At 41.6% G+C, this 288,358-nt stretch overlaps 4 protein-coding genes across 9 annotated transcripts; 2 read left to right on the top strand and 2 right to left on the bottom strand.

The window, feature by feature from the left end:
• Positions 1–55,575: 55,575 nt before the first annotated feature.
• BICRAL (BICRA like chromatin remodeling complex associated protein) lies at positions 55,576–124,744 on the bottom strand. 4 transcript variants are annotated; one of them, XM_074989597.1, is made up of 12 exons: positions 124,733–124,744; positions 84,137–84,185; positions 81,533–81,581; positions 81,370–81,438; positions 76,763–78,466; positions 74,222–74,327; positions 73,098–73,198; positions 68,517–68,578; positions 68,228–68,373; positions 67,949–68,043; positions 63,516–63,618; positions 55,576–60,896 (listed from the first exon to the last, which is right to left on the bottom strand). In XM_074989597.1, exons 2-12 carry the CDS (start codon positions 84,178–84,180, stop codon positions 60,094–60,096), a joined length of 3,282 nt encoding a protein of 1,093 aa, XP_074845698.1. In that variant the 5' UTR covers positions 84,181–84,185; positions 124,733–124,744; the 3' UTR covers positions 55,576–60,093. The 4 variants fall into 4 exon arrangements, with proteins under 4 accessions (XP_074845698.1, XP_074845696.1, XP_074845697.1 ...); XM_074989595.1 differs by lacking the exon at positions 124,733–124,744 and adding an exon at positions 107,702–107,817; XM_074989596.1 differs by lacking the exon at positions 124,733–124,744 and adding an exon at positions 106,433–107,334 and having other exon boundaries at positions 84,137–84,238.
• TBCC (tubulin folding cofactor C) lies at positions 124,745–127,707 on the top strand. Its single transcript, XM_074989599.1, has one exon. The coding sequence runs from the start codon at positions 124,850–124,852 to the stop codon at positions 125,942–125,944; it is 1,095 nt and encodes a 364-aa protein (XP_074845700.1). The 5' UTR covers positions 124,745–124,849; the 3' UTR covers positions 125,945–127,707.
• A 7,426-nt stretch (positions 127,708–135,133) lies between these two features.
• PRPH2 (peripherin 2) lies at positions 135,134–153,285 on the top strand. The gene is made up of 3 exons (XM_074988530.1): positions 135,134–135,714; positions 139,393–139,639; positions 153,049–153,285. The coding sequence occupies exons 1-3, from the start codon at positions 135,134–135,136 to the stop codon at positions 153,283–153,285; spliced, it is 1,065 nt and encodes a 354-aa protein (XP_074844631.1).
• Positions 153,286–162,253: 8,968 nt separating this feature from the next.
• Positions 162,254–274,694, bottom strand: UBR2 (ubiquitin protein ligase E3 component n-recognin 2). Of its 3 annotated transcripts, none has more exons than XM_074989593.1 (47): positions 274,560–274,694; positions 268,523–268,782; positions 265,509–265,587; positions 262,561–262,674; positions 259,451–259,581; positions 257,062–257,200; positions 255,868–255,930; positions 252,011–252,131; positions 243,439–243,546; positions 242,509–242,597; positions 241,245–241,343; positions 234,229–234,392; positions 234,045–234,144; positions 227,480–227,608; positions 226,452–226,635; positions 224,169–224,230; positions 222,829–222,939; positions 219,611–219,676; positions 215,632–215,754; positions 212,584–212,647; positions 210,489–210,613; positions 208,318–208,370; positions 207,968–208,070; positions 207,187–207,235; positions 206,460–206,614; positions 204,564–204,666; positions 203,211–203,320; positions 202,854–202,934; positions 197,533–197,714; positions 195,501–195,700; positions 190,385–190,478; positions 188,573–188,734; positions 185,031–185,128; positions 184,427–184,502; positions 182,236–182,384; positions 182,062–182,117; positions 181,182–181,278; positions 175,779–175,846; positions 174,960–175,095; positions 174,402–174,492; positions 173,715–173,845; positions 171,504–171,612; positions 171,213–171,269; positions 168,752–168,829; positions 168,355–168,525; positions 167,386–167,487; positions 162,254–164,644 (listed from the first exon to the last, which is right to left on the bottom strand). In XM_074989593.1, the coding sequence occupies exons 1-47, from the start codon at positions 274,635–274,637 to the stop codon at positions 164,503–164,505; spliced, it is 5,262 nt and encodes a 1,753-aa protein (XP_074845694.1). In that variant the 5' UTR covers positions 274,638–274,694; the 3' UTR covers positions 162,254–164,502. The 3 variants fall into 3 exon arrangements, with proteins under 3 accessions (XP_074845694.1, XP_074845693.1, XP_074845695.1); XM_074989592.1 differs by lacking the exon at positions 241,245–241,343 and adding an exon at positions 241,075–241,173; XM_074989594.1 differs by lacking the exons at positions 241,245–241,343; positions 274,560–274,694 and adding exons at positions 241,075–241,173; positions 273,832–273,836.
• Positions 274,695–288,358: the final 13,664 nt, after the last annotated feature.

Genomic DNA, 288,358 nt, shown 5'->3' with positions numbered 1-288,358 from the left:
TTTCTCTCATCAGAACATTCAGCGTGACTGCCAAACTGTCTGGAATGAGGGTGGAGGGAGTAATACAAAACATGAGACACAAAGGGGATGGGAGGAGAGCTGTGTAAAGGAGGAAAATGCTGTTTTTTTAACATCTTGTTTCAGCTTTCAGTGATCAAGTGAACTGTGCTGCACTGTATTGCATGTGTCTAAATACAGTTGTTGGTAATGGGGTGCAGACATGGCTCCCTTCATGAATGCAGACACAATTTTTTTTCCTGGAACCTTATTAGGCACAGGATGTCAGAAATTGTGTCCAGCTCCACTCCCAGCTGTGTGTAGGCAGTTTTGATAACATGGAAGTGCTCAAAGTCAGACCCAACAGGCAAAGGGCATATTATCATCACTGTTTTACAGATGAACCGAATGGAAACACCAAGAACCGAAGTGACTTGTCCAGCATCCCACAGGGTTCTATAGCACAGTAAGGATGTGAACCAAGGTTTACAGAGTCCCAGACAATCCTTGAGCTACCAGACCCAATCCTCATTCTGTGGTTTTAGCTGACACATATTTTGCTGACAATTATGTCCTGACCATCTGAGAAGCTCAACCTGTGTTTGCAGAGCCTGTGGCTGAGAACCTATTTTCTGTGTTTGCTGAGCAAGGCTTACATTGCAAAAGTTTATGTCCTGCGACATGACCAGTCTCCCAGAGTGCCTGAGAAAATTCTGGTTATGGCTGTTTTCTACTGTGTTCCCCACTGGGAACTCCCCATCTGGAAAGCTGTGGTGGAGAGTAAGGAGAGAGAGAGAAAGAAAGAGAAATTAATGTTTGGAACATGGATTCTGTTGGCGTAACTACATGGCTGTTTCTTTGTTATAGTGGGAGGGATGGAAATTGAGGTCCAGTTATTTTTAAAGTGTATGGCTAAAGCTACATATGCACACGCACACCTTTCTGCACAACTGAAGTCCACATGCAGAAAGCTCACGGCAAAGCCCCAGTTCTGCAAAGCACTTAAACATGCGCTTGACTTTAAGTACATGTTTAAGTCCCATTGATTTCCAAGGAACTGAAACATAAGCTTAAATTTCAATGCAATTTTAAGTGTTTTGTTGAGTCACGGCCTGATCCTAAGCTCACTGAGGTCAATGGAAAATTTTCCATTGACGTCCGCAGAGTTTGGCTCAAGCCCCAACTGATCATGTCAGGGACTTGCATGAATCAAGAATTTTAGACTGTTAACCTGTGTGCATTTATAGTTCTAAAAGTTCAGGCTCATCTCGGATATTGAGACTAACAAAGGACGTTCCATTTTCATTGGGGTTATTAGCCATACATATATATATATATATATATATATATATATATCTCCTTTGCCTTTAATGCCTTACCATCCTATATATATATGTATACCATCCTATATGTGTATATATATATATAGGATGGTAAGGCATTAAAGGCAAAGGATGATTTGATAATTTATAAGTAGATAGATTAGATAGGTAGACAGAAAAATAAGGGCCATTTCTACCACTAGAACTCAGGAATAATGCAGTGCTGAAATACAGTAAATCTACAAGCATAGCAGTTATGTTCTTGATACCTTGGAATGAAATGGGAAAAGATCCAAAGGAAGTCTCAGCATGTAATTCTAGGTGTGTCATTCCTTTATGTTTGACTAATATGCTGTGAGTTCCACATCCCACGGGCAGATTCTTTTCTTGTGGATTAAGAGCAGTTGGTTAAGAAAAAGAAAAACAATAAATTTGAAACATGAAGATACACGTATCTCACAGAGCCAGAAGGGACGTCAAGAGGTCATTGAGTCCAGTCTCCTGCACTCACAGCATAGTCTATACCATTCCTGACTGGTTTGCCCCCCACCACCTGCCCCAGATGGGTCCCCTGAAGTGTTGGGCTCACAACACTGGGATTACAAAGCCGATGCACTAACCACTCAGCTATTCCCTCCTCCTGGTATAAATATTTAGAGCAATAAAAAATACATTTGGGGGTGGAGGAGCCTGGCGGGATTACTTCAGTTAATTCTATAGGGTCAAATATTCAAAGTGGCCATAATCAAACATGTATGTGAAAAATTTCATCCAGTTATGTGGTACATGGGTATAGAAGCCCCATATATTCAAATGTCCCTGAGTAGTTAGCTGATTTTTAACAAAGAGTTCAGTATTGTTGGAAGGAATTTATCATTGTATAAATGTGTATCGTGTTTGAGGATCCATTGTGTCCCAAGGGTATGTCAATGGCCTGCTCTACATTAGGCTTCAAAGTCAATCCCAGATTCACAATTCTAGCCACTCTACTAGTGGAGCTGGAATCGACATATCAGGATTGATTTTGTTCCCTGGTGTAGATCAGGGATCTTTGAGCTCGCTCTAATGTCCCTTACTCTATACAACATCATGGAGTACCAGGGTCGACGGCCAAGCCCAGAGAAATTAATTTTGCCACATCTTCACACATGCCGCAAAATCCTCTGAAGATCGATTGTGGCATGCCGCCCCCAGCCCCTCCATAAGTATAGACATGCCCTGTGCTGCAATACAAAACCCTCAGCTGGCCCACATCATAGGCTTGCTGGGCTCCAGCTGCATGGCTATAAAATTGTAGCCTATACCTGCAGGTTCAGACTAGAACCTGAGCTTTGGGACCTTCCCACCACATGGGCTCCTAGTGTTCAGCCAGAGCCCAAAATTCTACAATACAAAGTTGATAGCCCCACAGTCTAAGCTCCATGGTGATTTATTGCAGTGTGGACATATCCTGAGTTTCTTAATTTGTTTTTCTTTTTAAAGTGTCTGGGTTTTGCCTTACTAGAGGAATCTTATTTGAATGTGGTTTCTTACTGAAGTATGTTTATCTCCTGTAACACACCATTCATCACAGAGAGGATAAGGATTTGTGTAGTTGCTGTTCTGTCTCAATGATGTATTCCTCCAGCAGACTCAACAAGTCCCAAGAGAACATTACAGTTAAAGGGAGCTCTCCGATCCATTGAAAAATATGGAAACCACAGGAGATGAATTTTTTGGTCATTGCTGTGGAGCTGAACTTCAGAGACCTTTGAGTCAAGTAAGAAGCTCTTATCACACTCAGACGCAACAGTGATGAGCATGCTAGAAACATCTAGACAGGAAGATTAGACAAAGATAGAAGAAAGATGTGTACATTGCTTTGAGTTTTGTTCACATTTCCTAGTGCGTTATGAACCAAATTCTGTCCTATATGCATAGCACAAGATCTTTAAGTACTGGGCTGAACCACATTTCATGCGACAGACCATACTGCTGCTCCATAATCATTATTACAGCCTCACAAAGGAGCCCATGTCTCTCCTACTGCAGTAGTGCATGGTTTCTTTTCCTCCTCCTTTTCCATTTTCTCCTTTATTGTGGGTATACTATGCAAAGTATGAGCTATGTGCAGGTGCTCTCCTTTGTGCACAGATCAAGACAGAGTGGCATCCTCTGACTCTGCATTTATTTTGTGCAACATTCCTTACATTTTTGTCGAGCCACTTTGATAAGGAAAAGATTGAAATTACTGAGAGGTCTTTCTCTAAATGATACAGTGTCTGAGGACTGTACATGACCAAGCTCTTCACAGAATGGTAAAAACAATACAAAGGATAGATAAATTATAGTGCTGGGCCTTATACTAAAAGGAGTTATTTATATCTTCTTGAATAACATAAGGCAAGACATGTAAGAGTGAACATGGAGGCAACCTCCTATCTTCCTGTGGATTGGATCACGGAAGTCTCCTTGGGATTGTCACGCTATGGGCTGATCAAGCCATTGGTGCCTGCGTTCCTGAACTCTGGGGCTCCCCACCTCCCCCGCCACTGTCCTGCTGGACCAGAAACTCTGGTCTCCTCACCAAGGCACAGAGTTGGGGTTGCCACCTCCTGCAGAGCAACACAGAGACTGAAGCAGTTCAGTACTGGGTGCACTCAGCTATAGGGCTTCTGACATTGAAGTGACATTAGAGAAGGTTTTGGAGTTAATTGATAAGCTGAATAGTAACAAGTCTCCAGGACCAGATGGTATTCACCCAAGGGTTCTGAAAGAACTCAAATGTGAAATTGCGGAGTTATTAAGAGTGGTTTGTAACCTATCCTTTAAATCCGCTTCGGTACCCAATGACTGGAAGACGGCCAATATAACGCCAATATTTAAAAAAGGCTCCAGAGCAGACCCTGGCAATTATAGACCGATAAGTCTAACATCAGTACCAGGCAAATCAGTAGAAACAATAGTAAAGAATAAAATTGCAAGGCATGTAGAAGAGCACGAATTGTTGGGCAAAAGTCAGCATGGTTTCTGCAGAGGGAAGTTGTGTCTAACTAATCTATTAGAATTCTTTGAAGGGGTTAATAAACATGCGGACAAGGGGCACCCAGTGGACATAATATACCTAGATTTCCAGAAAGCCTTTGACACAGTCCCACACCAAAGGCTTTTATGTAAATTAGGCGGTCATGGGATAGAAGGAAAGATCCTTTCATGGATCGGGAATTGGTTAAAAGATAGAAAACAGAGGGTTGGAATAAATGGTAAATTTTCACAATGGAGGGGGGTAACTAGTGGTGTTCCCCAGGGGTCAGTCCTGGGACCGATCCTGTTCAACTTGTTCATCAATGATCTAGAAAATGAGGTGAGCAGTGAGGTGGCAAAGTTTGCAGATGACACCAAGTTGTTCAGGACAGTCAAAACCAAAAGGGATTGTGAAGAACTATAAAAAGATCTCAGCAAACTGAGTGATTGGGCAGCAAAATGGCAAATGAAATTTAATGTGGGTAAGTGTAAGGTAATGCACATTGGAAAAAATAACCCAAATTACACGTACAACATGATGGGGTCAAATTTAGCTACAACAGATCAGGAAAGGGATCTTGGAGTTATCATGGATAGTTCTCTGAAGACGTCCACGCAGTGTGCAGTGGCAGTTAGTAAAGCAAATAGGATGTTAGGAATTATTAAAAAAGGGATAGATAATAAGACAAAAGATATCATACTTCCCCTATATAAAACTATGGTACGCCCACATCTTGAGTACTGTGTGCAGATGTGGTCTCCTCACGTCAAAAAAGATATATTGGCATTAGAAAAGGTACAGAAAAGGGCGACTAAGATGATTAGGGGTTTGGAACAGGTCCCATATGGGGAGAGGCTAGAGAGACTGGGACTTTTCAGTCTGGAAAAGAGGTGATTGAGGGGTGATATGATAGAGGTATATAAAATCATGAATGGTGTGGAGAAAGTGAACATAGAAAAATTATTTACCTTTTGCCATAATACAAGAACTAGGGGACACCAAATGAAATTGATGGGTAGTAGGTTCAAAACTAATATAAGGAAATTTTTCTTCACATAGCGCACAGTCAGCCTGTGGAACTCCTTGCCGGAGGAGGCTGTGAAGGCCAGGACTCTATTAGGGTTTAAAAAAGAGCTCGATAAATTTTTGCAGGTTAGGTCCATAAATGGCTATTAGCCAGGGGTAAAGTATGGTGCCCTAGCCTTCAGTACAAGGGCAGGAGATGGATGGCAGGAGATAAATCACTTGATCATTGTCTTCTGTTCTCCTTCTCTGGGGCACCTGGCATTGGCCACTGTCGGCAGACGGGATACTGGGCTGGATGGACCTTTGGTCTGACCCAGTATGGCCATTCTTATGTTCTTATGTTCTTATGACAACACCCAGGAACCCAAAGAGAACCAAAGAGAACCAAAACCCCTAATAAATCTGTCTTACTCTGTGTGAAGAGGTTTATTAGTTTGCCCTCTTTATCAGTGATGGAGGAGCTCTGGAACAGAGCAGAGCAAGAACCACTCGAAGGTCAAATCACAAGGAGAAAGTGAGGATGACTAGGCCACACTCTCAGAAAATCACCATCCAGCATAGTCCATCAAGCTCTCAAATGGAAACCCCAAGGAAAACCCAAAAGAGGAAGACCTCAGACAACATAAGTTTAAAAATTATATATTACATTATCTGTTTTGCATAAAACATCTTCAAGTTATACATATTCATAACCCAATTTTCATAAAGCATGGGGTGGCATGACAGAATGATCTTGGTGATAGAGTCATATTTTGCAATTTGGTAGGGTATGCACACTATGCTTCTGGGTATCGATTGTAATTCATTTCAGATAAGACTAAAATAATGGTAGCTCAAAAGTAAGCTACAATTAGCTGTAAAGACTCATAACAAGCTGTGCAGGAGCTGGAATTTCTGTTTCACTGGAAATTGCATAATTTTGCATTTGTTTTGTTCCAAATTGCAATGTAAACAAAGTGTTTTGAAATCTCCCTTAAAATATAATTTCTAAAAAAAGTTTCATTTCCGGTCAATCAGAACCTTCCATTTAGATTACATCAAAATGTTTCATTTCAGTTAAAACTTTTTTTCTTATTTTAAATACAATAGTAAAAGAAAATAAAAGAAATTTCAAAATGAAAATTCATTCTGAAATTTAAAGTATCTGAAAACCTTGAAATAGAACATTTTGGTTTTATATGAAACGCCCTTTTTTAAAATTTTGTCCCCTAAATGAAATGTTGTCAAAATCAAACATATTTGATTTTGACCAGACAGTCGTAAGCAATTCCATTCAATTCCTGACACAGAATCCAGAGCTCCCACCAAAAAGAATGATCTCCATTCTACTGCCACGTTATACAGGAAAGATAAGGTATGTGAGGTAGCATCTTTTATTGGACCAAATGGTGAGACAGACAAAGTCTTAACATTGAGGTGAAGAATGTACCTCAGGCATCTGTTTATGAATGTCTGTAGCTTGTGATTTGGAGACTTTTAGTACACCAGGTTTTGCATCCATACAAGAGCACATTCTTCACATTTGTGTTAAAGATCCACAGTTTTGTCCTCGCAGATATTATTCATGAAAGAATAGAAATAAATGATCAGGTTTCAGAATGGAGAGAAGTAAATAGCCATGTCCCGCCAATCGTCTGTCCTGGGACCAATCCTATTTAGCATATACAAAATTGATCTGGAAAAAAAAGTGCAAGTGATTACAAAACTATTCAAGATAGTTAAGTCCCAGGCAAACAGCAACAAAAGGATATCTCAAAAGTGGGTGAGTGAACAACAACATGGCAAATGAAATCCAGTGTTGATAAAAGCAAACTAATGCACACTGGAAAACATAATCCCAACTCTAAAATGTAAAATATAAAATGATGGGGTCTAAATTAGCTGATATCACTTCAGAGAGAGATCTTGTAGTCACCATGAATAGTTCTCTGAAAACATCTACTCAGTTGCAGCAGCAATCAAAAAAGTAAACAGAATATTGTGAATCATTAAGAAAGGGATAGGTAATAAAACAGAAGATATCATATTGCCTCTATATAAATCCATGGTGTGCTCACATCTTGAATACTACATGCAGGTGTGGTTATGCCATCTCAAAAAAGGTATATTGGTGTTGGAAAAGGTTCAAGAAAAGGGGTATGAAACAGATTCTATATGAGGAGACGTTAATAAGACTGTGGGTTTTCGGTGTAGCAGAGACTGATAAGTGAAGAGGATTAGAGAAAGGTCTATACAATCATGACTGGTGTGAAGCAAGTAAATAAAGAAATGCCATTTAACCTTTTCAGAACACAAGTATTGGGAGAGGGGGCAAATGAAATTAATTGGCAGCACTTTTAAAACAAACAAAAAGAAATAGTAACAGAGAGGGAGCCATGCTAGTCTATATACTATCAAAACAAAAAGCAGTCAAGCAGCACTTTAAAGACTAGCACAATAATTTATTAGGTGAGCTTTCGTGGGACAGACCCACTTCTTCTGAACTTCTTTTTAAAACAAAACTGGTTTTTGTTTTAAAAATAAATACTTCTTCATACAGCATAAAACCTGGGGAATCTTTGCCAAGGATGTTATGAAGGCCAAGACTACAACAGAATTTTTTTAAAGATAACTAAATTCATGAAGGATATGGCCATCAATGGCTGTTAGCCAGGAAGGGCAGGGATGGTGTCCCTAGCCTCTGTTTGCCATAAACTGGGAGTGAATTACATGGAATGGATCATTTGATGATTACCTGTTCTATTCAGTCCCTCTGTGACACCTGGCATGGGCCACTGTCAGAAGACAGGGTACTGGACTAGATAGAACTTTGGGCAGTTCTTATGTAAATTATACGAAAGACAGAATGCATTCATTCCTGGGGAGAAAACAATATTTCCAGTTTCTAATCCCTGCAGAATCAAAAAATAAAACATTAACAGTAGTCAATAAAATAAATGATGTATGTTCACCTGTGATATGTTCCGTGAATTAATGACCATATCATATATTCTAAACAAACAATAAAGCAGTGAATTTATCTCTGTCCATGACTGCTATATGTTCTTCGAGCTTGCATACCTGAGGCCCTCTCTGTACATGATATCTGATGTGGATGTTATTATAGAATGACAGATGTCAGCAAAAGAACATAATGGAAGAAAAACTGTAACTTTTAGTTGGAAGGGCTATTTTTATTCTTTCTCTTAGGCTGCATCTACGCTGCACTGCCCTTCTGGAAGGGGCATGCTAATAAGTGAAGGGGAACATTCAAATGAGGCATGGATTTAAATATCGTATTCTTCATTTGCATAGTCCTGTGAGATCTCACTTCTGAAAGAGCTTTTTCCAGAAGCAAAAGCTCCCGTGTAGACGGGGTTCCTCAAAGTAAGGGTTCTTCCAGAAGAGGGGTTTCCCTCCAAAGGAACCCCATCTATGCAGCAGCATTTGCTTCCAGAAAAGACTCTTCCAGAAGCGAGATCTTGTGGGAATATGCAAATGAGGCATGAGATATTTACATCCTCACCTCATTTGACTGTTCTCCTTTGCTCACTAGCATGCCACTTCCGGAAGGGCCGTGCAGTGTAGACGTGACCTGAGTGAATTAAAAGCATATGAAAGTTGGCCAAATAACAAACAATGAGACTGAATGCCTGTCTTTATCCTCAGAAAGGACATACACAGCAAGCCACAGTAGACCTCTCTCCTGTTCCCTGTGCTCCTACCATCGCCTAAAGTGGTACACTTTAACTCTGTCCTGCAGAACTGAGTGGAGTTTATCCTCCATGTTTATTCATTGCTGGGACTCTGTTGAGGCTGCTAAGAAGGAGTGAAAACTGTAATGTTGGTGGTGGTGGTGATGTGTGTGTGTGTGCACGTGTGTGCCATAGTTATATGAAACTGAAGTGAGACCAGCTTAAACGTGTCTCAAAAATTAGAAGACAAATTAAAGTTAACCTACCAGATTTATCCAACGATCTGCAATGTGCACATAACTCATTTCCAGTGGTTGTGTTCCTGTGTCTCAGACATCAGAAGAAAAGAATGACCGCTTTGGGTAGGGTACCCCTATATCCTTTCCTCTGTCAGTGCTAATGCTCAGTGCTTCAAACGGAGTGTTCAGAACAAGTCAATTATCAAGTGATCCATCCCCTGTTGTGTTGTCTGATTGCAGGCATCTGGCAGACGAGACTTATATGCATTATGTATGGCACCTTTGACAGCAGTACTTGGTCCTGACAGGAGGCGAGAACATATCAGAACATTATCTGAAGCTGAATGGTCAATGATCTCCTCCCAGTTTGCCAATCAGAAAATGCTGCTTCAGATTTGGCTGTAATTTCTCCCATCACTAGTGATCAATGCTAACCACTGGATCTCTCTATTTTGGCTGGGTCTGTCACCCCAGGTGAGCTGGCCATCTTTACATCTAATTTCATTAGAATACCGAATAACTAGTGTAATTTTTGGTAACTTCATTAGGGCAGACTTGACCTACAAAAGAGAGGCCTTATATCCCATTCCAAATCCCTTCAGTTCTCTCCAGGTAATACAGTCTATAAGCAAATACCACTCAGGTGGTAAACAAGAGATATACAAGTTTGGTTTCCCAGAATCTTGGCGTCTGTCATGATCTAAGAAAGAGGATGACATAACATCATATTTTGCATAAATACCTGAAGTAATGTTGCCAGTTTTTCCAAAGACCCAGTTGCCCACATTTTTGCAAACCGTCCTGTGGCTGAGACTAATTTTGATCATTTTGCAATATTTAGCAATGAGACAATGCCAGCATGGAGCAGCTACATAATTAGGCTACAGTGGTCTTATGAAAATGGTACATCCTGCCTGGTGTTAAAGGAAAAAAAATTTCTCGTTTTAGATATTTTGCTATAATCAGATACTTTCAATTTAACATTTTCTCCCAAAAATCAGGATTCTCAGCCACAGCCATTTCATAGGTACAAAAAAACCTGATTTTCCCACAATCTCTCCAACAATGATGCAACAAACCTGTCCCAAGATGGTTCAATTTCATTGGAGCCAGCACCTATGAGACAATGTGGTTTGCATTTCTATAAATATTCAGGAGTGTTTGCAGTAAGAATGTCAGATGACCTAGCAATCAAAACTTTTGCATTCAGCCAATACCTTCAAGCTCTGTGTTGATATTGTTATGAAGTGCTTTAACTACATATGAATATTCAGTAAGGAAAGTGTTCCAAATGAAGCAAAACATGTTGGTTTCTGCAGCAACATACTTATAACTACTCTTTGTCTATATAGTATCTTTAAAACTAGTATGTGACATTTAAAACAGTAAAATTCAGAAAAAAAGGAAAAGACATAGAAAGGAAGTACAAATGAAGTGGCCTTCATATATCTTTTCCCAAGTGAAATTGCTACTTAATTACAAACAGGGCATCTAAGTGAGGAACTGAAGAGAAGGGCAACATATATGACCTTTCCACAGCACTGTGCTTTGAAATACATGCTAGGCAGAACCAATCAATGTGGACAGATTTAGCAAGATAAACACCCAAGGCAACATTTGTATTTGACAAGACTGGGTCTTCTCAGGGGTAGAGAACAGGAATGAGAAAGCTTGTTATGTACATTTACAGGTTACATTCAAAAGGAAAATATTTGCTTATCGATTGTGACAGCTGAATGTCAAACATAAGGTAGCTACTTGATGTTTTAACCTTATCCCTAAGCTATAAGAAAATTGGGCAGATAGTTCTTTTTCTTGTGTCTTTAGAGTAACCGAGCATGAAAGGCTGAAATCAGGGAAAACAGAAGATAAGCTGTCCAACAAAGCCAACAGAGCTGGGGAAACATGTTCCTGTGCAATGGATATACCCAGGTTTGTTTGAAAAACATATAACATTTTGTGCTGATTTGAAGAATCCCCTGTGAATAGTGAGTGGAATTTACACAGGAAAAAGAAAAAGATATGGATGATTGATACAAGTTTTGAATAAGTTAAGGGCTCTGTTAACATACTTAGGGCCCGTTTTAATTAATGTTGTGATTATATACCATCGATAACATATACATGTGTTTTTTAAAAAAGTAATTCCTTGCACTGAAAAATCCAAATTCAGACAAATATTTTACGTGTAGTTTAGCATCAGAGGTATATTTTTCTAGCAATACAAAACTGAGGCCACCTACAAAGCAGGCCTGTTTTAACGTGAATTGCTAGGGTGGGATCCCAGTTTCTACTGAAGTCAGTGGAATGACATCCAACAGTGGCAGGCAACCTGCAGCTCCAGGGCCACATCCAGCCCATCAGGGTTCGACGTGTGGCCAGCCCATGAGACATTTTGTTTCCTGTTGCCCAGGATTCAGCTAGTTTCCATCTGCATGGCTTTTTTTCCTATTAATCTTACTAAAGTGACATCGTCTTAAAGCAAGGGTGCGTGAAGTGAGGTGCATGCTGATTGCACAAAACATTGATTCGGAGACCTATATGCTGCCACTGCATTCAAAACACTGCTCTGGTTCAGTTGGCACATACTGCAAAGTCTAGGTACGCAAACGTTAGCAAAACTACTCTATCCTAGGAGATCATCTTAGTCACAACAATCTTGCTGCCTCGTGAGATGAAGGAGGACCACTCATGCAGTCCACTCACTAGCCTAGATTGCCTATGGCTGACTTACACTAATGCCATTGGGCTTTGGATTGGGGGCCTAGAAAAGACTTAAGAACATTTTAAAGATACTTGCTACTCCTATAAGTTGAAAACAGAATGATAACTTTTCTAGGCAATCATTAGAATATATGGCATTCAATAGCCGGGTTATAATTTTCTATTGCATTCCATAGGGTGTTTTTAAAATATAGAAATATTATTATTCTGCTAAAGTCAGAAGCTGTGTCTACACCTGCCCCTTCCTTTCGGAAGGGGCATGGTAATGAGCGAGGTCAGAAGATGCTAATGAGGTGCTGCCGTGACCCTGCAGTGCCTCATTAACATAATGGTGGCCACGGCGATTCGAAAGTGCCACTTTCTAATTGTATGCCGCCCGTGTAGACAGGGGCCTTTCAAAAGGACCCCCTCCCCATTCTTCAAAAGCCCCTTATTCCTATTTGGTGTTAGGAATAAGAGGTTTTCGAAGACTGGGGGGTCCTTTCGAAAGGCTCCCCCGTTTACATGGGCAGTGTGCGATTCAAAAGTGACACTTCTGAATTGCCATGGCTGCCATTTTGCTAATGAAGCACTGCATATTCATGGAAGCACCTCATTAGCATTTTCCAACTTTGCTCATTACCATGCCCCTTCCGAAAGGAAGAAGCTAGTGTAGACACGGCTAGAGTGATATTTGCACTACTTTTTTGGTTTCATCCCTATGAGATTCAGCTTGTGTTCTGCAGTGTAACATAGGGGCTGGTGTGTTAACCAGAGTCCCAAAAGATCTGGGTTCCATTCCTAGTTCTAACCCTGGCCTGTCGCATGACCTTAGGCAAGTTGCATCCCTTCTTTGTCCCTCAGTTTCCCAAACAAAAAAACTGAGATGATGCTGACCTCCTTTGTCAAGTACTTTATGATCTAACAATGAAAAGTTCTCAGTATTATTACTATTAGTTTTCATAAAGAAACCCATGAGTCCATTAGTGTTGTCACCAGGGTTTTGATTCAGGCACAAACCCAGTCCTCAATTATCTTTTCCACAATTAACTGTCATTTTTGACAGTAAATGTTACTCTAATGTGCCTTCTGGATGCTCAGAGGGTGATTGTGGGAACTAGAACAGGTATCTGTCACAAATGTCAAGTCAGTTTTAGCCTAATCTTGCATTGACAACCTTGATGGAAGATTCCTGCACAGCCCTACTGAAATTAATAAGGGACAAGGTTCTGCCCAAGTGATTCTGATCACAGGGCTAAAGCCTTCCACTGTTACATGCTGCCTGCGAACGACATGGATGCTGGTGCCAATCGTGCTCACAGGAACTTCCATTTTCACAGTGTTCTTGTGGAACAGTGGCTGATCAGTGCAGGCTTACCGTCTGTCACTGGATGGCAGAAATTAAAAACCTCACACCTTAAATGGGGCATTAAGGCAGTAATTCATTGCATGGGGTTTGTACTTTGATTTGTTTATAGCTTAACTCTCATCTTTTGATATCTTATGCAACTGTTTTTATTTCCACTTATGAATATTCCCCAAGAAATATTTTAATGGAAAAGGAAATATGCAAAAAATACATTTTCAGCAACACCTCAAATTTAGCAACCAAGTCACCAGTGCAAGTTTTACCCAGGTTGTTTATTTAATCTTATTTCTTCCCTGAAATACTACTGGTAATCAAGTATGTGACTTCTTTATTCTTGGATCACCTTGAGCAATAGTCTGGTAGCTGTTTGTTGGTTACATTTTTTTCTATGCGGACAAGACAAGCTGATAGGAGGACTTCTCTCTCCCATCCATACTCAAAGTCACCCTTTTATTTTATTCAGTCAGCCAATTCTGATCTATTGCCATTTTTCTTTACATGTGTCCTGAAATTAGAGGTGCCAGCAGTGAAGGGATCCTGCAGGGTGTCCTGGAGTCTCCAGGAATTAAAGATTGTGTCCTGTGATGACACCGCTAAGAGTGTATCCAACCAAAATTGGCAACTGCTGGCCTGATGCAGTTGGGGAAAAGACGTGTCTATTACAGGAGTACATGAAACACCCACTGAAATTACCAAGCATATAAGGGAGATTTTTAGAGCCACCTGCCCCCTCACTGGATCCCTCAGCAGTTACTCAGTATTGGCAGAGCAGTGTCACATCTTGCACAGCTTTCCATGCAGAACTCAGTTGGCCTCCAAGGACTGAGAGCATAAGACTTTCCCAGTAGTCAGCTCAGGAGTCCATCTAGCCACGTATCCTGTCTTCCAGCAATGACCAGTGCCAGAGCCTTTGGAGGAAATGACCAGAACATGGCAATTTATCAGGTGATCTGACTGTTGTCCAGTCCTAGCATCCGGCAGTCAGAGGTTTGGAACATCCAGAGCATGGAGTGCCCTATAAATGAGACAGTCCTTTGCACCAACCTACCCTGCCCCAGTCTTGCTTCAAAAATGCATGGAGCCCCAGCTCCATTCACGGAACACTAGGACATTTACCTGTATAAATATAGCCACAGGTTAGTTTACTTGCATGCAGAATATAGTGCCAGTAAATTCTGGATTAATTAGCTCACATCTGGTTTTCCACAAGAAGAAATAATAGTTCTGCAGCCAAGTCCTTCTACTAGCTAAAATTTCTCATGCTATCACTAGTCTAGGGATGAAGCTATTGTATTGTTGATTACTAACCCTATATTCTCAAGGTCTGATGCCTTGTTAGAAGGCTAGGGGTTATTAATTTCAAAAACAGAAGGTAGAGTTTAATGAATAATGAATTGCAGCTGTTAGAAACAAATCTTTGTAGCCCTGGGACTGCCTTTCCCTGTGTTACAATTACACTTTGACTGACCCCAACAATAACTAACAAGCATGCCCAGCTGGATCATAATCCAAGTGCATAGCATGTCCAGATTTGGTGTAAAATTTCACATCAATGAAACACTCACTGTCTGTCTAACTTTGGCCAATCGTACATCAGTCAGACTTATGCATTAACTCTGTGGAAGTTTGAGACAGAAAATTTCTCAGTGAAATGTTCTCTTCTGGGAGTGAACATATGGCGAGCTGGGAAATCATTAATGCACAGGGACAGTAAAAACAAAAGAACACACTGTCACCTAGAGACTCGGGACTGTTATTGTGGGAGTGCCTGCGGGCCCTGAGGGGGGTGAACGTTTTCCAATTTGCCTAAAACAATAACATCCTTGTAGCCAGAAGTGTTTTGGCTTTCAAAAGCAGTTCTTCTGAAAGCAGGATCCCATGCAATTATGCGAATGAAGTGCGAGATTTGTAAATCTGCGCTTCACTTGCATTTCTGATCAGCCACATTTGCATTCCCCTTCCAAAAGGAGAATGTAGTGTAGCCACAGCTACAGTGTAGCCACCTCCCATCCTCTCAAATAGGAAAGCTGGTCCACAGGCAAAACAGGACAGAGATGATGCATTCCTTGGATTTCTAGAATGCTCCTCCTGTGTTTTCCCGGCTGAATCAAGTAAGAGAATAGCAGACCCTGCTCTCATCAAACTCCCTATTATCGTCCTCCTTAGAACAAGTCCCAGTCTAAAAGAACTACTTTAGATAAATGTGATTTTCATAGGTTTTGCAGAAGAGGCAAATTCCTCGGCCAGCATTCTCTCTGCTAAACAAAATACATGGCAAAGGACCAAAGATTATTTTTATAATGCCTTTCCCATCAGGAAAGGCTGGAATGTATCATCACCTACAGCCTGAATGTCACAGGCTTAAGATTTAGCCATGACATTACATCTCCCCAATTCAGTCTTCCACATTCCTCCAAAGGTGGCCTGCAAGAGGACCTTGTATATCCATTGCCCTGTGAACTGGCCCTGCCTCTGGGTTCTGTGTGGCACGCAGCAGAACAGTCGCTCTGTTCCTTACATGCTTTCTCCATATGCACATAGAAAACACTGTCATCCATTCCTTCTGCTGCTCTCCCTTCCACTGGCTATTAGATAAATACAGGGCTGTGGGATAAAACAGGATCTATCACAAAGACAAAAACTGATCTTTCTTTCTTTCTTTCTCCTGCCTATAACACTTCTTTCCCCAAGTCCCTTCATTCGTGGGCCTCACTTTATGCTTTTACAGTAACTGTAATTGGTTATACCATGCATTACTGAATTTAGAACTCCAGAAAAGTTGCAATTTCATGTCAGGTTTTCTTAAGCTTAAGTTAAGTTAGTTAAGTTAAACCCGTGAACCCCAAGTGGGGCATGGGACATCCACAAGGCTCCTCCACCTTGTTCTGTCTTGGGCAATGGCTTCTATCTGGCCCCACGAATATCCCAGTTCTTGTGCTTCCGTGACTGTAGATATCCATGTTATTCGGGGTCTTCCTCGGCTGCATTTCCCCTGAAGATTCCCTTTTAGGGCATGTCGAACAATGCTGGATGGGGGTTTCCTCAAAGTATGTCCCAGCCATCCCCATTTTCTCCTTTTTATTTGGATCCCCACTGGCTCTTGGCCTGTTTGTGTCCACAGATGTTCATTTGTGATTTTGTCTTGCCATCTTATTTGTAATATGTACCTCAGGCATCTATTCAAAAACGTCTTAAGCTTAGTCTCTTCTAAATGCAATTTCTTTGGTTTTGGTCTGAATCTCAAAGGGCCAAACCCTGGACCATCATGATGGAAATCTTTCCGAATATATGTGAAGGGGTATTACATTTAAACTTTAAGGCCAAATTTTCAGCGATAACCTAAGATTATACAGACCACACAAGAGCACGCAATGTACTGCTGTCCTCAAAACATGGTGATATTCATTTGATCTCTCAGACATCCAGTTCATCTGCACATACATGGGAACGGGTCCAAGTTTGAGTGTGCAATACATATTTATGTATTTTGGAGGGCAGATGGTAGTCAACTGAAAACTGGTTCAAAGTGATTTTTTCAATCTAAGCGATGATCGAAATCCAATCTAAATTCAGTCACGGTCATTTTATAATTACAGTGACAGACTATATACCCGTAGCTCATTTGTATAATGTTAAATGGCTACTTTAAAAATGGCATTCTTTTCACAACACTTTTTACACAGCACAGGTTCAATTGTATCATTTTCAGTTTGATGAAAAGGGAAGACAAATTATGTCATATGTCACAAGAATGTCATAAACCTTCATGAGACATGACAAAAATCACACTACAACAGAAACTGAAAGATCTTTCCATCTACTTATGCTATGAAAATATATTCCACCGGAAAAGCTATTGGGCCACATATGGATTTCATCCCAATATAACTTCATTGACTTCAGTAGAGTGTGGACAAAAATTGCTCATATGAATCTAATATACATAAAACCCTATAGTTTTATTTAAACTTTCTAAGTCAGAAAGTTCTTGGAAGAATGACATCATGGGACATTAACTATACTTCGGGCCAAGTCTTTGACAAACCTTTGGGCTTTTTCCCATCTGTTCCTGGTGAGAAGGTTGATGGCCTTTTCTCTGCAGTGCAGGAACTTTGTCTTAATTATCCATACCTTTGCCACTGTGAGACTGGATGTTGTAATGCATTCTACACAGGGCTATACATTCAGAACACTCAACAATTGGAACTAATGTAGAACACGGCTGTTTACTTGTGGAGTTTTGTGCCAAGTACACTTTACACAGGGCCCTGGGATCTGCACTGCCTGCTAATAAGTTTCTGGCTGGAATTCGAGGTGTTGGTATCAACTTACAAGAGCCAAAATGGTTACCTGAGAGGCCATCACTCTTGCTGTTACAGGCTGCCACAGCTGAGATCGTGGAGATGCTTGAATTGAATCTGGAGCTTTGGAATTCTCTTACCCCAATCCACCCAAACCCAGATCTATTAACAGATAGCACATATTAAAAATCAAATCTATTTACCAGGCATTTAGGGGGCAGTTTGATAGCTGGGCATTCTTTGCTCTGGAGGAAAGGTTATCTACTAGTAAGTAATTATTTTGCACTGGGAAGAACAGTCCCTTGTATTTGAAATATTAATGTGGAAATAAATTTTGTCAGGGACAGAGGACTGCCATTGAAGGCAATTAACATTTTATAACTGACTCCAGTGTTATTGCTTATGGACAGCTAAGCAGGAAGAAGCCTAGAGAAGTGTTGAAGATCTGAGAGAGAATTGGAAAAGTTGCATGTCACCAATTATATTTTAAAAAATTATTTTAAGGGTACACACGTACATATGTACACATCTCATAGAACTGGAAGAGAACCTCAAGAGGTCATTGAGCCCAGTCCCCTGCTGAGTTGTAAAATTATTGTAACCTGAAATATTAGAACTGGCAAGGTAGGCTGCTGGACAAGATCAGTGAGTCAAAATTCAAATACAGCATCTTTTAAGAGTTTTCTGTAAACAGCAATTAACCAAGCTTTTCAAAAAAGACATCTGACTTCACCCTAGCACTAATTTGTTTGTGATCCCTGTTTGGTGTGTGTGTCTTTAGTAGGTGCTCCTGCTAAGATTTCATGGCGCTTACAATTTTAGGTGAATATACAATGTCTCTGCTTCGACACTTGATCATAAAGTCCAGCTCAATATATTTAGCTCCTGGGTAAAGAATTGGCAAAGTTGTAATTCCTAGTGCTCTGGTTGCTTCTCTGGCAGATTTCAGACTGGTTCATGTCCATATTAATTACAATTAACCCTTCCCCATTAACCATAATGATGTTATTTCTTGAAGACCCTAACACTCCTTTTTGGTGGCTTAAGGTTTTGTCAGATTCTTTCTTCTTCCCAGACGATTTTTGAGTTCACTTGATGATGAAACAGGTTGGCACACAGATCCAGTTTCAACAGGAGTGAAGTGCCAGAAATGTTTCTCTTGATTTGCAAGACATGGAATCTTCCTTGTTTTCATTTACATCCAAGAATTTCTGGAGACAGGGACTTTGCACATACTTGGGTTATAAGACACAAGTGGAGCACCATCAGTGTAAGTGCATTAGCGCAACCCCATCGTGTAGTCATAGTACATTGACGTAAATTGTCCCTGGCATTGGTGCAGTTTATGCCAGTGAAAGTCAGTTTACTCTAGTGTGCCTTATCTACATTAATGGCTTCCATCTATAACTAAAAATCCCAGTGAACACATCACCGTAATGAGGTTTTCACGATTCCCTCATGCATGAACGTAGGTTTTCAGACAAAATTATGAAAGTCTCCAGCTCTAAAGCTTTAAACTGGTGCAATCTGAGGCCTGATTCTTCACTGCACTCTGCTCCACACAGCAGATTACTGTGCATACTACTGGGTTCACATGGTGTAGCTACTTGTTTCCTATTTGCTGCCACTAACAAAACAAAAAAGCAGTCCAGTAGCACTTTAAAGACTAACAACATAATTTATTAGTTGATGAGCTTTCGTGGGACAGACCCACTTCTTCAGACCATAGCCAGACCAGAACAGACTCAATATTTAAGGCACAGAGAAACAAAAATAGTAATCAAGGTTGACAAATCAGAAAAATTATGATCACGGTGAGCAAATCAGAGAGCGGAGGGGCAGAAGCGGGGGGAGGAAAGTAAAGACAAGATCGTAGTGTAATTCATAACAGTAATATGCCTGGCAAACATTATGTTCAGTCATCAATAATGACATGGTAATACATACTACATATCAATCTATTTAGTACACAAAGCATCAAATTACAGAACACAGTAGATAGGCTATTAAGTAGATTTCTAGTTTATTCCAATTTGCCTAAGCTATGAAAGTTCTGCCTCATGAAAGTAGTGCCAAGATTAGCGAAAAAGTAAGGAATATGCGTGCCATTTACTGCTTCCTAGTGCACTAGATTCTGCAATAACCTTTGGGGCAGTAACCATTTTCTGACAGTATCTGGGGGGAAGAAAGGATTGCCTAATATAGTTTTGGTTCTTTAAATCCAGAATTCCATTTCTAGTTAGAGCCACAAGAAGATAGATGTTTGAATCTGCTGCTTGGGAAACTGAAGTTGTTTATTTTAAGGAGGCCATACGCTCCCGAAAAGTAGATCCTATTCCTTGTCTTCCCTTTCCTACATGACACAAACAATGGAGAAGGAGTCTAAATAAATGAATCCGTAGGTCCAAGAGCTCAGTAAATTTTATTCCTGTTTCCATCATCCCCAAAACTGCCTGTTCCTAAATCCTGTCTCATTGCTCCAAAATCATCGCCGTGTCTGCAACATTCTGCCTTTGTCAGAGCATTCCTCGTAGGTCAGAGAGCATTATAGAAAAATATGGATTAAATTGCATAGGGTAGATAGATCAACTAGTTCACAAGCACTGAAATTCTCTCAGGCACTGTGGGAGTTTGGTGGTTGAGCTCTCACAGTTCTCTCTGTTCCATTCCTCCGTCCTCTTTTTTCATGCCCTATTTTTTATTACCACAGTTCTCCACATTCCATCCTATAATCTGTTTCATTTGTGCCAGTTTTCAGTCTCGCCAAGGTCTTGCTATTGGAAGCAATGATGCCGGGCAGAGGAGCTGAGCTTTCAGGTCCGATTTAGAAACCAGGCTATTGAATCCTCTGTATTTGTAGAACCACAACAATCACCCCACTGGCCAGACATGCCACAATGAAAATAAGCAGGACCCTGCCAGATTCATGGCCCATTTTGGTCAATTGCACAGCCTTAGATTTTTAGAATCATAAATGTCCTGATTTCACCTAATTAAATCTGAAATTCCTTGGTGTTGTAATTGAAGGTGTCCTGCCCCAAAAGGGGGCAGTGACAAGGTAGTAAGGTTATTGAAGGAGAATCACGGTATTACCACACTTATTTTTGTGCTGCTGCTGGCGGTGGCATTGCCTTCAGAGCTGGGCTGCTGAAGAAAGGCAGCGGGCAGTGCCACCACCAGCAGCAGTGCAGAAATAAAGATGGCATTGTATGGTCTTACTGCTCTTACTTCTGTGCTGCTGCCTTCAGAAATGGCAGTGTTCCCTGTAAGCTGTGTGCTTCTGCAGCCACTTAGGAGAGATTCAAATGCTGCCCAGCTGATTAGCAGAGGTCCCACAACAAGGTGGTTTGTTTCTCCTGGTGGTGCACATTTGCACATGCCTCAGTGCACATAAACATTAATGCCACACATGGGTGGAAAAAAATCCACAAACAGATGGAAAAAATTAGAGGGAACATTAGCCAGCAGCTGCTACTCTCTGGCTGCCTGTTGCTACTCTTAATTCCGTGTTGTTGCAGGTGCTTCTCCCTTCAAAGTGGGGTTCCAGGTCAGCAGCCACTGGTTTCTGACCAGCTTTGAAACCAGAACAGAAGTAAGGGTGGCAATACAACAATCCCTCTACAATAACCTTGCAACACCTTCTGGACTCCCCCTTTGGGGTGGGATTCCCAATTTGAGAAACACTGGTCTTTCCTGTGAAATCTATATAATATAGGGTAAAAGTACACAAAAAATCAGATCACACAGTGGAGACCAGATCTCACAGTCCATGATGCATTTTTCACAACTCTGAATTTGGCAGGGCCCTAAAATCAGAAAGTCAACAGATGTGGATGAGGTGAGCAGTGAAAGTCACCAGAAATCACAAGCATTCACTGACCAAGATGGAGCTGACAGAGCAGAGTGGTGAGATAAGGGTAAGGGTCTAGAGTGATCTAGATGAATTGGAGGATTGGGCAAAGAGAAATTTGATGAGGTTCAACACAAACAAGTGCAGGGTCTTGCACTTGGGATGGACGAATCCCAAGCATTTTTACAGGCTGGGGGATGACTGGTTAAATAGCAGTGCAGCAGAAAAGGACCTGGGGATTACAGTGGATAAGAAGCTGGCTATGAGTCAACAGAGGGCCCTTGTAGCCACAAGGCTAATAGCATATTGAGGTGCATTAGGAGGAGCATTTCTAGCAGATCTAGGGAAGTTATTATTTCTCTCTATTTGGCACTGTTGAAGCCACATCTGAAGTACTGCATCCAGTTCAGTCCCCATTCTCCCCCATAGAAAGGATGTGGATGCATTGGAGAGGGTCCAGCAGAGGGCAAAGAAAATGATTAGGGGTCTGGAGCACATGACCTACATGGAGAGGATGAGGGGTTTGGGCTTATTTGGGTTGCAGAAGAGAAGAGTGAGGGGTGATTTGATAGCAGCCTTCAACTTCCTGAAGAGGGGCTCCAAAGAAGTTGGAGAAAGGTTGTTCTCAGCAGTGACGGTTGGAAGAACAAGGGAGCAATGGTCTCAAGTTATAGAGCAGGAGGTATAGGTTGGATATTAGGAAAAATTATTTCACCTGGAGGGTGGTGAAGCACTGGAATGTGTTAACTAGAGAGGGGGTGGAATCCCCATCGCTAGAGGGTTTTAAGCCCCAACTTGACAAAGTCCTGGCTGGGATGAGTTAGATGGGGTTGATCCTGCTTGGATGGGGGGCTGGACTCTTTGACCTCCTGAGGTCCCTTCCAGCCCTAGAATTCTATGATTCTTTGATTAGAAAATGGCGCAAATCTAGGATGACCAGCAGCGGCAATGGGTCTTTCAGATGAAGCCCAGGCACCAGAATAAGCTGCTTTGACAGATGACCATACCGTGGAGGTTTACAGCCTCAGATTTCTACTGGTTGGTAGGCAATCAATTCAGCGTTGAAAAATCTTCAACAATGGCCATCTTTACCCAAGTGTCCAACATCGTTAACCACATCCTGCTGCACAGGCGTGTGACTCTGGAACCAAAAAATTGATTCAGTGTGCAGGAAATAATAAATGTAAAATAATAAATAAAAGTAATACATGAATTAACTGAAATGGGCATCCCTAACTACAGTAGGATGATAAGTAGGAAAGGTATCCTAATTCTGCCCCTGCCCACTTACCTGTGAATACCTGACCTCACCAGGGATGTTTCATTGAAATTTATGTTGGTTGGTCAGGTGCGTGACTCTTGCCTTAGTAGAGATTCAGCACTTTATGGAAAACTCCAGAAGAGACCTTTTCACTGGTCCAGTAGGGATGTCAATATCAACTGAGTCTTGCAGGCCCAGCCACCCCCTTGCTTCCCTAGATCCTGAAGTCATACAGCATCAAGGAAAGCAGTAACTGTTGCCTGAACTGGTGTAGGTTGACTATATAGTGTGCATTTGGCAGATCTGGGGTTCATTGGAGATATCAGGTGACTTGGGTAGATCTCAGGGAGCACACTAGTCCTTTAGTTATTGCTGTATTTCACATAACATTTGTAAGGCCAAGGGGGAAATGTTACCAGCAGCGTGGAGGAGAAAAGCAGAAAGCCTGCATGATGTTTTTAAGCAACAGGACACCAGGGCATTGACCAAACCAGATGGAGGCACTGTACAGGTGTGGGAAGCCATAAGAGCACACTTTGATACCATGTCATAGCCAGGCAGTGTGCCGCTTTGTGTTGCTTTATGAGCATACAGTACATGCACAGTTTATGAATAGTTATAAACTTATATGAAGATGATGAGGTGCTGCTGATGGAGCTGCTTAATATATTTGTATTGCAAGGCAGAAAATAAATCATGGCTTTTGACAAACTACAGCTTTAATGTGCAATAATAAATGCACACACACTCCTACCAAAAAAATTGGAAGATGCTGACTGCTCTGGGCTACATCCCTTGGCTCAAAAGCTTGTCTCACTCACCAATAAATGTGGACCAATAAAAGAGATTACCTCATCCAACTGGTCCCTCTACATGTACTCTTAGCAGTTCTCCTTATTGTCCACTAGGGTTGAATGGAGAGATACTGTTGCCATAGACATGGGCTTTAGCCGTCCAGATTTTATCTGAGGCTCTGCTGATGGTCCAGTACACAGCATCCCAGCTGCTGTGCCATCCTCCTCCTGGGTCCTGGCTGCCACATGGCCCCAGCTGCCCCCACCCCACCCCAGGGTTCTGGCTGCCATGTGGCCCAGTGCCCAGGGTCTAGGCTGCTAGGTGTTTGGTTTCTTAATAATTTGGAGCATCTGAGTTTGTTGTTTGATGGAGATATGTCGGGTATTGGTGCATTTCCTGAGGCATCTTTCATCCCTCTGGCTTTCCTGTGGGTAGGGCTGCCAAGTTAGGTCAAACATATGCCTGGAGATTTCATCACATGACATAATCTTTAGTTAAAGATTAACTTTTAACTCCTGGACACTCCAGGACAATCCTGGAGGGTGGGCAACCCTCCACAAGTGCTCATTCCCTGTATTCAGAATTCTGGACCAGTTCTCAAATGGGCACTCCCTTGTCCATTTCTTTTTCCTTCTTATCCAGGTCAGGCTTTCAGAATGTGCAAGGATAGCCCAGCCAGAGTCACTGATAAACCAACAGACAGCTATTATTAGCTTTCAGGAGCCAGAAGACATCAACAGATAAGGGGCATAACTCCATACAGCTTTCCCCTGATGCATCTACATAAAATCTGAACAAGCTCACACACGCTACCATTTGGTCCAGGGCTGTGCAACACCACACGTCCAGGTGAGCGCAAGAGGTACTTTACAATCCTGCTAGCCATGGGGGATGAAGGGTTGAGGGTTCCAGGTATGTGCAGGGATAATATGAAACACACTGCTAACTTACAACAGGCAGTGGTGCTCCTAGCAGATAGACTGCCCGGGCAACTGTTTGAGATGACTCACGGTTGCCCAGGCCCATATTCCAACAGCTTCTTCACAATGGTAGTACCACTGGAGTTCATTGCAGAGTGGCGTAGGAAGGAGAAATAAGGCTGCTCTTCCGAGGAAGGTGCAGGCAATCAATGCTCAGTGAAATCATGCCAGAGGACAAAAAGAATGCCTGGGCCAAGATAAACCAGAAGGTCTGTGCACAGAGAAGAGGCATGATAACAACCTGCTTCTGTAATCTAGGCAAGGCCCCCGGCCGTCAGCTTTCAACCTTGTTCCCAAATCTAAACACAGCAAGCAAGTAAATTGCTCTGACTTTCACCTTTGAGACTGGAAAACCAAAACATTGTGTTTGGGGCTAGAAAACCTGCCTCCATCAAGCTTACAATGGTAGTTCTGCAGAACCATGCAGTTAGGATACCCAGGTACTGGATTGCTTACCAGCATTCCTTTATGGAGTGTTGATGCATTTCTTTTCAATACTCAGTTACTGATTTATGTGCATTTCAGTTTTGATTGCATTGAGCTATATTTGTATATTGCTTTTATCACATTCAATTTTTTTTTTTGCCTGAGAAGGTTTTCCCTTTGAATGCGACATTCGGTATGTGGGAATGCTTTGTGATGATTTAAAGTACTCTTTCTCTTTTTCCTGTTGATGGCAGTGCGTACTCTTAAAGTAAACTGGCTGCTTTAACTGGGGTGGTGGGCATTCAGTGTTGGGAACACTGAATAATTTTTTTTCAGGAAAGGATGTGCATTAAAGAGGGTGATAAACACATCTACCTGCGTCCCCTTCGTTTCCTCAGTGGTTCTCTCTCTCAGGCTGCTTCTGTACTCACCCTTTCCCATCAGAGGTGACATGGTAATGAGGCAATTCAAAGCAGGCTAATGAGGTGCTAACATGCATATTCAGCACCTCATTAGCATAATGTCAGCCATTCAAATTCTAAAGTGCAGACTTTGAATTGTAGATTGACAGTGAAGTTGGGGGCAGCTTCGAAATAAGTGCCCCACTTCTATATTCCCTTACTCCGATCTAGTTCTGCAATTCAAAGTTTGTACTTTGAAACACACATGGCTGCCATTATGCTAATGAGGCACTGAATATGCACATTAGTCCCTCATTAGCCTGCTTCAAATTGCCTCATTTCCATGCCACCTCTGACAGGAGGGGATGAGTGTAGAAGCTGCCTGAGTTTGGCTGGGGCTTGAAGAGCTCCTAGTTGTCCATGGGCTCTGCAGAGCCCATTCCCCACCCCTGAAGGAACTCCTGGTCACTGTGCTGTGCTGGAGTGCTTTCCTCCAGACATCGGAGCAGTCCCTGGTCACACGTGGCTGAGTGGTAGGGTCTTTCCTCAGTATAGCACCAAGCTCAGCATAGCGATGGCATCTCTGGGGTCATGCCAGATGTGTTATTGGCCTCCTTTTTCTTCTGGCAGGGTTGCCATAGCTCCTTCCCCTTTGCCCAGCATTGCCACTGGTCCTTGTCACACCCAACTTATGCATCTTTTCTGCAATGTCCAAATTAACATGTCTGTTCCTTCAGGAATTCCATAGCTGGACTTACATTGCTCTCTCTCTCTCTCTCTCTCTCTCACACACACACACACACACACACACTCCTTATATATTCACAGGCCAAGGAAACCCGAGACTTCTCTCCTGGACTGAGTTTAGCTGGAGTGTAAGCTGCAGCTTTACCTAGAGCCATATTTGTATTTCTGCTAAGGTTGGTTGACAGGAAGAGAGAGACATCTCTAATACACACAAGACGGGAGTGAAAGGAAAGGAAGGTGCACCTCTGATCACTGTGATCCCTGGGCAGCAAAGTTAAACATTTACTGGTATAAAATATAGGCAAAGTCATCCTAACATGGATCCAGCTTGTACTGAAATACTGCACTTTTATGAGGACAGCATAGTCCACTCTCACCCAAGCAAAACAAGCTATCTTGGTAAAAGTGTTTGTCGTATAAAAGCATCTACATTAGGGACGTTTGCCAAGGGAACTGTGTTTGCAAGAGACCACACAGTTCTGCCAGACTCTGGTTGTTGGAATCAAACCTGACACCTTTGATGCCTAGCATAGGGGCTTCTACTGCTAGAATTAAAAGTCACAGCTGTGTCAGAGTCATCATCAGTAATTCCCTAACTTTTTGGCATCATGCGCCCCCCCTTTTGACTTTTGAGAAATCCTCATGCCCCCGCCACCTCTTCTTTACCATCATCCAACCCCCTTTAACAAAAACTTAAATTCATAATTTAAAATAAACACAAAAACTCGATATAAAAATGTTATTTAAAATTAAAAATAGGCACAAATACTTTTTCTTGGCCCCTTGCAGGTGCCTGGTGCAGCCTCAGTTGCCCAGCTGCTTGAGCCCTATGTCAGCCACTTGAGCCCTGCGTCAGCCGCAGAGCTGTCCATACCAGCCACCACCCGCCTGAGCTGACCAAGCCCTGCGCTGCTGCAGCTAGACACCTGAACCTTGTGCTGCCAGGGCCAGACATATGCCCGCCTGCCAGCGCAAGCCCTGCAAGCCTCCCAACCAAGCCCCACGAGCCCCTGCACTCTCCCAAGCCAGGCACCTCAGCCCCTCATCTAACCCCATCCTCCTCCTCCTCTCCCAACCCACACTCACTCACCTTTGCAGGAGTCAGCTAACTCCACGTGGGTCTTCTAGCTCCATGTGGGTCTTTGCCAGCTGCCTGCTTTTTATAGCGGCTATGCCAGGTAGCCCACATAAAATGGCAGGGGCTGAGAGCTGGAAGCTGAGAGCTCTTTCTTGGGGTGGGGGAAATGATGGGAGGCTGGGTTGCTTCACACCCCCCCGAATTTCTTCACACCCCACCGGGGGGGCACACCCCCCAGTTTGGGAACCCATGCAAGCTAATCTAGATGCCACTTGCAGGGCACAGAGCACCACAGCAAACAGGCCTGGTTACAATTACACTTCTTCACATCCCTGACCGACAGAGCTGTGCTGACAGGGATGTAGCATACAGGTGGCATAAGGCACCACCAAGGATCTTGATGGGAGTGTTTCTTTAGTATTTATGGGCTTCCCTAAAATAAGACCCAGTTACTCTAGTCATAAAAAGACATAAATCTGGACCATGCCACATCCTAGCACAGAAATATCTTGAAAGTGTTCTCCAAAGGAAAAAGAAATTCTGAACTTCCACCACCAATCTCCAGGTGAAAAGAAAATGTAGGACACGTGTAAATGGAAAGGAGAGTGAGTGAATAAAATATTTTTCCTCCCACAGATTGGGCACAACAAAGAGGGGGAAGGAGGTTCAGTCTTTAAGTAAATCACTTGTAAAAGGAACATAAATTATGCTGATTTTACCCACAAGAAATAGCATGGCAGGGTTTCTCTTTCTAAATTAGTGTTTATTGTCTGCTTGGTAAATCATACTTCCATGTGATATTTATTACAAGGAGTTTTATTGGCACTGCAAAACCGTTTCTTGCATTCTGTACTTTCCATTTATTTTCAAGAGGAAAAAACACAGTTGTTTTTGTTCTATGACTGAGATGACTTTACAGCTGGTCACATCATGGAAGATCAGAATAACAGAGCTGATCTCCAAAATTTTATTAAGCCTGAATGCAGTAGGAATAGTCTTGTAAACAACAGCTCATGTTGCTTCATCATTTTGTTCTTGTTCATTATGAGAGCTTTTTAAGAGTACATACAAAAGCAGAGAAAAAATCCATCCTAATAAGATTTTCCTTACCTCACTACTTGTACTAATTCTGGTCTACAATGTTCCACTTTGCACAATTATTTAAGCCCTTTTACAACTGACCAAACCTTTACATACTTGTCAAACAAGTACAGCCAATTTGCAGATTGACACAAATTCACCTCCCCACTGAGGCTGTGAATCACCATGTGTATACATTGAAAGACAGAGCAAGAGAATGATATGGTTCTAGACAAGTACATTCCTTGCATTTTTTTGGCTGGAAACCTACCCACGTTTGGTTTGAATTAAAGATCCATCATACTGAAACAAATAACTAAACGGAAAGATATAGGGCCCTTTGAAGTGTGTGCAAATCAAATTTGGGTGATAATTAGTAGCAGACGACTGAAGTCTAGTGTTTATTTACACATCAGTTAATGTCACTGAGGGATGTTTGAAGGTGGGCACATGGAGAGTGGAGTGATTGTACTTTATTAAACCTGTTTAACATGTTACTTAAAAATGGCCACATTTTATAAGAAAAAAGGAGATGCCCAATTACGTGATCCCTTCACTTTAGCTAATGGTAAATAACATAGTTACTGAGCTTTGGGAGTTCTATTTCCTGTATTTTTCACCCTGCAAAGAGCTGCTTGAATACAAAGATGCCTACGGATGCTGTATTTGGACTACAGAAAAAGTTGCTCATGCCTGTGATATAATAAAGTATAATCACCAGTAAGGTCTGCCCAAACCATTCCCTGTTTGTTTAATTTGATTTGCCAAACTGTATTAATATATGTGTCATCAGCTGCATTTCTGGCAAAATGTGCTGTTTTTCTTCGTGCTGCACTTGGCTGCAGTCGAAGAGGAAATACTGTATTGCAGCATGACTCAGGGGTTTTTCCAGCAGTGAAAGGACAGGTGAAACTAGTCCTCACTGATTTGCCCAATGCATTCATTTCTTCAGTGCACTGCATTAAGTGGGGTATAGTTGTCTCATACATACTTTACAGATTTTTAAATGACTGCTAATATATCTAAACCAGGAGATGGAACCTGCAACTTCAGAGCTGCATGTGGCTTTTTAAGGACTTCTTTGTGGCTCCCAATGCTATAACTGCAAAGTAAACAAAATAATAAACATAAAAACTTCTGTTTATTTTTGATAAATGGTAAATGTCTAAAAGCCCCAAAATGAGCACCTCATATCTAAATAGCAAACGATGGGTGACTTCAAAACTTTGTATACCTCCCCCTTTAATATGTGCAGGGCATTGTGGGATAAGATACTGTATCTGTGTTTTGATTGTGTTGCTAATAAAGTCTTGATTTTGAAAAGGAAATGGAAACTTGCAGCACTCCTGCTGTGAAGGGCAACACGCAGTTTAAGAAGGAAAACTGAAATTAAATGTGAAGTAAAATTGGCATAATTAACGTGGAGTTGGAATGGCTTCAGAAAAGAGGAAAATCAAAGATGAAAACAGAATTTTAAACTGGATGCACCCAAACCTTTGCATTTCTGTCGCATTCAGCTGGGCTCCTTTGAAGTCTCATTTGCAATGAGAAATTCACCAACAACAAAAAATGCAACCTCACGAGAATAAGTAAAAACTTTGTGAATGTTCTGCAGTAAACATATGTTGCATTACAAATCATTGTGTGCCCTATTCTTAAAAGAGAAGTTACGAACAGTGCGGTTTGAAGTTAGTTATCAAGGATCATCTCATATTCACATGCAGTGCGGCTCTTGAATTATTGAGTTTTTTATTGAATTCGGAAAAAAAATTGGCTCTTCTTGCTGTTTTAGTTGCCGATCCCACTTCTAAACAATCAAAAAGCAAAGAGGGTTTGATAGGATGACAAAATATTAACATTTCTGTAATGGAGGGAACTGGCAACAGAGTCTAGGACGCAACACTGTGGTAAACTCTAAACCCCTAATCTTTCCATGCCAGAAGACTGATACTAATTTGACTCTGAGATCAGGAGACACTATGTTTAATACCTTGCATTGCCTGTCCACGTTGTGAACCATGGGGATAAAATTAAATTCCCTTTATGCAGTACTGCTTTGTTTCAATCTCATCTTCACCCAGATAGGCTGTGACATGCAATCGATATTACAGCAAGAAATATAACACCTCAAAGTCTATGTCTAGACTGGAGGGATTTGTCCATGAACCAGCTGTTTTGTCAACAAAACCCATGGAGCTTCCAGGCTCCCAAGTGCCTTTCACCAACGGAATGCCGTGCTTTTGTCAACAGCCGTACCCCACTTGCCAGGAGGAAGAACAAGAGATCTGTCAACAAAATGCAGGTCTGGATGTTCCAGGGGACTTTCTATCAACAGAAGAGGCTCCAGGGTGCCACGCAGGTGCCCCAGGGGACACAGCAATTAGTGCTCTATGGTCCCTGCCTCTTGACCTTCTTAAAGCTGCAGGGAGCCCAGGAAACCCTGTGCCAGGAAGCTGAGAGCGTGGGAGCAGGAGGGCTACAGGCTGCAGTCCCTCACGGCCACACTGTTGGTGAGATGCTCACAGATGGCTGAGGAGCAGGCAGCCTGAGACCAGCTTGGGCCCTTGAGGAACCAGCCTGAGGGGTCCTGGGAGCCATCCCGTGGCAGCAAGAGGTGGGCCCCATCCTGGACAGGGGCCAAGGTCCAGGCCCCATTGGACCTGTGTGGGAGGAGGAGACCCCAAAGTGAGGCACTGCAAGACCCCAATATATGCTTGGATGCCACTGCCCTGGCTGAAAGGGGCCAACCTCACCCCCCTGAGCAGGTGCAGGCCAAGGTTAAAGAGATTTACGAGGGCTATGTCCAGGCCCGGGATGCTGCCCGAGTCTCCAGGGCAGAACCTGACACCTGTGCCTATTACTGTGAGCGCCACACCATCCTGGGTGGGGGCAGGGGACATCCCCACCATGCCACATGGTGGACATGGCACTCAAAGCCCTCCCCACCCACTGCAGTGGGAGCACCATCAGGCGGAGGAGGAGGAGGCCTCTGAGCCCTGACCCCCCACCAGAGCCAGACATTGAGTCAGAAGCCAGTGGCAGCTAGTACATTGTCCTGGACCCAGTACCTGCCAGTCAGGCCACATCCAGGTTGTCACTGATGCCGGTCAATGGTCCCTCCAGTGAGTACCCCACACATCACACCCCCCAGGCACAGCTGGGACGTGCTGCGAGCATCACCCAGCCAGCTTGGGCGGGACCTTGAGCTGCAGCCCTGGCAAGTAGAACAATGTGGAGGGGAGTGTGCACCACCCAGACCCAGCAGGCAGCCCCTGGGCATGGGTGTCAGCCAGCTGCCAGCTGCACAGGAGGCCAGACAAGCCTTAGGCCCCAGGGGTCGTCCTCCCAGCACCAGCCACGGCTGGAAGTGGGCTAGCCACAAGGGCACTGGCCTGACCTCAGGTACGCCAAAAAGCGCGGCACCCAGCACGTGGGTATGCCTGCAGGCGTGAGGCAGCACCCGCTCCTGCAGACAGCGCCGTGAGCCACAGGGGTGTGTGTGTGTGGGCCCTGGGGAGGGCCAGGCTGCTTCCAGCTCACCCACCACCCATGAGAGGACCCCTCCATGGCCAGACACTCACGTTGCCCACTAGCCAGCAAGCAGAGGGGCGGGGGCAGAGGTCAGCCTGGTCCCAAGCGCACTGCAGAGCCCTCATGTGCAGGGCCTGCTGTGCAATCCACACATGGCTGTGAGCCCGGGACATCCCTGTCCCTTGGCCCGGGGGTGGGGCATTGGTTGCTGCCTGCAGCGGGGAGCAGGGCCTAAGGGGCTACGTTGTGTGAATGACTCACCATCTCTCCTCCTTGTCTTCCTTGCAGCTGGACTGATACCGTCCAAAGGCCAGGCCATCCCCACCACACCATCAGGGAGAGCCAGATGGTCGATTGGCCTGTACCAAAGGACCTCCACTGGGCCCACAACGCCACCTTCTGGACAATGATGCACATCATGGAGCAGCAGCTGCAAACCAACATAGAGTGGTGGTCATGGGCCTGGGAGCAACCCATGTCCTGCTTTCACGCCACCACTGGCGTCTGGCAGGACATGATGGCTCAGCTGCCCACAGCTGCCACCCTCACCCCCACTGACTTCCCTGCCCTTGCTATCCTGCCTCCACTGGCCAGCTGATAGGATGTCCTGGACCTGCTCCAGTGACTGAGGGCCATGCCCACCCCCTTGCCCCCCAGCTGTCCCCTGCTCCCCCTCCCCATCCTAACCTCACCACCCCCACCATACCTTGCCCTGGTTCCAGCCCCAATGGGGGCCCTGAACCTGCAGTGGGAGGGGATCCCAAGGCTGACACCACCTGGGGCCCCACTCCCCCTCAGATTCACAGCTCCCCACCCCCTGCCCCACTTTAATAGTTCACTGTCCTCCAATTTGTTGTAACTAGGTTCGAACTGCACTGTTCATTGCTTTTTTCGAAGTAAAAGCCCCTTACTTGTTCACCACACCCACATCCCTCTTCATTGTGCAGGGGTCAGGAAGGGGTGAGGGGGCAAGGGGAACGGTTGTGGTGAGGACAGGGTAGGGTTAAGGGCTGGAGGTCCCCACTGGGATGGTCCTGGGGAGGGTTACTGGGGGCCATGGGAGAAGTTGTCCCTCAAGGCCTCCCAGACCCACACCCCATGCTGATGGGCCTGGCCCATGGGAGGTGTGCCCAGCTGCTTAAACACATGGCCCTGCCATCTGTATCCCACACCGAGGAAGGCTTCACCTTTCCACACCACAAATTGGGTGGTCATGTTGTGCTCCCCCACATCCAGGTGAGTGAACAGGCACCTACAGTCTGCCTTGAGGTAGCCAAAGGTGCACTCGGCCTGCATCCTGGCTCGGTTGAGGTAGGCATTGAAGAATTCCCAGCTGGGGGTCCAGCTGGCTGGTGTACAGCTTCATGAGCCACAGCATGAGGGGTTAGGCCACATCCCCCACAATGCAGAGTGGCATCTGCACATCCCCAAGTGCCAGCTCATGGCGGGAAACAAATGTACCTGCCTCCAGCCTCCAGCACAGGCCAGAGTTGCAGAACATACAGGAATCATGTGCCCAACACAACCACCCAAAATAAATGTCTGAACTGTCCGTGGTGCCTGCAGCACCATTGAAACGTAGTCTTTGTGGTTGATATACTTGACTGCACTATGATCCAGGGCTTGAATCAGGATGTGGGTCTTATCAATAGCCCCAGTGCAGTTCAGGAGCACCAGCGTGGTGAATCCAGCCAGGACTGTGGCCACATTTCCCATATGGATGATGCTGATGCAAGATGGTGTTGATGCCCGTCATGACCTGCAGAGAGAAGGTACCAAACACACACATCAGGGACTGAGAGGGGAGTCCCTGGATTCCTCCCACCACCCATCCCCAAGCTCTCCAGGAGCCCCCTGTGAGGTTGCCCCCCTGGCAGCAGGGCTGTGAGAGGGTAAGAGGGCCTGCTGCCCTAGGGATGGGACTTTCCCCCCGCCCCAACCCTCAAACCCACAATCCCACTTTCTGAGGGTCTCCCTTGGGCAGGACACCCCCATCCCCATGCAGGGACTGCAGTCCGAGAGTGTGGTACGTCCATGAGCAGGCCCCCCAGTTGTTGACCTCCCCAGGCTGAACTGTTTGCCCACTGAGCAGTAGCTGTCAGGGATGATGAGGTTCCAGAGGGTGCTTGTGACCTGCTTCTCCATGGGGATGGCAGGCCCCTGATGGGTGTCCTACTCTGGAGGAAGTGGTGAGCCAGGCACAGAGCTCCAGGAAGATGGGCTTTCTGCTTTCAGAAGTTCTCAAGCCACTGCTGGGCAACCCACTGCCCTATGACCCCCCCAGTCAGAACTGGTGTAGTGCCTCCAGATCCAACTGGAGCGTGTGGGTGAACTGTCCTGCAGCCATGGCAAGGTCCTTGCAGATGGTTTTGGGCTCACCCGCCATGAGGAAGAGGAGGACAACTGTTGAAGCTGCTGTGTGGGGCCAGCACAAGCCCGGAGCCCTACGGCTCCCTAGAATGAGCTGTCTCCCAGAAAGACACAAAGCCCTGCTCCATCTGCACTGTCCCTCAAGGAGGTATGCATGCCTGCAGCATAGGCAGGGAATGCGTGGGGGTGGGGAGGTCCCTTTAAGGCAGCTTCTTGCCAGGGCTCCCAGGAGGCAATGGTGACCTGCAACTCTGCTGTGGTTCTGGGTGGCTGTTTTGCCGGTAAAGCAGCTGGGCAGTCTGGCCACTCTCTGTTGACAGAGCAGATCCACCTTGCTGTCCAGATGTGATCTGTCTGTTGTCACAAGATACCTTCCAACAAAACCTTCTGTCGACAAACCACTGCAATCTAGGCATAGCCAATAAGGGAGGGAGGATTTCCACGTCAGCCAATTACATTGCAAGCCTCCGGAGGCTGATGCATGCCTTTGTCATGTGCCTCGTGTATTCGGCTACACTGGGGCTGCATGTAATCACTCTGGACCAAGGGGCAGCTCAGAGCTGCATACCCCAGGAGCAGGTCAGGAATCAGCCTAATCAGTTTCCTATCTGGCTCCTGCTCCACACTTCCTCTCGGTGGGGGGGTAACCAGGAGCAGCCCTTTTGCTGCAGTCGGTTACTACTTCTGCCTGCACACCTGTGCGCTGTGTGGGTGCAGTCAAAACCTGCCCCTGCCCACTTTCCATTCCCCTTCCCAGGACAGGGAGAAACAGCTCAGCAGCAAATTCTCTCACGCGGGTCTCGCTGCTGGCGATGTGGGTAGACAATAGAGGGGCGAGCTGCATTAGGCCACCTGTGTGGGCACTTAGACTTGAACCCTTGTACTCCAAGTGGAGCTTAGGTCATCTACAATTCTCCTCCACTTCACTCTGGCTCAGGACAAAACTTCCAGCTGATCCCAAGAGTACCCCAGTTGTTGTTGTTCACTTAGCTGGGCTCATAAATAGTAAATAATGGCTAATAGAGTCATGAGAGTCCTCGTTGGGATAAACTTTGCCTGCTCTAGTTTAAGCCAAGTGTGGTCTACACTTACATTATGGCAGGAGAGCTACTTCCATCAGGGATCTGACACAACCACACAGCTGCCTGCCATGAGGATGCCAACCAACCCCCCAGGCAGAGGCAGCAATATTGAAGGCAGACGGCTTCTAGTGAAGGAGCTACTGTTGTTTGGGGCTATGGAGTTCCTACACAGACCAAAAATCTCCTTCTGTCACTATAGGCTGTGTCTGAGCTAGGGGGCTGGACTGGCAACCGCTCATTGGCAAAGACTTACCTGCACACCCAGTGGGAGATTTAACTCTTGCACATTGGCTCTGAGTACAGTTCTGCAGGTCAGATTCCTTAAAGTTTGCTATGCTCGGAGGACAAAAGCTCCTTCCCTGAGGATGTTTTTGGGGCATCCCCACACATCTATATCCCCTGGGGAAACAAAATGTCTTATTCAGTTTTCATATGAAGGAAGCAGGAATCATTACGGTTATAGCAGAACCAATTGTCTTCAATGACAGCCATGAGCTAAACTGTACGTCTTCAGCTGAGAATTAGAAGTTAAAGCCGCATATAACGTAAACCCTCGATTTAATGGACCCCGACATAAGGGAGTTTGGAAATAACGGACAATGTCTGCCAGCACCGCCCCCCAGCCACCCCTCCCCCAAATAAATGCTGGAGACTCACCAGAGCCAAAGCTGGGGCTGGAGGAGTTGCTGAAATGGCTGGGGCTGCAAGGGCTGGAGGGGACACCATAGTGGCTGGGGCCACCGGGGCCAGAGGAGCTGGGGGAGGGGCTGTGGCAGGGCACAAGAGCTCTCCTCCCCCAACCCCATGTGTGTGGAGCATGTTGGCACCCGGCCGCCACTGCCTGCAATGGCACTGAGCAGCACGCATGGTGTTGGGGGCTGCTGCCCGCTGTCAGGCTGGGGGTGGCCATGTTCTACCTTTGCGCAGGCGCCAAGAGCTGCAAGAGGTGGAAGGAGCCAGGCCGGCATTCAGCACCTCTCCTGGTCATTGGGAGAGGGAGATGGAGGTGTGAGGGTGTCAGCCAATGGCCAGGTACAGGTGCCCAAGAGTCTGCTCCATGGAGGCAGCACGACTCAGCACCCAGCTTTTACTGCACCTTACCACTGACCAGGCTGAATATAGCCAAACCGGCTAAGATTCTTCGTGTTTGGCCTAGTTACAGCAACTAGAAGGAGTCAGGCTGAAGCTTAAACATGGTTACTATTTATTACAAAGCAGAAATGAAAATCGTAATGGTTACAGAATTATATAAAGTCTTAATGGTTACAGTTGAAGGAAACATTAGATAAAATCTTAATGGTTACACTGTTATTGCTCTATTTGCTTAGCTACTGTAGTAGGATGTTACAAATGACATGTCAATTAGACAACGTTACCCATTTGAGGACCAGACACCTCAGACTAAAGAGCTCTTACTATTAAATGTGCACAAAAAAAACATTGCAGGTATAATTCTCACCCCTGCATCCTTCGACTCCAGCGTAGCCAAGGTCATTCACTGAATCCCTCGGGAAGAACTGTACGAGGAAGGGGGTCCCCTAGATCCTCGGGAGGCAATAATCTTACCCGACCAGCAGGCACAGGAAATTGGAGCTCAGTTAGAGTAGGCTGCCAGGCCCCTCTTTATACCCCTTGGGGCACGTAGGTTCTTCCTTATCTCAAGGTACCAATTGTGCTGGTTCGTCTTTGTGACGCCAGCGCTTACAAGGCAGTTACACTTGTAAGGACGGAGATAACTAAATTTATAGAAATGGGGCAAACTTTCACATGGGCAGTAAAATTCCCCTCCCTGGGACGATGTGTGGGCGGATCAATATTGATGCCAGCCAAGGGCAGCTTGAAGCCCCGAGGCCGACAGCTCGCCTGGGAGCCCTCTTATCTGTATCCTTCAGTCCAGCGTCATGCTGACATAGCACATCTGCGTTTGTGAGGCACCAACAGACAGTGTCCTCTCAAAACATTCCAAGATTGGGCTGTCTCTTTGTGCTGTGTGCTCTGAGGCACCTAAGAGGGGCAGGCAAGATGGAGTAGAGGAGGGGGGGTTCTGTCTGGCTACAGAGGGGAAGAATGGGGCAGGAGCGGGGAATGGAAAAGAGGGACAGAGGACAGGAGTGAGTGATGGGCTGGGAAGGTCAGTGCATCATCATACAGTGTAACCATTCAGATATAACAGACTTTTGGCATTAATGGACACCCTTCCCCCTCCCCAAATAGTCCATTAAATCGAGGGTTTACTGTATTTAGACAGACAAGTGGTCAGAGGTGTGAAGAGACGTGATCCCTCAACAACACAGCTGTGCCATGGAAGTCCTTAGTGTAGATGCAGCTAAATCAGAAAAATTATTTTTACTGGTGTAGCTTTTACCAGCTTGTGAGACAAAGAGCCTGCTGCGCCATTCCAAAGAGAAACCTTGACAGTGTAGAGCTGTGTCTGCGCTCGGTGTGCTTTGCCAGCATGCCTGCTCCACGCTCAACAGCTTTGCCAGCACAACTAGGGATGCACATATACATACACAAAAATGCATTCGCTGGTGTGGCTGACATTGTTTGAGGAACTGGTACATGTTATACTAGCAAACCTTTTCTGGCGTAGGCGAGATGAAACTATGCTGCCATTTTTCCTGTGTGTGTATGAATTCCATGCTGCTTCACAATCAACCACCTTGTATTATTTGTCATCTTCTCAGTCTGCTTTCAACTGAGTGAGCACCACACAATTGGTAAACTCCTTAACAGCACTGTAGACAGAACTGGAAACTGTAAGGGTAGAGCTGCCACAAGGTGACCAGTTAACACATGGGAGAAGGTATTAAATTGTGTCTACGCAGGTGCAAGAAGGATTCCCAATCACATTATGCTAACTCAGCTGAATCGGCATAGTTGAAACAGGCACCGTTGCAGGCAATGGAACTACAAGTGAATGTATCACTCAGCTGAGTGCTCAGTTCTAAAGCATACAATTGTCTCCTTACTTTCCTTTTGGATTTCAAATGCCTCAGAGAATAAAAGGTTCTGAGTTTGAGCCTAATTGTGCAAGATGTTTAGCACTTTCAGTTGCTGCTGCAGTCAACAGGCAGGGGAGGCAGTCACTTTAGGCAGTATCCTAATGTTAATCAACCTGGTTTACTACACAGTACTACAGGTATCTATAATTTTTGCATTTGTAATTTATTTTTTTATCATTGAGGTGCATCCTGGCAGGGCGTTGTCCTCTCTTCCTACTGTAGAATCCTTTTGTCAAATTCTGCAGTGACATGGGCTTACCGATTGCCATCTGAATTGTAAAAGGGGAAGTAAAAATGTTGCACAGTAAAAGCAGCAGAGGGTAAGTATGGAAGAGGGAGTTCTTGAAATATGTGTGTCACGCAAACACAAGATAGTTTCCCCATCTAGTGGTAAATGTTGGAAGCATATTTTGTAATCTACATCTGTCACCACAACATTTTTGTTCAGTCACAAGTAACTGCCTGGCTTCATGATGCATAGTTATCCATCCTTTCTTGGCCTCTGTAATATCGTATATTAGTGAGTTCTGCAGATTAGTTAGGCTTTTTTCAATAAAAAAATCCACTTATCCATTTTATATTTCTTTTTTATTGGTTGTCCCCTTTCTCTGGTATTAGGAGGGTATAGAGGATATCCAGTTTGTCTTCTTTATGCCATTCATTATCTTATTTACCAAATCTCCTTTTATTTCACTTCTCTGTAAGCTAAACAAATTTAAATCTTCCTTTCTACCGATGAGGACACCTTTCCATTGCCTGTATGCTTTTCAGATAGGCAGCCAGAACTGAATCCTTTATCCAAATGGAGGCCCTGCCATTGACTTGTATTATGGCGTAACATTTTCCCTTTTTGCAAAGCTATTCTGTACACTTTCATTTTCTTTTGAAAGAGCGTGATGAAGAGAAAAATTCTCCCTCAAGTAGTGTTTTTCTTCACTAACTTAAATATTTTCACTGCTTCCTCTGATAGCCACCCAAAATGTTCCACACTCTGCCATTATTTAAGTCCTTGTACAAGCAGCCAACGCTCGTACAGACTTGGCAAACAAGCAAAGCCATTTCACAGACTGATACAAACTCACCTTCCCACTGAGACCACAACTCACCCCATGTATACCACGTAACAGAAAGAATGGTTTGACTCTTTCCATTCTGGGACTGGAAATCCACTACGTTTGGTATGAATTAAAGGACCATCATGCTCTAACAAATAAATAAATAAAAAGACAAAGGAGCCTTGAAGTGCATGCTGATCAAAGCTGGGTGATAATTAGCAGCAGACAACTGAAGTCTAATATTTATTTGCACAAAAACTGAGGTTTCTGAGCTGTCTTTTTGAGCAGACGTGCAGAGTTGATTGGGCTATTCACTATAACTTGGGGAAAGTCACTGTGTCAATTAAAAACTATGGAAGTGTAAGTGGGCAGTGGGGGGAAGCAGAGCTATCCACTTCCATTTCATCAGCTGCTTTCAGAAACAAAGGAGAGCCACTGCAGTTCATTGTACTCCTTTTTTCTCATGGTGCAAAGCTAGTCTACAGAAACTAAACCACACTGCACAGGGAAAGATGGAAGGAAATAGTGAGGGAGGCATCACACACCAATGGGCGCTGAGAGCCCATGGTCGTTGATGATGATGATGACTCCAAAAGGGCATTTTGAGTAAATATGCTGGGATATCAGGACTGGGAAATGGGAATATCATTCCACATCCATGTTTTTAATAAATATGGTGGGCTTACTTTATGACCATCCTAAATCTGGCCTCTTTTGGACATATATTACCAAGTTTTGTCATCAACAAAGCATTTTGGTGACAAAGCTCCAATAGTATTCATACTGCCATGAGACAGAAGTCGTCAAAAACATCCACTTCTGATGACAAACTGAGTGATTGGGCAGCAAAATGGCAAATGAAATTTAATGTGGGTAAGTGTAAGGTAATGCACATTGGAAAAAATAACCCAAATTACACGTACAACATGATGGGGTCAAATTTAGCTACGACAGATCAGGAAAGGGATCTTGGAGTTATAGTGGATAGTTCTCTGAAGACATCCACGCAGTGTGCAGCGGCAGTTAGTAAAGCAAATAGGATGTTAGGAATTATTAAACAAGGGATAGATAATAAGACAAAAGATATCATACTTCCCCTATATAAAACTATGGTACGCCCACATCTTGAGTACGGTGTGCAGATGTGGTCTCCTCACCTCAAAAAAGATATGTTGGCACTAGAAAAGGTTCAGAAAAGGGTGACTAAGATGATTTGGGGTTTGGAATGGGTCCCATATGGGGAGAGGTTAGAGAGACTGGGACTTTTCAGTCTGGAAAAGAGGCGATTGAGGGGCGATATGATAGAGGTATATAAAATCATGAATGGTGTGGAGAAAGTGAATATAGAAAAATTATTTACCTTTTCCCATAATACAAGAACTAGGGGACACCAAATGAAATTGATGGGTAGTAGGTTCAAAACTAATAAAAGGAAATTTTTCTTCACACAGCGCACAGTCAACCTGTGGAACTCCTTGCCGGAGGAGGCTGTGAAGGCCAGGACTCTATTAGGGTTTAAAAAAGAGCTCGATAAATTTTTGCAGGTTAGGTCCATAAATGGCTATTAGCCAGGGGTAAAGTATGGTGCCCTAGCCTTCAGTACAAGGGCAGGAGATGGATGGCAGGAGATAAATCACTTGATCATTGTCTTCTGTTCTCCTTCTCTGGGGCACCTGGCATTGGCCACTGTCGGCAGACGGGATACTGGGCTGGATGGACCTTTAGTCTGACCCAGTATGGCCATTCTTATGTTCTTATGACAAAAAACTTCCACCTCTACAATGGACTTCTTTCCTTTCCTCTCCTTTTACTGTTGGCAATCATGCTATGTGTAATATAGGAAGCTTTTTTTCCACCTTTATTGAACTCCAGGATGTTTCCCATGGTGCCCAAGTAGCTACTCTGGTCAGTGCTTTGAACTTCACTGCCCTGCAGTCAGGTACGCAACTGTCCGGTCCTCCCCCTTGCAAACCTTGGGAACTTAAAATCCATTTCCTGCTGGCTGGCTCAGCCTGGAGTGTTCTTCCAGCTTCTTCCTGGCTGATCATTGTCGGCTATCACTCCAAACGCTCTCCTCCTTGGACCACTGTGGAACTTGTGGTTCCAATGCTTCACTCAAGAAAATATGGTTTTATTAGGAACTGGACACAATCCTGGGGGGCAACCCCACCTCCACTGCCAAGAGCCCTGTGGATACTTCCAAAGGCATGGAGTCAGCAGAATGAAGACTTAACCCGGAGGAGGAAATCACAGCTGAAGAAGAAGAGCTGAACAAGGACGTGGGGATCACAGCAGAGTTGCCTCAAGAATGAAGAAAACTTCTCCTACTGACAAACTGCATCAAATAAGGAGGAAAGTTGAGCACAACAGGGAGGATCTCATATGGGAGGTTCCAAACCATTCCACAACTGTGGCCCAAAAACAGGAGGAGAGATGAACAAGTGAAAGGCACGATAGAAAAGATGCCACTAAGGTCATGATCAAGGTTATGGAGGAGCAAACCAAAATACTCAAGTGTGTAACCAAGCTGCAGAGTAAGCAGACCTGCCCTCTGCCTCCATCCCCCACCTCCGAACGCATACATAATTCTTTGTCCAAAACTTCACCCTTTAAGCCCACACATTACTTTTTCGAAGTCTGTGAGTCCTCCATTTCCACTGCACTCCTCTCTCTACCACAGCTTTGACTATGACAGCTGGACCTATATACAGTTATGAGAATTTACCCTATCCCAAACTTTCCTTATCGACAAACATGGATACTTAGGTATTTGACTGTGATTTGTAGTGATCAATAAAGGCAAACATTTCTAATGGTATAATGGTTTTATTTTCTATTCCACAATCCATAGCAATCACTGCGGCCTCAGGTGCAGGTCATTCAAGTGCTTTCTTTCAAAAAAATGTGTTAAAATGGGGAACGGTATGCAGCAGGAAAGCAACCCCCCAAACGAGGGACATTTCAGCATTCTCATTGTTACAGTTGTTCCTCAAAGGCTTCCTAATGTTAATGGCAGCCCCGCTGGCTTCTCTGACAGCCCTAGTAGCTGGCTGCTCAAACTCTGCTGCCAAGCCCTGTATCTCAATGCTCTATCCATGAGCAAATATTTCACCCATACTTTTACAGAGATTATACAAAGTACAGCAAGCTGCTGTAACCAGAGATATGATCTTTCATAAAATCTAACATGCCATAGTGACACCTACATCTCTCTTTCAATCTGCCAGAGGGTCATTCCACTACCATGCAGGGTTGGCTCTGCCTGCTGTTTAAAAACTCCTTTCTGCTCTCCAGGTGCCCTGTGTAAGGTTTCATGAGCCAGGGCTGCAAGGTGCAGTCTGGGTCTCCAAGGATTGCTGTGGACACTTCCACATGCCCCACTGTAATCTTGTGGTCTGGAAAGAAGGTCCCCACTTGCAGCTCTCTGGGCAGGCCACTGTTCCGGAAGATGGCTCTTTCCGGACCATCCAGCATTCGTGTCTGTGAAATGCCCTCGTGACACTGAACACAGTATACACAAGACGTGTGGGATCCGTGCAGATGCTGGAGTCTACAGCAAAGAATGGCAGTTTTAAAAATGGCCCAAAATGAGCCATAAGTGCCTGCAGCAATGTTGGAAGTATTCCTTCCTATTGTGGCCAGGTGGGCTGGTGCTTAAAGTGGAATACGTGTGCCATCTATCCCCCACTACAGCTGGACAATCCCATGTCCGCAAAACCAGCCACTATGTCATGCACATTTCTCAGAATCACAGTATTCTGCAACTGAACGTGATTTCTTCCCAAGCACACTTGCAGTAGTGCAGCCCCAGCCGTAGTCTTCCCCACTCCAAACTGATTTGCAACAGACCGGTAGCAATTGAGAGTTACCAGGTTCCACACAACATTTGACACATGCATCTTTACTGAGAGGGCGGTCCTCTATCAGGCATCCTTGTGCCACCAGTCGGAGTCAGCTGAGCACCACAGCTCCAGGAATGCTACTTTATGCATCCTAAAGTTCTGCAGCTGCTGGTCTTCAACCCACACCTGCATGATGATGCAATTCCCTTGACCAAAAGCGTCAGTTTACCCTGAACAGGTACACTATGACAGCCAAATGCAATGTCAGATATCTGATCCATCTCACACAGAATGTTATCTGCCTGCATCCCTTCTTCCTTTGTCAGCAACTTCAGCAGTAACTTTGCTGCAATGCATGATGCCCTCGTGACACTGAACACAGTATACACAAGAACTGTGGGATCCATGCAGATGCTGGAGTCTACAGCAAAGAATGGCAGTTTTAAAAATGGCACAGAAGGAAGCTGGAAAACCCTGAAGGACCGGGAAATGCAGCAGTGCCTGACAGGACACTGCAAGCTCTGAAGATGCACTGTGTTCTGTTATACATTCCCACGGTGCCTAGTGAAGGAAGGGATGTATACCCATAATACACTGCTCACTCTGCCAATGAGGGAGCTAAAAATGGGACCACGATCTGTGGACAGAGAAACAATAAACACACTTTGGCATCCTTTTTTTGTTTGTTGTTTGTTTTTCGCAACTTCTGTGTGTTTAACACCAAAACTTTGCAGTGTAGACATGAAACTCCAGTCCTTCACACAACTTTGCATGAGAGGACTCCCGCACATGGTAGGAATCCCATGGACTTGAGTGAGCACCAGGCAAACATCTCAGAATAATGAACAAACTCCTTTCCCAAAGTACATCAGTATGAATCTGATGAGACTGTGGCTGCTGTTATATAATTAAATTAATTAAACACACACAGAGACCATAATCAAGTTATCAGTTTTATAACATTGACAGGGAGATATGTTCCAAACATATTATTTTCATCATAATGCAGCACTTTTTACTTAATTCTTGACACTGATTTACAATAAAAGCAAAACTGCAAACAAAAGACTCCAAGAGAAACCTAAATTATTCTTGCAATAGCAGTGTTGAATACACACTAAGATAATGAACCTTCAAACTGTTCTAAACATTTGGAATTCCAAAGAATAAAAGCAGGCAGAAATTAAATCTAAAATCCTGGCGTTGACCACCTCTGATTCAGTTTTCACTAATGTCAATGGACCCACCACTGATATCTGTGTTACTGTTTAATTGTATTGTAATAATAGAAAGGATTCAAATGAAAGACCCCATTGTTTAGTATAGTAGGCGCATGTTCACATGCATAGAGAGAAGGAATTCTGGGCCAGAGAGTTTAGAAGCTAAGCAGTCAAAAAGACAAAGATAATATCATTATATCCTTATTTGTTAGATGGGAACTAAGCAACAAACCTGAACATTTTCAGAAGTGATTATGGATGCATGCCTCAATTATGAAGTTCCTGAAAGGAAAAACAATCTGTGCCTGATGGAATACAGTGTTACAGAAACAAAATAGTGAAGATGACCTTCAGCTACAGATATTGAGATACTCATTAAACATATTGACTTCAACATCTGACTTGCCAAAGCCAGGAGAGAAAACAAATAAAGAAAACAGTTACTTACCTTCTTGTAACTCTTGTGTCAAAGTGTGTTGCTCATGTCCATTGGTGTATGGCATTGTGTGCACAGTCATCAAACGGTTTTTCCCCTAATGGAAAAACATTCCCCTTGGTAACAGCCTCAGAGCTGGCTTGGGTTTCTTGGGTTGTTTCCTGAGCCATAGAGGGTGTGGGGGAAGGTTGCTTTTAGGAGGTGACCAACAGAGATCTGGAGCCTGGCCCCTAGGCTTGGTCATATGCCCCTGGGGCCAAAGGGCCACTGTGCAAGCACCTGCCATTATGGTTCCCCACGCATCCTGGGGAACAGTTGTCCCTCCTCCTGCCCTGATCAGTGCTGAGAGTGATGCTGGCTCTGCTTCATGATGTACAACTCCAGCTCTGAGGCTGATGATGACTTCAATCTCTGTGAGTACAGCTGTATGGAACAGGGCCTTGCCACAAAGTGGTATCCAGGGAAGGGTGACCGGTGCTGTGTTATGGAATATTTGACCTTGGAAAGCATGGCAGTCCTCTGCAGTGCTGGAGCCAGTGCCAGGGACTGCAGAGCTGTCAGAGTGCTGAGGTCCCTGACCACCTCAAACGTATGCAGAATGGCCAGAAAATCCAGCTCCTCTACCTTGTTCTCCCACATCTGGGAGTTCATCAACACTGGATACCATGGAGAGGCTGGAATGAATGGTGCCAGTTTACCTGGAGGAGGGGGTTGAGGGTCCCAACATAGGATGCCACCTACTAGCACTCTTGTACTCCACTGTTCTAACTGTGGCCAAAGTTCCCCCTCAGCTTTCTTCCACTTCTTGGCTGTGTCTACACGTGTCCCAAACTTCGAAATGGCCACGCAAATGGCCATTTCGAAGTTTACTAATGAAGCGCTGAAATGCATATTCAGCGCTTCATTAGCATGCAGGCGGCCGCGGCACTTCGAAATTGACGCGCCTCGCAGCCGCGTGGCTCGTCCCGACGGGGCTCCTTTTCGAAAGGACGCCGCCTACTTCGAAGTCCCCTTATTGCCATCAGCCCATGAGCTGATGGGAATAAGGGGACTTCGAAGTAGGCGGCATCCTTTCGAAAAGGAGCCCCGTCTGGACGAGACGCACGGTGGCAAGGCACATCAATTTCGAAGTGCGGCGGCCACCTGCATGCTAATGAAGCGCTGAATATGCATTTCAGCGCTTCATTAGTAAACTTCGAAATGGCCATTTGCGTGGCCATTTCGAAGTTTGGGGCACGTGTAGACGTAGCCCTTGTGAGGCATCACCCATGCAAGCAGTACCCGGTAGCCACAGATGAGGTCTTCAGTGCTCAGGAGTGGTATTGCCGAGGATCTCTAGACCCAGATTCATTTGTCAGCATTGCAGCCTCTCTCACTGAAGATGACATGATCTGCACCAAAGTGTTGTGCCTGAGGTCTGATGCTGGGTGTGACACTGAGCTGATTCCATGAGGAGTAGTTTTAACCTAATGTCCCTGTCCTTTCTGGTTCCTGGGTGGAAGCCTTTGCAAACCTTAGACCAGTCAGTCCGGTGGGCCTTCCCCAAGCATTTTAAGCGAGAGTAACCCCTGGACATATGATTCTGGCAGGACCCACATGGTCTGAACCCTTGAGACCAAGGCTTGTCTCAGTCCCTGGGAGGGAAAGCACAAAAGAAACTCATCTAACTATAAAAAATACTTGAAACAAACTGTTTACAGGTACAAAAAGAAAATCCAGAAGGAAATTGCTTGCCATAGCAAGAGAGAAGAAAGCAACTCCAACGACCATTGATGGATACCACTAGGGAAAAACATTCCACCACTTGTGCATGTACAAACCTACTTGGAATGAACATGAGCAAACATGCACAGAACGTGTCTTGCCTTTTTTAGAAGCCAGCATGGTATAATTGCACCTTAGTAAGAACAGCACCACCACTCCCTGTCCCTGGGGAAACAAATATATTTCACCCTGCATTTGCTGTGAAAAAATTACAATTCTCCCCCACCTCACCCCTCGGCAAGCAAGAGCATTTTTGGAAAGCATACACTAACCCCTTGGGCTCAACAGGCCTGCCTAAGTACAGTATGCCTTTCACTACTGGAAAGTATATTTCTTATTAATATGGAAAATTTTATCTTGTATTAAAAATGTACACAAATACACATATATATCTTATATATATGAAAGCATTAATTAATTTGGAATCACTCAGTCTCTAACATGCCAGGAATCTGTTGCTGCAGAATAGCATTCAGTACTTTGAACTCATTTCCCTAATTCCATAACGTTTTGATGTCTAGCCATAGTTCTTAATAGCCAGCTCTATTATTTCAAATCTATTAGGTATTTCTTCCACAATCATCTCTCTTAAACCAGGTTTGTTGAAAACTGATCTTAATACAAGAGAAAAAATATATGTCTCAGCACAGACTGAATTGCTAAGTGGAATAACAATTACATTGTTAAATCTATGTTTCAAACAAACCTACAGAATCCAGATATAGTGAAAGTTTGAAAAAGGGAAGGAGGTTGGAATCTTGTATGATACTGGATGGAAGAAATCTGTTCAATAAAAATTATGGTTCATTTCTAGAAAGCACCAATCAACAACAGATTTAATGCAGAATTACTGGAGATAGCCACAAAGATTTCTCATTCATAGTGTATTTAATACAAAATTTTGTGCTCTGAAAACAAAGTGACTTTGGTGATGGCATTACAAGTCCCCAAGGATAGATGACCAATTCACTAGCTTCCCTTACACCTCCCCCCCACCGACCACCCAAACAATCAGCACTACCACACTTTTTTGGTATTCTACTCTCAGAAGCCAGACTCTCTGGCCATAAGCTTGGGTCTCACCACAGAGACTGTCTCTGCACCTGTCCAGGTGGAGACAAAACAAAACCCAAATACTGTATAATAGAATTTAAGAGGCCATTTGAGTGCCCCCTTGGCAAACATAATTCCATCGCATTCATGCAGGACGGGAGTAACTCTTCTGTGGGTCCAGAGCTATTAAAATTTGTGGAACCCACTAAGTGCAGGGTGGGGCCAAAGGTGAAGGTATCAGAGTGCAGGAGAGGGCTGTGGGTTGAGGCAGGGGTTGAGTGTGCCAGAGGACTCAGGGAAGCAGATGGGGGTGCAGGCTCTGGGCATTAGGGTGCCGGAGAGGGCCCAGTACAGTAGGTTGGGGTGAGGTCCAGAGTCTGGGTAGGAGGTAGGTGTGGGAAGGAATTAAGGGCTAGGGCAGGGTGTGGTCTATGGGCCTGGCCAGGAGGTAGAGTGTGGTAGGGGGTTCAGTACTGGGGCAGCAGGTTGGCGTGTGGGGCACTTAACTGGGGCAACTCCCCTTTGGTAGCCCAGGTTCCAGGGAGGGATCCGAGCAAGTGGCTGTGCATACTGACCTGCCCCCTGCCACTCCCACTGGCCACAATTCACTGGCAATGAGAGCTGTGAGGGTGGAGCCTGGAGGCAAGGGAAGGCCCTGGATGGAGCTTCTGGCACTTCCCACCCCACGCCAACTAAGGCAGGGGTAGGAATGGGAGCATGTGGAGCCGCCTCCCCGCTAGTCAGGAAGTAGCAGAACACGGGAACTTTAGTGGCTGCAGTCCAGGGCCCCATGCTGAGGGAACCCCACACAAAAGAGCTACAGTTTTGGCAGCCTAGAGACCTTGGTGGCGGACAGGACGGGGCTTACCCCAGGGTCCTGAGCTGCAGCTGCTAAGGCCCCTTTCTTAACCCAGCCCTGCACCCATGAAGGAACCACGTCCATTCCACTGCTCTAGGGGCCTTCTGAACCTATCTCCTCTGCTGAATTTCACCCTGAAAGTAATTATTTCACCCTGAGAGTAATTGTCTTTCTTTATTATATTAGTCATAATGTTTTTATTTTGTTTGCTACTTACCAGCAGGTGGTGCTACAGGAACACTGAATTACAAGTGTATTCAGTTCCAGCAATGAACTACAATGGGTTATTAGCAAAACTTAGGCTGCTTCTACACTCTCACTTTACCATTGGAGGTGCCATGGTAATGAGGCAATTCGAAGCAGGCTAATGAGGCACTAACATGCATATTCAGCACCTCATTAGCATAACAGTAGTCACGCAAATTTCAAAGTGCAGACTTTGAATTGCAGATTGATGGTGTAGATGGGGGCAACTTCGAAATAAGCGCCCCACTGCGACATTCCCTTACTCCCACAGAACTAGATCGGAGTTAGGGAATGTCGAAGTGGGGCACTTATCTCAAACCTGCCCCATCTTCACTGTCAATCTGCAACTGGAAGTCTGCATTTCAAAATTCGCGCAGCTGCCATTCTGTTAACAAGGTTCTGAATATGCATGTTAGTGCCTCATGAGCCTGCTTTGAATTGCCTCATTACCATGGCACCTCCAACGGGAGAATGAGAGTGTAAAAGCAGTGTTAGTTTGTTCTTCATGTCGCTGCAACTAGCTGGACACTTTTGGTTCAACCATTTAAAATGCAAATTTTAAAAGTCTTGCACAACAAACAGTAATGTACCATCTAAACTTACCTGGAAATGTAATAGATCACCCATTAAGCAAGTTGTAAAACATCTGAAATTAAAAACCTAGCAGAACTAAATTGAATTGTTCAAATACTGTACCTTGCAAAAATTAGTACTGTGGTAACCCAGTTGTGCACTTCTGTTAGTAAAGTGGTCCAGATCTACAGAAGAAAATTAAGACATTAATAAATACTTTGTTAAGGCAATATCACTCACAAGTAATAGAAAGATAGCCGTGCTACTCTACATACTATGAAAACAAAAAAGCAGTCCAGTAGCAGTTTAAAGACTAACAAAATGATTTATTAGGTGATGTGCTTTTGTGGGACAGACCCACTTCTTCAAATCAGTGGGTTTGTCCCATGAAAGCGCATCACCTAGTAAATTATTTTGTTAGTCTTTAAAGTGCTATCATTCACAAGATGCATCTAGAGATGTAATTTTAGATATTGCCTCAAGTTGCAGTGGTGAAAAAGGTCAGACATATCCTGGCACATTTTCCAAACCCAACTTTCAGTACTTGCAATTTTGAAAATAGGTATCTGTACATACAAATCAGATTAATTCAGTAACTGCTTGATACATGTGAGCAAAAGAGGTGTTTGCTCACAAAAACAGTTGCATGAACGAATTTAGTGTCAAATCGGAGACAGAGGGTTTGTCCACACGTAGTCTCTGTCTGTACCAGCATCCCCCTTTCGAAAGGGAGATGCTTATGAGACACTTTGGGATATGCTAATGAGGTGCTTTGAAAGTGCCACTTTTGATCACACTCAGCTCGTCTACATGGGGTCCTTTTCAAAAGGACCCCACATGCTTCGAAATCCCCTTATTCCTATTTGGTTATAGGAATAAGGGGATTTCAACATCTGCAGGGTCCTTTCGAAAAGAACCCAGTGCAGACAAGCTGCATGCAGTCGAAAGCCCCACTTTCAAAATCCTGCATCTGCCATTATGCTAATGAGGTGCTGCATATTCATTCCAGCACCTCATTAGCATATCCTGAAGTGTCTCATTAGCATCCCTCTTTTGAAAGGGGGTGCTAGTGTAGACGTAGCCTTACTGGTAGATAAACAGTCCAGACATCAATCTCTTGGGGGTCAATTTAGCAAGTTAAGTAGAGATGCCCTAAATCAACTGCTGCTCATGCTCCAGTCAAGCCCAGTATTCTACCAGGGTTGCAAGGAGTCAGAGAAGTCAAGGGGAAAGTTTCTCCCATCAACCACCCCACAGTGAGGACACCACAGTAAGTCAAAACTAAGTTACGTCAACTCACATAGCTGACTTGCATATCTTTAAAAACAAAAAAGCAGTCAAGTAGCACGTTAAAGACTAACAAAATAATTTATTAGGTGGTGAGCTTTCATGGGACAGACCCACTTCTTCAGACCATAGCCGTACCAGAACAGGCTCAATATTTAAGCACACAGAGCCAAAAATAGTAATCAAGGTTGGCAAATCAGAAAATATAAAGGTGAGCAAATCAGAGAGTGGGGGGGGAGTTAAGAATTAGATTAAGCCAAGTATGCAAAAGAGCCCCTATAATGACCCAGAAAATTCACATCCCTGTTTAAACCACGTGTTAATGTGTCTAATTTGAATAAAAAGGAGAGTTCAGCAGCCTCTCTTTCAAGACTGTTGTGAAAATTCCTCTTCAGCTTTGTCCACATATCTATTTTGGAGATACCATCACTGGACCTAACCAGGTTCTTCACAGAATCATGGGCACAGTCTCATGTTCCTCAACTAACATCATATATGCCATCATGTGCCAACAATGCCCAGATGCTTTGTATATTGGACAGACGTCAAAGTCTCTCAGACAAAGAGTTAATGGGCACAAAACAGACATAAAAACACTCCTGATCCACAAACTGGTCAGCCAACATTTTAATGGCGGGGGTCATTCTGTTAATGACTTAAAAGTCTGCGTCTTACTGAAGAGGAATTTAATGCTTTTTTGTTTGATAGTACATAGACTAGCATGGCTTTCTCTCTGTTACTGTTGCATATCTTTGTTTGACTTTGCCCACTAGTGTAGACCTGCCCTGATAGAAAGTGTCTTGAAATTAGGTTTGAAAAGACTTGTAATATTTGTAATGGTGTCATAAAAGAGATTATTATGGGAGACTGATCACCAGAGCCTGTAGCCAAGCAAGGTAAGATGCTACATAAGACTGTGCAGACAACTCAACTAATGCACTTCATTCCTGAAGAAGTGGGTCTGTCCCACAAAAGTTGATTACCTAATAAATTATTTTGTTAGTCTTTACAGTGCTACACGACTGCTGGTTCGTTTCGATAGAAGACAGACTAACATGACTACCTCTCTGTTACACTTCAGTCCTGAGCTACAAGACACAGTCTTGCACCTATCTCAGGCATTATATCTTGTTCAAGTAATGTTGTCACTCCTTTCTAATTATGTTCCATGCAGGCTTTCACCCCAGCGTGAGTGTCTAATGGGCTGACTGCATCTCATCGATTACATACAGTCAGAAGTTGTGAAGACTTTTATATAGTGTGAGATCTTGGAATGAACTTTGGGTCAAAGTTCAAACTTGAGGTGAAGTTCAGCTTTCTGCTTTGCTTTCAAAACCAGGTAATTATTGAAAGTTGCCACTGTTAAAGGAAGACATATAATCCATAACTTGCAACGATCCCTCCCCTGCAGCCAATCCCATGGCTGGGGCTGCTGAGGTGCCGGTATGCAGTACTGGCAAGTACCAGCCCAAAATAAGCACTATAATTAAATAATACTACCAGTTAGCTCTGTAGGTACTTATATGACACTCTTCAGTGTAGTATCTCAGCATCACATAGCATTTTTCACTCAAGGATGCCAAACACATTTGTAGATATTAATGAATTGACTTCACACATTCCTTTGAAAAAGCAGAGTTTTCCTCTTCATTGACATTTTTCTATTGATTTCTAAGCAGCGTGGCTCAAGGGCCACATACCAGGTGTTTAGAAGGGCTCCATTTCTAATTAAACACCAAACAAATTTTCAAAAGATGGGTGCTGAGCACTCAAAAATCTGGCCATGATAATACGCTTAAGGTCACACACATGCCAGCATTCCAGCCTAAAAAAACCCAAAAAAACCAAAAACATAGGCATCCTGATTTGACTACAGGTTGAACCTCTTGTCTGACTCCCTGGGGACTTGACCATCAGTGAACAAGAGAATTTGCCTATTCTTGTCGAGCAACATTACCAACACTTCCGCTACTGACTGGGCTCTTACAGAGGGGTAAATTACAGCTAAATAACAGCACAGAACACTGAGAGCCAGGACTGGTGGAGGTAAACAAACTTTATGGGAGCACGGTTAGCCACACATGAAAAGTTGTCATCTAGCTGACTAAAATCATGCCAGATTACGGTTGTTGCCTGAAGAGAGAGTGCCAGATTAGAGGGGTTGAACCTGTACTAACCACCATTCCCACAAGCAGAAACATTCATGATTTCATTTATGGCAAATTACAGATTCTGCTTAATTTAAAGGAACTGATTCTTAATTGGTATAAAATGTCATAGTCCTATGGACTTCCCTGGGCCACCTGACTATTTGCGCTAGCAAAAGAATATGCCCAAAAAAGTGACTCTTTTTTAACCACATAAAATTTGAGCTACAAAAGGAAAGACGTACTATCACAGCAGGACAAAAATAACGTCACAATTCAGGCTAATAGTTGATATAATTTAATAATTTTGACCTGAATAACACCAGAGTACAAGGGTCTGGATAAAAAGGGTTACATCAACCTGTGCAACACAAGTCTAATAAGCAGATTTCTTTTCCAAATGGACATTTTTAACCTAGACCTACAAACAGAAGATTCGATATATGATTCACACATTTTATTGTGGGAAAAAAAGAAATGAGTGTGGTGCTTAAAATTCTGTAGTGATTTTAGATTTTTATTAAAGAAAAATTACTGGATCAAGAGGTTAATAAGACAACTTTCTCTCCAGCTCAACAAAGACCATATTTTGTGCCAACTGAAGATTGGCATTTGCATTCCATAATGACAGTCTGAACATCCAATTAGCCAGAACAATTGTTTTGTACAATAACTAATAATTTAAGTTATCTAAAAATTAGGGGAAAAAACTAAGAACTACAACTGCTAGGAAATAAAGGCCCGAAGGGTGAAAAACAGCAGGATTGCCACACTCCTTCTCCAGCTGGACACAATACTGAAGGAAGTAAGGAGTCTGGGCGGTGCACATGCTACTCAAATGCTGACAGCTCACAAAGCAGGCACCGCGCATGAATGGCCCACGGGGAACTGCTGTGAAAATCCCCGATTCGTAGGGATGCGTTTTAACCTGGAATGGAGCACCCACAGGGACATCTGATGTTTTGGAAATTCTGCATCCAATCCAGAAGAAAATTTTAAAGGATCTATTACAAGAAAAAAAAATTTTTACCTGAAATTGGGCCAGCTACTAAGCTTAGGGAGGCCTAATGACCCACCAGGGCTTGGCAGAAAGCAGCAAATTTACTAGACTGATAACTAAGCTCAAAGGAGTGGCAGCAGGAGAGGGGAGAGGTCACATTCACACTTGTATATTCATCCTCACGCTTGCAGGCAATAGAGATGTGAGGAATCTCCCAGGGTAGGCACAGCACTGGAGATAGATGTAAGGATTCTCCTAGAATAGGAACAGCACTGGAGATGTCAGGATTCTGTGAGGTAAGTTTCCCACAGTGCAGAGATGACTGGTGCAGTGGAGATAAATCTACCCAAGGCATAATGGAATGTGATGCGGCAGATCACTGGCCAGGCAGTCTGGGTGAAGGGCCTTCCCAGGAGGTGCAATCTTGTGAACGCGCTCCCAGCACTTGACTCCTATCCCTTTCAAGGACCTGCTCCTCCCAGTCTGTGGGTAGAGATGACTTGGCCATGTCTGCTTGGTCAAACCCCACCTCGAGCAGTGTCCACGCATGGTACATGTGATTGTTGCCTGATTGGGGTCTCTGCTGCATAGGTGCCTAGTGTCCATGTAGTGGGCATATGATTGCCACCTGATCTGAGTCCCAAACACCTTACCTACCTGGGAGCTGCTCAGACAGCCCATTCATCTCAACACATTCTACGAGAGGGTGGGAGGGAAAGCCATCTCACAGGCATTCAACGAGAGACAGGAGGTGGGAGGTGTAACAGGTTTTTAGACATACAGATCATTGCTGCTCCTACAACAGTTTTCTCATCCTTGCAGTAAAACCAGAACACAGCTGAATTCCACCCTGACTACAGAGAAAGTGCACTAAAGTGAGAATAGCTGTGTAATAAACTATATCTTGCAGCTGTTGGATGTCTGGGAATCTTTCTGGTTATTCAACCATCAAACGTAATGCTTAGCCATCCTATTTTATAAAAAGAAGAAAACAACATATAACCAGAGAGATAGCTGTGTTAGTCTGAATTCTATCAAAACAAAAAAGCAGTCATGTAGCACATTCATAAACCTTAATTACCCACCGAGAAAAGTAAAAAAACGAATCGAAAGGGCCAGACAAATACCCAGAAACCAACTACTGCAAGTTAGGCCCAAAAAAACCACTAATAGAACACCACTCGTTATCACCTACAGCCCCCAACTCAAACTACTGCAATGCATCATTAAAGACCTACAACCTATCCTAAACCATGATGCCACACTGCAGAAGGCCCCAGGTGACAGACTTTTTCTCTCCTACAGGCAACCTCCCAACCTTATGAGGATTCTCACTAGCAACCACAGGCTATACCACAATAATACAAATTCTAGAACTTTTCCTTGCAACAAGCCCCGTTGCCAACTTTGTCCACATATCTATTCTGGAGATACCATCATTGGACCTAACCACATTAATTACAGAACCATGGGCACATTCTCCTGTTCCTCCACTAACGTCATATACACCATCATGTGCCAGCAATGCCCGCACAATTTGTATATAGTGCAGACTGCAAATAACCTACACCAAAGAATGAATGGACATAAAGCAGACATCAAAAATCTCCAAATACACAAACCTGTCAGCCAACACTTTAATGGAGTGGGCCATTCTGCTAAAGACCTGAGAGTTTGTGTTCTGCAGAAAGATCTTAACAACTGTCTACAGAAAGAATGTTCGGAACCAACATTCATATTCAAATTCAACACATTATCACTTGGTTTGAACAGGGACAGCAAATACCTGATCCATTATAAGGACTCTTTCACATACTTAGATGTTTAACCTAACACTTACTTCCCTTCCCCACCCCACACACCCCCTCTGCTCTTCTATCTGATTTGCCCACAATAACAATTTTTCTGATTTGTCAACCTTGACAACAATTTCTGGACCTCTGTGCTTTATATATTGAGTTTGTTCTGGTAAGGCTATAGATCTGAAAAAGAAGTGGGTCTGTCCCACGAAAGCTCATCACCTAATAAATGATTTTGTTAGTCTTTAAAGTGCTACAGGACTGATTTGTTTTAACATATAACCAAATCATAAAGCCATCTTCATTTGTTACAATATAAATCCAGGTGAAAAGCATCATTTAACTAGACAATTCTTTTCTTTGCTAACCCAAATTGTAATACAAATCACAACAGTTTCTACCATCTGATTTTCTTTTGAGACCAGCCTTTACATCCAAAGGCACATTCACAAGGGGTAATGAGCAATCATATTCATGTCAGTTGGATGGCCTAAGAATGTTTACATTATTCAAGCTCCAAGCTGAAGTTTTCTGCAGGATCAAGAGCTTAGTATTCAGTTATATCTTCTGCCAGGCACAACCACAAGAGGCACACAAACTAGGGATGTAAAATACTGTTTAAGTGGCTAACTGGTTAAATCATAGTTTTAACTGTTTAACTGATTAAATGGGGTAGGTGGGGGAGCGGCAGCTGGACCTGTAGCACTGCCACAGATGGGGGCGCTCTAGCATGGCTGGAGAAGCTCCCATCCACAGCCAGCCTGGAAGCGCACAGTCACGGGTGCTCTAGCCCACCTAGAAGAGCCCCCATTCACAGCAGTGAGGGCCTGCTCCAGCCCAGTTGGGGTGGAGCAGCTTTCCCAGCTGCCCCTTTCCCACCAGGGCCACTATGGATGGCGCTACTCTGGCCCAGCTGGAGCACCCTCCTCACAGAAGCCCTGCAGGCCTAGACGGCCCAGCTGTTCTAGTCCATCCCAGTTAACTGTAAAGTAAGCCTCATACATTCAAGTTGAGGCTTACCAGTACCTGGTTAACCTTTAACATTCCTAATAGCAACCCGGTGGATAGAGATATGACATTACTGAAAACCATGTTTTCTGTGTGTCGTGAGCGAAAGGCTGAGCTCCCTCCAAGACTACTAGCGCTCTTCTTTCCCGTATGCCTTAGTCATAGCAGCCATTTTATGCCTCCAGTATGTGAAGACGCACCGGAGGAGGAAGGGCTAATGTACCCTTTGCCTTGTGTAACACATCCAGGCAGGGGAGAGATGATGTTTTGCTTAATACCATATTGTTCCTTCTTTCAGACACCTTATTGCTTTAAGACAGGACTTTTGTGATAATGTAACAAGGCATAGCCAACTTGAGCACTTTGGGAGAAGAGATTAAAACTAATAACGTTTTTGTTTCACATGACCCATGGCTTATTAGCATTTGTTCAAAAATTACATGCACTGCATGAAAAGGTGGGCTATTAAATAGATTATTTCACAATACAGTTGCATTATAAAAAGTACAGTAAGTCAGAATGTTCTGCAACCATATTACTTGAAACTGAAAATTCTCGTTTTGGGAAATGTTCTCATTCATCTTGGTTAAATCAAGACAATCACAGATGTACTTTTTCCCAAATCTTTGGCTGTATTGCAATGGTTGTTTCAATCTGTAATCTTCAACTAAACATTTCCTATCCATGGATTAACAATATATTTACCGACTTGTGTCTTTTAACAGTATTTATCCAACATAACAAAATAAACTGCAATTTGTTATACTTTTTTTTACAAAACATTTTATAAATATTTTTACAAAATGTATACAAAGCAATTTCAAGTGAGACATACTATACAAATGAAGGTATTTAAGCAAATAAAGTCCATACCACACTGACAATAAGTGACACATCCTCTTTAAGTGAAGTCAGTCTGTAAGGCCTCCCTAATCTAACAGATAAATTACGCTAAACTCTTCAAAATTAAAATATTTTTGTAATTGCCAGTTTAAAATTTATTTTAACCTTAGGTGGTATTCAAGAACATTGGAAACCATACTGCTGATCCACCAAAGTATTTTAGCATGTGTTTAAATCATGCATGGTGGATCAGACTCCAATTCACACATTTTTAAAAATAACATTTCATTTTGTTCTGTTTACTTCATTACCAAGTACAGGTATTCCTAAAACTGAATTCAAATGCATGAATCACAGAACACTAATGATCCAACAGTAAGTCTTCTGGCCTTTGCTCAATGGATTCCTGACAGATGATGTTTGGACAAACATTTTGTCTGACCTAATTAACAATGATAAAAACATATTTTTTTCTTTATTTGTCACTATATGTAATTCACTGCCCAGACAAAAATAAATTTATATTGTGGACACAACATTTTGTTATTTAGATAATATATTTGTTGTCAAATGCATGAAAGGTTATATGCTGTGTGAGATGGTACCAAAGGGACGAGATCCATAAATGTGCATCTTTTTCTCGTAAGATAAAAATTAAATTAATTTACGTTGCTGATATAATTTACAGCATTCCTTTTTAGACCACTCATAGTGGCTGACAGTGAATGAATTATAAGATACATAATCATTGGGATAGACAACCGTCAGCATATTTAGGAAATTTCAAAGGCAATCAATGAAGACTATACTGCCAGTATCATTAACTAGAAAACAGCTAACCGCTTGAGTCTACTGTAATGATGCCTAGCTAGAAATTTAAAACTGGCAATACCATGTTTTTAAATGTTTTACATAACATTTGGGAATGCTGGATTTTGACAAATTTGTACTTTAAAATTGGCACAATTTTTTAAATGGCAATTAATAATGTACAAAATATTTATATTTCCATTCACATTGAAGGGGAACTAAACCTTAATAATATGTTAAATATTGTTACCTTTCTCAGGTTGCATTACTAGAATTGGTTTTCTAATATTATCACATAGTGGACTGCAGCTCAACACAGTGAAGTGCTTTACAAATTCGTGCTCTCAAAAGCCCAAAGGCCAAATTCTGCTCTCTTTTGTGAGGGTGCAAACTCAGTGGTGAGGATGGTAGCAATACCTGGCTGTTGGTTTTCTTTCCTGGCAGTTCTGGCAATCTGACTGACAACCACAGTTTGTCACAATGAACCTCTACATTATGATAATAGCAATCAGCAAGTTCTGAAGTGTGGCTGTATATTTTTGTGAGCAACAGGGACAAAGAGAGAAGCAAAGAGAGATAAAGAGCATGCCTTAGAAACCACAACAGCCCTACCCTTGTGAGCAGAGATAGATGCTACACTCATTTTGGTAATGGCAGAACACTGTATCAGAACAGCACTGATGACCAAAGTAAGCTATTAGAAAAGAAGCCTGGGGCACAAGAGGGAAAATGTCACATTAAAAAATAAATAAATAAAACAACAAGCTTCTATTCTCATCAACATGAGCATCAGCCAAATGCAAACCACACAGGGGTTTCCTTTGGCTCTAAAAAGTGAATTAATAGTTATATATGTTTAGATATGTTTTAACTATGGGATAGCTGATTAACTTTGGTCTGTACACATTTTGGTAGTTATGACTGCTGCTGTGGGTGACTAATATTCTCTGGCAGCAAGAAGCAGAAATAAGCAAAAACAACACTGGCCTTTAAATTTCTCAGATTAAGGCAAATGTCCCCTCAAAGTATAAACTACTAATTTAATAAATTTTCAAATAAAAGTGCTTTTGACACTTGGTCTTAAAAACATTTATGCCACTTCAGAAAGACTTAGGTTGACCCTAGCCAATTATAAAATGCAACCTCTTCTCCTAAAGAGTTAACATACGTGTTTTTATATATATAAAATTCATGGCTCTGTCATGACATCCTGCATGTAACTGTCTTCTGTTCTTCTTTAGCCTAGCATATATTGTTTCATATCATACCGTTGTGACTAAGATTATACAGTATTATTCCACAGACTAAATTCACCCACTATAGATATACTCACGTACTACTTTCTGCTCAGTGACAATAGAAAAGCACTTAAAATAGGAAGCCCTATAAACATACTGATGACAACCTTCCAACTTAAAATCCTAGAGTAGATGGATTCAGTAATAAATCAGACAATCATTTCTGAACAGAGCTACAACATGTATTTAACAATAGTTTTCCTGGGAACAAACTAAAATCTGGTGATGCATGAAGGGAAAAAATTGTTGCTTCTATTTGTCTTTTTAAAATTTTCTTGAATAAATCTGTCCTTTCTTATGACTGTGATTGTCAGTATATTACCGTATTACCTAGGGCCTCGTGAACTGCAATAATGTTAAGTTGCAGTGTTAGACAATTACCTTAAGCACTATCATAATACTTGAAATGTGTGGGCCCCAACAGACTGCATTCTAACAAGGATTAACTTTACTGTATATCTCACTGTAATCACAATGAGTATTGCTCTCAAAACACAGAACAGAATCTAATTTAGAAAGATTAACCTTTGACATATGTCAGGCTGTACTTGTGGTGTCATTCACATTCGCTTCTACTATGAGAAACATAACTTGTCCATGGTACTGTAACTATTAACATTCTAAGATACTATTTACAGCGGCTTCTAAAATAGAGTCTGTTTCTACAACACCTTCACTGTGATCTGGAATAAATTTTTCCAGGCAGTTTTCCTGTGAAGCAACTGGTGAAAAGTTCGGAAAGTCTAATTCTACAGAGCCACTACCTGTGGCCTCGCCTTGCGGCTGTCTCCCAGCTTTTTTCAGTTCCAAAATGTTTTTGAATGTAGTTTCTAAACTCTTACTGAGGAGTAAATCCTGTTGGGGTTCACCAGAGCCTTTCATATTGTCAGGATGTAAAACCTCATTCTTTGGAAAGGTCCTCTGAGTTTTGTCTTGAAGGGAGTTATTACATATTCCCTCTGAGTGAGATTCAACTGTATTCCTTGACAGTTTATTGTGTGTACCATGATTAGCTCGTGACAAAGTTTTTGACAGTTCTTCAGAACTTGAAGAATTTTCACTGGTCTTGGCAAGACCTTTACCAACCAATTTCTCTTCAGAGACAGCCAGGTACTGACTGTCAGGAGAACAGCTAGCCTTCTCAAAATTTAAAGCTTTAATGAGGCTTTCTGTTTTTTTAGTAGAAATTTTTCCTTCTTTTTGCGTCATAATGTTGTTAGGCACTAAATGAAGTTTATCATGATTTAAAGACTCTGCTGTGCTGGATTTTGAGCAGTCTCTGGTTTGGGTCTTGGTAGTCTGACTGTGAGAAGTCAACATTTTACTACACCGATGATCTCCTTCACTGGACTGTGCTTCGTCAGCCATTTCATCACATTGTTTAGAGGAACAACAAAAATCAGCCAGATAACCATCTGGAAATTTAAAAAAAAATTAGTTTAGCATTATTAAATATCAAAAAGAGTATAAGCTAAAGCAACACTAAGCAGATTGAGCATTCTAACGTAACAGTACTACAACTATGCATAAACAGAAATTATTTGCTTGCATTGCCATCCCTTGTTTGAAAATGCCTCTAACATTTACTGCACATTTACTGGATAACAGGACCTATTCAGAGCTCAAAAGTCTTTACTGGCTTTCACAAAAAACATCTGTGGCAAGCCACAGTTCAACTCAGCCCAGCCAACAGCCCATTCACATGTTGCCAGCACTCAAAGAATGTGACTTCCACAAGTGTCAGCTCTTAAGTACATAACTTTAATGGAATCATAAGCATTTGGTTAAACATTTTGCTGGATCAGTTCTGAAGACTTGGAATTGTGACCTAATTAATCAATGGGAAAATTAAGTTTAATGCACCCTACTCCCAGCTAAAGCCAGATACAAGCTGGACATATTATGTATGATGGGGAAGTTTGAGTTTCTGGAATGGTCTCCGACCTTCCCTTTCACTCTTTCTAACACAGCTCTAAGCCTTATGGCTATGTCTAAACAAGAGGCTTTTCCCAGCAAAACTGGGCTTTTGTCAAGAAAAACCATGGCGCACCTACACAGAGAATGTGTTTTGTTGACAGTCTGTTGACAAAACTCAGCACATCTGCTGGTAGAGTTATACTTCTCCCTGCTCAGCTGTAACACATGGTTATCTGTCAACAAAACAGCTATGTAGATGCTCTGGGGCCCTTTTGTTGAGAGGCAGGGCTTCCGGGTTACAGGCAGCCCTGTTTGCAGAGCTTCCAATCAGCCACTTTGTCGAGACAAGGCTGGGCAGTCTGGCCGCTGTCTGTCGAGCAAGCAGATTGCTTTTTCAATCTGCTTTTATGTGTAGACACATTCTGTCGACAGAAATCCCTTCTGACAGTCACTTCTGTTGACGGAAGCCTCTCCTGTAGATGCAGCCTATTTCTATTGGCTGTTTCAGGATTCTGAAGTTCTTTTGTCCCTAGTGAAAGTGGCCTTGTAAGTGGGAGATGTGGTGTTTTCTATGACAAATATCTTATTTTTGCATATATGAATTATACAGAAAACAAGCTTGTATTCAAACCGCCCATTTTGAATATAAATTATTGAATATAAGTCTCAATAAGATTTAGATACAGCTGGAAAAATTCAGTAAAATACTTGTAGTGAGAATTTTCCAATTTTCTCAAATAGAAATGTTTTGCTGTATTACAAAGATTTTAAAACAAACTCCACCAGAAACCAGGCCTGGAAGTCCTGAATCTGGGAGTCCCCGGTCTTAGGTTCATAGCTCTTCAGCAGCCATGGTTTCCAGGATTCTCTACTCTGGACAGGGTTCTAGTAGCCATGAGCAGAGAATGATAATTTTGTTTTGCAAACAATTTCAAAATTTTAATTTCTGAACTGGGATGAAGCCAAATTTCAAAATTTTGAAATCCTTAGTGAAACAGAATTACTGAGCTCTCTGTCCAGGTCTAAAAGGATGTGCTTAGAAAATAAAAAGCAGAATCCATAATCATAGTAAGATTCATGCATATACTTGTGTGTATTCCCAAAAAATGGAGATATATCTTGACCTATGCTTGTTCTCTGGAGTTTTGCTCTTATAAGAGTCTTTTTCATGTTTCACTTCTACTACAAACAGTATTTTCTTAAAATGACAGTAGAGTTACTACTTGCTACTGGACCAAGTTCAGAATTAAATCACAAATCACTGCATGCAGAGTTGTGAGCAGGATCAGTTACATTTGACTTGACAGCAGTACAAAAACACATCTCCTACTCCATTAAGTAAGGTTTGCAAAATGAGGCAGCAAAGCATTTTCAAGAAGCCTAACTATCTGAACACAGTGTCTAACAAAACGCCTTCTCACAGAATATTTCATTGCCCAAATATTTGTATTTTATATTCTCTGAATGTCCTTTAAAGCAAACAATGCCTCAGGATGCAAAAGGAACTTGTATACTACACAAGTGCATTTGTGGAATGTTTCCAGTTGTGTCTGTCAACAGTGACATGGTTAAGAATGCTGGAATTTAACTGGCAACTGGGCTCCAGAAGTAAACACTTCATTAAGTGAAGGAGAGAAATTCACATTCTCGCAGTATTATAGTACCTGGATGCCTGCACACTCAAAGGGTCTGTCCACCAAAGCAACAACATGATTGTTGTGAACCACACAAGCAACATGTGATTATTGCAAAAATGATTTTTCACAGTTTCCCACAAGTGTGCCTATTATTTTTTTTTCCTGAAAACAATTTTAACATCTCTTGATGTAAAACATGTCAACTTAGATGCCTGAAGCTGAAGATCTGATTTCAACATATAAGAACGGACATACTGGGTCAGACCAAACGTCCCTCTAGCCCAGGATCCTGTCTTCCAGCAGTGGCCGATGCCAGATGCCTCAGAGGGAGTGAATGTGAATTATGAAGCAGAAACCAATGTTTCAAAGAGATCTTCACTTAAAAATCATTAGCTCAGTATGGCACCGAATATTTTTAATGCCTGTAATATCGTGCAAATATTTTCTATTTCACAGTGCTGAAGCTAAAGCATTTCTTACCAGGGTCCACTAGTGCAAGACGCTTATCGCGGGACAGAGATGCCCTTTCCTCCTGGTTAAACATCCTGTCAATCATTACCATTTCTGCAGAGGGATTAATCCGCTGTAAAAGAGAATTCCTAGAAGTCACTTCATATGGTCATAAAAAAAAAAAAAAATCCTGCCATACCTTTGGAGCATCAGAGAATGGATTTTAAATTAAAAAATAGGGTTTTTAATTTTTGTATTCCACTGGTATTAACTTTTTTAGGCAGTGAATGTCTTTTATTATGTGTTTGTACAGTGTCTAGCAGAATGAGGTTCCAATTAAGATTGAGGCCCCCAAGAATTACTGGAATATAAAGTAATATACAGCTGCATTTTATTTGTTAAAACTTTGTTGTAACAGTAATTATACAAAAATAACATTTCAAGTTTATTATCTAGTGTGAAATAACTTTCTCTTTTAGAAAAAAACATGAAGAGGCCATACTACAGCATGTATCAGCATACTTCCGTTTTCTGCCTTTTTTTTTTCCCCCAAGTTAATTCCCTGGTGCTGACAGTTCTGTTCCATTCATTGCTGACAATGAGAACAAGCCAGGAAAAATCCAACACCAAGCACTAAGGCTGCATTTACGCTAGCAAGTTCTTTGGGAAAACCAGGCCCTTTTTTAAAAGAACAAACAGCATGTCCAAACTCAAAATGCACTTTTGATCCAAAATCAAAAGAACATGGCCCTTCTTCTAGAAGTCCTCTTCCATTCCCAAATCAGGAAGAGCACCTACCTTCAAAACCTACTTTTGAAAAAAAACATGTGTAGACACTCCATGGGCCCTTTTTTCAAAAGAGCAGTCCTCATGCTGCCAGATTTTTCAATCCCTGGACTGTTCTTTCAAAAAAGCAGGGGCTGTGTGGATGCGCTCTATCAAAAGAGCAGATTGATCTTTCAATCCACTTTTTGTGTGTGGATGCAATCTTTCGAAAGAAGTTTTTTTCAGAAGCCATCTTCTGGAAGAACTTCTTTTGAAAGATCACGGTAGTGTAGACGCAGCCCTCAGAAGATTAACCCATTGGCTGCATTACATCCCCTACAATTAAATCCAACACCACGGCACACTATTCCAATAGCACTGTCTTTCCAATGTTACGGAATCTGAATGATTGGATAATAGCTCAAAATAGAGAGGCTAGATTTTTTTTTAATATCCACCCCTTTTTTTGCATGCGCAATTATTTCCCGGTACATTGGAGTCAGATAGCCAACTATCTAACCAAACAATCAAGTGCTTAAATGATGTCAATTCTACCTACAACTATTTGTGCTCATAAAAGTCAGAATAATGTAAAAGAGACTGTACTGAACCATCAACCATACCACCAGGGGTTCCTTTACCTGCACATCTACTAATATAATATATGCCATCATGTGCCACCAATGCCCACTACAATTACACTGGCCAAACTGGACAGTCTCTACATAAAAGAATAAATGGATGTAAATCAGACATCAGGAACGGTAAATGTACAGAAACCTGTGGGGGAACACTTCAATCTCCCTGGACACTCAGTTACAGATTTAAAAGTTGCAGTCCTAAAACAAAGGAATTTCAAAAATCAAATGGAGAGAGAAATCTCTGAACTGTAATCTATTTGCAAATTTGACTCCATCAACCAAGGATTAAACAGAGACTGGGAATGGCTTGCCCCTTACAAAAGCAGCTTCTCAACCCTGGGTGTTAATATCGCCCCATTAGACTCTGACAATGGGACTATCTGATCTGACTTGTTTTTTTTCTCTTTTGATACATACTACAGATAACAAGCCATTTCCTCCTTGCTGAACAGACCTCGTCAGCTCTGGCCCTCCCTTTTACTGAGACCCTACTCTTTAAACACCCCTCTGGAAATGCCCCCCCACTCATGCATCTGATGAAGGGGGTCTTTGCCCATGAAAGCTTATGCTCCAAAATATCTGTTAGTCTATAAGGTGCCACAGGACTTCTTATTGTTCTGTACTGAAACCAACACTAATTTGAAAAGACTTTAAAGCACACCAACTCTGATACAACTATAAGGATGTCCTGTTAGTCACACAAATGATTCCATTATCATTTATATAAACTACAGGGTTTTTTTTCCTTTTTAGAGGATCTTGTTATAGCTGTGTTTGCACTTTTATTGTAAGCATGTTATCATACGCTTCTTACTCTCTGGGGTAACAAAAATTACGCCTTATGCCAGGGTCAGCAACCTTTGGCTTGCAGCCCATCAGGATAATATGCTGGCAGACCATGGGACAGTTTGTTTATGTTGAGCATCTGCAGGCATGAGTCCTTGCAGGTTCTGAGGTTCACCGTAATGGGAGCTGCAAGACTGGCAACCAACACATCCCTACAGCACACACATTTCCTGCACTTCTCAGTGGCCAGGAACAGCAAACTGTGGCCCCTGGGAACTGCAGGGAGCCATGCCTGTGGATGCTTAACATAAACAGTCTCGCGGTCCATTAGCAAAATACCCTGAGGGGCTGCGAGCCAAAGGTTGCCAATTCCTGCCTTAGGCTGAAATTTTACATGTTTGTTCTCAGTTCAAAGGTGAACTCTTTTATGAGAACATTTGGATTATGCAACAATACTGTTTTCTTTCTGATGTATTAGTTGTGTATGCATTTCTTATTCATCAGAGTGAAAATGAGATGAATAAATATCATTTCTACAGCATAAAGTCAGGTGAAATTCCACTTGGCCAGTTTTAAATTAACTGATTGTAAATAAATTGTTTTCCATTTTTTGGCATTCAATGAAATCTTGCAGACGGAAAACCAAGGCACAGCACCTGTGATTTCACTTGGACAAAAGGTATACTTTTAGCATGGGTTAAAAGTCCAGTGAAGACAAGGCATCTGCAGTTTTTAGCCCATTTAGCTGGTCTAGGTAAACCCAGTCTACATAGATAAAACCTACCGCTGTGTCATATTTTGATATAGTTAGTTGCGATAAACCTCAGGCTGGAGGTGGAGAAGACGCAGGAAGTTGTAACTGTGCTGCATGTTTTTATGAAGAGTCAGATGACATCTGCCTTGCCTTCACTAGGATTACAGACTTAATTTTAAAACTTTTTGTTTTTATTAGTGAAGACAAAGCCAGATGAGAACGTTTATGCTCCTACTTAACTTTAAGAATGTTAGTAGGGCTACTCACACAGTTAAGGTTCGCACATGCTTAAGTGCTTTGCTGATCAGGCAAAGTTACATAGAATATGTCTACATTAGGGATGTAAAATTCCATTTAACTAGTTAACCAATTAAACAGAAAGGAAGGAGACAATGGGGGAGAGGCTCCAGACTGGCTGGGCTAGAGCAGCCACCCACCATGGATGGGGCTGCTCCAGCCAGGTCAGAGTGCCTTCTGCCTGCAGCACTCCCAGGGCTGCTGCAGACCAGGGCTCACCGGCCACTCACGCTGGATTGTCCCTGTCCACGGTGGGTCCACTGGGGATGGAGCAGTCCTTTGCCCATGGTGGATGGGAGGCATCCAGTCCCTACTGGTTTACCATAACTGGGAAGCCTGAGCCCTTTAGGATGAAGCATTCCGGTTAACCATTAACATTCCTAGTCTACACTGCAATGTGACGATGACTGAGGGTGCAGGGCTTGGGCTGCACACCTGTGTCACTGCAGTGTAGACTTCCAGGCTCATACTGGAGCTTGTGGTCTAGGACCCTTCAAGATGGGAGGGTACTAGACGTCGGGCTGGGGTTTGAGTCTTCAAGGAAAACATCTGGCAGCAGAGCCAGCTACCATAGGCCAGCCATGGACTTTGAATTACAATGTGGTCAGACCTATGCAGAATGTCCATGGCAGAGGTGCACAGTAAACAAAGTCTGAATAAAGTTTGTTTTAGAAATAAAGAACCTTCTATCAACAGAACAGAGCAAACTGCTTATGAACATTACATCTTTCCCTTTATCAACTTAGTCCCTTTTCTGGCAATCTGACCCACTGATTTTGATAGAATTCTGATGGCATAAATATTTGCCTGCATTTGGGCCTCAGGAAATCACGATTACTTTTTGTCATTGTTGTTAGTTTTTTCAACAGCTTGACAACCTCTCTAGATGTTTATATATAGAGAGAGAAAATACACAGGGCAACACTTAGTGGATTAGTTCTTCTAGGATTCCCCTGTTATTAACCACCCTCTCTACTCCCAATCTGCAAGCAGGACTGCCGCCTCTGCTAGCCCACAATGTCTGAGCACCACAGTTACAAAACCACTGCAGGTATCTGCAGCTGCTCAGTGGTAGCCACCCAATACTTGAGGATACAAAGGGAAGTAATACAACTCTAATATCATTCTATTCTGCACCACTAAACCTGTTTTAATAATTCTTTACAATTTGCAAGAACTGATCAATACATTTAAAAAAAATTCTTGCTTATAAATCTTACCATTGCATCTTCGATGAGCAAACATCTGTACTTATTTAACATAGCTTGTGTCCTTTTCAGAAGCTGCGTGGCTACAGATTCAAACTCACTGTCCACTAAAACGACACAGAATACATTCAGATTATGTTCTTCAATAACTACTAGCACAGATTGACACAAGTTTTCTTTCACTCTGATTTACAGAATCCATTTTTTCAACAAACCATGTAAAAATTAACTGTTTAAAATTTTAATAAGCAGCAACACAACTTTTATCATACCAAATTAAAAATAAATGACCTTTTCTCAAATCCTCCTTTGTTGGCAGTGATCCCTGGCACACATGATACGAGAGGAGTCTCTGGACTGCATCATTTAATGATTTGAATTGAGTTTTATCTGGTGTCACAGCATGTGCCTGGTCCTTCTGTAACTGCTGCAGAATACTAAAAGGAAAATGACTAATATTAATGCTTAACATTTATTCTAATACATCCAGGCTATATAATAGTTTACAAAATGACAGCGTGAGAGGCAGAGGTTAGTAGAAATGTCTGTAACAAAACTAAAAATGAAAAAAATGACTTACAAAGCTCCTTTTGTTAGCTGTTTAGCAGCAGGCCTCTTTTGTCCAACTGTGTGAACATCCACCTATAATCAAAACAAAATCCAATTACATTGGCATGATCTCTTCTTTTAGGAAAAATTAGCTAAACCTTTTCTTCCTATAAAATATTTTCAATTGCCTCTCACATAGATTTTCAGTAGGTTTCTGTGTCAATGAAAAAAGACAGTTACCTGTTTCCGTAACTGGTGTTCTTCAATATATATTCATAGAATCATAGAATCCTAGGGCTGGAAGGAATTTCAGGAGGTCATCTATTCCAGCCCCCTGCTTCAAGCAGGATCAACCCCATCTAAGTCATCCCAGCCAGGACCTTGTCAAGCTGGGACTTAAGAACCTCTAGGGATGGAGAATCCACCACCTCTCTAGGCAACGTACTCCAGTGCTTCACCACCCTCCTGGTGAAGTAGTTTTTCCTAATATCCAACCTACACCTCTCCCTCTGTAACTTCAGACCATTGCTCCTTGTTCTCATGTCCATTCACCATTCAAGCTCAGTGTGTGCAGTCACCACATGCACCAATGCCAGAAGATTTCTCCCTCAGCAGTATCTGTAGGGAACTGTCACCAGTGCCCCCTGGAGCAACGCACACATGCTGCTCTATGTAGGGCACTGACAGACCCCTTCTTCTCTCAGTTCCTTCTTGCTCGAAACTCCAATCGAGGGCAAAAAAGGTGGAATGCTGTACGGACATGAGCTATGTCTTAAATGAGTGCAGGGAAGGGGTTAATCTCTCCTGCAGGGAGTGAAGTAATTCTGTTTAAACTGAGAACAATGGCAGTTCCCGGGCTTTTTCCCTCTTCATACAGCAGGGAGAAAGACTCAGAGGGGAGAGGGCTCCCAGGCAACTGGAATAAAATCAAAAATATCCTGACCTTCACAAAATCAGCCACAGAGGTGCAAGTACCAGGGAAATGCGTAGTTAGATGCATTCAGGTTTTCTGGTTATCTGATATTCGGATGGGCTGCGGCTTGTTACCTTACTTTGTTGTTGGTTGCTCTGTTTTTACATTTTTGTATTGTTGTTTGACTTGAGATTTTCCCCTTGTAACTTTTAAGCTGAATCCCAGGGAAATATTTTTCTCTGAGTGCAACCCCATGATTTATTCTTCTCCTGTTTTGTGAATAAATCCCTGTTGTAAGCAACTGATCTGACTTCTGTGTCCTAAGAACACTCTGTGCCTCAGACCAAACTGCCAGCTACTGAATTACAGGTTTTTGTGTCCCAGCTCTCAGGGAGGTGTAAGAGCTTAGGGTACCCCCACAGGAAGACGTCCAAGTATGTCTTCCTGGGGTAGGGTATTTTTTTCTCATTTGGTGGTGGCAGCAAACTATCCCCAGGGCCAGAATTTGTGACCTTGGGAAGTTTTAAGGTAAAGCCTGTTTACAGGCAAGGTGTTTTTAAGCCTCCGTGGGGCCCCACTTTCTGCACTCAAGAGTGTGGAGTGGGGGAAGCCCCTGACAAATCACACATCTCAAAGAACACCAATAACAGAAACAGATAACTATCTTTTCTCTGCCAGGCTATGCCTACTCTAGAAAGTTTTGTAGGCAAAACTCATGGCGCGTCTACACACAAAATGAGTTTTGTTGACACAAACTCAACAAAAAAGCTGTGTAGCTGCTCTGGGGGTCCTTTTGTAGATCAAAAGGTTGATTTGCTTTTATGTATAGATGTGATCTGTAAACAGATGTTTTGTCAGAACCTTCCTTCCAACAGTAACTTCTGTAGACAGATGCTTCTAGTGTAGACATAGCCCAAGCGCTTGCTCATGTCCATTTAAGTAAGATGACTCCAAGCTGTATCCATGGAAGCATGGAGGAGTTTAAGGACATTTTGAAAGCAACACAGCTTTGACAAACCCAGCATCATCCCTGGCCTCCTGAGTGATGGTGTAATGGGTTGTGAGTACAACAGACCCCCAAGATATGCATATTCAACTTGCGGGTATCTTGTGTTACTACAATTAGCAGAGGACCCCAATGGAAGCTCCAGCCCCAGGGAGCTGCTGTTGGGGGGCAGGGGATTCCCCCTGTCAAGCTCTCTTCCCCCTTCACAGGCGGGCTCACCAGTCCCTGCTGCAGCAATGGCATCTAGGGCTGAGCTGGCAACCCCACCCCCACTCAACTTGCGCAAATTTTGAGTTACACCTGGTTTCCCAGGAACATAATTCCTGCACAAGTTGAGGGTCTACTGTACATGTATCAATGACATGAACAAGCACACATGGCCTTGCAGATATACTGAATTGGGACATGTACCAGGAAGACTGCTGACCCATGCAAAAAGCGAAAATCATCTTGGGTAAGAAGGCTGGGTGGGGTGTGACCTTATTCCTGAAAAAAGATTATATAACGGGGTACAGATGTTAGGGCACAAAGTTCAGATACTCGCCTGGCCAAAGTAATAGCCACTAAAAGGGCCACCTTCGAAGAAAGGAGGGAGAGAGAACAGGAGGCTAGTGGCTGGAAGGGCAGCCCTGTCAGACAAGAAAGGACCAAACTGAGGTCCCACTGGGGCAGGGGATTTGAAACTTGCAAGAAGAACCTGTCAGATATTGTGAAAACACCAAGCGACCTTGAATCAGTAAATGGAAGGCCAAAACTACAGTCAAATGTACCCTGATCAAAGCTAGTGCAAGACCTTTGTGCTGAAGGTGAAAATGGTAGTCAAGGATCTTTAGCAGAAATGACTCCTCTCTGAGCAGTGTACACTGAAAATCGGGTCTACTTCTCCAGGTGGACCTGGTGGAGGGTTTTTGGCTCTCTACAAGAACTTGCCTCACTTGTAGCAAACAGGATTTTTCCTTGAGATTCGACCATGGAGTAACCGTGCCATGAGGTGGAATGGCAGGTCTGGGTGCAGGTTGTGGCCATGATCCTGCAACAGGCGATCCACATGGATCAGGAGAGGCCAAGGGTGCTGCACTGAGAGACTCCTGAGAGTGCTACACCAATGTTGGCACAGCCACACAATTGCACTGACGATAACATGGGCCACATCTTGTCTGACCTTGTGCAGGACACAACTAATAAACAGGAACTCATACGAGACATCTTCGGACCAATTAAGGAGGAAAGCATCCATCAGAAAACCTTCCTCCTGACCCAGTGTGGAGCAGAACCTGGTGCACTTCACGTTCTGCCTGGTTGTGAACAGGTCCACTTGGGAAAGCCCCACTCTCAGAAGAGAGTAGAGGCTACCTCCAGGTGAAGAGCCCATTTGTGGTGAGACAAGAACTGTCTGATCAGCTGGATTGCGGTGGCATTCCTGACTCCCAGGAGAATCCTAGGGCAGTAGGATCTGCAAATATGACATTTCTCATGGACTCTCCATGACAGCAAAGGCAGTGGCCATGAGGGTATCTAACTGGCATGGGCTTGCAGCAGGTAACACAAGGTTTAAAACCAAGGGAGCAGGGCATGCCTCATCCCCAGTCTAAATCCCTGTAAGGGGACTAGTTATTACTAACTACTGGTAGCACAGAGGGAAAATTAGTTACTAGCAAAAAGAACTATTAACAAATGAAAGGGCTGCTGTTAGAGGCTGGAGTGAAAGTTCCAAGCAGCATCACTGGCAGCAAGAAGGAACTGACGGAGGAGGGGCATGGTGGTGCCCTATATAGTGTGACATATGTATGCCATGCCAGAGAACGCTGGAGCTGGTCCCCTACAGATAGTGCTGAGAGAAATCTTCCAGTACCAGTGCATATGGCAAGCATGCACACCTACCTTGAATGGACATGAGCAAGCACACTATGAAAGAACAATTATTTCAAGTTTTTGCCATAAACGTGAGTTAGCATAAATGATTTCCGCTTTACTCATGAAGTAAGCAATGTGAAAAACAACAGACTCATCTTACATGGGCCCTCCCCCACCCAAACAAACTTGACACACAGTTATTAAACAGTGGTAACAATTGAGTCCCACCAGATAAATAAAAAATGCTATGAAGCAATGATGGGGTGCAGCCTTAGAGCACAGTATTGAATTAGCAGACTTACTTTCATTCGCATTGCTATACAGCAGACCCCCAACTTATGTGGAGGTTGCATTCCTGCACAACTGAGAAAGTCAAGTTTCACATTCTCAGGGGAGCCAGAAAAATAACCAGTGCAGCAGCGCTGGCCAGTTCCCTATCTCCTGTGAGTGGCAGGCAGCCGGAGAGTCAGGAGACACTCACAGGAGACATGCACCAGCTCTCCAACACCCTGAGTCGTGTTAAAACAAGATATGCACAACTTGAGGGTACGCATCTCAAGATTCTACTATACAGATTTATTCATATTTAGAAAATAGGAAAATATTTTGTTTTAAAAACTTTTAAAACTGTAAAGAGGATCCTGGAATATCACTAATAGGTTGGAAGACATTCCTCTTTCTTTTCTCCCACCAACACATACTTTTGGAAAGCTAATGACTATGTTCAGGGTAAGGATCAATGAGAAAAACACGTAGGAAATTACTGATTACTATTTCTACTCTGATCTTGATTCCTTATTTCATTAAGAAAAACACATTACCTAAAAAATGCTCCTTACCTGCACATTTTGTTGAACAGGAGATGATCCTACGAGTCTTTCCTGCTGTGGCTGTGTTGTTCCTAAAGGTTGCTGTATGATTTTGCCTCCAGACTCCTGTCCTATAAAAGTACACATTAAAAGGAGTTTATTACTCATGAGTCTCAAAACAATAACACAAAATAAGAAAAAAGTTAAATACCTTACGCAACATCACAAAAGAGACTTTTAAAAAGATAAACTGCAGTCTATATAGCATGCTACTAATAATTCCCCAAAATTATCAACTCAAACCTCCATAGCGCTATTAAAATTTGTGAATGAGCAGCCAGATTACAAACTACTGTGGATTCAAATACATAGCCTCCCAGCAGATTGTCCCACTATATAATTTAGAGGAATCACTTTAGCCCAACACATATAACACAACTAGTATTGTTACACTTTGTATAGAAACAAGGTGTATAACCAGTACATTCACTGTCATTTGTTAAACCAAAACTGACCTAGGAGTCTATTGGCATTTCTTATTGACAAAATCTATATCAGGATCTTTAAAATTGCAATTAGGATGGTGCCATTTCAAGAACCCGCCTATATTCTCAGGTTAGTGAATCACTACCTTAACTGGAAATTGATATTTACAGTGTCTTTACAAAACAATAATTACCAATTAGCTTCCAAGACATCCTGTAGCAGGAAAGACAAAATGGTGAGTAACCACGGTAGTTACCACATGAGTATGGCTGCACAGACATAACTAGAATTTTGCAACAGAAGACATTGGTTTGAAAATATTTTATATTTCTCGCTTCCTAGATGAAAAAGCTTAAATACATCACATTTGAATTGTGGGAAAAGATTTTTGATTGCTCGTTGCATGAGCACATCTTGTCTATCACTACAGCAAACAGACTCAGATAGCTACTAACAATCCTTTTTGGAAACAGAGCATATGACCAACTGCTAAAGAGAAAGTCTGTGGGCTCAGCACTGTTGCTCCTCAAATGAGTGGGGGAAAAAAGAATACTCTTCAGTATCCCCATCAGCAGAGCTCATCAGTCAACACCTGACATAATGAAGGAGCACACACTTCAGATGCCAGAGGAACTGGGGAAAACCATCATGAAAAGATTTTATCTCACCCGGCAATGTGTTACTCAGAAGACCTGTTAGCTGGGGTTGTCTCAAGCTATCCAGTGACTTTGATCCAGAAACTGGTGAGGATTGGTTCATAACTTTTTTCTGAGCCTGTGAACATAGAGAGAAGAAAGTTAGTCTGGAAGTTTTAACAGACCTAGTAACAATGCAAAATGGAAACCTACAACTCAACTCAACACAGTCCTCCCTTGATTATGTAAGAGTGGCTTCAGAGAAACAAAGTGAAAACAAAAACTAAACTTTCACTACATACCCACCTCTTCTGAGGAGATTTTTTATTAAATTCTATTTTCTCTCTATAGGCCACTTTCTTTCAAAGAACACCCCCTCCAAATCTAAGTTTTCTGAAGCAGTTCGTCATCCTGAAGGTTAACTGTGACATGATAGCAATTTTACTTTCTTTCAGTACAGTAGGGTCTCAGGTATGAATAACTGCCAACTGCCAACGCTCTGTGTTCCAGAGTCCCCACGAAGTGGCCCCTCAAGAATAACTGAATTCGCGAATGGTAAATTCGCAAATGCTGAGATCCTACTGTACTCACACAATGACCCCCACAGTTACAAATTTTGAGAGAAAGAAACACGGTGGAATTACATTAACAAATTTCAATCTCAGATGAGCAGGTATATACAGTAATCAACAATTTCCCTATACTCCCTTCTCTTCTATATTTTGTGTTCTAATACATAAATAATCCATTCTCATTCAACACTCAGTGCCAGGCAGTCCTCGCAACACAGAAGAGTTCTGATGTGTAACACAGTTCCTGTGTAATCATCTGTCTCTTATTTGCCCTATCAACTAACAGAAATGAGAGCATGAGAATGGTGAAATGTTCAGGGAGGCCCTGTTACAGAAGGGGAAGGAAATCTTCAACACTACTGTACCATATTCCCACAAAACAAAACAAGAGTATCCATCCTTACCCAGCCTAATCAGTGACTTGAGTTCTAGTTCTATAAATGCCACTGTCCTAAATACACAAATCTGAAGAGCCCCATGAGTGTACAGGCCCAAGCAAGAAGACAAAGTACGGAAAGTCATCCTTTGGGAGATAATAAGAAACCATTTTTTCTCCTTGGAAGTGGTATTTGCATACTCTTAATTTGTGAGGATCTCATATGCTACACAAGGTTTCTGGTCCAGAGAGTGGTACACTACCTAACACTAATCAATCACATAAAATGCAATTTAACAATAGAAGTAGTTTGAAATTAAAAATATGGCTCTGGACACAGAAAAAAGATGGAACTAATCATGAACAAGAACTGAGGTAGCTGGGACCACACAGACCTTTTATGACTCAGAATTTTCAGTGCCAACATGTGGGTGCTTTTCTATAGTCCCAATGGAGACAGCTTTTCTAAACTTCCCAGAGCTCTCATAACACAAATGGTAAACTACAGAGGCCACCTCAAAGAAGAACAGGTAATTAGACCTGCACACAATCCACAGGCAAAATGTTATAACTGTAACTCAGATAAAAAGCTGCGTCGCAGGACTGTAACAAATCTTTATTTCCAAATAAAGCTTACATCCTTTGTTCAGCAATTATTTTTTCTTTATAAAGCCACTGGGCAATGTTCCTTACAAAAAGAGTGAGAGCGATAACTAAGTGTATGCAGGTATAATTACTTCTCATGTCATTATTTTATTAAGCTTACGGAAAACTCAAAATAACTGTAGCTGAACTCAGTGCTGGTATAAATTCCCACTGTTGATCATATGAGATTAGTCACTCATTTACTGCCCCTTCCAGCACAAATCAATCCACCCTTTTTCCCCCATCGCAAAATACATATGCAATGGCTTCTCCTTTACAACTGATACAAGTTTTTCTCTCCAAAGAGCTCCATGAAATTAAACTCTGTGATTCTGTCAACGGTTTACAAAACTGTGTGTCTCTGCCCCTTCAAAACTGCAAGTCCAACCTGAGTAAGACATTTAAAGCCATAATGAACAGCATGCTAAATAAAACACACTGCAGGGAATAATTCTATGGTATCAGAGAAATGACCTAGAGAATTGTATACCCTTTTCCATCTCCAGTTTCTGAGATGACATTACGCATTCATAACTTTCACTAAAGTCAAAATGGCCTTCAGGTACTTAGCACATGCCAGAGTTTTGCCTTATGACTCTAACAGTGCAATACTGAGAAGTGCAAGACTGGCAAAGTTCTGCTCCCACTGAGATCACTGGAAGCAGAAATAGGCCTATACTGGACACTTTTGAAAATCCCACCAATCAACAAAACTAAGACTATCTGAATTAATGGGAATCATCAGTTTCATACACACTAAAGAAACATTCAACAATTTTTTTTATTAAATGGTTGCAATAAAAGGATTTTTTCAACAGTTTGACAATATTTGTTTATTAAAAAAGTAAGCATATTAAATGATGTATGACTATTTCAAGACTACAAAACACTACCAATTAACATCCTCCCCCCACCAAAAATTAACGCAATGCTTTCAAAATATTTTGCGCAGTTTTGTTGGTACTTAGAAGTTATTCATACCTGAGCAAAACTGTACTGTTGTTGTGTTACTCCTACTGATGTGTGACTGAAAGTGCTGATAGACTTAGATGAGGAAACTGGAAGACGATGCGATACACTCACTGCAGCTTGAGTTCTGTTCTGCTGTGTAATTTGCTCTCCAGTAAAATTTCCTCCTGATGCAACAGACTGAACTGGTGGGCCCAGGCCAGGATGTATTGTGCCAGAAGAACTTACAACCGTAAAACGAGTAGATGCTGACATATTTGAGACTGTAGATTGTCCAGGTGACATTGTTGTAAAGCCTGATCTCCCTTGAGAAACACTACTTTGACTGGGTGATAAATGCAACACTGTTGGCGATGCCTGTTGTAATGGCACCTGTCCACCAACAATTTGAGAAGTTCCATGATTTACTATAACTTGACTTCCAGGAGGTGTGAATGTCTGACCAGAAACTAATTGAACAGCTGTATTCTGATTATTCATCATCTGTCCTGAATATGAATGGTTGGCCCTGAGCATGTTTGTAGAGTTCCTGTTTAGCATAACATGCTCAGTAGATACTTGGCTAGAAACCAACTGGGAAGGTTGAGTCTGAAGAAGCTGTCCATTTATGGTCTGGACATGATGAACTGAATTAGAATTGACAGACAGACTTGTAGGTATGAGAAACTGATTCTGAGATGCATGAGGCTGTCCCATAGGAGAATGGATAACAATGCTACCTCCAGCATTATTAACTGTTTGAGGAGTAACTGATTTTCTTGTGTTTTGCTGATTAACAATATTAACAGACATATGAGGACCAACTACTGAATTTTGAGGTGAATTTGCTGAAGCAAAAGGAATCCCTTGTTGTACATGATGCTGCTGTATTCCCAAATTATTCACATTGTAAGCTGTTTGCTGAGCCATCTGAACAGGCTTTGGTTGGATATTAATTGGAACTTTATTAGAATTTGGTGCTAGACCCCTTTGAATAATGATATTATGCACGGGTAAAGATGTCTGAAAATTTGTGCTGTTAAATGGAACAGTTACAGGTTGTGCTACTGGACTTGAATTTGAGTTATTAAACAACGAGTTACCGTTAGGAGTTTGTCTATGAACCAAGAGTCCACTACTCATGTTTGCAGGTGCTTGCTGTCCACTGCCTTTCAATATAATCTGAGATCCATCAAGGTTATTAATGGTCATCATGGAAGGCTGATTACTAAATGAACCAATTAGCTGAATCTGTCCCGAACCACTAATTTGATTATTATTAGACAAATGCTGGCTGGGAACACTGATTCCCACATGTTGCATAAAGCCATGTTGCACACCAACTGTATTGCTTGCAAAAGATGCTCCAACTGGTTGCTGTACCACTTGAGTAACTCCTATAGGTTGCAGCGTCTGACCTGAGTAATTAGAAACATTAGAAGCCTGAGTAAAGGATGCTGATGAAGAAGGATGAAGCTGGCCTTGTGCAAACTGTTGGCTCGAACCTATACTGGCATCCAGGTATGCCTCTTCTGCCAAAGTCTGTTCTGTAATATTGGCCTCCTGTAAGGACTTCTGAAGGATATCAAAAGGCTGATCCTCACTGAGATCAGGTAAAGGAGAAGATTCAAGTTCATCTTCAAGAAACTGAAGGCTACTTGACAGTTGTAGTCCATCACTAGGCCCCTCTCCAAGCTGACTGCTTACACCTTTGATGGATGATTTAGGATCAGTGTTCTAAAATGAAAAAGCAACAAATAAACTACACTGCATTTTTTAAATAACATAAATTACAAACTATTTCCAATTAATTTTTTCCCTGCAAAACACAAAGTCATGTGTAATACCACAACCTTCTGGCTGCATGTGCAAGGTGGAATTCTACCCATGCACCACTTATGCCCTCAAAACAGACCATTGGGACAACCCTGATAAAATGCAAAATTCAGATCTCAACCCAGGGACAGTCAAGACATCTTCTTTTTTGGCCCATGATAAAAGCAAGGTATGGGTGTGAAATTCAGAGCCAGGTTCAGATTCCGAGCTCTGCCCCAGCCCTCAAAGCTGGGAAGTTTTTGGATGCCTCATATAAACATTATGAAAATTGTTATATGTCTCAGCTGTCATATTAAAAACGTTCCACCTTCAATGTTTGCTTTACTTACCTTCTCTTCCTTGCCAAACTACTCCATCAGCATAATTCAATCAAATTTATGTTTGTCTTTTACTGAATCTATCTTATACTGCGAAAACATCTCTCTCCTTCTGAAATATGATGGGATATTTCTTGCTACGTTACCAAAGATTATCAAAAAAGTAATCAAACCATCCAGATTTACCTGTAAAACTGTAATATGCCACACATTCACGAAGAAACAAGGATTACATCTGGCACAAATACCTTATCAGCACCCCAGAAACACCTAAAATTTAGGGGCAAGATTCTCTGCTGTGTTCATCTTCTATTAAGGGCAGCAGAAGGGGGATAATTGGTACCTGGTTATATATCCCTGACTCTCAGTACACATTAACAGCAACGAAGGGTCCTGTGTCACCTTATAGACTAACAGAAAGGTTTTGAGCATGAGCTTTCGTGAGCACAGACTCACTTCATCAGATGCTGGTCTTGGAAATCTGCAGGGCCAGGTATAAATAAGCCAGAGCAAGTGTGGGGATAACAAGGTTAGCTCAGTCAGCAGGGGTGAGGCTTACTACCAGCAGCTGATCTGGAGGTGTGAACACCAAGGGAGGGGAAGCTGCATTAAAGCAGTCTGGGATCTGTACTATCATGTGCCAGCTGACTATGCTCCCTAAGGTACAATCCACCAACTGGGAATTGTGCTCTGGCCACTCCCTGCCTGTGCAATGGGGGCACTGCAGAACTCCATGTTTGGGGAGTCAGGTCAGTGTGAAGCATACCACCCTAGGAAGAGGCAGTTGGTGGCATCTGAGAAGCTGAAAACAGAGCACAGTGAGTGACATGGGCTAGCACAAGAACAAATAGGTACTAAATGGCTTCAAACAAATTCAGGCTGCAGATCAGAAGACTGTTTCTAACTATGAGAGGAGCGAGGTTCGGGAACTGCCTTTCAATAGGAGCTGTAAGGACAACCAATTTAATGAGCTGAGTCAATTCATGAGTAGGATGTGTTGCTTGTGATGGTGGAGAGAAGGGCTCAGCAGTCCTGAGAATGCCTTTTTGCTTTTGTCAGATATTCTAAAAATCTCACAGATGACCTCACACTCTGATGACCATGGGATTTTTTTCCCCCGATGTATTCTAGTGTTAGTTAGCCGGGTTTGGTTTTGATTTTTTTCTCATTTGAAGAATCACAGGTGGCCGTGACTGTAGATGGGATCCTGGATAAGACTCTGCATGGCACTGGGAATTTGCTCGCTCAGGTGCTTGGCTAGCTTGTTCTTGCTCACTTACTCAGAGTCTGACTGTCCTCTGTGGGGTCAGGAAGGAATTTTTCCCCAGGTCAAACCAGCACTGCAACTGGGGATTCTTCACCATCCTCTAGTATGGAGAACAAGTCATTTACCAGGTCCACGTGAGTCTATCTCACTTAATATCCTGCCACTGAAGGGTCCTTTGGTACTGGTTTACCTCAGTCCCTCCTATTCTCTGCTGCTGGTTTATAATAGTTTGGTTCCCTATAACTCCTTGGTCTAATTTCAGTTGTTGGGTTTAGCATGCACATACTGATTGCCTATGATACACAGGTCATATTCAATATTGATCTTTTGGTTGCTCCTGGCCTTAAATCCTAATATCCTAAATGGGAGTGAGAGAATACAGAATAATGCACCATGAACCTACAGCCAAAAGCCCTCTGCCCCAGCTCCCATGGCCCTCCTGGCCAGTTGCCCATCACAGGTACTTCAGGCAGTAGCAAGACCTCCTGCAATTCTCCAAAGCCCTGCAAAGATCAATCCTCCTCCACAAACAATCCCATTCTAATCAGCAACACCCACCTTTCGCAGTATCTCCTGTTTTCCCTTAACACCCTGTTTCCTACGGGCACCTCCTAAGCCCCAGTTTCTGAGATGTGTAGGAAATAGCCTCATGACACCGTTCTCTTTCCCCACTCCTCCTGATCAGCAGGGACCACGGGAGAAACCAGTGACAGTTTGTTATAGGAAAGGTATGTCACAAATTGCCCACTTATTCCTTGAGCACCTTCATGCTTTCTATCTGACATGTGGGAAGAGCTCAGAGTAAATATCCACAAAGCTATTATATTCCCCTGCTTCAGGTGCCTTCTTAAAACTCACTTCTGCCATGATGCATTTAGGAAACTGCTATCTAATACTGGCTAGACAGGTGGCAAATTGTGATCCTTGTTCCTGACTAGATGCAAATTGTTCACATCTTAAAATCTTTTTCTTACTTCCATACAAACACTGGGTTTACCTTATCCTCCTATCACATTTCTGTCTTTTAGATTGTAAGATGTTTCGAGCAGGGGAAAATCTCATTCACTACTTATTTGTAATGCAACATAAATGTAAATGTTAATAAATAAAACAAATGAACAGTAACAGGAGTGGAGGAGGGCAGATAATTTGACTCTATAAAAACTGGGACTACAAAAAAGTTAGAGGTGCATTATACATTGTCTCTGGTGAATACTTACATTGGAGTTGGCGAAAATTGAATTAGAATTGGCTGCAGAGTATCCTGCATTAGTCAAGTCTTCATTGCTCTAATAAGGCACAAATATAATAAAATAATGTTAAACTAAAAGCAAAGCAGTCACTAAAGTTCATGTTATTTTAGAAGAGTAGAATACTACTTACAGATTTACTACTAGGTCCATGTAGAAAATAATTCAGTGCCTGTGGATCTCTTAAAAAAAAAAGTTATCACTTTTAAGTACTTATATTTGTTTGAAAATCATAATTAAGACAAACAATAATAAAATCTTTGAGCCAGGTACTACATTCCTGTAAATCAGTGTAGCTCCACTGACTTCAAAACACCTATGACAATTGACATTAGCTGACGATCTGTCTTCAATGTTTTTAGCGAACTACATAAATTTATATTTTTCACCCTATTTTGAAAACGGTTTCCTCAAAGACAGGAATTCTTATCATTGCGTTTCAGAATTTCAGGCGTTCACAAATATTCATTACTTACAGAAATTCTAAATTTTACGTTCTATGTTTAATTCCATTCTATAAGCCACTATTGATTATACAATCTGTTAAAATAAATATCCAATAGTCTATAAAACAACAGAGTGTGCATTAGGTAGACAAACAACAGTATTAGATCAAGTTTACATCCATAAGCCAAAGCAGCCATGTATACACGGTTGCTTCAAAAGGAAATCCTGCTTTTGAAAGCACCCTTCTTCCTGAAAGAAGTTAGGAAGAAGGGTGCTTTCAAAAGTGGGTTTCCTTTCAAAGGAACCCCACCCAGTCAGCTGCTTTGGCTTCTGGGAACGGCTCTTCCAGAAGCCAGTTCATCACATGGGAATGTGCAAGTGAGGCATGATATATTTAAATACACCTCTCATTTGCACTTCTTTTTGGTCACGCTTGCATGCCCCTTCCAAAAGGGAGGGGCTATGTAGATACAGCTATAAGGAGTACACATCCAATCTGGACATAAAAGTGGTATAGTATAGAATAGAAAGAATTCAAATAGAAGTATTGTGGGAGTTTTTGGTTGTTGTGGGGTTATTTTGTTTTTTTTTAAACCAATAATAATTTAAACAAAAAAGTCCTTAAAAAACAAAAATAGATCATCTTTAGGATTCCTGATTGTTTGTAATTCTTCATAATATAGGATAACAAGTTAACTCACAAAACTGGTTACACAAATGCATGGTATATTCTGTAATAATAATTTAGGTAGCTTGTATTTTTAAACAACTCATAAATTTTAATTATATTTCATTTAGAATATTTACTGTTAATGAAAATGCTATACTGATACCCCTGAAAGCTGAAGTCCTTTATCTAGACAAAAAAGAGATATTTACTTTGCATCAACAATCTAGTTTAGGCTATTTGCTTTTGTGCCCTGGACAAGAGGGGAATTTAGTACCATGCCAAAAATAAGTGGATTACCAATTAGTCACAATCAGAATTTATGCTATCTGTTCGTTTTATGTATAGGCCTCCAAACTACAGTAAACTCTTCCATATTCGGCAACTTTGAGACCAGGAGGTTGACAGATACTAAAATATTACGGATGACCAAGAGGCTCTTTTAGAGAATCCCTTCCCTGTTACCCACCAGCACTCTGGGGCCAGGCCCAAGCAGCATGGGGCTCCCACCAGCTCGCCCAATTTTTCTTTTTCCCCCAGTCCAAGGGGGCTGCTGCCAAGCACAGGCGGGGCTGCAGCCAACCAATCCAGGCAAGCTCCCAACCAACTCCCTTCGTTTACATGCCATTGCCAGGCAACAGTGGAGGCACAAAGAGTAATGGTCAACACTGGAGGTAGTGGCGGCAGTGAGGTTCTGCCACCTCTAGCTGCCACACATGAGAAGGAAATGACTTGTGGCAGCAGTTGCTCAAGCTAAAAGGGCTCACCACACCCTCCGCAGCCCACTTCACTGCCCCCTGGGTGCGGAACAAGCGGGCTGGTTTCCAGTAGCACTCAACCGGGGACAGGCCCCACATGTCAGCAGCTGAAAGGAGTGAGATGCTGGGGACAGATGGACAGAGGTAGCAGAGGGGACCGGTTCCACCAAGACACCGCACCCCGCTCCCGTGACTCTTCCGGCACATGCTGTTACAAAAATTATCAGTTTAAAAAAAAAAAAAAAAGAAAGAGAGCGAGCATGCAGAGCCTACCACCCTGCCTGGCACAGAGCCCCCTGAGGGGCCCTGTGAGAACTGCACTCACCACAATGGAGCTTCTGGCCACAGCAGGTGGCTTCACCTGCCTGGTCCAGTGCAAAGAGGATTTGGGTGGGGGGCGTGGCTCTTGCTCCCTTCAGCTGCTGGTATGTGGGGCCTGTCCCTGGCTGAGTGCTATCAGAAACCAGGCTGCTTGTTCTGCACCCGGGGGGGTAATGAAGTGTGCCCCAGGGGACATGATGGGCCCTGGTAGCCTGAGCAGCTGCTGCCACAACTCTGTGCCCCCTCAGCTTAGCATAGTTTAGCCCTCCCAGGACCCTGCTTTAGGGGCCTCATGCTATAGCAGTGCTCTCCTCCCCGAAGCCCTCGGCAGCCTGCCCCAGAGCACCGCCTCCACCGGCACAGCCCACCTGGTGGCAGCGCCAGCTATCTGAGTACTGATTAATTAAATACCAGTTAAAAGAGGGTTTACTGCATCACATGACAACAACTTTCAGAGACTACTGGAAACTGATCTTTTGCATGGATTACTTCTGTACAATGATTTTTCTAGATTTTTCTTTAAGAATTTCTAAGAGGAACTTACCCAATAAGATCAAGGAGACAGGACTCATCGTCGTCATCATCCATGACAACTAAGCGACAAAGAAAAGGACTGATACTTCATCAAAGTCAGAAAAAAAAGTTCCTTCAAAAATAAAACAAATTATTTCAAGGCACATCAATTTTTTTCAAAGAACAATTTGTGGGAATTGTGTGATATTTACTGTGGGCCATATTTTCAGAGGCAGTTAATAAGAATCCTGAAGCTAACATGAGTCCTTCACTCTTACCTGAGTGCAGAATTTAACCCCATATCTTATCAGTGTAAATGTAATGCAGTATTTTAAACCTATAGTTCTATAGTTATTTTAAAAATGGAGGAAGACAATGGACTGAACAAACTGACCAATCAGTCAAGTTTGTAGATGAAAAAATTATAGGCTCATATTTGTATAACAGTAAAATGCTTTTCCAGGAATTTTTATTTACAGTGGCATCTTGCTCTTCAGGGAACCGTGTGCTGTACAACCTGGAACACTCAGTACTAGTAAGCATAGTTTTTTGTTATTCAAAATACAATAATGAAAAGTAAATTGAAGGGAGCAAGAACCACAGCCCACTAGGTTGAGAAGAATACTATCTGCCCATCTGAAGCCATGAGGCACTGAGTACCTAGCTCAGAAGGATCCTCTTTTCTCCAAAACCTTTGAACACACGTGTGTCAGTGGCCAGATCACAAAGATATGCCCTGCTTTTATTTAAAGAGGCACTCATAAGCATTCTTCAGTAAGATTCTGGTAGCAGAAATATCTGAAGTTCCTTAAAAAGAACTGCTACACACATCTTCTGCATTAACTGGATTACACGTAATCACGTGTGCATTAATTATACCCTACCTCTAATTTCAAACCATCATGCCTACCTTCTCCCCTACTTACTGCTTGTTCAATTTGGAGCTTATGTTCTTCATTTGTAATGTTGTTTGATTTCTCCTCTGCTCTTTAAACTTGTGAGATTATGGGATTCTGGTTCTTCTACCATAATAACCATCATCATCTCATTTGATCGCTATGTCCCCTTTGTCATTTCCCATTCCACTGACACTTCCCAAGGCGCTACATACTGTCTCTCTTGCTCTCCTTTACTCTCCCATGACGTGACCTCATCCACTTTCAAGATTTAAGACACACTTTCTACGCTGGCATTTCTAAACCTACTTCAATAGCTCTGATTTCAATCCAGCTACTTAGTCTCATGTCTCCAAATGCCTTTATATTACCTATTCAGCAGTATCCTACAAATTTCATACAGCCAAAATGTGCCTTAGTGGCCTAAAGAATAGGATCTTGGACTCTTAAGCCATCAATCATGGGGTCAAATCCCACCTGTGCTGAAAGAGATCCACAATGAAATTTCTTAGTAATTGCTCTCTACCCTGCTGGCAACTCCACTATCACCCCTATTACAAAAGCTTGCAAACAAGTGTTATCTAAACTGGGTTTGTGGAGGGATATTGAGCGTACATGCAGCCCTTCTACCATGCAGAGCCCCACTAAGGCTTCCTCTGCTTTAGTTTGCAGGAGTGGGAGGATACCACTGTCTGGATCCTCCAGCGCTCACTCAGTTTAGGTGCAGGAGGGTAGGGGGACAAGTTGAGCCTATAGAGATCTATTTCAAGCACTGGGCTAAAGTAGCATCCAGGGACTGCCTCTGCTGGAGAGTCCCTGTCCACATGACTCCTGAGGCCACCGCAGATCAGGGCTGCTCCAGCCGGGCTGTAGAGCCTCTGCCTGCAGCACACTCAGTCCAGGCCCGCCCCAGAAAAAGACTATTCCAGACACACTGGAGCACCCTGACCCACGGCAGGCCCCACAGAGATGTAGCAGCCCCCTGTCCACGATGGGCAGCAGGCTGCACCAGCACCGACCAGTTAACCATAACTAGTAAACCTCATCCATTTACAGTGGGGATTACCAGTTAACTGTTAACATGCCTAAGACTTTTTCAAAATTGATATACTGAAGGCAACATCCATATACCATACACATAAAGGTCATACATGGAGATATACATATTTTATAGAACTGGAAGGGACCTTGAGAGGTCATCAAGTCCAGTCCCCTGCCCTCTTAGCAGGACCAAGGACCATTCCTGACAGATTTATTTTTTAATACTTGCCCCAGACACCTAAATGGCCTCCTTAAGTATTGAGATTACAAACCTAGATTTACAAGGGCAATGCTCACACCACTGAGCTTTCCGTCCTCCTGGGTGATTTGATACAGTTTATATATCAGAAACTATATCAACTTCCTACCATTTATAGCCTCAAGTGACTGCCAAAACTTCCTACTTAATATGTCATGATGAATTGCAAGAGAAAAAATGATGCCACACAGAGTCTACAAAAGATCTGCAAATAGCATACAAAGGATGTGACAAGTGATTTAAGTTTAGAAGTAAGTATGAAACTTACACACTCGTTAGATAGGCTAAATTCTGCTCAGTTCACTAGTGTAAAGTTGGAGTAGTCCTACTGACCTCAATTAAATTATTCTAGACATACAATAATATTTTACTCAAAGATCTACATACTACAGTGAGTGATGCTCTGTAATACAAGAGGGAAACTAAATATTTAGCCTAGTTCAACTTGATGCAAGCAAGTACAAGTCCTCATGCTCACCTGTTTACAAAAGGAAGCAAATTCAACAGATGGGCTACATATACACTGCATTCCCCTTTCAGAAGAGAAAAGCAAATAAGGGAAATAGAAAATGCAGATGAAGCGCTGATTTACAAATCTCACATTTCATTTGCATAATCTCTTCTGATCCTGTTTCCGGAAGTGGTTTTTAAAAAAAAAAGGCATATAGATGCTGTTTTTTCGGGGGAAAAAACATTTTTGAAAGAAACTTCCTTCCTATTTGTTTCAGGAAGAAACATTCTTTCTAAAATGAGGTGGTTTTCTGGAAGGAACCCCATCTACACAGCTGTTTTTCCCCCCGGAAATATCACTTCTGAAAATGCAATCAGAAGAGATTATGCAAATGACACACAAGATTTCTAAATCAGTGCTTCATTTGCATTGATTTCCATCATTTGCATTCCACTTCCAAAAGGAAATGCAGTGTAGACACAGCTGTGAGATACAAGATTATGCAAAGTTAAACTCCTTTACACATATTTACTTCCATTTACCAATGTGTGAGCATGCAAACGTCTAAGTTGGTATAAACACAGAAGAGCTAAAACAAGTAGAAAAGATATAATTTTCAATAGCGTTTATTATTTAAACATACAACTCCTTCCTCTTTCTGCTTTTTTTTCTCTTTTGCCACACTTCTTCCTTTTAGCTTTTCAACATACACTGAGACTAGGCCAACACTAACATTCCTCTTTCGAAAGAGGCATGCAAATGAGGGGAATCAAAAATCAAATGCAGTGCAGATTTACATATCTGCCACCTCATTTGCAAACTGTTCTTTCGAAAGAGCTTTTTTTGAAAGAAAAAAGCAGTGTAAATGCAGCTTTCGAAGGTAATCCCCATCTTCGAAAGAACCGTGCTTCCTATTTTTTTAAGCAAGAAGGGTTCTTTCAAAGATAGGGTTTACGTTTGAAAGAGCTGCGTCTACACTGCTTGTTTTCTTTCGACAGAAACTCTTTCGAAAGAAGAATTTGCAAATGAGGTGCCAGATATGTAAAACTGCACCTCACTTGCATTTTTCGGTTTCCCTCATTTGCATGCCTCTTTCGAAAGAGGAATGCGAGTGTAGACAGTTTGAGAGAATATGGCACATCATCTCTAATCATCACACAACCAAAACAACAATAACAAGGTCCCAATTAAAAGCAAACTTCCAACACGGCACAAACTGGGCTGTGAGGTGTTACCTCCTAGTCTCACTACCACTGGAGTGTAAATTGAGGATTTAAATGGTAAGAATATGAGAAAACAAATCTATGGGAGTTTAAGTGAGTCCAAACTGGTGTGTTGGGTGAGAACCGAAAGATGTGAATTATATGAACCTCCGCATCTCTTGCCTCAAGAACCGCATTAGGCTTCAAATCTGTTTGACAAACACCAAATGCATTTACCTCTCTCACCCATTTCTTGAAATGCCAACAAGTGCTGAAAAATCTATTAACCTCCAAACTATTAAGGGTAGTGCATACTAAAAATCTGCAGCATGCTTTCCATTAGAAACTAATAATTTAGAACTGTATTATACATTGAATAGTAACTACTAGATAATTCTTAAAATTATTACTTTAATTTTATTAAATAAGTGTTAAAGATCCATTCCTTACACCCGCAGCTAACAGAGAAAGAGGGAAAGAGCAAAAGAAAAAAAGCACAGGAAATCAGACATATTTTGTTGTTTCATATGATAAGTACTTACATTTAAACTGCTTATAATCTATTAAGATATAGATATCACAGCATGAGAAAAAAACACTGTGAATGTAGCTAACCTCAATAAACTCCTGCAGTTGAAAAGCTGGGCTACCTGTGTTTTGTCATGATCAGCATATTAAATAAATGAAAGCTAAGTTGTGCCTTATCCAGCACTGGTAGACGATGAACTGTATGAACTAATAGATCTTTTCTATCGCCTCAGTTTATTCAGCAATCGTTCTTCAACAAATTATGTTTCAGACCAAAGTGTAGCATACAGGTTCATAACCTGAAAGCAAGCTTTTTTTCACTGCTCTAAAAGTATTCATTTAGCTACTGAAAGTGGATTGACTTCTTTCCTAAACAGGAACATTTGTGCTTTCAGATGACTTTCTGACATACTATGTTATGTTCTCTGCACCTAATGAAAACTTTTGAAGTGGAAATTACCCTCTCATGAATGCACACTCAAAACACCCACTAGTATCAGCAGGAATCATAATGAGAGCAGTGAATGTAGAATTCCAAGCAACTGACTAGATGCATCATTACCTTTTTGGGAGCCACGGCAATGTAGCACATCAAAAACGTAAGCATTACTATCTCCACACAATTAAATCTGCCAAAAATCAATTTTTCGTCATCACACCAAATTTGGCCCTGTTCTAAACAGATGCAACACAACTAACTCATCAAAGTGTCTCTGCTTACATTTAACCATCTCTATTATCATCAGCTTCAAAGACAACAATGTAATTTCGAATTTTTAAGAACTTTTCCCTATTTTATGTATACAAATTTTCACAGTTGTGCAAAACTGTGGTACATAGCTTTTATTTTTTCCCCCAGTTTTATCCATTTACATTTGTACACCTGAAGAAAATTATAGGGAAGTCAGAAAACGGGCAGTTAGACACACTTATTCAATGACAGGAGACAGTCAAGAAGTTAAAGACTTAACATTTCAAACACAAACTTTCAACATGATATGTCAAAGTATACGAAGTAAACAGCCTTAAAACAAACTCAAATAAGTTCTCCAGCAGCATTTTTCTTGCTTTATCTATCTGTAAATTATTATCAATGGAAATATTTTTGTTGGTTTGTGCATATGGTGAAACTGACATTTACTGACATTTACAAATAAAAATCTAATCCTCCCAAGTCTTCTTATTAAAAATACTCTAAAACGGCAGTTGTCAAACTATGGGCCAGGACCCCACAGTGTATCCTGACCCCATTTTAATGGGTCAGCAGGACTGGTGTTAGTCTTGGCAGGGCCCAGAGGTGAAGTGCAAACATGAACCCCACCACATAGAGCCAAACCCTGAATCTTTGGCATTCAACTCTAGGGTGGCAGGGCTCAGTTTGCAGAACCCCAGCCTGGTGCTGAAGCAGTTGGGTTTCAGCTTTGGCCTTATCCCTCCTAGACATGTAGCAATTTTTGTTGTCAGAAGGGGGTCATGGCACAATGAAGTTTGACAATCCCTGGACCAGGAACCCACTGATGTCGACTCTGTGAGTACAGGCTTGTAGGTGCTGCTCAGCATTCACAGACAAACCTCCCAGATTGGCTCCTCTCCCTGCACCAATGGGCCCAGCAAAACAGCCCATCCCTTCCACATCTCCCACCTGCTGAGGATCAGCTATTGAGCAGGAGGTGCTGGGGGGAAAAGAAGAGGAAAAGTGAGGATGGGACACGTTCAAAGGAGAGAACAGGTGGAAGACGAGAGGCAACGGTTGGAGTGAGTCAGGGCCTGAGGCAGAGCAAAGGTCAAGCAAACCCCAGGAAATCAGAAAGTCAGTGCCTCTCCTAAGAAGCCACAATTTCACTCTATTGCTGAATGTTACTGGCACTGTTGTCTCTCTTGTCAACAGAGGAACTGATCCAATAAAAGGTATTACCTCATCATCTTGTCCCACTAGTACTGGAGACAGCTGGAAAGTAAGTATATTAACTTTCCTGACCTCTGAGCCAACTCTTCTGCACTATGGAGTGCTCCTGGTCCTGGCCCTTATTCCCTCTGGGACAGAAACAGATTCCTTACATCTCCTTGGATACCAATACAGCATATGACAAGACTGAGACCAGAAAATATTAATCTGGGCATAAAATAATTAATTATGAAAAGAGAGCTAAGGACGGGGTCAGAACAAACATCCTGAAATCAGAGTAGTTTAATGCTAATTTACCTGAGTCAGATTCATTTAATGTAGTTTTTACTAAGAGAAGATGTCATGCTCACTAATGAAAAACTGTACATGTTGCTATATTTTAGTTACACTGGCCAAAGGAGAATGTAGTAACCATGAGAATAGCTTTATGAGAAATTTAAACATGAACTTGTTAACTACTGTAGCCAGTCAAAAACGGACATAGACACAGATATTGGCTTGCTGACATCATTTAATCTTGCTGTTGCATTATTTCTTTACAAACACACTAGCATTATCACACTATGTTAATATAATGCCTTCTTTGCAAAGCAAGAGCTACAATGGTTTAAGCTCTATGTAGCACTGAGACACTCCTTTTACATGTGCTGTGGTAGTTTTGGTTCCACTATCACACTGTTTCTAAACTCTTAACACTGACTTCATTTGGCTTCTTACTGATAATAACATTGCAACTGTCCCCTTCTTTAGGGGTTATTTCATTTGAACGTAATGTATACTCATATACTTGCACTAAAATGGTCTCACTGTGACTTTATATAAAGAAGGTATAATCAAATCTCATTCAAGATGCAATGTAATTAAACTATCATAACCTCCTAGGACACCAAACTTCAGGGACTTTCTTCAGCAAACAGGATGTTGGGGCAATGAATGAATAAAATGTGTCCTAAGCATATTGTTGCATTACCCTTAGAGCAAATCAGAAGGGGAAAACCAGATTCACTCCACAATTTACCTCTTTGTCTCCCTCTTACTCTGGTGGGGAGGTAGCCTCAGCTAAATATGCCACAGACTACCACCGCTTGCAGGCTGACAAGTTATTTGTGGTACTGGAGGTGACATTCAGTCAAGTCACCATTTTTTCCTGTCTACTTTCATCCAGATGCCCTAAGGGTGGCATGTCGCAGCCATCTGCAAGTTACTCTCCTCCCTCTGCAACCATTCACGGCATGAAAGCCCATACAGAAAAAAATGGGGGCACTCTAAATCTGCTTATTCCCTGTATAGCCATGAAACATGATCTGGCCCAAAACAACTATATATTTTAAGTAACATACGTTTTTCCATATATTTTTCTTTTGAAGCAAAGTTCTCCGAAAACAGACTAAATAAGGGTTCCACATTTAAGGTCTCTGACCACATCCAACTTCATCAGATTAAAAGAAAGACTGTGGGTTTTCTAACTGTCAGCCCTACAAGCCCAATCTAAAGTCAGAAAGATAGGTTGCATATCTTCACCCAGTACATCATCAAGAATTCAGATTCTGCCAGCCAAATTCTGCCCTTAGTTATGCCTATGGAATACCAATTTCTTCAAATTTTGTAGGTTAATCTCCAACTAGGGACATTAACAATTAAACAGTTAACCAGTAAGTCTTGCCCTAAATGGATGAGGCTTATTAGTTCGGGTTAAACTGCAGAGGCTGGAACAGCCCCTCACCTGCTGCAGACAGAGGACTTTTGCAGCCACAGGCAGGGAAGCTACACTACGCCTGAAGCAGCCCTGGTCTACAACAGGAGGGGCTGAAGCAGCTCCTCGACTCCCTGCTCCTCATTTAACTGGTTAACCGGTTAAACTTAGCATTTAACCAGTTAACTAATTAAATGGGATTTTACTCTCTAACTGGAATGGAAAAAATTAAGTCCAGCAGAATGCAATTGTGCAATAAGAACATTAATAACTTTTAAGTACAAACTGAAACAGACTCTAGCGCTTTCTCCTAGCAGTGCTGTCAGAACAGATATAACATTGGAAACCTCTGTGTTAGGGCAGAATCATGCCACAGAAATTGGCTGCTTCCCAGATCCAAACAAAGATCTCCAAACATGCAATGCAGAGTATCAACAGATGGGCTTCCATGCTCCACAACATTCTCCTCAATCCTTTACCCTGGCCTGATTTCTTCTAAGTTTTCTTCCTTTCCAATGGTGTAAGCAGAGGAAAACAAGCAGTTCCTTGTTATTTCTCTCTCTGAAAAGCAAGAGCTGCTTTCAGACATTAAAAACAAAATTAAACACTAAACATAGTATTCAGCATTGCCTTTCAAACAGAAACAAAAGTCTTAACACTTCCAGTTTCTTTATCCACTGTACTAAAGGTATTACTTGCACTCTTCACCAAAGCAGAAAGCTAGACAACTGGACTAAGTTTTGTAACAAGGCAAACTTTAACCATGTAAAAACTTTATTCGTTCCTTAAAGTTCAATTAACTTCAAGAACATGTGTAAGTTTTCACAGAATCAGGGCTCTACTTGGTAAATCTAGTTGTATATGATACACTCCTCAAAATTTGTCCCTGAACATTACTTTTATTTCAATGACAATGTTGTTTACGTCATACAAGATATGAAATCAAGGCCACAATTCATATTTAAACATTTTAAGTCCGTGTGCTCTCCAAATGATAAAGTATTTAATTGAATTCCAATGATATCACAAAATAAAATCAGTGTTACACTACTATCACCAGATTTTACTTTTTTAGGTTTCTTTTCCATCTTTAAATTCTGCAATAACAAGGGGAATGAAGTAGCACCACTGTTGCTAAATATGTATGTATTTATAAATTAACCCATTTCAAATCACATCAAAAACTTTTCACAAGTTTTCAGCCTGATATCACTGTTTTTATTGTTGTCATAGACATCTGTTTAAAATATTTAAAAATTCACAAAACAGTGAGATACCTCGATTGGCGTTGGTTTGGTTTGATTTTTAAGAAGGACCAGAACAAAACCTATTTTATAAATGTTTTAGCTCTTAAGGCAAATAGCTGTTCTATTTCATCTTTCTAAAACTGGGAAAGGGGCAAACTTTAGTTTGAAACACACCAAACTGCACTTATAGTAAGCTACTTTCATAACTTTTTTAAGTTTATGTTTTTAAAAATTAGTTATACAAAGCATATCACATAAAATTTCATTAATTTCAATATAATTTTACATCTCATGCATCTGATCTGCAAACATGACATTATACTTTTCACTGTGACTTACAATACAACCGATCAGAGCCAAGTGAGAAATATTTCATATTATCTTACACTTACACTATTTTTTCAGTATTTTAAATAATAGCCTTATGGTAACATATTTACCATTTACATTATACAATATCCTAACAAAAATTTGTCACTGTAACAGGTATATGAAAAAGAAGACTATAACACTTCTAGTTACACTGTAATAGTCGTGAATTGTTTCATTCCTCTGATAAAATGTATACCACATTTTATTCCCTTGGCTTGATTGCAGTTATAAAAAATTAAAACAATTCAAATTAAAGGAAAGAAGAAAACTTAGAATTAAGACATCTCCAATATCCTTTATTCATGGAATTATATCAAAACCGTGTGTAACACAGTGGCTACGTCTACACTAGCCCCAAACTTTGAAATGGCCATGCAAGTGGCCATTTTGAAGTTTACTAATGAAGCACTGAAATGCATATTCAGCGCTTCATTAGCATGTGGGCAGCCGCAGCACTTCGAAATTGATGCGCCTCGCCGCCGCACGGCTCATCCCGCCGGGGCTCCTTTTCGAAAGGACGCCGCCTACTTCGAAGTCCCCTTATTCCCGATGGGAATGCATATTCAGCGCTTCATTAGCATGTGGGCGGCCGCGGCACTTCGAAATTGACGCGCCTCGCCGCCGCGCGGCTCATCCCGCCGGGGCTCCTTTTCGAAAGGACGCCGCCTACTTCGAAGTCCCCTTATTCCCGAATAAGGGGACTTCGCCTAGGCGCGTCAATTTCTAAGTGCCGCGGCCGCCCACATGCTAATGAAGCACTGAATATGCATTTCAGCACTTCGTTAGTAAACTCTGAAATGGCCACTTGCATGGCCATTTCGAAGTTTGGGGCTAGTGCAGACACGGCCAGTAAGTCTAATCTCGCATTGTTTGCACAAGGCAAAACTCACAGCCTGAAATCTTGATCCTAGGAAATCTGATGGCAAATTCCCACTGAATTCAAGGCCAAGACTGCCTAAAGGGTGTGTCAACGTAAGGGGAAAAACCCTGTATCCTGTATTTTATCATGCATTTATATAGATCTACTAATGCATTAAAAGTACATCTGTTTTGTCCATGCTAGGATGTCAATGTGTGAATCACCATATACTAACATACCTTCTAGTGAAAACAAGGCACCTCATGTAACTGAAGGGAGACTGGCACTGCAGTGTTTCTCGCATTCTCTAGAGCATTTACGCATATGTGCAATGGGATTGTTCCCAGTACAGACCCCTGTGGGACACCACTAGTTACCTCTCTCCCTTCTCACTTACTCTTTGTTTCCTATCTTTCAACCAGTTATCAATCCATGGCTGCATCTACACTACAGCAATCCTTCGAAAGAAGTTCTTCCGGAAGAGATCTTCTGGAAAAACTTCTTTTGAAAGATTGCATCCACACACAAAAAGCAGACTGAAACATCAATCTGCTCTTTCAATAGAGAGCATTCACACAGCCCCTGCTCTTTCGAAAGAATGGGCCAGGGATCAAAAAATCCAGTGCCGGGAGGGGCTGCTTTTTCAAAAGAAGGGCCCACAACCTTTTTTTCAAAAGAATCTCTCGGCGAAAGGCACTCTTTCTCATCTAGGAGAGGAAGAGGGCCACTGGAAAAAGGGCCACGTTCTTTCGCTTTCAGATTGAAAGAGTGCATTTTGTGTGTGGACAGTTTGCAGATTTTTCAAAAAAGGCCCAGGTTTTCAAAAAAACTCTAGATGCTGCACATAAGAGGACCTTCCCTCTTATCCCAAGACAGTTTACTTTGCCTATGAGCCTTTGATGAGGGATCTCGTCAAAGGCTTTCTGGGAATCAAAGTACACTATATCCACTGAATTCCTCTGACCCACCTGTTTGATGACCCCCTCAAAGAATTATAGCAGATCAGTGAACCAAAATTCTCTTTACAGAAACCAAGTTGACTTTTCTCCAACAAATTATGTTCCTTCAACTGTCTGACAATTATACTCTTTATTGTAATTTCAACCAATTTGCCTGATACTGAAGTTAGACTTACTGGTCTATAATTGCCAGGATCACCTCTAGAGCAATTTTTAAAATTGATGTCACATTAACTATCTTCCAGTCATGTGGTACAGAAAATAATTTAAAGGATCAGTTACAAACCACAATTAGTAGTTCCACAATTTCTCATCTGAGTTCTTTCAGAACTCTTAAGTGAATGCCATCTGGTCTTGGTGATTTGTTACTGTTTAGTTTATCTATTTGTTCCAAAACCTAAATATGGACCACCTAAACACCTCAATTTCGAACAATTCCTCAGATTGGCAGCTAAAAAGAATGGCTCAGATTGGAGAATCTCCCTAATGTCTTCAACCATGAAGACTAATGCAAATAACTCATTTAGTTTCTCCACAATTACCTTATCATCCTTAAGTGCTCCTTTAACATCTCAATAGTCCAGGGGCACCACCGGCTGTTTTGCTGACTTCCTGCTTCTTATGTGCTTAAAAACACCTTGCTTTTACTTTTTGAATTTTTGGCTGGCTGTTCTTCAAATTCCTTTTTGGCCTTCCTAATTATATTTTTACACTTCATTTGATGGATCTTATGCTCCTTTATATTTTTCTCACTAGGATTTAACTTTTGCTTTTTAAATAATGCCTTTTTATCTCTCACTGCTTCTTTAACTTGGTTGCTAACCCACAATGGCACTTTTTTTGTTTTCTTACTGTGTGTTTAACTCGGAATATACATTTTGAGTTGAGCCTCTATTATGGTGTCTTTGAAAAGTTTCCATGTTGCTTGGAGGGATTTCACTTTTGGCACTGTACTTTTTAATTTCTGTTTAACTAACCTAATTTTTGTGTAGCCCCTCTTTCTGAAATTAAATGTCATGTGTTGGGCTGCTATGCTTTTCCCACAAAAGGAATGTTAAATTTAATGATATTAGGGTCACTATTTCCAAGTCGCCCAGCTATAGTCACCTCTTGGACCAGATATTGTGCTCTACTTAGAACTAAATCAAGAAATGCCTCTCCTCTTGCGGGCTCCAGAACCAGCTGCTCCAAGAAGTTGTTATTTAAAGCATCAGAAAAATTTATCTCTGCATCCTGTCCTGAGGCAAGGTGTACCCAATAGTTGAAATCCCCCCATTATTATTATTATTTTTATTGCCTATTTAACTTCCCTTAGTATTTCAGTCACTATCGCTATCCTGGTCAGGTGGTCAGTAAAATGTCACTACTGCTATATTCGTATGATTAGGACATGGAATTATTATCCATAAAGATTATATGAAGCAGATTGATTCATTTAAGCTTTTTACTTTGTTTGATTCTATACCATATTTCACATATATTGTCACTCCTCCATCAGCATGGCCTGTTTTATTCTTCTATTTCATATCCTGGCAGTAGCGTATCCCGTTGATTATCCTCACTCCATCAAGTTTCTGTAATGCCTACTACATCTAGCTACTAATTCAATACAAGGCACTCAAGTTCACCCATCTTATTATTTAGACTTCTCGTGTTTGTATATAAGTACTTTAAAGACTTGCCTCTATTAGCTGTCTGTCATTACCTGATGTAAATGAATAGGATTCTTTTTCATTTGATTGTTTCTCATCTGATCTTACCCATGTCTGCTCATCTCCCATCTTCTACTCTTTATTCAGACATACAGAATCTCTATTAATAGACCCTCACCTGAGGGATGTCTCTGTCTGCTCCACGCGCTTCTCCGCCTCTGTCAGTCTTCCCCCAGCCCTTAGATTAAAAAATGCTCTATGACCTTGCAAACAGAAGCAGCTAACGGACATTTGGTGAGGAAGTTTACTGGGGGAGTTTGAAAGGGCTATACACTTGACATTCTTTAATCTTCTTTTAACAAAAGCCAAAACCACCTGATTATTTTTAAATCTATTGAACTAATTCCTCTAGAGCAGTGGTTCTTAACTTTTAGTGCAGAATGCAACCCTCTGTTTCTCAAAATATGTTCTCACACCCCTTATCAAAAAACAAAAATGGAGACGGGGGCCTATTCACTTTTAAATGCATATTAAATATATGTAAAACAGTTTTATGTTATTACTCACCCTGGCCACGTCTACACGTGCACTCTACTTCGAAGTAGCGGCGCCAACTTCGAAATAGCGCCCGTCACGGCAACACGTGTTGGGCGCTATTTCAAAGTTGAAATCGACGTGAGGCAGCGAGACGTCGAAGTCGCTAACCCCATGAGGGGATGGGAATAGCGCCCTACTTCGAAGTTGAACGTCGAAGTAGGGCACGTGTAGACAATCCGCGTCCCACAACATCAAAATACCGGGGTCCGCCATGGCGGCCATCAGCTGAGGGGTTGAGAGACGCTCCCTCTCCAGCCCCTGCGGGGCTCTATGGTCACCATGTGCAGCAGCCCTTAGCCCAGGGCTTCTGGCTGCTGCTGTTGCAGCTGGGGATCCATGCTGCATGCACAGGGTCTGCAACCAGTTGTCGGCTCTGTGGATCTTGTGTTGTTTAGTGCAACTGTATCTGGGGGGGCCCTTTAAGGGAGTGGCTTGCTGTTGAGTCCGCCCTGTGACCCTGTCTGCAGCTGTTCCTGGCACCCTTATTTCGATGTGTGCTACTTTGGCGTGTAGACATTCCCTCGCAGTGCCTATTTCGATGTGGTGCTGCCCAACGTCGAAGTTGAACATCGACGTTGCCAGCCCTGGAGGACGTGTAGACGTTATTCATCAAAATAGACTATTTCGATGTTGCTACATCGAAATAAGCTATTTCGATGTAGCGTGCACATGTAAACGTAGCCCATAAATAATAGTACAGTAGACATACAAAAATAGGCAAACACTACCCAGAGATGTTGCACAGTTTTGCTGCGGAAATAAACTGGAACCGATGTACTAACAGTTAACATTTTGTGTTTAATTTGTGTTTTCGATGATTTATCTTCGAAAAAGATCTGGCATGTCTCGCACCCCCTGAAAGGGCATCACACACCCCCAAGAACTGTGTGCACCCCAGGTTAAGAACCACTGCTCTAGCAGTAAAAAGAGAATGCTGGTAGAAGCCCAGCAGAATGGAGACTATCCATGTTGCACATGTTTACATTCAATGCAAGGAGCTCCTGGCCCTGAGAGACCACATACCAACTTTGGAGACCAGGGCAGCTGCACTGGAGGAGACATACACAGATGAGACTTTCTGAAACACAGTAGAACAGTCCCACCCCCAAGCAGGCAGCCTCTGTGTTGCTGAAGAGGATGAAAGGTTCCAGGAAGGAGAACATCCATCTGGAGCAGAGACAAATGAACCCATAATTAGAACTCTTCTTCAAGATGATACTGTGGTTTCCTTTCACACTGAAGATTCCTTTCCAGGGGAAGAAACCTCAGTTATCAGGAAAAGACAGATGTTAGTAAAGGGGGAATTCGATCATTAGAAACATACACAGCTGGGTTTGCAATGACCAGGAGAACCACACGGTGACTTGCCTGCCTAGGGCAAAGGTTGGAGCTCTCTCAAGACACCTAGATAGACTTATGTGTAGCGCTGGGGACCAGCTGGTGTCATGGGACATGTAAGTATCAATGCCACTGGGAAAGCTATAAGTCCTAAAGGCCATATTTAGGCTGCTAGAAAAAAAGATTGAAATCCAGAACCGTAACAGTAGCATTCTCTCAAATGCTTCTAGTTCCACACACAGGACCAGCTGGACAGGCAGAAAGCATGGATGAGATGATGGTGTAGGGAGGAGGGGTTTGGATGTATTAGGAACTAGAGAAATTTTAAGGAAAAGCCTACACAGAAAGGATGAGCTCTACCTAAACCAAAATGAAACCAGATTTTTCGCACTTAAAATTAGAAAAGCACATTTTTAAGATAGAACCTAAAACACTGCTTTTTCATTTGCACTTATTTAAAATCTCACCTTTTTTCTCAATGTAAAATGGATTTTAATCTAGGGTTTTCATACTGAAAAATATTTTATTAAAAATATTAGATCAAGGTCTCTAACTCACGGCACACAGACCATCTACGGCTGGAGCATTTTCGCAACTCAGCTTGGGAGTCCGGGCAGCCAGGGAGGGGTGTGTCCGTATCCATCCTCCAATTCCCACCCCTTTCTACCCACCACCTCACCCTCTCCCTCCTGTTGTACCCTCTCCCCTAAAGGATGTGGCCAGTACCAGTTCATCCAGTACTCAAATATTCCTTAAATTTTATTCGTTGTTAATACAACTCAGAAAACCGAAGAAACCTCATTTGGGTTTTCGGAAACCATTCTGAATTTCACATACTAGGATAGGGATGGGCAACATATGGCCTGTGGGCCGGATCTGGCCCGCCACTTCCCTTGACCTGGCCCATAACGCTCAGGGCTCTCCCCAGAACAGCGGGGGTAAGCAGCTGGGCAACAGCACTAAACTCACGTGGCTCGCTCTGCTTGGCTCTGCGTTGCTGCCATTCCCTCTCCCTGCCCAGGCTGTGGAAAGGGCAATGCAGGGAAGCTAGAACAGGGTCCTGAAGGCCTTCCCCTGACTACTTCCATTAGTTGTGAAACATGGCCAATGTGAACAGCAGCAGGCGAGTGCTGCAAGTGCAGGGCTTTGAAGAATCACCTATGCTCTCTTCAGGAGCTGCACCAGGTAAGCACCCCAATCCCCTGCTCCCTCCCAAACCTTCTCTACCAGACCCTGCACACCCACCCAGCTCCTGCACCCTACCTCACAGCCAAACCCTGCAGCACCATCCCAGCTTGGTCCTGCACCCTCTCTCCCACTCATACCCCGCTCCCATCCCCAGCCTTCTCCTATACCTAACCTTCATTCAGACTGCGCACCTCCACCCTTTGTCTTCTCCTGCACTCTACCCTCTGCCAGCTACTCTCAAATCACTCATTCACCCAACCCCCACACTTCCATCCCCAGGCCACTCCTGCACCCTACCTCTCACTGAGACACCACACTCCCACCCTGCTCCCCAGCAGCTTCCTCACAGACAACAAACCCCTCGTTTTGGCCCCATTCCAGTATCTAGGGTGCCCCCACAAAATCTACTACCCCAGGGCCCCAGCAGAATTAATCTGGCACCGAGGAGAAGCCCTGAGACTCGATTTCGCCCACCCCCTACCCCATGGGCTTGAGCAGGAAGGAAACGCTGGCACCCCAAGTTGCATAAATAAGGTTCGTGCCTTTTTCTGCTTTCCAGTGAGCCAGGTCAGTGCATTTTGGGCAGGTTGTTTTTCGCGTCTCACTTGTGTGCCCCTAACTGATTTTTCTGTGGGTTAGTGGCCCCCAACCCAAATTAGGTCTGCCCCACTCCTGCACAAAGTCCTTAACTATACTCATGGAGGTCTGGATGTACAGCACTGTTGAAACTGTAAAATGTATACTCACATTTTAAGAATCTGCACATCAAAACTCAAAACTATTTACTAGCTAAAATCTGTTAAATAGATACGTGAAGCTCCCAATGCCAATACCTAAAACTAATACTTCTTTCTCTATTATGGGCTGAGATGTCCTTCAGTATATCAGAACATTCCTCTATGCCATATCATAGCATATTATAGTTCCAGCTATACTGCAATGTAGTGTTTACAATTCAGTGTTTAGAATAATTTCTTGTTCCACAGTTTCTTCAGTTGGCTTTATTTAATTTGCTGTTCAAAACAGTTTATCACATATTCTTTCCCTATATTTATATATTTTTAAAAGACATTGGTTGGAGAAAATGACAATGCAATCTCAGATTTCAAATTATTGGAAAAAGAAATTGATTACTTAGTTTACTTGAAAATCAGTGTCCAGTACAGATATTTTCAATGGCTTTCCTGTAAATACAACCAACTAGTAATTAAAGTAATAACCAGATATCTTGGGAAAGACAAAAGGAGCACCATCAAAGTGCACAGGAAAGTATGAAATACCATTGTGTTACCAGTGATAACTCCTCCTGAACTCTTGCTATGTACCCTTCAATTAATTAGTTTGCTCTAATGTGAATCCTGGCCCTAAGTCAACGGCAGTGTCAACATTCATGTCAGAGGGTCCAGGATTTCTCTCAGCCTACCAAGTTCTTAATAAACTCAGCTCTTACAGCCCAAACTTGTAACTCCTCACGCAGGCAAAACCCACACTAAGGCTATGTCTTCACTATCGGGAGGATCAATCCTGCCAAAGTCAATCTTCTGGTGTTTGATTTAGTGCACCTAGTAGACAAACTAAACTGAACATATAGGGCAGCACCTGTGTTGGTGCCAGTACTCCTGCCCCTTGTAAGGAATAAGGAAAGTCAACATGAGTGAAACACCCATCAAGCTCCCTTAGTGGAGACAGTGCAGAAACTGAATTAAGGTACATTGACTTCAGCTACGAAATTAACATAGCTGGAATTGCATACCTTAATTTGACCTTCCACTGTAGGGCAGACCTGCCCTGAGACTTAGTCTACATTGTATCACTTACAGCAGCACAGCTGTGCCACCACAGCTATGTTTTTTTAAGGCAAGCAGTGTTGCTGTTCTTCATCAGAGAGCGTTCTCAGGCTTACAAAATAAAACCAACCCCAAGAACGGCAGTAGTTTTGTCAGTGGGAAAGCGTCCCTCACTGACAATGCCACACTGGTGGTTTTTTGTTAGTAAAACTTTTATTAGATAGGGGGCTTTTTAAACTCAAACCAACCAAAGTTTTTACCAATGCAAGTGCAATGTAGCTATAGCCTAAAGTCAATAGGAGATTTGCCTGAGTGAAGTGTTACAACATTAACCCTTTGGAAGAAGCTCCCTTTCACTTGCAATTAACTTTAAAACCTTTGTTTTGTTTTTTTAAACTGTTATCTTGTGAAGAAGAATTCTGCCAAGTGTTTTAAGCAAGATTTATCTCACTGAAATTTTTTAAACTCATACAAAATGTTTCTTCAGACAATTCTAGGAGATAGCCAGCCAAATAAGGAATCTGGTTGGTTAGTTATTTCATTATTCTGTAACCTCAAATATTCTGAATGAAAAGACCAGCACAAAACAAAATATCTGGAACTAAATCAAATACTTGGTCTATACTAGAAAAGCTGTACCAATATAGCTATGTCATTTAGAGCAGGCGTGTCCAACCCGCGGCCCTGGACAGCTAGTAATGCGGCCCCACAAGATGATAAACTTTTAACATTATTATGTGATTCATATACATTAACTATATTATATATTTTATATGCGGCCCAAGACAATTCCTCTTCACTCAATGCGGCCCAGGCAAACCAAAAGGTTGGACACCCATGATTTAGAGGTATGGGTTTGGTTTTTTTTTCCCTAACTTCTGTAAATATACCAGGATAAACTCTTGTGTGCATGATGAAGTTGCACCATTATATAGGTGACTTTTATCCATCTAACTTATTTCCCAAACCAGAATAAGCACCTTTATATAAAAATACCAGTAGGTTTGCATCCACACTACAGGTTTGTTTTCTGCTGCTTTATACTGCCATAAGCAGAGAAACAAAACTTTCTAAAGCAGATAATCACAAAAACCTTCTCTACATGAGAAATGTTTTTTGGTACAGCTATAAAAGTAAAGCTATACCAATAAAGCTTCCTTGTGAAAACGCAATTCTATAGTCAAAAATTCTTTTATTGGTATACCTTATACTAGCTCCCTGAACAAAGTAAGCTATAATAGCAAATGGGCTTTTTTGCAGGTTTAATTAACTGTGGCTTCCCCCCAGGCACTTGTTAACATAATTACCTGGGTTAGGGATGTAAAAGAGTGTGATCCTGACTTATGTAGCTGTGCCAGCACAACCTCAACCATACATACAATTATACTTTTGCTCTTGCTAATCTTGTTTGCGACAGGGCATTGCAATAGGCACAAACACAGTTTACCAATATCTATGCAAGCACATTGTTTGCTGGTATATCTCCTGGCTGTCCTAGGAAAGAAGCAGTGTCATACTGTCTAATGGAGTAGTATATAGGTAACCAAATGGCCAAATCCAGACCACCATACATTTTCGAACCAATCCTGAAATCTTTTTCTTTATTATTGTTATTCGGTTATTTCAGTATTATTATTATTTTCTCAGGAGCCCTGAGTCTGGACCAAGAAATTGGGATCTTGACAAAAAGAAACAATTGACTACTACTGGTTTATACCAGTTACCCAAAAATTGAGCTATTTCAGCATAAGGATTTGTTTTTTTGTTTAACTAGTAGAACTGCATCTATACAAGGGCTTTAGCTGACATAGTTATGTTGATTAAGAATGCAATGTTTCACATACTGTGTGAGCAAAACTTTAAAGTGGAGGCCAGGCAAAAGTGACATTTGCTAAAAAATGACCTTTGTACTTTTAGTTCCTAATCCTGTAAATGTTTGGAAATATTCACAAATAAAATATGCATGTGCAGGATTGAGCAATTAGTGATACAGTCATGGTAATGTTACATATTTTATCACTTACTTACTGATTTGCTCAAATTAGTACAATAATCCACAGGAGATCTCATAATCATTAGTACAAATTAGATTCTACCAGATAATCAGCACTATTAAAATTATTTTTTGATGTTATGGCTTCAATGTATTAGTCTCAGCAAAATGACACCCACAACTCTGAAAGTGACATGTTTTCATGCATTAAAAATATAAAATTCAGATGTAAACAAGAATTCCCCTCCCTTTTAATTGAATTTTAAAAATGAATTGAAGAGGTTACTGTCCTGTCATTGATACTGGTTGTCTTCAAAAAACAAGCCTATAGGGTTGTGTTAAGATGTTATAGATATTATAGTTGATACAAAGAAATTTTAAAAATTAAGCAAGGAAAATGTTTAATTTCTCATTGAAAATACAACTCAAAATCTTGCCACCAGGAGGCAAAGGCTTTTTAAAAAATGCCTTAAAATTAATCCCAAATGAGAAACTCTTTCAGTACCATCACAAAAGCATGAGAGGTCAGAAACTGACAAGGACATACTATAATTTATCAGAAGACATAAAATTCAAAAGTAAACAAGTGTACCACATACTTCTCTAGGTTTTTTACGCAATTTGACATTAATTTCTGTGACTTGAACACAGACTTAAGTCTTTTCCTAAACACATATTAATAAGTATACCTTAAATTGTGTTGAATTTGTAGGATATAGGTATATTTTTAAATATAAGAGAAATACATACAGCTCCAAAACAAAACAAAAAAACCTTTCATCATAACAGAGCAGCCATTTTTCAACCAGTGGGAAGGAGCTTTCTCATGGGAAAATTTTCTTCTAGTATCAGTCTTAAAAATGGTCATGAGAAAATACCAGCCCCATTTTCTCCTCCTCACCCTGCTCCCCAAAATATATTCATGACTATCCCCAGAGAGGGCAACAAAAACCTGGTATTTACTCACCCACTAAATGGGTTACTTGCCCTAGACATGTGGCCAAGTAGAACTGACTATTAAAAGGCATGTTTTATAGTCTTTCTAGTGATAAAGATTTTTTTGTCATGTGTTAGGTGACATTTCAAAAACATCTATTCCTTTGAATTTATTAGGACACCCTCCTTTTGCTTCTCGTCACAGCATGAGACAGCAGACTTCACCACCAGGAAGGTAATGCTTTTCACCTCCTTGGGACAGGAATTCCAAATGTAGAGTATCCCCCATCCCTGAGCTTGCAACAAATTTTGGATTCAGAGCTAAACAAATAATTCCCCTCACGGAAGAGCCTTTAAAGCGCAGGTCCCCACCCTTGGGGCACAGCTCCCTCACAGCCCACTAAAATCGTTTAGCTTTGAAGACACTTCGCACACATGCTCAGCCCAGGGTTGCGGGGACAATCAGAAGGGGACTTCAAGTGAGAGAGACTCAAAAAGGCCCTCCCGGGAAACATCTCCTCAGAGCGAAATAAAGACCTGGGCCAGGTTTCCTTAACGCACACAAGTGACAGGCTCTTTTTCGTCGCCAGAGGCCCCCCCGTCCACCCACCCACCCACACACACACACACAAGCCCCCCCCCCCGATTTCACAGCCGTCTCCGCAGAGGAGAGAGGGGAAAGGAGGATCAGCAGCGGCTTGAGCCGTGGAAACGGCAAAGCCAGTGGCCGGAGCCGGATACAGGAGCATGAAACAAGGAACATGAAAGAAAATTTCCCCCTCCCCTCCCGTTACCCGCACCCAGGGCTTTAAAATGGCGCCGGTAGGGGAGGAGGAAGGGGAGGCGGTCAGAAGGGAGGAGAGTCACAGAGAAACTGCGCAACAAACGCTGGCAGGCGGCCAGACAGCGCCATCTTCTCCGGCTCTGCCGGTCAGTCGGAGTCACACAGACCAGCCAGACCAGCCCCGTGCGCACCCGACCGGGGGTCTCCTGGTAACTCCGGCGGTGCGACAGCCCGCAGCAGATACTGGGGCGAGCAGCGTGTCAGGGAAAGCAAAAGACTTCACCAAGCCCTTGCCTTCCTCCCCTACTGGTTATTCAATAACACCTTCCATACAAACACCAAGAGGTCCTAGTTGGCCCTCAGCTGTGAGGGATTTTAATATAATATATATGTGCCACACTTCATCTCCCCCCGCCCCCCGAGCCGAAAGATTTTCAGGCTGGAGAAAAAACAGCTAAAATCAGGCAATCCCCCACCACGTACAAAAATACCCGAGTGCTTTTCCCCTTCCGCAATGACGCCCCTCAATAACGCCCCCAGGGCTTGGCTCAAAATAAAAGCGAGATTTGAAGAAAAAATAAACAAATGTTCGGAGGACTGAACAGCAAAGCCCTTAAAAAGCAAAGCCAAGCACATTACCGGAGAGAAAGGCGGTTTATTGTTGCGTTTTACAATAGATCGCAGGTCAATACACGTTTAAGAAAGCGGCGGGTACACCGGAGAGCCTGATCCCACAAAGGAGAAAAAAGAAAAGAAAAGAAAAGAAATCAAACACAAATCCACCGCCCCAAAATCGCCCGCCCGCCCAGGAACCAGGACTTCCACTCCTCGGGAAAAACACAGGCAAATTCGGAAGGACCTGCGAAGAAAGCATCAAAATCAAGTGGCCACGACAAAACCGATGAAAAATAAATCCGCAGACGACACAAATCAGAGCGACAAATTCGGAGGAATTACACGACCGGGGTGGTGGATGCAAGTAGCGGGGGGGGAAAAAAATCAAGCCAGGAGTGAAGAAAAAACAGAAAAATCCTTCCCGGCCCCGCACAGGCAGGAGAGAGACGACGTGTCTCCATTTTCCCGAGGAGGTGGAAGAAAGAGTGTTTCACAGCCCAGAGAGCTTTAGAGAAAAGCAAAGAAACGAGGGGGGAAAAAAGAGGGAGGAGATTTGAAAAGATTATTTTTCTTTCTCCCTCTCACACTCTCTCTATCCCCCTCTCTCTTCAGATTCACACACACCCTCTCTCTCTCTCTCTCTCTCCCTCTCCCCTTCTAGCCCTCTCTTGATGGCCATCAAAGGGGGCGGAAAATAAAAAAAAAAAAAGACCAACAACTAATTTTAAACCAGCTCAATCAATGAGTCATTAAAAGATTTTTTCCCTCCTCTCCTGCATTTGCATGGCATCAACAAGAAGAGGGGGGAAAAACACCCCCAAACCTCTCCCCTCTCTGCAGTTATCAGCCTGGACCTGAAACCTTATCTCTCGCCTCTCTCGCTCCTCTTTATTTTAAGAAACAACTTTTTTCTCCAAGTGGCCCCAGCAGCCACCACCGCAGCCTCGCTGAAAAAGAAATAAATATTTCATTTCCCTGTGAATTAGCATCTGCCCAACAACCACCACCCACCAAAATATCCCTCTTCTTTCTCCCTGTCTCCCCTCTCGCTCTCTCTAGATATATATTTATATACATAGCCCCAGAGCCAATAGCTCTCTGGGCTGAAACCTAATATCCTGGTTTTGGCAACTCCTGGTTGTTAATTTGCTCCTCTTTCTTTTCTGTCTGTCTGGAGATAGATTTCCCCCCTCTCTTTTCCCTCCCCGAAGGAAGGGAGGAAGGAGGTTGTGTGTTTTTTTTTTCCTTGAAATTTTTATCACAAAATTATAATACACTCAAAGGGAAACTCACCGTCATGAAAAAGCAGTGCCTTGTCAACGGGGTTTCTTCGCCATCACATCAGGGGCTGGCAGTGTAAGAGAGAGAGAGAGACAGAGAGAGAGAGAGAGAGAGAAGGGAGGGAGGCAGGGAGGGGGGAGAGAGAGAGAAAGAGAAAGAAAGAGAAGAGAGCACTGCACTACACTGCACAGCATAAGCACAGCACAGCACAGAGTTGGAGTTGCCAGCTATACGGAGAGAGAATAAGCAGAGGGAGAGAAAAAGACACACGCAGCCACCACACATAGACGTTATTGCTATTTTCTAAGCTCTAGCTAACACTCTCCTCTCCATTTTTTTATAGTCGGACACTTTACAAAGTTTTTTGAGAGAGAGAACTGTGGATCTGACCATCTAGAAGTGGTTGAACTGTTCACTTTCAGTAAAGGTTGTAATCTACATTGTTTAAAAAACTAAACAAAAACAACCTTGCGTTTTTCCCTAAAAACACATTGAAAGCCTCCAAAATTTCTTCCTGACTGAAGCTGTAAAATGTGTGACATTTTTGTGCGCTTTAACCTAAAAATGTGTAAAACAGGATCCTTCTCATTAAGTTATAATTTACTGATTTACCATGTTAAAATGTGAATTGTGAATGTGTCCCACCTCCAAAAAATACCTTAATTAAAAGCAAGTTTAATTTAAAATGCCTGACAGCAGTAATAAAGTGAACCAGTCCCAAAGTCAATGCAATACTAAATCTCCATTTATTTTAAAGTTTTGAGTAATCTAGAAAGGGAAAATATGATCCAAGTTTGTAAAGGAGTGAACTTGTTGATATACTGAGTACTCTAATAATTATTTCACTTAAAAATAATATATTATTTTGATTCTTTAAAAATACAAGCTTTTAATGTATAACATTTTAAAATAGCCGAAAGGTCTCCTTTAAAAAGAAAATAGTAACATTAACATAAATTTTCCTTTAAAATAAAATTTGGACATCCTTTTGGTAATCTTGCTTACAAAAATCTCACATTGAAGACTGCATCCTGAGTCTTCCATTGAAAAGGTTTATGGGTAACATTATTACAAAAATAAAATACCTCTTTAAAAACCAAATTCTCCTTTGTCTGCTGAAAATTTTAAGTTTTTGTTTTTATTTCACAGTGAAATTAATTTCATAAATGGATAATTTACAAAAAAAATGGGGATTAGACTAAAATTATTTTACCCTTCACCCTACCTGTAAAATTAGTTTTGTTAAAGCTCTTTGGAGACCACGATTTGGTGACTATTTGTCAACACTACTTTTCTTTCATTATTTGTTAAGCCCCAGAAAATACTCATTTTCAGTTTTTATATAAAGTGACCAACTTAAAAAAATGCTTATCATAATATCAGTATAACTTGAGAAACAAAAGACCAGATTATACATCTGATTAATGTACAGACAGTACCTGTGTCCTAATTTTAAATAAATATGAGGTTTATGTTGTTTTTAATGGATTTAAATTATCCCATCCTAAAACGAAGCACACAGAAGGCCCTTTTCTGGTTCAGGCAAAACATCACTTTGGTCAAACTCTTCGAGGAATTACACCCTATTCAATATTATTGATTGCAGTAAGCTTTTTGCATAACTCAGAACTATTGGACTGGGTTAGAATTGCCAACTTCCCAACCGGATGGACTGGATGCCAAATTAGCAAACATTTAGAAAGGTTTCCAAATGTTTTCTTCTGATTTGGTGAGCAGAATGCCTGGCTTTGGAAGGATCCAGAAGCATGCAGCCCTGGCTCCTTTCCCACAAGCACCACAAGCACCAACATTAGGGTTCCACAAGTAGGAAAGAGGCAATGCAAACTGAGAAGGTGGGGGAAGAGAGTCAAATGAATTTTGGTAGGGTCTCCTGTCAAAAAAACGTAAGAAAGCCAATGTAAATTACTGCAGAGCTGCAGTAGCTTGCAGTTCCTCCAGCTCAGAGGGAGTTTCTAAGGCAACATTGTTAATAAGACTGCTGCCCATGGAGTGTGGGGTGATGATAAACTGGTGCATGGCCATACTGAAGCACCTTGCCTCCACTCAAAAGATATATGTGGGCCAGTAGGTTTAGAGATGAGAACACTTTGCCTCTTTTACAGGTGTCAAATCTGTACAAATTTGGAATTCCCAGTCCCCTCTGCAGGAATAATAAGTACTAGCATGTCTCAGACAGGTACCCGGGTTAGGACTCCTTGTTGTTTTGGCAGATACAGACTGTGGCAACTTAAAGACTAACAAATTTATTTGGGCATAAGCTTTCTTGGGTAAAGCTCACTTTATCAGATGCATATGTATTTTAGGTGCCCCAAGACTCCAAACTGTTATGCATTACTGAGTAGAATTTGGCCTATACAGTAGTATTTATGACAAAGACAAGAAGTTGAAAGGACTCAGAAGTTCGGACAATAATGAGATTTGCACTTAAAGGACTAAAATCCCACTGCTACTTTGGATTTGTTCTTTAGATTTAAAAGAGTAACTTTTTCAGAGACCTATCAAATTTTCCAAGTAATTTTTGCAGAAGGAAACATTTAAAACATTTTAAAGTGCTTCCATTTTGAAAGGGGAATTGCAAGTGTCCTTTCACTGAGGTATTACCATATCAAATGCTCACCATAGCTACGCTGCTTTTGTGCACGCAGGAACAAAACCAACAATGATGGAGAAAACGTTCAAGTGTCAATGTGGTTCCCCACACTGAGGCTGCTTCCACAAGCTGGTTCCCCCAAAGTTCTGTTCCACAAATGCCCCACTACACACACCCTGATTGCTTCCTGGCTCCACCAACTTCCTCAACCACCACAGAGAACCAAGAGATATAATGGTACTCAGAAATGAAGGAAGCAGAGCAAAGCAATCTTGTGGAGGCACAATGGAAATCCATGACAGGACATGAGGTGAAAAGGGTATGAAGATGTAGAGAAGTGGTGAACAGTCAGGCGCACTGGAAGAGTGGCTGTGCAGGGGTGAAAGGCAGTGTGACCATTTACACACAAACACGGAGAAAGAGATCAACAGTTAAGAGCTGAAAGTAGTAGGAAAGTATGGGGGCTATGATAGGCATAGATATTGTATCAAGTGCTCCCCATCATAATCAGGCATGGAGCAGAACAAGAGCCCTACAGGATGATACGAGAACAAAGATTTCAGTTTTATAGGATTCAAAGGAGGAAGCTGAGCAGTAAAGAGGCATAAGAGGGCTGTGGTGGGAAGGCAAATAGAGGATTGTACATATCAATACTGATAGTTGTTCACATGGTTAGCCATTACATGTTTCACATAGTATTGACACATTTTTAAAACTGCAACATTAAAAAATCTGAGTTAAGATTCAGCAACGAAGGGTCCTGTGGCACCTTATAGACTAACAGAAAAGTTTTGAGCATGAGCTTTCGTGAGCACAGACTCACTTCATCAGATGCTGAGTCTGTGCTCACGAAAGCTCATGCTCAAAACTTTTCTGTTAGTCTGTAAGGTTCCACAGGACCCTTCGTTGCTGTTACAGATTCAGACTAACACAGCTACCCCTCCGATACTTGAGTTAAGATTGTTATTCTGCTTCACCCTTAAATGCAAACTGTAAAAGTCATTTGTTGAATGATTTATGGTATGCTTCCTATTTTTCATGGGTTTTTTTATTTTGTTGGTGGTGGTAGTTTTCTTGGTGGGAGAAGCAGTCTACAACCTTAATTCAGTGTTAAATGGAGTTTGTGTGTGAGAATATATACTGAAGAGTGAAAACCACAAATATTTTTGTCACATTTAATGAACAAGTACTTGAAACTACAAATGCACTATGTGTGAAAATATATTTTCCAGTTCTTGCCATGTTTGTAAAAGAACAGAAAAAACACGAACTGAGTAACAAGAGCAGTTACTGATCTTCACGTAACTTGTTCATGTCTGTTCCAATCAGGTGCGCAAGTGCACACGTGCGGTAGCTGGAAGATTTTTCCCATAGAAGTATCCATTGGGTTGGGTGGGCATCCCCTGGAGTTGCACCTCAGTGTTCCTCCTTGTAGACCTGCTGACCCTCCACCCTCTCAGTTCCTTCTTGCTGGCTATTCTGAGGAGTAGCAGAGTGGGTATTACACCATGGGCATGAACAATACATCTTGAAGAACAACAGTAATAAGAAAGTGAGTAACCATTTTTTTTCTTCTTTCAGTGGTTGTTCACATCACTAGGAGCTCCAGGTGAGAGGGGGCAACAGGCTGGGGAAGGTAGTTGGCATGTGGGAGAGAAGTGAAAGCTCCACCTGTGGGTGTGGGCTTTGGAGTGGGGCTGGGGATGAGAGGCTTGGTGATGTAGGAAGAGGCTCAAAGAGATTTGGAATGTAAGAAAGGGCTGTGGGCTGAGGCAGGGAGTGGGGTGTAGAAGTGGATGAGGGCTCTGGATGGGCCCAGGGATGAGGGGTCTGGGATGCTAGAGGGGGGTCCAGGTTTGGGGAGGGGCTCAAGGTGGGGCACAGGAAAGGGTATATACTCAGGACTAGGGGTGCAGGCTTTGGGATGGGGCCAGGGATAAGGGCTCTGGGGTACAGTTGGCAGTTCTGGGTTTGAGGGGCTCACAGTGGGATGGTGGGTCAGGGCTCAGGCTTACATAGGCAACTCCTGACCAGTAGCACTAAGGCAGGCTGCCTGGTGCTTGCCTGTACTGGGTGTCACCATGCTACACCCCAGAAGTGGCTAACAGGTCCAGCTCTGATAGGAAGAGAGGACATCAGGCTTTGCGACATACCACTCTCACTAACAAGCACCACCTCCTGAGGTACCATCGTCCAGTTTCCAGCCAATGGGAGTGTGGAGCTGATGCTCAGGGAGGAGGGCAGTCCATGGAGACCCTTTCCTACCCCCACCCCAGAGCCAAACCTGCCACTTCCCTGACGGCCCCAAAACAGAATGACCTTGACTGTGGCCATTCTGTGCTATGATTGGAGGGGAAAGGCCTCTCCCCAGGGCCTCTCCCACAGCAAGCTCTGTACTAGGACCAGTGCAGAGAGGCCCGTTTTCCCCAACATGGAAGCTTCAGGAATTGGGGAGACACAGGTCTTCCCACTGTAGCTCTGAGCCCTTGAGCTCCAGCATCAGACTTAATTGCCAGTACGCATGGCTTAATAGGAAGCCGCATGACTGCACAGCCTAGAGGGAACTTAGATGGGAACCTAAGCCAGGAATACTGTTGAAGAGGCCCGAGCCCCAGCAGAATATGCAATGACTGAAGGACCAGGGCACCTCTGCCAAATTGTAGCACTCAAAAATGCAGGAGATGATCCATGATGAAATCCATTGAGAAGACACAGGAAGATCTTTCATTCTAGCCACCACACCCATGAATAACTGAACAGACTTTCGGAATGGCTTCATTCTCTTGATGCCAAATGCTAGCACTCTGTAGAGCTCCAACAAGTGACGCCTTTGCTTCCTGCTGCTCCAGGGTGGCTTAGGATAGCATAGAATGGCTTAGGATAGAAGGAAGGAGTCCTGGTTCATGTGAAATTGAGAAACAACCTTTGGAAGTAAAGCTGGGTGAGGCCTTAAATGAACATTTCCCTTGTGGAACACAATGAACAAGGATTCTGAAGTTAGGCCCTACACTCAGACACCTTCTTGTCTGAGTACATCACTACCAGAAATCACCTTATATGAGAAAAAAAGCAGGGAGCATGTTGCAACAGGCTCAAAGGGTGGCCCCATAAACCTGGAGAGGAGCCAAAAAGCTCCGAAGCTGGGATGGGCTGTGAGACCTGCTTATATAGCCTGTTGTGACCCTTAAGGAAATGGCTGACCATAGGATTAGCAAAGACCGAGCAGCCCCTGGCACCTAGGTTGAAGGCAGAGATGGCAGCCAAGTGAACTCTTACTGATGACATGGACAACCTCTGCTGCTTGAGATAGAGAAGACAGTCCAGTATAAGTGGCACAGAGGCAAACATCAGGGGTGACTAGTGCTGGGCTGACCAGATTGAAAATCTCTTCCACTTGGCAAGGTAGCTCTCAGGGAGGATTTCCTGCTGCCAAGGTGGACTTGTCCAGCTCAATCTGACCCAGAAAGCTCCATCAGGTTCAGCCATGGAGTTTCCATGTCATGAAGTGCAGCAGCTTGTGATTTGGGTTTTGAGGGGGGCCATGATCTTGAGTTACTAAGTCCAAGAAGAGCAGCAGGCTGATTGGTGATTCCACAGACATTTCCAGGAGTGACGTTTACCCATATTGGTGGGTCCAGGCTGGAGCTATCAGTGTTAATGAAACACGTTCCCTCCAGCTTCTTTTTCTTCTGAGGTACTGGTGACTGAGACCAGTGGCTGGACATCAACTGGTTACCAGAGGAGCCAGAGGTGCTGGGTGTCTCAGCGAAAGTCATTTCTCATTGTTGGTTCCCATGATGCAAGTGCCAGGGTGCTCTGTGCTAACAAAGTTGTGCTGGGTACAGGGTCTCCAGCTCCAGTTTCAAGTGAGAGTAGAGACCTGCCTCCATAGGGAAAAATTTAAGCCACCACGTCCTTTTTTTAAAAGTTTGAGAACGGAACTCACAGCAGATTTTACACTAGTGCTTTTTGTGACCTTCCCCTAGGTGCCTCAGAAAAGATGTGTGAAGGTCACTCTTTGGCATGTGATAGTGTGAACCTCACAGTTTTTAAAGCCCAGGTACTGCAGCATACCATGTCCCTGGAGACTGGGAAGGAGGAGTGAAAAACTCCAACAACTCTACCTATAAACTACTATTGTAATAACAAACTACAGACAAACTATATATAAAAGACAAAGAAGAGCTTGCTGAAAGCCAGAGCTATGGGATGTTCCAGTCAACTGCCACTGGCTGTAAGAAAGAACTGAAGCGGTTGGCAGGGCTCTATATTGAGAGTCATGGATGTACAACCCCAGAGGGCACAAAAGTTGACCTGACAAGATGCTTTTATGGGAAGAATCTTCCAGCTACCATGCACATGCACATCTGATTGGAATTTACATGAACAAGCGCTCAGAGAAAAACAGGTGTTCATTTTCTGTCATTTATACATAAACTTTGTTTAATGACCATTTCAAGTCATACAGCATGCAAGGCTAATTTGTGTGCAACAATATATTTAAACACACCTTGTTTGTCACACCAAGCTCTCTATCTGGTTCAGTACAGAATTACTTTTAAAACAACTGCACTTTGGTTGGAATATAATAATTATCTTACACATTCCAAGGGATTACTTTTCAAAGCCTCCCCCTATTACTCATGGCAATTAGGACACACCAATCAAGTTTTAAAGTTGTTGCTTTAAAGCTCCAATTAAACAGTGATTTCTTTTGCTTTTTTATAAATACAAAGCCTCATATTTTAAGACAGCCCAACATACATGATTATAATCCAAAACTATACAAAAATAAAACTAAACATTGAAATATTAATATATTAGCTGTAACTTTAAAGAATCCATATTTCAAAAGCAAACATAAACCACTACATGTTGGATTACAGAAAAGATTTTATGGACATGTAATCATTAATGTGCTCAGCTTAACATTTGACAACCAGAAGGTGTTTATATGACATACAGTACAAGGAAAAGATTACTCTACGTCCTTTTAGAATTAGTACTAGTTTTATTTCTGAAGTGTCTCTTCTTATATCCACCACTGAAGCACTAAAAGTATAACAATTCACAATAAAATAAGTAGCACAACACATATATAAATTATTTTCTTTTTGTTTTCTCCCTTTTGGGGTGGTGAGCTCAGCTTGGGGATGGGAAACGGGGTGAATGGCATGTTGATAATACTTTTACTATTTGGATGGGGATTACAGTATCTAAGTGCATTTAACTGTTTGCTTTGAGTTCTGCATCTGAGTACCTAGATCTGGTATCGGAGTCCCTCAAGCGGTTGTTTTAGGGTGATTTAGGAGGTGGAGCAGTGCTGCTATGAGATTGGATTTAGTGGCCTAAGGGATGGCATGCTGAACCCTGGGATAGTAGGAAAGGGAAAATAAAGAGGAGAAAACATAATATTGAGATGTTTGACTCTTGAGTTTACCAAATTTGTTCTCAAAAGAGAGGGTGTCAGTAGACAATGATCTTGTCCTATTGTTCAGCTGATTAAAGCAGGTTCAACTATGAAATTGAAATAATTCAGGATTTAGTGAAAGATGAGACCCCTCACTGTGCATATATTACCAAGACTTGTTAGGATGTGCTGCAGCTGAATCAACATGAAGTGAAGGAAGACCAATGTGATGTAACTATTTTGTTTACATCAAACAAAATATAAGAAATTATTCCAAAACTGATCACACATAAATATATCATGTAATTTTTGTCTGAGAGCCTTAAAATCATTTTAAAATGAGATTGATGCCAGTCTGTTACTCATCCTGCTTCCCAATGGAGCCTCTGAATAAGCTCAGGAATTCATGTCTATCATGACAATGGAGAATCCATGCCAGATGGTTGCTGGGTCAACTCATCAGCTGGACTGAATGTTTGATATAGTGTTTTGGTACTTCTATTCCAAATGATCAATTGCCCCAGTAGATGAGAGCTATCTGACTACCCTAGACTGATGGGTTTTTGAGGAAACAATAAGAAGAGATAGCAAAGATCATTTCTGCCTGCCTGAATTAGGCAAATTGTTGATCATTTGTGGACCAGGTATACAATCTATCAGTCTGGCTAGATTCCAAGCAAGGTTGAACCTGTGGCCCATCAGGCACACGTGGCCCTTTGAGATTCTATGTGTGGCCTGTGAGACAGTTTTTTTTTTTACCAGTGTCCACACACAGGATTGCCATAGTCTACCAGTTTCCATCTATACAGTTTTTTTTCCCCTACTGGTATTACTAAAGTGAACAGCAACATTGTTATAACCAACACAGTCTCCCGCAGAGGGTAGTTTTGCTAAATGCACTTGCCTATCTAGAATTTGTGGGTTGTGCCCAGGCCCACCAATGAGCGTGAGAAGGGGGCAGGTTGCACAGGGGCCCAGCATTTCAAAGGGGTCTGGAACTGCTGGCCACTGCTGTTGCTACTGTGGCAGAAGCAGTGGCTGGAGCCCCAGGATGCTTTGAAATGCTGCAGAAGTGCCAGTGTATGGCTCTGCACAGCTCTGCGGGCTGCGGGGGTGAGCAGAAAGGGGCCAGTGCCATGCTCTGGGAGCCGCTAAGGGCTGACTGATCTAGCCCCACCTCTTCTGGAGGTGCAGAGCAGGGTGCCCCTGCCCTGTCTTACCCCCGGGGCCCATGGTGTCTGTCAGTCCAGCTGGGTGTGCTGATTGAACTGTAGTGGTGCTTTAATTAGATGCAGAGGGAACACATGGCTTTCACAGTCAATGACTATGTCTACAGTAGAGCAATCTGTTGACTCACTGTTACTTCTGTTGACAGATCACAGCCAAATTGCCAACCAGACAAAAAAAGCAATCCACTCTGTCAACAGAGAGTAAGGTCGCATGAAGTGAGGTGTGTACTAATTGCAAACAACTCTAGTTATGTCTACAGGGAGTTTTGTCGACAAAACCCCTGGAGCATCCACATTCCCAAGGCATTCTGTTGACAGTAAATCAACAGCATATGGCACTTCTGTAGAAAGCATTCTGCTGCTCCCCCATTCCTATCCTATCTCATAGAACTGGAAGGGACCTTCAGAGGTCATCAAGTCCAGTCCCCTGCACTCACAGCAGGACCTATCACCATCCCTGGCAGATTTCTTTTTAATCTATTTGCCCCAGATCCCTAAATGGCACCCTCAGGGATTGAGCTCACAATCCTGCATTTAGCAAGCCAATGCTCAAACCACTGAGCTATCCCTCCCATGAGACAGCATAGATCTGTTGACAGAAAGCCAGTCTGGACATGCTGGGCAGGAGGGGCCTTCTGTCAATAGACCGGGCTTCTGGAACACCAGACCCCGTCTGCTGTGCTTCCAGTTGGCCATTTTGTCCAGAGAGTAGCTGGGCAGTCCAGGGGAGGTCAGGGAAAGGTGACCCCCAGGCCATGCACCCTGCCCCAGGTAATCCTCTCTCCTGACCGTAGGATGACCATGGTGCCCACAGTGCCCCCAAAAGTTCAGGGTTGGCCACCCCACTTCATCCTATGGACAGGATGGCTCTAAGGGAGAAATATGTAGGGGAGGGGGACAAACAGGGGGTCTGCATCACTGCAGGTGGAACCGCAGTGGGTCATGGTTTGTTGCAGCCTACTGAGGTGCAGGAGGGCTGCATGAGCAGCCTACTCCCTATTTTTGGTCACCCATCGCTGGCTTAGACCCTATCTACCATTTCTCTTCCTGTACTATACTGTGTAAATGTGTCAAGTGGGGCACCTGAGTTAGAGCCCCACTAGTATAAGAGAGAGTGGGCACCTGGCAGGGTTCTACCATGTGGTCTCCTCAGTTTTGGAATTCCCTCCTCTCCCGTGAATGGCTGAAATAGTCAGGAAGTATTGATGTTCAGGGCGAACTAATCTGTTAGAGTTCTTTGAAGTGGTTAACAAACATGCTGACAGGGGAGATCTAGTGGATATAGTATACTTAGATTTCCAGAAAGCCTTTTACAAGGTACCAGATTAAGTTCTCATGGGATAAGAGGGAAGGTCCTTTCATGGATTGAGAACTGATTAAAAGACAGGAAACAAAGGGTAGGCATAAATGGTAAATTTTCCAAATGGAGAGGGGTAACTAGTGGAGTCCCCCAAGGGTCAGTCCTATGACCAATCCTGTTCAATTTTTTCATAAACAATCTGGAGAAGAGGGTGAGCAGTGAGGTGGCAAAGTTTGCAGCTGACACTAAACTGATCAAGTATCGGAGAGGTGGCCGTGTTAGTCTGGATCTGTAACAGCAACGAAGGGTCCTGTGGCACCTTATAGACTAACAGAAAAGTTTTGAGCATGAGCTTTCGTGAGCACAGACTCACTTCTTCAGATGCTGGATCTGATGAAGTGACTGTGCTCACAAAAGCTCATGCTCAAAACCTTTCTGTTAGTCTATAAGGTGCCACAGGACCCTTCGTTGCTGTAAACTGATCAAGATAGTCAAGAGGAACTGTGAGGAACTTCAAAAAGATCTCATCAAACTGAGTGATTTGGCAACAAAATGGCAAATGAAATTTAATGTGGATAAGTGTAAGGTAATCACATTGGAAAAAATAACCCCAACTATACTTACACTATGATGGGGGCTAATTTAGCTATAACTAATCAGGAAGGAGATCTTGGAGTTATTGTGGATTGTTCCTAGAAAACATCCACACAGTGTGCAGAGGCAGTCAAAAAGGCCAATAAGATGTTAGGTATTATTAAAAAAGGGATAGGAAATAAAACAAGGAGTATCTTACTGCCCCTGTATAAATCTGTGGTACACCCACATCTTGAATATGGTGAACAGAGGTGGTCTCCTCACCTAAAAAAAGATATCCTGGCACTGGAAAAGGTTCAGAAAAAGGGCAACTAAAATGATTAGGAGCTCAGAACAGATCCCCTATGAGGAGAGGCTAAGACGACTGGCACTTTTCAGTTTAGAAAAGAGGAGACTGAGGGAGGACATGATAGAGGTATATAAAATTATGACAGGTGTGGAGAGGGTGAATAAGGAGAAGCTACTTACTTGTGCCCACAATACAAAGACTAGAGGACACCAAATGAAATTAACAGGTAGCAGGTTTAAAACTAATAAAAGAAAGTTCTTCACTCAGCACATAGTTAACCTGTGGAACTCCTTGCCAGAAGAGACTGGGAAGGCTAGGACTATAACAGAATTTAAGAAAGAGCTAGTTAAATTCATGGAGGTTAGGTCCATAAAAGGCTATTAGCTAAGGGTAGGAATGGTGTCCCTGGCCTCTGATTGTGAGAGGCTAGAGATGGATGGCAGGAGACAAATCGCTTGATTGTTGTCTTTGGTCCACCCCTTCTGGGGCCCCGGCACTGGCCACTGTTGGCAGACAGGCTACTGGGCTGGATGGACCTTTGGTCTGACCCACTATGGCTGTTCTTATATTCCTATGTTCTAACTAACTCCCCTGTTATCTTCTCTAGTTGCAAACGACTAGTAAGGCTTTGGTCAGATAACTTAAACACAGTCACACCCCGAGATATGCCCATTAGGGCTACGAGAATTCAAGTTTACGAGCAGCTTGATTAAGGACCACTACTTTGCCTTACGAGGCATTTACTCGAGTTTACGAGCGCCTCAGTGGGATGCAGACACCCTGCAGCTGGAGAAAGTCAGCCCATCCTGGCCCCGCCCCGCCGCTTGCTCCTTGGGCGGCTATGGGGCCGCGTCCACCCACACTGCACAGCTGCACCTTGGGCACTGCTTGCCGCCTGGCGGCGGTTGTCCGGCGCCCCCAGCCCAGCCTTTACCTGGGGCTGGGCTGGTCTCCACCACGGTGCTGCAGCAGCAGCGCACCCCGGCCCAGCCAGTGGCCGTGGGCTCCCAGGCGCTCTTGGGAGACATGGCTGCTGGGTGTACAGTCCATCCTGGCCCTGCCCCTGCCACTCGCTCCCCGGGCGGCTAGAGTGCTGCTGCCACCTGCTCTGCGCAGCTGTGCCCTCTGCCAGATAAGCATAAGTGGGTGTAAAATTTGGGGCTCAGGAACGCATAAAACTTTTTCCCATTGAAATTAATGGTAATTACATTTTCGATTTACAAGAATTCACCCTAAGAGGAGTTTTTCAGGAACGAATTACCCTCATAAGGCAGTGGAAGACTTATTTTTTTTGCTGCAGTTTTATTGGCCTTGGTTGTGATTATGACCATTGGTGGTTGAAGGGTGATTACAGGAAGAGTGTCTTTCGTGACTGTAAATTTAAGACAACTTGTTATTTGTGGAGTAACAGACTAACACAGCTATACCTCTGAGACTTGTAAATTTAAGGACCATCATTCCCAGCTGCAGTGGAGACATACCCATAACTTTCCTGCCCAATGACAAGAGTGTTACACTTAAAAATGAAACTTAAGAACATATTTCTCTAAAATAAAATGAAACCTCTATTAATTAGAGCTTACCTATCTTTAAGTGCATAAAGAATGTAGTCTAACATAGTTCTAAGAATGGAATCAACATGCTAACATATTTCTCTTTTCACTCATTCTTTCTTCAAAAGACCATGAATCGAAAAATCAAAAAAACCAATCTATAAAGTATTTCAAATGCAGATAATGTGCTATATCCATAATAATGTAATAAAGATTAAGCAGAGTTAGGAGCATGCTTAATACAACTGATATTTAGGAGTTCCATAGGGCTGGAACATATGCACTCAGTACAAATGAGGGTCTGTCTGTAAACCACTAAGCTGTCAATGCTTTTGACGGAATATTCAAAGACTTCAGCAACATCTGAAAAACTCTGCTGTTTATACACACACAATAATTTCAGAAGCTTAGAACTAAAGCAAGTCAGGATGGCTTGTAAAAGAGAGACAACAAGTGTATCCCCAACCACAGGACTATCTGCTTGCCAAATTTCAAGTTCCCCACTAAAAACATGAAGCCACAAGATTGCTTCAAACTACCTATTTTTCATTAACCATGTTCTGAAAAACATTCAACTTCCTGCTGCTGAAAATTCCTCCAAAAATTCAGTTCAAGACAGAGAGCAAGCATGGAAAATTTCAACTCAAATGGTTAAATTTTTGATTTGTTACAAAACAAGAGAAAAGGAGAGAAATTGAAAATAAGGACTTTGTTGTGCCTTTCTCTGTAATTTTTCATTACTACTATACTATACCACCTTCTGAAATCCAAGCAACTAATGAATATAAAAATACACTAGTTAGCCACTTAACACCATAGCTCATGAGTATGGTTTAACAGTATCCAAAATTCCATTCTCTGTGCAAATCTCATACTCACAAATACAGTTGGCTCTTATTATTTTTCACCATCAGTAAACTACAAGAAGCTCCACTGCTAAGATTACCAAGTTTTGTGAGTAAACTAATAAAAGTAATATACTACACAAGAAGTACTTATTTAATGCATTGTGACAAATGTAGTTTAGTGTCCAGTTATTTCTAACAGTTCCCCTATGTTGTACACATTTTTGTTAAGGTATTGAAATTTTCATAACTTGAGACTTCAGTACAGCAGTCTCAAAAGTTCTCTCCCAGGCTGCTCAGAAATGGGACAAGTCTACTGGTTTGTTTGGTTTTTTTTTGATCAGTTACCATGTTCATGGATAAGGGCCTTTACCATTGTGCACTTCTATTACTGGTGTTGCCTACATCAGTGAGTGCATATGTAGGAAATTCTGCCTGTCACATGACACTTTACATGTATCTACATCTTATTTTTCATGACAGAAGCAAGAAAAATAATGTTGAAGGAAAATTTTAGTTTTGCGTTATGCTCATTGCATCTAATTAATGTCTGATGTAACTCCATAGCAGTTACACCAGGTATGTTTCTGCTGCTAATTAGCACAAGCATCTAACACATTTATATATTTTAGTGAACTTATGTTTTATATTGACCTACTTCCTACAAAACACAAAAAATATGAGACTTTCAGAATTTTTCTAGTTTTCAAGAATCAGTACTCTCCCTTTCCAAAGCATGAGAGATGTTATTTATAAGATTCAAAAACTCTTACATTCCTTTACAAGCAGAATTCTGGACCCATTAACTTCACAGTGTTGAGATAGCTAAGTGCTGTAATGCATTAAACACTACATTACCCTTTTATATTCCATCTGAATAGACTATTACCTCTGGTATGCTGGAAATCAATTACAAGAAAGCAATGTGACTCTACTGCAATTACTATATCAGTATTATTTTTGCCTCATGCTTACAAACCTGCTGCGAAGTACTTATCTTACTAGACAAACATTCATCCTTCAACTTTTATATCATAACATCCAAGGGAATAAATAGTTCAACAGCTACCCCTCTCCATTGCAGTGAAGAACCCTTCGAACTCAGCTTTTGCTAAACAAGACAGAGGAGCATTTTGCTGCCTCTTTTTCCATGGTCCAAAATAGGTTGTCTTTCCTACATGCAAGATTTAGATAGTCCATAGTAGCTAATGTCAAATTACTTTTGACATAGAAATCAAATCCAGCCTCTTCAATAAACAGATTATAGCTTGCAAAGAAGTCAGTTTAGATTCAATGCTGACGCTTAACTGTTACAAGCAATTAGCTGTAGCAGACAAAAAAAAAACAAAACAGATATTTTCCAAATAAGAAACCAAACTCAGCCCACTTTCTCTGGGTATTTCACATTTTCAGTTTAACTGATTGTTCCAGAGGTAATTGAGGAGAGGTATATTATTTTATGAATTTTCCACATGCAAAGAGAAGTATGGCAAGTGGAATTCCACAGACATTGTTATTTTCTCATTAATCGATCTTCCTCGTGCTATATAAACTGTGTTATGGAACGTTAGTTTAACCCAAAACGCTGTTTTGTTGAGAATTCCCAAAACAGTGACAGACTACCGGGAAGCCAGCAGGCTTTATTTTTGTAGCGTCAACCGCAAACATACCTGAAAAGTATTCTTTGACTGTAAAATAAATTTAAGAAATAAGAGTAAAAAAAAAAAACTGACAGAAATCCTTAATAATTGTGCATTTTTCCAACAGCTTCCTACCTCTAAACCAGGGGTGTGCAAAGTGGGGGGGCAGACTCCCTTCAGGGAGACTGAAATTTCATAAGTGGGAGTGGAACACGATCAGCTGCTAGATGTCAGGCTTATCCATCTCATTAAAAATGTTGAAATACGTTACTGTTTTATGTACATGTATTCAGATTTATATGCCACTTAATAAACATTTGACATTCTACATACTTATTTGCTTACACATGCCAAAATGGATTTTTTGTATGACCTTAACCAAAAAGAGGGGCCCAACATAAAACATTTGCTCAACCCTGCTCTGTACAAACTGGATCCACATGAAAACCCTTCACCTGCACTTCCGCTTTTGAACAAAACACTCAAGAGCTAAGATCATGAAGCACACAGCTACAATGGTGTAAACAGAGCATTTGCTTATATGAATGGCTACTCAGACCCCTGTTTATTCTTGCATCCAATATTCCATTTGACTTTTTGAAAAAGTCACCTCATCCCTGGTAGTGGAGGATTACGTGCACTGCAATCAACCAGCCCCACATATCTGTACCACCATGACTTCAGTTCAGGGAGCATGACAAATCTTTGTCTCATCTATGCCACTTTGAGAGTGGAGGCTCCTTAAATCCTACCAAAGGTATGATCCCAGTGTGATAGTATTTTTAACACCTGTCCATGTATTGTGTAAGGAGCATAGCGCAGTTCTTCCTCTTTGTATTCTATACTGCCAAGAAATTCACAATAAGTAGCAATCAAGAATAAGAAATAAGATAGTTCAGCGAGCAGCCATCGCTGGCACAGGCCAGCCTTTATTCTGAATACCAAATACACTGTAGGCATGACGACACCTGGGACCGCAGATTATTTACAAAAAACCCAAGAAAGGAAAAACACTGGGAATGGGGGAGCTCCGCTGCAGCCCCCCTCCAAGGCGAAGCGAGGAGGCCCTGCAGTCAGAGGGAGCAGGCCGGGCAGCGGGAACCAGGGTTATTTTAGCTCTGCCAGGCCCCGTACTGCGCCCGCTGTTGGGTTACCCTGACCCGCCCCACCATTTCTAAGCCCAGGCCCGCTGTGCAAGCCCCGATCTCAGCAGAGTCCCACCCAGTCCCAGGGACGTCGGCGCCGCTGCTGCCAGGCAGAAGGGCTCCGGCGTAGGCCCCGCAACGCCAGGGGAGAGGAGGCGAAGCTCCGCCGGACGAAGCCTGGGATGGCCGGGCCGCCCCTCGCCGCGCCACGAGCAGACGGCTCCTGAGCTCAGGGCCAGGGCCACACAGCGGCCAGGGCGGCAGCGCGCGCACCTCCTACTGTCCCCGCGCGCGGCCTCCTTCGCCGCCAGCCCCGCGCGCGCAGGTGGGGAAGGGGGCCGCGCGAGGTCATTTACAGCCTGGCTTTAATTTCGGAAGCCCAATAATAACAACCCCAGACGCGGGCGCGTCGAATGCTGAAACTCACCCGTCCCGCAGAGAGGCGCCGACCCCTTTAAAACCACGCGAGGCCACGCCTACCTCCCCTCCCGAAAGGCCGGCCGCCAATGGAGGGCGGGGGCACAGCCCAGGGTGCTGGGAGCCAATGAGCAGGCAGGTTAGTGAGAGGCAGAGAGGGACGGGAAGGAAGATGGAGGCAGCGGCTGCAGAGCAGGGCCTGGCAACTCCGGCCTGCGATGCTGCCACGCTAGGGCCGCGGCCGGCGGCGGTGCCGGAGCGGCTGCAGCGGCGGGAGGCGGAGCGGCAGCGGGAGTTGGAGCGGCGGCGGCAGGAGAAGGCGGCCCAGGCAGTGCAGGAGGAGCAGAGCGGGTTCTTCGCGGCCGCTTTCTCCAAGGAGCGGGCGGCCATCGAGGCGCTGCTGGAGCCCGGCGCGGGCTCGGCTGAGGCGCTGGAGGAGGCGGCCGCCCGCCTGCAGGGGCTGCAGAAGCTCCTCACCGACAGCGTCCGCTTCCTGGCGCCCTACGAGGTGCGGCAGGGGCAAGAGGCGCTGGGCCGGCTCCAGGGGACTCTGGCGGACAAGCGCGAGCAGCTGCAGCCGAAGAAGCGGTTCGCCTTCCGCGCCCGCAAGAAGGAGGTGGAGCCTGCCCCGTCGCCCGCCCCGGCCTGTCATCTCCCCGCGGAGCCTGCCCCGTCGCCCGCCCCGGCCTGCCAGCTCCCCGCCGAGGGTGAGGGCAGCGGACCCCCGCTGTGCGGCTTCAGCCGGGCCGAGGCCCAGGCGCTGGAGCTCGGCCCTTCTGAGCTGCTGCAGCGCGACGTGCTCCTGGCCGAGCTGAGCGACTGCCGGGTGCGGCTCTGCGGTAACCCCAACACGCTCCGGGTGCGGGACTGCCGGGGCTGCATTGTGCTCTGCGGGCCCGTCTCCACTTCGGTGCTGGTGGACGGCTGTAGCGGCTGCGTTCTAGCCTTGGCCTGCCAGCAGCTCCGCACCCACCGCACCAGAGACACCCGGCTTTACGTGCAAGTGACTAGCCGGGCTATGCTGGAGGACTGCAGGGGCGTCAGCCTTGCTCCCTACACCTGGAGCTATCCTGGTATTGAAGGCGACTACGAGTCGTCCAGGCTAGACAGAAGCAGGAACAACTGGAACCTAGTGGATGACTTTGATTGGCTGGCCAGAGATGAGCCCTCACCCAACTGGAACATAATCCCTGAGCAGGAGAGAATCAGCCAGTGGGACTGAGTGGGGTTGGCAAAGGAAATGTTTCCACTCCAGAGGGTTTTCTGGGACTGCAGAGGAAACTTGTGACTGCTCAGCAGGTTATCTTATAGCTTCAAAAGAAACTAATACTGACTCATTGTAAAAGAATCTAATTGATGTAAGTTTTTTGGATTTTTAAATGCTGAATTATAATTGAGGAGTGGGATTAAATTCTTGCTCTAACCTACAGTCGGTTGTGCTATACTAGAGCCTGGTAACTACTACGATGTCATAGTGACAGTCGATCACAGCTTCAAGTTTGGAGAGATGTGATGTCCTGTAACTGTTCAACTTGGTCAAATCTGAATCTCTCCTGTGGTCAGAAGGAAGGGTTTAATGTGGCGGAGTTCAACAATATATTAGTCTATGAACTCATCTTCACTAAGAAAAAAATGTTTTTCACATTAAGTAATGTAGTGAAAGCCTTTCAGTGAGGTGGAAAGGTAGTAGCTCAGGTGACAGAACTCCATTGACCTAATGTTGTCTGGGGTTTAGGTTGACTTAAATTCACACTCCCTGAGAGGATTAAAGTTCACACCCCTGAACTGTGTAGCTAGGTCAGCCCACATTGCCAGTGTGGTTAAGACCTAGAACTTACTGTGAGCTGCCAGCATGGGTGAAAAGTACAACTCATAGGCTGTGTCTACACTTGTATTCCTCTTTTAAAAGAGGTATGCAAATGATGGACCTCCAAATGCAAATGAGTTGCAGATTTGCATATCTGCCTCATTTGCATATTTTGAAAGAAGAAAAGCCGTGTAGACACAGCTCTTTTGGAAGTAAACCCCCATTTCTGAAAGAATCCTTCTTCCCATTAAAAAAAAAAGGATTATTTCAAAGATGTTTACTTTTGAAGGAGCTGCATCTACACTGCTTTTCTTCTTTTCAAATAATATGAAAATGAGGGGCCAGATATGCAAATCTACTTCATTTGCATTTTATTTCCCTCATTTGCATACCTCTTTCAAAAGAGGAATGCAAGTGTAGCCACAGCCACATTGTCTTCAGTAGGCTTTTAAAACACATTGGCTAACAAGTTGAAAACCTCCCTCTTTTCATGATGGAGACTTGACCTACATTAAGGCTTTGTTCTGAAGTTAACTGGCAGTCAGTTAACGCAAGGGAAATATGCTAATGTAGGTGCTAAGTGGCAAATACTTATATCTTGAAACAGCTCCTAGGGAAGTATCCAGATCAAACATTAATGGTAATCAGTTAACCTGAAGTAAAAAGTAGTCTGAAGTAGCTTAGTGCATGTACATAGGTATGCAATACGTGATGGTTGATACCACAGAGGTCTTGCTGTAGTAATATGGTGCAGTTTCGCCTAACAAAGTTGAATTGCTATGAAATGGTTGGCAGGAGTTTGGTTTAGAGAACGCTTCATGTGGGAAAGGGCAAGCACAAGTGAGGAAAAATCTACCTATGAACTCTTAATTCACTGTCTGTACTGCTACCTTAATGTTTACATGGCTTATTATGCCAAAGCCTATTAGGGTATGGTGATAGTCCTTCAGAAGACACAAATACATTTTGCAGCATTATACTTACATTAGAAGATAATATGGAAAGGCTGCAAGCCTTTGTCCTTTATTTTTAAAAATCCTATACAGTAAACCCTCGATTTAATGGCCTAACAGAGGAGAGATGGCTGTTTAAACCCAAGTCTGTTAAATCCAAGGGTTTACTGCCCACCAACCCCTGCCAGTTTCCCCCAGCCTCAGTCTACTCCCCCCCCCCCCCCCCCCAATAAAAAAAGCCAGCTACTCATCACTGCTGGAGCCAAAACAGCTGCAGCTGGGGCTGCTGGACCTGCAGCTGGGGCCCCACCTCAGCTGGAGACTGCTCTGCATCAGCGAGGGCTCTGCCACAGCTGATGCCACAGCTGGAGACTTCACTGTGGCTGGAGCTGCTGGAGCTGCAGCTGGGGCCCTGCCATGCCTGGATCCTCTGTTGCAGCCTGGAGGAGCTACCATGTGGTCCTTCCACCCAGGATGGGTAACACGTGCACCTGCACCCCACCCCAGTGGGAGGAGTATGTGACAGCAGCAGTCCTGGCCCCAGCACAGACTCCAGCCACCACAGCTGGAAGCGACAGCCCTTCCAGCCATGGCAGCAACAGCTCTAGTAAGTCATCTGATGTACTTCTGGCAGGGGAAGGTGGGGTTACAGGATTTAAGATTTTTACAGGCCCTGATTAAGCGGACTTTGGGAACAATGTGGGGGTGGGTGCTGGTCCATGTCCGTTGTTTCCCAAAGTCCACTAAATCAGGGTCTGTAAAATTGAGGGTTTACTGTATATGCAGAAATTTCATTTGAAAGACTTCATGTTGGCAACTAGGACAGGTTTGTATAAGACTGTCAATTCTGTTTTCAGTTTTCCTTGTTCAAAGATCACTTAGTTGTAACAATACACAAGAACATCTCCACTCAGTAAAATATTAGTGGAGATAACTACTTAAATATAAGCACTGCCTTATCTACCAATACCCCCCAAAAACAAACCATGTTCTCTGGTCTGATGTGTAATGTCTTAATAAATCTTACAAATTCATAATCACTCTAACCTGTAACTGGCTGAAAGTGCTCTTGTAAACAGCCAGCTAGTTGAGTAAGTATTTTGTCTATTCACTGTTTTCTTCCAGAATAAAGTTGTTAAATTGTAAATGAAAGTTTCAGTTTTGGGTATTTTTTTTGTAACTTTAAAGTTATTTGCATTAAGTTAAACCTGACTGACAGTTTCAGGTTTAATACTAAAGTACATTTTTTTTTTTTTTTAAAGAGATATAATCATTTCTTAGGATAGCAGCAGCAGACAAATTAAACTTTTCTCCTGTTTTTGTATTCTCGTAAGTTGAAAGAAAATTTTCAGGGGTCTATGCCTACTGAATTTTGAAAGGGATTTTATCAGCTGTGAAGACTCCAAAATTTTTGAACAGGGTTTACTGGGAGTAAATCACATTTTGTTCTTTACTATGACTCTCTTCCCCGCCCCCCCCCCATTTTACTAAAACATGCACTGCCAATGAAGTCCTAGCATATGGAAGGGACCTTTTAAAAGGTCATCTAGCCCAGTCATCTGTGTTATGGCAGGGCTAAGTATGATCTAGAGGACGTTCCTGACCGCTGTTTGTGGAATCTCCATCAGTGGTTCTTCAAGGCATATTTAGACAGTCTCCATAGACAATTTAATCCTGTGGTCATGAGTAGTGTGACTGTCATAATGTGCTGAGATAACTCTTCTCCCACCTTCCTGGGCATCCCTCAGCTCTGTCCTATGGAGCTAGGCCTCTGGCTTCCTCCAGCATTGGCACAGAAATGGGATCAGAGCCCACATCAATTAAATCTGGATGCTGAGAGGGGCTTAGTTAGAGGGAATTGCCACAGCATGCAGGTGTATGGCCCAATGGGACGAGAACCCCAGATAAATCCATCTTATGCTGTACAAAGTTTTATTAAAGGCTTGTTAATAAACAACTGACAATATAAAATGGTAGGATTTAATTGACTAATAGGAGAGAGCAAAGTAAGCTACTAAGCAAAATTAAACTCCCCTAAGCCTAATACACTGAAAAACTTGCTACCTGCCATACCTTACCCTAAACAGTAGTTCTAATCATCCTTTTTTCACAAGCTAGAAAGCATCTCAGCCTGGGCTAGATCCTTCCCCCTTGTTCAGTCTTAGCTGACTCTTGCAGTGCAGTCATGTTGGGTGGTAAGCAAGTATGTCTGATGTCTGGCAGCAGCAGCCCTGCTTGTTTGATTTCTAACTTTTATATGGTTTTGTCCAGGATCATTGGTGTTCAACCTAAACTTTTTTTCACCTTTACTGGAAATACAGCCATCAAGATAGGTCCCAGCATCAGGTGACCTAAACATATGTCCTTGTGGGAACTGTCCTTCCTGTGGACAGGTCCATAGGGGAAAAAAAACTCATTTATGGATCATTTCCTTATCACTGATGAGCCATCAAGACTCTGAAATACCCTTAATGGCATTCACTTAGTATGCCTATAATAGTAAAACAAGTTCATATTTCTGACTACAGACAGAGGAATGATCCACATACACATGGGAAAATCATATTCATTGGGTTACAGCTGCCAGGTCCCTGCAATGCCTAGGTGCAAGTAGACTTTGTGGGCTGCCCTTGAACCCACAGTTGCTGTCCCCCACAAATTGCATAAATTATTTTGAAACTGATGCAGTCTAACCTTAGCTTTGGACATTAAAAAGAAAGAGGGACTGCTGCCCAGGGCAACTCAATCCTCTCTTCTCCCCCAGTCAGCATGTGGAATAAAACACTCCTCACAAATTGAGATCATTTCTGATTTCCCATGCTTTCAAACGGAAACAGAAGAACTTCAGTACAGGTTGAACCTCTCTAGTTTGGCACCCTCAGGACCGCACGGTGCCAAATGAGAGAATTTGCCAGACTGCAGGAGGTCAACATTACCAACACTTCCACTGCTTACTGGGCTCTTTGAAGACAGGGGTAAATTAGAGCTAAACAACAGCACAGAACACTGAGAGCCAGGACTGGTAGGTGTCAAAAAGCTTTATGGGACCATGGGAAGCTTGGCCACATCATGATAAGTAGTCATCCGGCTAACTAAAATAATTCTGGATTACAGATGTTTGAACCGCTTTCTCATTACACTGGTGGTTTTCCTTGTAGCCATGCTGTTGTCAGCCACTAGAGGATGCACATAGATCACATGATCTATGCTTTCCGCCTCAGAAACTGAGGGCAGCACAAGTCTGTAAAGCTGTTCATTTGGCCACCAGAGCACTATTGTAGTGTGATTCTTCTAGAGTGTAATACACTGATACTCAAACTCAAACTCTTGGACTGCAAGTGGCTCTTTAAGATGTCTCCTGCAGCTCATGATATTAAAACAGGATGTACCTTAAATATTACCCAATCAGGGTGCTTTTATAATGTTATAAATAAATTGCAGTTGATAAAATAATACTTGATGATTCAATTTGCTGTGAGAATGATGTATTACATTTCCCATCCTATTGTTTAAATATAAGTATATAGGATATAGTAAATGAAACCATAGGTTCCCCTGACTGGATCTTTTCAATGTTGATTGCTAATTTGGTTCCCAAACCTGAGTACCACTGGTCTAATACATTGCATTATCTAAAATATTAGTACAATACAGAGCAGTTTCCTTTCTATTATTTTTAACTCACATCTTCTTTCCAGTTTGCTTAGTCCACTTTTCTTTATTGCAGAGGTTTACAAGCTGGTCTTTTTTTTGGTTGTTTCTAAGCCAAAGGATCATAGAATCATAGAACGCTAGGGACTGGAAGGGACCATGAGAGGTCATTGTGCCCAGCCCCCTGCCCTCATGGCAGGACCAAGTACTGTCTAGACCATCCCCGAGAGACATTTATCTAACCTGTTCTTAAATATCTCCAGAGATGGAGATTCCACACCCTCCCTAGGCAATTTATTCCAGTGCTTGACCACCCTGACACTTAGGAACTTTTTCCTAATGTCCCACCTAAACCTCCCTTGCTGCAGTTTAAGCCCATTGCTTCTTGTTCTATCCTCAGAAGCCAAGGAGAACAAGTTTTCTCCCCCCTCATGACACCCTTCTAAATACTTGAGAACCGCTATCGTGTCCCCCCTTCCTCTTTTTTTTCCAAACTAAACAAGCCTAATTCTTTCAGCCTTTCTTCATAGGTCATGTTCTCTAGACCTTTGATCATTCTTGGTGCTCTTTTTTTGGACCCTTTCCAATTTCTCCACGTCTTTCTTGAAATTTGCAGCACCCAGAACTGGACACAATACTCCAGCTGAGGCCTAACCAGCGCAGAGTAGAGCAGAAGAATGACTTCTTGTGTCTTGTTCACAACACACCTGTTAATGCATCCCAGAATCAGGTTTGCTTTTTTTGCAACAGCATCACACTGTTGACTCATATTTAACTTGTGGTCCACTATAACCCCTACCTCCCTTTCTACCATTGTAGGGTGCGACAAGACATTGTAACGGTCGAGAGTACAGTCCGACCCCTCTGTGAATCCTCAGGAGAATCTAAACAGACCAGTCTGTGCAAGGTGAAAAGCTGAAAAATAACTGCCATGGGAACAGCTGCAGAACAAGCTGCGCTTGCCAAGACTTCAAGGCTACGCTGGCAGTAGGCCACAAGAGATAGTGATAAGGAATGTATAGGCAATTTTAGGCAATCTTATGTTAATGAGCTCAGCTTTATCAGCTAGTGTTAGGAGGCCTGTTACAGAGCCTCCCCTCAAGCGAAGCTCCGATGCGTCGGGTTTTCCCCCACTGGTGACTGCGGCGTCTCCAGGGCTCCCGTCGCGGGTGTCGCACGCTTTCAATAAACCAAATATAGCACTCGCCTTCTGGGTGCAGCCTTGTTTCTGGGGAACCCGAGCTTGGTTGGCCACAACCATACTCCTTCCTAGGCAGTCGCTTCCCATTCTGCATGTGTGAAATTGATTGTTCCTTCCTAAGTGGAGCACTTTGCATTTGTCTTTATTAAACTTCATCCTGTTTACTTCAGACCATTTCTCCAATTTGTCCAGATCATTTTGAATTTTGACCCTATCCTTCAAAGCAGTGGCAACCCCGCCTAGCTTGGTATCATCTGCAAACTTAATAAGCATACTGTCTATGCCAATATCTAAATCGTTGATGAAGATATTGAATAGAACCAGTCCCCATACAGACCCCTGCAAAAACCCACTTGTTATACCTTTCTAGAAGGATTGAGAACCATTAATAACTGATCTCTGAGTGCAGTTATCCAGCCAGTTTTGCACTCACTTTGTAGTAACCCCATCTAAGTTGTCTTTGCCTGGTTTATTGATAAGAATATCATGTGAGACCATATCAAATGCCCTATTAAAATCTAGGTATACCACATCCACTGCTTCTCCCTTATCCACAAGGCTCATTATCCTATCAAAGAAAGCTATCAGACTGGTTTGACACGATTTGTTCTTTGCAAATCCATGCTGGCTGTTCCCTATCAGCTTACCACCTTCCAAGTGTTTGCAGATGATTTCCTTAATTACTTGTTCCATTATCTTTCCTGGCACAGAAGTTAAACTGACTGGTCTGTAGTTTCCTGCGTTCTTATTCTCCTTTTTATACATGGGCACTATATTTGCCCTTTTCCAGTCTTCTGGAATCTCTCCTGGCTCCCATGATTTCCCAAAGATACCTCCTCCATCAGCTCCTTGAGTATTCTAGGATGCATTTCATCAGGCTCTGGTGACTTGCAGACATCTAACTTTCCTAAGTGATTTTTAACTTGTTCTTGTTTTATTTTATCTTCTAAACCTACCCCTTTCCCCCTAGCATTCACTATGTTAGGCATTCCTTCTTCAGACTTCTCAGTGAAGACCAAAACAAAGAAGTCATTAGTCATCTCTGCCATTTCCAAGTTTCTTGTTACTGTTTCTCCCTCCTCACTGAGCAATGGGCCTACCCTAACCTTGGTCATCCTCTTGCTTTTAACGTATTTATAAAAAGTCATCTTGTTTTCCTGTATGCCTGTAGTATGACAATAGGTGGAGAGGGAAATGAAACCAAGAGAAAAAGAGTCACTATTACTGACTCTTTTTGAAAAAAGTTACATACTTATGAGCTAGAGTTAGGACGAATTAGTTTTTACTCAATAAATGATAAATTACAATTTCACCACACACACGAACAAACTTGTGGAAAAGTACAGTAATTCTATAAATAGTCATTGAAATTTACAGATAGGCAAAATAAGAAAAATGTAGTTTGTGAACTTATTCTTGTTTAATTTTGTCTTTCATATATTTTGATGTGATGTTGACAATTTGTGCTTTAATAATCAAAAAACTTTAGCTTTTTGAACCTTAACCTCTGTCATTGCCTAATGCCTGTAATTTTCAACAACTTTGAACATTTAGATGAAAATAAATAGAAAAAATGCTTAAATAATAGTGATGAAATATCCATTGAAATTTAAAAAATTGAATTCTGCCAAGTTTATTTATAGCACAAAAGGCAGTTAAAACTATATGCATGCGTTCCTAATGTTGCTGTTTGGTGTAAGTGCATACTGTAGTCACCACAATGATGTTATGTGAGCAAACCTTGTGAGCCACCTCCCTTTCTGTTCTCTCTCTGTATCAACAGTTAGTCCACAAAACAAAAAATAGGTGAGTCTTCCTGCATTCTCTATTGCACTCTGTATACTCCTTAAAATTCTCTAAAAAGAGTATCTAGGACTAAAATAGCATCTCTTATGTATTAACTAGTGACGCTGAAGCAGAGATTCCCTTCTTAATCAGCTGGCCAAATTCATTGCTGCAGTAACTCCACTGAATGCAATTATTTTTCATGCTGCCTTGATAAATCTTGGCCCATCACAGTTAGCCAATAAACTGCTCATGACCCAAACGAAAAAAGTGACTGCATTTGATAGTGCTCTTTTCTATCTTCTCAAAGCTAGTTATTTACTTTCTTTCAGGGCTTGCACAAGCCTAAATTTTTCAGTTACTGAAAATAATACCCTTGACCACGTCCAAAGCACATAGGCCATCTAGGGTGAACAGAGAAGGCTTAGGTACTAGAACAGTGTTTCTAGCTGTAGATGCAACTCACATTGTCATATACAAAATACTTTTCTTTTAGACATAGCTTTTTATCTTGGACTTACATTCATCTGGTAACAAGCATCTCTTTATAGCTCTGGGCTCTGACATTGTAGTACAATGTAACCTGTCATATGAAGGCACAAATCCACTAACTAGTAAAATGAGGGATTATTTCCACTGCTCATCTGTTAGCAGAGATTTCTCCAAATTGGATCAAACTGATTAAAGGTATTAGAATGACGTCTTGTAGATCCAGATCAACTCCTTTGAAACTTTGAGACTGTTTCTCTTTTGCTTGGAAGGTGCCGCCAGAAATAGGTGTAAGAGCTATTTGCAAATTATATCAATTAATGTGCAATTGTTAATTCAAAACTTCTGGTCTTTGCTTGCTGAGTGCTAGGTTAGGGAGCTCAAGATGGACAGACCAAAAAATGGCTCACTTAAAAGTATGCCACACAGTGTCTTTTTAAAGGTCTGAATAGTTCTTGCTAAATTTGCTCACTTTAAAGAAAAGGATTAATACTGTGGAGTCTTTCAATATCCAATATTACAAAGATGGCACTACTAAAAGTCAAATTCAGCCAGAAGAAAAGAGTAAAATTGGCTCAGGGACTATGGCTCATGAACTGGTTTTCGGTGTTCGCAGGAATCATTGTTTTTAGCATGGGATTGTTTCTCAAAATTGAGCTCCGGAAGCGAAGTGAAGTGATGGACAATTCTGAAAGCCATTTTGTGCCCAATTCTTTGATATTGATGGGTATATTATCCTGCGCCTTCAATGCTCTTGCTGGCAAAATTTGCTACGATTCTCTAGATCCCACTAAATTTGTGAAGTGGAAGCCTTTGCTGAAACCTTACCTGGTGTTGTGTTTCTTTTTTAACATCTTCATTTTTTTCGTTGCTCTGGTTTGCTTTCTCATGAGGGGCTCTCTGGAGACAACATTAGCACATGGGCTAAAAAATGGCATGAAGTTCTACAGGGATACCGATACCCCAGGAAGATGCTTCATGAAGAAGACAATTGACATGCTCCAAATTGAGTTCAGGTGCTGTGGAAATAATGGTTTCAGAGACTGGTTTGAGATTCAGTGGATCAGCAACAGATATCTGGATTTTGGCTCCAAAGAAGTGAAAGAGTAAGTTGTTTAATGTAATTTATATTACATCTTATCATTATTAAATCCATCTCACTAAAAATCTACATTGAAACAGAGATGGAACTACGAAGTTGTTACGCTACTTTTGGTTAGGATAGGTTTTCTCTTCATTTATAGCTTCAGTCAGGAGACCAGTATTCCAAAGTCTCAAACAGATTACTTTATCTCATGACATTCACCCCACATTACCCAGAACATAAAAATGTAATACTCTAAGAGGTCATCTTCTTCTTGTACAGCCTTAAACATTAAAGGGCCATGTAAGAAACATTGTTTCTTTTACCATTCAACATGGTTTCCTTTTGTGTATTTAGGCTTGGGAGAACTTATTCTTTTTTGTTTTACAACTTTGATATCAGTTATTTTTAAGCATGGTTATGGTATTAAATTGTCACAACTGCACAGATTTGTGGGTTTTAACCATTTTTAAAATTGACCAGTTGCAGGAAATTATGCAGGGATGTCAGACAATGATTAATCACAGATGCTTTTCTCAGAAAGTTAACCCTTTTTAACACAAATAGTCAACATCACATGTCAAACTATACAAAATAGATATTGTTAAATCAAATTGTCAAGGTCTCAGACAGCATTTCTACATTAAATGTACTTTTGTAATCTATAGAAATATTTCTGTCTGTGTGTATATACAGTGAAATCAATGTTTATATTTGAGTTCTTCTGCAACATAAACCCAGTCATTTTGTGATAGCTCCAAAAAATCAAGTGCATGAATAACAAAGTATTCAACTCTTTCTCTCCTGAAGAGACTTTCCATTGAATACCAGTATTGAAAAGAAACCTGTCTCGAAGAACTGATGGGACATTTAGACTCTGGCTTTGTGTTACTACTTCATGAAAGCAAAATGAAGCGTGTTATTTCCTTTAGTGTTAAGTTGTTTTGGTTTTCATTTTTTGTTTTGGTGGGGTTTTTTTTTTTGTTTTGGTGGGGTTTTTTTTTGTTTTTGTGTTTTTTTTGTAAATCAAAACTACAAGGTTGTTTATTCCTTCAGAATTTTTCATCTTTTTAAAATCCCTAAATGGATTATTTTATTCTCTACAATGCTGGGCTATTACCTGTTGTCCTTTGGGATTCTGTGCTTTTCCTTTAAGTTTAATATAGTACTAACAACTAATCATCTTTGTGCTCCTTTTAGTTTAGTATAGTACTTTCAACTAGTCATCTTTTTGTGTGGATGCTTTAAAATGTTGATGAATTGTCCCTACCTGCAGATGATGGAGATTAAGTGACTTGCTAAAGGACACATGGCAAGTCACTGGCAGAGCTAGGATTAGAACACAGTTCTCTGGAGTTCCCAGTATTACATGTCTGATACAGCATGCAAACCTTCAGCTGGGGCAAATTGTCATAGCACTACTGAATTTTGGTAAAAGGTGCCATAAGATCATGCCAAGAATATGAAATGAGGACACAGCAATGGCCCTAATGCTGTAGTGGATTTTTTTCTTGATATTAATTTGTTTCAGACTTTGCTGATACTTCAGACTAAATTAAAACTAAAATCACCCAGCCCTTAATGTTTGCTGTTTTTCTTTTAAAAAATAAATGTCCTTGAAATTTCAATAAACATATATGACGCACTGCTGTTCAGTTCCTGTTGGCCTGATATGGGATCAGTATTTCATAGAAATCGGAACAGATTATTGAACAGAAAAACCTTAATAGCTTGGAGGTCAGCGTACAGCAAGGCCTTAATCTCCAAATCAATTCAGATATATACATTCCACTCCAAAAAACGCAAACCACTTAATTTTTGCATTAAAAAAACATAGCGGGAGCAGCTAGCAATATCTTTGCCAAGTAAAATAGCTAAGAAAAGTAGCCTAGGAATTTTCACTAACATGTAACTGTTACAATGTTTTACTGCTGCACACGGTATACATTAAGCCAGAAAGTCTTTTTAAAATAATTTATGTAACTTTAAATGACTGAAGTGATTTATTTTTCAAATATTTTTACATGAACCATACCTCTACTTGCTTACTATTTTGGCTGGTTTTTGAAACTCTTGACGACACACTCTTACCTATTATGCAGTAGGATTTTGGACTATATCATTAGTACAAAGACACAATTTTTCTTTAAGGTAGGAGCACTCTGAGTTGCAGAAAATGCCTTTAGATATAAATAACTACTTGAAAGCATAATGAGCTGTTCACCCTGATAGTATTAGCTGAAGAGTTGTAAGATGTAACACAATCCATCCACAACAGAAGAGCAACGCACTGATAGAAAATTGGATTATTCTGTGTTTAAAAAATGAGGGGGTGGAGAATCCTACTCCATAAGATGAGCTCTTCTCATTTCCTTGTAGCACTGCTGAGAACTAAGGTGAAAAGTAATTTTTTTTTAAATAAAATCAGCGACCCATCTGATTAAGTCTATGGACTCAATTCTGATTTTTAATTCAGAGGTGTGTATTGCTGGTGGGAGGACGTAGTTAGTATAGTCACAGGATATGTGTCTAGAGCAAGATCCAGGCCTCAGTGAAATCAACCACAAATCTACTGATTCTGGTAGAGCTAGAATTTCATCCACAACATCTGATTTTTCAGTGTAAATGTAATTCAAAGTCTACTGAAATGAACAGAATTCTTTATGTTCACTTCAATGGGAGTTAGAACAGATCCTACTTTCAGAACTGGATTCTCTTTGGTATTCATAAATATTTGGGCTATGATTTCAAAGCTTTGCACCTACAAGCCATTCATTTGTGCATGCTGCTACTAATTTTGCTGTTAGTTTTCTTTGACAATGTAACTCTTATTGATATCTGCAGATAACATAGAAGGGTGTTTCAGGATTTTAAAATTTCTCAGAAAGTTTTTTTGCACACTTTGCATGTTAGAATCTGTTTCACCTGGGCACCAGATTCTAAGATATTAGATAAGCAAGGGATGTTTGGTGGAGTTCCAGCCTTCACAGTACTTTGCCCTTCCCAATTTTTGGTGGAAATGAGCACAAATTTTAGTGATGAGGTGCTTTATAAATATCTAGCAGGGCACACTGAGGCACAAATAATTAGAGAAAATGGTTGTTTTAATGACTTCTGAATTTGTAAATGGACAACACCACATTAGTAGTTCCTGCACAGACTTTCAGGATTCTTGAACATCTCAGTGCTAAAGCACACTTGTTTTAAATCCTGGTTAATTTTAGTGAAAGTTAATTACTATGTCCTGTTATTGTCCACTGTCAAAGAAAAGATGCTGGATTAGTGGTCTTGCTGGTTATAGCAGACAGAGTAACTGTTTATCAATAGCCATGAAGGGCAATAACCCTCTCCTATGGGCTCTCATAAAATTTACCTCAGTCTCTAACATTGTTTTAACTTCCTTTATTACTGGAGAAGGGAATCGAAATGGAATGTTGCTATTATGGAGTAAAGGTTATAAAAGCTAATTCAGCAAAGCAGATATCTAGGTTTGTGAAGAGGAAAAACAAGCTCAGGCTTTTCATGGTAAGTGTATGTGAGTGAATATATGGAGGATTTAAGCGGAGTCTTTAGACAGTGCATGACCTTAAAACACCATGGAAAACACATTTTGCCTTTGGCTCCCTCTTACTCATGTATTAAAGTTCTCACTCAGCTGAGTATAATATATGTATTTACAACTTTCTTCTGCTGTCCATAGTCGCATTAAAAGCAACGTGGATGGAAGGTACTTGGTTGATGGAGTCCCCTTCAGTTGCTGCAATCCTAGCTCCCCAAGACCCTGCATCCAGTACCAAGTCACTAACAACTCGGCTCACTACAGCTACGACTACCAAACAGAGGAGCTCAACCTGTGGAACCGTGGCTGCAGGGAGGCACTTCTTCACTACTACAGCAGCATGATGAGCTCCATGGGGGGTGTTGTCCTCTTTGTCTGGCTTTTTGAGGTAACATGCTGACATGGCAGTTTCTCCAGCAATGTCTGTTTCATTAGAATGGTGATTGCAGAGATACCCCGTGTTGTTACCCATTGAAAACATGTACCTCTAATTTAACACACATAATCCACCAGTCTATGGGTGGGAAGTCTAAAATAATAGTTAATACTTGTGTGGCTTCAGGGGAGCCAATAGACTCACTGGGGCCCTGGGCAAGGTGGGAGGTGCTTTGTGCTCCTGGAAGGGGCAGGGCTAGGGCAACAAGCTCTCAGTGCCACCCAGAGCACACCATGCAGGGCTCCAGCAGCAGTTAAAAGTGGCTGAGGCTCTGGCTACAGCTACTGCCCCAGTAACCACAGCAACAGCCAGGAGTGCCAAGCCCTTTTGAATTGGTGGGACCCAGGACAGCTGCCTCCTTTGCCTATCTCCACTCCTCACTTCCCCACCCCCATCGGCAGGCCTGTGTGGCCCATAGCATTTAATGCTGTGCATCGGAACTAGCCAACCAACAGAGAGCACAGGTACTGAGGTATCATGGAAGATGCTTCTGCACAAATCCTCAAAGACAAATGGACCAGATGTTCATCTCTGCTTCAATACAAAATGCAGTTCGAGAAAAATATATATATCTGCATGGGCGTGTGCCTGTGTGTGTGTGCCTGTGTGTGTGTGTGAGAAAGAGAGAGAGCTGGTGTATTTTGGAGCAGAAAACAAGGGTAAAATTCAGTGAAGCAATGAATTTGGACATTTGAGTCCTAACATTTGAATCTGGAGCAGGTTCAGAATCCAAACACCACTAAGTCCAGTGATGTTCAGGTCCTGGGTTTTTGTTTAGGCTTCTGGCTAATTTTGCCAAACGCCTTGGGGGATAAAGGACAGGGTCATTGAATTAGCTAAATGTAAAACAGGAATTTATTTCCATTCTGTTTTAAAAATCCTAATACAGATTGCTTAGCTGTCTAAAAAACAGCACATTGTAATTATTCCTGGCCACCATGCCCGATAGAGTTTTGTTTTGTAGCTACATTCTGTACAGTGTGAGAGGAGGATGTTTTCTGCATTTGGGCAAATGCTTACTGAGCGATTACAGTATTTATGAGTACTGAATGTGATCACCATCAACACATCATATGACTCTGGATGGAGCTGGCATGAAGAAATGGGTACAGCATCAGCCAGGGTAGCAGGAGGGAGGGAGAGGTGTAATTCAGATAGAAATATGAGGAGCATACTTTGCAGTATACCTAAAATGGCTGCTGCTAGCAGAGAGCAGCCATTTTAAGTATGTTGTGGTGATGCAGTTACTTTAATTGAAATAAATACAAATCAAAGACAGGTTACATCCTTAATATAAAGTATGGCTGTGCAGCTTCCTCTCTATTTTACTTCCTGTCTAAAAGGCTGAATTTCCTTCATACTGGTAAATACAACTGAAACCTTCAGCTTCCTTCCTACCTCTAGAAATCACTTGCATACCCAAAAGAAAAGCAGAATATGCAGCGTTTTTGCGGGGGGGGGGGGGGGGGGGGGGGAGTGTGGGGAGGGATTTAAATGAACAATTACCAACCACAGTTGATTTTCCCCAAAATTATACATTTTCACAAAAACTATCAATATCAACTAGCATATTTATGGAAAACTAAAGAGAAGAGATTGTGCAAACAGGGGAATGGAAATAAGTTTCTTATTTATACAGTTGTATTTGAAAACAGGCAGCTGCAGGACTGAGGAGCAGACCATCAGGTAATGCTAATCAAATGTAAACTGAATCATGAATCAGACCTCAAAAAAATCTTAAAAGGTGACTTAAATAATGAAATGGAAAACTTTTTTGGTTTTTTTTTTTTTTTGCTTTCCTAATCTTCAGGGTGCACTCAAGACACATTTTCAAGCTCTTTTCTGTAGCAATAAGGATGGATTATTTTTTAAAAAAATTGTATTGTGGTTTTCATGCAAGTGGAGGATGCCAGAAGTGAGGCTCCTCAAAAACACCAAGCATCATGAGACTTATCATATAGTCACAGAAAAGGAAACATGGTGAAATATTTGTTTTAAAGGTTGGACCTGATGTGTGGCTAGTCTGATGGTTGTAGTGTCAGAGCAAAGGATCTAGATTTGGGTCTTGAGTTCCTTCTGCTATCAAGGGCAGGATGGTACGGACCAGTCCCTGTCAAACCAGATGAAGGAATCAGATTTAGGATTGTCTCCCTGATTAGCAGAGGGAAGGCTACCATTTCAGAGGGCCCTTGAAAGAAACAATCACTAATACATACAATAGTATGTCAGTTCTTTCTTCCCATTCACGTCAGTATTAAATAAGAAAACTACACTGAGTTAACAGTACTAAAGGGACACTAACTGCTGGGTTTAGGTGAAAATTCAGCCTGTCTACAAACTGAAATTGAATGGGGGCATTAGCGTTCAAATTCTAAATAAAAAGAGTCACACTATGTCAGACCAATGGTCCATATTTCCCAGTATCCTGTCTGACAGTAGACCAGGCCTGATGCTTCAGAGGAAATGAACAGAACAGGGTGATTAGTGAGGGATCCATCCTCTATCATCGTGTCCCAGCTCCTGACGTTAGAGGATTCAGTACACCCAAAGCTTGGGTAGCATCCCTGAGGACTATGGCAAATAGTCATTGATGGATCTATCTTCCATGAACACATCTAATTCTTTCTGAATCAATTTTCACCTTTGCAACATCCCACAGGAACGAGTTCCACAGGTTGACTGCATGTTGTGTGAAGTACTTTTTTCTGTTCTTTTGTTAAGAGGGCAGCCTATTAACTTCATTGGGTACCCCCAGTTCTTCAGTTACATGAGGGGGTAAATAATACTTCTCTACTCACTTTCTCCACAGTACTTATGATTTTACAGACCTCTATTATATTCCCCCCCACTCCCCAGATGTCTCTTTTCTAAACTGACCTGTCTCAGTGTCTTCATTTTTCCCCACGTACAGAAGCTGTTCCACACCCCTAATCATTTTCATTGCCCTTCTCTGAATCTTTTCCAGTTCCATTATCTTTTTTGAAATGGGGTAGCCAGAACTGCACTGATTATTCAAGATGCAGGAATATCATGGATTTATATAGTGACATGAGGATAGTTACTGTCTTACATATCCCTTTTCTAATGGTTACTAAAGTATGTAGAGTTGGGATAATGTTTTCCAATGTACATTACTTTGCACTTCACAATGAATTTCACCTATCATTTTGTCACCTAATCATCAAGTTTAATGAAATTGCCTTGGAAACTCAGTCATCTTTGAATGTAATTATCTTGAGAAAGTTTGTATCATCTGCAACCTTTGCCATTTCACTGTTCACCCCGTCTTCCAGATCATTTATGAATATTTCACTGTACATAGCCGAGAGGACTCTATTTACTCCTCTTAATTGGGAAAAACTGACTATTTATTCCTATCCTTTTGTTCCTGTCTTTTAACCAGTTTCTGAGCCCTAAGAGGACTTTCCCTCTTATCCCATGACTGTTTAGCTTGCTTATGAGCTGTTGGTAAGGGGTCTTGTCTAAGGCTTTTGGAAAGTGCAGCTTCACTATATCAACTAGGTTACCATTGTCCATATTTGTTCACACCCTCAAAGAATTCTAGTGGATTGGTGAGGCGTGATTTCCCTTCACAAAAGCTACTTCTCCCATTTTATGTTCATCCACTTGGGGTGGCTGAGAAGCGAAATAAAAAACTCCATCACAGCTCCCCTGTTTTACTTCATATCTGGAAATACCGAGAGCTCAAATTAGGGCACTGCAACAGCACCCAACTAGTAAGTACCATTCCAGATTTTCAGAGCTGTGCACATTCCCTCACAATGTATCAGTGATATTGAGAGGAATAAAAGGATAAGAGACATTGACTCCAACCTGTCTTTAGAACCATTATCAAGTACTGTAAAAATCATTTAATTTCAAGCTTCTATGGGAAACATTAAAAGCAAAGAGTGAATAAATTGTAAACAAAGCTCCTCTGTATAAAAACACAACACACCATATCCTCTATAATGTTAAAATATTGCCTCTGCCTTACAGAAATTTAGACTCTGCATAATTTATAATCTTCAGTGTAACAAAAAACAAACAAACAAAGTTCAAACCACTTTCTGGCTAATCTGCTTCAGGATAAAGCCCAAATGAACAGCTGGTCTTTACTTCTAATGGTAAGCTGATGCAAGCTCTGATGATCTCTTTTAACCAGTACAGAAAGCAAGTTCCAGAGTTAAGGACTGTCCAGGGAATGCACACTTAAGATTACCAGGAGCAGTTGCTCAATGGATATCCAAGACTCTCAGAAAACAGACAATAAGAAGAGATAAACCTGGATCTCAGCTCCGCATTGGCTCAGAGTGCAAGGTGGCTTCTCAGAATGGCCTCATGCCTGGTAGAAGAGTAAACCCAATGTTTAGAACTGGACTCTGAAGAAACTAGAAGATAAATGGAAAAGTTGAAGCATTCGTGATATGCTCTGGAGGACAGTCTCAGAGGGGTAGCCATGTTAGTCAGTAGCTTCACAAACAACAATCAGTCCTGTGGCACTTTAGAACTAACAAATGTATTAGGTCATAAGCTTTCATGGGTTTTGCCCATTAAATCTCATGACCTAATTCTCTGAAGATTAACCCTGAAATGGAGATATTCAAACATTTGGATGGAGCCTCCCAGTGACTTTTAAAGATAGTCTATATGCAACACATCCCAGAGGCCTAAAAGGCATGGATCAGTGAAGTGGAGTCTCTGGCAGCTAAAGAAGGTCTGCTATCCCAATACAGTCGGCTTACTCCTAGCACTTTTACAAAGAGTCTAAAATGACCCCATTGATTAAAATTGGGCTTACTCTTACCTGTCAGTCTCACATATACATTGACCAGATTAAAGTCTGTTATTAGCAACTCAGAACTTTGTAAAGGGGAAGAAAGTCAGTCAAGGGGTGGCTGCAGGCATCCCTCCAAGGGATCTGCAGAAAGTTAACACTGGTTCACTATCCAGAACCCCAAAGGGACTAATAAAACTCATACGTATCACAAATGTTTACACATGGCCAAGAGGAGATCAGTAATCCCATTGGAATGCAGTTTAAGGGTGATATAGCTAATTAATTGTCTGATGTTGAACTCAGACATCACTTTAGGAAATAGCCTAGTGTCAGGCCTGAGCAGTACCTTGGCCTTACAGAAAGAAACGAAAGGTGGATCAGTCATAAGGACATTCAGTTCTCTTCCTCTCCTGGCCACTATGATAGCAATAATAAAAACTGCAAAACACTCAGGTCAAAGAGTGATTTCAGGAACCTGGCCCACACCAAATGAGATACTAAAAGGCAACGGGATCTCTAACAGGTGAATATAAATATGATAAACTTTTTCACAAATCAACATACAGCAAGCTACTATTAACTAAAGTATGATGACACTGAGATAAATGCCAATGAATTTTTAAAGCTGAATTGACTAACTCTTGAGATTTTAAGTACATTCAGTATTCCAAAACAGGAAGAATGGAAGCATATACATGGGAATCAAGTTTTCCCATCATCCACGCCTGGAATTTTGGTTCATTTTATGTTTCAACAGCTTCTAGGAGACAATTTTCTAGAGCGAATTAGCATGTCCTGCACAAAGAAAATGACAGCTCAAGAGCAGAGTCAAGGTCAGATTGCCCACACCATCAGGTAAGGAGACTACATGTCCAAGTGAAAGATCTTGGCTGCCTGTTGGTACAGTAGCCTGTAGGCAGAAGATGCATAAAGACTCCACTGGACCTTTTCAGGAGATTAGTAAACCATTCCTGAAATGTACGAGCCAAAGGGCATGAAAATAATTCTTGCACAGTCCTGATGTTGCCATCTCATTAATTTCTGGGTCTGGAAAGGGAGGAAAGGCAAATATCAAACCCTTTCCCCAGAGCAGAAGGAAGGCATCTCACAAGGATAGGCTATCCCTCTCTACTCTGGAAGAGAAGAGGTGACACTTTCTGTTGGACCTCATTGCAAACAGGTCTACCTCTCGTCAACCCCTAGGGAATATGGTCAGAAGCAGCTGATCCTTTAGGGAACATTCATGCATCTGCGAGCTGTCTCTGCTGGTATGATCTGTGACTACCCTAGTTTTTCCAAGCTAAATTTAGGACTACAAGCCAGTCATAGTGACTGAATGACCAGTTCCAGAGACTTAGTCCCTGCATACGAGAAAGCAGAGTGAGCAGTCCACTGCTTGTTGATGTAATACATTAACAGTATATTGTCCATCACCACGGGCAAGGAAAGAACAACAGGAAGGGCCATATGAAGAGCTCTCAGTTCAGCTTGTTGATGTGCGGGACTCTCTCCCAGTGAAACCCATGTTCTCCGACTGCCAAATACATCCCCCCACAATCTTTGACACATCTGAAGTCACCATCTAAGATGGATCCAAGGGATTGAACTGCACACCTCTGAGCACATTGACTGCGATAGACCACCATTCCAGGGAGACAGATTTTGGGACTTAGTATGGTATGAAGGCTGTCCCAACTGGTATGTAGACATGAGATATGGAGTCCTGCATAGGTCTGATCCTCAGACATGCAAATAATTCCACCACTAAAGGCTGCAGTCAGACCCATGAGCCCCCAGAAGAATTTTCTGTATGTTGGAAACAACTGAATTTTTAATTGATAGGCTCTCCCTCCACATAGCCAAGGAGCCTAAAAACACAATCTCTTGCATAGGACAGGAATTGACTTAGCATGGTGGAGAAGAACCCTGAAGAGTTGACGAGTGCTTGTCAAGCAATAAGTTTTTATGTACAGCAGCCTTCACGAACCAATTGTCCAAACAGACAAACAAAAATACTGATTCCTTAGATGAGTGATGACCAGAGACAGGAACCTTGTAGAAACTCAGGTGATTTAGATAGAGACCAGATGTGAGCACCTTGTACTGAAAATGGCATTTATTCACCACAAATCAAAGACATTTGTAATGATTGTGATGAATTGATGTATGAAAATATGCATCCTGTAAATCAAATGTTACAAACCGACACATGATTGGCAGCAAAAGTTCTATGGGACCAAAACTTCCAGATGTACTTGTTCAGGGGTTTCTTAGGTGTGGTATCAGACAAAACCTTTCCTCATTTCTCCTCACCAGACATTAAAAGCCCTGACTCCTCAGGCCTTTGGGGACCACCTCAAAATGGTCTTACCACAAGCAACTTCTCTACTTCTGCAGGAACAGTCCCATGGGATGGGTGTTTGAAGAGGGAAGGGTAGGAAGAACTGGAAGTCTTTCAAGCTGTAAGGTTAATCTCCAGTATCCATAAATCCTATGTACCTTGCCTTGAGGCATCAATAATGCAAACTACTTTGACCCTAGAGAAATATGCTCCTGATTTGCTGCTTCTTGACTCCTGATCATCTTATCAAAACTGAGGCTTGTTCTGCCACAAAGACACTGAAGGGAAGCAGGTTTTTTAGATGTAGATGTTGGCTTCAAACTGTTGTTTTCAGTGTTGACTCTGGAAGATGGAATGCTGCTGATATTATTGACATTTCTGATTGAATGAAAAGAGGAAGAGAGGATATTACTGTCTCTCGTACCACAAAGGAGTAGAAGGCCTCCTTCTAACAGAGGTAAACAACCTAGAAGGTGGATAGTCTCTCTCATATCATTTAGTTTTTTTCAACAGATCTGCTGTCTCTTCATCACTGCAAAGATCCTCCCTTTTCAAAGAAAATTTCTTCTGGCTTACGCTTAGTAGCTAGATCTAGGGAGGATGAACAAAGCCACTCATTGTCACAACAGACACCAATGTCCTGGCAGCAGAGTCTGAAGCAATAAAAGAGGCCATAGGGGGAATGCTTGGCTACATTTTTGGTTCTCCATTAAAATGTCATTTGCCAGCCTTCCTCTGTCATCCAATAAGGCTTGTAAAAACAATGTGCTCTTCTCCAGTTAATGAAATTGGTAGCAAGCCATGACCACCTGAGAATTCTTCATTGTAATACCAAAGGGTGACAAAAAGAACACATTTATCCCTGTGATCAAGTTTTAGCTCTCCTGGCCAGACAGGTGGAGTGTGGTTGTCCATATTTTCCCTTTTGTCAGCAGCCACCACCAGTGAATGAGGATGCGTATGAAAGCAGGAGAATCCTTCAGAGGACATCTGATACAGCTTGTGAGCTTTCTTAGAAACAGGTCAACAAGGACCAGGCATGGTGCACACAGATTTAACCAGATGTAAAGCATCCAAAGCATCCAAAATAGGTATGGATAGTCTGCTCTTTGAAGAAGCACCAAGGATATTAAACACCAGATAAGTTTCTTTCACAGGCATTTCAAATTTTAAGAAGAGCTATACTCCATCAAATCATGAAAACTACATAGGGTCATTGGGAGGGGAGGAGATGATAAACCAGGTTCACAGTCCATTTGCAAATATTCTTGTGTAAAGAGTGGGGCTATACCTCATCTTCCTCAGAAAACAGGATCACTGTTTAATGTCAACAAATCAGGAGGCATCAGAGCTGAGGACATCTGGACTGCTGGATCCTTTGCAGATGAAACATTATCTCTCCATCCACATGGAGGATGACTCAATTCCTGGGGTGGTCCTGAATAGGACTACTGGCCTCAGAACTGCCAGTCTCCCCAATAATTAGAGTAGGGGAACATGCTTACAGGAGGCAGTTGAAAGGGATCCTGTTCTGGTTCTGAGACAGAATACACTGAGGACAACAGCAGATCCAAAGGCATGCTTGGTGACACAATTTTGTGGAAACAGGGTAGCAATAGCAGGGGGAGGAAAGATCAGATATTCTGGCAACAGACATATGACATCTTCTGGCCTCTTTTTCATAACAGAAGAATATGACGACCTCGGAACTGGGGAAGCATGCCTCCTTTTAGAAACCATACATTTCATGCTTAGATCTAATGCATGAACCAGAGTTAAAATGAGTGTGAGCTGCAACAGTGGTAGAGTTTTGCAGAACCAAGCCTAGACTGGAGCACAAAAAGTCAGCAGTTCCGAAGATTTGGATGACATTTGATCTGACGTGTTACACAAATCCATCTCCTTTGCTACTGAAGCTGGATGAAGAACCATGACTACTTGTCAGAATTGGAAGGCTGTTACAACTCTGATGCTGGGGAGCCAACAATGGTGGTTTTGCCCTTCTCTTTTGAACCATAACAGCCAGAACCATAAGTGGTGGCAGCCCTGGTTCTGACACACCATTCTGACTCATCCTGGATCCAAGAAGTAGAAGCAGGAACAGACTCTGGTCTCATGGCCACAGGGATTCTGTCATGATCGAATAATAGTGAGGCTTGGCACTGGTGAAGGCGTTCCCATAATTTCTCAACCTCAGTTCCAGAACTGGGGCAGTCAAACCAATCACATGGCCCTTGATTCCAAACTGTTAGCCTTTGGGACAGGACTGAGGGAGTTTCAGGTACCAAATCTGGCCCAAACAGGCAGCTACTTGGAGCCACTGGAAGCCCCAGGAGCTGAGACTTGTCTCATCTGGGGAATGATCAGATCCAGAAGGCCTAGCCTCAACAGCGTCCTTCATGGGGAGGATGAGGGGCTACAAAAAAAAAAAAAATCTTCCTACCCATGAAGGCTCCAATAAATGCAACACCCAGAAGGTGTGTATTCTTCTGCCAGATATTTAGAGGCACTGTATATAGTTGTCTGATGCCAAGAAGGTACTCGCCAGGAACTGCACTGCTTGAATGCTGGCTTTTTCTGTTTCTCTGATTCAGTCATTATCCAGAACTGGGAAGAGACACTAACTACACTACCAAAGCTATCACTAACTAGCTAAGGAGAGAGAGGCTCCAGCCCCACAGAAACTGGGAAGTTTTACATCCATCCGGATGCACAGCTGGAAGGAACTGAGGAGGCAAAGGTGCTCTGGTCTCCATATTGCATGTGCTTCAGAGCACTAGTGACAAGGTGGGGGCAGAGGAGAGTGTTTTAACTAATACTGGTAAATGAAAGTTCCAGTTTAAGACACCCCTTGATGACAGAACCGATAAGTGGGTGTGTAAAGCCCCTCAAGGAACTGTTCTGTTTAGCACCTTGCTGTATAATTAATGGGTGCTCTACAAAAGCTCTTGTATGGTAGATATGGGCATATAATTTATCGAATAATTTTCAGCTTGATGATAGATGGAATATTGATCTGTGCCATCACACAGGCCATCCCACTTCACGTCTGAACCATTAACCTCCAGCTCCTGAGACAGTCAGAACCTGGAACTGTAGTGGAAAAAGTGGGCTCAGCCGCAGGAGGAGATGCACGTTACTTCGCTTTTTTGCGAGTCACTCTCAGTCCAGATGAGAGAGATGTACTGGGGCTCATAATTCTACCACCAGAGCTTTAAAACCACAAAGTGTGATTGTCTTAAAAAAGAGAGGTTTAAACTGGGGAATATAATAGGGAACCTCGTCTGAGGCTGTTCAGTTACATGAGCTGAGACCCCTGCCTCCAAAGCCCTATCAAAACAATTCAGAGCAGTTGAGAACTACATATGCTGCAAAATGGTGGAAATGCTTATGAGCCAGCCATAAAAGAGATTGTGGTAATGAGCAGTTGAATAGTACAGTGCAAATTACTTGCTGTACATTTATATGAAGGCCACATTGTGGGTCCATTCTTATAAACCATTAATAACAGCAGTAAACTGTTGATGTCAATGGCACTAAGTCAGAGTGGGAGAACCGGATCCAAAATTGGAAGGATTGACCTCAAGATTGACAGAAATCTGTTAACGTCTAAGAATTATTTGTTTAAATTAATGTTCACTTATATCTTGGTATAAAGTGGTGTCAGTTGCTAAAGCTCTTACTTTGTGAATTCATGAGAAAACACTCTGTGGTTTTCACAAGCAGGCCCTGGAAGCATTTGTAGGAGGCATTGACTCTTGCATCACCTTTGTTGTGTAGTCCCATTCCAAAGAGGAGATGAGAAGTGCTCATAGCGTACAGCCTTTTTTTCAGCTGATCTTGATGATGGAAATACATGGGGTAGCATGGACATCTGTTTGTGTTAGATGTTTCTGCCTTTCTGTTCTTGAATAATTGGAGACAAATTGCCTGCAGCATTTACGAGGTGGAATTGATGGCCAACCAAAGACAGTCTTATTTAACCGAAGATTTAGAAACAATATTCTACGATAACCCTCATGTTGGGGATGCTTAAGATCAGACAGTCTGACAGACCCTCCAGAAGTTAGCACCCAATATTTAGGGATGTCCAAAATGTGGATATGAATTTTGCAACTTATTTCAAGAGGGTAAACCGGAATCACAGATCTGCAGCACCCCATCACATACATTTGAAATTTCACAACTCTTCCCTACTTCTAGTTCAAATCAACAAAGTCACAACTGTCCTGTAGACCCAGGTTGAGCATATTGAGACCATATTCCATATTGAGACCCTTGTTATGCTGGGCCCCATTTTTCATCCCAGCAATTAGCAGCCCCTTCCCCCCCACACCTACCGAATGTAATCCAAACCAATGGAAATTTTGGTTATGTTCATATAAAAAAAAACTTTCCGCATGTGTAAGGAAATAAGTATGCAGAATGTAAACACTTTATTAACCTGTTAATGAGAATGCACATATATAAAACTTATTTCATCATTTTAATGAGATAGATGAGCCTAAGATCCAGCAGCTGATTGTGCTGCGCCCCTACATATGAAATGTCATGCTTCTCCAAGGGTGCCCCCCACACACATTGCTCACCCCTGCTGTAGACAGAGAAAAAAATCCCTTTAGTGAAATATGGCCATTTGGATGAAATGTGATTGTCACTGCCTACACTAACACAATACAACGGTTTCAGATAAGAAGTGATGAGGAATACTGTACTCATTTGAAACTGCAAGGGACTTTAGGAAGACAGTGCAGTCACCTTGGTTGGAATTTGGACAGAATAATGGATCCTCTTACCCAACAAATGCCATGAAATTGTAAATAAGTGGACTAGATCTTGTTTTTACCTCATATCTAAATTCACTCTCTTCCTGTTTTTAGCCCACCTGTTCTTCTATTATGTTAAATAAAGTTGGCTTGTCTAGAGGTAGAACTTCCTTCTTCCCAGACAGCTCCATTGTCTTCATAAAAGATGACACAGCAGGAAGCTGAGCAGGTCAGAACCGTGTTAGGAGACAGGAGAAATCTTAAAAACTGTCGTATTGACTGAAGGCAGAGTCAAGGCCTAGTGGGTTGCTCCAAAGGCATCAGTGGTGTTAACCCACCTCCCACAATGTATGATGCAGGCTTCTGGAAATGATAAATATTTTACCCAAATAATTTTGTTTCAGGTTTCAACTGTGACAAATATACTGGGCTTGCTTTTATCTTTCTAAATATAGAAAGAAAACAGAACTATAAAAGGAGTAGCTGATGATGATACACTAAACCCACCAGGGTCCTTCATGACCAGGTTTTTGTTCAGGATCATCTCCTGGATTATAGTAATATACTTGCCAAAGACATTGAGATCAGTGTGAAAATGCGCATTTATGTGTAGTTAAAATAGACTCCAGGTATTAAAGCTAGTGCTGCCCATGAAAGTTTTATTCCGGTCTAATGCAGAAACATAGCACTTACCATTTAAATGGCTTTGGAAAAGCTATACTCCACAGCATCTGCTGAGATGGAGAATCATTGTTACAACAGGCTGCATCACAGACATACAAAAAAGCCCATCACTGTGCAGCTGGATATGGTGCAAGATCTGCTTCATGATTCTGAGTGTTCCTTTGGCAGAATTCTGTATCACCACCATGCCTTCTAATGTCTTCCATTCATGTGTGGAATAATTGTGTGTGCACTGAGGCATGTGCAAATGTGCACCACCAGAAGCAGCAAAAAGTCTAGCAGTAGGCATTCTGCTAATCAGCTGGGCAGCACTTCAGTCACTCCTGAGAGGCTGCACAAGCCCCACAGTTTATAGGGAACTCTAGTCACCACCATCTGGGAGCCATATAGTAAAATCATGGATGGTGACTATGTGGTTATCACATGGTGGTTATTATATGGTTCCTCCTGATTCTATACAATGCAATTTCTCCTTCTAGGTCCTCATTCCCTCTCCTCACTCCTTGGGGGTCTTTACTCTTCTTCCCATTCCTTGCCATGCCATTCTGCCTCCTGTTTCTGATCCATTAGCCTGTCATACAGTGTTCCTGGGCCTGGCACTTCCCTGGCATTACATGAGATACAGATAGAGAAAGCAGAGTGCTGCTCATGTGTCAGAGCTCAGGAGACAATTCACAGGTTGAGAATGACTTTTACGGTACTAGAGGATGAAACTATTCATCTGTATGCGTGCGCGTTGGTAAAAGGGATCTACTGCATTTCATTGCCCTTTCCAATGCATCCCACGCAGGTGTCTGTGATGGTTGGTTTGCGTCTTTTGCACACCTCTCTCGAAAGCATCGCAAATCCGGAGGATCCCGAATGCGAAAGTGAGGGGTGGCTCCTAGAGCACAGCCTGAAAGACACTTTCAAATCCACATTAGAAAGTTTGAAAAAGATTGGTAAGTTCAATCAGGTGGATGCAGGTGCTGAAGGGGCTGAAGGCGAAGAAGGTGGAAAGACTCCAGCCATCTCAACGGTCAGTTGAACTCCTTGACTGAGGTGGACTTCAAAGAAATGAAAAACTGAGAATTGTGAATACGTACTTTAGAAAAATACATAAACCATCAGAAGTATACAGTTCTACATACTATTTTTATAAGTGGAAGTATGCTATCTGGTGCACTTTGGGATAATACCTGTCTCCATAGTGAGTGTACATGGTGTCCATAACTTCTATGGGAAATGACCAGAATTACGGTTTTAAGGCTCCATACTCACTTGTTGGGTACAGTTGTGTCCACACATATCTACATAACTGTGAGAATTCAAAAGAATTTTTTTAATTGGCTGACATGACATTTTGGTCCTTTCCATATTTTTTTTAGTAATTTTAAAAGGGAATTTGAAAAGTTAATTGTTTTTCACTCAAGTTTACAAATTTATTTGAGCAACATACTTTAATGTTTAAAGTTAAAAGGCAAACAGGTCAATATTTTGTGCAATGAAATCTTTAAAAAATAAACATGAAGGCAAGATTTTCAGACGTGTATGTAACTTTTAGGTTACGTGCTGTTATTACAATCTTTCATGCAACATGATGCTTATTAAATATGCTAAGAGATGGTATTTTCTTACATGTTGACAAGATGAACAGAAGACAAAACTGTACTGAGAATTTATGCAGTGTAAAAATGGTAATTAAATAGAACAGTGAAACTGATGTGAAAATAACCTATGCTTGCTGTTTCTCAGATATTTTCAGCTATATATCCTGAATGGGTATGGTAAATACCATGTTGAATTTTATATTTAAGTTAGCAAAGGGTTCAGGACTCCTCAGATGGGTGAAATCAAGCCAGTTTATGCCAGCTAAGGTTATTCTGTACATATGTTTAAAAATATGAATCCTACACTCTTCCTCCAGAGAATTCATGACAACCAACTTGTAACAAAAAACGGCACCTTGGAAATTAACACTTGATGCTTTACAGGTGCTTTCCAAGTTATTTACAAATCCATTCTATTTGCCCACCAGTAGAAAAATGGATTAACCTGTACACCCCATTCACCCCAACCTGTACTTAGACCCCTGGGAAAAATGAGACCAATTCAATCTGAGAAGAGAGTAGTTTGCCAGATTATGGTCTCCTTTACCACTTACCACACTGAAAAAGATGAGAACCTCAATTTTCTCTTTTTTTAGCATCCTATTAATTCTTTGTCAGAGACTTACTTCTAGGTGCATTTTGGCCATATGGTATACTACTCAAAATATGGAGCAAGCCAAAAAAGAAGTAAGGCTCTAAGAAGTTAGAATAAAGCATGAAATGAATTTGCTGTGGTGTATGGGCTCTTGCAAAGGGATAGTTGGAATAGTTATTTGCACAACTGCTCAACAAGTCCAGCCAAAGAGACAAACCACAGCAGACAAAACCTAGCTTGACTCATATTGTAGTAATATAGTTACCATTTTCAAGCATCATAGAATCGTAGAATTGGAAGGAACCTCAAGAGGTCATCAACTCCAGTCCCCTGCACTCTTGGCAGGACCAAGCACCATCTAGACCAACCTGACAGATGTTTGTCTAATCTGCTCCTAGACATCTCCAATGATGGAGATTCCACAACCTCCCTAGCCAATTTATCCCTGTCCTTAATCACCCAACCTAAACCTCCCATGCTGAAATTTACACCCATTGCTTCTTGTCCTATCATCAGAGGTTAAGGAGAATAATATTTTTTCCTCCTTCTAACAGCCTTTTAGGTACTTGAAAGCTGTTATGTCCCTTCTTAGTTTTTTCTTGTCCTGCCTAAACAAAACTAATTCTTTTGATTTTCCCTCAGCACTCATGTTTTCTAGACCTTCAAACATCAGCAAAGGGGCTAGCATTGAACTTTTTAAACTTCTCTCTGCAAAAAAGTTTTACTTGTTGGTCTAATTGAAGGTATTTTCTCTCAACCATGTTTTACCAAGCTAGTTGGTTGCTGATCTTCAGATATTTTGTCTACAATTGCCTAATCAATGGACAGCTAACTAGCTATATTTGTAAACAGTTGTACATTTCATAAATGGCTCTCCTCAGCAGTACTCCAGAGACACAACTATTGTAACTGTTAACTAGTGGACTGCTCCTCTTTTGATGGATGGAATCAGTTAATAACTTGCCAGTTCTCAACATTCAGTATGTCAAGCCATATTCTACATTTCAGTGGCCAGGACACTACAAGTCATTTGCATGTAAGTTTTCCTCACTGTTGCTTTCCACCTTCCAAACATAGATCTAAAGTAATTGTGAGAAAAATCAAGCCATCTTTTCATACCACCAAACAGAAATAGCAAGTGGACATCAAAAGATAAATGGAGATTGGCAAATGAAATTGCTTCAGGCTTTGCTTCAATTCATGCTTTGCTGAGGAAAACTGTGCATAGCACAAAGTTAAACTGCCTTTTTGTCAATTAGAAATCTACATGACCTGGTGCTCATCTCAGCTGGTCCATGGCAGATGACAAGTTGTTTGTTATGTCCACATCTGTTGGTAAGAAAGCTTTACAAAAGATGACCCAGATAAAGAATTTCATGGCAAGGATTCGATCTCACGTTTTGTGAGAGTTTTTTGCGCTCTCTCATTTCCATGGTTTACATTTTGGTCAATTTATCACTTGAGAGAGACAACAGAATTACCTGCTTCTGCTTCTACCACCAGCATTACAAAGCCGATCCCATGAGCAGTAGCCTCATTGTGTTGGAGGGACAGACAGATTGTAGGAGACAGATTTGTGTCAGGACACAGAGGATCGGCTTTATTGGTTACTGAAACTGGGTCTCATACAAATAAAATCAAATACTAATTAAGCTAACTTTGGATAAGAAAGTTTCCCATGTAAGGAAGGAATCTGTAATATCTTACAATTATTATTTGCTTGTATGAAGACTGATTTGTATTATATAACCTGTAATATATATGCCCAATCTTAGAAACCAGGCAATCTGTGATATTGTAAATGCTGTTCTATAGTTCTATATCTGTGCTGCTTGCAACTGTAAATGTAGATATTAAAATATATTGCAAGAAACACACTTGTTAAATTAAAATGTTCAATATATACAGTTGAACAGTTTTTCCTTAATTTGCACTATCGCTGATCTTTTAGCTTCTAAATTAAGTCTTCAGTTTGTAGGTTTCCCTAATTGGAAGGCTTCCTTCTTGTAAACAATCCTGTCAGAGAAACCATATGCTCCACATCTTAAGTTTCTGGATAGGCTAAGGAAGTGCAAACACTCCCAACTCCCCCAGTTCTTATTTTGTTAACACAGTGCCCTGGACTCACTTAGGTCCACTTCTTGAGTTCCTTGTGCACATAAGACTCTCCGCTGACATCACTGGGAGTCTTGTATATGCAAGATTGAACACTTAATGGATATACATTTATCCACAGGGAATTTCAAAAAGGAATTCACTTCAAGACTTTCCAACATTGCAGCCCAAGGTAGGCTCTTTAGTCCATAGTCAGGCACCTAGTGGTCTGTCTGACTAAAAAGTTTTGACACCCAGCAGCTCCCACTAACCTCAAGAGCAGTATCATTTCCCTGGGCCTGGTTTTTAGATGCGATGAAAAGCACAACTTCGGCTCAAGTCTGGGGTTGCTGCAGGGGCTCAGGATCTCTGAAAATCAAGTCAACTAGGTTTTACAATTCAACTTCCAACTTTTTCTTTTTTATTTTTTTTTAAAAGTCTGACCCAGAAAGCCATTGCATTAAACCCCCTGCTTCATTAATATTTTAAATTAAGAGACAAATTTCAAACCTCAGTGACTGAAGCTAGACACCTAAACAGTAGTGTCCCGATTTGCAAAAGTTGATGAAGCACCTACAGCACACACTGACTTCAGTAGGAAGTGGGCTTACCCAGAACCAATACAAACCAGATCACTTCATTTTAAGGTACCTAAAAGTGGATGTAGAACCCTAACTTTCAGTTTGAAAACTGGCCTAAGGTTTTAAATTGAATATTTAAACAGCCGTTCACAGTTAAAAATAACCTTCCTTGCTATGTAAGTTATTTATCAGTTACATGTATTTGACCAGGCATGAAACATTTGATGAAGTCTTCTAGTGAGGAAAATATAAACAGCTTCCTCAGAGCAAATAGTTCCTAAGTAACCTTAATACAATTTATAAGATTAGCCTTTGTGCATTACTCTATCCTGGACACCTTATAATACTGAACAAACAGTCCCTTCTGTCTCTGTGTGTGTGTGTGTGTGTGTGTGTGTGCATGCGTGCGTGGCTTAGCAAGTAGAATAGCATGGCTATATTAGGCTCCCCAGAATAACCGCAGTTGCTAAAGACAATTTACAAGGATGGGATAAAGAAAGGGGCATTGTAGCAACAATCAACTAAATTTTTACCATTTTTTTTTAAATCATCAGCACCACAAACACACAGCCAATGTAAAATGAGGACAGATCACATGGTTATTTAAAAAAAAAATGAAGAGCATTAGGGATTAGTTAATTAAGAGATAAACCCAGAGGAAGAGAAAAGTCATGTGATAATGGTCCCCTACTGGGAGATGAATGCCTAGACCAAGTTATTTCTGGTAAATAAACAGTGAGGAAATGCAGAGCTCCTTATTTTCCGTTAAATCGAGACTAGTCATACTTGTAGCAATGTCATACAAGAGTTCACTATTATGTTCAGTGGCTGACACATGTACATGAGACCTCTAAAGTACATTAAATACATAAAAAATTAGGACTCAAAATGTATTTGAAGCAGGTAAACTCACAAACAAAGGAACAGAACCCAGCTTTGTACACTCCCAGTTCTGAACTTAAATGACCAGAGAAGGTTCCTTAATTAAATTGTATTATGAATGGAAGATACACTAGAATGTCAATGTATCATTAGTGAACAACTACTCTGACTGATGATGTAGAAAAGTCAGACTTCCAGAAAAGGCCAGCATTAAAATTAAACATGCCAGGAAAAGCCAGCACAAAATGACTGTGTGTCAGGGCTGCAGCACATCATCTGATTAAACCTTTGCACCCTGTCTTGATACTATCAAATCTCAACACATTAGAAAGGGAGAGGATATCAGACTGCCGCCTCCTTCTCCCAAAACAGAATCAGTGACCACTACCTAGCAACAGAAATCAGGAGACACAGGGCACACCTGAAATGCATTCAGAACAACTTTAACTAGCAGGATATAGGAACGAATGAGATCACACCACATTTTGCTTCAGTGGTACAGAACACGTCAGTTATTAAAGACATGCTTCCCCAAATTGTCATGGAAAGATCTTGCACTAAAAAGCAGAGAAAAATAAATCATAATTACAGAAGATCACAAAAATAGCTTCAAAATGTGCTAATCTGGCCAATGAAAAAGACGTGAACAGTTATGTTAAATGAACCATTATTTTTGTCAAGCATATTCTAGGAAAAGGTGTGTTAAACTTCCTTCCCAAACACAGAATGGAGGCCACTTGATATATTTGTCTGGTCCCATGACAATCATTCTGTAGAATGCAAATCTTTGCTTTAAAAGACACTGTGTCCCTCTAATTGCAAGGCAACCTTTCATGCAAAAGCTTGTGTAGCTCTGTAGACAAAAACTCTTTTGAGAAGCATGAAAATGATTAGCCTTAGTTTTAACAGCCAGAACTTGGAAAAATGTAACTGAACATCCTGCATGTAAAATATGAGTGCAGCTGCATGCCAAATTTGCTTTGCAGTTACTCAAAGAGCAAATACAATTGTCCAAATAAACCAAGGATAGAGATAGGAAGGAATAGTGTTACAAATCCCCTGCATCATTTCTCTGCCTTTTCTGTGAAATTATGTCACTATAATAGGTCTAATTTGGGAATCACTTGGAATTAATATATATTATCACTAGAAAATGAAATGTAACAAAGAGACCTCAATATTTCACTCCCCTCTCTGTGGGTCTGAACTCATTTTAGTTAGGAAAAAGTTATTCACGCACACAAAAGATTTAGTTTGTTATGATGTGTAGTATTCAAAATTATCAGTTGAAGTTTTTATCAGTTGTAAAATGTGCCCTAAGCTAGAGTTTTCCATAAGAAGTCTAAGCCCAGAGAAATATCAATGGATAGTACATGGATGGGCAGCTACAGTCATGCACAGCAGCAGTAGAACCACAGTTTGGTCATACACAACACACTTATCTTTAACTCAGCTTACCTTTGATACCCCCAGTGGTAGGTAGGTATTTTCCTGCTTTAATTCAGCTACCTCTAAAAGGGGTTGTTGCAGCTGTTTAAGAGAACAAGTAAAGGTTAAAGTCCAGCTAAAGAACTTAGAAAAAACACAAAGTGCAAGAGTAAGAATTTTGCAAAAACACTAAACACCTGTACCCAGAAGTACTGCAGAACTGGTGCTGGATGAATATTTTTTAGTTTTTTTTTTCTTTGTTCGCAAACAATACAGATTTCGCACCATTGATCATCTTTTGTGAAGTCATGTTAGCTTTACCCAATTTTTTTAGCCAGAACACTCCTCCCAGAATTTTTGAGTAAAGTATAAATAGTTCATTCTGATGTTTTCAAATTAAACATTTCAATCTTTTGAATGAAAATAACTTCATTTTGAAATGGTCTTCAATTTAAAAACAAATATTAAAAGCTCAAAATCTACACAAAATATTTGCTTCACCAGAAATTAACTTTATTTCCATTTTCAAATTTATCAAAAAAATTAAAAATAATTTTGTTCTCAGTCTTTCCAGCAAACTTAAAGATCAGTTATCTGCAGTTTCACATGGGACCTCCAATGACTACAAGTAGTCCTGGTTTATTTATGTTTCATCCAATGAGATTTCCTTTTAGTACCATATTTGGATGCTAGGTCATTCTTGTCTGACTGAAACAGCTTCTGTGCTGCTGCTCCTGGTATATATTGCAATAGGAAAGTATTGGGAGTGGGACTGAAGATTTGATGTGAGGTCTACCTAGTCCTCACCTCATCTTAGAGCTTGAAGGAAATACTTAGCAAGTGGAGATTGTTGCACTAGGAGGAGCCAGTCCAAGGCAGGGAGGTTTATTGGTGCAGGTATAAGTTCTTTGGTTTTGGTATTTACTCTCCCCGCCCCACCCCCACCCCCATAAAACTCCTGGACTTTTTCAAAACCCATATTTGGGGTTTTAACCAAATCTTCACACAAATTTTGGCTTTTTATAGTTTTGAGAATTTTTTGGAGACAGGCAGGGAGCCAGGTCAGGGAGCCAAGAATACCTGAACACTCCAGTGACAGGCCTGCAGGGAGTAGAAAGCTGCACCTCAGAAGTGCTGGATTCATGCCAAACAGAGCCACCTCCTGATCCCAGCTATTCAACGCAGCCCCAGAGGGCAGACGCCTGCTTCACCTACTGGACAGGGCTTATGCAGGAAAAACAGACAGGTCTGTGCTGAAGGGCTCGGCTCAGGAGGCTGCTTTCTTTTGGCAAGGGAGCTGATACTTATCAGGCTTGTCTACACTAGCTCCCTATTTCCAAGGGAGCATGGTAAGCAGGGTTCTGGGAGTTTATTAATGAAGTACTGACGGGTGAGCCGCAACTAGACATGAGCCGGCACTTCGAAGTTGCCGTGGGGGGCGGGGCAATTTGCTTAATGAAGTGCTGCATATGCACTGCAGCACTTCATTAATAAACTCCCAACACTTTATTTACCATGCTCCCTTCCAAGTAGGAAGCTAGTGTAGACAAGCCCATAGGGTTTAGCTTTCCTTCCCCTCACAGTCATTTAGCATCGCCTTGTCCATCTGCTCAGTGCAGCAGGTTGAGTCCAAAAGGCAGGAAGCAGGGTTCTGGCAGCCAAGATGACAGATGATACACGGAGCAGAAGGCTTCCTCGGCTTTAACACTGCAAGTACCCAACCCATAACTCCCAGGAATACAACTTGCCACCTCTGTTTTGGGTTTTTATCTACTTTCAATTTTCTTTTTAAATTTGTGAACACTGAAATTCCTAGGAAATCTGAAAGAAAAAATAAACCAAAAGTGGAGGTCCATCTGTATTATATTTAGACCTAATATATTCTCAAATCCATCTCCCTGCTAATGCTAGTTTGTAGAAAAGCCCCTGGAGTGACTAATGCAGAAGGTATAATGGGGAGCCCTCTGAGGGACATACAAAAGCATTCATAAAGCGTGCATGTGGCGTGGGACTGGGGAGATGCAGGAGAACTACAGTGGAGGTAGCATGAGCGAGTTTCAACCAACAGAAACCAGCCACAGAAAGCAGTGAGAGGAGTTATTGCAGGCTTGTGGGGCCCAATGGGCTCAGCAAACAACTTGCACTATAAGGTTGTTGCACCATAGTAAGAGGCCATTTCCCATGGTAGGCTGTGGACAATACAAAGAAGTGCTATCTTGTCTGAATAACGTAGAGTCTGATTTGAACAGCCTCACAGGGAAAACATGAACCAGGTTTGGAGGGCAACTGTGCAAGCTACAGGTTTGGGGCTTCTGGAGAGTCTCACTCACTAGGTAGGTATGTTGCTGTAAACATCAGTCATTCATTACAAATGTTATGCAACATGTTATAGCTCACATTTTTGAGGTGCACAACTGCAACTAGGTAATTAGCTGATACGAACAAGAGGAAGAGACAGACCATGGGGCAGCTATGAATGAAGCATAATTTTTTCCCCTTCATGTGCACAGTAGTTTGCAACAAAAAGGCAACATCCCATCTCTTGAGAAAATAAACAGCACAGTTTGCTCTGCTATATTTACTCCCATTTGATTTTGAATTGTTTACTCATTAGCTCTTTAAAAATGTATCTGTCTGCTAAATTATTATTAGACTTTTCAGTAGAGGTCAAGACAGAGTTAGCTAACTGAAATAATTGACACTAATACAATAATCATCTTAAATTTTTAGTCAGAGAATTGCAAGTGTTGCATATCCAGGTATTTCTCTTATCCTGTGATTAACACTCTGGAGCAATAAGGTAATCAAAGTTAACAATTCCAAAGCTCAGCACAAAAGTATTTAATGTCAACACCTAAAGCATTTATTTTGATACTTTCATTTTTTTACATATGATACATTCCAAATTTTACAAGTAGTCCACAGATATTAAAGTTATAGCCAATTTATTACATACAGTTCTTCCCTGATACTGAAACCATCTTATATAAATATTTCTATAGTGAACATAAATACATGCAAAACAAATCAGAATAGTTTGTTAGGTAAGAATGACTAACCTCGCAGAAAACAATATAAATTGTGTACTTAGCTATTTTTTGCAGCCATAATCCCATAAATCCATTAAACCCTCTCCATTTCAGAAAGAGGAGAAAAATGCCTTCTAACATTATTTTGATATAACCAGAAAAATCTGTCAGATTAATGAACTGTGGCAGATACCATTTTGTTATTTCTGGAATAACTACACCCATGACAAAACTGATTTATTCAATGCAATTTTAAGTATAAGTTCCCTGGACAGGTGAAATAAAGCAGAAGCAGCAAGCCTTTCAGTCAAAGGAACAGTGTTGCAGAAGAAAATTCTCATGTGACATGCACAGCAAGAAGCTGATATGTAAACTAAGGAGAGGAACGTAGGCTGATAAATTTTAATGCTCATTTGCTTCCTGTACATTTTGCAGCTTTCTTATTAAAAAAGTGAGATGTACATGTGAAGGTCAGAGCCATAACAGATAAGCGTGTCCTATGAAATAGCAGTTTTTAATTATAGGAGTTAATTAAGTTTCTCTGTTTTGTATTGTGGAGACTTATCATGTGCACTGTGACATTTACAAAATTATTCTGAAATATTAAACTTGTAAAATACAAACAATCCAGTCAAACCTAATGTAAATGAAGATAGCAGCCACTGAAAGGATTGCTTGTCTGAGCTGAAGAGGAAATCAAAAGCAAGCCTCAGTAAAAGAATCACTTTGATTATTAAAACTCAGGACTAGGTAAATAAATTGTTTTAGTAACATACAGAAACCTTGGAAGGCTTTAAGGTTATGAATTTTCTGTCAAAAGCATGTCATATAGAGATTTCTGGGGTGTGTCTAACATTGCATTTACTACATATAACTAGAAAACTCACTGCCTTCAGGCACTCTCATATCAAGTGCAAAATCTGTGCAGATATAGAATATATATTATAAAATATACTATAGACAAACATCTTTACAAAGCTTTAGTCAATTGTCTACTATGTCAGGAAGTAAATGTACGTAATGCAACTGAAAGAAAGTGAACAGGAGCAAACAAATGTTCTGTGACTGGCATCCTTCATATACAGGAAAAAAAATTGTTCATTTTTGTCAGAGGGTTTCTATTTGGAAACCTGAAATTAGTAAACTGCAATAAGATGTAGGTGGGATTTGCATCTTGAAAGACAGAAGTCAAAAATGAAGGTGAATATCCTGTGAATCTTCAAAATTAATCTGAAATCACCTTTCAAATGACTATACATCTCCATTGCCTTAAATCTTCTGAAATATGATCAGCCCTTCAAATTTGGGAAAACAGTTACATCATACATGAAAAGTGAACGAAAAGATGCCCTTGTTATAGTCAAATTGCAAACTATACAATACTTATAAGGCTTGCAATGCTCCAGCAATAGCTTTAAATTAAGTTGTTTTACTTGTTAGCTAGTGTTCATTCTTTTAGTAAAAAGAAAATCAAACAGAACGCAAATAATGGCATGAATTTTAGATACACTGAGAGTTTATCCACTAATGCAGACAGATATATATCCATTTGCTACATTATTTTCATCCTTGCTTAATTCCATAGCATGTACATAGTTTAAATGTTAAAATGCAGAGTAATAAATAAAGTAAAACGGCTCAGATTACTAGCAAATGGCAAAACACAATCCATAATTGTGCTCAACCTAATCTCTGTTTCAGCGTTTTTTTCCTCTTGTAGTTCGTTAGAAAAATCGGAGTCAGAGTTCCAAGAAGAGTTATCCTCTTGTACCAGAAATCCTATATTCATTTGCCCAGGTTCTATACCCCAGGTGGTTTCATGTGAAGGAAGCACAGTGCAAATACTACTAGTAGAATCTTCTTATACAGAAAAAAAAAGTTTACATGGTTATTATAACCAGGCATTTTTCAAAATAAATTGGAAAACAAGGTTAAATGGAAGGAGTAGAATTGTCTCTTTATTGTCCTCAGTTTCCCCCCTAATTCTTCTTTTGTTTGGGTTACAAAAATCATCATAAATAAAAGTTCCAGTCTTCAGATAACAAATTACAAATGCTGCCAATCAATGCCAACTAGTGTTTGATTTGCTTCTTGTGCATGTCCAATTTCTTCTGTGATACTGTGCTGTTGCCAGAGTTTTTGAATCTTTTTAAACCGTTCTTTACACAGGTGTAAGGGATTCCCACGCCTGAAAAAGAATATATTTATCAGGAAACTAACAATTGTGAAGTGTTACAAAGCACCTATGAAAATGCACAGATAATACACAAAAAAGTTACATAAGATTTTAATGTTACTGTATAATATTTTAGTTGTAAAAATTGTATTGATGCCAAAGTAACTTGATCCTTTAGTATTTCAGCTGACCCTCCACAGATGCAGATTTTCATTTTGCACAGTGAGCATCATTAAAAATGACAGCCCTTTATATTTGTGTAGATCAAAGTCATCTCTTCAAGATGAGAAGAGATACTTGCTTAGCTTGGGGCCCTATTCCCCCCCCTCCCCAATAGGAGGCATACTGGAGAAAAAATGATCTGCACAAGCAGAAGAAATTAAGGTGAAATGCAACTGTGGCAGGCTTTTCAACTCCACTATATTTGGGTGATCATTTTCTAGGTGAGGCAGATATTACAGTAAATCTCAAAAAATGCTTAGGGGGAGGCATTTTCCTCTCTGAAGCCAGTGGAAACAGAGGATCAAAATGACAGGTGTGAGGTGGCCATTTTATGGTCAACTACTGGGTGACCATCTGTCCTGTTTTGATCTGGACAGTCCCGTATTTCAGGTGTCAGGAAGGTATCCCAACTTATTTTAACAAAAGGTCTAATTGTCCCATATTCATGCCCCCTGCTGAGCCGCCCTTCCCGCAAGTTAGCACAGTTGCAGCTGCAAGTACCAGGTGCTGGCTGGAGAGCATGTGTAGCAGATACCGACCAGACGTGTACAGGCAGCAGCAGGAGAGGGAGCCAGCAGGGGTTGTACCATAGGTAAGGCAGGGTATGTTGGAGTGTGGGAGGGAGTAGTTTGTGTCTCCCCTACCTCCTGCAAGTCCTTTTCAAGATTTGAAGAGGACCTGCGGTCCCAGGCAGCTACCCCTCCAGCTAGGGAGACCCCGCCCGTGGGCAGGGCTGTAGCCCTATTCCTGGAGCCACGCAGCTTGGGGAGAAGCTGGGAGCCGCACCTGTGGGGCTATAGCCCCGTTTCCAGCTTCCTGTGGGTTGGGGAGAAGCCAGGAGCCACACCTGCATCATGCCATTTGGAGCAGCCAGGGAGCACCCCATCCATAGGGCGGTAGCTCCTGCTGGCAAAATGCCCCTGGAGCTTAGGAGCTCCCCTGCTGCAGGGAGGCAGCCAGTTACCAGCACCTGGCAGCGTGGAACAGCCAGGGCATCCTTTGTTGTGGGGCAGCTGTGGAGGAGCTCTCCCACCCCCGAGGCAGCAACCTCATTGTGCCCCATTGCTTGGGGCACACAAGGAGCCCGCACTGCTTGGAACAGCTCCCCCACAACTAGCCCCCTTCTCTGCCAGGCTGCCTTCCAAGGCTGGGCAGCCACCCCCACAGGTCTGCAGGCTTCATCCCCGGGGTCCCCTGCAGGGCAGGAAGCTGCAGCCCCTATGCCCAAGATCACCACTGCAAGGCAGGAGCCCCCCTGCAGGGCAAAAGCTGTGAGTGGCAGGGCTTAATCCTGCATTCCCCATGTGCTCTCTGTGGAGGAGAAGCCTCTGGAGCCCCGGGGCAGAGTCAGGGCAGATTAACCGCCTGTGGGCCTGGAGCCCAAACATTTATGTGGGCCTTTAGGGGGGTGATGGTGCATGGTGCAGGGCTGAAAGGCAGGCCCTTCAACAGAGCAGTGACCATTTACTTGTGAATATATATAAAGACATTCTACATTTTTAAAATTAATAATAGGTATGTGTGTGTATATATTTTACCTACCATTCGTTTTAAAAATGTAGTATGTCTCTTTAATGGGAGCTCAGTACACAATGTTATTTTGAATGTTTGTACAGCATAGGTCTGGACTGATTTCCACTGAATTTGCTGAACTCTGAGCAATTTTATTAGGTGTTCCATATTTGACATAGGGAAATATGGTCACCCTAGTCGAACAATACCAGTGGTATAGCCCAAAATTCATTTATCTGGCCCAGGCAAGAATGACCTTGTACAAGACAATATATGGGCTAATACATTATCCACCTGATCTCCTTCCAGCATTGTGAATAAAAGATGACAGTGTTGCAGAAGGGGCAGGGAGGCCACCCTCATGACACGCCAAACCTGGCCTGTTTTAGGTCCCTGTGGCTGGTTACTACAGGGCTGGGGTAATAACATGTACGAAGCAGCATGGGGATCAGCGAAATGTAAAAGCAAGATTTAAACCATTTTTTTTTAATGTCACCACCAGCTTATACTTCAAAATTGACCATTTACAAGGATCTGGCTCCATTGTCTAAAAAGCCAGTAAGAGTAAATGCTATCGAGTTCCAAGCTACCCCTAAAGATTTCAGCAAAAAAAATCAACATGCAGATCTACATTAAGTCCTTTTGTGTCAAGAGGTTTTCATATGATATAGATATATACACATAATAATAAACAAACTGTACATAAAATTAAGATATATATTTGCCAGCAGTATGGTATATAGGATGTCAAAGATGCCAAGACATTATTCAAGATTTTACCAATTAGGAAGCATCTATACCTGGCAAATTATTTCTCATCAGATGTTTCTAACAAAGTAAATATTTTTAAAGGTTTATTTTAGACTTTATGCCACACACAACTACGTTATTTCCCAACTTTAGTAGCTTAGCTATAAATTATTTAAGATACAACTAAGCTTTGTATACGAACCAACTGCTTTTGAGGGTGAAGAGAAGTGTTCCAATGAATATTTTAGAATGTTCTTTAAAAAGTTTACCTGAGTCCCTGGTCCGTCTCTCCATAGTCATCAAGATAGGGAGGAGCATAAAAGCAACCCTTTGTTTTTCCAGCTAAAAATAGTACTTGGCATTCTCGAACTCTGCACAGACACACACAGGATATTTTGTTCATTAACTCTATGATGTGACCACATCTGATATTTTTATGAATATTAGCATCTTGGAGCTCACACATGTATCTATGGTTCTGTATAATCTGTATGTACTGTGGAATTTAAAAATGTAACTACCATCTCCATATATTTATATCCTTCCTTTGCCAGGAATACGTATGTAATAAAATAGTTCAAACAAAATGCTGTTCTACATTTTATCTGTTACAGCATAAAGGTCATTATGCCCAGACTAACCGATTTGGAAACTAATTAAAAACACTACAAGAGGATACATCAGTTTTGCTTCCCATTAACAAATATTTGTGAAAAACCTGAAACAAATTGTGTGGTGTAGTCTTTCAATGCATGTGTGTAATAAGAGCTGCGTTAACAGATGCAGAATCATTATAACGTTACATCACAGCTTTATTCCTTGAAAGTAAATCAGAACTATGTTTTACACCAAAATTATTTTACTTATTTCTTAAAAAACAGAAAGTTTACCACCTCCCTTTCATTTATTTCCACTGAAATGTTACACCATGCATGACAGTCTTTTTTTAAAATCAGCTTTGAAGCTTTTACGAGATTTCAGAAAAGATAAAAGCTCCTAAAATCTTAAGTGCAATGAAGATTAAAAAAAAAAACAAACAAAAACTATCTGTATGCAACTATTAACGTTTTTTCTACAAACTTAACTTTACTTATATACAGTACCAGTCACATTTATGAAAATAGTAACAGAGAGGAAGCCGTGCTAGTCTATACACTATCACTACACTGTTTTTGTTCTGATTTATGAAAATATGTAAGTACCCCACTAATAAAATTTGGGTGCAGTAAAGTCCTTACCTGAGAAATATGCCCACTCCAGAACCACATGCATATGTATGTGCAGTACAAGCACCAACATCTTCCCCTTCTAACTCTGTTTGACAACAGTAACTCTGAGAGCATAGCATGGTCCCACAAACAAGGCACAATGTTGGTGCTCTGCTTTTATCACCACCTGATTTTGGACATCTTTATGTAAGCAAACAAAAAAATCCATACATGTAGGTGAACACAGTTAAATCTTGTTTTGTTGAAAAAAATAATAAAGATAAGGCACTTTAATTAAACATGATAGCAGGAAACGTGTCATTTACTTTATGACTTTCTAAACAAAGGCTCTTATGATACAAATGTTTCCTATTCATCACAAGCAACAAATGGCTTTTAAAGAGGATTATAATTGCATAAAACTTACGAAAAATTAGATGCTTGATTAATGAGGCAACTGTAATCATCTGGAAGGTCTATTAATTTGTTAGATTCTCTTGCATAGCTAAAATGAAACAATCAAATGTTTAACAAATAGTGGACACAATCACTACAAACTCACATTTTTCCCAGGTGTTACCTCAGTACTAATCATATAGAAATGATCTATATTCAATTTTGTCTTATAAACCATACACCAGACTCCGTCTTTTAGACTATAACGACATATGGGGTATGAAATGAAATAAAAATTACTGTGAACACACATTTCTTTCAATATACTATGATTTAATATAAAGTAAATGTAATAGTTTATATGATTACCTGACGAATTTTGGTGGAGGCACGCTGGAACCACATTCAGTCCCAGTGCTATGTTAAAGCACACTACTGAACTCTAGTGTGCATCAGCAGGGTCTACATGGACCATATTATGTCCAACAAGTTAGTACATTTTAGATATCATGTTCTTCTCGAGTGAATTACCTCATTGAATAGCTCAGCCCTTACTTGACACTGTTCTGTAGCTCTACTCACAAACCTTAACCATCTTTCCTTCTGCTCACATGAGTAAACAAGAGTCCATTTTTTAGGATGATGTGAGAAGCCTCATAAACTGATGCATCAAAAAGGAAACCAATGGCCCACATTTGAAATACACTAGATTTGTTTTGCATGGAGTCATACTTTTGTTATTTCTCTTGTATGGCTTAAGAAAAGTCCCTGGATTATATATTCTGTCTTCATTTGCACACTGATAAGCATTATTTTATCCTGATACACAACAGGATTATGTGAAGACTTGTCTAACTAAAGGATCAGAATATGTAAAAATCTCCAACGTAGCTAATATTGCACTAAAAGCAGCTGCTCTCAACTTCAAAAGACTTTTCTAAAAGGAGTAAATTTACGTTTCTTCATTGTGCAAAAACTAACACTGAATATTTACGCACTTTGGAAATATTATGTACTAGTGTTGAGGCTTTCTTCTGCCCCTTTTCCTCCAGCTTCTACACCAGTGGTTCTCAACCTGTAGCTCACTTGCAGCCCAGTCAGCATAGAGCTGTAGCCCATGTGTCACCCTCAGGTCCATACACATAGGCCATGGCCACACTAGCCCCTCCTTTTGGAAAGACTATGGTAATATGGCACTTTGGAATATGCTAATGACATGCTATTATGAATATGCATCACCTCATTAACATATTCTGAAGTGCCACATTACCATAGCACTTCCAAAAGGAGGGGCCAGTGTGGCCACAGCCCTAAGAGTGTGTGTATATATATATATATATATATATATATATATCTACTATGTGGATGTGGCTGGGTTAACATAACACTGAGAGATGGATAGGCATATTCACAACAGTAAATAGGTTGAGGACTACTGTTCTACACAACGTAAATTTTAATGTTTGTATCTTCAGAAGAAGACAGAATCTGTGAGGCTGTGAAGTCCAAGTTCAAGGCTGTACAAGAAGCAATGCACCACAACAGGCTCAGAGATAAGAGAACTGCCACTGAATAACTGTCTATAACCTGCTTATCTTTTCATGATTAGTAATGGATGAACAGAATTAGATGTTAAAAAAAAATCCTAAAAGTCAAATGAGTAAGTTTCCAACTATTCAATTACAATATTGTAACAAACTGAAATGATCCCCCTTTAAAAATTGATAGTCAATAAATCAGTCAGTAGATTAAATGATAAACATACTGAATTCTGTCATAGCGGGGCTTTAGTCCAGCATTCCTATATACAAAGAAGAAAATTCCTCTTATGCCACTTAGTTTGGAAGCTGAAGCGTAAAAATAAGTTTTCATGACAGAGTTTACCATTTGTGTGTTGAATTATTTCATAAACTACCAATATTTTGCATTCATGTTGAGTAACTGAAAATCTGGTTTAAAACTACTTAGCATTAAAAGCTGTTTAATTCAATTGTTAAATGTATTTTTATTTGTAAAACAAAGTTAACAGACTAGGCAATTTTGCTTTCAAATGTGTGCTTGATGTCAAAGAAAGTTAGTTTTGTTTCTGGAGACCAGACCATTTAAAAACAGTTTTTGTAAGTCATGTGAAATGTCTGTAAAACTGACAGGCTCTATCTCAAAGTGTGTGTGTGAGCTAAATGCAGGCATTTCGGGATGAAGTTCTAGGGCCTGAGTATTATGCAGGAGGTTAAAGGAAATGGATTACAATGACCATTTATGGATTCACACAATCTCTGAATTTAAATAATATTTTACTTTCCTTATAAATAATTAAATCTCTCTTGGTCCATCCTCTAATATAACTGTGCTTTAGAATTACATTCTAAAGCTGTACTTTTTGAAGTTATGTTACTGGTAGGCTAAGTACAGGAGATATTGTTAATTTTAATTACAGGGCTGGAGGGAGGAAGAATCTTTTCTCCCCCATCCTAAAGTCCCTCATTACTTACCTTATGGCTTGTCTCTTGCCTTCCAGGTATCTTTTTACTTCTTTATTACTACACCAACTTCAACAGGGGGGAAAAAAAGATGCCTTTTAGTCTTCCTCAGAGTAACAAACAAAGATCTATTTAATATACTCTCTATCCCAAAAGACTTCTTTCAAAAATTGCTATATTTTACAGGTAATTTTAAAAATACATTCATATTTCACTTCCAGAAATATACGTTGCTGGGAAAATACTTATTACTAATTTTTGGTGCAGCACACTTTATGTTGGAATTAAAACAAAGTTTCATACCTTTCCACCAATGTGTTCATAATTTTGCTGTTTTCTTGAAAAAGGCAAATTAAGTTGTTTGGCAGGGAAAGATAGCTACATAAATGTTCAAATTGACTTTCACCAGTAACTGTAAATGTAGAAAAAGAAAGATAATAAATACTTGCATTTGCAATAGGTCAATAAATATAAATAAAACGCAACTCTAATTAGGGCTTTGTCAAGAATATTTTTAATAAAAGTCACGTATAGGTCACAGGCAATGAATAAAAATTCACTGAAGCCATAACTTGTCCCTAACTTTCACTAAGAACATCCCTGACAAAATGGGGAGGAAGGAGGTTTTAGCACGTTCCCCCACCGCATGCAACAACAGAGAGCTAAAGCATCCTTGCCTGCCCACTGGCTGGGAAATGAAGGAGGGGACCACTGCTCCCTCTAATTTTTTCCATCTATGGGCAGAATAAATTTTGCTATGTGCACCAAGGCATGTGTACCACTAACATACACACATGCTGTTGGCTGTGGGTACTCTGCTAATCAGCTGGGTGGCACCTGAATCTCTTGTGGGCAGCCTCCCAAGTGCTCAGCTTATAGAGAACATTGGAGGGGACCCCTGCCACCCTGCAAGGCTGGGGAACGTGTGGGGGAACAGAGAAGAAGAGGGAAAAATCACCATTGGAAGCTGGCACACTCAGGGGATCCCCTCCTGCCCCACAGGGTGGGGAGCTGGGGACCTCCAGGGGATTTCCCAGAATACTGCAGTGGTGGAAAGGGCAGCCACCACTTGTGGTGGCTGTGAACCTCCATGAAATCTCCTACAGCTCAATAGGGTTGGGAGTTGGGGGAGATTTCCCAAGCTGTCCGTAGCTGGGCTACTGCAAGTCCCCAGTGTTACAAAGGTCTCTAGAAGTCACAGATTGCATGACTTCAGCGAGCTCTGTGACATACTAGTAGCCTTAACTATAATGCAAAAGGGTGACACCCCTGTCCCATTAAGACCTGGTATGAATTTAAGTCTAGTCAGTGGTGCCAAATTGAAAGTCCTGGAGACCGAACTTCTCTATTAACACGAGAGATACAGCACAAGCTATTGCACGCAAATAAGGTTGCTGGTCACAGCCAGTTATGGCTCATGAAATGAACTCTCTGTTCAGATATGGTCCAGACTGTGAAAAAACTGGGAAACCCAGCTATGTAAGAAGAAAGGAGTGTTTTTTACCCCCTCAAAGTCTTGCATACAGTTCAATAAAAGTATTGTTTATAACATATGGGGAACTTACAATATTGTGTGTTCATATGCATCTTTTCTTTTGATTATGATCAACACTTCCAGATGAATATTTAAATCTTATCTGAACACTAACTGGAACTGAGCCATAGTTATTGCTAACAGATTCAACTGTGGTGTAAATGCAGTGTAACACTTTCACAATTGAAGACATTATTTAAAAATTAAGGGTCTACTGCTGATCTCCCTGAAGTCAAAAGCTATGTCTACACTACAGCGATCTGTCAACATGTTACCGTCAGAAGAGATCTTCCAGCAAAACTTCTGTCGGCAAATCACATCCACACACAAAAGTGGATTGAAAGAGCAACTGGCTCTGTTGACAGGGATTGGCCAAAGTGCCCAGCCACTTTTGACAGAATGGCCAACCAGAAGCTCAGCAAACAGGGCTGCCCGGTGAAATGGAAGTCCTGTTTGTCAACAGAGGGCCCCCCCCGGAACGTCTCAGTGGCTTTTTTGCCAACAGAATCTGTCAACAAAGGCGTTATTCCTCATTATGGAGAGGCAGAAGGTTGTCAGAGGAAGTGCCGACAAACCTCTTCCATGTAGACGTAGCCAAAGGGATCTGGGGCCAGTCTTGTAGAAGAATGCAGAAAGTAATAAAGAGATTTCAAAGAAGCAATGAGCCTTTACCTCCATTTTTACACTAGGATATCATTTTTGTGTGCTGTTATTTTCAAACACACAGATATAGTGAAAAAATTGTTTGGATTTTGCTTATTTCTAAAGTGATTTTTTTAAAAATTAAAAAAATAAGCCTTTCTTAGCTTTGCAGTTTTGTGCAGATATAGCCTGGAATCAGTAATATGTCAGCATGTATTAACTGCAGCTGCTACAGAAAGAAATGTGTAATGTAGTCTATTTTCTTTAGCATTTATATCACTGTTTCCCATGCCATTCACAAAGCTTTTGCTAAAGAGCTAGCTATAAATGGACATTACCTTGAATTTCTGATGGCGCTGGTACTCCATTTAAATAATGGAAAAACAAAGCAGCGCATCTCAGGAAAGGCATAATTCCAGCTTTTATACTTCTCCACAGATGCCAGCCTGAGGACATTTCTTTCAAGGCACTTAAAACAAAATGAATAAAATCAGAGAGAGAGAGAAATACTGTTATGACTCAGTTAAGAAAATACAGCTAATCCAAAGCTACTGGGCTAAATAAAAGTATGTTTAATAAAAGGTAGGTCATATTTTGTATTGAAAATTTTCTTGCTTTAGTAGAAACAAATGTCAAGTACGAAGAGTGCTTACTTTGAAGGTAACATTAATGGGAAGATAACTTTTTTTTATGGATTTCTAATTTCAACTGATAACACAGTAAAAACAAATTTATGAGCAGCTGAATAAGTAAATACGTTCTCAGAACTCAGATGCAAGCTATTAACATTTACTTACTATATGACAAATGGCTTATCAAAATTATTCTCAAGTACAGTATTACTGAACTCTGAGGAGGTAAATTACAGAAATTTGCTGACTTGTCATGTGCCATTTTTTCAGTCAATCACAAACAGCAGCACACAATCAGCAAGAATTTTGGAATTTAAAATATATGATTCTCTTACGAGCATCAACACATCAAATTCAGCCAATGGTCATGTAAGCTAGAGACTATAATTTTACCTTCCTGTGTGCTGGCAAAGAAATTTATACAAAGTAAGCACTGTGACTTCCTCTTCACCACTGGGGTTTTCTTGGTCCATGCCATTTTCTTCTGAAGAAGAAAAAAAAAATCAGTCAGGTACAATTCTAAACCTAGAAATCACTTAATTATTTTTAAAGGGAAATTCATTTTTAGAAACAGTTGAGAAAGGGGGTGAAGCTCTGAATACCACAGAGGTTTATAAAAGCACTTACCACACACAGCCGCTCTTGTCCCACCAGTCCCAAAAGTAGGGTGCATTAATTAATTCCTTTCTTTAGGAAGCACATATTTTCTTTGGGAAGCAAATTCAAAGCTGTCTTATACCATAAACTCTTGCTATTCTGGTGGGGTGTGTGTGATTTGTGACTGGTAGAGCACACATTTGATGGTATAACTTGCATCCACACTACTGATACTTTTCTGATATGAAATAACAGCTTATCTATGCTTTCAAGTGCAGACCTGGCCTTAGTCTTTATTTAAAAAAAAAAAACACAAAAAAACAGAGTGAAACAAACAAAAAAAGATGATATTACCTGTGGATGAGGTAAGTAAAATTTGTACTATGTGCGCCATTGTGACAAGATGGAAGATGTGAAGATCTCCAGTGCCAAGACTAACCCCTGAAAAATCCTGACAGTATATGGCAGGAAAAGAGAGCACCAAGCTTACCTGTAATAGAGAACACAGAAAATGTAAGAGAATAAACGTCATAAATACACTTGAAAGTATACCTATGATGTCTTCTACCACAGAGCCTCAAAAATCTGTGACTTTTTTCTCGCCACCATCTTTTGTACTGGAGGACGTTCACTGGGATTAATTTTAATGCCAGTTATCCCATTCCTTCATGTGAGATATGTGTAACTATCTGACAACATGGAGTTTCCTGCCCTTCTTCACCCAAGTTGGAGAATTAACTATAATAAAGCAAAAAATACTAAAAATGTAAACACTGTGAGAAGGAATCTTAACTTTCTCTGCACTTTTCTCTCAACACTCAGGTGGGTGTGCAGAAAATATATAACTGCAGCTCTGACACATAAAAGATGCTCAAGGGTACAACTTAAGCACAAAAAGCCTTTGCAGTCTCAGCACCTGGGTCAAGTGACTTGGTACAGGGCTAAACGTAGCAGTGGAGATGTTCATGCGTGGGCTGGAGCCTGGGCTCTGAAACCCTATGAGGATCTCAACCTGAGCAGGAATGTCCAAACAGCAATTTTTGGCACCCTAGGTTCATGGGGCTCAGTGTCAGCTGATCCACGTTTTGAGACTCACTGGCCGATCCTTTATTTGCAGTGTTGATGTTTTTCCTAGCACCAAAGATTTAGGAGTGTTCATTGTGAAAAACTTACCAATAAATGAAACATGTCAATATCAAGTATGCATGGAAGATTTCCACTTTTTTCATTAGGCACCAGTGCTAAACATATAAAACACAAGGAATGTATAAATTACACAACCACCAATGGCACTGATTTTTGATACAGACAGACTAATTATCTTAACTGTGTTCTAAATATTTTAAGAAAGATCTTTCCGTTTATAGCAAGGAATAAATTAAGACCTTGTGTACATTGCTCGAACAGGTTCTATTATAGTTTCCAAACTTCATATTTCACTTAAGTGAGACCAGAACAAAATAATTTGTACCAAACTGTGTTGTATACACTGTTCTCTGATCTTTTGTTTACTGCTTGGCCTGTAACAGAAAAACTGGAGATACTGTCCCAAACTCTGCCCAGGTGAGACACTCTTGATTATGCAGACATTTAAAATGAGATTATGCAGCTTTGAACTCTGCAGGGTTACATGAGCCTGATTTCCCTCTCTGGGCTTTAAGATGTCTATGAACCAGGCTCTTTGGTGTGGCTTAACTACTTCGAATGAGGAAAAAAACAAACAAGTGGTGGTTTCTCCACTTGTGGTACCAAAACCGAGACCTGCCTCACAGAAATGGTATAGAATTTTAAAATCTCTCCTGTTTTATAAGCCAAACTAATTATCATGCTAAAACTTAAGTTATCTCAGAAGCCCACTGATAACACTTCATTGGGACAGGTAACCACAGCCCACAGGTAAGTAAAAACCCTGGAGACCTAGGAATTGGGCTTCAAATGGGAGGGAACATGGGTTATAATAGCAAAGAAAATAGAGGGACTAGGCAGAACTGGGAAGCAAAAGCAAATCAGTATCTACAAATGCAAGAAGTATGGGTAATAAGCAGGAAGAACTTTAAGTCCCAATAATAAATACCACTATGACATAACTGGTATCACAGAAACTTGGTAGGATAATACACACAACTGGAATATTGGCATAGAAGGGTACAGCTTACTCTGGAAGGACAGGCAGGGCAAACAGGGAGGACGTGTTGCCTTATATATTAAAAATGTGCACACCTGGACTGAGGTGAGATGTATGCAGGAGACAGATGCACTGCGAATCTCTGGCTTAGGTTAAAAGGAGTAAAAAACAAGGGTTGTGTCATGCTAGGGGTCTACTATACACCACCTACCCAGGTAGAGGTGGTGAATGAGGCTTTTTCTAAGCAACTAACAAAATCATCCAAAGTACAGGATTTGGAGGTGATGGGGGACTTCAACTATCCAGACATATTTTGAGAAACTAATACAGTGAGGCACAGACTATCCAGAAAGTTCTTGGCCTGCACTGACGATCATTTTTATTTCAGAAGGTGGAAAAAAGCTACTGGGGAGAAGTTCTAGATTTTATTTTAACAAATACGGAGGAACTGATTGAGAATTTGAAAGTGGAAAGCAGCTTAGGAGAAACTGACCATGAAATCATAGAGTTCGTGATTCTAAGAAATGGTGAAAGAAAGAACAGCAAAACTGAGACAATAGATTTCAGGAAGGCAGATTTTGATAAACTCAGAGAGTTGGTCAGTAAGGTCCCATGGGAAGCAAGACTAAGAAAAAAAAAACTGAAGAGATTTGGCAGTTTTTCAAATGGGCATTATAAAGGGCCCAAAGGCATGTTATACTGCTGCGTAGGAAAAATACGAAGTATGGCAAAAGACTACCTTGACTTAGCCAGGAGATCTTGCATGATCTCAAAATCAAAAAGGAGTCCTATAAAAAGTAGAAATTAGGAGAAATTACAAAGGATGAATATAAGCAAACAATACATACATCCAGGTGCAAGTTTAGAAAGGCAAAGGCACAAAATGAACTCAGACTAGCTAGAGACATAAAGGGTAACAAGAAGACATTATAGAAATACATTAGAAGCAATAGGAAGACCAAGGATAGGTAAGTCCACTACTCAGTGAAGAGGGGAAAAGCAGTATCAGGAAACTTGGAAATGGCAAAGTCGCTTAATAACTTATTTGTTTCAGTCTTCACCAAGAAGTCTGATGCAGAAATGCCTAGCACGGTGAATGCCAGTGGGGAAAGGGTAGGTTTAGAGGATAAAACAACAAGCTAAAAATTACTTAAAAATTAGATGTCTGCAAGTCACGAGGGTCTGCTGAAATGCATCCTGCAATACTCAAGGAGCTGATAGAGGAGGTATCAGAACCTTTAGCTATCATCTTTGAAAAGTCCTGGAACTCAGGAGAGATTCCAGGAGACTGTAAAAGGGCAAATGCAGTGCCCATCTGTAAAAAAAGAGAAAAAAACAAAAACAAAAACAAAAAAAACAAACAACCCAGGAAACTCCAGACCAGTCAGTTTAACTTCTGTGTCGGGAAAGATAATGAAGCAAGTAATTCAGGAATTCACCTGCAAACATTCGGAAGAAAATAAGCTGATAAGAGCCAGCATGGATTTGTGAAGAACAAATCACGCCAGACCAATCTGATAGCTTTCTTTGACAGGACAACAAGTCTTGTGGATAAGGGAGAAGCAGTGGATATGGCATACCTTGACTTTAGTAAGGCATTTGATACAGTCTCACATGATCTTCTTATCATGAAACTAGGCAAAGACAACTTAGATGGGGGTTACTACAAAGTGGGTGCAAAACTGGATGGATAACTGTTCTCAGAGAGTAGTAGTTAATGGTTTGCAGTTATGCTGTAAGGGCATAACAAGTGTAGTTCCGCAGGGGTCTGGTTTGGGACCAGTTCTATTCAATATCTTCACCAACGATTTAGATGTTGGCACAGAGAGTATGCTTATTAAGTTTGCAGATGATACTAAGCTGGGAGGGGTTGCAACTGCTTGGGAGAATAGGGTTAGAATTCAAAATGATCTGTACAAAATGGAGAAATGGCTTGAGGTAAACAGGATGAAGTTTAATAAGTTTAATAAGGACAAATGCAAAGTACTCCACTTGCAAAGGCACAATCAGCTTCACACATACAAAATGGGAAGCAACTGTCTAGGAAGGAGTACTGCAGAAAGAGATTTAGAGATCGTAGTGGACCACAATCTAAATATGAGTCAGTGCGATGCCGTTGGGGGTTGGAAAAAAAGCACACATGATTCTCGGATGCATTAACAGGAGTGTTAAGAGCAAGAAACGTGCAGTCATTCGTCCGCTCTACTCAGCGCTCATGAGGCCTCAGTTGAAGTTTTCTGTCCAGTGCTGGGCACCACATTTCAAGAAAGATGGAGAAATTGGAGAAGATCCAGAGAAGAGCAATAAGAATGATTAAAGGTCTAGAGAACATGAGCTATAAGGGAAGACTGAAAGAACTGGGCTTGTTTAGTTTGGAAAAGAGAAGACTTAGAGGGGACATGATAGCAGTTTTCAAGTACCTAAAAGAGGGTTACAAGGAGGAGGGAGAAAAATTGTTCTCTTTGGCCTCTGAGGATAGGACAAGGAGCACTGGACTTAAACTGCAACAAGGGACATTAGGAGAAACTTCCTAACTGTCAGGGTGGTTAAATACTGGAACAAACTACCTAGGAGGTGGAATCCCCATCACTGGAGATACGTAAGAGCAGGTAAGAAATATCTATCAGGGATGGTCTAGACAGTGCTTGGTCCTGCTGTGAGGGCAGGGTACAGGACTCTATGACCTCTTGAGGTCTTCCAGTTCTACTATTCTATTCTCAAAGCTATTGTTCTGGGATCTCCTTGCATTAAGTACAGAGAGCAAAGATAATATCACAAACAGGGATAAGGACTCACTTAAAGAATAAGGTATCAGCTAGCATCAACTGTGAATCAGCTTAGTATAAACCTTGGTTTAAACCCCTGCTTTGATTTGGCACTAGTTCTTCACAGTTTTAAAGTTTATTTAAATAAATCGTGCCAGTGTAATAATGATGCAACTACATTTTTTTAAGTATACCAAATGCAAATTTAAGTTCAGAAGAGCAAACATACAATACATAAATCAAGCAATCCATGCGTAGACTGTCACCAATTTTGCATGATGAGTATCTCAATTTAAAAGCAAAACAAAAAAACCACCGCCTTGAAGATATTATCTTCTTTTAAGGCAACATTCGAACAAGAACTTCACAAAACATCCCCTCTGAAAATCACTACCCTGAATAAAATACAGATTAAAATGAAAATTCTAGTCAAAATGGACAGTAATGTAAATCAACATACTTGAGAACACATTTATATTTACAACTGCAAATATGCCAAGTTAAGAGGTGATTTACTATTTCCAAAGAACTTAAACTTCCCTGAATAAAACAATTCTTTGTCGTGACAATTCCAGTACCTTCAGGTTACAAGTACTACTGTTTTGGTAAATTTAGTATAAATCCATCAAAACACCGATCATAATTTTTCCCCAAATTTCTGTTAGAAATTGAGTACTGAAAGTGTCCATTGTTGGCTGTAGTCCATTTCTGTTGATTCTACTAATAACGTCAGAGTATATGTTAATGTCAGCACTGACTGAAAATAGCATTTTTGGTATAGTACAGCTCCTAGAAGCCGCTCCATCCAAAAATCTTGTCTTAAAGCAATCAATTGCCTTACTGATTATTATTACGGTTACTTCTTCTCAACTTACAGGGACTTAAATAACTTGAAAAAGGTGAGTTAAACTAATAGATGTTTTATTTTAAGTTGGGGTTCTATTTGACATTTGCATTACTTACTTTTCACCATGAAATACACTGGCTATAGCATGCATATAGAGAGGGACAGATATTGGCCTGATTTTTAAAAGGTGATGAGCAGCACAATCTGTAATAATTAGACCAATGTATCTATATCTATAATATTTTATTTCAGGTGACATAGAACTCAGTTAGGATGTATCCAGTACAGCTCATCTATATCCATAAACATGTCAAGCTTACAGTTGTTTGTTATTTTCATTCACACAGATTCCAAGCTGATACCATTACTAGGTACTTTTCCAGTTAGCAACATAAGCTATGGTTGGTATTTGAACTTGGAAGTGTCAACATTATGGATCTAAATTACTTAAAGTATTGTTAATTCCAGTTAACAAAAAAAATCTGGTTCATGAAGGAAAACTGCCATCAGTTTGCTTCCCAACAGGAATTCTACTAATTTATATTCCTGTAGTGCATTTCTGAAACTGGATTCTTGCGCTCACAGTAACAGATAAGACAAATAAATGGTCATATGATATAAGTTAAATTATGCAAATTTTAGATAGAAAAGGATGTCTGCAAATTTCACAACTTTTAATGTGTCTTAAGGGGTTTATAAGTCTTATATAGTTTCTTCAGATATACATATTCTTCAGATATACATATTGTTCTCTGTAAGCTAATTTTCTGTCAGCTTTTGTCCGCTTTACCAGTGTCTGTACTTATGCAAAAATAATGAGCATAATATATTGAACTTACATGCAAAGAGCCTGCAAAAGTGACCCTGTACTGCCGAAAGAGATGAAACTGTCCAGTGTGCTGCTGCAAATCTTGTTAATGAAGTAAGGCAGTCATCCTAAAAACCAAAACCAAAAACTCCTTAATGAAACCTCACAGTTAAACTCTTCAAGTTGAAATGAAATGATGTCTTTATGACTGTATAGTTACCACACATTTTGAGAGATATAGCTTAAGCCAAAACTTCAATGTTACGGTAAAAGCTGTGTTATCCAGAATTGAGATAACTGGCACACTCTATTAAATGGCATCTGCTCTACCAGCAGCTGCCAGGCCAGGACTGACAGAGTGAGGCAAGCGGTCAGAGCACTGGGGGAAGGCTGCCTGGCCAGGGCCAATGGCCTTAGGGCTAGCTGCCTAGCCAGTAGCTGCAGGGTTGGGGGCCCCCTGCCCAGTTACTTGAGGCAGTTGCAGAGCTGGAAGCCAACTGCAGCGGGGCCAGGAGTAGGTGGACATCTGCCCGGCCAATGCCAGCAAATTTGATTATCTGGCACCCCACATTCCCCAGAGGTGCCAGATAATAAAGCTTATACTGTATACATATATATCCAGGTGCGCATGTGTGCAAACAGATTTACAGAACATAATTACAATTTCAAAGCTCCTTGCTCTGTTTATCATAATGAGGAGACAAACCCAAGTCTGTCATATTTAGCATTCATGAAGAACAACTTAGTTACATCTTAAAATTGAAACAAACGTAAACTATCAGATATTGATGGAGGAAAGAGTAGAACCTAAGCTGAAAAGAAACTTTGCAATAATTTCAGACTACAGTTGTGGCACTCTGTATTAAAGAAGAGCCTGGTGATTAGGACCTGAAGTTGATATTGTATCTTACCTGTCGGCAAGGTAAATGACCAAATAATGGTTTATCTTCATCAGCTAAAATTTGTTCTGCAGAAGGAGAAGGTAAAACAAAAAAAAAAACCAAGTTTCAGTGCTGTAAATTTAAATAAGTATCTGAAAACCTCTTGCCAACATACAGTTGGCTTCACTAGAAACAAAACGTTACCTATTGTTTGTATTGTGTAAGCACAGCTACCCCAGCACATTATGGGTACACGCTGATCTTCTTCATTTGGATGCACCTTCAATCCCACTTTGTATGTTGCCGTACCAAATGTTGTCAGCATCTCTTTAATGCTTTCAGAATACAGACTCCTGAGAACAGACAGGTATTGGGTTATTGATAGGTTTTAAAAGTTGTCACCATCACAGCAGAAGTCTATTCTGATAACAGGCAAATTAAACATCAAGTTGAAGCATAATGTCTGAAAGTTTTGATTTATGCAAAGTTGTCAGATTTTTGGACCATATCTTGCTTACCTTACTCAAGCAAGCAAGCTGCTAACTGAATCAGGGGTGAGGAACCATTTTTGGGTCAGGGACCAACAGGAAAAAAAAATTAAGTCAGGGACACATGAAAATGAGATGCAAAAAAACCCACAAAACCCACAACCCTTCATTGATGTGGCGCCTGACTGACATACTTCACTCCCCTCATGCTCCAGCAGCACGGGAAGTGGGGTGGAGAAGAGGGTACTGAGGTTCAGAGCTTCCCCATGGCCAGATGAACTTTTTTGGTCCGACTCAGGTCCCCAGAAATGGGAGCTTCAGAGTTCAACATGCAGGACGGGGCTGCTGGGGAGGTGGTTTGGGGTCTGGGTAGGAGGGAGGGTACAGGACTGGGATGTGGGAGGGTGCCTGGGTTCTGGATGGAAGGGAAGATGGAGGAACAGGCTAAGGGTGAATGGTCTGGACACAAGGGAGGGTGCATGAGTGGTCTGGGCACAGCAGTGGTGGGTTCAGAAAAGGGCTGAAAGTGAGGGGTCTGGGCATGAGGGAGGGTGTAGGATCAAGGTGGAGGTGGTCTGGGTAAGAGAGGAATGCAAGAGTAGGCTGGGGGTGAGGAGTGTCTGGGTGATGTGGAGCACTTACCTCTGCATGCTGCTGTTCTGTCCTCTGCCTAGGAGAATGGCAGCACAGAGAAATGCTCCCTAGAGAAAGGCTTTTCGCCTGCTGTTCACAGGCTCCTCCTGAGCCAAAGGTTCCCCACCCCTGAACTAAATAGTCCTGTTTGAGTGAATACTAGAAGAAGGATTTGGCATTTTTTTGCTATTTTAAACAGTTTGTGCCATGCACTTAGGCAATCAGTTTTTAGCTGTCTGTATTAGACTAGAATTTTACATATTTGTATAGGACTAATCAGATTCTGCCCTCAATACATTCAGATGGAATATAGTTAAGACTATATAGAAGTAATATATGCCAAATTGAAGGGAAAAAATTTTCAAATCAATTTCCCATTAAAGAAACAAGAGCTGTTACACAAACAAATGTTTCCAGAATCTGGATCCTGGAAATTGTATTTTAATACATTAATGAGTTCACAACTTAGCAATTTAAAAAACACATATTTGGAGAATTTTGAAGTATGTCTGAGGCTGCTTCTACACCTTCACTCTTCTGTCAGAGATGCCATGGTAATGAGACAATTCGAAGCAGGCTAACGTGCATATTCAGGGCTTCATTAGCATAATGGCAGCCAGGCAAATTTCCAATGGCAGACTTTGAATTGCAGATTGACAGTGTAGATGGGGGCAGCTTCGAAATAAGCGCTCCACTTCGACATGCCCTTACTCCGATCTAGTTCCGTGGGAGTAAGAGGAAGTTGAAGTGGTGCGCTTATTTTGAAGCTGCTCCCCATCTACACTGTCAATCTGCAATTCAAAGTGCAGACTTCGAAATTCATGTGGCCACCATTATGCTAATGAAGCCCTGAATAATGCCCCATTAGCCTGCTTTGAATTGCCTTATTACCATGGCACCTCCCATGGGTGGGGGGAGAGTGTGTAGAAGCAGCCTGACTTAGACATTCACAATTATTATGAAATCAAGTTTAACCTCGGCAATGGAGTAATATATATCTGATTACATACCCATGAGTTTTGGTGTACCTAGCTTTACACAAAGAAAACATACTGCCATGGATATGGGGAACTATACGGGTATCTGAATCTGATCCAAATGTGGCAGTGCAAAAGCAGTGCTGTCACATGATCAATATTCGACATAAGCTCATCTACTCTAATGAACGTATGATTCAAAGTTCTTTAGCTCATTCAGTAGAAGCCCTACAGTACACAAATATACCCCTGCCATATCATAGAAGTATGAATAATTTTTAAAGATGGAATACATACTTTGGTTGGAAGTCTGGCCTAAATCCTTTAGGCAGCTGTACCTCATCCATTTTTTCTGTGTTACCACAAGAATTATCTGTATAAAAAAGTCCAATAAACCCTGTAATTATGAATTCATCTGTATATGAATTTTACTGCTCATGAAAGTCGCAGACTGACAATAGAAACTGAAGTTCCAAATTCTTCAGAATAATTAGCACGGTCAATGGTTATGTAACTTCCATCACGTTTTTTTTTTTTTACTAACACCATCTCAACTCTGCTATGGAAGGACCAGCTGTATGGAAAGTGTTAATTCAACCTTCACTGCTGTATAATTCACTGCTCTGCTACTGAAACTAAAAACATGGTTGCCATCTAGATCAGTTGTGACGTGGAGCTGGTACACTAAGAACTAAACGGAGACCACCCATGTTAATTCACATAGGAGCAGTTATCCAATGAGTTTTTCTGAAAGTTCTATCAACCTGATCTAGCTTCAAATAAAATACTAGGAATTAAAAGCCTCCATATCTCATTGACAAGCTGTGGAATCTCTTTTCAGTGACAACATTTCCATAATTCAGCATATACAATATATAAAATATTAGATCTTCAGACTTACTAGCAGTTTTTTCATCCCAAAGTACATATAATGCTTTGATTTGCTGGGATATTGTTCTCGTCCATTGAGCTAGATTTGGTTGGTCAGAAAAATCTAACCTGTCAAAAGACAGAATACATACATTCTTTAAAAATTAAACAATTTCAGAATATATATTGTGTTCTCTTACTAAAAAAATAATTTGCATAATTTCTCCCATGTTAGGGTAGGCATGAAATTTGAGAAAAACCATCAGCTATTACAATTATAGGAGAAAGTTGGAGGGGGGAGGAGAAACATAATTACACTTCAAAACGCAATGAACCATCACCATATGCTATCGTGACCTTTTTTTAAAGGGCATGGGTAATTTTTTTTAAAAAACCTGAAACAAAGTCCAGGTCCCCAGTGGTACAGAATATCTGGTCCACATATAGGCTATTTTGAGCTACTTATTCTTCCTATATTCTTCAGTCCAGCATCTAATAAGTTTGCTAAAATCTCATATCCCTCATCTGGAATATCCAAACTCACTATAATGGCTATATCATTCAACAACTCTTCCAAAGTACCTCTCTCTACTTGGTTATCAACAGGAATTACTGAAATTCACAAATCTGAGAACTTAGGATCTCCATAGAGATATTAGTTTCAAAAGAATCAAAAATTTTATTTCTGAAATATTGTTATAATTAGTAATATTTGCAACTTCCCAAAAATGGATAGCACGCCAGTTCTCAAAAGTCTCTTGTTCCAAGTTGTGAGGAAACAGTTTTGTCATTTTCCCTGTAAAATGTACTTGCCATGAGAAATAAGCCAGAATTCGAGGAGGAGGATAGATGACAACTAATGCCCATGACAGAGTTTGGTTGGGTGTGGTGGACTCTACTCTGCAACAGCACATCTTTTTAATGTGGTTCTAACCTCTTAATCTGATAATTATTGATGTTTGCTCAACTACAAGGTTCTGGCACATGCCACTGTGCTACAAAGATCTTCCACAAGAGGCTTCTTCTAAAACCCAAACAAGAATTTATCAGGTTACTGTTAAAAATGTTTATTATATACCAGAACTTGTGTAGCTGAAAAGTTTTGAACTTATATGTGCATCTCAGTAGGTAATAGAAAACTTTCAATGGATAAGGACCAAAACAATACTTGTGGATTTTATAAAGAACTTTCTGTATGAAGTCTCTCTGAATAAAAGTGATTTTACATAAATATCTTTTTTCAAAGTCACAAAATTATTATAAAGGCTAAACAGATAAACAGTACTGTAATCTACAGGAAAGTCACCCATCACTATTGGTTCTATCTGCTCTGATAACATTCAATCTGGAGAAGCTCAACAATTAATTGTCATGTGGAGACAGTACATTGCAAGAGAGGCTGAAGATGACAGCTTTGTGTCTTCCCCTGATTTGTTGGGACTTCCACTAAAGCAAAATTTAGTTTTTATCATGCAGAGGGACAATGATGTAGTTCACTATCATCAGTAACTTTTATGGCACCCTAGCAAATTCACAGTCCATTTTGGAAAATTTCACATAACCTTCTTTTTTATAAAAAGGAAGTGGCATTATTTCAACTACTGAACTATGAAAGTTTACAGTTTCATAATTGTAGGGTAACTGGTCCAAAACAAAGCTATGGAAGTTGCACAAATTTTTGAGGAGGAGAGGTATTGCTGTACTACTACTACTTACTTTTACATTATTGTTGGGGAGGTGGGGCAGGAGGGCACTGCCTTCAGAGCTGAGTGCTGAGCCAGCAGGTGCTGTTCTCCAGCTGCTCAGCTCCAAAGGCAGCACAGAAGTGAGACTGACAATACTGAGATCTTCTTAGGGATCAGGACCCCCAAGCTGAAACACACTGGTTTCCCCTTTGAAATCTGCAGAGTATCGGGTAAATGCACAAAAACGACATGATTTTAAGAGGTGCGGGGGAGATGAGACTTCAAAGTCTGTGAAGCATTTTTCATGGCCATGAAGTTGGTAAAGCCCTACTTATAACAACTTAGGTGACCACAAAGTTTCTGTGCTATCCGAAAAGTGATTAAGAACTGCAGGTTTGCGACAGAGTGCTAGCCAACAGCAGCTGCAGCACTAATTAATAACTCTGAAACAGATCTTATAAAGAAGACCCATGCCTAACTGTGAGCTTGAGGAGAACTAAGAGGGTAATTAGGTCATTACACAGATGACACGAAAGACAGAAGACAGAAATGGCAGGGAAGGAAACAAAGAGAGAAATCACTTGTCTTTGCTTGCCTCAGGATCTAAGGGCTTCTTTTGACTACAAGGATGAGGCTACACACTGGATAAAGATAGTAGAACTAAATATTGTAAACAAATGGCACCAGGTGTTTTATCAGCAAAGAAGTCTCTGATCTGTTTGAGGATTTGAACAGAGAGAAGATGGTGAACTGTGCCACATGGTTGAAGATTAATATTTCATGCTTATAACTTGCAATAAATTTATGTACAGGGCATTTATGTCCAGCAGTATGTGCTTACTAAAATAAGCAACTAAAGCAAGAACCCACCATGCCCTACTCAATAATATAATGGAATTGGAATATAAGATTTAACAAGAATAAATTCAAGTTGTTCTGGAGGTCTGTTTACTAACTGGGCTGTTAAGGGGAAATGCTTAGGGTCTGAGAGATCATATCAAGTGGAAAATTCTACACAAAAACACGCAGACAATAATGAATAGTAACAGAGAGGTAGCCATGTTAGTTTGTATTCTAACAGAACAAAAACAGCAGTGCTACATGACTGCCGTTTTGTATTTTTCAGGCAATAATGAGTCTCCTCCCCAATAGATGGAGGGAAGACTCTACTCTTTGGTGCTCAAAAGCAGTTATTCTTTCCTTTCTGCACCCACCTTTCACCACACGCTCACCTTCCTCACAGGTTTTTCCTTCCTTTCCCCTTTCCTTCCATACCCATTTTCCTTCTACCTTCAATTTCCTTCCTGCCCCTTCCTTTCCTCCTGACTCCAATCAGTCATCCTTCCTGCCACACGCCAATCTTCTTCTCTGCCCTCCACACATTCCTCTATCACAACAGTCTTCCTCATTTCCCTATCCCTCTATACTTGTGTAACTTCCAAATCAAACATGCAAGATGTAACTATCTTGACTGAAGAAAAGTGTGGTATTAGTTTCAGATAATCACAATTATGGGAAATGGTGACAACTGTGAAAAGTTCAAGTTTCAGAAGAAAAAGAATCTGCTGTTCCTGAGATGAGCAGCTTTTTAAAAGTGTTACAAGACTCACTGTAACAATGTAAGTTGGCAATTCTGCAGTCCATTGACTATGTTTTAATTCATATTCCGGTTCCATTGACAATAAAGCATTTAAAATTGTTTTAAGTACATATGCATTCTAACCTTGCAAACATTTGCATCTGACATTGTACTTATATGCAGTTCTGTCAAGAAGCATGCGCACAATTGGGCTCTGATTCTTTAGATTACACACCTTAATTATAAATTTGATTCAAGGGTTGGATTTCTCCATGTAGTTAACACAGATACTTATAAAAGGAAACTGACCTGTTAAATAAACCTCTTGGTGGAGGAAGCAGAGGAATAACAGTATTGCTTAGGCATTCACATAGAGGGCAAAGGAATTCACCATTTTCTACATCATAACTTGTATGCACACGTAATCTTTGTTGTCTTCGTTGTTCCTTTGCTTGAACAGCATCAAAATACCTTTGGAAAAATATACTAATTTAGTGTCATATCAGTAAAACTGCATTATAAGGTATAAATCAATATGTATGCTGACATGGTTCCCAGACCTATATAAGAAACTTATTTAAAATACAAATATGGGATACAAAGAATTATATTAACGTGAAAGGCTGAATTGCTAGCTCGAAACAAGAACAAAAGCCCAAAAAAGGTCAGCCCATTGAACCTCAAAATCACTTTAAGAGTCTTTTCACGTTTAAAGATCAAGATTTTCAAGGTTAAACAAAAAGTAAGTATGACTGTAAGAAGAAGGGTATTGGGAGAATCCCAGTCTCCTGGTTTACTCAGAAAAAAACAGTTTAACAATCAATAGCACCTCTTCACTCTTTACGAAAATTTGTTCACAATTTTGTTGTCCATTGCCAGAGAAACCGAAATACTAAGTTTTTATACAATAGTAAGTGCTCCAGAACTCAAAGTACCAAAGTCCAAACACAGAACTCCATCCTGAGAGCAGTGTGGGAGTCTGCCTACTCAGAGTAGCAGAAACTGTAGTAAGACGAACGCCTAAGCCCATACAGCTCAGACCTCACCTGAGGCCTAAGACCTACCAACAATGGACAAAATATAGATCAAACCTAAGCTGTGAGCAAGAGGCAAGCCCCTGAGAACACAACATGATACAAACAGGGCTGAGAGTACAAAATAATAATTGGTAATCAGCTCAGGTACAGAACAATAATTGGCAGAAGTTTAAATCACAAGGTACCATCAGTTCATTAAAAAAAATCCTTGGTGCTTACTCCTCACAGATACAGTGGATTAAGCTAAATAAGAGCGGGGCACTTATTCCCAAGTAAGTTTCTGATAAAGGTTATACATGGGATCTTATAATGAAATAAATTCTCTAGAATAGCTTTTTCAATAGATTTCCAAGTACAGACAAGCACTTACAAACTGCCCGTTATCTTTATCTGTGAAAGTCTTTTTCTGATTATAAGTTATGTTCTAATCAAGAAACAGAAGCAATGCATTAGGATTTGTGACTAAACAAACTAAAAAAGTTCCATATTTGAATACACTAATCTTGCAGCAAGATGTACCAGCAAAAATAGTAGCCTAGCAAAATTAAAGAACAATTCAAGGAAATACGGACATCCTGCAAACAGAGAAAAGACTATCTTGCACAGATAAATTATTCATGGCAAATTATTTGATCACTTCCAAATTAAGTAAGAATCCAAACACACTTTAAAACTGTCAAGCATGTATAATTTCAGGATGTATATTTAATATTATGGCAATGTCCTACCATCATACAAACACTATTTACACTAGAAGGTAAGTCTTTAAACTTGTAAGTGGTAAACTATTTTTTATGTAGTAACAACATGCACATAAAGTTCCTTCTCAGTATGACAACTCATCAAGAGGACAGATGTTAAACTATGATTTCCAATAAACCCTGTTTGCAATGTAATTTGATGGTTTCTCTCTTTGATATCCTTATTAGCCTGTAACATTATTTATAGCTAAATTATGTATTTGAAATCCAATTCTTCTACTGAAGTAAATGTTAAGACTCCAACTGGTATCAGTTTCAGAAGGACTGGGCCATTTATGTCTAACTGAAAATAAAGTTCACTTTTGCAAACTCATGGCCATTACCTTTGCCAACAGTGGGCGTGCATAATATGTCCACAGCTACCCGTGTGTGTTCCACATGATAAGTCAGGATGCATGAATAATGGGTCATATTTTTCTGTGTAAAAACAAACAGTTTTGCATTTAATTTTTTCTGTCATAAAACAAATATTTCTAACACTAAAATATTAACATGTGTAATTTACATGCTTTATTGAACTTTAATAAAGAATCACCTTTTTATTACTCCTTTAAGAAAGTCATTTTAAAGCATACTACATACCCCTACCAATATATGTTTTAGCTAGGTCATTTGAAACACAGATTAAAGGCTCAGTTATAAATACATAATACTAAGCTATTAAAATGAAATTACTAACAAACAGGCCCCAAATTTCAGAGGCAATGAACAGAAGCAGTACCCATGAAGCTCAAATAGAATTTTGTGTGCTCAGCACCCCTGAAAAAAAATCAGGCCTACATAACATTATTAATCTTATCTAAGTAGACTAGAAAGGTGTGATGTGGCACAGAAAATAATTCTGTGTATTTGCATACATGTAATATGAGCAGAACACTTCAGATGAAGCAATTCCCGTCAACCATAAAATGAGCTATTCCAGAACAGTCTTGAAACCAAAGTGGTTTTTCTGTGTTTCTCTACCAAAAAGAATCAAATATGAAAAACAATTTGTATGGAGAAATATATCTTATACGGATTACACAATGTCAACTATACACATTAAATGAATTGCTGCCAAATGTTTAACATAAATCAAGCTACAGAACAACTGATGTATGTGCTAGTTATAGCCAAACATAATACAGCTTTACTGGCTGAAGCACCTATGAAACTAAGCTGGTAAGTCTGCTAACAAGACTCATTAATAGTGAGAGGTCTGTTTGAAATGTTGGTGCAGCTAGCTCCAGCCACATGGGGTGAAACCACTGAGGCCAGAAACAATTCAGGCTCAATTTTTTGATAGCCGTGAAAATTCTAACATCTGTCAGAATTTTTGCTTACCACACTTAGTAACTGAATGAAGCAAGTGTGTGTTAAATGTTTCTTTCAGTCAATTAGCAAGGTCTAAATGTTACTGAACACTGCACATTGCTCTGCTGTACACAAATCCACATTTTGGATGTTCAGTCACTATAAATGAAAAGCTAACATAAGGGTGTCACTTACACCATAGTGAAGTTTGAGAATTCCTGACCTTTACCAAACCATTAGTAACAGAGAGATAGCCGTGTTAGTCTGTATTCTATCAAAAACAAAAAAGCAGTCAAGTAGCACTTTAAAGACGAATAACTGTGGTTGAGGAAATTACAAAACATTGGACAACTTCCTAACAACAACCATCCTTGCCACCATGGATGTAGAGGCTCTATACACTAATATTCCACATGAAGATGGATTACAAGCAATCAGGAATATCATGCCTGACGTCACCACAGCCAGTCTGGTGTCTGACCTCTAACTTTGTTCTCACCCACAATTACTTCTGATTTGGGGACAATTTATACCTCCAGATTAGTGGAACTGCTATGGGCACCCACATGGCCCCACAATAAGCTAATATATTTCCGGCTGACTTGGAACGATTCCTCAGCTCTTGTCCCCTTTACCCCTCCTTTATTTACGATACATCAATGACATCTTTATCATTTGAACCCATGGTAAAGATACTCTAGAAGAATTCCACAGAGACTTTAACAATCTGAACCCCACCATCAACTTATGCCTTGACCACTCCACGCAAGAGATACATTTCATGTACACTACAGTACAAATCAATGATGGCCTGATCAGCACCACACTCTACTGGAAATCCACTGACCGCTATACTTACCTACGTGCTTCTAGCTTCCATCCTACACGCACAAGATCCATCGTTTACAGTCAAGCCCTTGGGTACAATTGCATCTGCTCTGATCCTACTGACAGAGACCAAAAACTACAAGATACCTATCAAACTTTCTTAAACGTGAATTACCCACTGCGAGAAGTCAAAAAACAAATCGACAGGGCCAGACAAATATCCAGAAACCAACTACTCCAAGATAGGCCCAAAAAAGCCAACAACAGAACACCACTGGCCATTACCTACAGCCCCCAACTCAAACCACTCCAACACATCATTAAAAACCTACAACCTATCCTTAATCAGGATGCCACACTCCAGAAGGCCCTAATTGACAAGCTTGTTCTCTCCTATAGACAACCTCCCAACCTTGAGGATTCTCACCAGCAACCACAGGCTATACCACAATACCACCAATCCTGGAACTTTTCCTTGCAATAAGCCCTGTTGCCAGCTTTGTTCACATGGCTATTCTGGAGATACCATCACTGGACCTAACCACCAAAACAAAAAAGCAGTCCAGTAGTACTTTAAAGACTAACAAAATAATTTATTAGGTGATGAACTTTCGTGGGACAGACCCATTTCTTCAGATCAGATCTGCTGCTGATCTGAAGAAGTGGGTCTGTCCCACGAAAGTTCATCACCTAATAAATTATTTTGTTAGTCTTTAAAGTACTACTGGACTGCTTTTTTGTTTTGATAGCATATAGACTAGCACGGCTATCTCATTGTTACTGTTCAACATGCATGGACCTAACCATGTTATTCACAGAATCACGGGCACATTCTCCTGTTCCTCAGTTAACATCATATATGCCATCATGTGCCAACAATGCCCACGCACCATGTATATAGGACAGACTGTAAACACTCTTCGACAAAGAATGAACAGACACAAAACAGACATCAAAAAACTCCTAACTCACAAACCTGTCAGCCAGCACTTCAATGGAGTGTGCCATTCTGTTAATGACCTGAAAGTCTGTGTTTTACTGAAAAGGAACTTCAACAATCATTTACAGAGAGTGCTCAGAATTCTCATTTATATTCAAATTGGACACATTAACACGTGGTTTGAACTGGGACAACAACTACCTGATCCTTTATAAGGACTCTTTTACATACTTTGTTTTATCTAACTCTTGACCTCCCCACCCCACACCCTGCTCCTGCCGTCCCTCTGCTCTTCTGATTTGCCAATCTTGATAATTTTTGGACCTCTGTGCTTTATATATATTGAGTCTGTTCTGGTATGGCTATGATCTGAAGAAGTGGGTCTGCCCACAAAAGCTCATCACCTAATATATTATTTTGTTAGTCTTTAAGTGCTACTTGATTGCTTTTTTTGTTTCAAACCATTAGTAGAGTTGGCACTGTAACTAAATTTCAGTACTATGTCTTAATTTATTACAGCATTTTTTGTTTCAGGATCTATCACACAGTGGGGTATTTTTGCTAGACCTAGCACTATCAGGCTTCTTGTTATACCAAAAATAGGGATGAAATAAAAACATGGGACTAATATCTGAAAGCCACTGAAGAATGGCTTGGATAGACAAACTTACATAATTGGAAAACATTTAATGGGTTCACATGCACAAACCTTTTAATAATCACTTGTATATAAAAGAGAAGCAATATGGATGTATTGGAGCTTATTCCCAGTACTCTACCTATGAAAATATAAAACACCTTCACCTAACACACCCATCACATGACCAGATTTTTATATTGGTCTGGAAGCCATTTTAATTCCCAGTGTGGCTACTAGCCCCAAATATTGTGCTGGGAGACTGTGAAGTGTCTAATGAAAGCTCATGATGCCCTGAATCTATGTATACTACTTATGTATCTGTATTACGTCTGTAGGTAAAGTTATAGATTTTAAGCTATGTAGCTGTGTTAGAAAATGTTTGTGCACTAAGCTTCACAATAGGAGGTGTGAACTCAGCCCCAGCCAGGATTAATGGACTATAAACAAAGGCTCAGACAGTCAAATCCACATCCCAGATGCTTGGGACTTGTCAACAGGATGCAGCCCATTGGTCCAGGATGCAGCCCATTGAACTGAAACAAAAGAACAGGTCCATCTCAGAAATTGGAGGTTGTCTCCTAGGATTCATCCAACGGCAGATTGCCACAACAGTCCACGTGAGGCAGGTGAAGGCAGATCCTCAAGGGAGTATTGCAAGAAGGGGCTTTGTCCTGGAACTCAAGAGGAGACCAGTGGTGTGGACTTAGCAGTGTCCATCTTGGATCTTTTGTCTTGTGGTCTCCAAGGGTCCATGTCCCAGCATGTGGATCCCAGCAGGCTAGATCTACAGTTCTCCAATAACTGAATCTATGTAACCTGAAATTAACTTTCAGAGACCTTCAAGACTAAGCAAACAACACTGATGGCCTTCATCAGCAGTCATAACTGATGTATGTAAAGTATTGCTTTAACAATTCTCTCTAACCCCATCTTTCATTTTTATTAATACATCTTTGGACACTTCAATCTAAAGACCTGGCAAGCATGTTGTTTTGGGTGAGATCCAAGTATATATTGACCAGGGTCTGGGGCTAGACTCTTTGGGGTCCAGAAGAATCTGTGCAGTATTGGGTGAAACAGACTTAAGAGCTTCTCACCTGAATTCAGGGGGTTATTGGTCTGGGCTGGTAGAGCAGCTGAGAAGTCTGTGGGTTTGCTTATGTAGCCTCTGGCTGGCAAGTGGGGCTGGCAGAGCTGCTGTTGTGGCTGGTTGGATTTACCTTACTGAGAAGGAAATCCCAGCCTGGGGCAGTAAGTAGCCCAGTTTTTAATCAAAGGTACCCTGAATTGATTTCTCTAGCTGCACCCAGAAACCCCATCCTATTCACAACACCTCCATTCTCAACAACTGAATTTTTAAGTGACTAACATGAGCTGATTTGCAGAACACGTACAGCTGCCAATGTATGTATTCCTATTGGTGGTGCACATGCCATGGTGCACATACTTCATTCCACACATGGTTAGAAAAAGTTACAGGGTACATGAGTGGAAGTGCTTTAGATATTATACTGTCTGTTTCCTAGCGCCTATCTATTGGATTATGTTCCTGACAAAGTCAGTGAGCATTTTGCCATGAACTACAATTGACAGGTTGCACACAATTATAATGAACTAATGAAAGGGGGCACAGTAGAACATATCTGCTTCAGAATAAGAAATAGGGCAGATACAGATGATTCTTTCAAAATGTTATAGCAAAAATATGAATAAAAAAAAAAAAAAAAACAAAACTTACCAGGATCCTGAATAACTTTGTTCCGGTTTTTAGACAACACAGTAGATCTCTGAACAAATGCTGCCAAGACCATAGCCCTGCTGTCCACTTTAACCTCTTGTTCTTCTTGACACAATATACAGGTAACAACTTGTCTCCGTTCAGTAACTCTAGTTTGCTTTGGACCCAAAGCTGTAAGCTTCGTATCTGAAACTGTAGGACTGAGATCAAATTATACTAGTGAGTACATTATTTGGACTTTTTAAAAAAAATTAAATAATACTTTATGTTTTATTAGTTTACTGGAGCAGTTTTATGTTCATTCATTTTCATTTTGTAAATATGTCATACATGCATCCATACACGTAACCCCAAAAACTGCCATACAACAATACATTTCAGAGATACCTTATATCATCCAGATGATGTGAAAATATTTTTTACTTTCTTGAAATTGTATTTTAACTATTGCCAGATTAAACTGAGTTAAACTCAAAATAATTAAAAGTAAGCTGAAGAAGTTAAATACTAGAGAGGTATATGCAAATCTCAGCCTAATTTGGTGGGTTTTTTCCCCCAAGTTTACATGTAGGGGGACAAAAGCCCATTATACCTCATAGACATGGGTTATGATTAAAGATAGAATCCCAAATTAAACTCTGAAAGCTTTGGTTTTTAGCCAACTTCATCTTCACAAATTACGTTTGTTAGCATAAGACGTCATTTAAACATTTTTAATATATATCAAAGAGGTAGCAGTGTTAGTCTACATCTTCGAGAACAACAAGCAGTCCTGTGGCACCTTATAGACTAACAGATATTTTGGAGCATAAGTTTTCAGAGGCAAAAAAAAGAAAAAAAAAGAAAAGAAAAGAAAAGGAAAGAAGTGGGTCTTTGCCAAAATATTTTTAATATGTTTTTTAAAACGGTCTATTGTTAGGTTTGGAATACTACATGCATGAATTCTTAAGTACTACCATAGAGTTTTATACATCTTGATTCAGACTAGATAATACAGAAGTGAGGCCTAATTTCCATACACTACCCCAATATAAATAAAGGCCAAACTTGTACTTTCCTAACTGTTGCCTAACTGCCTCAAATACCAAAGGCCACATGTTTTCCAGCTGCCACTCCTCCCCCTCTTCTGCTAAAAGCCCAAGTTACTCGAATTTATATCCTCAGCTGGTTACAAACAATTCTCCCCACTCCTCACCCTGCTATGTCCAAAACCAACTTTCTCTAGTATAATTAACCATGATGCTAGCCGTACTTCCTAAACAAGATTTTAAAAGTCAGACAGATTTTTTTGTCTGTTTAATCTTCTCAATCACATACAGATATTTAATGCAATTCTTCTGCAATCTTAGCAGTATGGAGAAAATAAGCACTCAGAATAAGCAGCAGCAAACGATTTAAAAGAGCTGGACAACTGTCACCTAAGAAAATAAAAATTTAGCTTTTGAGTTCAAATAGAAACACTAGAGCAGGGATCAGCAACCAAAATAGCAAGAAGAGACTTGTTTTCCAATTTGGTAAAAAACTCAATCATTCAAAAGCCACAATGCATGTGAATATGAGACAGGCCTTAATAAATAACATCAAACTATACTTTTTGTAATCCCTATTCTAAAAATAACGCACACACAATGATTTGTAATGTGATACACGTTTACTGCAAGAAATTCACAAACTTCTTGCATATTCTATTTCCTCACACTTCACATGTGTGTTTGTACCACGATCTTCCTGACTTTCACTCCCAAACCTTCTCTCTCTCTCTCTCTCTGGAGGACATTAAGGGGAGTTATCCAATGTTTCCAGATTACATTGTTTACAATTTAGAAATGAGCTGCTCACTTTGGGGCTTTCAGACATTCACTGTTTACTGAAAATAATAAATTTTTCTTAAACTTTGCAATTATAGTGTTGTGAGCCACAAAAGTCTTTAATGAGCCACATGCGGCTCCAGACCCCTGCACGAGAGGATTTGAAAGCACCAAAAGAGATTATCAACAGTCTCAAAGTTTTATTTAACGTGTTTTTCCTTTACCTATTATCAAGTACTTTGGAGGTTGAAGTAGCTAGTTCTTCTAAAGTCTGCTGAAAGAGTTCTTTGTTCTCATCAATGAAATGTCGCTGCATCTCAGACATCTGAGCCATGATCTTCTCTCTGCGCAGCCTGGCAATCTCAGCTTTTCGCTTCCTCTCAGCTTTGTCTTTATCTCGTGAGCCCTGTAATTTTAATCAGTTATTTTTTAAAACATATTGCAGTGGACCATAAACGATTACTAACATTTCAGTAACTGTTGTTCTTGAAGATGAGTTGCACACGTACATTCCAAAGTAGGTGTGCACACACCCCAAGTACAGTTGCTGGATTTTTATTTTTTTCCCCCCACGTAGTGGTATCCAGTGGGTCAGCTCTAGCACTCCATGGAGTCACATCTCATAGCATCAGTATAATAGGCCCTACCAACCATGCTCCACCTCAGTTTCTTCTTATCATCTTCCTCGGAGAGGGAATTGAGGATGGATTTTAGAAAAGACATGCGCAACGCAAATTAAAAAAGAGAGTTACAGAAGTAACCATTTGTTTCTTCTTCAAGTACATGCACATCAATTCCAGTGTAACTAGCTCACAACGCCTATGTCTACACTAGCCCCAAACTTCGAAATGGCCACGCAAATGGCCATTTCGAAGTTTACTAATGAAGTGCTGAAATGCATATTCAGCGCTTCATTAGCATGCGGGCGGCCGCAGCACTTCGAAATTGACGCGCCTCACCCCGACAGGGCTCCTTTTCAAAAGGACCCCGCCTACTTCGAAGTCCCCTTATTCCCATGAGCTGATGGGAATAAGGGGACTTCGAAGCAGGCAGGGTCCTTTTGAAAAGGAGCCCCGTTGGGACGAGCCGAACAGCGGCGAGGCGCATCAATTTCGAAGTGCCGTGGCCGCCCGCATGCTAATGAAGCGCTGAATATGCATTTCAGCGCTTCATTAGTAAACTTCGAAATGGCCATTTGCGTGGCCATTTCGAAGTTTGGGGCTTAATGTAGACACGGCCAATCAGTTGCACTGGTGGTGAGTTTGGAGATTAACAAGGAGTCAATTGTAACGCAACCCAGCCAAAGCAGGCATTGTCTCTTTCCTGTTATATAATGGTAAAATGTCACAGACATGTGAACTGACAGCCAAGTTGTAGCCTGATGATACTCTGAATTGGAACTTGTGCCAAAAAATTGGCAGAGCAAGCTTGAGGCCTTGTAAGAATTCACCATTAAGTTAGCTTGAAGGCACAATACCTGCGAACTTGTAGCATACTCTGTTACATGAAGTATTTCACAATGAGATTCTCTGTGTGGAAATGGGGAGACCTTTTGTTCTCTTGGATATTGCTACGAACATCTGAGGGGATCTGCAGAATGACTTGGTTATTTGTATGTAAAAAGAAAGGGCAAACCAAATGCCCAATGAACGGAGGCAGTATTCTTTTCTATTCACATGTGGCTTAGAGGGGAACACTGTCAGAAAAACTGCTTGATTGCAATGGAATTATGAGACCTCTTTTGGAAGGAATAATGAGCATAGTCTCAACTGAATCTATTCCTTGAAAAAGACCATATATGAGGATACAGAGGTGAAGGCTTTGCTCTCCAAAAAACACCTCACCAAATGATTCTCACCAGGAGAGATTAACAGCCTGCATGTTGCCCAAGGTTCAAAAGGGGGTCTGGTAAGCTTTGATAGGACATGGCTTAGATCTCACATCAATATGGGATTGTTAGGGTCTCATGGACTTGCTCCAAGCAAACCAGCTCCTCTAGATTTAACCATGGAGCTTACAAGCCATCAGAAAAAGGAACAAGAGGATTTGCAAGCCACAGCTTGTTTTGCCCCCTAGATATCAAGTGTAGAAGAAGCTGCAGAAGTACCACCAATTCCATAGCTAGAGGACAGAGATCCAACATTGCTTGGGCCACACTGGTGCTAGGAGGATAACCTGTGCACAGTCCCACTTGTCTTCACCAGAATCTCGTGAATCAGTGTCATAAGAGATACTATGTGGTACTGGTGCTTTGTCCACTACAACCAGAATGCATCTGCAAAGACCCTGGATTGTGACTTTTCAGGGAAAATTAGTGGCATTTCCCGTTGGTTCAGGTGTCAAACAGATTTATAAGGAAAGCCCTCCCCGCACCACTGGAAGATGCACTTCACAATGTCTGGGTTGAAAGACCTCTCAGGGTGAAATGAAAAATAAGACTGACAGCTGGTTTTGAGTCCCAGGAACATAGGCTGCCTCTGACTGATGGACAAAGAGCTCCCACAGGTAGGCTGCTTCCTGGCATAGGTGTGGGGGAAGAGAAGAACACACCCCACCATCCCCATTGATGTAGAAGATAGTTGTACTGTCCACCAAGATCTAAATGGATTTGCCTGTTGGATGAGGTAGAAACATCTGACAAGCTAGACATACTGACCTAAGTTCCCTGTCAATGTTCAGGGAGTGCACCTCTTGAGTACAAATAGCTTGGGTTTTAAGGGACTCAGATCGGCTCTCTATCCAAGTGCTGATATGTCATATACCAGAGACAAGGATGGCCAGGGATATGAGAAGAGTACCCCGGCGCACAAAATCTGGCTGTCCAACCATCCTGTCCGTAAGTCAAGGACCTATGCTGGAACTGTGAGCACAGTGTCCAGGTAATAGAAAGAGGGGGTGTAGACTGTGGTTAGACAGGCTCACAGAGGTTTGAGTCACAGCCTTATGTGTGGTATGACATTAGTGCATGACACCATGTAACCTAGAATATTCAGGCACTTTCACAGTGTTGCAATCTATGACCTTGAAGGGATACTATGAATGTAACAGAAGAACCAGTCATGTGGAAGTATAACCCTTCTTGCTCAGAGTCACACAGAGCTCCAATCAGCTCTATCTTTTAGAGTCAGGGTAGACATTTAACATTCTGGACATAAAAGAAGGCCCTCAGATAAGAAAAATAACAGCTTCCATTTGAACTCTGGATTGGCCCTTGATCATACATTCATCAATGTACAGGAACACGGGGACTCCATTCCCTCCTCCCTCCCCTCCCCCCTGCCTCGAGGAAGGCTGCTACTCTGTGAAAACCTGCAGGCCAGTTAACAGGTTGAAATGAAGCACTTCAAACTGGTAGTGGTTTCAGTCCGCTACAAACCTTAGGGAAACACCTGTAATCAGGAAAATTGAATTAGACCAAGGATGGCACACCAATCCCCAGGATCCAGGGAGGGAATGATGCAAATCAAGACAACCTTGCAGAACTCCAGGTTTTGGAAATATATTCATCAAGACATTGTAACCCACACACCTTCTGGGTATGGTATACTGTCCCACATAGTGGCAGCAAGCCCATTAACAGAGAGAATAATTTGGCTGCTCTACAGTCTTAGCTAATAGTCAGATACTTTTTAGCTCTTGCTCATGTTCTAAGCTCAAGAGATCCCAGGTTCAATTCCACCTGCAGATGACAGGGTCTGTCAACATTACAGCATCACAAGTCTAGAATAGGTTTGAGACTACCTTTGGCTTTCAGAATTAGGAATTAGCAGGATTAGAATCCCTTTCCTCTCAAGTGAACAGGAATCACTGACAATTTACACTTGAAGGAGTGACTGGACTACTCATTCCAACAGCGCCTATGTGAAGCGGATCCCTGAAGAAAGAGTGTGGGTAGAAAGAAACTAGATGTGTTTCCTGGCTGCAAGGAGAAGAGGGGAGCCAGGCTGCCCCTGGCTCCGGGCTCCCCTCCACTGGTTGGAGCCAGGAAACGGACCAAGGCCACTGCCCTGGTCAGTTTCCTGGCTCTGCAATGGAAGGGGAGCTGGGAGCTTATGGCTGGTCAGTCTCCCAGGACCCCTAAGCAGCGTGGAGTTGGGAACCAAGCAGCAGCCTAGTTCCCGGCTCCCTGCTGCTTGCAGGACCCAGGAAACTGACCGCCACATGGCTGGTCAGTTTCCTGAGCCCCACAAGCAGTGGGGAGATGTGAACCAGGCTGTGCCTGGTTCCCGGCTCCCCACCATTCTGGGAGCCGGGACCCAGGCTGCAGCCTGGTTACCATCTCCCCTTAAGTTGCACAAGAATTTGATTTACACAGAAGTTGCAGGTATACAACCCCCACATAACTTGAGGGTTTGCTATACACTAACGAAGAGAAAATGTATCAAGAAAAAGGATTACCCAGGCAATGAAGCTTCCAGTGACCATCACAGGCAGTAAGAATAATTGCTGGGAACCTGACTCCCTTAATGTTCCCTTTAATATTTAATAAAGTGTATTTTGCACATGGATGTTGTGTGCACTGAAGCATGTGTGCTCACAGCATTTGTAGAAAAGGTTTCTTATAAGCTGAGCACTTGTGCAACTCCCCCAGGAGAGATTCAAGTACCACCCAGCTGATTAGCAGAGTGCCCACAGCCAGCAGTGTGTTTTTCTACTAGTTGTGCATGTCACTGCCTTTTCCTCCATATAAGCTGTGTTTCTATATGATATTGTGTCTTCCCAATTCTCCTTACTATCAGCCATGCCTAAAGAACACAGTCTAGACCCATGGTGTCTAATACACTTGCCATTTGCCCCATGCGGTAAACAGGACACTGCTGTGTGGCAAAATGCTGCAGGAGCCGCACATGTGGTGGGTGGGACAAACACATAGCAGTGGCAGCTCCTCCCATGGCTCTTGCTCCAGTGCGGCTCTTGCTCCAGAGCAGCTCCTGCAGCTCCAGCTTGGAGCCACGGCCCCAGCAGTTCTGGTAAGTCACCAGTAGTTTGAGAGAGAGTGGAGTGGGGGGTGTGCCTGGCTCTGGGGGAGGGGCATCGTTAGAGCAGAGGGTGGCTGGGGGGGGGCGCTACGGCAAATACGGAGGGACAACAGCCACAGTGTGGCGATTCTTCAATTACTATTAGACACCTAGACCAAAACAAATAGTAGGGTAGCAGCCCTTTTCACTTGGAATGACCGAAAGAATAGTAGAAACAACATTTCTCTCAAATGTGTCCAAGCAGCCTCCGAAGCAGTCACAAATAATGGAAAGAGCAGAGTGTCCAGGCCTGGCTAACCAGCTACGAAGACCGCAGGCAGGAAAACTACAGACTGAGTCATGAATTTATACAGCAAGAACCCTTCCCCCACAGACTGGCTAACCTCTCTTTATAAAGGCTGAGTAAACTACAACTTCTTTACCAGAATCTGAACTACATTTTAAAAAGACAGCTGCAGATTCCAGCCTGACCTTAGGTCAGTAATTAAAAAGGTAGTTCATTGCAGTTCTTGAACTACACCTTTTAAGTACTATAAACAACATAACCTGTTATAGCTTATTTTTACCTCTTCCATAATATTTCCTTCAGTCTCAGGCACAGGGCTTGTAGAAGACCTCTCTCTGAGTTTCTTAATGGTATTAAAAGTCTGCAACAAGAAAAAATTAGTTAGCGTGTTGTATTTACATAGCTAACTAAAAATTATTTATTATTTCTGTTGAGAGAATGTACAAGGTTCCCACTCAGACCAGCACCTCACTGTGCTGGATGCTGTAAAATGAGAGGTTGCAAGAAACTGGGGGAAGGAAACAATACTTTCTTTCAGATCATGCATTTCTAAAATAACCCTAATTTAATTAACTATGTATTGTGAACATTTTATATCATTCATAAAAAAAATCCTGGAAATAAAAACTCAGATTACCTTCAGTATCCACCTGATCATGTCCTTATGCACTTCCAGATGAGGCGCATTTTGCAAAGTTTCTAGCATAGCTAATATACTAGGGGAATTACTTGGTGCTTCACCAGGTCCTGGAGCAAAGAAATAGACAGCCATATTCAGTGTATTTAACCTCCTTATCCTGGACTACGGGCTCATCTTCACTAGCCCCCTCCTTTGAAGGGGGCATGCAAATGAGCCCGATCGGTGAATAGCAGTGAGGTGCTGCGCTGCATATGCAACACCTCATTAGCATAATTCTCGCTGCATAAACTTTGAAGATGCTAATTTTGAAGTGCCAGCAAGCAGTGTAGCCACAGGCACTTCGAAGTACATTTTGGGAGTAAGGGAAGTTTGAAGTTCAGGTGGCAAGAATTATTGAATATGTAGAGCAGCACCTTATGGCTATTCACCAATCAAGCTTGTTTACGTGCTCTTCTCAAAGGAGGCGGCTAGTGTAGACAAGCCCTAAGTGTGCTGTGTTTCAAAATAATTTCACAAGCCATCCAGAATCCTATAAATTACAAAGACCGTATTTTCAAAACCATAAATACTGTCACTTTACGCGGTGAGCTAGCTTGGAACTGGTAGAGGGGAACGATAGTGATAAACTTTCTGCTCAGTTTAAACTGACAAGATTCTTACTTTCATGATTTTATCAGATCACAGGAACTAACTGGAAGATACAAGGGAGGGATAATAAGATACTTGTATCAACCTTAGAGCTACAAGCCCATCAGACCAAGTGTTTGGTCATTAAATCAGGGAGCAGGATTTAAGATTGTTGCTATGTTAATTTACTTAATTCATAGTAAATAAAAAATTTTAAAAAAGCTTAGTAGGCTTTTAGAAAAACAGTAATATTAGAAAAAGATAGTATTTAAAAACAAGAATATAAATATCACTGTGATTGGTAATGACACTATTCCTACTTTAAGTAGTTGCATCTGATGAAGTATGTCTTTGCCCACAAAAGCTTATGCTCCAAAATATCTGTTAGTCTACAAGGTGCCACAGGACTTCTTGTTGTTCTCAAAGATACAGACTAACACAGCTACCTCTCTGATACTTATACCTACTTGTTTTTTTAATAAGAAAACATGCACAATATATTTCAGAACCATAACTCTTACTTACTAACAGTCACATTTTCTACAATGAATTACTTTGTGTTCTGAATTAGAAATACATAGCCTAAAGTGTATTAAAGCATTGTTTTAAAACAACATTTTAATGCACCTCGATTCAAAAGGGCAGAAGAGGTATATATACACAATATTACAGATTGATATTCCTGATTTTGAATTTGCTAAACATTTGGAGGAATGGACATACTTGAGATCTTCTGAGTGAAGGTAAATGTTACAACATTCTCTTCATGGAGATTCTCCAGGTGTTGTTTTTCTTCTTGTAGTGCCATTCCAATCAAGTGCAAAACCTAAATAAAAATCACTAAAATCAGACCTTTTATCACAAAACATTTCATATAATCCCCTAATATCTGTGAGGAATTAAAACACTGTCCTGAGAAACAACTGAGTAAAAAAGAAAATCACAGGAAGTGAACTTTATATAGTAAATACTTAGAATGCCTTTGCAGCTTAGTTGTGTCAATCCCAGGATAGCAGTGAGACAAGGCTGGTGAGATTCTACCTTTTATTGGATCAACTTCTGTTGCTGAGAGAGGTAAGCTTTTGAGCCACACAAAGATATGAGGAAGAGCAGGAGATGACCCAATAGAACATATTACTTCATCTACCTTGCTCCTTTAAGTTAATCTTTAGCATATTTGCCTTAATTCTGAAGACTTATTTGAAACAAATTCTTACTACTGTAGGCAACTCACAAAAAGTACTGTACACTACATGTTTCCAATGTTTTGTTTTTCCAGTGTCGTGAACATAAAAAGAAGGTTTTTTATTTGTACAGTAACTAGAGTCCTTCAAGAGGTGTCATCCCTTTCACTGCACTGCCTTCAGATATTCATGCTACAGTGCATTCTTGGGCATGTTTAGTTGGCAGCAGCCACAGGTCCAGAGATGTGGATCTTATCCTTTGTGCTCCCAAAATTATGCTCTCCAGTACTTGCTCTCAACTTCCATTCACTTCAATAGGATTAACTTCTAAGTATCAGAATACAATCAGGCTCTTTTATTCAAATATTGGCACCATTAAATGTATGAAAACATTATTAAAAACTATAATTAAACTTCCTGACTCTTACATTGTTAAAATTTTAGTGTCACAGTTGACGTGGGAACTTTATCTTTTCCCTCTAATGCACCATTTTTCTGATGTTCAATTTAGTTCAAATTTATAAACTTGCGCATTATGGTTGAAAAGCATCTAATTAGGATGAATTTCAAAAACAAAGTTCAAAAATTCAAAGTCTAAGTTTCAATAGATATATATGATCTCAGAATAAAATACATTTTCAAATGGTTACAATTTTGAGCCCAAACCTTCAATCTTTTTTAATTGTAAACAAAATTTCTTCCCAACCCAAACTCAAGGGCCCTCATAGGGGATTAAGTCTATGCCAAACTTCAAAATCAGTGGGTTTTTTTTTAAAACAATTATAAGTTTACACAGAGCATCTCAGAACTCCCGTAACTGGAAAAGAATATTTTTAGTCCTGCGCCTGTCTCAAAATTGCAGTTTCTTTTGAAAAATGTAAGTCTTCAAAAAAAAGATGTAACTCTGAGTTGAGAACAAGCTTCGGATATATTGTTCACAAAATATACTGTTTTGTTTTTTTTTAAAGTTACCAAATCTTGAAAACACAAAGCTGCAAGAGAAGGAAAATCCTTTCCCTATTATTAAATTATAGAATTATCCTAACTAGCCCAAATACAATTCTTTCCTCTTACATGTACAAGTATCTTGGAAATTGAGGCCATCTGTTAAAATGCACCAAGAACTCTAGAACACTCTTCTCTGACCTCTGCTTTCATCCTGAAAGATGATTTGCCTCATGCAATTCGGAATACTAATACTAATTAACTAACTGGTATTTTTAAAGGCACTAAGGGCTATTTTTCTAACAGTATGCTAGAATAAATCCTCAACTTCCATTTGATCATCTACATATTTCATGCTTAACTCATATGGTCACTGAGATATTTGTGATGCCACTGAAGTTACTGGGACCTACATATGGATGTAAAAATTAATCTACTAAAAAGTTATTTCTGTTTTAACACATGCATAGACTTAAATGTTTAAACATACCCTCTGCAGCATGGACTCTGACCAGGCATAATTATTATGTTCTACTGCCCACTGGAGTATTGTCCCCATGATGCACAACATGACATCAGACTGGAGAATATTAATCAGGCTTGCAAAAAGAGGAGAAAAAGGTGGCAGAACAGGAGGTGGAAGTGCTGAAACAGAAATTCATTTGGCGAACATTAAAGCTTTTAAAGCACAACCAGTACAGCCCACAATGTCTCTTCACACTTTGGTAGAATTGAAAACTGACTGTGCAATTGCTTGATAAATTGTATTATTAGGTTAAGTACCTTAAAAAAAAACCTAAAAACTGCTTAACTGAATTACAAAAAGCATGAAAGAGACAAAGGAAAGCATTAATTTCCATGCCATTTTTTGTCTTATATTATTGTGTTAATTAAGAGACCATTAATATACAAAACAATAAAGGTAAAGCAAAACAGACTTTTTTGCTGAAAAGAGAATAGCTGTGTTTAACAAATTACTCAAGTTAGGAAAGCAACTATGCTGAAGTGATAAAGGTGTTTAAAAAGCTGGCTCCAAGATGGATTTAAATTCAAATCCTTGCTTCCAGGGTTGAAGAAAAATACTGCTGTTTGTATAATCTAAAAAGCGTTACAGTTCTAATGCGCAGCTTTTGTGTGTGAAAGTAAGAGAAAATGAGGACATTCTTATTAATTCATACACCATAACTCCTCTCCTCTATTTCCCCAAGACATAATACCTGTATCTTCTCTGTTTTGCCTTTTCAGCTTTCTTTGTGCTTCCTCTGCCTGACAAAAGGAATACCAAGATTATTCCAAATTTGTACAGAACATACAAATTGATTACACACACAAACTGTCTCCTTTTCTGATTGTTCCCTTTCAAATTTTTTCTTCTACCCTATAAAGCTTTACATTAAAGACAAGGGCACAACTCACTGGAAGCTACATAGATTATTTTTTTGATTTATATTTTACTTTGCAATATATGTGTATTTGATTTTTACTGTTAAGTAACGTTCCAACTTTTTCTTAAAAATATTTTGAGTCTACCTGAATTTTTTTTTAAAAACACAAATATTATGCAACTAAGTCTGAACTTTCATAACCGCCACTACTGAAGTGGTGAACTCCACAAAACTGAATGGAAACTCACGTTATTAAAATATTCTTGGCACATTGTAACCCTAATCAAGCAATTAATTCTGTGCAGACAGACTCCTATACCTACATGAAGCCTCACTGATTTCAGAGCTCTGCACAGTAGTCCATTGGAAAAGGTGTGTTGTAGAGCCAATTTTCTACGTGTCATAGAAAAGTAAAGCTTGTTTATAAAATACTGACAAAGTGGGTCTTTGCCCACAAAAGCTTCTGTTCCAATAAATAGGTTAGTCTACAAGGTGCCACAGGACTTCTTGTTGTTTTATAAAATACTGGCTCATACTGGCCCTTAAAAACGAACACAGCTTTAGAAGCAAAGCATACAAAAGATACAAGTGATGTCTGTTTTTTATTATTTACCTTGGATTGTTCTGCCCTTGAAAAGTGATAGAAATAGAGACTGAAATCCTTGGTACACTCTGGTTTTAGTTCATACAAGCCTCTGCCTGTTAATCCAGGTTTTCTGTCAAGAAGAACTGTGTATTAGTTACAACCACTGCTATGAGCAATTTTATACTAAACTGGCATAAGTAAAAATTGCTGCTCATGCAGCATCTTAGGAAAAGAACAGAGGTCATACAGGTTACAAATAAGGCTCATTAGCAGCACTGTGTGGGGAAACGTTTTGGCTCCGACCTATGGGTCTACTCCTTCACTTAAGTAACTCATTCAATTTTTAAAATTTAGATATTAAAATACGTAAAACATACTTGAAACAGGCAACGGCTTCAATTACACTTTCCATTCCAGTCTCTTTGTTCTCCTGCATGAAGTTAAAAAAATAAAAATGATGCATAAGCCCATTGGCTGATTAACTTCTCTCCTGCCACATCAAAGGCATCAGACATGTGATGCAAAATAGATGCAGTACCAAATAATTCTTCCTGCCCTTTAAAGACTGCTAAAAGAGACATATGGAGACACATTCAACAGTTTTTACAATTTTATCTTAAAAAAAAAAAACATGCCAATTTTAAAGTCACACTTCTAAACTTTTTTTTTTAAAAGCCTACTACCGTGCAAGTTACACTTAATATTACTGGACCTGAAGATTAAAAAGAAAATAGTTCTGATTTTAGTAACTTTATACATTTGACAGCATCTTATAAATAGTCCATTTCCCCTGTTTCTGAGAGGCGCTGTTTCAGCAACATGTAAGCAAAGAAACAAAAAGGCTATATCTACACTGAAACAAAACTTCGAAGTGGCCATGCAAATGGCCATTTCACAGATTACTAATGAGGCGCTGAAATACATAATCAGCACCTCATTAGCATGCCGCTGGCAGCGGCTCTTCGAAATTGCCGCATTTTGCAGCTGCGTGGCTCATCCAGATGGGGCTCCTTTTCAAAAGGGCCCCGGGAACTTCAAACTCCCCTTATTCCTATCTGCTGATTCCATTTGCATGGCCATTTCAAGTTTTGTTTCAGCGTACACATGGCCAAAATGTATTTGTAACTCTCCTTTCAAACTCACCTACAAAAAGGTCAAACATCTGGCACGAAAACTCATTGTTAATGAAGTACTTGAATCTACTTAATTTATTTTAAAAACTAACTAGATTTCAAATTGCATGCAAGCATCCCACCCCTTTAAGATGTTTTACAAAAACCAAATTCATACATTAATTCTGATTCACCAAATGCTATCTATTTAACAACTCGCAAATCACCAAATGTAACATTCGCAAATGATTTGCAAAGTCGGTAATCATCTTCATAAAAAGGCTTTTAGAGTACATTTTATAAGTACAAATCAAAAGATTTACAATAGTCAATGGCTCTTATCCAAATGCAGCACTTCATTTCACAATATGCCATATTGTTCATAACACAATACAGTATCAATTAGCCAGTAGCTTCAAAGATGCTAAATAAACCATAAGGCTAACTGAAACCCGTTCAAGAGGCTTTGAGATGCTTTACTGACTATACATTATGGCTACATCTATACTACAGAGATCTTTCGAGAGAAGCTCTTCCAGAAGATCTCTTCCGAAAGAACTTATTTTGAAAGAGAGCATCAACCCACAAGAAAGCAGATGAAAACAGCGATTGGCTCTTTCGAAAGAGAGCACCCACACAGCCCTGGCTCTTCTGAAAGAATGGGCCAGGGTTCGAAATTGAAGACTGGTCTTTTGAAAAAAGGGCTTGCAGAGCGTCTACATACGTTTTCTTTCGAAAAAAGCTTTCGAAAGGGGGCACTCTTCCTGAAATAGGAAAGGAAGAGTGATTTTGAAAGGGAGTACCACATGCTCTCGATTTACTTTTGAAAGAATGCTTTTTGCTCCATAGGCTCATTTGAAAAAGCCCCCTTCTTTCAAAGAACTTGCTAGTGTAGACACAGTCTACACAAGACAAAGTGTGTGCCCAATGTTCCCTCATTTTTTTGAGCCACGTGCAGAATAAATTTTGTTATGTGCACCACCAATAGAAACATACACCAGCTGTAGGTATTCTGAAATTTAGCTCAGCAGCACCGGAATCTTTCCTGGGTGGCCACCCAAGTGGTCAGCTAGCAGGATATAATGAGTGTGCCATAATATCTTTTGTTAGACAAACTTCTGTTGCTAAGGCACAAGCACAAGATCTCTGATCCAGGAAAGGCACTCAGAGGGTCACCAAAGCAGGTTCGCCATGCCTCCCAGTTATGGACAGCATGAAGGCATAAGGCTGAGGAATTGCTGATCCTCCACACCCACATCGTCTGTAGAAATTCCGTTTTCCAAGCAACCAGTCCTCCACTAAATATTTAAGTAGCATTTATCTGAACTTGCACATACTCTTATTTTACAGAGAATCATGTTCCATGCTTACTCTACAGAATACAAACCTATTTCAGAAGAGTCAGGCACATACAGTTTGGCTAACAAACTACTTACATCTTCTGGTAATGCTTTTACTAATTCACTGTGAGCCATGGGTCTGATGCTCAACTGATGGATAATTTCTCGCTTGATTTCATCTGTAGCATATACCTGTCCTACTCCAGGACTAAATCTTTCACCTGTAAAAATAAAAATATAATTAATAAAACATTATGACTATAATAAGGAATATAAATTCATAAGTACTGAAAGATTAACCTAAAATAAGCACTCACATTCTTTCTCCTTGTAGCCCTAGGGAATGGCACAGTCATGAACACCCTTCCATGAAGTCTGGCTTACTCACCACTCTTCCCAAACCAAACCCCTCTCCCTGACCTAACTTCAACTAACAATAACTCTGAAATTTCTAAATTACTACTAACTACTGAATTAACTTAGACCTGCTCAAGAACAGTAATTAGGCAATCAGAAACCCACTTGCAAGGCAAGAGCAGACAGCTCTAACGACCATCATTGATAGTAAGAAGGAACTGAGCAGGCAGTGGGTTGGCTGTTGCATACTAGTGGTGCTCCAGGTGGCTCCACAGCCAACCCAGTGGGTAACACTAGGGAAAACTTTCTGACGATGATGCACACAGCACACTCACAAACCTATCAGAACGGACATGAGCAATCACTCGAAGAAGAACCTGTATTGACTAATGGACCTCTGTTGATAGGCCTGTTGACTGCAGCCAGGACACCTTTCTCATCAAGATGGCTGAGGCCATGGTTCTGGAGGCTGCTCTAGCTATCACTTTGACCTCATCAAGGATTACTCAAAACTCTTTCCTGGGCAGACCTCATGTAACAGATTCTCAAATTTGGTCAGGGACTGCCACGTGTTAAAATCATCTCAGTCACACAGGGCCTAATAGTTTGGCCCTTCATAGCTGGAGGCTCGAGGAAGAACAACTTTTTCTTCTGAAAAAAGTCAAGCCTCCAAATCTTGTTTTTGGGAAGGGGTGTGTGTGTAGGGGGGTGCCACCCCTTGCACTTCTGATTCATTAATGGCCGAGACCACCAGTGAACTTGGGACAGGGTGTATGTAAAAGGTATTCATAACCTTTAGCAAGAACATAGTATTTTCTTCCACCCTTTTGTACATAGGGACAATGACGGTTCATTGGAAATAAGGATTTTGTGATTTTTGTTACCCTCTTGTGTAAAGGCAACACTACTATGGCTGGGGACACCAAGCTTGAAGACATCAAATACAGAGTCTGAGGGGTCCTCCAGCTCCTCAACATGCAGTCAAGAGTTTGAGATGACCTTCTTCAGTAGATCCCGACCACCTCATGCATCATCTGTATAAATGAATGAGGGGCCACTGTGACTACTTCATCAGACAAGGACAAGGAGGAAGCAGGAAAAGGTAGATCTGCCACCTCTGAGGACTGCTCTACTAGTCCCTCAGTGGGGGCTGGGTGAATTTGAGGGGTCTTTTACCTAGTCAACTCCATGTCAGGGAGCAGGCAGGAGACTGGGCCATGGCCATTGGTTGAGCTGAAGACCCCCAAGGCTGAACTAAGTCTTTGTAAAGGCTGTAACAACCCCCAAGGATTCCAAGAGTGTCAGGGAACTGGACATTAGCCCTGGGGCCAAGATACACCAGATGGTACTGCAAATAGCATGTGTATTCCTAATGAGGGATCTTGGCCCACTGATAGGGACTTCTGCTCAGTCTCTCACCTGAGGGGACCAGGACAGTAGCAAGGCCAACTATCCACCCTGGTCACACTGGTGTTGACCCTAAACTGCCATGGAGTTGCATTTGGGTTGATCAACTCCCTATGCCAAGATCCTGGAAACAGGTGGCATCCATCAGATTAGCAACAGTACAACAGCGATCTACACCTCAACACTGAGAGGCCTCCCCAGATAATGCTGAGGGAGAAATTTCCGGTGTTGGCACATGTGGAGAGCGAGCATAAATGCCTATTATGGAATGAGCATGAGCTAGCACTCGAAGAAAGGCCTTTCTTTCCTCCTACAAAAGGATCGCAAGGTGTAAGAAAAGAGGGAACAGAACCAAACTAAGGTGGCCCACATGGTTATGTCAGCATGATCCAACTTAGAGCTAATTGCTAAATATATCTGAACATACCAACAATCATAATAATTAGATATAGCATTTCTTCTATAAGTGTATTATTCTGCTGCACTACATCCTGAAAGAAAGTAAATGGAAAAAGAATGAATAAACATTTTTCAGTTGAAAAAAAATAAAACATTTTAAAAACTTTTAAACAGTTTTTTAAATAAATTATAAAATAATTTCTGCTGCCCTTGCTCACCCTTCAGCCTACCAATGCCAGTCATCTACTGAAATGCAGTAGTAACTGTTTACACTTCTCTTAAATGATCCATTATTAATATGTAGTGTTACTTCAAAAATACAAAAAAGCAGTAAAGTAGCCCTTTAAAGACTAACAAAATAATTTATTAGGTGAGCTTTCATGGGACAGACCCACTTCTTCAGACCATATTCAAAAAAATACAGTTTGTTTACACTAACTGCTCCCATAGCAAGACCTGAATGCAATTTTTGGGTGCTTCTCAATAGCTACATGTTTACGAGGCAAAGAATATCCCATCATGTAAGCTCTTCACCACATGCAAAGTGAAGATCTTGGTTTTGTTGTTGAATGTTCAACAATCTGAACAAATGTATGGAAGACTGGTTCTCTTTTTTAGAAACTAGGTAAAAGTTTCAAAACAAAAAAAAGCAGTCCAGTAGCACTTCACAGACTAACAAAATAATTTATTAGGTGATGAGCTTTCGTGGGACAGATCCCCTTCTTCAGACCATAGCCATTCCAGAACAGACTATGGTATGGTATGGTATGGCTATGATCTGAAGAAGGGGATCTGTCCCACGAAAGCTCATCACCTAATAAATTATTTTTTTAGTCTGTAAAGTGCTACCAGACTGCTCTTTTGTTTTGATAGTATATAGACTAGCATGGCTTTCTCTCTGTTAAAAGATAAAAGTTTGTGCATGTTAACTGGCTTATTTAATGGATTTTCTAATTAATGCACCATAACTCATTTAAAAAGTTCAGCACTTTCAAAAGTCTATTTTCTGAGTTAATTTATGTTACCAGATATATTATTATTCTGAACAATATTCATTGCCCTTTAGTCAGATTCTCCCTTTGAAATCTAGCATCACTCTCCTCTGACAAGTCTGCTGCTGAACATTAGAAATTCTCCCCACCAAGGCTACGTCTACACTAGACAGTTTTGTCAACACAAAAGTTATTGTCAGAAGATATCTGTTGACAGATGGCAGTCAGATTGCAAAGCAGATCGAAAAAGCGATCCTCTCTGTTGACAGAGCAAGCAGCTAGACTGCATGGTCACTCTCTAGACAGAGCAGAGAACCAGAAGCACAGCCAACAGGGCTGCCCAGTGTCCCAGAAGCCCTGTCTGTTGATAGGGTGCCCCCCCGGAACATCCAGACTGGCCTTCTGTTGACCGATATCTGTCACAGAGTCGTTCTGCCTCATGTGGAAATAGCAGAACATATTGTCAACAAAAAAGTGCCGCGTTCTGTTTACAGTAATCCCTCAAGATACATGCAACCCTTGCATACCTTGAATTTCACAGAAGTCAGGCAGGGCTTGGGGGATGGGTTTGGGCCCTGGAAGGGGTAGGGGGTTAAGCCTGGGGTGGGAGGGGACGCTGCAGTTAAGCCACGAAGTGCAGGGGGTTAGACCCAGGCAGCAGGGTGTTGGGGCAGCAGATGAACCCAGCCAGGGAATTGGAGTCGGGGTTGCAGGGGTGGCAAGCAGGGGGTGGGGAGCTGGAGCCCCATGCGCGGGTTGAAGCCGGAGCCCAGTGCATGGGGGTAGGAGGATGAGCTGGGGCCGCAGGGGTTTGAGCCAGACAGGAGAGAGGTTGGATGGGGGGTGCACTGGAGTGGGTTGCTTGGGCCGGGGGGGGGGAGGGTGTTGGAGCCCCCCCATGTATTGAGCTAGGCGCACAGGGTGGGTGAGCTGGGGCCTCACGGGGATTGGGGCCTAGGTGCGTGGAGGGGCTGGGGCCTGGTGGTTGGAGCTGGGTCTGCAGGGCCTAGAGGGGAGCTCCAAGTGTGCAGCTGAAGCCCACCACTGGGGGTTTAGCTGGGGCCAGGGGAGTGGGAGAGTTGGGGGGGTGTTGAGCCAGCGGGGGGGTTTAATGGGGTGAACTGGCATGGCTGTCAAGTGGCCCTGCTCTGGGAAGCAGGGAGAAGGGGGCATTAGCCTGTCTGGTTGCCCGCAGGACAGGCAGCTAGGTGGACTAAAAGCCTTCCCCCTACCTTCCCAGAGCAGTGCCTAGCACCACTGTGGGAAGGCAGGCGGAAGGGAGTCTTAGCCTGCCTAGCTGTTCACAGCTGCAGGAAGCTAGGCAGGCTGAAAGCCCAGCAGCTTCACATTGTGCAAAACACACATTGAAGCGAGTTTTGCACAACATGAAGCCACATAAAACCGGGGACTACTGTATTTACTGTCGACAGAACTCCTTAAGTCATGTGGACTTTTTGTGGGTTTTGTTGACAAAACATTCTAGTGTAGACATAGCCCATAAGTCCCGTACACTGTCTTGACATAATATTCAGAGTCAGGCAGCAAGACAACAGTAGTGTGACATTTTAAATCTACATTGTAAAACCAGCCAACACTCTTTACAGGGGGAACTGTTCCACTTTAATACCACGTGATTATTTCTCTGCCACATGGTCCAGGAATCAAAGCTGTAGTTGCTTTCCCATTTTAAGGCTAGGTCTACACTGGCACCTTACAGCAGCATAGCTGTGCCTCTACAGCTGCGCTCTTGTGAGGTGTGCTGTGTAGCAACTCCATCACCAGGAGAAAGCTCTCCTGGGGCATAAATAAAACCATCTCCAACAAGAAGTAAGTTTGTCACCAGGAATGCAGCTCCCACAGATCAAGTGCTGCCTGCACCAGCACTTTTTGTCCTTAAAATTTTTGTGATTCAGAGGACTTTTTTCACACTCTGAATAACAGAAGTTTTAAAGACAAAAATTGCCAGTATAGACAAAGGCTTTACACGCTGAATTGTAGTTTATTTTGTAGTCATCTTTCACCTTTAAGATTTTTTTTAAAAAAAATGCAGTTTCTCCATTAAAAATGATGACAAATAAGAGTACCTTATTAGTACTTTCCGTATTAAATCTTTTGCCGTAGTCTGGAGTGGTAAATATCTGATAAAGTTCAAAGCGACTCAACATTATCATCAGAAAATGGTTTGGATCCATCATGGATGCACCTGTCTATTTAAAAAAAGGTTCAACAGAAAAATAGAAGAAGTATATTATACACATAAAAACTGAGCAGATATAATTATGGCATGGACGGATATTATGCACAAAGTATTTTATCTGTTAACATATTCCTTATGGAACTTGTTTTTCACCAAACTTAATAAATTAACTTACTTATATCGGTCCCAAACCTGCGAGTGAGGTTCACAGATGTGCCTGAATAAAGACCAAGACCTGCAAGACCAAAGCTACTTACCTTTTTGTTTTTTACCAAACAGTAGAAACGCAAGATTATTTATATTAACAATATTGAGAGGCCCTAATTGTGGACAGGACCTCACTGAACAAGGGGCTTTAAAAAACAGAGACACTGTCACTGTCCCATAAAGGTTACAAATTAAATTTTTTCACAAACATTATATAGATGAAATCTGTACAAGTTTATTTTCCATTCTTAGGTTTCTCTCATCACTATCTTTGTTTCTGCCGCTCCAATTTGTGAAACTAAACAGAACTGTGGATCATGTAACATACCAACATAAATAAAATTTGTTTAATCTTATTTAAAAATAATTCCTCTCTGAAAAAATTGAAAAATGAAGACTTTCCCAGCTTTCCTGATAGCAATGTAAAAAGAAATACTGGTTTACAATGTGATAACACTCCTTTGTCAGCACCCACCTCCCCCCAAATCTACAGTTTAAAAAAAGAATGATTGTTAGGATTGATAATTGCATAAATGTTATATATTTGAATTACCTGGACTTATTTTTTAAAAACAAAATAATCTGTGGGCGAGTAGTTACATTAGGGACCCAGAGAATACCTATTCTCTACCCAGGAATATGCTATAGCCCCCTGCTGATGCACATTGAACAGGGACAAATCAAAATTCCTAGTCAGGGCCCTGGGCAGGTCTGAGAGCATACAAAGCCTGCGCTCAGGGTTGTAGTACCCAGAAGCCCTGGTACCCGTTGACATCTGCGCTGCTACCAACCTGCTAGGTAGTTTGGTTACCATAATTGAGTGGTAATTTTAAATACAGTTTCAGCGTGTGCATTTTACATGCTATGGCAATGATTTCCATATCTGCATCAAAACACAAGGTAAGAGAGCTGTGGCCAAAACAATCCCCTGAGGTTCAACAGCCATAGTACAACAACAAGAGCCACACTAGCTTCTCCTTGTTCTCACATCTCCCTTTAATACAGGAGAGAGGCACAACAAGCTGTGCTATCTCTGACATAAACCCCCACCTCAATCAGTGAAGAAAAGGAAGAGAATGCTTGTTTCCTAATCTGCGAACGGTCTGAGGCATGAAAGAATAGAGGGACATCTCTAATCTATTTGCGTGTAACTCTGGTACGGATGTTTGTTCCCTAACGCGTATGTTATCTTTCTAAAACAGGGATTCCCAACTTATCGGTCAGGACCCAAACATGGGTTGCCATTAGACTTTCTAAGCATCACCAGCTGGGTAGCTCAGAGCTGCATGTGGGTCTTGAAGGAGCCATTTGCAGCTCTTGTTGCTGCCGCCGCTCACTCCTCCAGCTCCCAATCCCTGTCAGGAAGAGCTGAAATGGAACTCAATTTAATCGGTTTAAATGGCCAGCAGGAAGGATCCGGCCATTAAACTAATTAAATGGAGTCTCATTTCAGTGTGGCAGAGCAGGGAACTGCTTGTGCTGCAGGTGGGGGAAGAGAATAGAAAAGTTAGGGGAGAGCAGCACGGAGGAGGTGGTGGTGGCGCATTGAAGGAGCAGTGGGGGACAGCAGTGATGCTCATGTGAGGTAGGGTGGGGGGCTGTGAGGGGTTTAAGCCTGAGGGGCGGGGGGGTGGAAGTCAAGATTTAAAAATAAATTTTTTTCCCAGGAAGAATCTACCACCCGCCTCCAGTTTTGAATTGCCTTGAGTCACAAAGTCTTACTGAATTGTCAAAATGGGTCCCCATCTCAAAAAAGTTGGGAACCGCTGTTCTAAAACCTTTGGGAAGGGATGTTAGGTGTTCACTGATTCTTGTCATGTTTGGATTTAACCAGTTCAAGGTTTAGCAGTGCCACTCACTCCCACTCACCTTGCACTTACTACTAGCAACCCCAGGTTCTACTGTTGCCAGAAGGCAACTTTAAGGGCAGTGCTGGAGATCAGGGAGCTTTGGGAACCATAAACCCAGGAATATGCCATATCCCCCTGCTAATGTTCACTGAATGGAGAGAAATCAAAATTCCTATTCAGGGTCCTGGGCAGGTCTGAGAGCAAACAAATTTTTAAATTTAAATTAAATTTAAATTTTTATAACGAGAATATTTTAAACTAGAGCCACATCGGCCAAGTACAGGCCCACTTACTTCCAACCAGAAGTTGGGATCAAAAATAGAACTTAATATTTATATAGTTAATAAATTAAGGGCCTTATTTTCTGAAGTGAGAAGCAATTCAACACTTGGTAGGATTAGACCTCATGTTTACCACTGTGTAGACAACAAAACTAAAATACAAGAGTTCCAAATAAAATTTTACTTGTACAATTGATTTATGTATACCAGCTCTATGATTAAAACAGTGCATGAAAAAGATAGCTAGAAAGTTAAACGTCTTAACATTTTATACCTTCTATATTTACAAGCAACAGATGTGCCAATCCCAATGTTCAAAAATCATGAAGTTGTCTTAAAAAATGGGATTTTACCAATACACTTGCAGTCCTTTTCAGTTGCATTCTAGTTTTTAAGCATTTATGAGTCACATTTTCAAGCTTCTCTCTTTAATCAAGAGTACTATTTTTTTAAACAAAGATGAGATTTAAAAGACTATAGGTTGCACCTCTGAAACCGGCATTCTGTTGTCCAGCAGGATGAGGGATGCTCCTGGACCAGAGGGCCAGGGCAGGAGTGCACCCAAGCTAGCCTCCCAGAAGCCCTTCAGGGGACAGTGGGTCTGAGTCCGGCATCCCCAAGAAGCCTCATGGGGGGCGGGGGGGGGGGGGGGCAAGGAGGGGGATGCCAGAACTCCCTGGCAGCCGCGCTCAGAGCTTGGGAGCTAGCATCCCCGGCTGCCAAGGAGCTGGCAGGCCAGTGCAGAGCCAGGGTCAGGGAGCCAGCATCCCACAGCAGCCTGGCACAGAGTCAGGCCCAGGGATCGCTCTCTGGCAGGCCAGGGTGGGTGGCCAGGAAGGCACTCACCTCCCCTGGTCTGGCAAAATCCATTGCCTGGGACCAGAGAGGTCTGGAGGATGCCAGGCCAGGAAGGTTCAACCTGTAGGATTTTTTCCTATAAATACATGAACAAACAAACAAAGCCAGCTATTCTGAGACTGGTGAAAATTGCAAGAGTTGATAACACTGAGATAATTAAGAGACCCCAACTGAAATGTTTTCTCTATGGTTTTTCTGTTTGTTTAGTTAGTTAATTTGTAAACTCTACAGAATACAGAGTTTCACAGTTACAAAACCCCAACACGGGACCAAAGCGTGAGCCCATCCAAGCACCTCCAACCTGGACAGAGAGGGTCAAAGGCCTAGGTCCCCAGCCTCAGGCAGGGGCCTTGTAATCTGGACCTCGGTGCCATGACTGAAGACCCTAACAGCTTTTACTTCATCCCACATGATATGGCCTAGTCTTCAGCATTGGGACCTAGTAAATCTAAGTTCTGGTGACCGCAACCCACTATCACAATCCACAGCTTGAGAACCACTGTCCCAAAGAATCTGTTTTTTCCTTGAAAAAGATGTTTTAACACATACAGGGAGAATTGAAGCCCCTATAAAAGAAAGTATGTTAGAAATTCAGGACATACAGTCTGAAGGTTTTGCTATCAATTTAATATCCATATGTAACATTCACAACAAAAAAAAAAGTGGTTACCTGAAGCATTATTATGTCTTTGTCAAACATCTCTCTTCTGCATTTCACATTATGATAGTAATATATCTGAAAAATAATGCATTTTATTTAATACATTCTCCTGTTCTGAAAATGCTTTTCCTCAAGGGAGAAACTGTGTCTTATGATAGAGGATTAATGGAAAAAGGATAAAATTAGCCAATGTATTAGAGAAATACCTGAAAAACACCAAGTGCACATTGAATATCTTTGTACCTTTGATCCTCTGTGAGGCAATATATCTTAAGACAGGTAAAGAGGAAACTGGAACAACCATAGATCTAGGTTGGCTAATATTTTCAATTAGGAAAGACACTTTGCCTTTTTTAGAATTTTTCACACCCTCAGTTGTTTACTACAGTTGGAAATTCTCAAGCGAGTCAGTGAGAAGTGTGTTTTCTTTCTCCCATGACATTCAGTTCAGATTTGGTGTCATACATGCTTTTGAGAACTGCCATGACCTCCTATGGACTGCCTCGTCAACATTTTAGTAATGTGCCCATACAACTTAAATATTTTAATTTAAGACTGCATCACATTCTGCCCAAAGCTGCAGTACCCCACACAGCAGAGGAATCCCAAGAAACAGCCTCTCCTGGAGCTTTTAGGGAGAGGGAACACCCAGAGACACAGACTTTCCAGATTTTCCACAGCAACTGCAGAACTCGTGTTTCCAGTGCCTACTTCTGGTAGACCAAATGAGTAAGGACCTCCCTCTGCTCTGGTGAGGAAAGGGAGGGAAAAGGATCTGGGCTGGGCTCCCCAAGAACCCTCCTTCCCATCCATATGTCCATTCTGTCTGCCCCGCCCCCCATCTCCAGGAAAACAGCTGTCTGCTCCAAATAACTAGCTTATTTACTCCTTTAGTTCAGGGATTCCCAACCTATGGATTGCAATTAGATTTTCTAAGGGTCTCTGGCTGGGCTCTTAAGGAGCCATTTGCAGCCACATGACTCCTCCTGGGCTCCCAGTTCCTGCCCTGTGGTGCTGAAATGGAACTCAATTTAATTGGTTTAACAGCCAGCAGGAGGAATCCTGCCCTGAAACCAATTAAACTGAGTACCATTTAAGCCTACAGAGCAGGAAACTGCCTTGCTGCAGGTGGGGGAAGGGAGTAGCAGAGCTGGAGGGAGACAGGCAGAGAAGGAGGCAGCCCAACAAAGGAGTATTGAAATGCTATTGTAACTTAAAGAGGATTGTTAGTGTGTATACTCCTGGACAGAAGACAGGGCCTAAGCATTATAGAGAAATAGTGATATTTAATCTGATTTAGTATTCTTACTATTGCTTAATTGGCCTGTCTCAAGATAGTCCATAAGTGGCTTCTTTTAATTAACCAATTTATATTTTAAAATTTCATAAAATGTATAGTATTTAAAACTTGTTAGTTATTTGTTAGTAGCCAACAGATCAACATACCATGAAAAAAATTCGTTTTGCTCATCTATAATAATAATAATCGTTAGTCTTTAAAAACATTTACAGATGGACATAATTTCATTTCAGGAGAAAGCACCCAAAAGGTATAAATCTCTCTTCCTAGCTATTCACAGAGAGATATACAAAAAGATCTTAACAGAAGTAACCTTTTTACCATTTGTGTTCCGAGTTTCCACCCCTTCATTAATAATAAAATAACCATGGTTAATATTTATGCGTATTCTGCTTCACTTCAATCAGGGTTTTCCCAAAAATACCTAAAAGAATCCTTATGACTCAGCAGTGGATTAAGAGAAAGAATTACTCAAAGCTAGCATACCATTGTTTCTCTAAAACTAACTATTCTTAGTTATTCTTATAGTTACATTACTTGGCATCCAATGTAAAACTACACCTTTCAACTCTGTACCACACAGTCTTAATGAACATACCTAAGAAGGCATCCACCGTATTTAATTATATCATCACCCATAATTTAATCCACAGGACCCAGAGCAGAGGAGGAATGGTGTTCAAAGAATGAATTACAGTTGTGTAGAAAATAAAGCTCTTTGTAGGTTTCCTGCCTCATTTGCTGCAGATGTTTTAAGTGTGTAATGAATGTGGGAGGGGACTTAAGGGAGTGGGGGGCTGGAGGAGGGAGTCTGGTTTTGCGGTTAACTGAAGGGACACCACAAAACAAAAACTGAGCTTATTTCCTCTTTCTGTTACGTGTTATGCTAAGCAAACCATTTTGGCAGGTAGCCACTAACTGCATATCCCTTTTTTATGGGTGCTCAACTTGAGACACATGGGGCCTGATTTGTGGAAACAGAGAACTCACCCCTGTAACTGCAGTCAATGAGCACAGTGCTCAGCACCTCCAGAAGTGAGATGTGGCAATATGAACACAAGATTAGAAATTGTGACATCCTGAATGCTAATCCCAGTTCTGCCACTTATTGTGCAGCCTCAGACTAGTCTCCTTCCCCTCCATTTACTCAGGTATAACATGAGGAAAAACAGTGCTCTCTGATCTCACAGTGGAGGCATGCAAATAAATTAATATTTGTGAGACACCCCAATATTACAGCAATGCACATCCTAGAAAAGAACATAAGGAAACAATTCCGCACTTCTTGCAGCCTTCAAATGGTATGCAATAAATAAGACTGGGACCATTAACTGAATTAAGTAAACAAAGCAAATAAAAATATTCAGCAGCTGCCTCATTTATTCAGCCTTATTCAATTTGTGAAAACTAACACTATGAGATGATGTAATTAAAGAATGATTTGAAATTTTTCAAAAACATCTCTACATGATTTAGGAGTCTATGTCCCAAAAACTTACCTGGGTTTAGGCTCCTAAACACTCACACTGTAAAAAACAGAACCTGAGGAAGTGTCTAAGCAAACAGGTCAGCTGGTTCAGACTTCTGGGGACCATTTTACAAGTATAAATATACTTCTGTGGTGACTGTGCTCCAGCTGGAACCTGGTCTCTTAAACCCAGCTGTGGGGGTTAGGCTGCAGCCGGAATCTAAATGTTACCACAGCTATTTTTAGCCATGTAACATAAGCATGAGTCAGCTAACCCAAGGTTCTGACACTCAATGCTACATGTCTTTTTCTGCAATATATACATGTGCTTTTTAAAATTAGATTAAAGAGGTGTTTTTTTTAATAGCAAGGAGGTGCATTCTAAGTTTCCAACAATAGCAGAGGATTATTACTGCAAACTAGCATAAACATATACATCACAGCTACTAACCAACTTACTTGATTAACAAGAGAGAACCCATTTCTTCTCCACATCCCTGCATGCACTTGGGCACACAGAACTAGACATCGTAGAGGATGTTCTATTAACAAAGGTGGGCTAAGTTCACTCTATAGAAAATAAAACATAGAACAGCAAAACCTTGATACATTTACTAAAAATGTAATTAAAGATGACAAAACCATCACAGAATTTTAGGAAGAGAGAAAGAACATACATACTGAAAGCATTTCATTAATAGATTAAAGTAAGTTAATCACCACTGTTATCCCTCATTTTACCTTTGTTTGATACTGCACTGGCCAAGGTTGATATTCCACTCTTCAAACCCTTAGTTCTTTTTACACTTTACATTTTTCCACATTCAGAAGAAGCTTAATCAACACTAGTATATGATTTTTGGATAGTTTAATCAGAGATCACCATTTTTGCTCTTAACTCTTCATCATTCTCTTCCTCTTCTTTTTGTTTGGATTCTTACTCTATGTAACCCTTATTCATTCAAAAAATTTAACTGTTTCTCCTTTTACAGTTAGTATAATCTATTCTGCCAGTTTTACCACCTCCTCCTTTTTTTAATACAGGTTGAACTTCTCTAGTTTGTCACTCTCAGGACCTCAACAGTACCGAACAGGAGAATTTGCTGAACCATGGAAGGTCAATATCGCTGAGCACCATTACCAACACTTTTACTGTTTACTGGGCAGCTAGAAGAGATTTAGGGGTAAAATAGCGCTAAATAATAGAACAGAACACTGAGAATCAGGACTGGGGGCTGTAAACAAACTTTACAGAGCCATGGGAAACTTGGTCGCAGACATGATAAATAGACATAAGACTATCTAAAATAACGTTGGACAACAGATGTTGATGGACCAGAGAGGTTCAACCTGTATATTCTTTCTTTATCTCATTTCTTATAACACCCCAACTCCCATTCATCCACATTTAAAATTTAAGCAATGCCCATATTGCATGAGTTGTCCTAAAACGGACTCATGGAAAGGAAGAGAGTACTGAATTAGGACACACTAAAGCTGCTGCTGCCGCCACCAACAGAAGGAGTTAACTTCTAGCAACAGTCCCAAAACTCAGCTTCAAAAATGAAGTGGAGATAAGGTATGAGAAACAAAATGACACGTTAATTTTAAAATCTTGAATGTTTTAAAAAGAACGACAATCGATTATGGGTTGCTCCTAAAGAACTCCAAATATTTAAAAACATATTGTCTTCTTAAATACAATACACACCAGAAAAGTTGTTACCCATTAATTCTAAACAATTACATGTTATTTTTCATCTTTAAAATGTATTATAAAACATTAAATTTTACAATACCAGTGGTAACAGCTCTGGAAACTTGTATGCCACTTCACTTTTGCTTAGCAACACATGCAAACCTAAATGGATATAACAAAATAAAAGATCACACTTTAATACACACTCCATATTAGTATAAAAATATATCCCTTGAAACAATCTGCATGGTTTAAGCTTTGCGAACTGTTTTAAGACACATCAGTACATCCAGTGGAAGCCTCCAAGCCACTCAGGATGTACACAATCAAATTTCATGCATATCATCAAGACTCCTAGGATATTAGGCCTGATCATGTCTAAGAATAACCTTTGGATAAAGTCTGTTTCCACTTTTATAGTTCTTGTTTTAACCATAACCTAAAAAGTTCTCCCTCTCTCAATCAAACTGAAGACAAAAAGGCAGCTAACGTAACAGATGAAATTCAGTAAATATTTCAAGAGATACAAAAAGGACACCACATTTAAACAACTCTATTCTTTTCAGATTTTCATAATGCACTCATCACTACGGCATATGACTTCTTCCTAAGATATGTCTGCTCAATAAGAAGATTTTGCGGATGTTCAGCTTTAAAATATTATGTCACACACGTTCATACATGTGCACAAAAATACACTGCTAAGTAATAAAGCTCTTTTGATTGTCCTGTTCAGCAACAAAGGGTGCATATTTCATATATACTGCTCTCCTCATAACAGAAATGTTTCCCACTTACACTCCTCTTCCTGTAAGAGCAAGTTACCAGTGATAACCCCACTTTTCCTTCATTTGGTCTTCAAACTTTAATTTTAAAGAATATAAAACATGACAAGATTCTCTTAACTAAAACATTTCTGCAGGTTGTGAAGATTCCAAATAATGTGGCCTTCACCTTCTAAACTTACTAAACCAGAGACCAAATGCCCATTTAATCTCCAATATTGAACTGTCAATATGCCAATCATTCTTGCTCTTAAATGACTTACTGATTCCATTCAAGCTAAAATTCAAGCAAAAGGGCAAGGCAACATTACAGACTTCTGCCTGCATAGCTATGTTACTCAGAGGTATGAATTTATGACCTGATGGCACAGCTTTGTGTTAAGCCGTTAGTACACGCCAGCGGTGGGAAACCTGAGGCCCAGCTGCATAAGTTCCACTGGGAATCCCCAGCTGCCCCTCTCTCCAACACACCTCTCACATACTGGCACACCAGAGCCCCCCATTTCCTCAGCCTTCCCACTCCCTCCAAGCACTTTCAGAGTGGCTCAAGTCACCTGATTTGCACTCTGTTCCAACTGCTCCCTCTCCCCCGCCTCCAGCTAGAACACTGCAAATCAGCTGTTTATGGCATTCCAGCTCTGGGAGGAAGGGGGAGGAGCTTGGCTGGAGTGTGAATCAGGCGATTCATGCCCTTCCGAAAGTACCTGGAGGAAAGGGAAGGAGCATGTAAGTGCGGGACTTGGTGCACAAGAGGCATGGAGGAAACAGATGGGGGGGGGGGGTCCTGGGTCACAGGTAGAGCCCCAGTGGGCCACGGGTTGCTGTAGCTCATGAAGGTAAAAGGAGGGACACTCATATTGCCCACCCACTATTCCTGGTTGCTCATCCATGGCGTAGACAGTTATACTGGCAAAACCGTACTGTAGCCATTATAGATTGTTTTGTTCAAGGAGGCAGTTTTATTATACCAGTACAAATTTCTCCTTTCTAGGAGCACCTTGCCACTGCAGTATACCCGTATACATACACTAGTACAATACTCCTAATATAAAATACAGCTTTCATCTATTTTCAATATAATTGCTTAATTAATGAGCCAAAATATAAGGGAAAAAATGCCATCAATAGCTAAATTCCTGATTAACAATGCTGGTTGTAATGCACAAGTATATTTTACAAACACTTCTTTAACACAAGCTGAAACAATTCGACACCACTGAGAGCTGAACATATTTCAGAAACATGGAACTATAATCCATACTTTGGGATAGATTCTCTGTCCTGTTCTATGCCCTTTGTTCCACTGAGGTGACATGAAAAGAAGTGGAAACCTCCAGTGATCCCCGTTGGGGATTCCTAGGGTATGAATGGGGTCCTCGAACAAGCACAAAGCTCGCATGGTTATCCCCAGTGTCTCTTCCCACAGCCCATGGCATGGAGATGTTTTTGATGCGATAGGGGAAGACAGCAAAAGCACACTCTATACCATACGAGCATAGCCAGAATACAATCTTACATTTGTGTGCATGCAAGAGATGTATGTGCCTGCACGTTACTTTAATTTTCTGAATCATTTTCAAAACTAGTTTGATTCCTACCTGCAAGTAAACGAGAAACTGGTAGATGAATGCTAACTTTTTCCTGAGAAACACAATATCTGATGGTCTCAACAGAATGTCCACATATACTGAGAATGATTGGCTGTTCACCATCAGTAAAACCACTGTGACACTGCATCAGCACAGTCAAACATTTCTTATAAGCTTCAATAAGTACTTTTTCCTGCAAGAAAAATTGTGGTTTGCATATGTTATTAAGAAAACAGAGTCCTTTGAAATGATTCACAATCTATAATACACTAAGGGTAAAAATACTTGCTCTCTATTTTTTCAAAAAGCAAACTCTCTTTTACTTTTCTTAATATAATCTTACTATTTTAAAAGTTAACAACTCTTATATTGACACAGAACATCAGTAGTTCCCTTCTTTCCCAAGTGCTGCTGTTCACTCATTAAAGAGGACAAAAATCACTCAACTAACTCCAATTAAACAGTAGTATGTTTCAATGTTTACCATGTATGTACCTTTCACTATATAAGCCTGCTGACAACATGCACGATTAAGGGGGATTCAAAAGCATTTACTGGTTGAAAATTACATTTAGTATTTGACTATTCTAGGCTCACAAATTCTAAAAGGATCCTCATCACATTTGAAGTCCTACTCAGCAGGTCTGCTTAAGGAATTGTAATCATAGGGACTGCTGCTCATCCGGCTAGAGTTCAGTAATCTGTTTTTCTCAGAAGGCACAGGACTTGATGACTACCCTATTGCAATATTACTCCCTGCTTTCTTCACCAGTAAGCATACTCTGAAGGTATAGTGTCAACACAAACTTTTGGATACTGATCTGAACTCCAAAATTTCAGTGTGATCTCACGTCCATTCCAGGAATCATACCCATAACTTTTTGTTAATCAGGGCCTATGCAGCTCTAATTAATCACAGATTTACATACTGCTTCTGGACAAAATAAATCTTTAAGTACGTATATTTGTTCTATCACTATTAACAAATATGCATCCTCCTGAATTTTCTTTCTAATGTAAAAGCAGAAGCAGCTTACATCTAAAGCACACCAGTCCTGCATCATTGAAATAACATGTGTTAATTTCATCTGCAATGTAAATGCTGCTTCCCATTCTGGTTCCATTTCGATATGTTGTCCTACTTGACGAGTTATTGGATCCATACCCTAAAAACACAAAGAATCATACAGATTAATTCTGTCATACCCGTCCCCCATCACACTTCTCACGGATCCTTGCATAACATTGACTATAGTGACAGAGACATGGCTGTGTTAGTCTGATGCTACATGACTGCTTTTTTGTTTTGACAAGATTGAGTAATTACTTCCACAGTTTAAACAGTTTGCTCATATCACAAAAAGTACAGAAAGGATCTGGAGAGAACTCACAGATCCAAATTTAAAAAACAAACTAGAAAAACGGCATTAAACGTTTCAGAATGCAAAAACAAAATAATGGACTAAAGAGGTCACTAGTCGGATCTGGTATGGCAAGTCCTATTTTTGATTTAGAAAGCATTTTGAGTTGCAGATTAAGAATCATGAATTCTTTTTACACAGGTATTTACTCAAGAGGGAAAACCTTACAAGGAAAAATTTCTAAATATCAAGTTCAGTTCATTAGAAACATTTCTAAGGATTTAATTTTTATTCATTTGTGGATCAAAAATTAAAAATCTGCAAAGACATTCAAGTGTGATCTAATTATGACAGCATCACCTCAGCAATAATAAATTTATTAAAATGATGAACAAAAACTAAAGTTTTTGGAAAGAAGCATGCTATCCATTCACAAAGCATAGGGTGTGTCTACACTTGCATTCCTCTTTCGAAGATGCATTTAAATGAGGTAATCGAAAACACAAATGAGGTATAAATTTGTATATTTGACACCTCATTTGCATATTCTGATTTCAAAAGAGCTTCGTTCAAAAAAAAAAAAAAAAGGAAAGCCAGTGTAGACGCTGCTCTCTTGAAAGTAAACCCAACTTCAAAAGAATCCTTCTTCCCTTTATTTAATGGGAAGAAAGATTCTTTCAAAGATGGGGTTTACTTTCAAAAGAGCAGCATCTACACTGGCTTTCTTCTTTCGAAAGAAGCTCCTTTGAAATTAGAATATGCAAATTATGTACTAAATATGCAAATTTATACCTCATTTGCATGCCTCTTTCAAAAGAGGAGTGTAAGTGTAGACGCACCCACTGAGAAGACTGAGGCTATGTCTACGCTACATGATAAAGTCCAATTTAAGGCAGTTAGATCAATTTTACAGCATCACCGTCTTCACTGTAACTACCATTAGGTCAATTTTAGGGAGCGCTAAGGTTGATACTATAACATCGTTGAAAGTGCCATGTCATAGTATAAAGTTCAAATAGTTCTAATTCAGGCTAGTGAGGAAACACCATGTCTTCAAATTGACTATTAGCCTTTGGAGGTGTCCTGTATGTATCCCATAATGCCCCACAGCTGTCCGCTCTGGCAGCTTCCATCTCCACTGCTCTACAGGTGCACATGAAACAGGAAACCCACAAATTTGAATTCAACACTAGGAAGCCCATGGCAGCTAGCCTGTGGACTCACGCTTGTATGACAAGCCAAGAAACTTCTTTATTATCAGCACAGTGAGTGCATCTACCCATTAAAAATAGCCCCAACAGGAAGTTCATGTTTCTGTCGCTCCTTCTGTAAGCTGAGCAATTGGATTTTTCTTTTCAGTACTGTGCCGGCCCCTGTGCCCCACTGTACCACGTGGTGGCTAGGCTGGAGTGTCATGTTTGTATGACAGGCCAAGAAACTTCTTTTCTGTGGTTTACATTTGTACAGGGCAGTGCCCCCAGATGCCATGCAGTCAGGATCTTTCCCATGCCGCACGTGGCTAGCCCCTGAGCCAATAAAAGGACATGCCTGCTGCGCAGAGTGGACCATGCTGCCAGACAGCACCACGTCCTGGCTTGCACATGATGAAGGCTTCAAAGGCAGGAAAGATTTCTGAGGGCTTGCTGTCGCTGGGGAGGGAAGTCTCCCCCTGCAGCAAAGATTTCAGGGGCTTGCTGTCACTGGGTGGAAGGAAGCATTTAAATTGGTCCTTCAAACGACAATCCCCCCACTCCACAACACCCACCTAATGGAATGTGCAGGAGCTGGCCCCCATACACTCAATCAGGGCTGGCCCCCTGGCCAGACCAACACACTGAAGGGCCCTTGTCAACTGGCTTTTCAACAGACAGTCCCACATACCATGACACCCCTAATAGAATGTGAGTGGGGAGGGAGGATGGATATTGCAATCTTACAGCTGGAACACCAGCTGGCTTATCAGATAGAAGCCATACCATTCTGCCCAGGTAGAGGTGCTTTCAAGGCTGAGGGAGGGAAGTGGCTGGAGGGCCAATTGAGATGGCACAGACACTTGAGTGATCCTAGGGCACGAAATCATTCATGCATGTGGAAATTTGGCAAGCTCCTCCTCAAATGAAGTAAAAATCCTAAAGGAATCAAAATGTTCCATAGAATCATTATGGATAACAATTCGTTCCTCTAATATGAATATGGCATTAGGAATATATTACCGACCACCTAACCAGGACAGTGATAGTGATGCTGAAATGATGAGGGAGATTAGAGAGGCTATCAAAATAAAAAACACAGTAATAATAGGAGATTTCAATTATCCCCATATTGATTGGGTGCATGTCACCTCAGGACGGGATTCAGAGATTAAATTTCTTGATGCCTTAAATGACTGCTTCTTGGAGCAGCTAGTACAGGAACCCACAAGGGGAGAGTCGATTCTCGATCTAGTCTTGACTGGAACGCAGGATCTGGTCCAAGAGGTAACTGTTACTGGACCGCTTGGAAATAGTGACCACAATATAATAACTTTTAATATTCCTGTGTTGGGAAGAACACCACAGCGGTCAAACACTCTGGCATTTAATTTCAAAAAGGGGAATTACACTAAAATGAGGAAGCTAGTTAAACAGAAACTAAAAGGTAGAGTAATTAAACTAAAATCCCTGGAAGCTGCATGGAAACTGTTTAGAGACACCATACTAGAGGCCCAACTTAAATGTATACCCCAAATAAAAAAACACAGTAAGAAACCTAACAAAGAACCACCATGGCTAAACAGCCATGTTAAAAAGGCAGTGAGAGAGAAAAGGGCAGCTTTTAAAAAGTGGAAGTCAAATCCTAGTGAGGAAAATAGAAAGGAACATAAACACTCCCAAATTAACTGTCATAATGTAGTAAGAAAAGCCAAAAAAGAGTTTGAGGAACAGCTAGCCAAAAATTCAAAAAACAATAGTAAAATGTTTTTTAAATACATTAGAAGCAGGAAGCCTGCTAAAAAAGCAGTGGGGCCCTTGGACGATAAAGATATAAAAGGAGCGATCAAGGAAGACAGTGCCATTGCGGAGCGATTAAATGATTTCTTTGCTTCAGTCTTCACGGCTGAAGATGTTACCGAGGTTCCTAAATCTGAGCCAGCCTTTTTAGGCAACAAATCTGAGGAACTCACTCAGATTGAAGTGACATTAGAGGAGGTTTTGGAATTAATTGATAAGCTGAATAGTAACAAGTCGCCAGGACCAGACGGCATTCACCCAAGGGTTCTGAAAGAACTCAAATGTGAAATTGCGGAGTTATTAACAGTGGTTTGTAACCTATCCTTTAAATCCACTTTGGTACCAAATGACTGGAAGACGGCCAATATAACACCAATATTTAAAAAAGGCTCTAGAGGAGATCCTGGCAATTATAGACCGATAAGTTTAACATCAGTACCAGGCAAATTAGTAGAAACACTAGTAAAGAGTAAAATTGCAAGGCATATAGAAGAGCACGAATTGTTGGGCAAAAGTCAGCATGGTTTCTGCAGAGGGAAGTCGTGTCTGTCTAATCTATTAGAATTCTTTGAAGGGGTTAATAAACATGCGGACAAGGGGCACCCAGTGGACATAATATACCTAGATTTCCAGAAAGCCTTTGACACGGTCCCACACCAAAGGCTTTTATGTAAATTAGGTGGTCATGGGATAGGAGGAAAGGTCCTTTCATGGATCGGGAATTGGTTAAAAGACAGAAAACAAAGGGTGGGAATAAATGGTAAATTTTCACAATGGAGGGGGGTAACTAGTGGTGTTCCCCAGGGCTCAGTCCTGGGACCGATCCTGTTCAACTTGTTCATCAATGATCTAGAAAATGAGGTAAGCAGTGAGGTGGCAAAGTTTGCAGATGACACCAAGTTGTTCAGGACAGTCAAAACCAAAAGGGATTGTGAAGAACTACAAAAAGATCTCAGCAAACTGAGTGATTGGGCAGCAAAATGGCAAATGAAATTTAATGTGGGTAAGTGTAAGGTAATGCATGTTGGAAAAAATAACCCAAATTACACGTACTACATGATGGGGTCAAATTTAGCTACGACAGATCAGGAAAGGGATCTTGGAGTTATAGTGGATAGTTCTCTGAAGACATCCACGCAGTGTGCAGCGGCAGTTAGTAAGGCAAATAGGATGTTAGGAATTATTAAAAAAGGGATCGATAATAAGACAAAAGAGATCATACTTCCCCTATATAAAACTATGGTACGCCCACATCTCGAGTACTGCGTGCAGATGTGGTCTCCTCACCTCAAAAAAGATATATTGGCATTAGAAAAGGTTCAGAAAAGGGCGACTAAGATGATTAGGGGCTTGGAAAGGATCCCATATGGGGAGAGGCTAGAGAGACTGGGACTTTTCAGTTTGGAAAAAAGGCGATTGAGGGGCGATATGATAGAGGTATATAAAATCATAAATGGTGTGGAGAAAGTGAATATAGAAAAATTATTTACCTTTTCCCATAATACAAGAACTAGGGGACACCAAATGAAATTGATGGGTAGTAGGTTCAAAACTAATAAAAGGAAATTTTTCTTCACACAGCGCACAGTCAACCTGTGGAACTCCTTGCCCGAGGAGGCTGTGAAGGCCAGGACTCTATTAGGGTTTAAAAAAGAGCTTGATAAATTTTTGCAGGTTAGGTCCATAAATGGCTATTAGCCAGGGATAAAGTATGGTGCCCCAGCCTTCATAACAAGGGCAGGAGATGGATGGCAGGAGATAAATCACTTGATCATTGTCTTCTGTTCTCCTTCTCTGGGGCACCTGGCATTGGCCACCGTCGGCAGATGGGATGCTGGGCTTGATGGACCTTTGGTCTGACCCAGTATGGCCATTCTTATGTTCTTATGTTCCTCCATGTTGCACATGGCTATGTAGTGAAGCCCAAAAATCCTACATCACAAATTGCCTTCTTTTCCCCTTGATTTTACTATTGTTTTCCTTCTTTGAGCTGGAATATTTTCAGGGATGATGTTTCTGGATTCAAAGGGCGGATGGGGAAGGCTGCAGTGTCACTTGATATGACAGACAACTGGGTGATCCCGGGGCAGTATGACAGACCTCAGCCCCCCTTGCCTGGAGCACTACACCTTCTGAAGCCAACCTATTTGTTTTTCCTTGTCCTGGGATTCCCGGCTTTTACTCCTTTCACTCTGAAAAAAATGGCCATTTGCTTTCTACGAGAGGGAACGAGGGCAATGCACTGCAGGAAGATGACATCACACACCCACAACCACTTGCTGGAAATTTCTTTCCCTATACTGCACCAGTGAAAATACCCAGAATGTTATGGGGCTGAGGAAACGGCAGGATAAGTCTCCACAATGCACTGCTGCAACAGTCGATGTTTGACAATTGAGTGTAGCGGCAATAAGTTGACTTTGTGGGAAGGCGAGTATAATCAAATTTGAATTTATAAAACCCAACATTATAAAACTGATTTTAACAAAAATCAAACTTACATTGTAGTGCAGATATAGCCTCCACATTACTTGGTCAGACCTTTTTGCCCTCACAGTAGTTGATCTTTACAAAAGCACAACTAGTTGCTAAGTACTTTAAAAATTAGGATAACATTTAGTGTATTAACGAATCAAAAACATTACATTAGGAGAATACCATCATGTGTACATATTCATAAGCTTCCTCGGCACAAGGACTTGGTTTCCCAATATGTTTGTACAGAGCCAAGTGCACTTGGTAATACTAAAACAAATATCTGGAACACTCAAATATAGCAAAAGCTAGTTAAGACAGATTAGGCTGACAATGCTCACAGGTTGAAGTGTGCACTGTGTTATTGCATGATAACATCAAGTACATAGACTGGCACCTTTGATTTTATTCTCCCCCTTCTTTCTCTCTCTCCCCAACAAACGCAAAAGGAAGTTAATGCATACTTTATGTACACAAAGTTTAGGAACATTTGTTGCGATTCTAACTGCAGTGTAATTCAACCACACTACACTGAAGTCAACAGATACAGGAAATTAATATCAAAACAAAAAGCAGTCAAGTAGCACTTTAAAGACTAGCAAAATAGTTTATTAGGTGAGCTTTCATGGGACAGACCCACTTCTTCCCGAAGAGTGCAAGAACTCTGAAGTAACAATTATACTAACAGACAAGTTTTTCTACATCTAACAATACTCATTTTACTAAGAAAGAAAATGTATGTTTTTTAATTTTTTAAATTTCAGAGATTCCCATACCTGCATACACTTCAGTAACTCTAAGAAGGCATCAAAACCCTCTAGAAACTTTTGCCTCAAGTCATTAGTCCAATCAGATGGCTTGCTTATCAAGACATACCTGAATTCAGGAGAAACAAATTTGTGAGTTAGTTTTAATAATTTTTCAGGTATTCATTAGTGTGGTTATTATCAACACACTTACTTGAGATCCAAAATGAGACTTTGAACCCGTCTGAATTTGAAAGCTTGAAGAGCAGTATATCGTTCAAACTGAAACCTGCCCTGGATGTCACGGTGCCTCAAGTGGTCCATAAAAGTTTTGATGATTGTGGTCATAAGATTTTCTTCTGTTATCAGCATTCGAGCCTATGAGAAAGTAGATTAAATTTTGTTGTAGTCAACAGATGTTAATGACTGGAGAAAGGCTAAATTAATATTGCATCTTCGCCAGTAAAATCTATGCCTTCTCAGCCAAACTATTTACGCTGCTAGTATTCCTCTACATTTTAGCATTTCTTTATAACAATTGTTCATAGGAGAAAATGAAAATGCAACTGCAAAACAACCTACTGCCTACTTCAACTAAATAATTAGAAACAAGCCTGACTGAGTATATAAATCCTAAACGATCATTTGCATGCTCAAAAAGTCAGGCACTTGCTTGAATACCTTGCTGATCAAGTTCATACAAAGTACATGATTATAACACACATACAACCAAATGAGAATGTTGTACAAGAGTAATTTTACATACACTTTCAGTTAAGCTAAGCCAATATATAATAGCTTTAGCTGGGCAAATGTGCTACCAAAGAACCTGGAAGTGAGACTGAGCCTTTTTACTCTAATTGAACTAGTTTTTAAAATATCACCTCTATACCACAAAAAAAAGGATTTTCCTTGTCTGAGCCCTTATGGCTACAACTCTCACCTCTTTCATATTTCCTTGCAGGCTTCCCTCTCTGATAACACTTAATACTTTGGGAAAAAATTGTATTTTGGGAACATGCTTTAAAATTTTGTTTATTTAGGCTATTCAAAGTATTTACTAACACTACCTAGATAAGTCCCACAATAGCAATGCAAATGGTAGCGATATTTTACAAAAGAGCAAACCAAGATTAAGTGATACAGACTACCTCACAGGGTAAGTCAGTGACAGAGCTTCGAAGAGACCCCTGACTTCCTGAATCAAGAGGTAAGAACATATTCAAGTGACACCTCCAGCATGTAGCAAACTGTTAAAAACATGCCACTATTTAGAACAGTTACTTTCCTGAAGTCAGTTCCTAACTGATCTTCCTGACCACCAGGATTTCCATGCAGTCCCAGAAATTGCTATCAACCGTTCAGTTGATTCCACTTGGAAATATTCCAAGAGAATTATTTATAAAAACAATTCTAAGTAAGTGATTTTCTTTCCTCATTTTATTCAACTTCTTAAGATGTTTTCATGTAGACATTCTTTGTTGAGTTCATCTACTCTTTTAAGTGTTCTTCACTTTAAACACTTTACAGTTCAGATACAGTCATGTTCCTGTTAAACTATGTCTACACGACAAGATAAATTTGACTTTTAATAAACTCGATTTTTTAAACCTCGTTCTTATTAATTCAAGTTTAAGTGTCCATGAACCTTCTGGAAATTCGACCCAGCTTTTCTCCATGTCGAGTTTCCACATCCCCATTACCTTATCCAAGTTCGACTGTATGAGCACTGCATTGTTGATACTATCCCACAGTGCCTTAGCCCCAGTTGTTGTGGGTGTTTGTCACTATCCCAGAACGTAAAGCACTGTCCCAGGATTCAGCGCACCCAGTAACTGTGCGAAAACGAATGGGAGATCATGCCATTTTCTTCAACACAGCATTATTGCATGCATGGATCCTCAAAAGCTTCAAGTCATTGCGCACACCATTGCCACAACCTACCAGACTGTAGTGCAATTTTTCTGTGGATTAAAAAGTAAGATGATGATGGTGGTGGTGGTAGTTTTGGAGAGGAAATCTTTCTACTAAAGTACAAGAACACAACTGCTGGCTTCCCTGACTGCATTAAAGACAGTGGAGTGGCAGTTTTGGACTCATGAGACAAGCACACACTAGTGGGACCACGTCGTTTTGGAGTCCTGGGATGACCAGCAGTGGGTGCAGAATTTTCACATATGCAATTCCATTTTTATGGAACTTTGTGATGTGCTGATCCCCACCCTAAAGTGCAGCAACACAAGGATGAGGCCAACTTTAACAGAATCCAGTGGCAAATCGCTCTATGGAAGTTTGCAATGGCCAACAATTACCGGTCAGTGACGAATCAGTTTGGGGTGGGCAGATGTACACTGGGTGCCGTGGTGATGCAGGTTTCCAATCGCCATCTCTTGGCATCTCCTCAGAAAGACCGTGACCCTGGGAGATGCACAGGCCATAGTGGATGGCTTTGCTGGCCAAGGGTTTGCTAACGACAGTGGGGCAATAGATGGTACACACATGCCCATCATGGCCCTGGCCCACCTGGCCGCCAAGTATATAAACAGAACGGGTTACTTCTCCATGGTTTTGCAGACTTTGGTAGATCACAAGGTTGTTTCACCAACATCAACAGGGAATAGTCAGGGAAGGTTCACAATGCATGCATCTTCAGAAATTCTGAGCTGTTCAGAATGCACGTGGATGGGACTTTTTTCCCCAGAGAAGAACATCAAGAGTGGCAACGTGGAGATGCCTACCATAATATTGAGCAACACTGCTTACCTTCTGACTCCTTTGCTTTATGAAGCCTTATACAGGAGCCCTGGACCCCAGCAAGGAAAACTTCAATGTTGGACTCAAAGTGCAGAAGGTCAGTTGCATATGCCTTTGGCCATTTAAAAGTGAGGTTCAGACGTCTATTGCCCCTTTTGGACCTTTATGAAACTAATGTCCCCACTGTGATTATAGCATGTGTTATTTTGCATAACATCTGCGAATACTGAACACCTGAAATACCAAGGCTGAGGCCATGGACAGGGCATACTTGCAGCCACCTACACGGCCATTCACCAATAAGCATGCAGAGCCAGCAGCAATCAGGGACACTTTAAGACATAGCTTCATGAATGATCTGCCACATACATGAAAACACTCTGTTGTAAGAACAACCAACCCCTATTCACCAAACTGATTTGCACTCCCCACGAAATGTGAACCAATAAATTAGACTGTGTCTTACACTGAAAGAATACTTTTAGTTGGTGGTAGGGGGTGAAGCTGCAGGCAGAAGGATTATTTTTCTAAAAAAGGGTACCTGTGCTATCGGCCCTCTCCACCCTCTCTCAGGTGCCTCTGTTGCAAGTCCCCTGCAGACCTTGACATAGTGGGCACCTATGCTATCGACCCCCTTCACTTCTGCCCAGGTGCCTCTACTGCAAGTCCTCTGTAGACGCTGGCATAGTGGCAGGCAGCTGTGCTATCAACCACATCACTCATTCACGTCCAAAAAAAATAAAAAACACACACCAAGCTCGTTTATTTGTTCATGTCCAAAAAAAAAAAAAATTATGTATCTATATCTAGATATAGATATCACACCAAGTTCAAAAGAGTAAGTTTTTGGGAAAGGAGAGATTTAAGTGGCAGGGAAAATAAGCATTGTCAAGGGCGGTGGAAGAGCCTTTTGCAGTGGCCACTGGGGCTAGAGCCCTTGAGGCTACACAGCAGGCTGTCCTTAGCCTCCCTCCTTGCGTTCAGGGACGGCGATGATGAGGGGTGGGTAACCAGTCTTCAGCAGACTCCCAACTGCTGTGTTGCGAGCCCCTCTACAGCTCCAGCATGGAGCACAGGACCTCTGTTTGGTCACTCAGTGCCATTATGAGCTTTGCCGCGTCCTCCCTCTGGTTTGCCACATGACAGATGGAAAGTGAATATCAAAACTGACATCCAGTTCACGCTAAGTGCTTATCCATGGAATGAATGGGTCTCTTTCTCTCCTATCACGGAAACTTGCTTTTTGCAAGGCCACTTAAGTCTTATTAAGGATAGCATTCAAAGCATGCACAAGCCATCATTTATCCAGAACGTTTTGTTGTTGATATGGTAAGCTGTTGTCCGCTTTCTGTGGGGAGGGCGAGAGTGCAAAGAGGAGGAAGCCACCCAGTGTCCTGGAGCAGAGGAAAGATTTTTTGACTGTTCCTGAAGCTATCCTCCGCAAGGAGCAAGGCCCACAGAGACTTGCAGCTGTGTCATAAGGAGGGAACGGTTTGATTCCAGCAAGGTGGATGGCTGAGTGCAGAGGGATCTCTATGAATTTAAAAAAATGCTGGGGGGCGGGGTCCAGCCATCTGCCAGGTAGGGATGAAAAAAAGTCTCTCAGCGGTCACTGGCACAGCCCTCATCAGGGAGAAAAGGCCATGAAAAGGAGGGCAAACACACCTGTGCTGCACATACCTGTTTGTAGTAGAAGGATCTGCAGAGCCTGGCAGCTGTGTGGTGAGAAGGACGGGTGGGGAAGGGTTTGATTCCAGTCACATGCATGGCCGGGTGCGGAGGGAACTCAGTAAAGTTTAAAAAAATATATATATACAGGGTGGGGAGGGAAATGGGAGGGGAGAAGGTCAGGAGAGTCTGCCACCCTTGTGAGGGAGGGGGGGAATGTGGATGGATGGATGGATCATGCACCAGTCACATAGTGCAGCAATACACTCCAGCGAAACGTAAAAGAGCAGGAAGCATTACAAAAAAATCCAATCGAAATTCCCATGCTTCTTTAGGTTGCCAAAGAAGACATCACCCTCCTAAAACTAACAGATATTGACAATGAAGTGTTGCTCATCCTGTGTGACCACAAGCCTGGAATATGTGACAAAATGTTGTGTGTTGCCATGACACCAGATCACATCTGGTTGCCTCTTGTGGCAAAGTGTGATACCGTGGAAGCCACAACAAGTCAGGCCTGGCCAAAAACCTGTTGCAAAAAATACAAGAGTGCCTGAATTAGGCCTTTGAGAAGATCTCCAAAAAGGAGAAGCCAGAAATATTAACACACTGTTCTGAGGGGCACAGATCCATAGAAAACCTATACCCACTGCTATACCTATACTCACCCACAACCCACTTCTAGCACCAGAACAGCTTGGTCTCTAGGGCTTGGGGACTGGTGTATAGGGACCAGTTCCAAATCTAGGGTGAAGACCTCTGGGCTGTTGGAAAGAACTTCCTCGAGCCCCTGCTGGTTGCCCCCATCCTCCTCTCCATTGGCCTCTTCCTCCTGGCTCCCCAGCTCCTCTTGGCTCACCTTGGTCTCCAGACCAGTGCCTCCACAACTCTCGTAATGAAGAGTGGGCAATGTAGTGGGGCCCCCCAACCAAGAAGCATATGCAGCTGTTCATAATAGTGGCAGGTCTGTGGAAATGACCTGGACCACTGGTTGGCTTCCTAGACTCTGTGAAAGGCTTGTCAGAGTTCTTTCACCTTCACTCAGCATTGAGTAGAGTCCTGGAAGTAACCTCTGGCAATCATCATCTGCGAGATCTTTTCATATATGTTCACATTTCTCTTGGACACATGAAGTCTGCTTGTCACTGATTCCTCTCCTCAAACTGAAAGAAGATCAAGAATCTCCTGGTGGCTCCATGCTGGAGCTCTCTTGTGAGACTGACAGCTACTAGGCAGATCACTATCCTGAGTGTTCATGACTGAATTAAATGGTTACCAATGAGATGGCTACTGATGCGGTGCGATGCGATGGATGAAAGATATTTTTCATTATAGATGCCCTTTATATTTCCAGGCCTATGATGAATTCAAATGCAGATTTGCAGGCTTCCTATGACCTCCTTCCTGCACACCTGGAGAGCAACGGAGAAGGAAGAAGCCATACCTAGTGGAAAACCGTGTAGTGTTGCAGGATACATATGGGACACTTCTGGAGGCTAATAAATTTGATGTTAAAACATGATGCTTCTACACTGAACTTGATTTGAAGTTTCAAATTCAAACTTCACACTATACCCAGCAGGTTCCGACGATATTAGTGCTCCCTTATTGGAGCTAATGGTATTTATAGTGAAGACAGTGATGTTTTAATATTAAATGCCTTAAAATTAAATCTCTCTCATAGTGTGGACATAAACTTAGAAAAAGTTTTCAAAATTCTGCAAAAGACAGCAGTTTATTTTTAATGGAAACCTAGGGTAACAGATTCGTCTGTTTAAATTAAAAATGAGTGTACTCAGTTCACAGACAAGGGGAAAACCAGAAATCAGGAGAGAGCAGCTAACAAGTTCATATGTGGGAGAAGCAGGACAGTGGTGTGCTGAGGCAGCTAATCAAGATTCAATCACAGACGAAAGATGCTGTGGAAACCTCTCTTTCAGAAAAAAGAAAAGGAAAAAAAAAGTTTAAGCCAAACCCTTCCCAGAGAAACCCAGAGGCTGGAGTGAGATTGGCTGATATCTTCAGGCATTGAGAGAACAGAGGAGCTGAAAGAAAGTTAGCCTGAAAAAATAGATAGGAATTCTCAAGGGAAAAAAAAAATTGAACCTAAGGGCAAAAGAAACTGCATGTTTACTCTTTGAGGATTTAATAATATCAGATTCCATGACAAGGATCCTTACGTGAATACTCATGACTATGTATGGGTGGAATGGAGGTACAGTAGCTGCAGTGCTATATCAAGGAGTAGTGTGCACTGTAACTGCACCCTAAAATGGCTAGCATGGATACTGTCAGTCACTTTTGGTTTGGCATGGTCAGAAGTTAAAACTATTTATTAAATGGTCATCGCTTTATATACATTCATTACTGAAAAAATTAAGTGTCATATATTCTTGTACTCTAGGACAATCAGAAAGAGATTCAAAACTTCAGCAGCACAGGTCCAGCTCCAGTTAGTAAATTTTACCTATATTTACAAACTATTAATTAGTTTCCATAAAGCAAACAACACAGTGATTTGCACAATAGTATTAGAAACTTTCAGAGGAATCTAGTGGTGAATAAGCTCAAGATCTTAGTGCAGAACCTAACAAAAAGAGAGTTTCTTTTTTTCCCCCCCACCATTTTTAGTACTTACAAGTGAAGGCACTGTGAATATCTGTACCGAGAGGTCAGCAATTGAGAACTCTCTGTCGTGGTCATCTTTCACATAATCACTCTGCAATCTCTCATAGTTCTATTAAGAAGGAGGCAAAAAAGGCAAGGAGTGCCAACTATCAGTTTTTTAAAAAAACAAGCACTACTCACCAGAGTAGGTACAGTGAAGAGTTGGACAGATAGAGCAGTCATGGACACTGCTCGCTCGTGATCATCCTCCATAAAATCTGTCTGCAACTGCCGGTAATTCTAAACAACAAGGGGGAAATTCACCTCTAATCCACACTGACCTGTTTTTTGCTTTAAATTCAATGTCTGCACTGGAGATATTCTACTCTGACAGAGAACGGTACTGATCCATAGTGAAGAAGAAAACAGTGGGCATGACAATTTACTGGTTCACACAAAATCTAGTCACCTATTCTAATTAACACTATGAAAGTAAGCAGAAGATCAGAAAGCTAATTAAAAGCATCTGACAATATTATCATCAGCAATAACTGATTCAAGTGTAGTTGACTTTCAGAGGTCACCTCTGGATAGTACTATCAACAATAAGTTATCAAGTAAAAGATTCTTAGATGATTAGTTGAGCAGGATAAAGTATCAAAGGTGATGCATTCAGAGCCAATACAGGAAATGAAGGGAAAGAAGGAGAACCATTTGACATTGGCTTCATGTTCTAAGGGAGCCTCAAATTTTGACACTTGTTAATTTTTTTGCATTTGATAAGTTTCACTACTTTTTTATATGCATCCCTCAATAATAAGTGAATTCACACAGAAAAAGGCTCTGTATTGTTAATAGTCAAATTATGCCTCAGTCTTTTTTTTGGTGATTTATTTTGTTTGTGTGTGTCATTTTTTATTTTTATTGAGGCTAGTGGCCTCAAAAGCTAAAGTTGCCTAGACTTCTCCAGACCTCTGAGAGTGCCTGGATGCATTCTGTGTTAGAGGTAATCTCACTACTGCATTAGACTGGGAATCAAAAAGGCTTATTTTCTTGCCAGGTAGTAAGATAAAAGGTAATTGAGTTTATGAATAGAAGGAAATCAATAGATCTTATTTAAATATAAAAAATAAACCCGATCAATATTCCACAGTATCATTAGTTTTGTGTGTCCCATTAGAAACTGTTTTCCAGGCTGTTATTCTGAAGCATTTTCTATTCCATAGGGGGAGAGATAGCTCAGTGGTTTGAGCATTGAACTCTTAACCCTGGGTTTGGCAGGCCAATCTCACAAGGGGCCATTTAGGGATCTGGGGCAAATAGTTTAAAAAAAGAAAAAATCTTTTAGGTATGGCAATAGGCCCTGCTGTGAGTTCAGGGAACTAGACTCAATGACCTCTGAAGGTCCCTTCCAGTGCTATGACAAAAGTACAAGTATATCTCCATATAATAAGAAAATACTTACTCTTGCAAACCGGATAGCAAAAAGCTTCTTGTATTTCAAATCCATAAGCAGACTACTCATGAATAACTGATGGTACACACTTCTAGCACCTGTTAAGAAAGATATAAATATTATTTTGCCATTACTGACTGGCAGGTTATCATGGAAGCTACTGTAATGGTAGTCGTGTAAAGAAAGAAAAAATTCTGCCCTCCAATCACAAGGCAATAGTGCTTTGATAACATTTGGCAGTTCAGAGAAAATGGTAAGGAAAAGCATCAGATCCCCCACCTGCTCCAAAATACTTTTCATGTAGGGTAATTTCATCTTTCATACTTTTTCAACACCATTTCAGCACCATTATCAACCCAGGCAAATATTTCAACGAAATACTGAGAAACAGTTCTTAGGATTTGCCAGGTAAGGAGGGACAATTTCAGAATTACAATGTTTTAAAATGGAGGATACAGCTTGGGGAGGGGTGCAAATCATGGCAGAGGAACTATCAGCATTCTGCTCCTTCCCTTGCTGAGAACTGGAGCGGGAAGAGGAACAAAACGCCGGCAGCTTCTCTTGCTCTGGCTCTACTGCCCCCGGCCCTGTTCTCCAGCAGGGCTTTTGTACAGACAAAGGGAGACCCCGTGTGAAGGGGCTATTTCAGTACACCGTACCAGTTACAAGTATTTTGCTGATACAGTGTACCAGTCCAAACCCCTTAGTTGCACTGTTGGGCCTCTTGCTGAAAGGACCATCTCACAATTTCACAATTCAGCATATTCCAAATTTGGGAAGAGGTAAAACACAGTAGATCTGTAAAGCAGACAACAGCTTTTATAATGGATGGCATTAAAAAACATCTAAAACATGAACAGATATGACAAAATAAAAACGTTACCAGAGCGCTTTCTATAAACACAAAAAAATTTCTAAAAAAGTGGGGACACAACTCACCTTTCCACAGTTTAGAATCAGACAACATTAGTTTATCCACAAGGGAAGAATTTTCACCATCTGGTCCCTCCTGTAAACCAACCTGACACAATATTCGACGAAGGCCATCTTAACAAAAACAAGTCACAGAAAACAATAGTTAACACTAAAATTATGTTTAAATGTGTGTGTAGCATAATGAACGTTTACATAATATACTGAGTGTACATCTCTATACAGTATTTTTAAACAAACAAGAATAATCAAGGCCTAAAACAAATCTTCCACTATCATTTGCTCTTGAACTGTCCCTTCAGAATAAGAAAGTACATAAAAGAGTCAATTCTGAAAGTGGGAACACCAAGGCAGGCACGTATTGATTATAAGCTGCTTGTGGACACACTCAAAACGAGTAAGGCTAGTTTAAGGTCTGGTGGAATGGTGGACGTAAATGCTGGTTTTGTCTTCCCAGTGTTTTGAGCCATGGCTTTCTAATCTATGGGAATTTTCCCTGTTCTCTGGCCATTTCTACACATAGCACTTTTTCTGGAAGATCCTCTTCTGGAAGAGTGCATCTACACATCAAACAGGACCCCGAAAGAGCCACCCCTTCTTCTTAAGAGTGCATCTATACATGCACTGGCACTCTTCTGGAAGAGCAGGGCAGGAAACAACGTGAACGGGGTTGCACAGCCAGGGAGCCCTTAAAGAGCCTCACCCAAACAGACCCTCCCTGCAAATGCTGCCAAGGCCAGCCATGTCTGTGCACAGCAAGCCAGACCCAGGTCCCTGTCCAGTGCCCACTAACCAGCAGGCATGGACCTCAGCAGCCGCAGGACAGCAGGCTTGCCCTCACCTGCAGGCTAGCCATCCTCCTTGGCCACCCTCCTCAGCCTCCTGTGGAGACAGAGGCCCAGGCCCATGGGTTCTGCACCCCCACTGCCCCTGCCAGGCCCCCTCCAACCAGTCCAGTGTATCTGGACCCACGCCACCAGCATGGACTGGTGGGACAGGGTCGCCATAGGAGAGTGGGACAATGACCACTGGCTGCAGAACCTGCAGATGTAGAAGGAGACTTTCCTGGAGATCTGCAGCTGGCTCACCCCCATGCTACAATGCCAGGATACCTGGATGAGGCCGGCCCTCTCCCCGAAGAAGCATGTGGTCATCACCATATGGAAATTGGCCATCCTGGACAGCTACCGATCCATCAGGCAGCAGTTCAGGGTGGGCACATCCATCGTCAGGGCTGTCGTCCTCCAAGTAAGCCCTGCCCCAGACCCTGCCCCACCAGCGGGAGGGCGGGGGCCAGTAGGCTCGGGGGACCCCAGGCACCAATTGGAAGGGAGCAGGGTGGCGGGGCAGGGGGGAGGAGGCAGGCCTAGCCCAGAAGGAATACCACATGGCCGCTGCTGGAGGGGTCCCTCAGCAGGAGGGGCCCAGTAGGGAGGGAGGGGGTGGAAGGGGGCGGAAGGGGGCAGGGACCCCTCTGTGTTTGCCCACGAGTGTACCCATTCCCCTTCAGGTTGTGAGTGCCATCAACCACGTGCTGGTGAGCATCAGGGACCTGGACGCAGTCGTCAAGGGTTTCTCCGCACTCAGGTTCCCCCAGCGCTTCAGGGTGATCAAGGGGATACATCAGGGCCCCGGACCACCGTGGCAGCCGACACGTCAACCACAAGGGGTACTGCTCCATCGTGCTCCAGGCAGTGGAGGACACCCGTGGGAAGTTCACGGACATTTATGTCGGCTGGCTGGGAAGGGCACATGACACACAGATCCTGTGAATTCCACCCTGTTCCGCAGGATGGAGACCAGAACATTCATGCCCTGGTGAGAGCGTGCTGTCAGGGACATCATGATACCTCTTTGCCTCATGGGCTACCCGGCCTACCCACTCCAGCCCTGGCTGATCCATCCATACACGGGCCACCTCACACCCTCTCAGGAGCTGTTTAACTCCCGGCTCACACGGGCCCGGTATCCTGGCGAGTGTGTTTTCGGCTGTCTGAAGGTGGGGCTCAGGTGTCTCCTCACACACCTTGATGTGGGGGAAGAGAATCCTGCAGGTTGTGGCCGCCTGCTGCGCACTCCACAATCTCATCAAGACACATAAGGGGACGCTGCCCCAGGGCTGGATGGTGGAGATGGCCCCCTGCTACCAGCAGCCCTCCGCGGCCCCCAACAGGCGGCTCGACAGTGACAGGCTCCGGATCTGGGAGGTGCTTCAGGAGGTGTTCAGCCAAGGGGACTACTAACCCCTGCACCCCTCCCCACAGGCCCCCAACCCCCACAGTAATCAGGGACACGGGGGGTGCAGAATGCTAACATGTATTTAACCCTCAACCTTTATCAACCATGAGCAACATGAACAGTAAATGGTGAATAATAAAAATAATGACAAAAACCTGATAGGGAGTGAACTATATACACGGGGGTAAGGGGGCAGGGGCACTTAAACTTGGACAGGGAGCGGAACAGGAACAGTGGGGAGCCCTAATCAAGGGATGGGATGGAAGGCCACAAGCCCCAGCACCCCTCCCACCCCGGGTGCACAGTCCCCCGCGGGGCACTGATGGGGCCAGAAGCACTGTCAGGTACAGCCTGTCAGTACCTGGCCCAGCCTCAGCGGAGGGGCCGGAGGGGGCAGGCTGTGGCTCAGGTGACCCTCCATGGGGCCCATTGGGGCCACAAGCATGCTGCAAGGTCCCTCAGTGCAGCATCAGGCAGGCCCGGGAGCAATAGGGTGGCCAGGTCTTCAGAGTCATGGGCTGGGGGCACAGGAGCAGCTGAGGGACCAGAGGGAGAGGGAAGGCAGGGGAGCAGCAGGTGGGGTTGTAGGGGGGCCTCCAGGGGGGCTGGCCCACTAGGGCCCAGCCCACGGTGCGGAGCTTCCCCACTACCTCCCACCATGTGTCCTGCCTCCATTGTAGCTCGGCCCTGTCGAGGGCCAGCAGTCTTTCGGCGAGGGTGTTCTGGTGGCGGAGGGCCGCCACGTAGGCCACGACCTCCTCCTCGTGGTGGCTGCGTTGGGTCCGGCGCACCCGTGGCCGCTGCGCAGCAGGGGCTGGTGTGGGGCCAGCTAGTGGGCTGCTGGGTCCTCCGGCCTGGATGGAGCTGGCAGGCCCCGGGCTCCTCATCCAGCTGCCCTGGCCCTCGGGTGGTACTTCTGTTGAGAGAGAATGGGGGTGGGTGGGGGACCTGGGTGGCATGGCCCCAATCTCCCCAGCTGGTTACCCTCTCCACAGACCCACAGGATGGGCAGGTGCCAGGGGAGGCCACCGTGTGGGCTTGTGTGCACTTGCCACAGCGGCCACTGGGCATGATGCCAGGGCCAGGGCACTATCCATGGTGGCCCACCCTGGCAACGGGCTTGTGGGTTGGGGGGTGCTCACCCGTGGGGGGTTCTGGATGCAGCTATGCTGCCCGGGGGGGGTGCCTCAGCACACTTGGGGGGGGAGCGCTCCATGGGAGAGGGAGCAGGAGCAGGAGCAGGAGCGGGGACAGGCTTTGGAGTTTCATGGCCCAGGGCTGGGGCCCAGGTGTCCCCCCTCCCCGCATGTGCTTTTCCACTGTGCGCACTTACCTGAGGTAGCCTTGTATATGTTGGGTGATGCCTGACAGGAGGAGGCCTGGCTGCTGGCGGTGGAGGGCACCGTGATGATGAGAAACTCATCTGTGGACTCCCCATCAGATGGGACGTCCACAGTGGTGGGTCTCTCGTCATCCTCCTCCGGTGCAGCAGGGGGCTCGGGTGCAGCTGTCTCCACGGTGGAGTGGGGTGGGGAGGTGTCATCCGCAGTCAAGAGGTCCCAGAGCTCCTGGTAGAAGGGGCAGCTGGCAGGGACACGGCCGGATTTGCAGGCACTATGCTGGGCCCGCATGTACTTCTGCTGCGGCTCCTTCACCTTGCACCTGAGTTGCTCCAGTGTCCAGGAGGGGTGACCATGGGCAGCCAGGCCCTGGGCGATGCGAGCAAACACTGGGGCATTCCTCCAGTGCCCACTGGTGTCCCCGAGGACCTCCTCATTGCACCAGAGCCCCAGGAGGTCCTGGAGCTCTGGCTCAGTCCAGGAGGGGGCCCTCCGTTTTGGAGCCTGGTTGGGGTCTTGGCTGCCCTCGTCCAGGTTCCTGGGGCTCCCCTGGGCAGCGCAGGGTGCTGGCCATCCCTGTGGGTTGGGACTCGCTGGGCACTGTGGGGCCTCGGGGGAGTGTGGCAGGCAGCCCTGCACGCGCTGCCTCTCTCATACTCTCAGCTTCCTGCCATGGGGTCTCTGTGTCCTTGCAGCTCTAAAGGCTGCAAGGACCTGGAGACCATAGAGGCCCGCTGGGGGTGTCTAGAGCAGCCCCACTCTCCAGCAGGCTGTCGCCATGGAGGACTGCTCTTTTCAGAAGTAGTAATCTGGGAATGTCTACACATGCCTTCTTCCGGAAGAAGGTCCTCTTCCTGATTCTGAAACGGAGTACAGAATCTGGAAGAGGGGACACCTTCTTCCGGAAGAAATCCGAAAGAGTGCCTTGCATATGTAGGACGCTCCTCAGATCTTCCAGAAGATCTTGCCTCTGTAGAAATGGTCTCTGGAGTCCAGCCTTGATTGTATTTCATAACTCCTATGCTAGGAGCTTTGAAGACAATGAGCAGAAGACTCTCATACATCTGGCCTCCCATGCAGAATTTCTGCCAAAATATGGCTGCACTGGAAATATCCAGCTACACTGAAAAACTACCCAATCAAGCGTGGGATTTTTTAATGTACGTATATAGTGCTTTTAAAAATTTCACCCTAAAAACTAACATCATAAATCTTCATCTGAGCAGAGAACTGACTAAGTGCACATGTTTTTCCTTTCTTGAGGATGTTAACTAGTAAAAGCACATTATTTCAAAACCTATTTGCATTTAAACTTATCATGGAATAAGCCAAAAGTTTTTGAACGTAGATGTCTGAAGTTAGGATCCGTAAGCCATGCAGATAACCATACAATCATGGAACTGAAAGGAACCTTGAGAGGTCATTGAGTCCAGTCCCCTGCATCCACAACAGGACCAGGCACCATCTATATCAACCTGACAGATAATTATCTAATCTGCTCTTACCTATCTCCAACAACAGTTCCACAATTTCCCTTGGCAATTTATTCTAGTGCTTAACCACCCTGAAAGTCAGGAAGTTTTTTGTCACATCCAACCTAAGCTTCCCTTACAGCAGCTGAAGCCCACTGCATCTTTTCCTACCCATGGAAGTTAAGAATACATTTTTCTCCCTCCTCCTTATAACACCCTGTTACATACTTGAAAGTTCTTAGGTCCCCTCCAAGTCTTCCCCTTTCGAAACTAATCAACCCGAATACTTTCTGTCATCCCTCTAGATCATCTAGATCTTTAATCATTTTTGTTCCTCTTCTCTGGACCTTCTCCAGTTTCTCCACATCCTTCCTGAAGTGTGGTGCCCTGAACTGGACACAGTATTCAAGCTGAGGCCTAATCAGTGCAGAATGGAATGAATGAATTACTTCTTATGCCTTGTTTACAGCACGCTAGTTAATGCATCCCAGAATTAGGTTTGGTTTTTTTGCAACAGTGTCACACTGCTGACTCTCATTTAGCTGTGGTCCACTATGACCCATAGATCCCTTTGTACAGTACTCCTTCCTGGACACCAACTTCCCATTTCCAGTGCGTGAAACTGATTGTTCTTTCCTTAGTGGAGTACTCTATACTTGTCCTTTTTGAATTTCATTCTATTAACCTCAGACCATTTCTCCAGGTTGTCCAGACAATTTTGAATTATAACCCTATCCTCCAATGCACTTCCATCCTGCCCCACCCCCGACTTTGGTATCAGCCACAAACTTTATAAGCATAGTCTGTATGCCATTATCTAAATCATTTATGTAGATACTGAACAGAACCCATCCCAAAACTGATCCCTGCGGAACCCCATTTGTTATGATTCATTTTCAGAAGCTCTGAGACCTCACAAATGCCAGTGAAATCAAGAGTTCAGCATCTTTCAGAAGGGGGAAAAAAATCAGTCCATCTTGATTTAGGTGCATCAATGTAGTTCTATTAGCCTGATTTTAAACATCCAGGAATAAAATACAACAATTTTTATAGTGAAAGGGACCATTTGAAGTCATAAAAAGGAAGGTGCAAAGTAAAAAAAAAAAAAAAAAAAAGGTTCCTTATCAGTTTAATGGGTGGAAAATATTATAAAAATGGCTACCTACACCATTTTAAACAAACTTTTTCATTTCTTGTACCATACTCCAGAAACTGAAGAATAAACACACATTAGAAATAGCTCATGAAGACTACCTTTTTCCAATGTTTCAAACCCTGGAGATGGAAAAATCTGATCAGTGACCTAGTTTATCTTTTGGACCTCTCACTATAAATTTACAAATAGCTTCTACATAATCTGTTGAGAGTTCAACCTTTTTCCCCCTATATATACCTCCATCCAGATTCTGTCATATTCACTAATCCCATGCAACCAGACTTGACCCACAGTAGAGCTTTGAGTAGAAAGCCTAAGTAGTACACCCTTTAAAGCCATTTGCATATAACTGAATTATAAAAACCAGAATGTTTATCTACAATGTAAAGGTACAAAACCCTGTTCTCCAAAAGATGTTTTGTAAAAATGGATTTTCATGGGGGGGAAAAAAAAAAAAGTCTAATAAAGCAGTCATGAAGAATTCTAGCAGCAGGAACCCACATTTTCTCTTTTTATTTACTAATGGAAAGGGGGAATTTTGAGAATTAAACGCTGGAAATTCCATTATGGGAATTAAGATACAATGGGTATTTGCCAACCAAAAAATCACTGATTTCGAAAAAGATTAGTCCCTAATCATCCTCTTCTGCAGGATGGCTGAGGGATAGTAATTATGACACAATGTATGCTGTTGCTCACAACCTAGTCAAAAAGCAACAGTATAGTACTGTTTCCAAAAAAAAGAAACTGATAAACTATCCTTCTAAAATAAGAAGTTTCAAGACTGACTTTTCAATTTCCATTTGTGAATTAATCACACTTATAGCAATAAACATTATGCACATACTTTCCAAAACAGAATTCCAAGACCTAGTCCTCCTATTGAAAAAAGGAGCAGAGAAAGAGCCCAGCAAGTCCTTGGCTATCAGTTCTATATTCGCATACCATTTATGTTGATTGGACCTTTTTTGTAGTTCTGATGAATCTGATGCAGATACATATTTTGTATTTGTGCAGGACTCTAAGCACGAAACCCAATGGATGTCCAGAACCCTGTTAGTTTAATGGGAGGCATGCACAGGTCAATGCTAATGGATCTAAATTGACTGATGTTTGAGGCCCCTGTCTATACCCTAACTTTAACCTTTACTTTTTCCTCTCCCTACAGAGTTTTTTTTTTTCAAGTGTTACTTTTTAAAAAAAATGTCTAAGGAAAACAGTTTGAGTTTTGTTTTAAAAAGTAGACAGCCTCCATACCTTTTCATCCAAACCTGGTAAGAAGTTGTAAAAATCCGAGCCCTTCTTTAGCAACTTAGATTACTAGGAGCTCATCAGAAACAAATCTCAAATATTCCTGTGTTTTAAAAGGAACAAACAAAACAAACAAAAGGATGTGACCTCTAGCACAAGCTACACTGTAGTTTCCTGGGGACAACACGCATTACAGGCATGAAATGAAAACTACCTAATTCACATTGAAGTCCTTCTCACAACAGGAGAATGGTTCCACATAAAACCCAGACAGAGTCATCTCAGCAATGGCAAATCAGGGAGACCACTGCAGCGCCACACTTTGAGAAGCCTCATGGACCAGCATGATTAGCCGGCACAGTCAGCTCCAGAAATGATGTATTCATCATTTCCACCCCAGATCATGCACTCTGCACCCAGGACTACTCTGCCTACAGATCAAACCAAATCAAATGTTAAACCTATAGCTCATTAATAAGTTATAATTTCCCTACTTCTATTTTTCTAGCCACAACCATAAGACTGATGTTGTACAGAGGGAAGAAAACCCTTCACATAGAATTCACAAGATATTCCCTATGAAATGAGACTGCATAACTTGATTCCCTCTTTCTACAGAGGGAATCTCCTGGTCATCTGTTCAGTGCTTCATTGGCTCACTTCCTCCCTCGCTTCTTGGATTTGAGAGCATTACATACATATTTGATTTTCTAGTTACGCTGTGACAGATATAAAACAATCAGTTCTTATCAAATGAAAAGGACTACTGACATCTATTTAAGATGCCCAACTTTAAATTTTTCTTTAACTTAAAAGTAATCCTGGGTTGAAGAGTACCCTGTTAGCACGCACCATTCAAACGCAATTCCCAAACAGTTTCTGCTAAAACCCATAAAATTTTAGTACATCTATCCAGCATTTTCATACAGATGTTGGGATTCATGGAACATGAATCCATACACAGACAAATAGAATGAGAAGTGTCAAAAGTTACAAATGGATTAGTTTAACATGTTATGTATTTGAGGTAGGCTGTTTTAACATTAGATATTATTTTTAGTATTAAAGTTCACCTCTAATTTATCTGTTAGTCTACTGCAGAAATGTTTCAATGTGCCTACCTGAATATCCAATAATGTTGCCAAACCAAGTCAGGAGCTTCAAACCAAAGCTCTGATGGGCAACAATAGATGAATGCATAACCTGAACCTTCAGTGGCTTTGTCTGACGACTGGTATTTCTCTTAAGAAAAGAAAAAAGGAGGGGGAAGCTTAGTTAAAAGTGAACATCAGGAATGACATAAGCTTTGTTTTAAAGAAGCATAGCATTCTGTATACTAAATTAAAACATATCACAGGAATTAACATGGAGACCTATTACCAAGAAGCAATCTATCACAGTTCTTTAACCTCCAGCACAGGATTATTTCCAATAGTTCATTAACAAGAGAAACCATCAGTACTATTCTCACTTTTTTTAAAGCTGCAAAAAATCCAGCCTAATACCAGTTTCCTGAATTTCCTTTGTTGATATCCATAGTATGTTCTGCCTTCTCCTGCCCAATATAGGCCCACACTAGTTAACCGTATTTCTAATTAGTAAAAGCCCAGTTATCCGAACACTTCAACTATCCCCCAGGTCAGTCAGATAAAAAGGAGTGCATTGTATAATCTTCTGACTGCACTTTGAAACAGTATACTGTATTTTGAATTATTATATAAAAAAGTCAATAAAAAACAAGCTGTTTTGAAGAGTTTTTGACCCAGCCAAAAGACAAAAAACAGCATGTTTAGTCATTTCTCCCCCCCACCATTACCTTTCCTTTCCTCTTGGACACATATTTATAACCTGTCTCTTACTGATCAGCACCCTCCTGAAAACCTCAGGAGGAAAGTATGAATGTGAGCTCCCTCCAAAGCAATGCATAAGAGTGATGCAGCAGCTGACTTCTAAGAAACCAGTGAAACTAACTTCAATATGTTTACTTTGTGGATGATTTAAGAAATATATTGCCCTTTTGATTTCTTACCTTGCTACTTAAGCTTTAACAATAGGTAAAGGTAACCAATACAGAAATGCAGTTGACTGTGTCCTTTCAACTAAATAAAACACCAAAACCTGAAAAGTCATTCTGGCTACATTTACACTACAGAGATCTTTCGAAAGCTCTTCTAGAAGATCTCTTTCGAGAGAAGTTCTTTTCAGAAGAGAATGTCCACACACAAAAAAGCAGATCAAAAGAGTGATCTGCTCTTTCAAAAGAAAGCATCCACACAGCCCCCACTCTTTCAAGAGACCAGGCCAGGGATCAAAAAAAAAAAAAAAAAAAAAAATTCAGGCCCCAGGAAGACTGCTCTTTCTATACACCTTTTCTTGCGAAAGCAGCTTTCAAAAGGGAGTGTTCTTCGTGTAATGGGAAAGGAAGAGTGACTTCGAAAGGAGCACTGCATTCTTTTGATTTACTTTCGAAAGGACACTTTGGCCGTGTCTACACTGGCAGAAATCTTCGAAATAGCCATGCTAATGGCCATTTCGAAGATTACTAATGAGGCACTGAATTGCATATTCAGCGTCTCATTAGCATTAACACGCTTCCAGGCGCACTTCGAAAGTGCTGCTTTCGAACGCCCACAGTACAGCTACATGGAGGTCCTTTTCGAAAGGACCCCAAACATTTCGAAATCCCTTTATTCCCCTCAGCTGAAGGGAATAAGGGGATTTTGAAATGTGTGCGGTCCTTTCGAAAAGGACCCCCATGTAGTTGCACCGCGCCATGGGTGTTCAAAAGCGTGCTGCGGCCAGAAGCTTGTTAATGCTAATGAGGAGCTGAATATGCAATTCAGCGCCTCATTAGTAATCTTCGAAATAGCCATGCAAATGTCTACACTGGCACAAATCTTCAAAATGGCCATGGCCTCTGTGGGATCTTTCAAAAGAGCCTGCCTCTTTCAAAAAAATCTTTTGAAAGAGCTTGCTAGTGTAGACGCAGCCATTATGTATTTTTGCAGAACCTAAACAAGCATGCATCATGAAAGCATCTTCTCAGATATCTTAACTTGTTTTTCTCACCCCAATGTATTTCAGTACTTGAATATGAATAAAAAACATATAATCTACTACTACATATACAAGAAATTGTTTCATACAGGCCATTGACTTGAAAAGCTCTGATGGCAAACTGATGTCCCTATGAAAAAAATTTGCTTACTTTATTCAATTTTTATAGCTTAAGTTCAGTTTTACAATTTGTTTCAACAATTATTTCAGTAATAAATTATTTCACTGATGAAGTGAACAATTTGTACTATAGTAACACACTATAAATGTAGTTCCTTGACTTTATTGGAGTTATCTGATAACACATATGATTCTAGGATAGCTTAAGCAATTTGTAAATTATCTGTGTGACCTGACTAGCAAATTTGTCCAGCGTTGTTCAGTCCTTAAATTAATAGTGACGTGGGTGTTTTGGAAAATAAAAGGAAAGTGTATGCGCTTTACTTAAAATTACTATATTTTTCAAAACTTTTCCTCCACAGCTCCAGCCCCAGCCATTCCTCACCTGCCAACTCTTTACCCTGAGCCCCACACTCAGCTCCCTGCCTTGACTCCTGCTCCCCTTCACACACAATCTCCCCTGAGCGCCCCACACCAGACCCCGTGCCTTAAGCCCCTCCCTCACCCACAAACCACTTGTTGCTCCCCTTCCTGTCTCTCTCATGGAGCAAGGGGAAAATGCACAGCTTGCCTGCACCCCGCCCTTCCTAGCTGAAGTGAAGAATGCAGCAAACTTTTCCCGTCTCTCCCTGACAGAAAGAAGGGGAACAGTAATCAACGAATCTGGAGATGAGGGAGCATCTGTTCCCTCCTGTGCACAACCAAATTTAAATTAGGTAGCTTTAAATTAAGAGAGGAACATATATAGCGAATTTGGTGATCTGCGCTCTTACTGTTTAGGAGTTCTTGCACAGACAGTCACAACTCACAAATAAAGTCTCTCAAATATATAGTAGATGTGTAGTCACAAAACGATCGTGACATATACCAAATATTTTTCAAAAGAATTTCCCATGATGTGACTGGAATGCGCTGCTTTCCACAGTAAGAAATTTGCTCCAATATGGATGAACATGATTTCCTCAGTTCCTTAAATCAGCTACAAAAAAAACACTTCATCTTAAAGAATAGATATATTTTCTCTTTTCTTTAGAAAAATATTTTGTTAATGTTCCCCTACAGTAGAATTTGCAAACCTGGATTTAGTTAAAATTTCTACAAGTTACCAAAGAAAGAGGCTACAATTCACACACAATCATTGATGCCTCATAGGTAAATATTTGGCAAATTCTAAATCTTAAAAAAAGGAAAAGCACAAATGCATTAGACATCCACCTTTATTATTGCCACTTGCCAAATAAACAAACAAAAATAAAAACCACCGTAATATCCGCTTCCCAATCTGAAGTTATCCCTTCTGACAACAACCAGTTGAATGTGATCTAGAATATTAGTATGTCAAGCAGGGAATAATTACGTCAATGAGATAATTAACAAAACTTCTCCTTTCATGCCAGTGCACCTAACAATGAAAATGTGAAGAGAAAAGCCATCAAGGAGAATTTTGTAATTAAGAAAATTTCTCTAAGATGTTATACTCTTTAAGAGTGAAACAAAAAACATTATTCCAAATGCTGATCAAGTATTGAGGATTACAGAGATGGAAATATGATTGGTCAAAACTGCTACAGACCAAAAATTCTTGTTTCTTCAAATGCCCTGGCATGATGAATAGGCCACTGAAAGTAGTACAAGAATACGTAGAGACACTGTATTGCCACCCTCAACCTCTGCCAAAGAGTTATTAGTAAAAATTAGTATTCTGCACATAAAATATCAAATATAGTATTTCAAAACTGTGCTGTTCTAATCAATTTATGGGAATCTAAAAAGAATGGATTAAGTATGTAAGATCACTCACCACTATTACTGATTTTGCTTGATCACAATACTGGAAATCTCCATACCGAACTGATCTACGTCCCTTTAAATATATAAAAACAACATAATAAGCAGCTTGTTGAAACAAGCATAATTTTAACACTATATCTTAACATAGTTGAGAACAATAAAATAACAGGTAATGAGTAACCATCTACATTAATCACATTTGTAGTTGCTTTTCAGAGAACAGTAGCAATACTGTAATATATGCCTGATGCAGCATTCAAGTGAGGTGATTCTGTTCTAGCTAATTTAAAAAACAGGACATTTTATATCACATGATACAGTAAAGGCTTGGTAGGGCTCTAGGTTCACCTGAATAGTCTGATAGCACCTACAGTGCTGGCTTTACCTGAATATGCTGGAGATCCAATAAACAGCAGTTCAAAAGTGTACAGAGTTGATTTTTTCATGTTGTATTATTTAAAAATGGCTTTTTTTTAAATGTAGTACTGATAAACTGGGTTGTTTTCAAAACAACAAATCAAGTGTAGTCTCTTGCCGTTATTTAAAAGGCATTTAAATACTCAGCAAGGCTTGGATAAAAAAAAATTAAATCCTTGAAGTATGACCCAAAAATACAGAAAAACTGACATTTTTGGGATCTAACCAGGGGAGTGCCCCTGTTAAGTTGCCATTGATTACTCATCACCTATTACAAAAATATTATCTGGGACAGAAAGAAAAACTGAAAAAGTCACATTCAACTTTAGACATTTCGAAGTCCCAAACTGGCTCTCTCACGTCCCATGAGCAAAAGAAACCTAAGGATAGAAAGAAGGCCCTAGAACAAATGCCTACCCTGAAGGAGATAGCCAATAGGTTGACGTAGAAATGAAAATATACCTTTCCAAGGAGGCACAAATGTAGCCTGGAATGAAAAAATTCTATCCTCAAACACAGTCAGCTGTGGGAGGTGCAGAACAATAGTCTTGAGGTCAATGGGCCCCTAATGGCAAAGCCAACTAGGTGCTAAACTCCTGCTCTCTCCAAGTGCTGTGAAACTACCAGCTCTCTTCTGTTACCTCCTGAAAGTTTTTTATCTCCCAACAGGCAAGGGAGGAAGAATACTGGGATGGCTCACAACCACTTTAAAGAAAAAAAGCTCTAAGTTTAGTCACACATATTCACCCTGATCTCACTTTAATTAAAAGTTCTGTAAATTACTTACATCTCTGTCTACAGTTGTTGCAAAACCAATGGCCTCCTTCTGTGTACAGTTGACAGCTTTCTGGAGAGTGTATATAACCTGTTCATATGTGTGGACTTCATCATTAAAAAGCATGCAGTAGTAAGTGTCACTCTTCTCACTATAAAATAAAGACCACCATTTATATAATTAAGTATTTTAATAATTTCCCACATGCCAGATAGGTAAATTTGTCTCTATCATCATACATTAACAGAGCTTTATCCTGAAGCTCCTGAGTGCTTTCAATTCCCACTGAAGTCAGTAGAGTTAAAAGGCATTCTGTACTTGAGATGAGTGCACAAGCACCTTGAAGAATTTAACACTTAGGCTACAGTTACACTACAGCAATCTGCCTACAGAAGTCACTGTTGGAAGAGATTTCCCAACAACATTTCTGTCAACAGAATGTGGCCACCCACAAAAGCCAATCAGAAGACCACTGCACTTTGTCGGGAGAGTGGCCTGACTACCTGGCTGCTCTCTCGACAAAACAGGCACCCAGAAGTACAGCAAACAGGGCTACCCATTGTTCTGGATGTTGAGGGCCTCCCAGAGCATCCACACAGCTTTTTTTGTGGACAGACTCTGTTGACACCTGCAATATACCTCATGGCTGAGAGGTGGAACACTGCCAGATAAAGTACTCAGTTTTGCAGACAAACTGTTGACAAAACACGTGTGTAGATGCTCCACGAGTTTTGTTGACAAAACTCGCTAGTGTAACCATAGCCTCCAGGAGTAAAGATGCAGAATGTTAAGTTAATCTAACAATTGTTGACTTTACTGTGACTTTTTATATTCTGGATATCAATTTTCTAGTAAGCAAAAATTAACTAACAAACCTGTTCACACAATATGCTCCCATAGATTTGGAACTATTCTCCTATCCCTTTCTTTTCTAAGTCTTCATAATGGTCTCTCTCCAGCAAGCAGCTAGAATCCAGAAGTCTTTTACAAATCTAGGTTTACCACTTCATCAGACACTAAATCAATAAGTTTGTCAGCTGTCTCCATACTTTTGTCAAAAAAACAAAGTTAAATCGGAGTTAAATATAATTCTGCAACTTCCACCATTTATAGTATTTTCTCACCTATACCAGAATTGAAAAAACCTAACATAATGCAATTAAATTTTAAACAAACATGTTTTAGTCCTTATATTTCCATCTAGAGTGATAATTCTCAAATTGTAATTCACGGACCAATACAGGAAGGTTAGAATTGAACCGATTGGTCTAGTGGCACCAATTTCTCTCCCTCCCCTCCAATTGTTTTAAGCCACTACACAGAATTCAATACTATTTTTCCTTGTAAACAATCACAGCTGTTACAAAGATATTGCCTTAGCACCAGCAACACGAAACATGGTCTTTGCAATCACGATAGGGAAGACACTGTATGAACCTCATGGTGAAAAGTTTTGAAAGGCACCTGTGTACATTACCTTCCAAATGGAATTTAAGGATAGCATGAAAACAGACCTCAACAAGTCAGGACCCAAATCAGTGATCAGCATTACCCAAAAGAGCCATAATAGCGTGTCTTCACTGTTTCCAATTACTCTAGTACTAGTCATATTTAAGCAGTATGACAGGAAATCTTTAGTATGTGCACATATGTACATAATTTTTATGGTAAAAAACTTAATTTGTTAATAAGTTATTAACTTATCAATTTGCACTAACACAGTAAAAGCATAGACTGATTTAACTATTCACACCACACTGTTTTAGCATCATATGCTGCGAAGAGCCTCAGAAGACACAATAAAGAGCCATTTACATCACAAGGGCCGTGTCTACACTAGCCCCAAACTTCAAAATTGCCATGCAAATGGCCGTTTCGAAGTTTACCAATGAAGCGCTGAAATACATATTCAGCCCCTCATTAGCATGCGGGCAGCCGCGGCACTTGGAAATTGACGCGCCTCGCCCCCGCGCGGCTCGTCCCAACGGGACTCCTTTTCGAAAAGACCCTGCCTACTTCCAAGTCCCTTATTCATGGGAATATGTCCCAATATGTCCCACAAATGTCCCAGATAATTCATGGGAATAAGGGGACTTGGAAGTAGGCAGGGTCTTTTCGAAAAGGAGTCCCGTTGGGACGAGCCGCACGGGGGCGAGGCGCGTCAATTTCCAAGTGCCGCGGCTGCCCGCATGCTAATGAGGGGCTGAATATGTATTTCAGCGCTTCATTGGTAAACTTCGAAACGGCCATTTGCATGGCAATTTCGAAGTTTGGGGCTAGTGTAGACACGGCCAAGAGCTGCAGTCTGAGCATCACTGATGTAGACTAAAGTGACCTCTTAAGGTCTATATTTTCAACACCTGCAAATCTTGAAAACCTCAGACACTAAAAATTTACTTACATGCTCTCTAAACCAGGTGGCAATTCATTTTCTTTTTCCCATGTTAATATATCTACTGCATATTGAAACATGATAGCAAAAATATTATAGGCTCTTGCTATCATATCTTCCGACATATGCACCAGAGGATCCTGAAAAGTGAAATAGATTACAGTGAGAGAGTAGAAAAGACACTATAAGAAAATTAAAGAAAATGAGCAACAACAAGAACCAATAGAATTTGGGCTTAAACCTTCATTTCCAGTACCAGCTTGAATTGTTTATTTCTTTACTTATATTTCATTTCATTTAGTATATTTATTCTCAACTATTACCCAAACCACATCTCAAATGTTGTATTCACATTAGTTATAGCATGTTACAAATGATAAGCAAGATTCAACATGCCAATACACCATACTTTATTTCTCTCATTCTTGCCTGTTTCTATATAACCATATGATAATTTGTTGTTAAAAGTTTCTAAGACAGAGGTACTCAATAGCTACATCTAAACTAGAAATTTACTTGCTTTGTATTTTGATCTACACGTTAACTTTATACTATCCCATTTAATGCCACTAGATGGAATTTTAAATTCCAGCAATTCACTAGTTCTGTATCTCTTAATTCACTTTCAAAAGTAGTAATTCAATGCAGAAAAAAAAAGTCTGTAAATGTGCATGAATTCCACACCAACAAAAACAAAAATTGATCGATAGATAGATCAATAGATAAAAACCCTTTAAGAATGCCAGTTTGATTGTAATGTCTCACTAACGTGATTACAAGCAGGTCAGAAATCTGTACTGAATTCACCCCATGTAAACATGGGTGGAAAAAAAACAAACAAAACAAAATATAACCAAAGCAGAAAATGGCCCAAATTTGTACATGTCATTTCCTCTTATGAATTAGATGGCGATGCGGGGGGAGGGGAAAAAAAACTGGAAACTGGCTGCTTGCACCCAGAACAGTTTCAGCTTCATGTCCCTGCTTTATTTATTTTAAAATATCTCACATTCATAACTTAGGAGGAAAACAGAGCAAAAGCCAAGAGAATATGAAGTCGGTTCACTTAGCCCAAAGCAGTGCAATGCCATTGCTTAAACTGCAGCATTAGACAGCATAGCAACTAACACTGGCAGATAATGGGTCTATTTTTGGACAAAACATGAGTGATTAGAAACTACTGGAGAACAATCACATTTCATTATTTAACTGAGATCCTTATGGCCACAAAACTTGGACTCAAACTAGAAAGAATGTTTGCAAAAAGTCAAACTTATTTCAGGCTGGAAAACCAATTCCTTCCTTCTTAAGAAGTTTTTCTACAGAGAAAGATTTTATTATGAAGAAGTACAAACTCCTTGGAGTAGCATTCATACAAGAAGAACTAACAAGTGGTATCATCAGCAAGTCATTCATGACAATAATATTCAAGTAAGTTTTACTGCAACTCTCTCATCCGATTTTGAAAAGTAATACACTTGTTCAGTAATGTCACCAATGCTGAAAATTAAGTTTTTTCCTCAAAAATTGTGCATGAAATATTTTAAAATTAACTCATTATTAACCATCCGTAAGATTCTGTAATCAAGTAGGAAAGTTAAAAAGGATGTTGGTCACAGCAAAGATTCCTAGTTTTATTTGCCCACCTACAATTTCAAATTCCTTAGAGTAACTGTGATCTACTCCTGCTACACTACAACACACTTATGTTCATCAAAATGCAACATAACATATCAGAGAACTTCACTAGAACAAAAGTAGAACATTGTCAGGCATGACCATCATTCAGAAAGCCTTTGGAGGACATCATACTTTTTTTTTTTTTTTTTAAAGTGAAAGGGTTAAAGGAATAAAAAAGAGTGAGTGCTCCTGAACCAGTACATGCCCCAGCTTCTCTGTGTGCGCACCAAAAAGGGCTTAAGTTCCCTCAGAGCCGGTGGAGAGGAAATGGAGATGCAGGGCAGGCTCCCCACATAAATCTTCTGGGCTCTAGCATGTGGCACTAGCAGTCCATATATAGAGCTCGGCAAATTTGAGGATATCCATGAGTACCCAATAGCTCATTTTCGTGGATACGGATGCAATACAAGTTTCGTAACCATGCAGGTCTCTATCCATCTGTCTTTCTTGGATAACATACTTCTTGTACTACCAGTTAATATGAGTAATCCAGTATCTCCACTAGCAGAAATCTGCTCCAGTGCTGAATATTCAAATTTCAAGTGCCCCCACCCCCACCGATGTCTATGATGAGAAGATTTTTTTAAAAACTTTTGAAGTAATTTTTAAATATGAAAATTATTTGGGTTGCAAACTTCTAACATAAATATTAGGAAACATCAGAACACTGGCTGCATGTACAAACATAAGTTGTTGCCTTATATGCATGCATTATAATACAGTCTTTAATGACATAATTTGTTCCACAGCACACTATCTTCATTGAGTGTATGATGAACAAAGGCTATTTGAGCAACCAGAAATCTAGTTCTATTTTTGCATTCTTGACTTTGCCTATAAATAGCTTGTTTTTAAAAGCAGTTTTAATATGTAATTTTATATTTATTTTATCCCGTGTATAAATATAGTATAGTACTAATATTTATAGTTTGCCTACTCCAAACTTCCAACTCATTTTAATTATTGGTTAAGTGGAGAAGATTAATAGCCTCAGTCCTCTAATTTCTTCTTTTGATTACTTTAGGTAAAAGTTAAATACCAATGTTCTCATGATATGTTAACATACCAAGACAACATTTTCAACCAACTAAGTAACTTCTAGCACAAAAATTCTCTGACTTTCACTTTTGTTCGCTTCTGGTATTAAAACTCTACCATAAATACTAGGACACTAGAAATTATTCCACTATTTTTCTTTTAAATTAAAAGGTGCCCTTTAATGTACTAACTGTTTTAACTAAAGCAGTGACATATACACACATTCTATAGCAATTCATTTTCTTATTTTTGAGGTGAATGTATAACCTTACAGAAGTCACATACAAGATAATTACAGATTTCTTTATCCTCACCTTCTGAACTGTGCATACTTGGGTCTGGCAGCATATGATATCCTAAATTTGCACAATAGGACATTTTATATAAATTTTATTTAGTACCTCTTCTTCTGTGGTCTCTGCTATGTTAAGTTCATGCTTTTGACAATATGGACCTTCTTTCCAAGCTTCAGTATCACCACAATCACAGAAACCTCCTCCACCCGATGTTGTCATCTGAAGTTATTCCAAAATGAAAAAATAAAAGAAAAAAGACAAAAACTGTATGTACTTACTAGATCTACATACACTGAAAAACACCAACACATTAAACCTTATGCTGTTAGAAAATTACCTGTATATTATTGAAATAAATACAGTAACAGTATGCAAGCTACAGCATTTGCTGTTTGAAACATACAATTATATTAAGAACAACTCAAAAGCACAAGACTGGGGAGGCCGCATATAATGTATTTATAGCGCAGAAATTACAAGCATACATTTATTCTGCAGTCACAGATGACTGGCCTATTTTTTCCAAAAATCAGAATATTTTTATTTGAATGACAATATTTAAAATTTTTGCACTATAATGCCATTTATAAATAATATACTTAGTTTTGAAAATTAATTGTCTACCATACTAGGGGTAAGAGGGTTACTTGCTAGAATCTGAGGGCCACAAACTGATAATGAAAAAAATTTATTTGCAGTCTTGTAACCTGAGGAAGAACTCTGCAGAGCTCAAAAGCCTGAGTATGACAAATAGAAGTTGGTCTACTAAGAGATATTACCTAGCTCACCCCTCTCTAAATGACAAATATTTGCATCATTACACTGCACTGCTCTATTTTCATGCTATTAGTAAAACTCAATTTTAAAATTAAAACTATTGATATAAGTATGAATACAATTATTTCTTTAATCATAATAGTGAATGGAGTTCATAAATACATCATAATTCTGTGACCTATGTCTGATACACAGATTCTTCACAGGACGCCATGTCTTTTTCCATCTACCAAGTTAGTCAAGGCATTCAAGCCTTTTTTTCATTCTAACAGAATACTTTACACACCCTGAATTATTTCGTACTGCATTGGTAGTTGAGAGTGCATACCAACACCCTCCACAATAGTAAATATAAGCATCCTGTGTGCTTTTAGCCCTTGCTATACAGCATCTCTCACACTGAAGGTCCTGACTCAAAAGGGACTTGCAAGGGAGGTGAAAGGATCACAAGGTTATTTTGTGGGGAGGGATCATAATATACTTCCCACCCTTACTTCTGCACTGCCTTTAGAGCTAGGTGGCCAGAGCAGCAGCTGCTGGCCAGGCATCCATCTTTGAAGGAGGTGCCCGGTGGACAGCAGCGCAGAAGGGTGGTCATATCAGATTTACTTCTGCACTGCTGCCTTGAGAGCTGGGCAACCAGAGAGTGCCAGCTACCGAGGGACCTGCTCCACAGGCAGCAGTGCAGAAGTAAGGGTAACACCACCATATCCTGCCATCCTTACTTCCACATTGTTGCCGGCAACAGCTCTGATTCCAGAGCCGTGCTCCCAGTAAGCAGCCACAGCTCTCCATCTCTGAAGGCAGTGGTGCTGCCAACAACAGCACAGAAGTAAGGATAGCAGTACAACCCCTGGCCCTACACAATAATCCCACAACACCCCCACTCCACCCAACTCCTTTTTGGGTCAGAACCCCATCATTAAAAACTGTGACATTTCAGAGTTAAACAGCTGAAATAATGACATTTACAATTTTTTAAAAACTATGAAACTGAACAGCAAATTTGTTAGGCAATATTCATGTGCTAACAAACTGCTATTGTGAAGGAGTTTGAGAATGCAGAAGTATGTTTAAAATTCAAGAAACCAAAAGCTTGCTTTAACAAACCTGAGCTTATTAAGTTTAACATCTGTTTTTATAAAGACTAAATCCTGTGCCCAAGTTAAAGTATGTCTAACACTGCAGTTTTCAACCTGTTGTCTGCAGACTCTTGAGGATTCTTAAAAGGTGTCTACGAAAATAAGTTTCAGGTACCAGGAAAGGCATTCCATTTTTCTGATCAATCAAAAGTAGAGAGGACACCTCTCACCTCCAGGTCAATACCGAGTAGCATCAGTCCTTCAGTGCTCTCTCACACTGTGCCCAATACTGTGCTGAGCAGGTGCAGCACTTTACAACTGAATTCTATTCAGTCTAAGTTTTCTATGGTACGGGTCTGCAGACCATGGCTATGTCTACACTAAAGGGTTTTGCCAACAAAACCCAGGAAGCATCCAGATTCCCAATGTGCTCAGTCAACAATAAATCGACAGAACACAGCACTTGTATTGATAATCTTATCCTGCTCCCCAGGAAGCATAACACCTCTAGTGACAGAGATCTGCTGACAGAAAGCCAGTCTGGATGTTCTGGGGTGTCCTCTGTTGACAGCCAGGGCTTCCAGGACATCAGACAGCCCTGTCTGCTGTGCTTCTGGTTGACCATTTTGTCAAGAAAGCAGCCAGGCAGTCCAGCTGCTCTCTGACAGAGCGGATCACTTGTTAGTTGGCAATTTGGCCGCGATTTGTTTACAGAAGTTGTGTCAGAAGATATCTTCCAACAAAAACACCTGTTGACAAATGGTTGTAACCTAGACATAGCCCATAAACTGAATTTCAAAAGGGGTCCACACCTCACCTGGAAATGTTGCAGGGACCCACAAATGAAAAAGGCTGAAAACCACAAGTTTAACATAATAAAACTAACTCCAGTTGATGTTAATCAGAATTGTGAATATATTTAAGATTAAATATTAGGAACACTAAAATAATGGATTTAGTTGTTTCAAATATTATCAAGTCTTGTTAAAGCTAAGCTTTTAAACTGATGTTAGAGCTCTCAGTCCAGATAAGATTACAGAGCAAATTTTTAATTCCAACCACAGTATGCATGTATAGACACTTTATTTTGAAATACACAAACATTCTGAAATATAATTTGCACACTGGAACTCTAAATATATCCTTTTATAAGGGAACTATTATACTTAAATCATACACTCCAATATTACCAACCCTGTATCGATGCTCTCTATGAATACTTCCCAAAAAGCACTCCATACATAACACACAAGTTGAGTCCACCGCACAGTCTCTATAAACAAAAAGGAAAATAATTAAACAAGAAATTAGTTTAGTCTTTAACTGTGCATTTCATTGCAGTGTAATTTTCAAAAATACACAAATGTGAGCCTTCTTACTAATTGTTTGTCACAGTATTCAGAAATGTAACAATGAGACAAAATTCTATTCCTATAACAGCAGTGGGTATGAAAAACAGCGCAGGCAGCTGGCCTGGAAAATCCTTTGAGTAATGTTTTGTCTACTGACAGTAATATGTACATTAGCTGGTAACCCACACATAAATTGGAAATAAGGGAATTTCAAAGTCAGGGTTTCCTTTCAAAGTGCTGTCATCTACATAGCACTTTTACTTTCAAAATGACCCCACATTGAAGGCCGCATCTTGTGGGAATATGTAAATGAGGCGCAGGATATTTAAATCCCCGCCTCATCTGCGATTTCGATCCCACTGATTTCCATACCGAAAGGGAAGGCGGGTATAGACACAGCCAAACGCAAGCTGGCTGAGTAGATGCTGCTGCCACTACATTTGCACCTTCCAGTCCAGTGGTCAGGCTGCTCACCCAAAACGTGGGAAAGTCAGCTTCAACTCCCCACTGTGACTTTAACCCACATAGCCCTGTCTCTCAACTTCTCCTATTGAAACTGATCTACGTTGTATACAAAATGAAATATTCATTGATCCAGCAAGAAAGAAGGTCACTAACAGGTGATGATGGGTGTGGAAGAGAGAGAGAAGACTCACCCATGTTCCAGTCCCTGCTTCAACAGGGAGACTCAGATACTCATGCCCATAATAGTCAATAGCCTAGTTGTTCAATCAGCCACCTGGGTTACTGGAGACATGGGGCTGCACTGTTGGATTAAAAAGGGGGCACCACCACCCTCACTTTTGCGAATATAACCCAAAATATCACTTTTCTTTCATTGAAAAAAAGTTTAAATTGCCAACACTGAATTAGCACTTTTTGTTTCAGGTCAAACAAAGCTTCATTAGACCCAAAAATGAAGTTTTTTGCCCAATTTCACAATTAGATGAAATTAAAAAAAAGAAATTAGCCAAGTTTTGGGTTAACCCGAAATAAGTTCTTCCTCTTTGAACTGCCAGCGACTCGGGGGGGGGGGGAATCAGATATTCACAAAACAACTTCTGACTCTGCTTCTTTTAAATGCCTGCTAAAATGGTGAGGCAGAAGAAAATCTGCTGGTAGATACCTTTATTCCACCCTTGCTTCAGCCGATGAAGCCAAGTACTGAGTTTCTGATAATGGAGAAAATCTGACAATCAACATTCTCCCCACAACATCTTCCTGGGGCGCAACGAAAAGGGAAACGGAGACACCAAGGAGGACAGGTGCAAAAGACAAGAAATGAAGACACGCACAAACTCCATCAGAAGCCACATTTCACTGATCAAAGAGCCACATGCAGCACAAGGGCTGTGAGTTAGCCATCCCTGTCTTAGAACCACTGTGGACAACTCTCTGAAAACAAACACTCCCTCAATGTACAGCAGCAGTGAAAAAAGCCAAAAATGTTAGGAACCAGTAAGAAAGGGATAGATAATAAATATCCTAATGTCACTATATAAATCCTTAGTATGTTTACACCTTGAATTATACATGCAGTTTTCGTCACCCAACGTCAAAAAGATATTGGAATTGAAAAAAGTACAGACCAGGCAACGAAAATGTCTAAAGGATATGGAACAGCTTCCATATGAGGAGAAATTTAAAAGACTGGGACTATTCAGCTTGGAAAAGGAAAACTAAAAGGGGCGGGGATATGTTAGAGGTCTATAAAATCATGAATGCTGCGGAGAAAGTCTTATATAACCCTTCATGTAATACAAGAACCTGAGGCCATCCAGTCAAATTAACAGGCAACAATTTTACAAAATAAATTACTTCTCCACAACAGTCACTGTAGCAGCCAACACTGTAATGGGGTCCAAAGAAGATTAGGTAACTTCATGAAGTATAGGTCCATAAATGGCTATCAGCTAAGTATACAAACCCATGCTTTCTGGGGCTGTGTCTACACGACAGGATAACCTCAGAATAGCCTATTGCAGCATGTGGCACTATCTAAACAGCATCACATGGCAAAATAAAGCGCTATTTTAAGGCATCTCTGTACTCCTCCTGCAATGAGGTTTACAAGGATGCTGCAATAGCGGTCCCATTACCTCAAACTGTTTTGAGACAAAGGGCACTTTTCCTAGATGCAGGCAGCTATTTCAGGATACAGCCATATCCCAAAATAGTGCCTGCTGTATAGCCATAGCCTGAGTGACCATATACCAAGGTTAACATAATAAAAAAAAAAAAAAAAAAAAAGGAAAGCAACAAGATAGACAAGGTGACAATAACATCATGGTTACTTTGTAATCATACACAGATCATGACAGTGTGTTTTTAATATTTGTTGATTACATCCTCGGATTCACTTCCTGTAGATTTCGCAACAGAAAAAATCTCAGCTGTGAAACAGGCTTGATGAGCAAGTTAATTTTCTTTTGGCTACCAATGTAATCAGCATTAATTGAAGTTTTTAGAAGATATTCAGAACACAGAAGGGATATTTGTAGATTCATGTTAAGGATGTGAATTAATGAATAACAAATAAAAGCAAAAATTAAATCCTTAGACATGATCTGACAGTTTAGTCACCTTCTGCTTTATCTAAGAATATTTTTCTTTTTAATAACGAACACTGATGACATTTTCAAAAACCAAGTTTGTATAATTATACTGATACTGAAATTAATTATTTACCTACTGTCCAAGTCTTTAGTATGTTACAAGAACAAACTAGGCAATATTCACAATGTTCCAAGTACACTAAAAATACATATGGACAGTTACCATTTCCATTAACACAAAATGTTTCCACCAACAAAATTGAGACTCAATAAATTTAGAAGACTTGTGGAACTAAGCTACCTGCAAGAGTATGTAGGTTCTCCAACTTTAAAAACCCGACCACAGAGATGTGAAGGTTTATTTGCTTGCTCAAGTTTTGGAAATCCAAATGCAGGATCTTCACCACATAGATACCATTCCATTGGCCCCAGCAGTACATGTTGTGCCAGCATATCTTCTCTTTGTGGGGCAGGGTTAGGACCCCTACAGTAAATTTTGGGTACATAGTAGGCCAGATGTAGGTATACTTCTTTAGGAAGATCAGTGGCTTGTAGCCATTTCTTTAATTAAAAAAGAAACAAGAATTACTCACAAATAAAATCAACCGTCACCCACTCATCGTTGTTGTAACACCTTTCTTTTCAAACTAAAGGCAAAAAGGACAGTGCAAACTTTAAAGTCAATTTAACATTTTGCTACTACAATTACAAGTAAAGTAGATTACTACAAAAAAAACCAGTGCAATATTTCTTTACTATCTTGTGAATTTGACAGCATACACTGGGATTTTCAAAGGCACAAAAAGAGAATTAGCACCTAAATCTCAAAAACGTCCATAATAATGTATAGTCCCATCATTCCTTTCTGAAAGGACCTTCAAATGTCAATAAGAAAGACAAAAATCCCAAACACATTTTTGATGAGATAATTTTTATAAAGACTCAGACATAATGCTTAAAGGGTGACAGAAAATGGAATTGTTATATTTCAGTTTTTAAAAGGTTGAAGTTGAACAGTGACATGCAAGTGGTGTCAAATCTATGTATCTGATGTACCCCATATGTACATTTCCCCCTCCTCCTATCCCCCACCAAATTATAAAATATATAAAAGGGGAGAGAGACTACATATGCTGTAAGCTTGTCCCTCTCACTAAATTTGTTTTATTTCAGTCATGCAACTGATTTTTAATATTTGCCATTTTTAACTGATGTATTACTAAGGATAACCTCTACTGCAGAATATAATCACATTACTAAAGGGCATATACATACGTGCTACAAATATGAAGATTCAGTACTGTACAGTGTACACAGCTTACCAACATATATTTGGAAGTAGTAATTACTTTTAGAGAATTTGAGTTTATGAGAAAATTGTTAATTCAATCAGAATTAATCCAAAAATGGATGAAAAGACAGAAGCAAAGTATACAGAAATACTCTTTCAGAAACCAGATGCGATAGCTTGATTTCACTGCAATAATTTGTCTTCTCTCAGAGATCTATATTAAAGTAGACAAATCCTATTCTGAAACAATGTTCATAAAAGACCTTAAATTTGAACCTTTATGCAGTCTGTAAGTTTAAATTTATATTACAATTTTTCTATTTATGGCACTCACACCTCTTTTTAAAAAGATGAACATACAAAATAGAACCATAGTGGGAAACTTCATATTTAGACAGTTCAGAAGCAGTTGATTTTACTGATACACTATTCCTAAAACTATTCTTAGAACTGATGGCAGAAATTCACTCTTTCCCTGCCTGCAGTACTGGTTTTTTCAAAGCCATGGGTAATTAAGCTGTTCCATCCACTAATATATGGTTTCCCAAACTGGGAAGCTTGCCCCCCCCCCGAGGGGGGCATGAAGAAATTCCGGGGGGGTGGGGTCACGAGGCGGCATCATCAGGGCTCAGGACGGCTGCTCTGGCAGCACAGGTCTCAAGAGGGCAGGCAGCTGTCACAGTCAGCTCCCTTCCTTCTCCCTCTTCCACAGGGGGCCAAGAAAAACAATTTGTGCTTGTTTTTAAACAACATTTTTATATCAAGTTTTTGTGTTTATTTTATATTACAAATTGAATTTTTTGTTAAAAGGGGTTTGGATGATGGTAAAGAAGAGGTGGGACAGGGACTGAGGTTTTCGCAAAAATCAAAAGGGGGCGTGACGCCAAGAAGTTTGGGAACCACTGCTCTTGTACTAAGAGTTTTCCAAACTGGCCCGAAGACCATCCAGCAATCAAAAAAAATCTCAGAATTACTTTGCTCTAGTTCATGGTTTCCCAAACTGGGGGTCGTGAAGACATTCCAAGGGGGGAGAAAAAACAGCCCAGTCTCCCCCCCTTGATATTCTCCCCATCTGAAGAAAAAGCCAGCCCTTGCTTTCAGCTCTCAGCCCCTTCCATTTCATGTGGGTGACCCGGAGCAGCCACTATAAAAATCAGGCAGCCTGAGAAGACCCAGGTGGAGCTAGCTGCCTCCTGCAAAGGTGAGTGAGTGTGGGTTGGGGCGGGCGGAGGAGGATGGGGTTGATGAGGGGCTGGCAGCTCACAGGTGGCTGACCCGTGGTAAAAAAAGAGGTGGGGGGCGTGAGGGTTTCCTCAAAAATCAAAAGTTTGGGAACCACTGAGTTAAACCAACTATTCCCTAGGATCAAAAAAAATACCCCATCTTTTTCCCTCATCTCTACTAATTTGACCTCTCTTTTCCTATAACCCTTTATTTAAAAATTAGTTTAAAAAAATTTTAGTCTTCCTCACTTATGAAGATATTATTGCTCTTGAATTAGGAATTAAATATAACAACAGTAAAATTGACCTTGCATCTCGTGTTGTTTCTCTCCAAGAAGCTGGATAATTCGTAGGACTTCTGTGGTCCCGTGAAGTTTATTTACAGCCACCAATCCCAGCTCTCAGTATTCTGTGGTATTATTTAGCTCTAAATTACCCCAAAATGTCTTCTAAGAGCCCAGTAAGTGTTTGTAAAACTGCCAGATAATCTTCACCTCCCATAGTCCAGCAAATTCTCTCATCTCGTACTGGTCAGGTCCCAAGGGTGCAAGATAAAAGAGATTGAACCTATATTGTTTTCTTTCCTGAAGCACGTATCTTAAAAACGTGCTTTATCTCAACTCTGTATTATATCACTCTTGCCTATCTGGAAAAACCAGAGTTCATCAGTTTTACTACAAGCTCAGACAGATACTACTCAGAGAAAATTTCACCTACCAGGTAAGCAGCCTATCTTTCCCAATCAGGCTACATCTACACTTACAAAAAACTTTGAAATTGCCATGCTAATGGCCAAATCAAAGAATACTAATGAGGCACTGAAATGAATATTCAGTGCCTCAATTTCAGTGCCTCATTAGCATGCTGCCAGCCGCAGCACTTCGAAAGTGCCATGGTTCGCTCCCCTAAGGCTCATCTACACGCGGGTCCTTTTCAAAAGGACCCTGACAACATTGGAATCCCCTTATTCCATTTTTGAAAAGGACCTTCCATTTTCAAAAGGGACGCCCATGTAGAGGGGCCACAGGCGAGCAAACCACAGGCGAGCGAACTGTGGCACTTTCAAAGTGCTGCAGCTGGCAGCATGCTAATGAGGCGCTGAATATTCATTTCAGTGCCTCATTAGCATTCTTCGATTTGGCCATTAGCATGGCCATTTTGACGTTTTTTGTAAGTGTAGACATGGCCTAAGTGTGGTTGTTCTGACATTAGTAGAAAGTAGGGGTCCGACATAAACCAGTAATTTACCCTTGAAAATCAGTGATATTTTCTAAATATTTTAATAACCCCAACTTTTTTTAATTTTGCTGTGAAGCAGATTACATTTCAACCAAGGGTACAGAATTTAATTTTCTAAATAAAATTCTGTCTCATTTAAAATCTTAATGAGGTTCCCCTGTCCAAAGACCATGTATGAAATTGTTGGCTTAATTTGTCTAACAAATATTGCAATTACAAGCTTAAGCTACAGTCTGCATCCCATGTAAGAAAAGCTAAACAGTTACACATGCAATCAGTAAATTTTATACACACAAGTATCAGAGAGGTAGCTGTGTCAGTCTGTATCTTCGAGAACAACCAGAAGTCCTGTGGCACCTTATGGACTAACAGATATTTTGGAGCACAAGCTTTCATGGGCAAAGACCCACTTCACCCATGAAGTGGGATGAAGTGGGTCCTTCCCTGAGAAAGCTTATGCTTCAAAATACCTGTTTGTCTATAAGGTGTCACAGGACTTCTTTACGCATACAGAAATTTTAGGCTTCCATGCTACAAGCCACCTAGTGTCTCCCTCCCCACCCCACAACCCCACTCCATACACACACCTGTCCCTATACTCTGAGTCCCTAGAGAGCCTAACTAAGCTCACTGGGGCTTTTTAAGATTTTGACTCATGTCCCGTCTAAGCAGAAATCACAAGTAAAGTAGTATGGCATATTGTAAGGAAAAAATAACGTACTCCAGGGCAGGATCAAATGAGATTTTTCCTGAACAGACCCAAAAAGTTGACTAACAACAGGAGTAACAGCAAAAATGTGAAACAGAAATCAATACTAGCTTGTGAGAGTGTTAGACTATGGCAAGGTCCACTTTACAACCCTGGGAGTCTGGCAACTACAGATCAGTAAAAAGAGGCTCACAGGCAGTTCCAGTTCAAAAATGTCTCTGACTCAAAGAACTTGCAAGAAGCCAACTCAGAGCACCGCTTGCATAAAATTATTTACTTTAACATAAAAGAATTAAAAAGATGTTCACGTTTCTGAAAAAAATCATATCATAGAAGAAAGAAGTTGCAATAAAATCACCAGAAGGGTTGTAATTTAATCCCTGACACATTTATTGCACATTTGAAGGCCATCACTCCATGACTGAATTTAGCATGAAAATACTGATATGTAAAGTGATGCGCAGGAAAGAAATGTGTGGAAAAGAAGAAAAAAAAATATATCACATTTTACCACAGGGTGAAAGGCTCTTATTAATAGCAGCAGAATGTCTGACCTGTTGCTGCTTCTTTCCCCAAAGGCTCTGCTGTAACAGCTTTTTGCCACCTAACTAGTCCTTGGAAACATTTTTAAGAATCTGTGACAATGACCATGGCTACAAGAGTAAATATTTTAAATGTACACTGTATGAAAAGTATTTTATTTCCCTACATCTAACCATAAGACATCAGCTGAATAAGACAAGTAATTGAATAAATCGATTTGTCATAAAAATTTCACAGTTCCCATGACAAGCCTACATTCAAAAAGATAACTTTACATATTAAAACCATGAAAATAGGATAATCGCAATCATGGAATTCTTTTTTCCAGTTAAGGCAATTGTAACTCTATCACTGAAGTGTAAACAGTGGCAGCTTTAGGCTCTGATGCTAGTTATACCAAAGAGCAGTCTTGCTGAATGCTACACATGAATCATGGAACACTCATATGCAAATACTTACAGGCTTTAGTTCCATTAAACAACACTCTTCCATTTTCCCAAAAAGGGAACAGGTCTCTTCAACTCCCCATGACTATAGGAGTGTTATTACCCTGCAACTGTACCTTAAAACTCAATGTAACTGCTTAGATATTATATAGTTCTTACCAAGATCTGCTCTTTAGGCTTTGTCCCAATAACCCCAAACACAGCTGGCACAGAAAAAAACAGCTACTTTTCCAAAGAAAGGAAAAAGGGAAAATAATGTAGGAAAACTTCAACCCTGCAAAGAAGGGCTGCGGTTCTCATAAAGAATTCCACGGAAATCAATGGGACGCTTTGCATAGGTCTACGCACGTGAAGCTCTTTCCAAGCTTGGGGCCGAAGAAGAGAAGGAAGCACAGTCTCTAAAACCAACCCCCAGGGAATCTTAAGGAACAAAACTTGAAAACGGCCAAGTGCAATAGAAACAGCAACCTGGAGTCCAAGCCAGTTACACTCAGAGACAGGACAAGCGACTACTGAGAGGAAATAGTAGGACGGACTCAAGCAGCGGCTGGCACAAGATAGGCAGGCAGAAAAGGTGCTTTTGCTCCTCTCTTCCAGGTCCTGTCACAGCACAACGGGCTTGTTACGGCAGCAAGTTAACACAAAGGGGGCAGCGTCAGTCTAGCTCCCGGGGCTTCTTGAAGCAGCCCCGTCACAATCGCCTCTCGCCATCTCAAGCATTTGTCTCCCTCCACCTGCTCCCCGCGCAGCCCTCACTCCTCCCGCCCCTGTGAAACCGCCTCCCACTGCCGCTGCCGGGCCCCCAGGCCTGGCTCGCCGGGCATCCAGCCCGCTCACCCTCCTGGGGGCCCGAGCCCGTCGCCGCCCCCGCGGGGGACCAGCCTCACCACGGCCACCTCTTCAGCGGAACATTCCAGCAAGCTCCTGTCAATGGCCTGAACCTCCGTCTCCAAGTCTGACGCCATCTTCCTCCCCACCCCGCCAGCGGCACCACCAAATCGGTGACACCCGGAACCGGACCCAGCCGGCGTCCCCGCGGGGTGAACCCACTTCCGCTTCTCCCTCCCCATCCGCCCCTGGCTTCTGGGCGACGTATAACCGCTTCCTCTCCCTTCCGCCGCCATGGCCTGGTGGTGCATTGTGGGGGATGTAGTTTTACTCCTCGTCCCCTGGCGGGCCGTACGCCCTCGGGTCACTCGGCCACTGTGCCTAGGCTGTGAGGCGTACTGACAGTGTGCTCGTTGTCCTGAGCAATGCACCAACGATAAGGAAGGAGGGTGGGGGAGAAAATTACTTACTGCAAGTGTAACTGCCCACAGGTAGACTCAAACCGGCGACCTCAGTGCAGGCGCGTCTATATCGTGAGCTAAAGGCCGTGAGGCTGTCAGTTTAAGCTGTAGAACACGCGTTCTCTAGCCTGATCTAAGTACTACTGCATGGGACGGTGAACCACACAGGTGTGCAGATTGCACAAGTGTCTATGAAGTTAAAACAACAAGAAGTCTTGGAACGCCTTATAGACGAGCAGACATTTTGGAGCAATTGCCCACAAAAGCTTATGCTCTAAAATACGTTTGTCTATAAGGTGTTCCAAGACTTCTTGTTTTTGCAGCTACAGACTAACTCGGCTACCCCTCTGATACTGAAGTCAAGTGACCTGCCTGAAATCACAAACATGGGGAAATTGTCCTTGTAATGCATAAGGTAATTGCTACAGTTTTGCCCTCTTTGATGTTCATAGTTATCTCAGGCAAGTCATTTCATAGACACTCGCAGTAAGCAACTTTCTCCTTCGCCTCCCCTCTCCACCCCTTTCTGTGCTGTGCTATGTAGCTGATTTGTCAGTTTCCATTTCATTTTCCCCCCTCTCTGATAAATTCTTGCTGGGCCAGTTTACTTTCATCAGAATTTCCAGATCTGAAGAAGGGGGTCTGTCCTCACGAAAGCTCATCACCTAATAAATTACTTAGTTGGGCTTGTTTTCCAACCTGCACTACTTTGCATTTGTCAGCACAATTTCATCTGCCATTTTCTTGCCCTCTCTGTAATGATCCATAGCCTACCTGCTTGGGACTTAACTATCTTGAGTAGTTTTCTATCTTCTGCAGGTTTTTCCACCTCACTGTTTATCCCTTTTTCCATATCATTTTTAAATACGTTGTATAGGACTGGTCTCAGTACACATGCTTCTGGGACACCATTTACCATTCCATTTTCAGAAGGGAGAGCATTTATTCCTTTTAAAAATAGGCATCACATTAGCTATCCTCCAATCACTTGATTTCAACGTTATATATTCTAGAGTGTAGATTAGTAGCATTGACCCCAAAGTGACCTTCCATTCCAAAAACATGGTCCTCACACATTTTAGCTATGGGACAATCTCCATTACATTGTATATGCTTCAGTCTCTCCTCAGTTATTCAAAGTATGTATCACTGTGGATTTCAGATGTTTGTCTACTAGCACCCCTATAATTAAACATGGGATGGCAAAAGATGGGACGGACACTCTAGAGATAGTTTAAACCTAGTTTTAGCAGCTTAGGTGCAAGCTCCATTAATTAAATATTGTGTTAAATCAATCTGGGGATATTTTGTGTGTAGACTGGTCCTAACAGCCATAGGGTTAAGAAATATTGAGATATTTTAAGAAATATTAAGAAATATTGGTCTGTTCTGGTCTGGCTATGGTCTGAAGAAGTGGGTCTGTCCCACAAAAGCTCACCTAATAAACTATTTTGCTAGTCTTTAAAGTGCTACTTGACTGCTTTTTGTTTTGATAGTGTATAGACTAGCACGGCTTCCTCTCTGTTACTATATGTCAATTGATTATTAATTATATGTAAATAAGTTGGGCATTATGCCTCTACAGTACAAGATAACCCTTGCAAAATTAAACATTCCATCCAGTAGAGGACAGCAGTGCATATTATGTACATCTGTTGTACATGTAATGCCTGCACACACACAAAATAGGGCATGCTATACAAGCACTGTTTGACGGAGATTCATGGTTTCAGAATTCACTTGCTCAGTGATAGACAACCTAGGCAGTGACCAGGCTTCATGAGCAGCCCTCCTTCATCTCAGTTGGTTGCAAGAATGTCATAACCCAGAGTCTCCTAGAATAGGTAGTTTTACTAATTGTGCTTGCATACATAGAACTTGTGGGATGTGCTGATTGAACCATAACAGCACTTTGTTCAGCTGGACAGGAAGTGCATGGCTCTCACAGTCAATGTTATGTGCAATCAGCACACACCTTTCTTCATGTGACCTTGTTTACACGCATTTCACTTCAGTAACACCTCTAGGAAAAAAACTCTATTCATTTGGAGCCAGTGGAATCTGACTACCTAGCACATGGACAATTGTAAGCCATCTCTCACAGGTCCCATATAGAACCTCATTGAGCCACACACAGCCCATGGGTTAACAGCAGCCTACCATTGCATTTGATGTTGAGGTTTTTGTTAGTTTGTTTGTTTGTTTGGGCATGTACATGTGTGTTGTAAGACTGCAATTTGCCTTGAAGTTTCACAGAGCAGTCATTGTAATAGGAAACATAGACCTTTAGAAGAGTTTGCATTTACTAATTAGAAGATTGCCTAGGTCATGACAGGGTAGGGCAGATAAATAAATGGCCTTTGGAATATTTATTTTAAATTTCATCAACATTGATAATAGGTTTACTGCATTTTTGCTGTTTCTTAGGGAAGTATGTTTAAAGCTAGTGCATTTTCCTCCCCTCACTGCAGCTCTCTCAACAAAAGTTGATGGAATGGTCTTTCTAGAATCATGGATTTTTTTTCTTTTTTCCCAAAGGATCAGTAATGTCCATTCCATCTTGTAGTCCTTCACTGCCTGTACACAAGATGAGACCTCTCTGAAGAAAGTGAAAGAAATCTACATGACATAAAGGGGTGTCCCTCCTTCTGTGACAAGCATGGAAGAAGTTTTAAACATGGGTCATTTCATCATACAATAGGTACAATAATTTGTGTAGGAAGGAATGGGATCCAAACAGCAATGTAAGCTATATCTGTTACTTCAACACAAGCATAACATCTTCCTGAATATAATGTTTTAATTTGAGGAGCCATACTGCCCAACCCTCTTTCCCCTTTTTCTAAGAAAGCATTTAAGTGCAGGAGAAGAAAAATCAACAGGAGTCAACATCAATAGGATTACACTTAACTGTGAGGATGTAGCTTCCTACAGATCTACAGCACATACCTGAAAAAACCCGGCTAACTTGATGCTGCAACTCTGTAAACTGTGACACCAAGCCGAGCAATTACACATAAAATGGGTTTTGGTGACATGATGTGGGTCAGGTGTCCATACCCTGACAGTGCTTTCGCCAGATGAACATAGCTGGGGGCATTCCTGCACTTTGCCCTTGGGTCTTACGCTTACTGTTGACAAAACAAGCGTGTAAATGGCCCGGGGGGGAATTTCGTCAACAGTAAGGTCCCCAGGGTGCCAGCCAGCTGGAGCACCAGGATACCCTCCCTACAACAATCTGACCTCTATGATCAGTGCTTCTAGCTGCTTTTAAAGAGACAGGTGCCCCCAGAAACCCTGTGGCAGGAAGTTGGCCTGTGCATGCAACAGAGCCACACCCTACCTGCAGCACATGGCAGGAGCCACTCCCTGAGCCCTGCAGGCATGAGCCAGGCCTCCCAGGACCCCCACCTCCCACCCCTCGCAGGATGTGCCCCAAGGCTCCCAGAAACCATCCGGGGAGTTGAAAAAGTGATCTCCCCCTGGACAGGCCCCAAGCTACAGGACCACATCTGTCTCTGAGGCAACACAGCCTGGACCCAAGGGCAAAGTGCAGGAATGCCCCCAGCTACGTTCATCTGGCGAAAGCACTGTCAGGGTATGGACACCTGACCCGCATCATGGAGCAAGCGTGGGCCAAGGTGAAAGAGCTCTGCCAGGGCTACGTGATGGCCTGGGATGCCAGGCAATGGTCAGGGTGGGGCCAGGGACACCTACATCTCCATTCTTTGAGGAGCTCCACCAACAGCTCAGGGTTAGGTGACAGCACCCCAAAGGTTGAGCAGTATGACACAGCCGAAGTGGCCACCCCATGCCAGCTGGAACCAGAGCCAGACTAGCCGCATGCCCCAAAGGAACCCCAGCTTCGGGACAAATCAGACCCAGAGTCGAGCCAGGGGAGCCTGGTCCTCATCACAGGCTGTTCCCAAGAGGCCACACCTCAGACATCACGGACTGTTCAGGGGCCCCGCAGGTTAGTACACCCAGATGTTACACACCCCAGGACACGGTGGGGGGCATGCCATGTGACTCACCAGGCCGGCCGCTGCACATGCCCCAGCTTCCTAGGGGAGGAGGGACCTTGGGAAGGGCCAGTCCATGCCTGGCCTGCCCATACCCATGTGGGGACCTTCTTGTGGCTTGCCCCCCACAGGGCCACTAGACCACCAGCTGTGGGGGTGCAGAGGCCAGCCCACTCCCCAGGCCTCAGTGGCCCTATCGGCCACAGAGCATTCTGTGCACGGCACACATAACCACGTTCCTGGGAACAGCCCCATGTGTCAGCAGAAGGGGCTGGGTGGATGGGGGGCAGGATTGTAGGGGCTGTATGGTGGGAACGACTTACCATCTCTCCTCTCCTCCCATATAGCCACACCTGCAGAGGGCTGGGCTGAGGGCTGGAAACCTGAGGAGGCAGGACCACAAGTAGCTGCGGCCACAGGATCCCCTCCTTTTCATGGGTTTGGGGTCCCCACTGGAGCTGGGTTCGGGCTGGGATCACAGGGAGGTGTGGGGTCTGCAGGGCCAAGGCAGGGAGGGCCCAGCCAGAAGGCTTAATTGGGGCAGCAGGGGTGGTGGCCATGGCCATTGCCCACTGCTGCAGGGCCTGCACCATGGTCTCCAGCATGGGGACTGGAAGGACAGGGACTGAAGGGACAGACATTATTTTAAATTAATCAGAGTGGTTTAGTGTGCTCATAACAAAGTTCATTGCTTTTAGAAAAAAGGGAACACTTATTTTGTTTGATCTACGTAACAAGACACATTTATGTATATTTCACTATATGTTTATGTTATAAGTATGTTTCCAAAGATTTTAGGTATAACAAAGGATTTTATGTCTTATTAAGGTACTGATTTTCATGGAGGGTTCTCATAAAACTAGTTCATCACATAGACAAAAGTAAAGAGCTTTCAGTGGGGCTGGGAGAGGCACGTAGGAAGGAAGATTAGCAACAGGGAGGTGCAGGTAGACTTTGGTAACAAGTTTTTGTATTATTGTAATTAAAATTGAAATGTGTATTTTAGGTAAGGGTGACCTTTTGAAAAAAATATTTAAAAAACAAGCTTTTAAGGCTAAAGCTGAATCCTCAAATTGTGCATCTAAAAATTTATGTAAGTGTTTCTTAAAGATGTGATTTTATAATCTTCAACAATAAACTAATTAAATATTTAAAGTACATTGTAAAGCCCTCAAGAACAACAAGAAGTCCTGTGGCACCTTATAGACTAAGTCTATAAGTCTTAAGACTAAGTCTATAAGGTGCCACAGGACTTCTTGCTGTTCTTAAAGATACAGACTAACACGGCTACCTCTCTGATAATTGTAAGTCCTGTAGACATATTACAGTAATGCACAACTATTTTTGTCAATAAATCAAGAAGCTGAATGTATAAAGCTTCGAGTTGGCACACACCTGTTAAATTTTTTCATTACCACTTAATGGCTCTTTCACAGGTTCCATGTTATGCTAACAGGTCTGGCAAGCTGGAAGGCTTGTCTCACTTTAAAGTTGCTAGATCCATTGGCATGTTGGGTGTGCACTCACCAGGCTGCCACTGCCTGCTGGTGCAGCCTGCTAAAACAGTCAGAACAGGGACAGGAAGAGAGGGAAAGTGGCACAGGAAAGGCACTGCCACTTATACCCATCACCCGTGTCCCCAGACTCAATGCAACTGGGTGCACCAATCACGTACAGGACAAGCAAGGCTTACCACTGCACTTTGGGCCCAAGTGGCCATGCCCTCATACCCTTGCTGGGATGCTCCAGTTGGAAGCAATATATAAAAGGTGACTCAGCTCAGTCTGAGCTGATTGAGGAAGACATTGAACACATGTTGCAGGCTGCCAGAGAGCTACTGGAGCTCTAGCCCACAGAGGCTAAACATGATGAATTTGTGGTGGCACCCCAGTCAAGAAGGGAGATAGAAGACCGCTTACCTTGAATGAACTGCAGGATCTGGAAGCAAAGGTAAAAAGCAGCCCAGGAGTATGTTCATAGAGTGAGAGACCTAAGCCTGAAGCCAGGACTACCAATTTCAGAGGGCCCCTATCCTCCTGAACCAGGAGTCAGCAACCTTTCTGAGGCAAAGTGCTGAAATTTGACCTTTTGACCTCGGTGTAGGTTCCAAGTGCTGGTGATACCTTTTAAAGTCACTAATAGTCCTACTTACAACAGCTTAATTAATAAATAAATAAATATGCAGAGCTTTGCTGTTTAGGTCAGAGGTCGGCAACCAAATTAGCAAGAAGGGCCATTTTTTCCAATTTGGTAAAAAACTCAGTAATTCAAGAGCTGCAATGCATGTGAATACAAGATGGTCCTTAATAAATAATGTCAAACCATACTTTTTGTAACCCCTATTTTAAGAACAGTGCACACACAATGATTTGTAATGTGATACATGTTTACTTCAGGACATTCACAAACTTTTTACGTATTTTATTTCCTCACACTTTACGTGGGTGTTTTTGTACCATCTTCCTGACTTTCACTCGTGAAACTTCTCTCTTTCTGGAGGATGCTAGACGGGTTATCCAACATTTCGAGATCACATATAGTTTGCTATTTAGATATGAGTTGTTCATTTTGGGGCTTTTAGACATTCACTGTTTATTGAAAATAATCATGAGGGTATTTTGCTTTTGCTTTTGTTTTTTTTTTTTAATTTTGCATTGGGAGCCACAAAGAAGTCCTTAAAGAACCACACATGGCTCCAGAGCCGCAGGTGGAAGATCCCTGGTTTAGGTGGTGGTTTATAGCATTAGCTGATCTTTTGTTAATCCACAGGTGATGTGGCTTTCAGCAAGCTCACAGCTGCTTTGGGGAAGAGGGCAAGGCTGAGCTCATGCCTTGTGTACTGATGAAAATTGGCTCATGTGCCACTCATGGCACCTTCGCTGGGGGTTGCTGATCTCTGCTCTATCCCTCCTAGCAGCTGCTAGGCCCTACAGGCATGGGTAGCTCCCAAATCTGACTGTGAGGGGCGATATTCACCAAAGGGGAAGTTCTCCTTCTTTGCCTTCCCTGGGAGCCTGTAACCTCAACACACATTTTAAAGAATGCAGGTAATAGTGGGGACCTGCTAAGAGATCTGGAGGGGAAGGGCAGCTGATAGAGCCCCTCCAATTGATATGCAGAAGGAGAAACTTTTAAAATGGCTGTAGGTGAGCCAGTAGCAACAGGAGGCTTAACAGCACTATGAGCCCAAGTTGCCTCAACAAATAGCCACTCATCTGCAATTACAAATGTCACAGCATTAGAAATAGCAACAACATTGGGTCCATTTGAAACATTTGAAAGAAACATTAAGGCTTTCTTCAAACAACTAACAGAAGCTTCCAGGTCACAGGCCCTGGTTTCCGTAAGGACCAATCACCCTTACATCTGCTAGCAGACCATTACAGCTGTACACAAAAAATACAGGAAGTTTTTGGAGAATATTGGACACAACTGTCTGGTACAAGTGCTGAAGGAACCAATGAGGGGCTATAATCAGCTCAACCTGCTGCTTACAAACATGGAGGAATTGGTAGTGCAAGTAGATGTGGTGGTAATCTGGAATAGCCTGGAAATTTCCTAAGGGGGTGCACATGATCTGCTGCTGAGTCTCAGACTCATCCATCTCATTAAAAGTGTTGGAATATATTACTGTTTTTATATATGTGGATTCACATTTATAGACCAACTAATGAAGTTTTCATATTCTACATACTTATTTTCTTACACACACTGAAAGGGTTATTTTTGTATGAAGATAACCAAAATTTCTCTTGGTTTAGATTACATTAGACAGGTGCGGGGGAGAGCTGCCAATTGCAGGGATGGAAAGTGGGGCACAACATAAACAGTTTGCTCACCCCGACCTGGACAGCTGTGATCATGAGATGGTCAAATGGTCTCCTGACCAAAGGAAAAAGGAGAGCAGCTAGATACAGATCCTGGACTTCAGAAAAGCAGACTTTCACTCTGTCAGGGAACTGATGGCCAGGCTCACCTAGGATGTTAACATGAAGGGGAAAGGAGTTCAGGAGAGTTGACTGTATTTTAAAGAAACCTTATTAAAGGTACAAAAATGTACCATCCTGATGTGCAGTCAAAAAAAAGCAGATATGATAGGCAACTAGCCTGACTTAACAGAGAAATCTCTGATGAGCTCAAACACAAAAATTAAGCTTACAAGAAGTGGAAACTTGGAGAGATGACTAGGGAAGAGTATAAATATATTACTCAAGCATACAGAGGTGTGGTCAGGAGAGCCAAAGTGCACCTGGAGTTGCAGCTAGCAAGTAGGGACGTAAAAAAAGATTTATAATTTTAACCAGTTAACCAATTAAGAGGATTGTGGGGGAGCAGCTGGGGAGATTGCTCCACCTCAGCTCTGGCCTGGCTGGAGCATCCCTTCCCGTAGCATGGCACAGCTGGAGCAGCACACGTTCACAGCAGCCTGGTGCAGGAGTGCCTGGATGAGGGAATGGATTGCCTCCTCAGCAAATTTGTGGAGGACGCTAAACTAGGGGGAGAGGTTGATATGCCAGAGGGTAGGGATAGGGTCCAGGGAGGCCTAGACAAATTGGAGGATTGAACCAAAAGAAATCTGATGAGGTTCAGCAAGGACAAGTGCAGAGTTCTGCACTGAGGATGACAGTGCTTGGCCATCCACTCTCACTATGGTATCATACATACTCCTCAAACATTGCTCTTACTGTTGCTTTCCAGGAGGTCTCTCAATAGTTCCTTCTTCCACTTCTCCCCGTTGGTTCCCAGGGATTATAAAATCCCCTTCCCATCTTCCTCCTTTCTTAGTGTAAAGTCCTGCAGGTACTAAAACCTGAGGTTTTGGAATAGCTGTGGACTCTGTGTCCCTATCCATCAGCTGTGATAACATATTGTCCTAAAAAACGCTGTTGAGATAAACACCACAGGAATTACCACCTCAAAAGGCAAGACTGACAGCTTTGCTAGTGGTCCCTGCTTGGTACAGACACTCTATTTAACACCAGGAGAAGTTCAGGAAGTGGCTATGCAACAAGGTGGACATCCCTGCCAGCTGCAGTGATGGATGTGCCTCTTGGATTGCTTCTGAACCCCAGCTCTGAACCTTGGGTCTGATTTGTATTTCTGGCACAAGCTTTGACCTTCAGTGCTGTTCCTGACCTCTGACTGCAACTGCTCAGACCACTGGGTATGACAACCCAAACCTTGGTTGTGACACTTTCCTCCAGAAGATTCTTGATGAATGTGGCTCCTTACAGTTGAGACAGTGAGGCTTAGCAATTGGGGATCAGGGACTTTCATGGCAGTGGAGCCTAGTGGCTAGAGGTTATGAGGGTGCCTGTGGGATTGCGGGACCTAGTGGCCAGAGGCTATGGAGGGGTGAGGAGACCTGTGCCCACCGTATGTCACTGGTTTCTCACCCAGAGCCCTATAGGACCAGTAGTTCTGGGTTCAGGCTTAGGTCCCTTGCTCCTCAAACATGTTCCCTGCACTGCTTCCAACCTTTCCTTTTGGATCCTGCACTACAGGGTTAGCCATCTGTCTCTCTCACTCTCTGCTTTTGAGTGGGGTCCCTGCATGGATTTAGTGTGTCCAGCCTCGGTGGGCTGGAGCTTCCTAGTTTGTTAATGAGAACATAATGCGAGACGAAATTGAATGCTCTGCTAAAGGCCAGATATACCACACCTACCACTTCCCTATTATCCACAAATCTTGTTACCATGTCAAAGAAAGCTATTGGGTTGCTTTGACATAATTTGTTCTTGACAAATTCATGTTTTTACTTATCTCCTAATTATCTTCTAGCTGTTTACAAATGGGATTCCTTAATTATTTACTCCATTATCTGTCCAAGTACAGAAGTTTAGTTGACTGTTCTGTAATTCCCACACATACTGATGACATCAACCACATATTTCATTCTCAACTGATACAACCACCATCACTACTAAAATGTCAGTGCCTACAGGAAATTAACTCTTGAATTTAGAACAGTGGGCTCAAGCTGAACCAAGACAAGACTGAAGTGATGCTAGCTGTAAATGAAAAGTACTTCAAAGATCTAGCCAAGATGTTGTATTCACCTCTCATCAACATTATACAGCCTCCATTTCCCAGATTGCTCCAAAGTCCCAGAGTCATAAAACCATAGAACCCTTGGACTGGAGGGGACCTTGTGAGGTCATCTAGTCTAATTCTCTGCTCTCAGATCTGGCTCAACACTAAGCTTGGACGACTAGGTAGTATCAGTTTTGAATGCTTTCTTTCACTGCCAGCTTACTAATAATCTTTGTCCATTCCTCTCAAAGATGACCTGGCCACAGTAATTCATGCATTTGTCATCTGCAGACTGGATTACTGTACCTACAGCTGAATGTCAAGACAATGCACAGGGTTCATGTGGTACAGAATATGACTACCCATCTTCATGATGACTCAGGTCACCATAAGCACATGAGAGCTGTGATTAAGTCCCTCTCCTGACTCCAAGATCAGTTCTAATGCCATTTTAGGTCCCAGGACTTAATTTTCAAAACAACATGTGGATCAGGACCCAGCTATATCTAATAAGTCAAAATTGAGTCAATCACTGTGACAACCCACTCCTCTGGAGCAATGCTGGTCACAGAGCCCAGAATGAGGGATGTGGATCTGGCTGCATAATAATCTTCCAGCAGAAATCAGATCAACCCACAGTCTATCCATCTTTAGGCAAGGTGGGAATGGAAATCATGCTTAAACCCAAATCTCTGGGTGCAACAGAGGGCAAAGTGTGAATTCCAATTCCCCCTCCCCCCACAAACACTAAAGATGGGGAGAAGAATGAATAAGTAATCTGGGACTGTATGAATATTTTCGACAAGTGAAAAAGTTCCTCATTTTAGATTGTTCTCACCTCCATCATTGCAAAAGAGTTGTCATAAATTAAACCCACCTGTAGCAGGTTTAATTTAGAGTCCAACCAGGGGATCTAGTGTAGATACTACCTTCTCTATTTTGAGGTTTTTCCTTTCTCTTTCACTCCCTGTTTTTAAAGGCGAAACAGTTTTCCAAAGTGGGAGGGAAAAAACGCAGAACTGGCCTTCCCATGTCCAAAACAATACCACACATATTTATATATATTAAGCAATTTTAAACACATAGGCCAGATCTATACTAGAAAGTAAAATAGATTTTAGATACACAAATCCAGCTACAAGAATTGTGTAGTTGGAATCAATTTATCTAAAGTCATTTTTTGCCACTGTCCACACAACTCTCTCATCAATTTCCCTTACTCCTCGTGACTGCTAAGGCACTGGGGCCATGACTGTTTGATTTAGTGCATCCCTGCTAGGCACACTAACTCGAACTCTGCAAGATCAACTGCCAGCGCATTGTTCTTCTCATAAGTGTAGACATCCTGTAGGCAATTTTACAGTGCAACATAAGTACTTTTGAATATACATTATTAGGTAATACTCCTGAAATAAAGGTTGGAGGAAAAAGCATTTAAGTATAGTATGTCCATGTTTTGCTTTTCAGAGATGTGTTTAATCATGTCTCCAGCAGATCAGTTTCAGCCATTTTCTAAACATTCACTTGTTTATTTCAAGATTAGTCAGAATTATAAACAGGCTTTAAATCATCTCCAGGCCCTAATACATCGTAATGAAGTATTGTAAACCATGTAGTATGCTGCTTTAAACAATGTAATAAAAAGCAACACAACTATTTTCTTCTGGTTCTTCCTGGCTCAGTGACTTGTTTTGTCTGTTAAAAGAAAACTTCTCTTTTGTTGTAAATGTCAAGGTCAGTCAGAGGTCAAGATTGTGCTTTTGAGCTATGGTTCCTTTCAGATTATTGGCTTTGTTTAATTGCTGAAAGGAACCATCCATTGCAGTGTACAATACAATGCTCTAAAGAACCAAGACACAGATGTAAGCCTATTAAATACAAAACAAACATGAATAAAGGTTTGACAAACCCACAAAAGTCATCTTCCCTCCCTCTCTCCAGCTAACACTGCACTGGGCTATTTCATGGACCCTATTGTGCATAGGTATTTCATTCTGTGGGCCTATCTACATTGGCAAAATTGCCTAACTGGTATTCAGCTAGCTTATTTTTAAAATGGTGAGAAACAAAGCACAAACCTACTTTTAAGCAACCTAACTATTTTACTGAATGGATCTGGAGCAGTTGAAGGAGACAGGGTTTAACTATGAGATTTGAGTGTAATGAAGGAAATGGTGTAGGAGCAGTGCCTTTTTTGGGGGAAAAAAAAAAGGGTGCTGGTACTCACCCAGCTCCCTGCTCCTTCCCTTCAGCTGCTGAGGTGCCAGTACTCGGTACCAGCAAGTACCAGCACAAAAAAGCACTGTGTAAGAGTGTAGGTACATCTAGAGAACATTACAGGTAGAGATTAAATGAGGAAAAAGAACTGAAGCAGATGTACAGATTCACAAATAAAAAATAATGGCCTGAAATGGTGAAGAAATAAAATGGTTTTAGTGGCAGCATTTTGGATGGGAACAGGAAGGGGACACTACAAAGCAGGGTGCTGTAGTAGTCAGGTTGAGAGATGACTGGAGCATTCTGTACCCTTCAGAACTGAGACCAAATTCTGAGATTATGATTTATGTATTATATACTGTCAGGATATTTATGATCATTTTGACAAGGATGTGCTTATATGGCACTGCACGTTCCCAACTAGAGACAACAGATGTTTTAAGGTGGTCCAAAATAATATAATTAGCATGGTATGAAATACAGCAAAGGAAATGTGGGATGCATACTAAGAAAAATGTCCCTAACATGGAGGGGCATCTATTACAATGCACTGTGCAAAAGCCTACCAAAGGAAGTGATGGAACCTAATTGTTTGGATAAGTAGAGCCAGACCTGGAGGTGATGATGGGTGTCCGTGTGTTTTAGGATCGCCAATGGCCAGACATCGTTTTGGGGGCCACTGCCCATGTAGCAACCCGGGATAGAAATATATATTTTGATTAAGAATGTATCTTTGTATCACTCTGTATTACCCTGTATCTTTTAATAGAAGCTTAGAACTACTTTTCATTCCTTATATTTGTTATTTTATATTCATAGATATTTTGTACCTGACTCCATATTGTATCTGACTCCATTTTGAGAAATGTATTCTTCTGTATTAACCTGTAAGCCTTGCACGGTGTGTGTGAGAATTTGGGTGAGATCCACCTGGAAATGTGAATGTGGATGCTTAGGGGGTTACCTTCCAGAACCAGCCTGTCCGGACAACAAAGACTTGGTAGCTGAAGAACAGTGGAAGGTGGATTCTGCAGCAATGACCCACCAAATTAAGTCCCATCAGTAGGTGATAAGTCACACAAACCTGGGGCAGTGGGAAAGAATCTAACCTATGATTTCCCAAAT

Source organism: Carettochelys insculpta, chromosome 3 (genome assembly GCF_033958435.1).
Source record: "Carettochelys insculpta isolate YL-2023 chromosome 3, ASM3395843v1, whole genome shotgun sequence".
In the NCBI taxonomy this organism is placed as follows: domain Eukaryota; kingdom Metazoa; phylum Chordata; order Testudines; family Carettochelyidae; genus Carettochelys; species Carettochelys insculpta.
This window is presented reverse-complemented; position numbering and strand designations above follow the sequence as displayed.

Excerpts from the sequence above, each read along its gene's own strand:
- BICRAL (XM_074989597.1), bottom strand. The coding sequence starts at position 84,180 with ATGGATGATGACGACGATGAGTCCTGTCTCCTTGATCTTATTGG. Across the intron at positions 68,044-68,227 it reads AAAGGAGGATTTGAGAAAAG|TGGACAGTGAGTTTGAATCT; the intron begins GTCATTTATTTT and ends GTGTCGTTTTAG. Across the intron at positions 60,897-63,515 it reads TCTTGCACTAGTGGACCCTG|ATGGTTATCTGGCTGATTTT; the intron begins GTAAGAAATGCT and ends TTAAATTTCCAG.
- TBCC (XM_074989599.1), top strand. The coding sequence starts at position 124,850 with ATGAGCAGGCAGGTTAGTGAGAGGCAGAGAGGGACGGGAAGGAAGATG.
- PRPH2 (XM_074988530.1), top strand. The coding sequence starts at position 135,134 with ATGGCACTACTAAAAGTCAAATTCAGCCAGAAGAAAAGAGTAAAATTG. Across the intron at positions 135,715-139,392 it reads GGCTCCAAAGAAGTGAAAGA|TCGCATTAAAAGCAACGTGG; the intron begins GTAAGTTGTTTA and ends TGCTGTCCATAG. Across the intron at positions 139,640-153,048 it reads TCTTTGTCTGGCTTTTTGAG|GTGTCTGTGATGGTTGGTTT; the intron begins GTAACATGCTGA and ends CATCCCACGCAG.
- UBR2 (XM_074989593.1), bottom strand. The coding sequence starts at position 274,637 with ATGGCGTCAGACTTGGAGACGGAGGTTCAGGCCATTGACAGGAGCTTG. Across the intron at positions 252,132-255,867 it reads AAGCAAAATCAGTAATAGTG|AGAAATACCAGTCGTCAGAC; the intron begins GTGAGTGATCTT and ends TCTTTTCTTAAG. Across the intron at positions 197,715-202,853 it reads AAGGAAATATTATGGAAGAG|GGCTCACGAGATAAAGACAA; the intron begins GTAAAAATAAGC and ends TTAAAATTACAG.